Source organism: Budorcas taxicolor, chromosome 16 (assembly GCF_023091745.1).
Source record: "Budorcas taxicolor isolate Tak-1 chromosome 16, Takin1.1, whole genome shotgun sequence".
Classification (NCBI taxonomy): Eukaryota; Metazoa; Chordata; class Mammalia; order Artiodactyla; family Bovidae; genus Budorcas; species Budorcas taxicolor.
Window position 1 is genome coordinate 17,897,533 of NC_068925.1, and position 288,358 is coordinate 18,185,890.

Consider the following 288,358-nt stretch of genomic DNA (forward strand, 5'->3'; position numbering starts at 1 on the left):
AAATTTCTCAAGAGGCAGGTCAGGTGGTCTGGTATTCCCATCTCTTTCAGAATTTTTCACAGTTTATTTTGATCCACACAGTCAAAGGCTTTGGCATAGTCAATAAAGCAGAAATAGATGTTTTTCTGGAACTCTCTTGCTTTTTCCATGATCCAGCGGATGTTGGCAATTTGATCTCTTGTTCCTCTGCCTTTTCTAAAACCAGCTTGAACATCTGGAAGTTCACGGTTCACGTATTGCTGATGTCTGGCTTGGAGAATTTTGAGCATTACTTTACTAGCATGTGAGATGAGTGCAATTGTGCAGTAGTTTGAGCATTCTTTTGCATTGCTTTTCTTTGGGATTGGAATGAAAACTGACCTTTTCCAGTCCTATAGCCACTGCTGAGTTTTCCAAATTTGCTGACATATTGAGTGCAGCACTTTCACAGCCAGCATCATCTTTCAGGATTTGAAGTAGCTCAACTGGAATTCCATCACGTCCTCTAGCTTTTTTCGTAGTGATGCTTTCTAAGGCCCACTTGACTTCACATTCCAAGATATCTGACTCTAGATGAGTGATCACACCATCATGATTATCTGGGTCGTGAAAACATTTAAAAAGAATCTGAAGTGTGAGTACTCAGAGAAAAGGAAGACAGAATGAAGATAGCACTAAATTAATTGAAAAAAAAAACTTTGTTTAATTAAAAAAAATCTTTTGCTCAAACCTTACTCTTTAGTATTGATTCATTAGTATATGTTTATCTATTAACAGTACATCTCAACATGTTATAAATGACTAAGAATTACTTAAACACATTAGGAAGGATAACTCTTCTCTATTTGAAGTTGTATTTGAGGTTGGAAGGAAGGACTGCTTTGCAGAGGTGAAACAAATACTTTTTTAAAAATTACTAAAATAGTTCATAGAAAGTTTGGGAATAGTATAATTCTTTCCAACAGTTGATATGGAAAACATTTAGAGGTTAATATCCCATGTCCCCCTCTTTTCTCTTCGTCCAATGTCTCTGATGTTTGGGGACTCAAAACACCAGCAGGATCAGAGTCAAATATCTGCAAAGAGGGACTGGAATATGAGAATCCTATGTAAGAAGTTAATCATTAGAGTAAACATGTTAACTATAAATTAGAAATTAACCATTAGAGTGGGAAAATTCCTTATTACTCAACTTCCTAATGCTTGGATATCATCACAACTGTGTTTGATTTTGTACTTAATAGAGCATTTGCATTTTCCATTGGTGTGATGAAAGAATGAGCTTGGCTTTTGCTTTGTTTCTGTCAATAGAATCAACCTCTTTTTTATTTTAACATCATGATATTATAAAACTCCACTTAACATCTCTGAATTACCCACAATTAAATAAAACCCTTAATGTTGGACATATTATATTTGTATTAGTGTAGAAAGATATCATGCCAGTATCAGATGTCAATAAATGTATTTTTAATGAATTAATAAATGAACAAATGAATAACATTTCATAATAAGATTTTAAGAGTTATACAGTCCATGGAATTCTCCAGCAGAGAATACTGGAGTGGGTAGCCTTTCCCTTCTCCAGGGGATCTTCCCAATCTAGGGCTTGAACACAGATTTCTTGCATTACAGGCAGATTCTTTACTAGCTGAGCCACAAAGGAAGGCCTAGAATACTGGAGTGGGTAGCCTATCCCTTCTCCAGTGTATCTTCCTAACCCAGGAATTGAACCTGGGTCTCCTGTATTGCAGGTAGATTCTTTACCAACTGAGCTATAAGGGAAGCCCAAGAGTTACTACACAATTTTCTAAATATTATTTCTAATAATACACAAAATGAACCACAAGAAGAAAACAAACCCATAAGATCTACTCCATAAATAACTGGAAAACACAAATATCTAAAAGTAAAACCAAAGTAACTAATAATAATGAGGCAGCAGGCAAAACAAATATTTTGATTGGGGGAACTTTGATTTTCACAAGTTGTTAATAAAACATTAGTTATTTAAATTGTACTAAAATTTGGTCAAAAAGTATCCACAAAGATTATGTGGGAAACAACATCCACACCAGGAAATGAAAACATACTCACAATTTTTAGTGGAAATATTAATATCAGAAAAAGTAGGGACCAGAGCAATCAATTTTGGATCAAGATCTCTTTTGAGAAATAAGAGATGAAAGGATTGATGCAATACAATTAAAGCTGATTGTGCTAAATTATTTCATCTCTAAGTTTGACACAGATTTCCACAAGCAAACTGCCAGAGACAATGGAATTATATTTGTCACTTTATTAGTATACAGTAGAAAATAGGGAATTCACTTAAACTAGATAAAAGTTTATGAGATGATCCTAAGTTTCTTATTTAGCAAAACTGGTGTGGATTTCAGCTTATTAATTGTAAGATTGACAAAACCTTGTAACTGGCATTATGGACAAATGGATAGTTCAGTCGTGTCTACTCTTTGTAATCCCATGGACTGTAGAACGTCAGGCTTCTGTGTCCTTCACCATCTCGCAGAGATTGCTCAAACTGATGTCCACTGAACTCAGGATGCCATCCAGTCATTTCATCCTCAGTCCTCCCCTTCTCCTCCTGCTTTCAATCTTTGCCAGCGTCAGGGTCTTTTCCAGTGAGTTGGCTCTTGGCATCAGGTGGACAAAGTATTGGAGCTTCAGCTTAAGTATGAGTCCTCCGGTCCAAGGGACTCTCAAGAGTCTTCTCCAATGCCACAGCTCAAAAGCATAAATTCTTCAGAGCTTAGCTTTCCTCATTGTCCAATTTTCATATACATATATACATGACTACTGGAAAAACCATAGCTTTGGCTAGATGGACCTTTGAAGGCAAAGTGACACCCCTGCTTTTTAATATGCTGTCTAGAAAAGCTATGACTTTTTTTCCAAAGAGCAAGCATCTTGTAATTTCATGGCTGCAGTCACCATCTGCAGTGATTTGGGAGCCCAAGAAAATAAAGTCTACCACTGTTTCCATTGTTTCCCTTCTATTTGCCATGAAGTGATGGGACTGGATGTCATGATCCTTGTTTTTTGAATGTTGAGTTTTAAGCCAGCATTTTCATTCTTTTCACTCTCCTCTTTCACTTTCATCAAGAAACCCTTTAGTTCTTCTTGGCTTTCTGCCGTAAGGGTGGTGTCATCTGCATAGCTGAGGTTATTAATATTTCTCCCCGCAATCTTGATTCCAGCTTGTGTTTCATCCAGCCCTGCATTTTATATGATATATTCTGCATATTAGTCAAATAAGCAGAGTGACAATATATAGCCTTGACGTACTCCTTTCCCAAGGAGTCTGTTGTTTCATGTCCATTTCTAACTGTTGCTTTTTGACCTGCATACAGATTCCTCAGGAGGCAGGTAAGGGTGGTCTGGTATTCCCATCTCTTTTAGAATTTTCCACAGTTTCTTGTGATCCACACAGTCAACAGCTTTAGCATAGTCAATGAATCAGAAGTAGATGTTTATCTGGAACTCTCTTGCTTTTTCTATGATCCAACAAAAGTTAGCCATTTGATCTCTGGTTCCTCTGCCTTTTCTAAATCCAGCTTGAATATCTGGAAGTTCTCAGTTCACAAAATGTTGAAGCCTGGCTTAGAGAATTTTGAGCATTTCTTTGCTAGCATGTGAAATGAGTACAATTGTTTGGTGCTTTGAACATTCTTTGGCATTGCTCTTCTTTGGGATTGGAATCAAACCGACCTTTTCCAGTCCTTTGTCCACTGCTGAGTTTTCCAAATTTGCTCGCATATTCAGTGCAGCTCTTTCACAGCATCATCTTTTCGGTATTGAAATAGCTCAGCTGAAATTCCATCACCTCCACTAGCTTTGTCCTTAGTGATGCTTCCTAAGGCCCACTGACTTCGCACTCCAGGATGTCTGGCTCTAGGTGAGTGATCACACCATCATCATTATCTGGATCATCAATATTTTTGTTGTATAATTCTTCTTTGTATTCTTGCTGCCTCTTCTAAATATCTTCTGCTATGTTAGATCCATACTGTTTCTGTTCTTTATTGTGTGGGGATAGTATTTCTTTGAATGAAAGACTCCCTTGGCATCTCTATTTTCTTGAAAAGATCTCTAGTCTTTCTCATTCTATTGTTGTCTTTTTCTTCTCTGTTTCTTTATTATTTTCCTCTGTTTCTCTATTTCATGAATCTATCTATATATATATATATACATTTTTATGTTTACACACATTTATACATATGTATATGCCTGACTTTTGTGGAAATAAGAAAGACTTTTTAAAAGACATTTTGATAAACATTTGAGTAGTGTATACCAAACAGATACAAGCTGTTGAAAATATAGGATCCATGCTTATTTCTACTCTCAGTGCATTGAGACAACTCTTTTGTAGTTGTTCAGTACTTTCCATTTTTTGTACCTACTAAAAATTAATCAAACTCTTTAAATTGAGATGAATATCTAAGCACCTTCATACTTGTGTATTTTTCATGACAGGATATAATTAAGCAGTAAAACAGTGTCTCCTCTAGCACCAAGGCTAGTAGGATTTACACTAGAGGTTCTTATCTGTCATAGGATGGTTACTCCAGATCAGTGATTTTTTTCCTTTTTTTTTTTTTTCTCTTACAAATGTTCCTCAATGATACTGTACAGGAGCATCTCACTCACTGCCTCAAAATAACTAAGGAAGGAAACAATTCTATAAAGACTCTGGAAGAAGTCTATAGCTTTTCTTCACTTTAAGTGCAAATCAAGAAGGGTTTGTATGTGTGTGTGATTTTCAAGTCTGTATCTTTTAAAGAGAAGGAAAGGATCTATTTTCTTGCCAATCTTCGGTATAAAATATTTGATAAATCTGTTATCAAAATCTCCAAGGAGCAAACTTTCCAAAGTGTAAAAAATTTAATGCAAATATCTTTTACTGCTTTCCAAATGTTACATACTAAACACGGAAACCAATTCTTCACTGCCCAGGGGTTATTTCTAAATGGAATAATAATAAACCCTTGTGGAACTAACAAAATAATTTCATGTCACTGTTCTTTTAGACATTGCGACTATCTTATTTAAAGAACAGAAATGCTAACAAATTTCCCTGGATTTTTTTACCTTGAAAATTATAAAAATACCATGTGATTTCTGGAAAATTTTAGCATTTTCCTTAGTTTCTGAAATAATATAGTGTTTGTGATAATAATTATTCCTGAACAAGACACAAGATCAAATCTCAAAATAGTTTATATTAATGCAATCTATGTGCTCAATCTTCTACTAGCAATGAAGTCTCTAAGAGCTCAAAAGAAGAGAAAATGCTATGTTATATCATATTGCATACTATTTATTAAGGATAATTAACTATAGTTATGATTTATGTTTAGCTTATCATTTATAAATATATTCATATCTTCTTTTTAATGTAATTACTACATTGTATTATGTTCCTATAATAAGCTGAAAGCTGATAAGCATTCAATCTTGCTGAACTGCCAGATAGTAAAATAATATTTAAACAATAAATATTCTCTCAGAAACATCATTTAATACTAACAACATGAAATGAATATATATTAATTTCCAAGTATTATTTTTTTTAAAACACTGAAGAATTAACACTTTTGACATTTGCTCTCTAAATTTGGCTTTTCTGGTAAAAATGACTCCAATAAAAATATTAATACCATAACAAAGTAATAAGTAAAATAAGACATAGATTGAATAATCAATCAAACAGATTGAATTTTATTTTCACACGAAAATAACCATGCCAGAAAGGTGTCCACAAAATAGGAATTAATAAGCCATTTAAATGGAGTTTTTCTAGAAAGGACTTTTTCAACAAATGTATGTCAATATTCTTAAAATTTCAAGGGGAATTATCATATTCATAGCTTGCATCTGAAATGCTTTATTAAGCCAGTATAGTCAAGCTTCATATCATTCAAAATACTGAAAACAAAGCGTGTCACAGCTAAAACTTTTCCTATGTTGCAGCGGGTCATTGTTTTTTTCAAATAATCCAAATCAAATAATCTTTAATGTGCAGAGTTCTTTTGCCCATTCTTCTCTACGGTAGAAGAGTGATAGTCTAATACAAGACTATCTCTCTTTTTATTTTTTCACATAAAATAACTGTTTCTGAAATTACCAATGCTTTAGTTCAGTTCAGTTCAGTCTCTCAGTAGTGTCTGACTCTTTGAGACCCCATGAATCGCAGCATGCCTGGCCTCCCTGTCTATCATCAACTTCTGGAGTTCACTCAGACTCACGCCTATTGAGTCAGTGATGCCATCCAGCCATCTCACCTCGGTCGTCCCCTTCTCCTCCTGCCCCTAATCCCTCCCAGCAGCAGAGTCTTTTCCAATAAGTCAACTCTTCGCATGAGGTGGCCAAAGTACTGGAGTTTCAGCTTTAGCATCATTCCTTCCAAAGAAATCTCAGGGCTGATCTCCTTCAAAATGGACTGGTTGGATCTCCTTGCAGTCCAAGGGACTCTCAAGAGTCTTCTCCAACACCACAGTTCAAACGCATCAGTTCTTTGGCGCTCTGCCTTCTTCACAGTCCAACTCTCACATCCATACATGACTACTGGAAAAACCATAGCCTTGACTAGACGGACCTTAGTCAGCAAAGTAATGTCTCTGCTTTTTAATATACTATCTACATTGGTCATAACTTTTCTTCCAAGGAGTAAGCGTCTTTTACTTTCATGGCTGCAGTCACCATCTGCAGTGATTTTGGAGCCCAGAAAAATAAAGTCTGACACTGTTTCCACTGTTTCCCCATCTATTTCCCATGAAGTGATGGGACCAGATGCCATGATCTTCGTTTTCTGAATGTTGAGCTTTAGGCCAACTTTTTCACTCTCCTCTTTCACTTTCATCACGAGGCTTTTTAGTTCCTCTTCACTTTCTGCCATAAGGGTGGTGTCATCTGCATATCTGAGGTCCTTGATATTTCTCCTAGCAATCTTGATTCCAGCTTGTGTTTCTTCCAGTCTAGCGTTTCTCATGATGGACTCTGCATAGAAGATAAATAAGCAGGGTGACAATATACAGCCTTGACGTACTCCTTTTCCTATTTGAAACCAGTCTGTTGTTCCATGTCCAGTTCTAACTGTTGCTTCCTGACCTGCATGCAGATTTCTCAAGAGGCAGGTCAGGTGGTTTGGTATTCCCATCTCTTTCAGAATTTTTCACAGTTTATTGTGATTCACACAGTCAAAGGCTTTGGCATAGTCAATAAAGCAGAAATAGATGTTTTTCTGAAACTCTTGCTTTTTTCATGATCCAGCAGATGTTGGCAATTTGATCTCTGGTTCCTCTGCCATAGCAGGCCAAATAAAATGTATCATTAAAATTATTTTTACACTCTCCTTTTACGTTTTAAAAATGACTATTAGAAAATTTTAAATCACATGTTGACTGCATTAAACTGTTAATAAGCAGTGATGCTATAAGCAATTTGCCTGCCTGAAAATAAGTTTTATTCTTAAAAGAGAAAATGTTGCCATTACATTTGCATCAAAATTCCATACTTTCTGCATATTTGTTTGGATGAGAGAATAATCAAAATGTTTTTGTCTTATAAAGAATAAAATGTTCATTTGCATTATTGTTTCTAACTTCTCTAAAGAAAAGCTTGCTTTTTTGACCAATAAGTATAGAAGTGATGGATACTAATCTAGAATTATACAGAGTAAACCATGGTGCAATTAGGTTTATAAAAGTAATATCTGTATAATATTAAGCTTTATTCCTAAAGGAGAATGTTTTGTTCTCATGTTTTTAGCAAAGCAAGTTATCAATCAACAGAATAACTGAAACATTCACTGGCTGAATAAATAGTAATTGCAATGAGACTTGCAGGAAGAATGCTTACACATACCATAAGCCTCTAGCAACCTTTTTTAGATCTCTAAAGGGAAGGCAAAGAACTTATTATAATAAAATCTTGTTAGGAATAAATTATCAATGAAAAAAGCATAATAGAAGCCAAGTGTAAAAAGGAAGGTTGGCAAAGAAAAGTGTCCCATGAAAGCAAGAATACTGAAAACTCAAGGGCACAAGCTCAAATATTTTTACAATTTATTTTTTTTTTTTTGTTTTGCTAGTGATAGAATGGGAAAAATCTATTTTCTATGAAAATGATTTTGACTTACTGTAGGTATTAGTTTCCTATTGCTGCTGTAATAATTAACTTGCCACAAATTTAGTGACTTAAAACTGAATGACAGAACACAAGGTATTGTTAGGGCTTTGCTCCTTCTGAAGGCAGTAAGGGAGAATCTATCTCCCAGTTTTTCTGGATCTTAAAGGCTTTTCCCATTTCTATTACTCTCACGTTCCTGTTGCTCTTCTATAAGAAACTTATGATTACATGGGGCTCATCAGAATAATTCAAAATAATCTCTCTGTCTTTAGGTCATTACTTAATTATATATGCAAAATCGCTTTGCCATGTACATAAACATATTCCCAGGTTTACTGTGCATATCATACTATCTTATCAACAGAATATCATGGAGTATTCTAGCAACTGTAATTATAAATGATATGTCATCACAACACATAAACAGATACAGAACACAGTATCATATAAATTAGTCAATTATGATACCATGTTTTGGTTAATACTCAATTATATTATATACCTAAAAATGCTAAATGTCAAAAAAACTAATTTTAAAAAACATATGACACTAATTTTACTTTTGTTGCTTATGTTTGTGTTGAGATATCAAAAAAAAAAATCACTGTCAAGCCCAATATCATGAAACTTTTCCTCTGTTTTTAATTCTAAGAGATTTGCAATTTCAGGTCTTACACTGAAATATTTAATTCATTTTGAGTGTTGTGTAGGATGTAAACTGGTATTTTAATTCTTTTTCATGTGAATATCCAGTTTTCTCAACATAATTTGTTGAATTCCTGACCAGGGATCAAACTTGGGTCTCCTGCTCTGCAGCCAGATTCTTCACCAACTGAGCCACCACAGAAGCCCAGTTTGTTGACAAGACTATTTTTTCTCCATTATATATACTTTTAGAAAAATAATACATTTTATTTAACCCAATATCTCTAAAATATTACTTGAACATGTAATCAACATAAACATTTATTAGCGAAACTACACTTTTATACTAAATTCAGTGTGCATTTAACCTTATCAGTTCAGTTCAGTTCAGTCGCTCAGTCATGTCCGACTCTTTGCGACCCCATGAATCACAGCATGCCAGGCCTCCCTGTCCATCATCAACTCCTGGAGTTCACTCAGACTCACACCCATTGAGTTAGTGATGCCATCCAGTCACCTCAACCTCTGTTGTCCCCTTCTCTTCCTGCCCCCAATCCCTCCCATCATCAGAGTCTTTTCCAATGAGTCAACTCTTCGCATGAGGTGGCCAAAATACTGGAGTTTCAGCTTTAGCATCATTCCTTCCAAAGAAATCCCAGGGCTGATCTCCTTCAGAATGGACTGGTTGGATCTCCTTGCAGTCCAAGGGACTCTCAAGAGTCTTCTCCAACACCACAGTTCAAAAGCATCAATTCTTCAGCGCTCAGCCTTCTTCACAGTCCAACTCTCACATCCATACATGACTACTGGAAAAACCATAGCCTTGACTAGACGGACCTTAGTCACCAAAGTAATATCTCTGCTTTTAAATATGCTGTCTAGGTGGGTCATAACTTTTCTTCCAAGGAGTAAGCGTCTTTTAATTTCATGGCTGCAGTCACCATCTGCAGTGATTCTGGAGCCCAGAAAAATAAAGTGTGCCTGTTTCCACTGTTTCCCCATGTATTTCCCATGAAGTAATGGGACCGGATGCCATGATCTTCGTTTTCTGAAAGAACATCTCAATTTGGACCAGCATTCATTCTTATCTTTATTTCCCTAAATGCACTGTCTTTTTCTCCTCCATGCTTTTAAATTTCTTCTCTTAATCACTGGCTTTTGAAATAAGTCAGAAAGGGGGGGGGGGGGGAAAGACACTCTATTTTGTATTCTTGACAATCTTGTCTAAGGTCACTTGATCATAGGCATGTGGGTTTACTTTATTTCTTGTCTCTGTATTCTGTTCCACTGATCAAGCAACAAAGACAAATTTTGACAAAAAAGGCTACATCAATTAAAATGATTACACAGCAAAGGAACCAATCAACAGAGTAAAAAGAAATGTACTGAATAAGAAAATAATGTATCTGATGAGGGATTGTTATTCAAAATATGTGGGGTCTCTTTAGTTCAGTTCAGTTCAGTTCAGTCGCTCAGTCGTGTCCGACTCTTTGTGGCCCCATGAATCGCAGCACGCCAGGCCTCCCTGTCCATCACCAACTCCCGGAGTTCACTCAGACTCACGTCCATTGAGTCAGTGATGCCATCCAGCCATCTCATCCTCTGTCATCCCCTTCTTCTCCTGCTCCCAATCCCTCCCAGCAGCAGGGTCTTTTCCAATGAGTCAACTCTTCGCATGAGGTGGCCAAAGTACTGGAGTTTCAGCTTTAGCATCATTCCTTCCAAAGAAATCCCATGTGGTCTCTTAGAACTCCCTAAAAAAAAAAAAAAGAAAAGAAAAGAAAAGAAAACCTCAAATAATCTAATAAAAACTAAACAAAGACTTGAATAGACATTGTTAAAGTTTCTAGAGTTAAGGAATCTCTTGTGTATCTTGTAGCATGGGCCTGTTTGTATTATAATCTGGGTAGATTCTGAACCTTTCTGTTGGTGTGTAGGAGGCCATTCACAATGGGATCACTGCAGCAGCATACATTACTTTATGAAAAATTTGTAAATGAGTAACATATTGCCTATAGCAACCAAAAAAGCCCCCAAAGATGTTGGATTTGTTTTAACATTGCACTTGCTGAAAATGGTAGACAGAGGTGTTAAATGTCAAAGAAATCAGCTCTGATTTGACTATATCATGTCCAGAAATTAATCAAAGTGACAGGGCCTTGTACTAGTTCTGGGCAATGTCTCATCACTCAGTGAGAGTATGTGTGTATGTGAGCATGCTCCTTTGTGAATGGGTGTATATCTAGAATGAGTGTATCAAATTTCTGAGAAGGATGACTTCAAAATATTGTTTTATCTGTATTCTGAGGAAATAATGAATATGGTTAGGCTCTTGACTGTAAAGCATGTGTACAATGGCAGAATTGTTATTTACCCAGATGTGGGTTAAAAAAAAAAAAATAAATATAGTCTCTTAGAAAGTGAAGCAAACAATGTGAATAGAGGCTGTTGAAATAGGCACTGAATAGAACATAGAAGGAAATGCAATAGAAAATTATTTTCTAGTCACTGATTGGATAAAGTCAATAATTTCTATAATACCATGTATGCATGTCTGCTCAGTTGCTCAGTCATGCAAAGAGCAAAAAGTCATGCTCTTTGTGATCCTAGGACTGTAGCCCACCACATTCCTCTGTCCATGGGATTTTCCAGGCAAGAATACTGAAGTGGATTGTCATTTCCACCTCCAGCAGATCTTTCTGACCCAAGGACTGAACCCATATTTTCTGTGTCTCCTGCATTGGCAGGCAGATTCTTTAACACTGAACCACATGGAAAGCCCAATGTTGTGAATAGGACACTCAATAAGGGGTGTAATGGATTAAACTTGCAGCCATCTATTTCTAGGAGCCAGTCATATTTTATCAACGTGGAGCAATGACCAAATTGGGTTGATAAGGGAAAAGAAAGCAGGCACAATGGCCCCCTCCATAAGTATGAGTCTATGATAGAACTTAATTAGTTTAGGCCTTGTTTTATTCTATATTGGATTGTATTGCATATTTTTACTGGGTAAGAGGATGTTTCATGTGATAACATTTTGCTAAGGCAATTCTAAGTGCCCATGTTTGTTGTTGTGGAGGCAATAAGTCGTGTCTGATTCTTTGTGGCCCGATGGACTGTAGCATGCCAGCCACGTCTGTCCTTTACTATCTTCCACAGTATGCTCAAATTCATGTCCATTGAGTTGGTGATGCTATCTAACCATCTCATTCTCAGCCGTCCCCTTCTCCTTTTGCCCTCAATGTGTCCTAGCATCAGGGACTTTTCCAATGAGTCATCTCTTCAAATCAGGTGGCCAAAGTATTGGAGCTTTAGCTTCAGCATCAGTCCTTCCAATAAATAAATATTCAGGACTGATTTCCTTTAGGATTGACTGGTTTGATCTCCCTGCTGTCTGAGGGACCCCCAAGAGTCCTCTCTAGCACCACAATTCAAAAGCATAAATTCTTCAGTGCTGAGCCTTTTTTATAGCCCAAACTCACATCTGTACATGACTACTGGAAAAACAATAGCTTTGACTAGATCGACTTTCGTTGGCAAAGTGATGTCTCTGCTTTTTTTTTAAGAATTATTTTAATCGAAGGCTAATTACTTTACAATATTGTGGTGATTTTTGCCATACATTGACATGAATCAGCCTTGGGTATACATGTGTCCAACCATCCCAAACCCCCTTCCCACCTCCCTCCCCATTCCATCCCTCTGGGCTATCTCAGGGCACCAGCTTAGAGTGCCCTGTTTAATGCATCATACTTGGTTGGTCATTGATTTCACATATGGTAATATACATGTTTCAATGCTATTCTCTCAAATCATCCCACCCTCAGCTTCTCCACAGAGTCCAAAAGTCTGCACTTTATATCTTTGTCTCTTTTGCTGTCTTGCATATAGGGTTGTCGTTATAATTTTTCTAAATTCCATATATATGCATTAACATACTGTATTGTTTTTCTTTCTGACTTGCTTCACTCTGTATAATAGGCTCCAGTTTCATCCACCTCATTAGAATTGATTCAAATGCATTCTTTTCAATAGCTGAGTAATATTCCATTGTGTATATGTACCACAGCTTTCTTATCCATTCGTCTTCAGATGGATATCTAGGTTGCTTCCATGTCTTAGCTACTGTAAAAAGTACTGAAATGAACATTGGGGCACACATGTCTCTTCCAATTCTGGTTCCCTTGGTGTGTATGCTCAATAGTGGGATTGCTGGGTCACATGGCAGTTATATTTCCAGTTTTTTAAGGAATCTCCACATAGTGTCTGTACTAGTTTGCATTCCCACAAACAGTGTAAGAGTGTTCCATTTTCTCCACACCCTCTCCAGCACTTATTTTTTGTAGAATTTTTTGACCGAGTTTTTTAGAGCCATTCTGACCAGTATGAGATGGTACCTCATTGTGGTTTTGATTTGCATTTCTCTGATAATGAGTGATGTTGAGCATCTATTCATGTGTTTGCTAGCCATCTATATGTCTTCTTTGGCAAATATGTGTTTAGTTCTTTGGCCCACTTTTTATTGGGTCATCTATTTTTTCTGATATTGAACTGCATGAGTTACTTGTGTATTTTTGAGATTAATTCTTTGTCAGTTTCTTAGTTTGCTATTATTTTCTCTCATTCTGAAGCATTCAAAAGAATGCATTTAATTCCTTTTCATTTTGCTTATAGTACCCTTCCTTGTGCTAAAGCTTTTTAAATTTACTTAGGCCCTATTTATTTATTTTTGTTTTTATTTCCATTACTCTGGGAGGGTGGGTCATAGAGGATCTTTTGATTTATGTCAGAGAGTGTTCTGCCTATGTTTTCCTCTAGGAGTTTTATAGTTTCTGGTCTTACATTTAGATCTTTAATCCATTTTGAGTTTATTTTTGTGTATAATATTAATGAGTGTTCTAGTTTCATTCCTTTACAGGTGGTTGACCAGTTTTCCCAGCACAATTTATTAAAGAGATTGTCTTTTTCCATTGTATATTTTTGCCTCCTTTGTCAGAGATAAGTTGTCCATAGTTGTGTGGATTCATCTTTAGGTTTTCTATTTTGTTCTATTGATCTATATTTCTGTCTTTCTGTCAATATCATACTGTCTTGATGACTATAGCTTTGTAATATAGTCTGAAGTCAGGCACGTTGCTTCCTCCAGTTCCATTCTTCTTTCTCAAGATTGCTTTTACTATTCAAGGCTTTTTGTATTTCCATACAAGTTGAAAAATTATTTGTTCTAGTTTGAAAAATACCATTGGTAGCTTAATAGGGATTGTATTGAATCTATAGATTGCTTTGGGTGTTACACTCATTTTCACTGTATTGATTCTTCCAGTACATGAACATGGTATATTTCTCCATCTATTTGTGTCATCTTTGATTCCTTTTATTAATGTTTTATAGTTTTCTATATATAGGTCTTTCTTTAGGTATATTTCTTCCTAAGTATTTTATTCTCTTTGTCACAATGGTAAATGGGATTGCTTCCTTAATTTCTCTTTAATCTAATTATCTTTAATTTAATGTTTTCTCATTGTTAGTTTATAGGAGTACAAAGGATTTCTGTGTATTTAGTTTATATCCTAAAAATTTACTGTTCATTAATTAGCTCTAGTAATTCTCTTGTGGTGTCTTTAGGATTTTCTAGGTACAGGATCATGTCATCTGCAAACAGTGAGAGTTTTACTTCTTCTTTTTCCAATCCGGGCTCTTTTTATTTCTTTTTCTTCTTTGACTGCTGTGGCTAAAAATTCCAAAACCATGTTGAATAGTAATGGTGAGAGTGAGCACCCTTGTCTTGTTCTTGACTTTAAGCGAATTGCTTTCATTTCTTTTGCCATTGAGGATAATATTTACTGTAGGTTTATCATATGTGGCTTTTATTATGTTGAAGTATGTTCCTTCTATATCTGCTTTGTGGAGAGTTTTTGTCATGAATGGGTGTTGAATTTTTTCAAAGTCTTTCTCTGCATCTATTGAGATAATCATATGGCTTTAATCTTTCAATTTGTTAATATGGTGTATCACATTGATTGATTTGAGAATACTGAGTAATCCTTGCATTCCCTGGGATGAAGCCCATTTGATCATGATGTATGATCTTTTTAATATGTTGTTGGATTGTGTTTGCTAGAATTTTGTTGAGAATTTTTGCATCTATGTTCATCAATGATATTGGCCTGTAGTTTTCTTTTCTTTTCTTTTTTGCATTTTTGTCTGGTTTTGATATTAGGGTGATGGTGGCCTCATCAAATGAGTTTGGGAGTTTACCTTTCTCTGTGATTTTCTGTAAGCGTTTGAGTAGGATGGGTGTTAGCTCTTCTCTAAATTTTTGGTAGAATTCACCTGTGAAGCCATCGGTCCTGGGCTTTTTTTGTTGGAAGATTTTTTGTTACAGCTTCAATTTCCATTCTTGTGATGGGTCTGTTAAGATTTTCTATTTCTTGCTGTTTTAGTTTTGGAAGGTTATAATTTCTAAGAATCCATCCGTTCTTCCAAGTTGTCCGTTTTATTGGCATGGAGTTTCTGATAGTAGCCTCATGATCCTTTGTATTTCTGTATCATCTGTTGTGATTTCTCCATTTTCATTTCTAAGTTTGTTGATTTTTCTCCCTTTTTTTCCTTGATGAGTCTGGCTAATGATTTGTCTATTTTATTTATTTTCTCAAAGAACCAGCTTTTAGTTTTGTTGATTTTTGCTATAGTCTCCTTTGTTTCTTTTTCATTTATTTCTGCTCTAGTTTTTATGATTTCTTTCCTTCTACTAATTCCAGTGTTCTTCGTTTCTTCTTTTTCTAGTTGCTTCAGGTGTAAAGTTAGGTTATTTGATTTTTTCTCTTGTTTTTTCAAGGTAAGCTTTTACTGCTATGAACCTTCCTTTAAGCACTGCTTTTACTGAATCTCATAGGATTTGGGTTGTTATGTTTTAATTTTCATGTTTTTAATGCATATTTTAATTTCCTTTTGATTTCTTCCATGATCTGTTGGTTATTCAGAATTGTGTTGTTTAGCCTCCATATGTTTGTACTTCTTAGTTGTTTTTTTTTTTTTTCCCTGTAGTTGACATCAAATTTCACTGCATTGTGATCAGAAAAGATGTTTGAAATGATTTCAGTTTTGTTGAATTTATCAGTGGTAGATTTATAGCCTAGGATGTGATCTATCCTGGAGAATGTTCTGTGTGCACTTGAGAAAAAGGTGAAATTCATTGTTTCGGGGTGAAAGGTCCTCAAGATATCAATTAGGTCTAACCGGTCCATTGTATCATTTAAAGCTTGTGTCTCCTTGCTAATTTTCTGTTTGGTTGTCATAGGGGTGAGTGGGGTATTAAAGTCTCCCACTATTGTTGTGTCACTGTTAATTTCCCCTTTCATACTTGTTAGCATTTGCCTTATGTATTGAGGTGCTCCTATGTTAGGTGAATATATATTTATAATTGTTATATCTCCTTCTTGGATTGATCCTTTGATCATTATGTACTATCCTTCTTTGTCTCTTTTCACAGTCTTTATTTCAAAGTCTATTTTATCTGAAATGAGTATTGCTACTCCTGCTTTCTTTTGGTCTCCATTTGCATCAGATATCTTTTTCCAGCCCTTCACTTTCAGTCTGTATGTGTCCCTTGTTTTGAGGTGGGTCTCTTGTAGGCAGCATATATAGGGGTCTTATTGTGTCTGCTTTTTTTATGCACTGTCTAGGTTTGTCATAGCTTTTCTTCCAAGTTGCAAGCGTATTTTAATTTTTCAACCCAACAAAGAGGTCTAGGACAAAACACTTCACCCGGGGTCACCTTAAGACAGGCCTGATCCCACACTGCTCTCTTTAAAAACCAATTTAAAAACTTTCAACAAATGTTGGTTAAGTTTATAGCAGAAGCTCAGTAAGACTCAGTAAGTGCAGCACAGCCCAACACAAAACCACACAAGGCAAGGTACTACATAACTGGTACGTGTCATCTCAATTAACATTCATGATCAGACAACACAGTCAGTTAGCAAGCCCAGAGCAAAACAGACAGATTCTGGTCTAGGTGAAGACCGTTTAACTACTGTGTCCTCTGTGCCAACTGTCTTGTGGTTTCCCCTTGGAAGCAAGATAAACTCCCCACTGAAATAATGGTTTGGATATCAAAACTTATGATCCTGCACTCTCACTAAGGGGACACATGAAAGGTCCTTACATAATGGACAAAATAAAGTGCTCCTACACTGATCACAAAATTAGTTAGCAAAGCTGAGAAGCAAACGAATGAAGGGGTTACTGTGGTTAGGGTTCCTGGAATTTCATGGTTTGAAGTTCCCATCACCACCAAAAGAGAGCTCTCTAGCTTTCTTATTGGCCTTCTCAGATAATAGGATGAAAGCAAAAGGAGGAGAGATGAGGCTGCAAAGATGCCAGCAGTTTAAAATATAAAAAATGAAGTTAAAATTCTAATCATAATTTGCTTCTGGGAATGACAGATTTCTTAGGGTCTATGTTTAAGTTAAAAGGCACAACTTCTGCCATTCAAGGAAAACTGCTAACAATGAGACCAAACTACTACTTAGTTATTAGTTTAGTCTGTGTCTTAAGGATTTCTTGGCAGCCTGGGAAATCTGGCCTGCATCAGGTAATGTGAACTCAAAGCACAAGACATACATTTGTTCTCATCAATAATCAACGGTAAATAAATTAGGAATAAGGGTGGCACTATGCAAATAAGAGCCAAGAAAGAAAAGGAAATAATCTGACTCCTTGGTCTCTGGCTCAGGTGACCAAACTGGCTGCTCCAGAAAGAGAGACTGAGCAGATCACCATTTAACAGCTTACAAAGATGTACAACACCAAAATCCAAACTACCAATCAACTAAAGGAAGTCAACCTTGAATATTCATTAGAAAGACTGATGCTGAAGCTGAAACTCCAGTACCTTGGCCGCCTGATGCAAAGAGCTAACCCACTGGAAAAGACTCTGATGCTGGGAAAGATTGAGGGCAGGAGTTAGAAAGGTCTGACAAAGGATGAGATGGTTGGATGACATCACTGACTCAATGGACATGAGTTTGAGCTAATGCCAGGAGATAGGGAAGGACTGGGAAGCCTGGAGTGCTGCAATCCATAAGGTCTCAAAGAATCAGACATGACTTAGTGAATAAACAACAACAACAATCAACCAACCAACCAAAGACACATACAAATGAAAGAACCATAGATATGTAGCATGACTTGGACCTTGTTTTATGCAAAACATAGACCTGTTTACAAAAAAACAAAAACAAACCCACAAAACATAAAGCTACTCACACACAAAAAAAACAAACAACAACTCTTTTCACTAAAGTTATCACCTCCTACAGTTTTGGATGTAAACTTGTAGTGAACTTCATGTACACCCGTGGTGGATTCATGTCAATGTATGGCAAAACCAATACAGTATTGCAGAGTAAAACAAAGTAAAAATAAAAATTAAAAAAAAAATATATCATAGATTTTACTTTACTAAAATTAAAAGTATAATGCATATGGAGAGAGTCAGGAGTTTCTGCTTTTTATTCTACACAAATGATTTGTTAATAGGTTGTAATACATGGTTTCTATATCAGTACATATAGATATGTCTCACAAATTACCTTTGCAATTACTTTTAATTCCTGTTAAGGCAGACCTTCATTAGTCTTCCTGATTTTTTAATTAAACATTAAATGTGATTCACATTCAGTTGTAATAAGAGATACTTCCTACCACTTTACAAGATGGTATCATCTTGGAAGACTACAATACTGAGTTTGTCAAAAAGTCATTTGCGCTTTTCTATCAGATGTAATGGAAAAACCTGAATGGATTTTTTGGCCAACCCAGTACAACACTACAACCAGGATACTGACAGTGCTTTAAAAATGTAGAGAACACTTCTATCTCCACAAGAATCCCTATGTCCACCTCACTTCCCATCTGCCCCTACTCCTCCCTTAGGCCTTGGAAAACTGTAATCTCCTCTCCATACTATAATTTCATCATTTCGGTAAATGTTATGTATAAATGGAATAATACAGTATTTATTTAGAATTATTTTAATGTAGCATAATTCTATGAAGATGTATTATGAGTTTTTATGTATCAAATTGTTGAAAGTATGTATTTATGTTTGTTTACCCATTCACTTGTTGAAGGACCAGTTTTTTACCCGCTAGTTTGCTGAGGTGATTCCGACATTGGCCATTACAAATAAACATGCTATAAATATTTATGAAACAATTTTGTATGAAATATAAGTTTTTATTTATCTGGGATAAATGCACAATGGCAGATCACATGTTAGTTTTATGTTCAGTTTTAAGAAACTGTCCAATTACTTTCCATGGTGGTTATGCCACTTTACATTCTCATTTATAACGTAAAAATGACCTGATTTTTGCATCCTGATCACATTTTGTATCACTGTTTAAAAAAATTAGCCATTCTGATAAGAGAGGAGTATAGTTATATTTAATTGTGCTTTTAATTTGTATTTATTGAATGGCTAATGTTGAGTATCTTCCATGGGTTTGCCATGTGCACAGAATTGTGACTGTTAATTTTATATATCAACTTTAATAAGCCATGGTACCAAGATATTTGATCAAAGACCAGTCCAGATCACATTAAAGGTACTTTTAGATGAGATTAAAATTTAAATCAAAAGACTTCATAAAGAGCAAATTACCCTTCATAATGTGGATCAACCTCTTCTATTTAGTTGAAGTTCTTTTAAAAAATTAAGCTTTCTTGACAAAGACAGATTCTGTTTCCAGGATGACTCCAGACTTGAACTGCAACATCAACTCTTCCTGCGATAAGTCTCTCAATTTCTCACTCTCTTCACCCCTCCCTCCCTCCCTCTGAAATATACTACTGTAGAAATATGCTACTGTTTCTACTTTTCTGGAGAACACTGAGTAATACAGTTCTCCTCAGTGAAATATCTATTCTGCTTGTTTCCTAATTATTCAACTCTAGAGGTTTCAGTTTTTAATATATCCTATAAACAATTTGCTGTAGAATTGTAGCTTGCAATGTTTTTCCCAGGATGTAACTTGTCTTGTCATCCATTTAACAGAATATTACACTATTTTGTTGATGAAGTCCAATTTCTCAAAGCAACAGTAACAACAAAACCCAAACTCAAAACCTAGAATTCCATATCTAATAAAACCACCCTTCATATATAGACAAAATAAAACCTTCTGTGGATAGATAAAACATGAGAAAGTTTCCAGGCATTAGAACTGAACTGCAAAAAACAGTAAATAGATGTGTGTGTGCTTAGTCTTTCAGTCATGTCTGACTCTTCATGATCTCATGGACTGTAGCCTGCCAGGCTCCTCTGTTCATGGGGCTTCTCCAGGTAGGAACACTGCAGTGGGTTGCCATTCCCTTTTCCACAGGATCTTCCAAAACTGGAGATCAAACTCAAGCCTCCTGCTTTGCAGGTGGATTCTTTACAATCTAAGCCACAGGAAAGACCCTAAAATAAAGGGAAATGACACCAAATAGAATGTTAGGTGTAGGAAGAAATGAAGGGCAAGCAAAACTTTAAAGATCACCCTTCTTGTGTTGTCTTTAATATATGTAGATGTAATATACATGAAAATCATTGCACAAAGGATGAGGACAATTAACTGTATGTATCTGCAGCAAGATTTCTCCATTTTAGGTACTAGATTAAAGGTACTGTGATACATAAAAGACAAGTTTAAAAATTTATTTTTTTATATTAAAGCACTCTTTCTTTAGATTATTATATTCATTTCAGGTATAATATAGTGATTCAATATTTTATAAATTTATTCCATTTAAATTTAGTACAAAATATCAGCTATATTCCAAGAATTACCTCTAAAGAAATCACTAAAAAGTGTATTCAGTTAAGTTCAGTTCAGTCACTGAGTCGTATCCGACACTTTGTGACCCCATGAATCGCAGCACGCCAGGCCTCCCTCTCCATCACCAACTCCTGGAGTTCACTCAGACTCACGTCCATTGAGTCAGTGATGCCATCCAGCCATCTCATCCTCTGTCGGCACCTTCTCCTCCTGCTCCCAATTCCTCCCAGCAGCAGAGTCTTTTCCAATGAGTCAACTCTTCTCATGAGGTGGCCAAAGTACTGGAGTTTCAGCTTTAGCATCATTCCTTCCAAAGAAATCCCAGGACTGATCTCCTTCAGAATGGATTGGCTGGATCTCCTTGCAGTCCAAGGGACTCTCAAGAGTCTTCTCCAACACCACAGTTCAAACGCATCAATTCTTCGGCACTCAGCCTTCTTCACAGTCCAACTCTCACATCCATACATGACTACTGGAAAAACCATAGCCTTGACTAGATGGACCTTTGTTGGCAAAGTAATATCTCTGCTTTTGAATATGCTATCTAGGTTGGTCATAACTTTTCTTCCAAGCAGTAAACATCTTTTAATTTCATGGCTGCAGTCACCATCTGCAGTGATTTTGGAGCCCAAAAAAATAAAGTGTGACACTGTTTCCCCATCTATTTCCCATGAAGTGATGGGACCAGATGCCATGATCTTCGTTTTCTGAAAGTTGAGCTTTAAGCCAACTCTTTCGCTCTCCTCTTTCACTTTCATCAAGAGGCTTTTTAGTTCCTCTTCACTTTCTGCCATAAGGGTGATGTCATCTGCATATCTGAGGTTCTTGATATTTCTGCCGGCAATCTTGATCCCAGCTTGTGTTTCTTCCAGCCCAGAGTTTATCATGATGTACCCTGCATAGAAGTTAAATAAGCAGGGTGACAATATCCAGCCTTGACGTACTCCTTAAGTCAATAGAGTGAATAAACTACAGCAGTTAAAAAAAAAAAAGAAAAAAGTGGATAACTCAAGAAAGAACCCAATAGTAGGACAGAAGGATAAGGAGACAGGATTGGGCAAGCAGGAAATAGTAAAACAGACCTCAACCCAACCATTTATATTAATTTTATTTATAATTAATGATCTAAATATTCCAAGTGGTGGTGTCATCCCATTGTCACCCTGCTTTTAACTTATATGCAGAGCACTTCATGTGAAATGCCTGGCTGGATGAAGCACAAGCTGGAATCAAGATTGCCTGGACAAACATCAACAACCTCAAATATGCAGATGACAACCATCCTTATGACAGAAAGCAAAGAACTAAAGATACTCTTGATGAGAGTGAAAGAGGAGAGTGAAAAATTTGGCTTAAAACTCAATATTCAGAAAACTAAGATCATGGCATCAAGTCCCATCACTTCATGGCAAACAGATGGGGAAACAATCAAAACAGTGACAGACTTTATTATGAGAGGCTCTAAAATCACTGCAGATGGTTCCTGCAGCCATGAAATTGAAGGACACTTGCTCCTTGAAAGAAAAGTTATGACAAATCTAGATAGCATATTAAAAAGCAGAGACATTACTTTGCCGACAAAGGTCTGTCTAATTAAAGTTTTGTTCTTTTCAGTAGTCACGTATGGATGTAAAAGTTGCACTATAAAGAAAGCTGAGTGCCAAAGAATTGATCCCTTTAAACTGTGGTGTTGGAGAAGACTCTTGAGAGTCCCTTGGAATGCAAGGAGATTCAACCTGTCAATCCTAAAGGAAATCAGTTCTGAATATTCATTGGAAGGACTGATGCTGAAGCTGAAACTCCAATACTTTGGCCACCTGATGCAAAGAGTTGACTCACTTGAAAAGACCCAGATGATGGGAAAGATTGAGGGCTGGAGGACAAACGAATGAAAGAAGATGAGATGGTTGTATGGCATCACTGATGCGATGGACATGAGTTTCAGTAGTCTCCAGTATTTGGTGGTGGACAGGGAATACTGGTGTGCTGCTGTCCATAGAGTCACAAAGAGTAGGACATGACTGAGCGACTGAACTGAACTGAGCAACTAAGCACAGAACTCATATCCAATAATTATAGAATATTTATTCTGTACCCATACTTCTCATCAGAATAGACCATATACACCAGTCTCAAATATATAAATACTAGAAAGTATTTTCTCTGAAAATATTAATTTTAAAATAAAAATTGATTATTAAAGGCATTTAGAAATATCCTATATATTTGGACATTTAGAAATCATTTGTAAAATTCATGGATCAAATGGGCTTATCAGGAGGTGCTGGTAATAAGGAACCCACTTGCCAATTCAGGAGAGGTAAGAGATCCAGGTTCAGTCCCCAGGTCGGGAAGATCCCTTGGAGGAGGGCATGGCATGCCACTCCAGTGTTATTGCCTGGAGAATCCCATGGACAGAGGAGCCTGTTGAGCTACAGTCGATTGGGTTGCAAAGAGTCAGACATGAATGAAGCAACTTAGCATGCATGCATGGACCAAAAATGCAATCACAGAGATAATTATAAGATATTTTGAAATTAATTATATTAAAATCTCAACATATCTGCATTTGTGGAACTATAATAGTGATTAGAGAGAAACTTATAGAATAAATGATCACATATAAAAATGTAAAAATAAATAATCTCATAAAAATAAATGGAAGTTGAGTAATTTAAATCTGATGCAATTAGTAAGAAGGAAATAGTAGTCATAAGAGCACAAACAAAAGAAAAAGCACAACAGTAATAGGAGAAACAGCAAAAAATAAATAAAAATAATTCTCGAATAGGCACATTAGCAAGACCAAGTAAGAGAGGAAACAAGTAAGAGTATAAATTACCTACATCAGAAATTAAAGATAGAATATAAATAATGATCTTTGCATAAACAATAAAAGGTAATTAAAGGGTTTCATGCCCAACTCTATGCCAAGAAATGGAACAATCTTGAAAAGCCACAACTTGCCACACTTGTCACAGAATTTCCCTCTGCAAATTAAAGAAGCTCTCAAAGCCCCTATGCTTTCAGAGCTGACTTTGCTCAAATGTGTTTGGAAGAGTTGATAGCAACCCTATATGATATCTAATTTATAAATCAGAGAAGAAGCAAACTTGCTGACTCATTTTGTGAAGGCAGAATAACACTGACATAGAAACATGAATATTACAGCTTGCATTGCATCCCATAAAAGATATGTTCAAGTCCTAACTCTTGGTACCTTTGAAGATGACCTTATTTGAAATCAGGGTGTTTGTGGATGTAAATGCTGCTGCTGCTGCTAAGTCACTTTAGTCATGTCCGACTCTGTGTGATCCCATAGTCGGCAGCCCACTAGGCTCCTCTGTTCCTGGGATTCCCCAGGCAAGAAGACTGGAGTGGGTTGCCATTTCCTTCTCCAATGCATGAAAGTGAAAAGTGAAGGTGAAGACGCTCAGTCATGTCCGACTCTTAGCGACCCCATGGACTGCAGGCCATGAGGCTCCTCCTCCATGGGATTTTCTAGGCAAGAGTACTGGAGTGGGTTGCCATTGCATGTAAATTAATTAGTCTAAACTTATACCAATTAGGGTGGTCCTTAATCCATGGGACTTATCTCTCTATAAGAAGAGAAGACACTGACTCATAAGGAGAGAAGACCACATGACTACGGAGGCAGAGATGGAAGACTAGTGGAGAGTCACAAACACTTGAGTTGGAAATGTCAATTACTTCACTGTGAATATTAAATACCTATGGTGATGAAATGGCAAAGGTAGAGGAGAAGAGGATGGGAATATATGATACAGAATATCAATACTAAATATTCTCTGAAAATGGAGAGGTTCAAAAGATGCAAAGCTTGAGTGTTAGAAATAGATTAGTATAATTAGGGTGACAATAACTAGAATTTACTGAAAAGTTTACATATGCTTAACACTGTATAGGCAAGCAGAAAATCATTAAGACATTCAATGAAACCTCTTTATATTGTACAAAATTAATAAATAATTAGGTAAAGAACTAATAAAACCGAGAAACAGCTTTGAAAGTGAAAGTGAAAGTTGCTCAGTCGTGTCCAGTTCTTTGCAACCCTATGGACTTTACATTTCATGGAATTCTCCAGACCAGAATACTGGAGTGGGTTGCCCTTCTTTCCCTTCTCCAGGGGATCTTCCCAACTCAGGGTCAAACCCAGGTTTCCCACATTGCAGATGGATTATTTACCAGCTGAGCCATCAGGGAAGTCCAAGAATACTGGAGAGGATATCATGTCCCTTCTCCAGCGGATCCTCCTGAGCCAGGAATTGAACAGGGGTCTCCTGCATTGCAGAAGAATTCTCTACCAACTGAGCTATCAAAACATATTTCATTTATGATTTCCCCCTCGCCAAAGGCTTTAGATTGACTTTTAATATTTGAATACACTCAAAAAATCTTCACTTAATGCATTCTTTTTGTCAAATACAGCTTGGGAAATATGGTGGGTCCACGGAACCACCATTAATTGAGGTTTATTTGAGTGCATTCAAATATTAAAAGTCAATCTAAAGCTTTTTTGGAAGAATCATAAATGAAATACATTTTCACATTATTATAAGTTTGTTTAACATTTTTTCCCAGTGTTATCATACACATAAAGCTGTAAACAGTGCAACAGGATAAAAAGTATCCTGTATTTTAGTTTTTATAAATTCTACAGCAAGAGGCAGGAGAGTGGAAGAATGTGTATAGTCGTAGTTACTTATATTTTTGAAGTCTTGTTTCTTCTTGAAAGTGATGCCCAAATATTATAAATTTCTCAAGAGGCCATTTTATAACAAGGAACTCTTGTATTTACCTATAAAAATCCAGTGTCAGATGTGTAATCTATTGTAGTGAAGATCAGAGAGACTAGATGTGCTGTCAGACAATATCTGTGGTGGTGAGGATGAATGGATAAAAGTCTCTTGGAATTTTTTTTTTGTCAGTTATTTCCAAGTTTTTCTTACTTGTATCTGACAGTGTTATAAATCCATTCATCCTGTTAAAGCTTTTGTGGAAAATTACTTGTTAAAACTACCACTCAACTTTGATAAGTAAGAGTACTTTTATTAATAACACTTTATAATAGCCTTTTGTTTCAAAACATGATGCACTTTGTCAATTTTTAAATAGTAATGACTTTGTGGTCTTGGCTTTTTGACTAATTCATCATATTCATTGAATGATTATTACGTTTGGGAGGTATAGAGATGCCCACGATATTCTAAGCAATTGATCAAAACTTCTTTAAAGGGAAATAAAAGACATTATTTTGATGAAATGCAACATTATAAAATATACCCACCTTATGGTGACTGGCCTCTTTCATTTCTTTTTTCTTGTTCACTTCTCTGCTATAAATCTGCAAATAAATGGATAGGAGCAGCTTTTACTCTATATGGTTTTGAATTAGCTACATAATTCTTAAGTAGAAACATTACTTAAAGAACAATTCTTTTCCCTCCCTAAACATACCAAAATTTCGATTATAAGGTATGTGAACTTTTACACTATTTTAAATCTTGTGTGTGTGTGTGTGTGTGTGTGTGTGTGTGTGTTCAGTTGCTCAGTCAAGTCTGACTCTTTTGCAACCCTAAGGACTGTAGCCAGGCAGGCTCCTCTGTCCAGGAGATTTTCCAGGCAAATCCAGAGTTGCCATTTCCTGCTTTAGAAGATCTTCACCACCCAGGGATCAAATCCACATCTGTGTCTCCTGCATTGGCAGATGGATTCTTTAAAACTTCTATTTTATTAACTATACTAATCAAGTATTTTACTGTGTGTGTTAATTGCTTAATGTGTCCAACTCTTTGTGACCCCATGGACTGTAGCCCTCAAGGCTCCTCTGTCCATGAAATTCTCCAGGCAAGAACACTGGAATAGGTTGACATTTCCCACCCCAGGGGATCTTCCGGACCCAAGAATTGAACCCGGATCTCTCACATTGCAGGCAGATTCTTTACCATGTGAGCTACCAGGGAAGCATCAGATGAATATCAAGTACATCTCATGCCTGCTGATAAGCTATGTTGAAAAAGAAGTATGTCTATAACCTTCTCACTGGTAAGCAGAGGCTGTAGGCAACATGAACCAAAGTGAAGTAAAAGCTTAGTAATTCAAGCTGTTCTCTACACTGTAAGCAGGTCTCCAACCAAAGTGGAAAGCTTCTGTATTAGTGACATAATAAAGCTGATAAACAGCTGCCAGATCTCTGAGTAGACCAGAGACCGCAAAGTAATTGCACCTATGGGCAAAGTTTTATTCACAGTCTCATCAGAAATGTTGTAAAAGTCACTCTACCAGTTTCTAGCACATGGATGAATCACATTTAGGACCCAAGAATAAAGGAAGAAAAACATGGCCAGGCTTATGGCCACCACCACTCATCCTCTCCAGAAGGTAAATAGTCACAGGGGTAAATTTGCAATTGCTCTGATTCCAAATCAACAGGAACAAAATTCAACTGACTGGCAAGTTCAATAACCTTCTGTGGAGCTTGAATATTGTTGCTGCATATATAAACATGCCAGATAGCATCCTTAGATCTTAAAGGAAGGGCCCAAGCTGTTGCTCAGTTGCTAAATCATGTCCGACTCTTTACCACCTCATGGATTGCAGCATGCCAGTCTTCCCTGTCTTTCAGTATCTCCTGGAGTTTGCTCAAACTCATGTCCACTGAGTCAGTGATGCTATCCAACTATCTCATCCCCTGTAGCCCCCTTCTCCTCTTGCCCTCAATCTTTCCCCGCATCAGGGTCTTTTCCAATGTGTTGTCTCTTTACATCAGGTGGCTAAATATTGCAGCTTAAGCATCAGTCCTTCCAATGAACATTCAGGGTTTATTTCCTTTAGGATTGACTGGTTTGATTTCCTTGCTGTCCAAGGGAATCTCAAGAGTCTTCTCTAGCACCACAGTTTGAAGCATCAATTCTTTGACACTGAGCCTTCTTTATGGTCCAACTGTCATATCCATACATGACTACTTGAAAAACCACAGCTCTGACTAGATACACATTTTTGTAAATTGATGTCTCTGCTTTTTAATATTCTGTCTAGGTTTGTTATAGCTTTTCTTCCAAGGAGCAAGCATTTTTTAATTTCAGGGCTGCAGACACTCTCCACAGTGATTCTGGAGTCCAAGAAAATAAATTTTGTTACTGTTTCCATTGTTTCCTCTTCTATTTGCCACGAAGTGATAGGACCAGATGCCCAAGCTGAGACAACATTAAATCCTTTCACAATCAAAGAGTCCAGGAATAATGAAGCCAAATATTCCACATTGGATGTTGGGTATTAGTTTATCCTCATGTTATTGCTCATATCAATCAAAATTCACCCATAGCAGATGTCTAGGTCCCACAGTAAGGTGTAATGTTCCTATATATAACAACAACATTCTATTTGATATGATTTGATTTGATTTGATCAACTTCTCTGTGAGTGGTATCTACCATATGAGGATAAAATTCAGCAGAAAATTTAGGATTTCTGCTTCCTATGACTACATCATGATAGTCATATCTAATAAGTCAAATAGTCAGGGACTTAGCTAAATTTCTATTGCCAATGACACCTATAGTGGCCTTCCTTGAATCCTTCTTTTTTTTCTTTTTTGCCATGCCCTGTGGCATGTGGGATCTTAGTTCCTTGAACAGGGATCAAACCGGTGTTTCCTGCATTGGAAGCATAGAGTCTCAACTGGACCACCAGCAAAGTCCCTTCCTTGCATCTTTGATACCATTTTTTCCCCTGAGGCCAAAGAGTTTTTCTAAGGCTCTTGTGGTTTCCCATCAATGTTTCATTCCTTGATACAGACTCTTCCAAGATCACCAGGGATATCTCCAGAATCTGGTTAAAGCAAAGATTCTGTTTGAGTGAGTCTGCAGTGAGGCCGAAGAATCAGCATTTTTAATAAGGTGATGCCAATGCTGCTTGTATGCGGGCTCCTCTTTGAACAGCAAGGCCCTCTATACCCTCTGACTTGCCCTTTTCTATGATGCCCCTTGTCAGTTTCTCCCTTCTCTCTGAGTCACATCAGAAAATTAGATCATGGCATTTCAGAAGCTGTCCATGGCTGATGATCCCCCTCAGAGAATGTGAAAATGTAGAGACAGTAGTTTGGCTCAAGCAGTGTAAGGCAAAGTGTACATTTTCTGTGTAGTGATGAAGTAAAAACAAACTTGACAGCAGATGAAATGAGTATTTTATGGACATGCAATGGAAAAGAGAAATATTTAAGTATTAGTGGTTCAGTCATGTCTGACTCATTGCAACCCCATGGACTGTAGCCTGCTAGGCTCCTCTTACCATGGGATTTCCCAAGGATTCTTAGGCAAGAATACTGGAGTGAGTAGCCATCCCCTTCTACAAGGGATCTTCTCAACCCAGGGACTGAATCCAGGTCTCCTCCATTGCAGGCAGATTCTTTACTGTCTGAGCCCCCAGGGAAGCCCAGAAATGTTTAAGGGAGAGAGATAAAATAAGAGAGAGAAGAAAACAATATTAAAGAAATGGGATGAAGCACAAAGGCAATTTCTGTAGCTGAATATCTTGACAAGCCATTCAAGAAATACCTGGGAAGTCCCATCCCTAGAAATTTTGCTCTGTAATTGTGTTCTCCTCTCTTGCTGCTGTGGTCACCAGCTTTAGAAAACAATCCATTGTGAATATTTTTACATTTCTTTAAGGCCCAGGCTTTCTGACCCAAGAGCACTGGCAAGCTTGATTAAAGGATGATTGTGCAGAGGCTCTATATTGTATATTGTTCCAAACAAACTATGGGGATTAGACTCATCTGACCTGGAGACGCTTGCTCAGATTCTAGGACACTAAAAATCTAGGACCTTCCTAACACTCTCCCCAGAAAACATTTATTTTATTTTGTTTTGCTTTTTTTGCAACTCAAAGTGAAGGACTTTCTTTCAACCAGGGGAGGTTGGGCCCCATAGACTGTCTTCTACAAGTTCTAAATCACACAACATTAAGATTCTTACAGATTTCCCTGGTGGCTCAGTGGTAAAGAATCCATATGCCAATGCAGGAGACATGGGTTTGATCCCTGAGTTGGGAAAATCTTACCTGGCTCAGAACAACTAAGCCAGTGAACCATAACTGGTAAGTCTGTGATTTACAGCCCAGAAGCCGCAACTACTGAGACCACATACCTAGAACCATGCTTCCCAACAAGAGAAGACACTGCAATGAGAAGCCCGTGCACAGCAACTAGAGAGAAGACCCTGCTTGCTGAAAATAGAGAAAAACCCACCCAGCAATGAAGACTCTGCACATTCAAAAATAAATATATAAAAACTTAAGGAAAAAGATTCTTGAGCTGCAGGAACTAGCGAACATTTGGCTGACACTGTACCCCTCCATCGGCATCAGGGCTCCAGGAAATACCACTGCGATTCCCTATGAGAATTAAACTTTTCTAGACCAGGGATTAAATGGTTTCTGTCACCACACACTCATACAATTTCACACAAACAGTTATCAACCACCTGCACAGAGAAGTTCTACCCCGGTTTCTCACTCTGTAGTGCCTGTTTCACTGTTTCCTGGACTCTGACACTCTAGGTCCCATCACCTAGACTTTGCTTCACTCTTCTGACCCAGGTCCACTGTGACCCCCAGCATTAAGTGCCCTGTTCTTCACTATGACCAACACAATCCTGTGGTTATGAATATCAATTCTTTGCAGTCTGCTTCTAAACCCTGATTTTAGTCAAATGTCCAAGACCTGAATGTGTTAGGTACATCTCTGAAAGACATATTCTCTAGTAACTTAGAAGCATTTAATCTCAGAAAATGCAAAATTAGGTGAAATTCATTTTAAGAACTGTTGAAGCTGCTCAGAACATATTTCAAGTATATTTGCTTTCATAAGACTAGTCAAACTCTAAATGGATTATATTTTACTTATTGCAAGTATTTATTCATAGTACAAGAATGACTGTAATGATTTCATTGAAATTATTTTAAGCTTATCTCATCATGCACATAATGTTCTGAAATGTGCATTTATATACTACAGTAATAAAGAACACAATATAATATATACTAATACATATCTCCAAAATCACTGCAGATGTTAATTGCAGCCATGAAATTAAAAGACGCTTACTCCTTGCAAGGAAAATTGTGACCAACCTAGATAACATATTCAAAACACAGACATTACTTTGCCAACAAAGGTCCGTCCAGTCAAGGCTATGGTTTTTCCAGTAGTCATGTATGGATGTGAGAGTTGGACTGTGAAGAAAGCTGAGCACTGAAGAACTGATGCTTTTGAACTGTGGTTTTAGAGAAGACTCTTGAGAGTCCCTTGGACTGCAAGGAGATCCAACCAGTCCATTCTAAAGGAGATCAGTCCTGGGATTTCTTTGGAAGGAATGATGCTAAAGCTGAAACTCCAGTACTTTGGCCACTTCATGCGAGGAGTTGACTCATTGGAAAAGATTCTGATGCTGGGAGGGATTGGGGGCAGGAGGAGAAGGTGACAACAGAGGATGAGATGGCTGGATGGCATCATCGACTTGATGGGCATAAGTTTGGGTAACTTTGGGAGTTGGTGATGGACAGGGAGGCTTGGTGTGCTGCAGTTCATGGGGTCACTAAGAGTCGGACATGACTGAGTGACTAAAATTAATTAAACTGAATACATATCACAGGGAAAGCTATGCCTGTGAATAGGCTGATTATCCTATTCTTGTGACCGAGTTTGACTCCTAAAACACTCTATGATTAGTTATCTATTTCTCATTAAGTGAAAACAGAAGACTAAACTTGGATCTAAAATGGAAAATACAACCCACAGGCTGAAATTTTATTATAACAGATGTAAGATGCCTTAGTTTAAATCAGTAATATGCCAACAAGGGTTTTAGGATAAAACCAGTAATGGAGCATAAACATGAATTGGATACAAAGGTAAAAGTGAAAAGAAGTACACAATTTGTGGAAAAGATAAACCTGAAAATGACTACAATCTTATATGATTTATATTACCATTAAATTTAATGACAAGTGATACTTGCTGTGAAATGGATGAGCTAGAAAATTCGACTTTGCCTGAAATTCACTATGGGCAAAACCTGATAACTCATAATCTTCTCCAGATAAAGTTGTATTTATTCAAGCTGTACCTTTTCTCCGAATTCAAATCCTTTTTGGCTGTACTAAGTGTTCTTATATCTTTTTAGTTTGAATTAAGTCTTTTTAACTTTTCCAAAAATTCTTTTTAAGCATCAGGTATACCAAGGTATAGTAATTTTGTAATATATTTTAGTTAAAAATCTTTTATCTGTGAAAGAGATAAGGGTAATATTAGAGTATTATATATTATGCATGTTCTATCTCCATTATTTAGCACAGTATTAGCGTTTTTCACACTGTTCTCAGAATAATTTCAAATCTTCAGAAACGAGAAATCAATAAAGACTCACCTCAGTTCAGTTCAGTCACTCAGTCGTGTCCGACTCTGCGACCCCATGAATTGCAGCACACCAGGCCTCCCTGTCCATCACCAACTCCCAGAGTTCACTCAAATTCACGTCCATCAAGTCAGTGATGCCATCCAGCCATCTCATCCTCTGTCGTCCCCTTCTCCTGCCCCCAATCCCTCCCAGCATCAGAATTTTTCCAATGAGTCAACTCTTCGCATGAGGTGGCCAAAGTACTGGAGTTTCAGCTTTAGCATCATTCCTTCCAAAGAAATCCCAGAGTTGATCTCCTTCAGAATGGACTGGTTGGATCTCCTTGCAGTCCAAGGGACTCTCAAGAGTCTTCTCCAACACCACAGTTCAAAAGCATAAATTCTTCGGTGCTCAGCTTTCTTCACAATCCAACTCTCATATCCATGCATGACTACTGGAAAAACCATAGCCTTGAGTGGACGGAACTTTGTTGGCAAAGTAATGTCTCTGCTTTTGAATATGTTATCTAGGTTGGTCATAACTTTCCTTGCAAGGAGTAAGCGTCTTTTAATTTCATGGCTGCAATCACCATCTACTCTGATTTTGGAGCCCCCTCAAAATAAAATCTGACACTGTTTCCACTATTTCCCCATCTATTTCCCATGAAGTGATGGGATCAGATGCCACGATCTTAGTTTTCTGAATATTGAGCTTTAAGCCAACTTTTCACTCTCCTCTTTCACTTTCATCAAGAGGCTTTTTAGCTCCTCTTCACTTTCTTCCATAAGGGTGGTGTCATCTGCATATCTGAAGTTATTGATATTCCTCCCAGCAGTCTTGATTCCAGCTTGTGCTTCTGCCAGCCCAGCGTTTCTCATGATGTACTCTGTATAGAAGTTACATAAGCAGGGTGACAATATACAGCCTTGATATACTCCTTTTCCTATTTGGAACCAGTCTGTTATTCCATGTCCAGTTCTAACTGTTGCTTCCTGACCTGCATATAATCTCTTTAAAATTTCTTATAGTTATTGTCACAAGAAATTATATTACTGCAAAATCTACAGTACAGCACTGATCCTTGATTATCTGAATAAAAAGTATATTCAATGTTAAAACTGATAAATGTTTAAAAATACTACAAATGGTTAGAAATGATCTATGACAAAAACTTTATAAAGATTTCCCTTGGGCTTTTCACAGAAAAATTACCAAATTAATACAATGTGATTAGACAAAAGTAGGAAAACCACTTCCTAAGTTAAATAAGTTTATACTATCAAGATCTAAGAAAAATTAGAATAAATTGTTATCTTAAAGGTATTTTTCTTATAACTAAGTCTCTATAATAAAAGATTACAGTTATCACATGAATATTTTTGTTTATTTTTAAGGAATAAATGTAGGCATGCTTTTTTTTCTTTAATATCAAATGTATTTATATCATTTTCTCTTTTTTGTATCTATCTAAATTTATCCTAAATTGCTATGACATTGAGTTACACTTGTTTATTTAAATATTAATATGGTTTTTGTTGTTAATAAATTATTACCATTCTTATAATTCTAATAATCTCATGATCCTGATGTGAAAATATTAAGTCCGTAATAATTTTAACTTAGCCTATGTATTTATTGGTGTTTTACTTTCAAAATGAATCCTTTATTTCTCTTTATCCTATATTTGCATGTAAAATGCTTAAATTATATATCAAACTTTTGTTATTTATACCTGTAAATTTGGAGCATAATGCATGTGGATGAACACATCAGATTAAAGAATGCAGTGCAAATATACTGCTTTGATCAAGTAAGATTATATTATATGTTAATTTCATATTATTACATGTTATTTATGATATATACTTATTGACAGGGCATCAAAAATAAGCTTCAGTATTCTCTAAAAACATACTGGAAGATAATAAAGCATTTTCCATTACATTCCAAATTTATCATACTACAATCTGTTTTAAAAGAGGTCCTGATTAAATGTCTTATGTTAGATTGTTCAATTATTACACCAAAAAATGTAACTCTAGTTTGTCAGGGAGATTCTTACTTTCAAGAGCCAAGCATGTTTATAATTGAATTCTTCTTGATTTTGAAAATAAAATGTCAATGAATACATAGGCTAAGTTAAAGTCATTATTGAATTAATAGTTTTGCATTAGAATCATGAAATTATTAAAATTATAAGAATAACAACATAAAAATAGATTTATATGAATGACAACGTGCGAAGAATGTTCAAACTATGGCACAATTGTACACATTTCACAAGCTAACAAAGCAATGCTCAAATTCTCCAAGCTAGGCTTCAACAGTACATGAACTGAGAACTTCCAGATGTTCAAGCTGGATTTAGAAAAGGCAGAGGAACCAGAGATTAAATTGCCAACATCCATTGGGTCATGAAAACTGAAGAAAATTCCAGAGAAACCTCTACTTCTGCTTCATTGGCTACACTAAAGCTTTTGACTATGTGGATCACAACACACTGTGGAAAATTCTTCAGGAGATGGGAATACCAGACCTGCCTCCAGGAAACCTATATGCAGGTCAAGAAGTAACAATTAGAACTGGACATGGAATAACAGACTGGTGTCAAATTGGGAAATCAGTATGTCAAGGCTGTATATTGTCATCCTGCATATTTAACTTATATTCAGAGCACATCATGTGAAGTGCCAGGCTGGATGAAGCACAAGTTGGAATCAAGATTTCTAGGAGATATATTGATAACCTCAGATATGAAGATGACACCACCCATATGGCAGAAAGTGAAGAGGAACTAAAGACCCTCTTGATGAAAATGAAAGAGGAGAGAGAAAAAGCTGGTTTAAAATGAAACTTTCAAAAAACAAAGATCATGGCATCTGGTCCCATCACTTCATGGCAAATAGATGGGGGAAACAATGGAAACAGTGACAAACTTTATTTTCTTGGGCTCCAAAATCACTGCAGATGGTGAGTGCAGTCATGAAATTAAAAGTAGCTTGCTGGTTGGAAAAAAAAAACCAAAACTATGACAAAACTAGACAGCATATTAAAATGCAGAGACATTTCTTTGCCAAGAAATTTCTACATAATCAGTGCTATAGTTTTTTCAGTAGTCATGTATGGATGTGAGAGTTGGACTATGAAGAAGACTAAGCACCTAAGAACTGATGTTTTTGAACTGTGGTGTTGGATAAGATTCTAGAGAGCCCCTTGGACTGCAAGGGGATCAAATCAGTCAATCCTAAAGATCAGTCCTGGGTGGTCACTGGAAGGACTGACATTGAAGCTGAAGCTCCAATACTTTGGCCACCTGATGTGAAGAGCTGACTCACTGAAAAAGATCCTGATGCTGTGGAAGACTGAAGGCAGGAGGGGAAGAGGACGACAAAGGACGAGATGGTTGGATGGTATCACCAACTCAATGGACATGAATTTGAGCAAGGTCTAGGACTTGGTGTTGGACAGGGAAGCCTGGAGTGCTGCAGTCCATGGAGCTGAAAAGAGCTGGACATGACTGAGTGACTAAACAAAGAATGATAATCAGAATTCACGGGAAAACTAGAAAAAGCTAGGAACAAAACAAAGAACTAGAAAACAAACTATGGAAGAAAAATTTCCCTTCTATACATAGTATAAACAACCCTGAAGGATGGAACTTATCCTCTCTATATTCTAGTTGAATTATAAATAAAATTTGGTATCACAATATTTACAGTAGCTTCAACTGGATTCATTACTTTTTTGTTTACATCACATGAGCATTCTGTGTATGCTCTGTATATATAAAGCTGCATATATTTGTACATATGACAGAACTCAATTTATGTGTTTAGTTCCTCAGCTGTGTTTTTGCATCATAATTACAAATAAGGTTTAATATTTAGCAAATTTGCTTAATAAATGTAAAAACAAAAATTCCCTAAAGCCACACTACTATATAGCAATTAAATTTCTGAATGTTAGCATTTATTTTGAAAATTTCTTTTAAAGGCAGCTTTAACAAATTTAAAATTTACTGAATTATTTGATGCATATGTTCTTCCTTAGTGAAAGCATCATATTAGTAACAGAAATATGTAGAAATTATCAATAATCATTTATGAGACAGAACCATCTTGTCAGTTCATATTAGTTTATATATTGTTGTGTTGGTAATGAGTGTGAAAGTAAGAATTAAATGACTTAATTAAAATAAATTTTGAAATCCTACTTTAATATAAAATCTGCCTGTTTGAACTTAAAAAATGTTTGTTCTATGATAAAGTTTTTCTCATATATGGATACAGCATTGCCATTGTAATTCTGGTCTTGACACTGATCTAAGACTTAGACTGCATTCTCTACTCTTTTCAAACACTCGTCTGGTTTCTGTTTAGTCGTCAATAAAAATCAATGAGGTAACAGAAATCACTTGCTCAGGTCGAAACTTTTTAAGTTTCTACTTGGAAAATCTTTGCACAAATCTTAAAGTACTGTTGGAAGAAATTAATGTTCTCCATGCCAGCTAATTTATGTATAAAGTAACTAGTCTGGGATTTATCCATTATATAATGGTCTATCACTGTATCTCCTGGTCAATATTTCCCAATTTCAGTACACTTGGGTTCCTCATCTTGTCTCCTCCTACCAGCAAGATTTACTCTACAACTCCTTGTTACATTTTCATTCTCATGAAATAGAAGTGAAAGAGTTAGTTTTTCAGTCATGTCCAACTCTTTGTGACCCCATGGGGCTGCCTGTCACTCTCCTCTGTCCATGGAATTCTCCAGGCAAGTATACTGAGTGGGTTACTATTTCCTTTTCCAGGGGATCTTCCTGACTCCAGGGGTCGAACCCAGGTTTTCTGCATTGCAGGTGGGTTTTTTACCATCTGAGCCGCTAGAGAAGCCTTTCATTCTCATACTCTTATCCAATGCCTAATATGCCAATAAGATCATTTTTTAAAAGGGGTAAAAAGCACTTTTATATATTTATATATTAAAAGGGTTCCAAATATAAGATTGCTATGAAATAAGGCATACAATTTGAATCTTCATTTTATTTGTCTACAAGATCGACTTCTATTGATGACTCCTACCTGTCCCTAGTGCTCTCTTCCCTTGGCCAATGGCACAAAATGACTCTGATGCTCGCGCTAACTCAGCGATAGTCTTTACTGGTCCCTGTTCTTCAATCCAAGCCAAGAATTGTTTCTGTTCAGGTTTTTACTCTCTATTTCAAGTCATTATTATGCTATTCTTGAATTACTGCGAATCTTTCAAGACAATTTTCCTTGTCTCTGGCATTTTCCCTCTCTGAAATCATATTCTCTTAGCAACTTTGCTTGTTACTGTGTGTACACCTTAACTTACGACTTATGACACAGTATTGCAATTGTCAATTCAGTTGTCTTGTTTTACATCTAGACAGTAAATTCATTAAAAACAAGATTATCTTCTTCAACACTGTATTACTAGCTCATTGTAAAATGTGTAAAACATATGATAAGCAAAATACAATTTTCAGTAAACAACCCCCTTGATCTGCTATTTAGATTGCCATCTTGTGTTTTTCAGTGTTTATTTATCAGAACACCATAATTATCCAATGGTTCCACTGATTAATCAACCACACACCATTAGCAAAGACGGGCCATGGATTTTTGTACCTATCATCATAATGAACTTGTTCTCACAGAAACTGTTAATGTAATGTTACTATTAACTAACAATTTCTTCTATTATTTATTGTTAATAAGCAGAAAGTAGAATAAATGGACATTCAACAAACGTTGAGGTAGTGCACATATTGTGTTTTATTTCCTTCTAGGCTCCTAGTCACAAAAAGATTGTCATTAATTAACTAATTAATTCAATACATACTTTTGAAATCATGCTATGGGATAAGAATTTCAATGAGTTGAAGCTAGAAAAGTGGGTAAAGTCGTTCCTGAATCCCCATTAAAATTGGATTTCAGTTAGAATATGTGGATATAGGTCAAATAATTTAAAAAAATACATCTTAGAAACAGGAAAGAACAGGATGCTTTGGAGAGCATAAAATAAGACAAACTAGTCTAGAAGGTAAGAGGGAAGTAGAAAATTGTAAAGCTGAGGAGGTCAGTGAACAATGAAGACTATCATTTAAATAAGCAAGATCAGGAGCTTAGAAGCCTGAATGAATAACTGGATAAAATGAAATTACAGACTGATGGGATAAGAGAAAAGCATCGTTGGAGTGGGGAGCACTAAAGCAAAGTCTTTCATTTGGGACAGGTGGTGTTTTGAGATGCTTGTGAAATACCCAAGTGGTTAGTTCTAAGAAATAGTCAATGCTAAGAACGTGAGGCCAAAGAATTAGATGTGGACCTTAGACATGTATGTGTGAGACTGTAGTATGAGAAGATTATAGGCTACACAGGAGTATGTGCCATCATCTATGGCAGGTTTAAAGAGTGAAAAATTTAAGACCTTGGCTGTGGCTCTGACGTTCCCTCAACATTAACCAAAAAGCAAAGAAGCCTGTAAAAGAATCTGACATGAGCCAGAGACAGAAAGTCAAGTGAATAAAATGTCCAAGAACCAAAGAATATATTGAGGAAGAGGTCAACAAGTCTAATACTCTGAGTGTCAAATATGTATGAAATAAAATGTTTCCACTGGATCCACTGGCACACAATTTATGAAACTCTTTTTTTTTTTTAAAGCAAACAAACAAACAAAAAACAGAATGTTAGAAGTTGATTAGAAAGAGTTTAGGGAGAGAGGAAAAAAGTAAATGTAAATATTTTTTGAAGACATAGCTGTAAAAAGAGAATGGGAAAGGATAGAGCCCGTGGGGATGCTGAGGAAAGTACCAATAAAGGGAAACAGGTGGAACAGAATTAGAAAAGAAGATAGCTGAAAATTTAGGTATTTTAAAAGGGACTGGAATGAGGGTTACACTGGCATTAGGAAAAGAGAATATTATTCCACCACAAGCAATAAGAAGTAGGAAAGAATAACTCCAACTACTGTAGGTTTGGATATTTAATGGGAGAAAATTGAAAACAAAAGAAACTTAATATTTTTAGAATTTTCTATGAAAATATGGGAGCTTAAATACTGGCTATGTTTTGGAAGAGAAAGCAGGAGATAATAGATAAGCAAAATGAGAGAAGACTGTCAGAATGTGTGGAGATTATAAGTGTTACCGCAGAGTAAATTTACAGAAGTTGTGAAAATTTCTTAATTAGCACTGTTCAATGATGAAGGTAGTTTTTAGGTGAACTAATAATTGCTATTGTACTGTAAATTCTAAGCTGGTTATTTTCTTTTATACCTCTAAATTCAAAAATGATACTTGTCTTTTCATCATTGCTAATTACTCATGACCTTGAATTTTTAACCTTTTTGTTGAAATCTATTTTACATAGGGTAAATGTGTACATATATTGATTTCCACTGTGATGACTTTCAACATTTTCATCAACTGTGTAAACCATACCACTATCAAAATACAGAAAATTCTTGTTGGCTTAGAAAGGCCCTTCATGGAACTTCTTTTTTCATCTCATCCACATGAGATTTCTACTGTGAGCATTTCAAAACAGATTGGTTTGATGGAGCTCCAATGTTTCATAAAAATGGAATCTTGCATTGTGTACTCATTTGTATTTGCTTCTTCCACTCCTTATAATGATTAAGACATTCATTCACATTGCTTTCATATATCATTAGTTTGTTTTTTTTTTTATTCCTCCATGGTATTACATTGCAGGATGATGCCATAATTTGTTTATCCACTGTTCATTAGTTGACATTAGGATAGTTCCCAATTACTGACTATTACATGCAAATATCCTTGTACCTGCTTTTAGATTTCTGCCTCTATTTTTCTTGTCTAAATAGGAGTGGAATTGCTATGTCATAAAGTTATTATAATTTTAATTAAAGAAGGAGCTGCCAAAGTTACTTTCCAAAGTGACTGTACTATTTTAAGCTCCTTTTAGCAATGTATGGAGAATTTCTGTTGTTCCACATCCTTATCAAAAATATTTGTTGTCACTGTTTATACCATTTTATTGAATTTTTGTCCTTCTTCTATTATTGGTTTATAGGTTATCTGAATAATTCATTTATTTTGGAAAGAAGTTCTTGTATATATAATAGTAGTAGTAGTAATAACTATTATTCTTATACTTTTAAGGATTCCATAACAAAATATCACAGTCTGGGTGGCTTAAACAACAGAAATTTATTTCTCACAATTCTAGAGGTTAGATGTTCAACATCAATGGGTCAACAGGTTTGATTTCTCCTTAGACCATTCCCTTTTCCCTGAAAGACTGCCAGGGTATTACTGTGTTCTCATGTCACCTTTTCTCTGAGTACATATAACCCTGGTCTCTCTCTCTCTTCTTATGAACATACCAGTCATATTGAATTACAGCCCCATGCTTATATCCTTCTTTAACTTGTATTAACTCCTTAAAAGCCCCATCTCTGAATACAGTCATATTGAAGAGCCATATGAATTTTGGCTTCAATATATGAGTTTTGGAAAGACAAATATATATAAACATATAATTATTTTATGTAAGTATAAAATATTTCCCCATCCTGTTCTGCCATCATTTTGTGAAACATATTTTTTGATGGGCAGATTTTAATTTTGAAGGAACCAGCTTGTGCTTTTCTAGAAATGTTACACTTTCTGGGTCCAATTTAAGAAATACTTGCTCATTCAAAATCTGAGAAAATATGTACCTACGTTTTCTTCTAGAAACTTTTTAATACTTGTGTCTATATTTATCTCAATGATTCATCTCAAATTAATTTTTGATGTATGGTGTGAGATAAATGACAAGTTACAACGTTTTAAAGTATTTATAAGTTGTCCCAGCCATTTGTTTCAAAGATTTCCATTTTCCTTGGAACATCTTTGACATGATTTAAGTGTGTGAGGAAAGTATTAGTTGCTCAGCCATGTCCAACTCTTTATGACCCCATGGACTGTAGAGCCCACCAGGTTCCTCTGTTCATGGAATTCTCCAGGCAAGAATACTGGAGTGGGTTGCTATTTCTTCCTTCAGGGCATTTTCCCAACCCAGGGATAGAGCTCTGGTCTCCAAGTGTCTTTGTACCTTTCTATCCTCAGATCCATGCCACACTCTTTTGGTTAATGTGGAAATAGCGTCAGTTCAGTTCAGTCGTTCAGTCGTGTCCCACTCTTTGAGACCCTGTGGACTGCAGCATGCCAGGCCTCCCTGCCCATCACCAACTCCTGGAGCTTACTCAAACTCATGTCCATTGAGTCAGTGATGCCATCCAACCATTTCATCCTCTGTTGTCCCCTCTCTTCCTGCCCTCAATCTTTTCATAACTCTAAGTAAATTAGTATATGTCTTTTTATTGGTTCTTCTTTTTAATGATCACCCTGGCTATCCATTTTTTTTAATGTGAGATATTTTATTGTCAGTTATTTATTTTTAAATAAATTTTAATATAATCTAACACATACCATTTAGAAAACACTGAGGAATCAATGTACAAAAGTTGATGCTATTATATTTGGATAAAGTTGGCAAGTTCTGTTACTTACTTTTAGTCCAAGAAATAGCATCAAGGAAATATATTGAAATAGATGTGTGAAGTTTGGCCCCCTGTTAACCTGAAGTTGTCACTAATTAGAAACAGATGTGAAATTTTATTGGTTCCCCTGGAACCATTTAGACTCCTTACACAAATTCTATCTTTTAATACTTTTTAAGCAGACTATCTCTCCTAGGTCCAAATATTCTGAAATAGTCTGCAGTACTAATCTTGAAAAAAAAAAAAAAATCAATCCTTAAGCCATCAAAACACAGTTTGATAACAGGCACAAATGCTTCAATGGCTCTAAATCTTCACTTCTACCTGTAAATTCAATTTATAGAATGAGGTGAAAAAGTAACTTCAATCAATATATCTTGGTGCAACACACATCAGTATTGGCACCTTTTATAGGCATTCCTAATGGGCAAGATCCAAGCGTAAAAATTTTTCCTTCAACATTTTCAATTACAGATTGTGGAAAATTCTTGCTTTTGCCGAATTCTTGTATCCACTCTTTCATTAGGCTAAATTTCCCAAAGTTAGAGTCTTGCATTGCAGTTACTCTTCAGAAACCACAAAGGGCTTTGAAATCTCAGTCAGTTTAAGTCAGTCTCCTCTTGGGTCTGCACAGTGAAAGGAAGAAATAGATTTAAGGGTCTAGATCTGATAGACAGAGTGCCTGATGAACTATGGAATGAGGTTCATGACATTGTACAGGAGACAGGGATCAAGACCATTCCCATGGAAAAGAAATGCAAAAAAAGCAAAATGGCTGTCTGGGGAGGCCTTACAAATAGCTGTGAAAAGAAGAGAGGTGAAAAGCAAAGGAGAAAAGGAAAGATATAAGCATCTGAATGCAGCATTCCAAAGAATAGCAAGAAGAGATAAGAATGCCTTCTTCAGCGATCAATGCAAAGAAATAGAGGAAAACAACAGAATGGGAAAGACTGGAGAGCTCTTCAAGAAAATTAGAGATACCAAGGGAACATTTCATGCAAAGATGGGTCGATAAAGGACAGAAATGGTTTAGACCTAACAGAAGCAGAAGATATTAAGAAGAGGTGGCAAGAATACACGGAAGAACTGTACAAAAAGATCTTCACGACCCAGATAATCATGATGATGTGATCACTAATCTAGAGCCAGATATCTTGGAATGTGAAGTAAAGTGGGCCTTAGAAAGCATCACTATGAACAAAGCTAGTGGAGGTGATGGAATTCCAGTTGAGCTGTTTCAAATCCTAAAAGATGATGCTGTGAAAGTGCTACACTCAATATGCCAGCACATTTGGAAAACTCAGCAGTGGCCACAGGAATGGAAAAGGTCAGTTTTCATTCCAATTCCAAAGAAAGGCAATGCCAAAGAATGCTCAAACTACCGCACAATTGCCCTCATCTCACATGCTAGTAAAGTAATGCTCAAAATTCTCCAAGCCAGGCTTCAGCAATATGTGAACCGCGAACTCCCTGATGTTCAAGCTGGTTTTAGAAAAGGCAGAGGAACCAGAGATCAAATTGCCAACATCCTCTGGATCATGGAAAAAGCAAGAGTTCCAGAAAAACATCTATTTCTGCTTTATTGACTCTGCCAAAGCCTTTGACTGTGTGGATCACAATAAACTGTGGAAAATTCTGAAAGAGATGGGAATACCAGACCACCTAACCTGCCTCTTGAGAAATCTGTATGCAAGTCAGGAAGCAGCAGTTAGAACTGGACATGGAACGACAGACTGGTTCCAAATAGGAAAAGGAGTACGTCAAGGCTGTATATTGTCACCCTGCTTATTTAACTTCTATGCAGAGTACATCATGAGAAACGCTGGACTGGAAGAAACACAAGCTGGGATCAAGATTGCCGGGAGAAATATCAAGAACCTCAGATATGCAGATGACACCACCCTTATGGCAGAAAGTGAAGAGGAACTAAAAAGTCTCTTGATGAAAGTGAAAGAGGAGGGTGAAAAAGTTGGCTTAAAGCTCAACTTTCAGAAAACGAAGATCATGGCATCTGGTCCCATCACTTCATGGGAAATAGATGGGGAAACAGTAGAAACAGTGTCAGACTTTATTTTTGGGGGCTCCAAAATCACTGCAGATAGTGACTGCAGCCATGAAATTAAAAGACACTCCATGGAAGAAAAGTTATGACCAATCTAGATGGTATATTCAGAAGCAGAGCCATTACTTTGCCGACTAAGGTCCGTCTAGTCAAGGCTATGGTTTTTCCTGTGGTCATGTATGGATGTGGGAGTTGGACTGTGAAGAAAGCTGAGCACTGAAGAATTGATGCGTTTGAACTGTGGTGTTGGAGAAGACTCTTGAGAGTCCTTTGGACTGCAAGGAGATCCAACCAGTCCATTCTGAAGGAGATCAACCCTGGGATTTCTTTGGAAGGAATGATGCTAAAAGAAACTCCAGTATTTTGGCCACCTCATGCGAAGAGCTGACTCATTGGAAAAGACTCTGATGCTGGGAGGGATTGGGGGCAGGAGAAAGGGACGACCGAGGATGAGATGGCTGGATGGCATCACAGACTCGATGGACGTCTGAGTGAACTCTGGGAGATGGTGATGGACAGGGAGGGTTGGCGTGCTGTGATTCATGGGGTCACAAAGAGTCGGACACTACTGAGTGACTGAACTGATTTGAAACAGATAGCATAGGATGCTATAATGCTTGTGTGGTTGCTGCCTTTGTTGTGATCCCTGAGTTGTTAATAGAAAGACCATCACCTCCTGCACAGGCACCACGTAGTCACTTTCTCAGGACAACAGTTGTCACCAAGGACCTGAAACAGAGGGAGGGAGGAGTCCTGCCTCCACCCTGAGTACAATTGCCCAAATAAAAGATATATATTTAAGTGTATTTTGTCAATTTCTGCCAAAAACTGCTAGAATTTGGAGGTAAATATTTCGGAAAGAAAGGACATTTTACCAGGTTGAGGCTTCTTATTTATGAAGATTGATTCATCTTTTCATTTGTCTTTTTTTTTTCCTTTTTTCCCTTTTTTCCCTTTTTTGAGAAGTTTTAAATAAAGAGTTTATACAACTTTTGACCAATTTCAATTTAAACCCAAGTATTCTATTTCCTTATTTTGCTTCAAATTGGAATGCTACTTTATCATTGTTGCAAAACAAAAATTGTAGTTATACAAAAATAAATTAGGTATTATATTGACCTCATATGCAAAAACTTTAATGCAATAATTTGGGTTTTGTAGGTTCTTTTTTAAAATTATAACAGAATTTTCTATTATCCTATCACTGCAAATATAAATACTTTTACTTTCAAGTTCTTATCAAATTATTTATTTTTTCACTATATAAAGTCTCCATTCTGAAGAAGTAGTATCTCATTCTCAGGTTTAAGTTGAAAATACAGAGACCCTGAAAATTAAAAACTGTCTTATATGAGGCTTCTTTCCTTAGTTACTAATTATCTGATTGAGAGATTCACTTCTAATTTTTTATTTTTTATCTTAAATGTGTGCTGAATTCTGTTAAAGACTTTTTATTCAAATATTGATATGTATTATTTTCTTCATTCTGTTAATATAGTGAATTATATTAATTGACTTTTTAATATGAGACAAACATTTTCTTCTTTTGTAAAAATTAATTTATTGAAGCATAGCTCACGTATATAGGTTACCCATTTCACGTGTACAAATCAATGACATTTCAGTAAGTTTATCAAGTTATGCAATAATTACAAAAATTTTAAAACATTTCATCATTTTAATAGGATTCTTCATACATATTTTTTGTTAAACCTCTGCCCATTCTCAGACAATTACTAATCTGCTTCTATAGATATGCATTTCCTTAACATTTCATATAAAAACAATACAATACACAGTCACTTATGTCAGACTATGTTATTTTGAACTGAGCATAATATTTTGAGGTTCAGCCACATCATAGCATGTATCTATAGTAATTCCTTTTTATTGATCTGTACTATTCCATTCTATGGATATACCATATTTTGTCCACCCAGTCACTAGGTGGAAATCATTTACGTGGTTTCCAGTTTTTATTATTAATATGATGAATAATCTTGCAAAAACCATCCACCTGTAAGTTTCTATGTGGAAATATATACAATTTCTCTTGAACAGACAATCACTACTGGGGTTGAATTGCTAGGTCATAAATTAAATATATATATATATATGCTTAACATTTTAAGAAATTTCCAAAATGTTTTCCAAAGTGCATTCTTTTATGTTAACACCAGCAATGCCTGAGCATTCTCCTTTCTTCACATACTCCTCAACAGTTATAGCTGTCTTTTCATTCTCTGTTTATGAACTGCTAGAGAGAATTTGATAACAGTTCATTCAGAATTTGAATTTAATTTCATAAAATATAGTGTAATTTTCTCTTTTCAGTAATATTATTAAGATTTTCACTTCCACGATGTGTTCACTTTGTAAAATTAATACAAAACTGTTCTTTTACCCTCTATTTTCTAAAGATTTTGTGAGAGAAGCATATACTTATTATACTCTGGGAGACAGTTTCCTATAGTGACAGTCTTTTTTTTTTTTCTTTTCTTAGCTATAGAACTATTCAGATTATTCCTGAGGAATATTTGGTCATTTTTCTCTTTAAAGGAATTATTCCTTTTCATTTAAGATGCTCAGTTTATTGTCATGCAACATTTTGTGAAAGTCTCTGATATATATTTTATTATGTGATATGCAGGATATCTTATCTTTGATATCTGATACTGGAAATTTATATTTCCCTACTCTTTTCTTTGAGTAGTCTCTCTGTTGTTGTTCAGTCACTAAGTTGTGTCTATTTGTGACCCCATGAACTTCAGGTGAACTGCAGCACACCAGGCTTCCCTGTCCTTCATATCTCCCTGAGTTTGCTCAAACTCATGTCCATTGAGTCATTCAACCATCTCATTCTCTGTCTCCCGCTTCTCCTCCTGACCTCAATCTTTCCCAACATCAGGGTCTTTCCCAATGAGTCCACTGTTCGCATCATGTGGCCAAAGTATTGGAGCTTCAGTTTCAGTCCTTCCAATGAATAGTCAATCCTTCCAATGAATATTCAGGGTTGATTTCATTTAGGATTGATTGGTTTGATCTTGCGGTCCAAGGGGCTCTCAAGAGTCTTCTTCAGAAAAACAATTCCAAAGCATCAATTCTTCAGCGCTCAGCCTTTAGGGTTTAACTCTCACCTCCATACATGACTCCTGAAAAAAAACACAGCTATGACTATTCAGATCTTTGTTGGCAAAGTGATGTCTGCCACTGTTTCCATTGTTTCCCCATCTATTTGCCATGAAGTGATGGGACTGGATGTCATGATCTTAGTTTATTTGAATGTTGAGTTTTAAGCCAGCTTTTTCACTCTCCTCTTTTACTTCATCATGAAGCTTTTAGTTCCTCTTCGCTTTCTGCCATTAGTTTGAGATCATCTGTGTATCTGAGGTTCTTGATATTTCTTCTGGCAATCTTGATTCCAGCTTGTGCTTCATCCAGCTCCACATTTCATGTGGTGTACTCTGCATATAAGTTAAATAAAAAGGGTGACAATATACAGCCTTGATGTAATCCTTTCCCAATTTGGAACCAGTCATTTGTTCTATGTCCGGTTCTAACTGTTGTTTCTTGACCTACAAACAAGTTTCTCAGGGGGCAGGTTAGGTGGTCTGGTATTCCCATTTCTTGAAGAATTTCCCACAGTTTGTTGAGATTCACATAGTCAAAGGCTTTAGTATAGTCAATGACACAGAAGTAGTTGCATTTTTGGAATTCCCTTGATTTTTTTTATGATCCAGCAGTTTAGCTAGGATTTTATTTTTGCATACTTATTTTCAAATAATAAAATTTGTTTCTTTGATTTTTTTCTGTGGCTCTTCTCTTTTCTACTCATTGGTTTCCTCTTTTATCTTTATTATGTATGATCTTCTAAATAATTTGAGTTTAATTTGGTCTTTGTTTTCTGCCTTAAGGGGAATATAGACAATTTAATAATTTTCTTCATTTTAATATAAGTATTTAGAGTTATAAATTAGCCTCTAACACCCTTTTAACACTATACAACAATTTATGACACTGTTTTTTAGTACCATTTGCTAAAAAGTAATATCTTAATGTATATTTTTATTAACAATGGATATGAGCTGTCTAATTTAAATATATTTGTTTTTCACTATCCCTTTCCAGGGGATCTTCTCCTCCCAGGAATTGAACCAGGGTCTCCTGCATCGCAGGAGGATTCTTTACCAGGTGAGCTACCAGGGAAGCCCCTATTGAAGTAGAATACTGCACAGATATCAATTAAATTTGTTGTTATTGTGATTTTCTAAACAATTGATACCATTCTGTTTACTTTTCAATCAGCTATTGAGAGAAGACTAAAATCTCCATCTGAGATTTTGTTTTTGTCTACATTTACTTTATACATTTTTTTTCCTTCAGCTATTTTTGTTCTGTATTAAATTAATGCATAAATTGGCACTTTCTATAATGTGTTATTAAGTGAATATGTTAACTTTTTTTTTAATTACGTGAAATATAGTAGCTTAAGTAAAGTACACACTGCTAGGCATGTAAAAAAATGCTGAGTAAATATTTTAAAATTATAGTTGCTATGTAGTGTTATATAAGTTATAGGTGAGCAACACAGTGGCTCACGATTTTTAAAGGTTATTCTTTGTTAACAGTCATCATAAAATATTGACCATTCAGCACTATGTACAACATATACTTGCAGCTTATCTCACAGCTAATAGTTTGCATCTCCTATACCCCTTCCTTAAATTCTTTTATTATTTAGAATAATATATATCTCTATTAGCATTTCTTATCTTGTGGTGGTTAATTGCTAAGGTGTGTCCAACTCGTGTGACTATATGGACTATAGCTCGCCAAGCTTCTTTGTCCGGGGAATTTTGCAAGCAAGAACAATGGAGTCGGTTGCCATTTCCTTCTCCAGGCGATCTGATCCTCCCAACCCAGGGATGGAACCGAGGCCTCCTGCATTTCAGGGGGATTCTTTACCTAAGGTTTTCTTCTTGTTTATCTCGCTTTGAGTGTGTTGTTTTGTTGATAAATCAGCTAATATTATTTCAAAACTTTTGAAAAATGTCTGAATTAATTATTCTAATAATCTTTATGTTCCAATTTTTCTCTCTCCTTTTTTTTTTCTTTTAACTCCCCCTGCCGCTTTCCTCTGTGCTTCATCTTAGGCAGCTTCACTTGACCTATCTTCAAATTTTAACTAATCTTATCTTCTGTAGTATTTAATCTGACTTTAAATTCATCTGTTATGCTTTTATATGTGTTTCAGTTCTAGATTTTACATCTGGCTTTTTATACCTTTGGTGGTTGGTGGTTTAGTCACTAAGTTGTGCAGGACTCTTGCCCGCCAGGCTCCTCTGTCCATGGGATTCTCCAAGCAAGAGTACTGGAGTGGGTTGCCATTTCCTTCTCCAGGGGATCTTCCTGACCCAGGAATTGAACCCCAGTCTCCTGCATTGCAGGCAGATTCTTTACCAACTTCCCCATAGCTATATCAGTAGATATATCTTTATCAGTAGAAAATCTTCATTGGTTACCTTATTATGCCTATTATTTACATTAAATCCTTAGACATATTTATATTACAAGCTCCAACATAAAGTTGTTTTGGAGTCTATATTTATTCCTATTTATTTATTTAATTTTACATTTTTCATACATTTTCTTGGTTCTTCACAAATCTAGTAACTGTCTCAATTGTATTCCAGATGTTATGGATGTTACCTTGTAAAGAGTCTGAGTTTTCCATTCTTCTCTTAAAGGTAAATTATAATGAAAATGTAATGCAAATATAAAGAGCTAAGAGAAATAATGCTAACAAATGATCAAAGCAGAGCAAATTAGATTGACTTAAAATATCATACATACGTTTATTACAATGTAGTTATTAGCAATTAAATTATTATGAAATTAAATTAAAAATCAATTTTTTTAAATGTTGGAACTGAAAGAGTAAAGATTTTAACCAACTATCTGAATTACATATACAAGTAGATTATTATGTATATTTCTCATCTTTATAAGTGCTTTGTTTTTCTAACTTGATTTCAAGCTTTTTGAAGACTGTAAATTTGTTTAGCTATTTTATAGAAAAGTATTATGTGAAAGAATGATAAAACCTCCAATTGATAGTATCTTTTATACAGATCTAGTAAAAATAAATTCAGTTTTGAATATTTTAAAGTCTGGATATTTCTACCTAAATTTTCTAGTCATTGTTTAATAGCCAGGAATTGTCCTTATCTTGTTCTATTTAGCATTTCAATTTTGGTTATCTAGCTTTCATTAGTAGAGTTAGCCCTACTTTTATTGCTTTGAAATTTGTTGCTGGAAAAAGTTACATGTGGGTATTGATTTTTCTTCATGCGAGTTCTAATTGCTTATTTCCTGCACCAGTTGATATAATTGTTCATTAATGATTTCTTGTTCCTTCTTTGTATCACTGGTTGGTGATTTGTTTCTCCAATAAATTCAAAATAACATGCCTTAAAGTAAAGACCTGAAAGCAATGCTCAGTTTTACCAACTCTGTATTTTCAAAATCAAGATTTAGACGTAAATAAAGGGGAAGAACTGACAAATTATGACTAACTCTTTACATGAAGTAGAATCTTTTCCTCCACCACCCAAAAAATCCCCTCCTCTCCTTTCTTATGCTTTAGGCCTGACTAACATTACTATGCCTTCCAAAGGTGAGTGCTACTGCACCCATATAGTTCAGTTCAGTTCAGTCGCTCAGTTGTGTCTGACTCTTTGTGACCTCATGAACCCATATAGTAGGGGTATTCTTATGATACATCCTTACTTCTCTTCCTCCATGAGTCAGAAAAATTCTATTATCTGAGTTTACTAGAAACATAAAGAAAGTCTAAATATGTAGAATTACCTTCTGCAATCATTTCAAAGACTAATTTCAAAATTATTATTTCATACAAACAAATAATGATTTGAATTTCAAAGCACAACAGTAAGATAGTAACTCTAGTCATTAAGATGTTCTCTTCCTGGAAGCATCGTCTATTTGATATTTCCAATAGTGAGGGAAAGTCCCAGAACTAAATCACTTAGAATGGATAAAAACAAAAATTTGAGGAAACAATTTCAAAATAATTATGACTACTGTACACAAAGAAACATAAAATCAGATGAATATATCACCATGCAAGTGTACATTTCAATGCGGTTCTTATGTATTCAAAATATTTTCTTTGATAACTATTAAACTGATGGGGCTAGAGTCCGCTGAAGCCCTTTTAAAATTATTTTAGATATTTTTCTTTTGATTATTAAACCTTCAGTTGTGTTTCCTAATGTTGATATATTTTTATCTCATATTTATAAAATAGTCCTAAAATCTACTATGAACACACATCTAAATAATAAAAGTGAACAAAATTGGCCAAAGATAGAAAAAAAACTTTCTGTAAGGTCCTAAAATAATTATTACTAAAATTTTTTTTAATGGTATTCATATATATTTTATACAATGAACATTAATTAAATCACTATTACATTGAATTAAAATATGACATAATATATGATTCCTTTCATAGTACATTCTCAAAGTGACAAAGCTATACTGAAGGAAATTATATCAGTGGTTGCCAGTGGTTATGTTTGGAGAGAAGGTGTGACTGCAAAGGGTCAATACAACAGAGTCTTGTAGTGATGGGAACTGTTCTGTATTCTGATTATGGCGTTAGCTATGCAAATCAATGCATCTGTTAATTTCTATGAATTGTACACTGGAAATTATAACTTTATGATATAGAATAATTGAAATAATCAAATAGTAGTACAGTACAGTATAAGTTCTTGGTTATATTTACTTTTATTTAGGTCACTTATTTTCTTTTTTTTAGGTCACTTATTTTTATATCAATAAGTAGAAGCAAAAATAATCTAAAAATCAGTGAAAAATATGAGATTGACAGAATCATGATATTTGAGGCAAATACTATTGAAAATTTATGAAGTCAAATTGTTACATGCTCAATATTAAAATGCTTGCATGTGTTGTGTGTATGCACAGACATATGCATTGGTGTACAGAGATAATTAAACCTAATCAATCTGTGGCTTTGGCATTTTTCAATTTAAATATAATGAGTGATATAAAGAGCAGTTATAATTATAGCAAATTCTGATTTGCTCAAAAAACTATGTAAGATTTGACTACTGGAATATACTATATGTGTTTTGAGACTGTTTTTATTTCTAGATATTGCAACTATCCCTTTTATACATAACAAATCTTTGACTACACTAGCTTATTTCAAAACCTAGAAAGAACAACTACATCTTATCCATGGCAACAGTAGCTCAGAAATGTACCACTCAACACGTAAACTGCAGATGAGCAACATCAACATCATTAGAGAATCTGCTAAAAATGCAGAATCTCAGGCCTCAGCTCAGACATGTTAAATTAGAATCTATATTTAAACAGATAGCCAGTTTTGTCTACATAATGAAATTACAGAATATGGACGTAGGTTAACTTGCAGTTCTATATATTTGGCAACCAAATAATGAAGTGATTATGGCTCTACCTGCAGAACACATTTGTTTCTCCCCATTTACCATGCCAAAACTTTCTTTGAGAAATTGTCATCCTACACTACTTAAGTTAATTCAATGAAAACTATTTAGTGATATCATTTTCACTTATCATATCTTGAAACATTTCTCTGTCAGGCAGCCAGAGTGATCTTTTCTGAAACCAAAAGGTCATGCTATCCCCTGATTAAATACTTCAGAAATTCCCACATACTTCTGTTCTAGTCATCTGTTTCTGCCTCACAAATCATCTAACAATGTAGTGATGTAAAACAACCATTGCACTATGGTCAGAGATTCTTGGTTTGGAAACTCAAAAAGCATGTAAAATAAATATGCCTATGTATTATAATTTTTTTATGGTATCTAGGCCTCCATTTGGGGTGACTGAAACAGCTACAAGTGGTCCATGTCTTTGGAGTCTAGAACAATTGGCTCTGCAGTATCCAGTTTTGTGGTAGTTACAGCACTCATACGTCTAGTGTCTGAGCGAGGAGAGTGGAAGGACTAAACAGAAAGATGGTGTCAGGGTGTTCAGACTTCTGACACCTAACCAAAAGCTCCAGGAGAAAATGTTCCCCATGCCCAAGGCAGGCACTGCACTAGTCTCATAGAATTACTTCTATGTTGGTAAAAGGAATCTCAAGGCTGGCCAGATTTAACAGGAGTGGCTGTAAATCTTACCTCATCATCAGAGGATTGTCAAAGAATATCAAGTTTTAAAACTATCAAAGTACACCTTCCTGACTAAAATCATTTATGTGTGTGTCTGTTCAGTTGTGTCAGACTCTGCCACTCCATGAAGTACAGGCCCTTAGCCTCCTCTGTCCATGGAAATTTCCAGGCAGGAAATTTCCTGGCAACTGGAGGGGGTTGCCAGTTCCTACTCCAGGGGATCTTTCCAACCCAGGGACTGAACCCGCATCTCTTGCATTAGCAGATGGATTCTTTATCACTGTGCCACTTTGGAACCCCCTAGTCTTCTCAAATGAAAAATGCACTCTCCCTTCTCCAGAGCTTAAATAGTTGTACTTCTTTGTCTAATAATATCAAATGAAGCCAAGGGGAAAAAAAAAAAGGGATTGAAATGTACAATCTTAGTTTCTGCAAGCATGAAGACTTTTTGTAAAATGTGTTTTGTTTTTTTTTTTCAGCCCAAGCTGATAAACTTCTTATAAATATGTTTTGGGTTTCTTATATATTGCTTAGACTCCACTTGACAAAAGTCACTTATACAAACTTTTGGAGGTAGTTCCTTCTCCATTTTGATATCCTTTGAAGCTTCTTTGCAAAACAACCCTTAACGATTTGCAAATGCTCTCTTGTTTAGCAAAGTAGATTTTAACAGCATTACAATAACTTTTGTCTATTTAACTATAGTTTTGAAACATCACCTGAAATCTTTACAAGGTCTTAAAAAGGGCTTTGTTTATTGGACACTCATCTTTATCCTAAGAACACATTTTCTTGTTAATACTCTGGATTTGCCATTCACCCTGTGACCAATAAAATGCTAAGATCTATCAGGAATATTTCTTGAATAAGCTAATATGGAACTTCTTTTGTCATGGGTAAAATTGTCTACACAGGAAACAAAATATGTAAATTTTTGTATGATACAAAAGTTATTTGAATATAACCTAGGCCTGATAGAATATAAGATGCATAAATATACAACACATAATACATGCAGATATAGTATTTAAAACGTAGTTAAATTTTAGGAACTACATGAGGGCTTATATTAACTTGGCAAAAAGAGTCACTACATGTGGAACTTGGAGATAATTGCTGACTGAACGATGTGAAATTACCTGAGGAAAATTTACAATATCAAAACTATGCCAAAAATTCCCTAGTGATTCCTTTTCTTGTTTCAGACACAAACTGGACCTAAGCTTAAAACATTCTGGTTTTTCCATTTCAGTGTTTTTAAGTGAATAACTTTATCGCTCTTGGCTTCTGTTATCGAAGTGAAGTGAAGTGAAGTGAAGTCGCTCAGTGTGTCCGACTCTTTGCAACCCCATGGACTGTAGCCTATCAGGCTCCTCCGTCCATAGGATTTTCCAGGCAAGAGTGCTGGAGTGGATTGCCATTTCCTTCTCCAGGGGATCTTCCTGACCCAGGAATCGAACCCGGGTCTCCTGCATTGCAGGCAGACATTTTACCGTCTGAGCCACCAGGGAAGCGAAAACAATTTCAAACCTCATCCTATTGTTATTGAAAGTTGACTCTGTAATGCTTTTATTTTAAGCTATACTATATTTAAAGTTTTGATACAAAATTTGAAAATTATTTCTCTGCCATATTTTTATGTGATATACTTTTATGTTTATTCCTACTTGATAGATTTATACAAATGGAAAAACAATGGGTGAAAGAACCATAATGAAAAATATTTCAATGGTGATCTTGATCTTAAGATCTGCAACAAATTTACCCTATAAATTTGCATTTAACTTATCTTATTGTCCAAGATTGAGAAATAAATTACTAAGCAAGTAATTCTACTATATTATTTGTATAAAATACTAACACCATTGCTATTCATAATAGTAGAACTTCTTCCTCAGCCTCACCAACTTGTAAACGTTGAAAGATCGCCACTCAGCAAGGTAAGTGTGATATTCACAGTGAATAAGTGTTGACCAATTTGGCATTGGTTTCTTATTTTCACTCTTCAAAATGTCTACATTTGATTTTGTTACTGTTATACTGGAAAGACTAGAGGTGTGTATTTTTAGCAGGCAAATTAGTGATGAATTCAATAAATACTCTAGCCAAAGCACTGGTAGACAGTCTGGGAATGATGCATCATAAGATGTACCGTCTTCCTCTCCTAGATATTGTCGTATCTTCCATTTAGTCCAAATTTACCTTCATTTCTATCAGAATAGGAACTCATGCTTTAATCCTCACCTCTAAGTTGGCTATTGGCTGAGTTCCAATCAGGAAGCTTTCTCCAGTAAAACATATTGATTATAGGATTACAAAGATGAATCAGATTTTACATTCTTTCTTACATATTCTAAAATACTTTTTAAAAATATAATGAACTAAATAGAACACAAAACTTGTTTACCTGGATAAAAATCAAGGAAGTATGAAAAAAAGCATTTCTGTAGACTACCATCCTTCTAAAGCTTTATTTTGTTTAGGCTATGTTTTCTTGTTGAATGTAGATACACTCATATATTTCATTTCATTACTGAAATTATCCTTATTAGGAAAATGCTTAATTATTTAAACTCAGGATGACAAATAATAAAAGAGATGATGATAAAGCTATCAAATGTCTTCACTGAATTTCATACAAGAATTGAACATAAAGATCTCAAGTGCTTTAGTTAGAGACAACTAGTGTTATTACCATGAAGTATTAGCAAAATAATGTCCTTTCCTGAGTTTCAGTCCATGAGTTTTTGAAGGTTTTTCTAAGATAAACTATTTTTTTAACTAAATAAATATGATTAGGTTAACTGAATTTAGTTGTGATTACATAGGTAAGTGAATGCAATGGAGATATAAATGGAGGATGAGCAAAAAGGAAAGAGAGAAATGCCAGTATGATCTGTTCCTCTTTTATAAATAGGCATTTATGGCTCCAAAGGAACAAAGAAAAGGTAATTAACTGTGGGAGCGCTCTGGCATTTGTATTTTCCTGAAAGATATTTCTATATTGAAAACAATTGAAATAATTTAAATATTTTTCAAGTTTTGTTAAAATTAAGAAAGCAATGTTCACAACATTATTTGTTACAATAGAATAATAATTAAAAATTTATGTATCTTCAAACAAATGTAGAAACCATAAAGACTTAGAATTGCTGAGTTTGGGGTATCTCAAGATGCCAAGTAACACAAGTCAGGGTATCATTCAAGAAAAATGGTATTCTGTTTTTGCATATTCCATATGCTTTCCAAAATGTCTAATGCTGTATAAATATAACTAAAAAATATGTTTAATGTTATGGTTTTAAACACATTATTTTATGTAAATATGTAGTATTAAATTATTTATGATTGTAAGAAACGCCAAATGAGCAGACTGAATATTGCAAAACACAATTACTGCAACGACTAAATTTTATAACTGAAATCAACAAAAGAGAATACTGGCAAAAAATGAATTAGCTAAATATACTATATTTGTATAAAGCTGATATAATGAAATGCCAGTTCTCTTAAAGTCTGAGTTTCATTTGGTTTGTGAATATTAACACATTTGTTTAAAGACACTAATTATTTAAATATAACTAGTACAGTTCTTAATTTTGTTATTATTACCCTGTAAACTTACAACTGTGTACTTATAAATTTTCATATTCAAAGAGTACAAATTTAAGAAACTTTAAAATCCACATAAATACATGTGACTTACAAAAGTGGAAAATAAAATTAAACTTAGTTTATGTATAATGGACAGGAAGAAACAGGATGGGGAGGACATGAATAGAAATTAGACTGCTCTGAATGCACCACATTTTGCAGAAATAATTTTATAGCAGGTGAATGCTTTACATAATAATTACTGAATGTCAAAATTTAAGTCATTTGTAAAAATAGAAAGCTAAATGAAAGAAATAATCCCAACATTTTTTAGCTGTTTCTGCTGTCACTCCTTACAATGAGGAATTATATACATTGACTTTAAGTTCAAAAATGTTATAGCATTTTCCTAGTGAGATACTTCTCTAAGGATCAAAAGACCCTGAAAAAAAGTGAAACAATGAAATCTGATTATAAAGTAATTAGTTTTATTATTAATATTTTCTTCTGAAACTATTGATAATACATACATGTATATACCAATAGGATGAAGCAAGTAATTCATTGTGATGATGTTATTAGGAACCAAGATTTTTTACTTTAAGATAAAATAAATGGAAATATAAAATAAATAACAAGTTTTTAAAAAATCCTAAATTCTTACTTGAATTTCAAGTATTATTTAAATTTATATAGTATAGTAATAGACACATATATACTTTCTGATTTTATCCATTAAAATATGTAGAAACAATGATCAATAATTTAGAATGAGCAGCTCATATACTGGGCTCTAAAGATGATTTTCCACTAAGAGCTTTTTTTTTTTTTTTGAATAATTACTAATTTCAGAACTGAAGCAGAAAAAGTACAAAATGATACTGGAATGCATTGTCATATTAAAGTAAAAGGAAGGTATCAAAAACTAATATTATTATGGGAAAAATAAGTAAAGACATGTATAAAAGAATGAAAGGAAACTGTTAGTCATTCAGTTGAGTCTGGTTCTTTGTGACCCCATGGACTGTAGCCCATGGGGTTCCTCTGTTCATGGACTTCTCCAGGCAAGAATACTTATTGGGTAGCCATTCCCTTCTCCAGGTAGTTATCCCGACCCAGGGATTGAACCCAGGTCTCCTGCATTGCAGGCAGATTCTTTACTGTCTGAGTCACCGGCAAGTCACAAGTTAAATAAGGGCTAATATGAGCCAATCTGAAGAAGGTTCTACAGCCATAATTGCATAATTTGAGCACCAATGAACAACATAACTGACATCTATTGAAAAACATCACATATGTTCTTAATGATATAAAAATAAAATTTAAAAATTAAAAAAATACAAATCCTATTGCACTTCATACTACAGAACAAATTGATTCTTTTGAAGACTTTTCAGTAAATTAAAAAATAACTGAATACTTAACATATATTTCATGTGTAAACTGTGCTCTTATAAGATAAACATTTGATGACATGAAATTTCTCATTCTGAAAGTATGCCAACTGAAAAATAAGAAAGAAGTCATGGGGTAAAAAAAAAAAAAAAGGACCATTTGCAACAACAAATGAAATAATGGATCTGGACAATGATCATCACTAACTGCTAACTTCACAAAACTTACTTTCACATAAGCAATAAAACAAAAACAGGAAACATACACAATCACCTAGGAAGTGGTCTTGCTGAAAAACTGAATCAAAATCTGGTCAAATCTCTAATTCTAAACATCTGTTTATGGTAAAACCAAAGGAGAGAAGAGGGTGGTAAATAACAATCTTGAGTATGCAGTAACTAAAGTAAACAATATGAATGAATCTCCTTTGCATTCATTATGTTCAATCATATTCTTTGGACAAAGTCATATAGCCAAAGCACAAAGGCATCACACTATAAACTACAATTGGTTCATTGAAGGACACGCATGTTCTAGGAGTAACAGTTCAGTTCAGTCAATTCAGTCGCTCAGTCGTGTCTGACTCTTTGTGACCCCATGAATCGCAGCACGCCAGGCCTCCCTGTCCATCACAAACTCCCGGAGTTCACTCAAACTCATGTCCATCGAGTTGGTGATGCCATACAGCCATCTCATCCTCTGTCGTCCCCTTCTCCTCCTGCCCCCAATCCCTCCCAGCATCAGAGTCTTTTCCAATGAGTCAACTTTTCACATGAGGTCGCCAAAGTACTGGAGTTTCAGCTTTAGCATCAGTCCTTCAGTTAATTGCAAGTAAATAATATTTTCTACTATCTCCATTTCTGGTCATGCATAGTCTTCAGTGGAACTCATTTAGATTTATTTGGATAAATACCATGTCAAATCTAACATCGGCAAAATATCAAATATCATGGTAGCTACTTATTTAGGAAATGGTATCATCTAAAATGGACTTCCCTGGTAGCTCAGATGGTAAAGCGTTTGTCTACAATGTAGGAGACCTGGGTTCGATCCCGGGGTAGGGAAGATTCCCTGGTGAAGGAAATGACAACCCACCCCAGTACTCTTGCCTAGAAAATCCCATGGATGGAGGAGCCTGGTGCAGGCTACTGTCCATGGGGTTACAATGAGTCAGGCACGACTGAGCGACTTCATTTCTTCTTCATCATCCAAAATATTCCAATGGTTTTCAAAATGTGTGATCATAAAAACCACCTTGTAAGCTGAGATATGATTCTTTGGTGACTGAGAATATTTAAAAAATTAATAATATTATGTGGATAGCATTGAGAATCTTAACATCTTTTGAGAAGAGAAAATGGAGATTTACAAAGGTAATAAATGAGCAAATTTCTCTGAGTTAGGGCTAATTTAAATGTACACATAAAAGAGCATACAAAATTTAACAAAAGTAACAAAAATGGTGGGCCTTTAGCCTGTAGTTTTAAAATGCTTCTCAAGTTGGATTATTATAAGTATTTAGACAATATAAAGTTCTTAAGAAGAATGAAAATCAAAGGAGTTTAGACTTAACTGCAGCACTAAAAGATGGAAGACAATGGAACAATATGTATTATATATCAAAAGGAAAGATCTATGATCCAAGAATCATATATTCAGAGAAAACGGTGTTGAAATGTCAGCACAATATGAAGATATTTTGGAAAACCAAGGCATTTGAAATGACATAATCCAATGTAAATGCTAAAGAAATCACAGTAAATCAATGAACAGCTTCACAGAGCATTATTGTAAGAAACTGGTCTGGATCTAAGTGAGGACATAGATACAAGCAGGAATGGGATTGATTTCTTGAGTTGCAAAGATTCTTTTGTATTTTATGAAATTTTCTGTAGTTCAGTATGGAATAAAAAGCCATGTATATAGGTACAAGAATAAACAGTGTTTGCTTTCACAGGAAATGTCTTAATATTGAAAATTCTACCCCAAATATTTTGAGACACCAGCTAATGTGAAACTTTTGTAGTGTATTAGATGTGTGCTCAAACTAAATTGCTTTCCTACCTTTTTCGTTCGCAAATTACTTTTTTCCTAATGTCTGGAAGGTTTCTTTTCCTTTTTTTTAATGCTAAAGGAGAAAGTTGTTGGAGGCAAGTCCATCTTTTACTGTGTAACATAATTCAAGTAACTGTAACTAGTTCAGAGATTAGTATAATATGCAATTACTTATGGAACAGATCCAAATTGTGTACCTGCTGCTGCTGCTGCTGCTGCTAAGTCGATTCAGTCTTGTCCGACTCTGTGAGACCCTACACAGCAGCCCACTAGCTACAAGAAATTATATGAGAGCACAAAGTACTAACTGGTAAAAGAATGGCTACACACCAAATGAAGAATTGATGCCTTCAAATTGTGGGGCTAGAGAAGACTTGAGAGTCCCCTGGACTGCAAGAAGATCAAACCAGTCAATCCTAAAGAAAATCAACCATGAATATTCATTGGAAGGACTGACTCTGAAGCTGAAGCTCCAATACTTTGGCCACTGGGTGCAAAGACACCAACTCAGTGGAAAAGACCTTGATGCCAGGAAAGCATGCATGCAAAAAGAGAAAGGGACAGCAGAGGATGAGATGGTTAGATGGCATCACCAACTCAATGGACATGAGTTCGAGCAAAGTTCAGGAGAGAGCAAAGGATAGGGAAGCATGGCATGCTGCAATCCGTTGGGTCACAAACAGTCAGACAGGACTTAGCGACAGAACAATAGCAACAAAACAGAATGAAAAGTAAACCACTGGAGCATAAAGTGACTATAACAAACCAAGTCCATGCGTCCAGGGATGGAAAAAATCCAGTTGTCGGAAACCAGCTCCTCAAGTAAGCACTCAAGTAGGTCCAGACTACTGCGGAGTCACAAAGAGGAGGTGAGTACCACCCATTTGGGTTGAGCCTCTGGCAGATCCTCACAAGGAGATGGAGTCACAGACAGATGTGTCTCAGACTGATGGTCCCAGCTCACCCAGATGTATGGTCCCTGGAGCCTCTTACCCCAAGACCAGATGATCAGCTTGGGAGGAGGGGGGGATTTCTAATGTCCTCAAGTTGCAATTTGGGAGGAAAGGTTTTTAGTCATCTCAGTCAGTTTTTCAGGAGACTCTCCCAAAATGTGTGTCTCTTCTTATCACATGCTCAGATCAATCTTGGCTGGGTTACAGCAATAGCTAAAAGTGAAACCTATAAAGCATGGAGTCAGTCTCCAGTCAAGGCTTTATTTAATGTTTGATGGGGCTGACACTTTGCTTCAAAGGGCTTCTTCCTGTTTTATTATGTATGAATTTGTGTTATCTATGAGATTTATTATATATATGTATGTGTGTGTGTGTGTATATATATATATATATATATATATATATATGAAATGCATCAGTATGTGTGTGTGTGTGTGTGTGTGCACAAGGCTATGGTTTTTCCAGTAGTCATGTATGGATGTGAGAGTTGGACTGTGAAGGCTGAGTGTCAAAGATTGACGCTTTTGAACTGTGGTGTTGGAGAAGACTCTTGAGAGTCCCTTGGACTGCAAGGAGATCCAACCAGTCCATTCTGAAGGAGATCAGCCCTGGGATTTCTTTGGAAGGAATGATGCTAAAGCTGAAACTCCAGTACTTTGGCCACCTCATGCGAAGAGTTGACTCATTGGAAAAGACTTTGATGCTGGGAGGGATTGGCGGCAGGAGAAGAAGGGGACGACAGAGGATGAGATGGCTGGATGGCATCACTGACTCGATGAACGCGAGTCTGAGTGAACTCCGGGAGTTGGTGATGGACAGGGAGGCTTGGCGTGCTGCGATTCATGGGGTCGCAAAGAGTCGGACACGACTGAACGACTCAACTGAATTGAACTGAACTGATGAATCATATCAAGAAATACACACTAACAAAAAACAAGTATAGGCTTTTCTGTAATTATGAGTATTTTGTAAAACACAAACACCGATTTTCAGTGACAGTAAAAAGTGACTAAGAATCTGTATGGTATTAGGCAATATTTTATATTTTTTGTTTGTTTTTTATTCAGTTTGGCACATGACAAATACTATCTCTGTTTAATATGAAAGAGAAATAAGAGGCAGTAGGCAAAAAAGATCAATGATCATATCCAAATCCTAAAAGTATTAAATTAGATTAAATCATTAAGATGAAAATATAATTAAAATAGAATTGTCTATGTGTTATATAATGCAGACATACTCGGTGAACTCTCATTGCTCTCTTTGATAACTTTGAGCAGTTTCCCATGAGGAATCATTATCCCACAGTGACAGGTGCAAGAGACCAGTGAGTGTCAGAAAGAGAATTCAAACCAGCAGAAAAGAAACCCTGCAATGTACCACAGATTTAAGAAATATATTTCTTCCTATTGATATATCCAAACTGACTTTCTCAATCAAATCTTTCCATTCTGCCACTCTCATAAGCCCCATTTATAAGATTTACTTACATTTTATGTTTCAAGCTAAGATGACAAAAGTATTTACAGAGTGATTTTTCATAACACTACCACTAGGAAAAGAACATTAGATCTACTCTCAAATGTGTGTACAATTTCATAATGAGATATCTAAAATCTTTAGAAACACACGTCTGCTACTTTCCTAACATGGAAGACATATTTTTCCTAAAGTGTCATATTATAGCTGCCACTATTTTACAATCTAGTTATAGTATGAACATGACTTATGAGACACTAGGGCAAGAGTTCTCAGTAAACTTTTCTGAGTTTCTAATAAGCCCTAGAAGCTATAATTTCAAAATGTTAGAAAATAAAATATTTCTGTTGAAAATGGATAAAAACAATAATTGTTTAGGAGTCTATGAATTATTTATTTGAACTCATTCTCATCATTGATAATTTATTATATTTCATTTATAGGATTCCCTGGTAGCTCAGCTGGTAAAGAATCCACCTGCAATGCAGGAGACCCCGGTTCAATTCCTGGGTCTGGAAGATCTGCTGGAGAAGGGATAGGCTACCCACTCCAGTATTCTTGGGCCTCCCTGGTGGCTCACCTGGTAAAGAATACACCTGCAATGTGGTAAACCTGGGTCAGATCTGAGTTGGGAAGATCCCCTGGAGAAGGGAACAGATACCCACTCCAGTATTTGGCCCTGGAGAATTCCATGGACTGTATAGTCCATGGGGCCACAAAGAGTCAAACAGTCACTCATTCTCATCACTAATAATTTATTATATTTCATTTAAATGCACTTAGTGCATTTAAACTTCCTCCCTGTTTTTTCATGGCTTGATAATGCCTGTTATTTTTAGTGCTGAATAATATGTCATGGTCTGGATGCACCACAGTTTATTTATTCATTCACTTACTGAAGGACTACTTAGTTGTTTGCAAGTTTGGGCTACTAGAAATAAAGTTACTATAAATATCCATGTGCAGGGCTTTCTGTGGAACTAAACTTTTAATTTCTTTGGGTTAGTGCCAAAAAGTGTGGCTGCTGGATCACATGGTAAGAATATGTGTAGATTTGTAATGAACACCAACAATTTTTCTTTATTTCTTTTTCAATGTATTTTTACTACAATTTTGAGGCAATTGTGGTGAGTTGAGTAAAACTGAAGCAACATTTAAATTGTTAATACACCAACAAATGAAGTGTAATGTCAGGGGACTTTGGACAGTCCTGCCTGAGGTGGACTAGGCAATATGTGGCATTTATCATGTGATGATGCTTCCTTTTCTGTGTGTATAAACAGCTTATGAAAGCAATGTGTTTAATAACTGGTCATTACCTAAATGTTTCTTGAAAAGAAAAGCAATTTTTTGGAAAAGCCTTTCTGAAAAATACTTGATTCTGGAAGTTTTGATTTTTTTATGTATTATTTTATAAATTAATATTTAATTAATTTGAGGATGGAAAAGAAAATGGAATCTTCTTCATAAATGTCCAATATTCTCTTAACAAAATCCTTTAATCCATAACAATAGTTTCAATTGAGAATGAGTTGTTTTCCTAAAATGGCCTTTTAAAGAAAGATTGGATTTGCCAAAAAAGCATTTTAGAAATATGTAGATTTAATTTACTTAGTGAATTAGAGTAGGAAGGATTCATGAAACAAAAGGCAAAAATGACATTAAATTATTTTCTCATGAATATTAATATTATGTAGGAAATAGTACCTATTCATCAATGACACATGTCACTAGAGTTAATTTTTAACTCTAGAATACTTTATCTCAAAATTATTGGAAAACTCATCAACGTTTCCTAACAATATTTATATTAGTTTCATTCAGAAATAGAGCAGACATTTCTATAAGCAAATTTTTGATCAGGAAGCTCCTCAGAATTTTAATTTATAACCTTATAAACTCTCAATTTCTTATTTTCTTTAAAAAAAAACAGATATGGTATGATCAGTTTGGTAACAATGAATATGGCTTTGTAGTAATTACTGCTGTAGTTTAATTAACATTATTTTGCAATTACAGAAATCTGTGAAAAACTAGTAACCCTGCTTATCATTAAAAATCATGTTATTAGCAACTTGTATTTTATCTAGATACAGTTGAAACACTGTATACAGAAGTTATTTCCAGTCTATATTAATGATACTTTTTTTAAAGAGAACATGTGGTTCAGATTCCACTTTTTCAGCCAGCACCTTAACTCAAATTGAATTTCCTGTTCTTTTTGCTCCTCAGTTCCTATTTCTAGATCCTCCCTATCCTACAGTAGACGCTTTGCTTTTTTATCACTCGAGATTCCAAAGATATTAGATATACCTCTTAATGGAGTATATCATTGTGGGTCATTTGTTTTATTTTGTTTAGGCTCTCAGGAGAAGCATTTGATCATGGACTATGTCACTGAAACTGACTATGGTTGAAATAGTTTGTGTAAGACAGGCTAAGAATGGAACATATTAACAGGTGAATTTTCTAAAAATTTTTAAAGACATTAGCTGTTAATAAAACAATGTAGAAGGGTTTATTATTTCTATTTCAGGTGGTATTTATGATATACTTTGCAAGCTTGGTGAAAAAAAAATGAGTCTTAATAGAAGGTAAATTGGAAACACAAACTAGTCATGTACTAAAAGACTGTTTTACTTGCTGACTTTCTAGATAAATCGAAGGCCTATGGAAACAAACCACAAGAGCAAGCTGAGTGCAATACAGTACTGTTCCTTTTGTTAAAACAGTAGTCTTGGCTTGTTAATATTGGAAAGAATGGTATCTTGCAAACTGACCAGTCAAGCAATGTAGAAAAATGACTCAATATATTTTAAAAATCTGTGCAGTTTCTCCCCAATTATTTTTTAATGTGCCTTTGGACAGTTCATCAGGAGTGAAAGTTAGCAGACTTTACTTTGTAACCATTACATTTTGCATCCTGTCAAGAGATGAGTAGCCTGGTTCTGAAAAGGAGTAGAGTGAAGAAAAAGGTTTGCCAGGAAGAATTTATGATGACAGGGCATGTATTTTGCTGACAGAAAGCAAATGTGAAAGGTGGTTTGAATCAGAATTAAAATGTCTTCTTAGTGCATATGGGTAACATAAACTACTCTTGGAAACAGAATTTGAATAAAAGGAAAACCATGCTTTACCCATCTCATTATCTAGTGTCTTTACCCTCATAACAATATGATTGTTGACATATAAATTATAACAATATATATTCTCTTACAGACACATATAACTGTAAACTATAGAAAATACAGAAAAGTTTCTAAATAATAACATTTGTATTACATTATTTTTATGAGTGAAAAGTTGGATGAAATCTAAAATTTTGGATTAAAATGAGATAAATATAAAGTAAACAATTGTTACATAGTTATTGCATATGTTTGTAGAAAAGAACCAAAAAAAAAAGTGTCCTCTGAAAATCCTAAGCAGGGAGTGTCATCACCAAAGTCACAACATATGCCATTCCTGATTGCTTCCCGTCACAGGAAAAATAACTGACAACAACTATTCAAGAGCAAGACACAGCTGAGAGAGTCCCGGAAGATAGAGGTGATTGCAGCACCTCCTGGTAGCACAGAGGCAAAGGCAGACTGCATGAAAATGAAAAAGGTAAGAGAAGTAGCTACACATTAATGGCTGTTCCCAGCCCAGCACAGCACCATGCAGAGAGGTGTTCCCTGAGCCTGGGGTTCCTCCAGTGAAAATCAAAACCAAGGAGACAACTAGCACCCTAGCACTGTGTGTGGCTTTATAGGATCCCCTTCTCTGACCTCACATCATGGAGATTTCAGGGAAATCTGCAGGGCTCAAATGCTGGGGACATGAATGTGAGAAAAGGTGGAGGGGATGGACCTCTGCAACCAACATGGGAATCCTGGCTGAGAGAGTTCATATCTGCAGTGGACACAGCAGGATAGGGAAGGGAGGGTGACACAAATCTCAGGGCTCAGTAGTAACCTAGATGGGTGAGACAGGGGGTAATATAGAAGGGAAGGTCAGCAGTGTGGGGGGTGATGTATGTATACATATAGCTGATTCACTGTTACACAGCAGAAACTGAGACAACATTGTAAAGCAATTATACTCCAATTAAGAAAGAAAAAAGAGCAAAAACAAATACTGGCCTGGATGTAGAAAAGCGAACCCTAGTGCACTATGGGTGAGATTGTAAATTAGTATAGCTGCTGTGGAAAATATTATGGAATATACTCAAAAAATATAAGATAGAACAACCACATGAGCCCACAATTTCACTTCTTATCTTGTATGTACCTAAAGAAAAGGAAAACACCAACTTGAAAAAATATCTGTGTCCCCATGTTCACAGCATTATTTATAACAGCCAAAACATGGAAACATCCTAAGAGTCCACTATTAGTTGAAAGAAAAACAAAAATATTGTGGTATATATGTCTATTATCTGCCTCAAAAAATGAGGAAAGCCAACCATTTGAGACAAACATAGATGAAACTTGAAGGCATTACACTAACAGAAATAAGTCATAGAAAGGCAAATACTGTATGATCACATTCTTATGAGGAATCTAAAGCAAAAATAAAAACAAAAAACCAAAAAGCATAGAAAAAGAGGTCAGATTTGTGGTTCTCAAAGGCAGAGGGAAGAGGGAGGGTGAATTGAGGAAAGGTGGTCCAAAATAAATACAAACTTCTAGTTATAAGATAAATAAATATTAGGGAGTAATGTACACCATCATAATGATAACTAACACTGCTGTGTGATACACAGGAAAGTGGCTAAGAGAGTACATCCTATCAGTTCTCATCACAAGGAGAATTATTTTCTTTTTTTCTTTATTTTGTTCTTATTGTATCTATATGAAAAGATGGCTATTAGTTAAAACTATTGTGGTAATCATTTCATAATATTTGCAGATCAAACCATCATACGGTATGCCTTGCATTTATACAATGTTGCATATCAATTATTTCTCAATGAACCTGGAAAAAAGCATAATTAAAATAAATTTATTTTAAGAATTAATTCTTTATGGAATAAAAGATAGAGATGTGTGTGGAGAGAGACAAAAAGAGAGAAATTAGAAAATCAGTGAAAATAAGGTATCAATGTTTCAATGAAAATATGCTCCCACCTTTGAGAAGAAGGTGGCCCATTTAACTTTAGCCATTTTCTTTTCTTTTACTCAAAGAATAGCCATTTCCCCGAGAGAGTATTTGAATGTTTCAGCTGATTCATGAAACCAGAGACAGTCTGAGGGGAAGAGATCAGGCTGTCATTTTGATGGACAATTCCATCAAGACTGTAAACAAGTAGCTTTTGCACTATCTTGGTTTGTTTCCAAGGCAAACCATCCAACATCACAGTAATCCAAGTCTATGTCTCAATGACTAAGCCAAAGAAGCTGAAGTCTAATAGTTCTATGATGACTTTCTAGAACTAAAACCAAAAGGAGATGTTCTTTTCATCATAGGGGACTGGAATGCAAAAGTAAGAAGTCAAGAGATACTTGGAGTAAAAGGCAAGTTTGGATGGGGAGTACAAAGTGAAGCAGGTGTACAAAGTAAAGCAGGTGTACAAAGTGACTTTTGTCAAGATAACACACTGTCATAGAAAACACCGTTTTCTAACAACACAAGACACGACTCTAAACATGGATGCTGCCATATGGTCAATATTGAAATCAGATTGATTATATATTCTTTGCAAGTGAAGATGGAGAATTTCAATAGAGTCAGCAAAAACAAGACCTGAAGCTTACTGTGGCTCAGCTCATGCGATCCTTACTGCAAAATTCAGACTTAAATTGAAGAAAGTAAGGAAAACCACTTGGCCACTTAGGTATGACCTAAATCAAATCCCTTATGATGGCTCAGATGGTAAAGAATCTGCCTGCAATGTAGGAGACCCAGGTTCAAATCTTTGGTGAGGAAGATACCCTGGAGAAAGGAATGGCAACCAACTCTAGTATTTTTGCTGGGAGAATCCCATGGACAGAGAGCCTGGAAGGCTATTGTCCATGGGGTCACAATGAATCAGACATGACTGAGTGACCACACTACTACTACTATGATTATAGAGTGGAAGTGACAAATAGATTCAAATGATTAGATCTGATAAATAGAGAGCCCGAAGAACTATGGATGGAGGTTTGCAACATTGTACAGGAGACAGTGATCAAAACCATCCCAAAGAAACAGAAATTCAAGAAGGCAAAATGGTTGTCTGAGGAGGCCTTGCAAACTGCTAAGAAAAGAAGTGAAAGGAAAAAGAGAAAGGGAAAGATATACCCAACTGAATGTGAGTTCCAAAGAATATTGAGGAGAGACAAGAAACAAGTGAACAATGCAAATAAATACAGGGAAACAATAGAATGGGAAAGACTAGAGATCGCTTTAAGAAAATTAAAGATACCAAGGGAACATTTCATGCAAAGATGGATACAATTAAGGACAGAAACAGCAAGGACCTAATATAAGCAGAAGAGATTAAGAAGAGATAGCAAGAATACACAGAAGAGCTGTACAAAAAATTTCTTATGACCTGGATAACCACAATGGTGTGATAATTGTGATCACCTAGAACCAGACATCCTGGAGTGTGAAGTCAAGTTGGCCTTAAGAAGCATTACTGTGAAAAAAAAAAAAAAAAACAAAACTAAAAGGTGATTGAATTCCAGCTGAAGTATTTCCAATCCTAGAAGATAATGCTATTAAAGTCTTCCACTCAATATGTGAGCAAATTTGGAAAACTCAGAAATGGCCACGGGATTGTAAAAGGTCAGTTTCCATTACAATCCCAAAGAAGGGCAATGCCAAAGAATGTTCCAACTACCATACAACTGCTTCCATTTCACATGCTATCAAAGTAATGCTCAAAATCCTTCAAGCTAGGCTTCAACAGTATGTGAAGCAAGAAATTCCAGATATTCAAACTGGATTTGAAGAGGCAGAGGAACCAAAACTTAAATCGCCAACATATGTTGGATCAAAGAAAAAGCAAGAGAATTCCATAAAAACAACTACTTCTACTTTATTGACTATGCTAATGCCTTTTACTGTGTGGATCACAAAAAGCAAACAAATAAACAACAACAACAAAACAACAAAAGAAAACAGTTGATTTAAGAGATGGGAGTACCAGACCACTTTACCTGCCTCCTGAGAAACCTGTATGCAGTCCGAGAAGCAACATTTAGAACTGAACATGGAACAATGAACAGGCTCAAAATTGGGAAAGGAGTGCATCAAGATTATATATTGGCACCCTGTAATAACTTACATGAATAGTTTCAGATCCATGATCTCAGAAGATGATTTAGCTTAGGGACAAGGATCAGGCTTAATCACTCAAGAGCTTTTGTGTAGCAGAGTTTTCAGTTCAGTTCAGTCACTCAGTTGCATCCGACTTTTTGTGACCCCATGGACTGCAGCATGCCAGGCTGGCCTGTCCATCACCAACTCCCAGAGTTTACTCAAACTCATGTCCATTGGGTCAGTGATGCCATCCAACCATCTCATTCTTGGTCGTCCCCTTCTCCTCCCACCTTCAATCTTTCCTGGCATCTGGGTCTTTATGAGTCAGTTCTTCATATCAGGTGGCCAAAGTACTGGAGTTTCAGCTTCAGCTTCAGTCCTTCCAATGATTATTCAGGACTGATTTCCTTTAGGACTGACTTGTTGGATCTCCGTGCAGTCCAAGGGACTCTCAAGAGTCCTCTTCAACACCACAGTGCAAAAGCACCAATTCTTTAGCACTCAGCGTTCTTTATAGTCCAACTCGCACATCCATACGTGACTACTGGAAAAACCATAGCCTTGACTAGACACACCTTTGTCAGCCAAGTAATGTCTCTGCTTTTTAATATTCTGTCTAGTTTGGTCATAACTTTTCTTCTAAGGAGTAGGAGTATTTTAATTTCATGGCTGCAGTCACCATCTGCAGTGATTCTAGAACCCAATAAAATAGTATGTCACTGTTTCCATTGTTTCTCCATCTATTTGCCATGAAGTGATGGGACCAGATGCCATGATCTTAGTTTTTTGAATGTTACATTTAAGACAACTTTCTCACTTTCCTCTTTCACTTTCATCAAGAGGCTCTTTAGTTCTTCGCTTTCTGCCATAAGTTTGGTATCATCTGCATATTGGAGGTTGATTGATATTGAAATTGATATTTCTCCGGGGAATCCTGATTCCAGCTTGTGCTTCATCCAGCTTGGCATTTTGCATGATGTACTCTGCATATAATTTAAATAAGCAGGGTGAAAATATACAGCCTTGATGTACTCTTTTTCCTATTTGGAACCAGTCTGTTGTTCCATGTCTAGTTCTAACTGTTGCTTCTTGGCCTGCATACCGATTTCTCAAGAGGCAAGTCGGGTGGTCTGGTATTTCCATCTATTTCAGAATTTTCCAGTTTGTGGTGATCCACACAGTCAAAGGCTTTGACATAGTCAAGAAAGCAGAAATAGATGTTTTTCTGGAACTCTCCTGCTTTTTTGATAATCCAATGGATGGTGGCAATTTGAACTCTGGTTCTTCTGCCTTTTCTAAAACCACAGTCACAGAAAACTAACCAATCTGATCACAAGGACGACAGCCTTGTCTAACTCAGTGAAACAATGAGCCATGCTGAGTAGGGCCACCCAAGACAGATGTGTCATGGTGGAGATTTCTGACAATATGTGGTGGACTGGAGAGGGAATGGCAAACCACTTCAGTATCCTTTTCTTGAGAACTCCATGAACAGTATGAAAAGGCAAAAAGATAGAACACTGAAAGATGAACTCCACAGGTTGGTAGGTGCCCAATATGCTATTAGAGATCAGTGGAGAAATAACCCCGGAAAGAATGAAGAGACGGAGCCACAGTAAAAACAACACCCATCAGGTCCATTGTGGATCTGACTGGTGAAAGAAGCAAAGTCTGATGCTGTAAAGAGCAACATTGCATGGGAACCTGGCATGTTAGGTCCATGAATCTAGGCAAATTGGTAGCAGTCAAACAGGTGGTGGCAAGAGTTAACGTCAAAATTTTAGGAATCAATGAACTAAAATGTACTGGAATGGGTGAATTTAACTCAGATGACCATTATATCTACTACTGTGGGCAAGAATCCCTTAGAGGAAATGGAGTAGCCATCATAATCAACAGAAGAGTCTGAAATGCAGTACTTGGATGCAATCTCAAAAATGATAGAATGATCTTTGTTTGTTTCCAAGGCAAACCATTCAACATCACATTTATCCAAGTCTATGTCCCAACCAGTAATGCTAAGGAAGCTAAAGTTGAATGGTTCTATAAAGACCTACAAGACCTTCTAGAACTGACACCCCAAAACTATGTCCTTTTCATTATAGGGGCTGGAATGCAAAAGTGGAGTTTTATTAAAGTATAAAAAGGTATAGAGAAAGCTTCTGACATAGACATCAGAAGTGGGATGGAGAGTGCCCCTCTTGCTAGTGTTAGCAAGGCAGTTATATACTTTTTAAATTAGTTATTACAATAAATCAAAAGAATGTCTCATTTATGAAAATTTTACCAGACTCACTTCCACAATTTACATTTTAGAAAAACAGGATTAGAACTTAACAATAGAAAGATCCTACCAGACCCACTCCCATATTATAGATTCTAAAATATCAGGATTAGTCAGAAGGTTTCAGGAAGGAGAAACTGCCTTCAAACAGATTACACTGTTGTTATATAACCCCTAGTACAGAGTTTAGACTGAGTTGTTTATTGTGTAATCATCAGTTCAAGGCTTAAAGAAAAACAAACAAACAAACATTTTATGTAACTAAGACTAAGGAATGTAGAAAAAAAAGAAAGTTTGTCCTTTCCTCCTCCTTGAGAATTCCAGACCCTTATCTCCTACTCAAAACCCCAGACCCCTTTCTCCTCCTCGGGTTCCCCAGACTTATCAACCTGCCTGAGAACTGACTTTCTCACCTGCTTATTTAAGTTACAGGCAGAATACATCATTCAAAATGTTAGGCTGGATGAAGCACAAGCTGGAATCAAGATTGTTGGGAGAAATATCAATAACCTCAGATATGCAGATGACAACATACTAAGAGCAGAAAGTGAAACCTCTTAATGAAGGTGAAAGAGAAGAGCATAAACGCTTGCTTAACGCTCAACATTAAAAAAACTAAGATCATGGCATCTGGTCCCATCACTTCTTGGCAAATGGATGGGAAAAAAATGGAAACAGGGGCAGGTTTTATTTTCTTGGGCCCCAAAATTACTGCAGATGGTTACTGCAGCCATGAAATTGAAAGATGCTTGCTCTCTGGAAGAAAAGATAACAAACCTAGACAGTGTATTAAAAAGCTGAGATGTCACTTTGCTAACAAAGATCCATATAGTCAAAGCAATGGTGTTACCAATAGTCATGTACAGATGTGAGAGTTAAATCATAAAGAAGGCTGAGCACTGAAAAATTGATGCTTTTGAACTGTGGTGGTAGAGAAGACTCTTGAGAGTCCCTTGGAGAGCAAGGAGATCAAACCGGTCAGTCCTAAATGAAATCAATCCTGAATATTCACTGGAAGGACTGATACTGAAGCTGAAGCTCCAATACTGTGACCACCTGATATGAAGTGGTGATTCACTGGAAAAGACCCTCAAGGTTGTAAAGATTGAAGGCAGCAGGAGAAAGGGGCAACAAAGGATGAGATGGTTGGATGGCATTATAAACTTGATGGATATGAGTTTGAGCAAACTCCAGGTGACAGTGAAGGACAAGGAAGCCTGATGAGCTGCAGTCCATGGGGTCACAAACAGTGGGCTCCATGGGGTCTAAATTACTTATTGAGTGTACAACAACAACAACTTTAGGGGTACTCCTAAAAAAAAGAATTAGAAAAGATATCTGGGTAGGCAGAAATAAGAATATAATACACATATTAAAATATAAAGAATATAGTAATAAATTATAGGACTTTCCTGGTGGCTCAGACAATAAAGCATCTGCCTACAATGCAGGACACCTGGGTTCAATCCTTGGGTTGGGAAGATCTCCTGGAGAAGGAAATGGCAACCCACTCCAGTATTCTTGCCTGGAAAATCCCATGGACGGAGGAGCCTGGTAGGCTGCAGTCCATAGGGTAAGTCCCCTACATATGTACCTTCAAGTTGGGAACGTTCAAAGATGCAAACATACTCTTTTATACTAGCTGTTGTACTCTACTACTGTGCTTTTCAAGGTACTGTACTGCAATACTTAAAATGTTTTATTTATTTTTTTTTATGTATTATTTGTGTGAAAAGTGTTATAAATCTACTACAGTACTACATAGCTAAATGCAACTGCATTAGATGGATACCTAGGCTAACTTTATTGAACTTAAAAAATTACATTTATGAATCAGCTCTTGGAATGAAACTCATTTGTATGCAGGGGACTTACTGAAGTAATTTAGTATCGTGGTATGCACATTCTGATGCTGGGAGGGATTGGGGGCAGGAGGAGAAGGGGACAACAGAGGATGAAATGGCTGGATGGCATCATCAACTTGATGGACATGAGTTTGAGTGAACTCTGGGAATTGGTGATGGACAGGGAGGCCTGGCGTGCTGTAATTCATGGGGTCGCAAAGAGTCGGACATGACTGAGCGACTGAACTGAACTGAACTGATGTGCAATGAGCTAAAGCTACAAGTTGATAAAACTAAGATTTTACTGGAGTTACACAGACTTCCACATAGAATAATAAATTGTTTTCTAAGAGTTTAAATATCAGATGGTACAGTATCATTTTTCACAATTTAGTGAAATCTCTCATAACTAGGAAAGTTCAAACAGGTGGGTGACAATAGAACTATTTATAATAGCTAATACTTTAAAAATTCTAAATATATACTAAAGGGTAAGAAAGGGAAGTTACTGAGTCGTGTCCGACTCTTTGTGATCGCAGGGACTGTAGCCCACCACCAGGCTCCTCCGTCCATGGCATTTTCCAGGCAAGAGTAGCGGAGTGGATTGCCATTTCCTTCTCCAGGGGAGGTTCCTGACCCAGGGATCGAACCTGGGTCTCCTGCATTGCAGGCAGATGCTTTACCATCTGAGTCACCAGGGAAAATATATACTAAGCATAACACAAATCTTTTTATATGCATTTTCGCATGTAGTCTCCACAAAAATCCTATGAAACAGGGTTATTTCTGTGCCCATTTTCAAACGATGATCTTAAATTCAAAGCAGTTAATTTTCTTTTGATTACTCAGCTAGAAAGTAATGAGATTCACTTGAATCCTGATCAGTCTGAATTAAATGACTTGAGTTAACTCCTATTTTGAAAGAATGAGTAAAGAAAGTCTTTTCTTCAAGATCTTTCCACAAAATTCAACATAAAAATGCAGTTCTCTGATACTCAATCCAGAGATGCAGTTTCACAATTTCACTAATAATGTCATTATTACTATCGTGGTAATAAGCTACAATGACCTCCAGTGTTCCTTAAAAGAAAAATTCATGTATTTAAAAACATACAAATATAGCTTCTAAAGGTAAATATTCTCCTTAGCTTCAATTAAAAATATTAATAGTAGATAAAAAGAGGATCATGGTCAGGCAACTTGATATTTTTATGACACTGAGTCAGTAATCTGAAGAACTAGAACACAGTCACAGAACATGAACTCCTGTAGCCAAGATCATGAACTTATTAAACCTTATTTGAACTTTACTTAGAGAACTAAACATGCTTAAAATAGAAGACAAATTGGATTCAAACTAATGTTTTATTTTAAAAATTAATACTAATGTTTTTCTTCTACGGCAAGTAGCAAATCATTTTTCTAGTTCCCTATGGTGTCATATACTCTATGACACCTTGTGAAATTGTTAAGGTTTTAAGAAAAAAGCTTTCTTATACATATACCATTGATAAAGAAACTGAAATAGATCACGTGTCAATGAAAGAGATCATTGTCCATGCTACATTGCAGGGATTTGAAACTATACAAACACAGGTTGTGCCCTGACAGTAACTCTTATAAATGTGGGGAAATTAATCTGACTTTCTCGCTGTGTGTCCTCATCTCTAATACTGAAATGAACATCTCAATATGTTAGTGAAAACCGAAAGGTATAACAATTATGAAAGTGAAAGTTGCTCAGTCGTGTCCAGCTCTTTGCAACCCCATTGACTATAGTCCTCCAGGCTCCTCTGTCCATGGAATTCTCCAGGCAAGAATACTGGAGTGGGTTGCCATTTCCTTATAAAGCATAGTAAACAGCACATAAAGATATCTTATATCATTAGTCAATATTGTTATCGTTATAATTATTATCATAAAAACAAAGTAGATTAAAATTGTTAGAATAAATTCTGGGTTTCTCTCTCACAATTTGCCATATCAGATATTTTACAAAATGTGAGGCCTACCTGTTTGTCTTAAGGAAGTTGTATTCTCTTATATTTTTTATAATTTATCATTTAGTTGATTTACTATTATAGTATAGTTATATACATTAATCTGTGATGATCTCAAATACTAAAGTTACTTTTATTCTTCTTAATGAATCAATTTTATTTTTAAATAATGTTGAAAAACAAACAAATTAGGGATTTAAAAGTTTGAGGGCTTTCCTTAGGTTCTTGTGTATCATAGATAAAAGTGAAACTGAAGTCGCTCAGTCGTGTCTGACTCTTTGGGAAACTGTGGACTATAGCCCACCATGCTCCTCTGTCCATGGGATTTTCCAGGCAAGAGTACTGGAGTGGGTTGCCATTTCCTCCTCCAGAGGATCTTCCTGAGCCAGGGATCGAATCCATGTCTCCTGCATTGTAAGCAAGACGCTTTACCGTCTGAGCCACCAGGGAAGTCCTTATCATAGATAAGGACAACTTTAAAGGCAACTTTAAAAAACTTTATGTTTTATATATCATATGTATACACATATATGGTGCTATACCAGGTTTGGACTATGTATTTAAATTCTCAAAGCCTTAGAAAATACTTTTCAAAATTTGTCAAATATTTTAAGAACTTAAAAAAATTATATATATATATCAAATTTAAAACTTACTCATATTTAATGTAAAAGTACATACCTGATTATAAAAAAACTCAAAGATTTTCAAGAGTATCTGTACATTAAATATGTTAATACATCATAAAAATATTTCAACTAAGGATTAAGACTTGCTAGATGCAAAGAACACTGGATAATTACTTCTCAAATTCTAAATAAAATAAATTTGCAAGAGATAAGCATATAAGAAAGAATTTGTTCAATTACTGAATTCACTTTAGAAAACTGACGACAGATTTTTTTTTTCAGTATATTCTCTGGCTTTTGAAGAAAAATCAAATGTCATGGCATCATATTTGTACTGATTGTATTTGTAACGAGTTATCTGTGTGAAACATACATCCTGTGGCAGATCATCACAAGACGGAAACTGCTGACTTCACCATTAAAGAGAAGAAAGTTATTTTCCAAAGTTCTTGTTGCTTTGACAGCAAAGCCCAATTCATGACACGTGGGCAGTTGCATGGGACTCCACTGTCAGAAAGGCCCCATGCTTGGTTTAAAGCTTTGTTGTCACTGTCTTGAGATTATAATTTTTTAATTTAAATTTATTTTTAATTGGAGAGTGATTGCTTTACACTATTGTGTTGATTTCTGCCATATATCAACATGAGTCAGCCACAAATATACATAAGTTCCCTCCTCTGGAGCTTCCTTCCCAGCCTACGCTCATGCCACCCCTCTAGGCTGTCACAGAGCACCTAATCTGAACTCCTTGTGTCTGGCTATATAAGTTTACACATGGTAATGTATATGTTTCAGTGCTACATTTTGAATTGAAAATATAATATTTGAACAAGTGTCCTCACAATTTATATTGCTGGTCCTGATTGATAGTATTGGATGTGCTATATGTAGATGTAGTTTAAAATTCGAATGACATGTATCATTTCAATTTTGAAATGCAGAAAAAGCAGAAAAAATCAATTTTAAAGCAGCAAATTATTAAATATGTTCTTTGGAGAACAGCCATTGGTAAAATTATATATTCATATACTTTAATCTGAACACTGCTCCAAACCATATGATTATAAAAATTTATAGAAGAGATTTTTATAGTATTCTAACATCAAAATATGTATCTGATTTGTGCTTGCTTAGAAGGAAAAGCATAACTGCTTTAGTGGCCTAAGGGAACACATGTGTTGTAGGAAAAATTAGCTATTGATATTTAAGACTAAGAAATAATTATTTATGATGCTAAATCGATCCTCATGAGAAGCAGAATATGTAAATACATTTTTTCTTCATTTAAAAAATAGGTTTTATTGTTTATACATGCTTTGGAAAGAGTGATATTGATGATTATTTTAGAGCTAAAATTACATAGGCATAGAAGTCATAAGATATTGGAGGGCATGTAAAAAGGGAAAAGTATTCAAGCAAGCAAATTGATAAATCTACATGTGCATGTTTCTAAAATATAGTAATTGCTTTAAAGATTTATCATTTACTCATGTATATGAACATTACAAGTTTTCTGTCATAGTCACAAGCTGTCATTTCCACTTTGGTCAATCTCTATATTCTATTTTCAGAAGGACTTAAATCTTTTGAAAATAGTATTCAGGCAAATGGGCTTCTTACTTGTTTTTGCCTTCTCTGAAAACAGCTGTCTTAATACACTTCATCAGATGCAATTCAGCCAATGTGGGTACCTTCATAAATATAACTAGAATGGTTCTTAAACTGCCGATGTTGCCATGATGAACTGTCTATTGATAAACAGTGAAACCATGTTACAGCATAAGAACTAAATACATTTTACCATGCTGCTGCTGCTGCTAGGTCGCTTCAGTCGTGTCCGACTCTGTGTGATACCATAGACGGCAGTCCACCAAGCTCCCCCGTCCCTGGGATTCTCCAGGCAAGAACACTGGAGTGGGTTGCCATTTCCTTCTCCAATGCATGAAAGTGAAAAGCGAAAGTGAAGTCGCTTAGTCATGTCCGATTCTCATTGACTCCATGGACTGCAGCCTACCAGGCCCCTCTGTCCATGTGATTTTCCAGGCAAGAGTACGGAGTGGGTTGTCAGTGCCTTCTCCTCATTTTACCAAGAAGGTCTCTTAAACATGCATATCCTGATAATAAATGTATTTTAAATATTTACTGTATGCCAGATAAATATTTGACTGCTTTACATAAGCTATCTCATTTAATCATTTATATGTGCAGTACAATCTCAGGAGAAAATAGTGATGCTCCACTTCTGTAGCCAATTTTCAATATTTGATCTGAAAGGACTTAGAAAATTTAGCCAAAATATTTAAAAAATATATAATAAACTTTTTCCCCTTTGGTTTCAATTCTATATACTTGAATATTTCTCATTACATCACACATATGACCTCTGTCCCAGAATCACTGGTTTTGTATGACCATGTGTTGTATCAAATGGCTTAGATATATTATCTTGCAATAATATTGTGAGTTAGACACTCATCAGAATTTTATGTGTAAGAAAATCAAGTCTCTACAAAGCATGCAGTGGAGCTGGGCTTTAGATGTGAGTTCTGTCTGACTCAATGACCTTTGTCTTATACCTGCTATACAGGCCTGCTACACATGCACCGTTACATATGCTAATGGATCTACTGAAATTTTTAAGTAATTAGCTCAAAATAGAGAATTTGATGGCCTTTTCAAGTATTGAGAATTAAGGTTAAAGTATCACAACATAATGGCATAAAAGCTACTGTTACTTACATGTGTGAGAGAGAATAACAAATATGTTACATTAATTAGTCAAATTACTCGATTACTCAGTAATATGTTAAGATTACTGAATTCTTTACAAGGCATCCATCATGGTCACTATCACTGGTGGTTTACTTTTAAAAGATATGCAGTCCAGGTGTTTCAGAAACACCAAATACTATTTTATTCTGGTCAGCTGTACAGAGTTGGCTGCGAATCTTGGTGGTATCCTAATATCCTCGGACCTAGGTGTGAGCAAAAGCCTGTAACATATCTTCTCATTTGGATCATATTCTGGCCTTCACTTGGTTCTTCTATGTCAAAGACACCACTGAAGTGGGCTATGCCTACAGACTCAGCTTATCTAATTTGACATATAAGACAAAAAGAAGCAAAAGTATTGTTACATTGTCATCTGGTTATTGCTTTTTTTCTTTTATTAATATGATGCCTCACTCTCATTAATGGCACCATTTTTCCTTTACTTACATTATGTTTTGCCCTTAGTGAGGCAGAAGAGTTTTAAGGTTTTCAAAGAGGCCAAAGTTTGGGCACATGCTTCCTCCCCTCAAATAGAGTGCAAAGAGGAAGCACACACACACACACACACACACACACACACACACACAGAGTTTTCTCCAGGAAAATGCAGACCTGTCTTCATTTGGAAGAAAATTATATTTGCAGGGCATTTTTAAATTTCAAGATATGGAAAACTATGACTCTTGTTTCTAACTTAGATTGACTAGTATGAGATTAATTATGAGAATATGTTTTTCAAATGCTCTCATAAGCATACTTATCCTGATAATAAATGTATTTTACAAATTTACTATTTTACTATTCTTAACATTAAGAATAATACTTATTGATTCAATATAATGTGTATATACACACTTAGTCACTCAGTTATATCCAACTCTTTGCAACCCTATAAACTGTAGCCTGCCAGGTTCCTTTGTTCATGGGATTCTCCAGGCAAGAACGCTGGAGTAGGCTGCCATTTCCTCCTCTAGGAGATCTTTCCAACCTAGGGATCAAACCTGGGTTTTCTGCATTGCAGGTAGATTCTTTTCTGTCTGAGCCACCCAGTATAATATGTATATGTGCACATATAAATATACATACACACTGAAAAAAGTCTGGCTAGAAAATAAATTTAAGACTATGTAAATTGTATCCCTGTATTTTTAAATATATATATATATATATGTATTAATATTTACTTCAAAGTACTCATTTTTAATATCATATTCTGTGGTCTTTATGGTGAAATATTAACCACTACTGGAGTTCATATTTTTCTTTGATAATGCTACCTTTTCTCTAAACCCACTGAAACATCACATTTATTTATAAGGCTGATATTGAGTCATAAACCTAAAAGTAAATAGTATACTCTTCTTTTTAGAACAGGATGTAAACTATGTTTACTTGTGTGGAAAAGACAGGCAGAGCTTGTATTATTACTTTCTATTACTATGCTTTCCATGGTACTTTAGACCTTGGTGGAGTGGGAATTAGGTTCTGGGGCCAGAAAATAAGATCCAAGGTGGGGTCAGAGTGCACTGAGAAGAATGTGAATGAAATATTGCTTTCTCTTCAGAATGATCTGGAGAAAATGAAATGGTACCAGAACCACTAAAATGTATCTAGGACAAATATGGGCACCTGCCTCAAAGATGAAATGCATGACCTTCTTGAGTTTGCATCTAGACCCATAGTATACATTATTCATTAAGTATACATATTGTAAGTATAATTTGTACTGGGAAGTTTAATGGTGGGCTTCCCAATTATAAAAACATATATACTGCTATGTGAAGTTAATGAATCAAAATTTATTTTAATTAAGTTTGCTTAAAATCTTTAAAGTCACCCTGTATATTTTATGTATATATTTTTAAAGAGAAGCTATTCTTTTGGTTATATAAATACATATTTTAATAGAAATTGAATGGGTATAGATTTCCATGGAATTTATTCTTCCAAAAGCAGACCAGAAACAAGAAAAAGTGATTTTATTTAAAAACATGTTTCAATGAAATGAAAAATGGAACTAGAAACTGTTATGCTACCACAACTGTAACAGAAGGGTGAATAATTTCCTGTGCATTATTCAGCCTTGGTTCCACAGGGCACAGGAGTCATCAACTCAAAACAGGAAATAACAGAAGACTGCAAAAAGGGCTGAAGAATGTAAAAAGTCAGATAGGCAGAGAGAATTTAATTATCCAAATTAGAACTTAACCAGACCACCATGGCAAGGCTCTGCAGGTTGGGGAAAGTATTGCTACAGGAAGAGTTCCTGTGATGTTATCAAGAAATCCTTCAAACATTGTTCATTTCATAAAACCTGGTTAGGACTAAAACCCGCCAACAGAAATGAAGCATTATGCCAGCCTTACGAGGTTCTTCTTCATTAAAATAGCCCTTGAATCCTGAACATCATTTTTTTCATGAATTCTTTTGACAAAATATGATTCAGAAATTGCATAAATATATATCCTTAATAAATATGGAGACATTGTTTTGATGGCATGTTTGTATACTTAATATATTTCATTCTTTAATAATATGCACATTTTGTTTATTCCTTTATATAGACAAGGAAAGGAAAAACTACAATGCCCTCCCTGCCATGCAGTCTTCATGGTAATAATCCTCTAATATCATGCTATATTAGTGTTAGGATGAAGCAAAAATATACTGTTCAGTTTTTGCACCCATAGCATTAAGTATATAAAATTATGCCACTTTCAGTATGAACTCATTGAATGCAAATCAATGTTGCTGCTAGGAAAAATTTAATAAAGAGAATAGCAATGTATGCCTGGATCATAGAAATTATAAGATGAATAAAGTTAGACCTGAAAGTTAAGTAAGTCTACAGAAGAATGGGCATTGAAACAGTAACACATTTTTTTTTCACCTGTCCAAGAATTTAAGTAGTGAATGAAAATTTCAAGGTGAAATTTTACTGCACATTCCCTATGTTTCCCTTCATATATTCTGCATATGAATAACAATATATATAGGAACAAATAGACACACAGGCTCACATATACACACATAGTTCACCCACATATTATATATTATAGGCTGAAACTCACCCCATTGTAAAGGATAATACAGTTTATAATTTCCAGAGAAGAAAAGAAGACTAATTGAGTTTTTTGCCTGGATATTTGACTGAGGTCTGTATTCTAAAAGGTGACTTGATCATCATCCACTTAGTTGCTACAACCATTCCATCATCACTTCACTTTTCAGCACACACACACAATGTACATGTACTGTACATACATAAATCCACTTTACAATAGTTATGTTATATTTGACCTGCCACATATGATTTAATATCCCATTATTCTGAAGTTTATAGGACAAATTACTGTTCATGAAAACAGTCAGTATTACACACTCAGACACTATAAAACAAGTGAGAATGAAAACAAATTATATTCCCATAATCAGCTCAAGGCAGTAGCACTGGCTATGCACTAAAACAAAATGTCATTTCTGAAAATTTTAGAGATTTCAGGTAAATGCATGGGGACACCTGGTTTAGAAGTGCAATATGTCAAGCTTACATGACAACATGTTCTTTGGTGGAATCTAAATTAAGAACTCTAGTAGACTCATCATAAGTAACTTGGTAATGTGCTACTACTCTCTGTGCATGAATATAACATTTAAGGAATCTTTTGCTAACTTAATTATTAGATCGCTAGCATTTGAATGGAAGCTGATAACAGCTGACAATGCTACTAAAGATGTGGTTCAACCAGAGGGCCAAATTGGCTTAGTAATATTTTGTCCTCTCTTCCTGCTCACCTCACTTCCACGAGTGCTGCAGATCTTGGTTCACTTGTCCTATGTGGGAATTTGTGCCAGGAGAGAGAAACATCTCTTCAGGATAATTATTTCACCTTTGAACAAGTCAAAGAGAGAACAAACATAATGGCTCAAGTTTTCACTTTTGACCACTATCTCCAAGCATGAGACCATAGGAATAACTGATATTGAAATTAATTCCATTCTGTTCAATAAACTGGAAGCCTCTAGGTTCCACGTGACTATTTTGAAGCAGTGCAAGATGAAGAGATAGGAATGTATTGATCATTTGCCACCCAGCATGTGTTTATCAACTGCTAATATATTAGGTCTACCTAGTTGAGTCATATCCACTCCTCTTTTTTTGTAGAAGATGAAAACAAAAGATGGAACCAGAGATTTGTCTTTAGTCAAGATTCCTTCATATCACAAAGGAAAAGTAGGGAAAACATTATTTCTTATATTCTCCTTTGTTTTCTTCTCTGTTGCCATGAGAACTATTAAGCCAAATTGTCATCAGGATTGTAGCTACTGCTGTCTAAATTCTTAAATCCACACACTTAAAACCATTCACTTCTTTACCTATTTTCTGTTAACACTGGTTAGCAGAATATTATTTGACACCAAAAGGCTTTAGCAAGGATCCAATAGGTATAATAGTAAAGATAATTTCAAAGGTACACAATGCCCAAGGCTGAAATTGTGCCCATTTTTGTCTTCAAAATTATCACCAGTGATGCTTTTCACTATAGCTTATGTTTCTCAGTTAAATTAGATGACAATATTAAGATATTCCATTGACGTAAGAGAAACAACTTAGATGTTCTGTGAAATACTACATTAACACTTCACATCCGAGGTAAATTTGGAAGAGTACATTATAAAGAAGAAGGTATACATCTGAAAATGTAGAGAAAATAAGTAAAACAGATGCTTAAACATCTAGGTGTTTATTTTGGCCTGGGCTGTGCTGTGCTTAATTTCTCAGTCGTGTCCAACTCTTTGCAACCCAATAGACTTCAGCCTGCCAGGCTCCTCGTTCATGGGGATTCTCCAGGCAAGAATACCACGCCCTCCTCCAGGGGATCTTCCCAACCGAGGTTTCCTACACTGCAGGTGGATTCTTTACCAGCTGAGCCACTAGGGAAGCCCCAGAATACTGGAGTGGGTAGCCTATCCCTTCTCCAGGGGATCTTTCAGACCCAGGAATAAAACTGGGGTCTCCTGCATTACAGGCGGATTCTGTACCAGTTGAGCTGGTGGAATAAAGAAGCCCTTATTTTGTCTTAACAGGCCAATAAAGTGTGGCTAAGTGAGTTCAGATAGGACTATCAAACAGAATATCACCTTCTGATTTGAAAATCAGAAATTTACCAGATATTTTTTCAGGTCATTAAACAAGAGGAAGAGAGCTTGACTTATTCAACTTATAACACCATACTGAAAGGTTTAACTTTCTCCAGCAGATCACATTAGTGTGCTCATAGCTTAGACCAGGAAACCTCAAGATTCTAATAGTATGCCTGGTGTCTTAATATATCTATCTAGAACTATCACTCTTGATGTTTACACCAGCTCAGTATTTACCTCTTGTTCACAGCTTCCTAGGTGGCGCTAGTGGCAAAGAACCTGCCTGCAGGAGACATAAGCGATGTGGATTTGACCCTGGAGGAAGTCATGGAAACCCACTCCATTATTCTTGCCTGAAGAATCCCATGGACAGAGGAGCCTGGCAGGCTACAGTCCCTAGGGTCGAAAAGAGTGAGATACAACTGAAATGACTTAGTGAACACACACATGCACACCCTTGTTCACAGCAGTTACTAAGGCTAGTTTGAGAATGATTAGCTGAGAGGAAAAATATTATATAATCCAAACAAAGTTTTGGTTTTCCATAATGAAGGAAAACCTTTTGATCTCCATTCAATTAAAACAGTTTTTTTAAAATTAAAGCATAATTGATTTACAGTATTGTATGTTCATCGAGTGTACAATATAATGATTTGGTATATTTATCCATTATCCTCCATAAATAATTTTAAAATAATTATAAAATATGTACTATAGTCCCTATATAATACATCCTTGAATCCTATTTGTTTTATATATAGTAGCCTGTATCTCTGGAGAAGGCAATGGCAACCCACTCCAGTACTCTTGCCTGGAAAATCCCATGGAAAGAGGAGCCTGGTAGGCTGCAGTCTATGGGGTCGGTAGGAGTCAGACATGACTGCACGACTTCACTTTCACTTTTCACTTTCATGCATTGGAGGAGGAAATGGCAACCGACTCCAGCGTTCTTGCCTGGAGAATCCCAGGGACAAGGGAGCCTGGTGGGCTGCCGTCTATGGGGTCGCATTAGTCGGACACGACTGAAGCGACTTAGCAGCAGCAGCAGCAGCAGCAGCTTGCATCTCTTAATCCCATACCCCTATCTTGCCCCTCTCCTCACTAAAATGTCCTCTGTATCTGTGAGCCTGTTTTTGTTTTGTTATATACATTTGTTTGTTTTTCAGAATCCTCAAATAGGTGATGCCATACGTGTTTGTCTTTCTCTGCCTTATTTCACTAAGCATAGTAGCTCACAACTGGCCTGAAGCAGATGCCTTGCAAGGTATCAGCAATGTAGATATGAAGGGTGGGTAGTGTGGAAAACTGTAAGCTCCTCATTACTGAAGTTACACCATAAAAAAGTTCTGATTATCTTTGTTTCCTTGTTTGTCTTAATGTAAATTAAACTTTAAAGATTTTCTCTGTGAGAGAGTTAATCCAACATGAGCTACTCCATTATGGAAACAATGCAGAATTGGAAATAACCTAAACAGCATATTAAAAAGCAGAGACACTACTTACCCATTAAAGGTCCGTTTGGTCAAAGCTATGGTTTTTCCAGTAGTATGTAGTATGTATGGATGTTGGACTACATGTAGTTATGTATGGATGTTTTTCCAGTAGTCAAGTATGGAGAGTTGGACTACAAAGAAAGCTGAGCACTGAAGAATTGATGCTTTTCAAATGTGGTATTGGAGAAGACTCTTGAGAGTCCCTTGGACTGCAAGGAGATCCAATCTGTCAATCCTAAAGGAAATCAGTCCTGAATATTCACTGGAAAGACTCATGCTGAAGCGGAAACTCCAATACTTTGGCCAGCTGATGTGAAGATTTGACTCATTGGAAAAGATCCTGATGCTGGGAAAGATTGAAGGCAGGAGGAGAAGGGGACAACAGAGGATGAGATGGTTGGATGGCATCACCGAAGCAATGGATATGAGTTTGAGTAATTATTGCTCCGGGAGCTGGTGATGGACAGGGAAGCCTGGCATGCTGCAGTCCATGGGGTCACAAAGAGTCAGACACCACTGAGTGACTGAACTGAACTGAGTACAATCTCACTTGAAATTCTTTAAGTAAAACTGACTATCTTTTCATGTATTTATGTAGTCCTTACAATTACTTTTTTTTCCAACTGTATGTTCATATCTATTGACTATTTTCTGCTTGGTTGTTTATTTTTTCTTTATTGACTTTCTGAAACTTTATGTTTTGAGAAATCAAGGCTTTTTTTCTGAAGCATGAACTACAATTTTTTGTTTGTTTTAGGTCATTTTTTCATTTACCATTTTGTCGTTAGATGCACTTTTTTTTTCCTCTGTCTGATATCCCTGTGCAAAAATGTTGGAAGTGCTTTTTTTCTGTGCTGAACCTATGTTTTTTCCTCTTCAGGTCTCCTGGATTTTGACTGATAGTTAGAAATGTCTTTCCCAATTCAAGTTAAAAATAGAAAACTTCATTCTTTATTATAAGTTTTTATGTTTATTTTTGTTCTGTTTTGATCTACTGAATTTTTTTTTGATTATGATAAGAGGTATGGATCTAAATAATTTTATTTAATGTCCATCCTGTAATCCCAAAACCATGTTTAAATACTAACATTTCAACTGGTTTGCATTCATGCATTTTGCTACAGTAAATTTTCTAATTATTTGGGCTTGATTGGAGAATTTTTCATTCTATTCCTTAAAAAAAAAATCTATACCTGTGGCAAAAGAACTTTTAATAATTAAAGCTTATTTACTTATCTTTAAAACTCTTAGAGTGCTAGCCCCAATTATTTCACTTACCTTATATACTTATTTTGTATATTTTTATGACTTGTAATTTTTTTTAATTTTTGAAATAGTTGATTTACAATATTATATTAGCTTCTGGTATATAGCAAAGTGATTTTATATATATATATATGTATATATATATATATATATACACACACACACACACAATGTATATTATATCAATTATACATATAGTATATATATTATATATACTACTTTTTCATATTTTTCATATTCTTTTCCATTATGGTTTATTATAGGGTACTGAGGGCTTCCCTTGTAGCTCAGTTGGTAAAGAATTTGCCTGCAGTGCAGGAGACCCGGGTTCAGTCCCTGGGTTGGGAAGATCCCCTGGAGAAGGAAATGGCAACCCACCCCAGTATGCTTGCCTGGAAAATCTCATGAACAGAGGAACCTGGTGGATTGGAGTCTATGGGGTCGCAAAGAGTTGGGCACGACTGAGCAACTAACACACACATAACGTATTGAATATAGTTCTTTGTGTTACAGAAGGTTCTACAACAAGTAGTATCTTGTTATGACTACTTTAATTTTTTAATATCTAGATTCTAGTGTCTATTAGTCTTGTTGAAAAGAAAATGAAAAATCAGTATAACCCTAGCACAATTAGGATTTTATTATTTGTATACATAGTAGACTTGGACAATATTGGGCTTCCCTCCATAAATACTGGTATATTTTTGCATTAGTTATTTAATTTTTGGAGATCTTTAAAAAATGTTATGGAAAAAATCTACAATCATTTATAGTTCCTGAATCAGAAATTGTATTTCAGAAAATTTCACTGATTGTGATATCTCATAGATGTAAAATTTTGTAGGCACATAACAGAATTTAAGTTTTATTAACTGATACATGTAATTTTTAATATAAATGAGGGAGTAGATATTCACCTGCTTTTTCAATTATTTCTAGGTGCCCGCACAACATTTACTGAATATTTATTAACCTCTTCCATATTCTTTCATAATACAAACTTTCTTCCAATATTGAGCTCTCTCTGATAATGCTTTCAAGTTACATTTTTCTTCCTTTCCTTCCTCCCTTCCACCATCCTTTCTTTTCTTCTTCACTCACTCACTCTCTTTTTCTTTCACCATAAACTTTCAAACAGAACTTTGCACTCTCTCCCTGCTTCTCCATGTCATTCTCACTTTTCTACCCACTTAATAAAGCTCTATATCATTTCCCACATCTCACACTCTATCATTGGAAGCTATCAAGAAATACTCTTAAGTGAAACATAATTCAGTTAAAATAATGGCTTCTCATCATTGTATCATGCTTTACTTTGTGAAATATCTGTACCTTCACTACCCTCAATTTTGATGTGAACCTAAAATAGCTCTAAAAATTTCTGTTTTAAAAGACGTACACACATATTGAGGATAATACAAAGTCAATATACAAAATCTATCATGTTTCTGCATACAAGTAATGAACAATTAGACATTTTTAGAAAGTGGTACCATTTATAATATAGCCAAATAAATGAAATGCCTAGAATGTAATAGTTACTGATAAAATAATCAAATGTTATGGTTTTTCCAGGAGTCACTTATGTATGTGAAAGTTGGTCTATAAAGAAAGCTGAGTGCCAAAGAACTGATGCTTTTGAACTATGGTGTTGGAGAACACTCTTGAGAGTCACTTGGACTGCAAGGAGATCCTAAAGGAAATTAGTCTTGAATATTCATTGGAAGACCTGATACTGAAGCTGAAGCTCCAATACTTTGGTCACATGATGTGAAGAACTGACTCATTGGAAAAAAGACCCTGATGCTGGTAAAGATTGTAGGCAAGAGAAGAAGATGACAGAGGATGAGATGGTTGGATGGCATCACTGACTCAATGGAAATGAGTTTGAACAAGCTCTGAGAGTTGGTGATGGACAGGGAGGCCTGGCGTGCTGTCATCCATGAGGTTACAAAGAGTCGAATACGACTGAGTGATTGAACTGAACTGAAGTCATAATGGTATGAGACAGATATTTCATAATTAAAGAATAAAATAATAAATATAGACAGTTAAACTTACTACAGTGAACATTGTGCTATTGCATTGATATTGGGTATAATGATACATTTATGCTTATAGGTGCATTTGTGAGTTGTGTGTGTGTATACATATATCTATATAGACATAAAACATATAAATCTACATAGATAAGTCCCTAACCTCTGTGCACAAGATGACTGATCCAACTAATCGGTGAGTTAGATGGAAGAGGTGTGGAGTTGAGAATAAGCTACATACAAGCAGATTGATAAAATAAGTTCAGTTCAGTTTGGTTCAGTCTCTCAGTCGTGTCCAACTCTTTGCGACCCGATGAATTGCAGCACTCCCGGTCTCCCTGCCCATCACCAACTCCCAGAGTTCACTCACTCACATCCATCAAGTCGGTGATGCCATCCAGCCATCTCATCGTCTATCGTCCCCTTCACGTCCTGCCCCCAATCTCCCCCAGCATCAGAGTCTTTTCCAATGAGTCAACTCTTTGCATGAAGTGGCCAAAGTACAGGAGTTTCAGCTTCAGCATAATTCCTTCCAAAGAACACCCAGGACTGATCTTTAGAATGGATTGATTGGATCTCCTTGCAGTCCAAGGGACTCTCAACAGTTTTCTCCAACACAGCACTCAGCTTTCTTCACAGTACAACTCTCACATCCATACAGGACTACTGGAAAAACCATAGCTTCGATTAGATGGACATTTGTTGGCAAAGTAATGTCTCTGCCTCTGAATATGCCATCTAGGTTGGTCATATCATTCTTTCCAAGGAGTTAATTTCATGGCTGAAGTCACCATCTGCAGTGATTTTGGAGCCCCCCAAAAATATAGTCTGACACTTTCCCCATCTATTTCCCATGAAGTGATGGGACCAGATGCTATGATCTTCGTTTTCTGAATGTTGAGCTTTAAGCCAACTTTTTCACTCTCCTCTTTCACTTTCGTCAAGAGGCTTTTTAGTTCCACTTCAATTTCTGACATAAGAGTGGTGTCATCTGCATATCTGAGGTTATTGATATTTCTCCCAGCAATCTTGATTCCAGCTTGTGCTTCTTCCAGCCCAGCATTTCTCATGATGTACTCTGAATATAATTTAAATAGGCAGGGAGACAATATACAGCCTTGACGTACTCCTTTTCCTATTTGGAGCCAGTCTGTTGTTCCATGTCCAGCTCTAACTGTTGCTTCATGATCTTCATATAGGTTTCTCAAGAGGCAAGTCAGGTGTCCTGGTATTTCCATCTCTTTCAGAATTTTCCACAGTTTATTGTGATCCACACAGTCAAAGGCTTTGGCATAGTCAATAAAGCAGAAATAGATGTTTTTCTGGAACCCTCTTCCTTTTTCGATGATCCAGGGGGTGTTGGCAGTTGATTCTCTGGTTCCCCTGCCTTTTCTAAAACCAGCTTGAATATCTGGAATTTCACAGCTCACCTATTGCTTAAGCCTGGCTTGGAGAATTTTGAACATTACTTTACTAGCATGTGAGATGAGTGCAATTGTGTGGTATTCTGCGTATTCTTTGGCATTGCCTTCTCTTTGGGATTGGAATGAAAACTGACCTCATATTCCAGGAAGTTTGGCTCTAGGAGAGTGATCATACCATTGTGATCATCTTGGTCATGAAGATCTTTTTTGTACAGTTCTTCTGTGTATTCTTGCCACCTCTTCTTAATATCTTCTGCTTCTGTTAGGTCCAGACCATTTCTGTCCTTTATCGAGCTTATCTTTGCATAAAATGTTCCTTTGGTATCTCTAATTTTCTTGAAGAGATCTCTATTCTTTCCATTCTGTTGTTTTCCTCTATTTCTTTGCATTGATTGCTGAGGAAGGCTTCTTATCTCTCCTTGCTATTCTTTGGAAATCTGCATTCAAATGCTTATATCTTTCCTTTTCTCCTTTGCTTTTTGCTTCTCTTCTTTTCACAGCTATTTGTAAGGCCTCCCCAGACAGCCATTTTGCTTTTTTGCATTTCTTTTCCATGGGAATGGTCTTGATCCTTGTCTCCTGTACAATGTCATGAACCTCCATCCATAGTTCATCAACATCCTATCTTTCAGATCTAGTCACTTAAATCTATTTCCCACTTCCACTGTATAATCATAAAGGATTTGATTTAGGTCATACCTGAATGTTATAGTGGTTTTCATTACTTTCTTCAATTTAAGTCTGGATTTGGCAGTAAGGAGTTCATGATCTCAGCCTCAGTCAGATCCTGGTCTTATTTTTGCTGACCGTATAGAGCTTCTCCATCTTTGACTGCAAACAATATAATCAATCTGATTTTGGTGTTGACCATCTGGTGATGTCCATGTGTAGAGTCTTCTCTTGTGTTGTTGGAAGACAGTGTTTGCTACAACAAGTGTGTTCTCTTGGAAAATCTCTATTAGTCTTTGCCCTGCTTCATTCTGTATTCCAAGGCCAAATTTGCCTGTTACTCCAGGTGTTTCTTGACTTCCTACTTTTGCTTTGCAGTCCCCTATAATGAAAAGGACATCTTTTTTGGGTGTTAGTTCTAAAAGGTCTTGTAGGTCTTCATAGAAACGTTCAACTTCAGCTTCTTCAGCATTACTGGTTGGGGCATAGTCTTGGATTACCGTGATATTGAATGGTTTTCCTTGGAAATGAACAGAGATCATTCTGTCATTTTTGAGATTGCAACCAAGTACTGCATTTCAGATTCTTTTGTTGACCATGATGGTTAATCCATTCCTTCTAAGGGATTCCTGCCCAACTAGTAGATATAATAGTCATCTGAGTTAAATTCACCCATTTCAGTCCATTTTAGTTCACTGATTCCTAGAAAGTCAATGTTCACTCTTGCCACCTCCTGTTTGACCACTTGATTCATGGACCTAACATTCCAGATTCCTATTCAATATTGCTCTTTACAGCATCAGACCTTGCTTCTATCACCAGTAACATCCACAACCGGTTATTGTTTTTGCTTTGGCTCCATCTTTTAATTCTTTCTAGAGTTATTTATCCACTGATCTCCAGTAGCATATTGGGCACCAATCGAATTGGGGACTTCCTCTTTCAGTATCTCATCATACTGTTCATGGGGTTCTCAAGGCAAGAATACTGAAGTGGTTTGCTGTTCTCTTCTCCAGTGGACCACATTCTGTCAGACCTCTCCACCATGACCCGCCCTTCTTGGGTGGCCCCACACGTCATGGCTTAGTTTCATTGAGTTAGACACAGCTGTGGTCCATGTGATTAGATTGACTAGTTTTCTGTGATCATGGTTTCAGTGTGTCTGCCCTCTGATGCCCTCTTGCAACACCTACCGTCTTACTTGAGTTTCTCCTACCTTAGACGTGGGGTATCTCTTCACGGCTGCTCCAGCAAAGCGCAGCTGCTGCTCCTTATCTTGGATGAGGGGTATCTCCTCACCGCTGCCCCTCCTGACCTTGAACCTGGAGTAGTTTCTCTCGGCACTCCTGCACCAGGGCAGCCACCGCTCCTTGGATATGTGTTTATGGGCTTGCCAGGAGGCACCAGTGGTAAAAAAATCCACCTGCCAAAACAGGAGATGCAAGAGACATGGTTTCAATCCCTGGGTCAGGAAGATGCCCTGGAAAAGGAAATGGCAACCTACTCCAATACTCTTGCCTGGGAAATCCCATGGACACAGAAGACTGGCAGACTACATTCCATGGGGCCATAAAGAGTAGAACATGATTAAGCTACTGAACATGCAATGGAATCTAAGCTTAGAAAAAAGATTTTGTGTTTCTGGCTTTAATCTGTTCTCTCAGCAGTTTTGTGAGAAATCTGCAATACCAGTGTTTGACTTTACCATCTTCCTGCCACACAGATGTGATGTTGCCAAGCCTCTGTACTTGGAATGGGTCAGATCCAAGGATGCATTATTTGGCCTAAAGGCTGTTATTTCCTCTGTGCAAATAAATGCTGCCAATGTAAACGTTCACATTTAATAACTACTTTTTCTTTTAATTCTAAGTTCTAATGCATAGTTTTATTTGACTGCTCACCACTTTTCTGCCACTGATTATATAATTGATATGGAGACTAAGGACTCTTATATCTGAAAAATTTGCTCCTACACCAAAGACTGGTCCAGTGATGGAGGCTTTGTGCTTTGCTGACAAAGCAACAATTTCTTTGCTTTCATTGCTTCATTTTTCTTATTATTGTAGTCCTGTGTTTGTCTCCCTATGAGATCATCATGTTGATATCTTTTGTCAAACTGCTTCAACATTCCTTGACAGAGGCAACCTACAGAAAATATATTACCAATTCTAATAAGAAAATGTGGGGGGATGAAATGTCAACTCTAGGAGTTTACCTGTTGAAGGAAGATGACTACAAAACTGTGCTTGCCCTATTTAAGTCACTGTATTTTCACCAGCTGCAAAGGAACATTACAAATATATGTAAAAGTACTCTGTGAAATTCAAAACTTTAATATTATTTAGAACATTAAGTCATCCTAATTTATAAATATATGCTCTAGTTAATTCATTATAGCATGCTCTGCTAAATATTAGAAGCAGTTCTTCTTAGGTATTCAAAGGTTTATGGGTCAGTCAGGCTTTTAATATGTAAAGTATTTATTGTGTGAAGGTAAGATATTCTGTGAATGATAATACCTCTCATTTCAAGTTAGAGAAAGATTCATTATCTTTCTGATCTCCTTACTCAGTATTCTTGGGGAAAATGCATGGACAGCTAATGAGCTGAGTTAATTTTTCCCTGAATGCAAATTTAGGTGTTTTATAAGTACTCTCCAGTTCAAATAGTTCTTTAAAAGGCAGAGCTATCAAACCATTATCATATTGTATACAAAGAATAAATATTAGAGAATGTAAATGTCCTATACCCTGCATGGTGTAGACACAGTCCTTTAAACTCTCTGGACTTTATTTCCTCATCCGTCTTCTTTAGAGGTAAGCTATCAGATTCACAGGACATTTTAAAATGTGAAATAGTTGTGTTACGACAAGTCCAAATTATTATATAAACATGTAATAAAGTATAAAATAAAGAAAATATGTTGGAGAGGTTCAAGTAGCCATCTTGAAGCATAAAATGAAGCACATGTTAAAGATGGCAGAGAAGGGACTTCCCTGGTGGTCCACTGGTTAAGAAGCTACACTTCCATTGCAGGGGACCTGGGTTTGATCCCTTGTCAGAGAACTAAGATCCCACATGCCTGCACAGTGTAGTCAAACATAAATAAATAAAATGAAGAAACAGCATCATATTAGTATGTTTATTTTTTAAAAAAGAAAGAATGTAGAGAAGCAGCAGAAATAATTCTATTCCCTGATGATGGAAAACTGTCAGACCTAGCTTGGTTTGCCTGTGCAGACATTTTTAAAACAGAAAGAAAAGTTTCTTATCGTTAAGTCAGGCTCCCCAGGTGGTACTAGTGGTAAAGAACCCACCTACCAATGCAGGAGACATTAGAGATGTGGATTCGATCCCTGGGTCAAGAAGATCCCCTGGAGGGCAACCCACTTCAGTTTTCTTGTCTGGAGAATCCCAGGGACAGAGGAGCCTGGCAGGCTACAGTCTACAGAGTCTCAAAGAGTTGGACATGACTCAAGTGACTTAGCATGCATACATGCATGCACTGTTAAGTCTTTGTCATTAGGTGGACCAAGCATATGAACAACTGTTTTATGAATGACTGACTATAATGAAATTTGCAAAAGTTGTTAACCAGGCTTTAATATAGACCCAATTATGTATACATGTGCCTAAAGAAGATGCCCTGAAAAAATATGCAATATTCATCAAATTATTTGGGATCCTTATCCTATAACTAGGACTAGGAGATCTTCATGCATTATATATTATACTCTTATTTTGTGCCAGAGGTTATGACAAAGGCTTAGAGGAACTAAATTGCCACTAGGAAAAATCTATTAAAACTGTAATTGACTCTTTATTCATTTGTTCAATTAAAAATACTTATTAAGTGTTCATGCTGAGTTCTATTCAAGTGGGTATGGATGTATAGGTAAAGAAGACAAATTCTGTATCCTCATGACGTTTAAACGCTATTAGGAAAAAAGAGTGACATACAGGCAGACATATGATGATTTTAGATTATCAACCTAAATATGTAATGTGACTGAGACTGCTGTAGGAATGTACTTTAGAACAAGCTGTTAGGAAAGAGTTTTCTGTGATGATGACAGCTCACCTAGGAACTTAATGAGGAGGGATGTTTCAGATGAAAATTGGTGGGGCCAGAGATAGAGCTTTTTGGGTAAGAGAAAGAGCATGGAAACAGCATGTTCAAAGTTTGATATCAGAAAGTAATCCAATTACAGATAACCCAGAAGAGTAAACACAGATTGAATTAGCTGTATACCCAAAGAGAAAATGGAAAAATTTCTTTTTTTAACTAAAAAAGTATTTCTATACCAAAGCTGACAGTTAAAATAAGACAAACAAACAAACAAAAAACGTTGTATCACCAGTATTTTCAAACAACTGCAGAAACAAACAAACCGGTCTAAAATTCACTGTTAATTTTGGTTACTGGTGAAACTGAGGAAGTAAAACCCTCCTGTTCATAAGAAGTTCATTGTGAAATGCCTTATGTATACAATAGAATTTAGAATTTAAACAACTACATCCTCCTTGTGAAAACATATTGTTAATCTGTTATTCTAGGCACTTACTTTAAGTATCAAGTGTAGTATCATATATAAAAGTAATAATTTTGGAAGAGCAAACAACAAAAAGAGCCAAAACATGGATACATAAAATAATACCACCTTTCTGCTCATTATTTTTGGAAATAATATATATAAAAGGCATCTTTAATAGTCCTAGAGCCATTAAAAAATTGAATTCAAGTTAAAAAGCTCCCCCCAAAATATATCCCCAGACACATGACTTTACATGAGCATTCTGATAAATATTTAAGAAAGTTTAACATCGGTTTTACAAAACTCTCCCAGAAATAAAAGAGAAATAAACAGCACCTAATTCATTTTCTAGGAGAAGGCTCTAGCAACCCACTCCAGTACTCTTGCCTGGAAAATTCCATGGATGGAGGAGCCTGGTAGGCTGCAGTCCATGGGGTCACGAAGAGTTGGACACGACTGAGCAACTTCACTTTGACTTTTCACTTTCATGCTTTGAAGGAAATGGCAACCGACTCCAGTGTTCTTGCCTGGAGAATCCAGGGACAGGAGCCTGGTGGGCTGCTGTCTATGGGGTCCCACAGAGTCGGACACGACTGATGTGACTTAGCAGTAATTCATTTTCTGAGACCTTGTATTACACTGATAAAAAAAACAAAACAGAAAAAGCTGAAATAAAAAGAAAAGATACATAAAAAGGAAACTACACTGATATCTCTCATATGAAATTTTGCAAAATCTTCAATGTAGTATTAACAAATTGAATATAACACTGTATAAAAAAGAACTGCATATATGGACTTTATTTGAAGGATGCAACATGGGTTAAATAGTAGCAAATCAATTAATATAATCTGTTATATTAAACACCTAAGGAAGAAAAGTTACATAATTATATCAATCAAGCATTGACGCATACCTCTATCTACTGCCAAGAATAGTAATGGCTGTCTACTGAAACTTTACATCATTTAAATTATCATGTCTTGAAAATTAAGTTATGTGTGATACCCTTCGAAAGGTACATAAAATGTTGTGGAGCACTAATTTTGATATAAATTGTTTTTACTGTTTATCATTAACAGGCATTCACTCTTTATGACCAAATATAACTTTATGACCCAAAAATATTTCTAACTTACAAAAAAATGTAAAGGCATTAAATTAATATTTACAACATAATTTATCATAACAGATTATTTTGCATGCAGAAATTGAATCATTGCTCACAATACATATGTAGGATGGGTGATAGCATTTTACTTCTGAGTTAATTATTATTACCCTACATATTCTCTTACAATTCTATATTTTCAGTACTTATAAGTTTGAACTATGGGAAACTATGATATGCTTTTATTTTTTCTTGTTAAAAATTATTTTATCATTAGCTTAAGAAAAAGTAATGCATTATTTTATATCTATCTATCTATCTATATACATATGTATATATCATATTATTCCTAGATGGCAAAAATAATATCTGAATAAAATTTTTTATTTTCTAATTACAACTGAAATTGTAAATGCTTCTTTATAAATTATGATAGTCAAAGAATGTTTTTAGAGATAATATTAATCATCATAGTATCTGGCACATTAATGTCAGCTAAACATTAAATGATCAAAGGGACTTCTGTTTTCAGTTCTAATATATTAAAAATCTTGGTTGTAACCATTCCCATTCTATAAGAAAATCATGAAAAAGCTGAAAATCAATGACTTAGTTGGATCCTTCAAAGAGTGGAGCTTGTATGGCAAACAGTCACCCCCAAATCTTGAAAGACAGGTGAATTCAGAGACTCACAGGCTAAATGTATGCGTATATATGTATATAACACGTATTTTAGTAAACATTCATTGATATACTCATTTGCAATCACTTCTTAGTATTCATCCAAATAAATTCCTTTATAGATACACATCTGTTTTGATAGTTGTGATCTTTTATTTTACTGCAATAAAATCATTGAACATATACTGCTGCTGCTGCTGCTAAGTCGCTTCAGTCGTGTCCAACTCTGTGCGACCCCATAGATGGCAGTCCACCAGGCTCCCCTGTCCCTGGGATTAAACATGTTTGTACAGATTCATAAAAATGCATTTGCTTTGCCAAAATGCGTGTGTATTTTAAAAACTATATAGAACTGGAAGTTTAATACTGCAGATTGTGTGTAAACATTTATCTTTCTTCTCTATGAAGACAGAATTATTAGCAAGGCAATAAAAGAAGTAAAAATCTTACAACAACAAAGAGAAAACAAGGGGATTAGCAGTCCATGAATTTTAAAGTTAGAAGGAAAACAGGCAATTATTCAGAAAATTTATCTACAAACAAAAGTAGGGAGCAACCATGCAAAATCAATGAATATTGAAAAGCATATCCAATCCAGAAATACAATGAACAAAATGCCTCAGGATGGCAGCTGTTCTATAGGTTTAGCAACATATCAGAGTGGTTTGAGGGGGAAAACAAAGGAAACCAGACCCAGATGGAATAGGTTAGAGAGAAAAAGGAGGACTCATTAAAAGGCATAACACAGTGGAAATTCTGAGATGATTTAGGTATACGATGAAGGTAAAAATAAAAAGGTTTTGAAAACCGGACTATTTTCAAACTTGATACAAAAAAGAGGAGATGAGAATGGAAATTAATTATGGTTCACATCATAATAATTGATGCCTATAATATTTGGATGGAGAAGGCAATGGCACCCCACTCCAGTATTCTTGCCTGGAAAATCCCATGGATGGAGAAGCCTGGTAGACTGCAGTCCATGGGGTCACTAAGTGTCAGACATGACTGAGCAACTTCACTTTCACTTTTCACTTTCATGCATTGGAGGAGGAAATGGCAACCCACTCCATTGTTTTGCTTTGAGAATCCCAGGGATGGGGGAGCCTGGTGGGCTCCCGTCTATGGGGTTGCACAGAGTCGGACACGACTGAAGCGACTTAGCAGCATAATATTTGGAATAAAAAGCTAACCATTCAAAACATGTAAAAATAATTATAAACCATGACAAAGCAGAATTTATCCAGGCAATCAAGGCTGGTTAAACATTCAAAAATCAATTAATATAATCCATCACATAAACAGACATCATCATATCAATAGATGGAGAAAAAATATTTGACAAATATCAACATTCATTCATGATTTAAAAGTGTCAGTATACCAAGAACAGAGAGAAACCTTCCCAATAGTATAAAGATTATCTACAAAAAATTTATCCAACATCACACTCAACAGTTAAAAAACTCCAATCTCCTCTATAAGATCAGGTACAAGGCAAAGATGTCCCCCTTTCATCACTCCTTTTCAACATCCTACTGCAAGTAATTGTCACGCAGTAAGTCAATAAAAGGAAATAATAGGCATACCGATTGGGGTGGAGGCCAGAAAATGGTTTTTGTTTACAAATGACATGATCATTCATGTAGAAAATCCCAAAGAATGGACAAAAACCTCTGGAATTAACAATTATCAGAAGATTGTGAGATTAAAGTCAACTGCTTTTCCCTATAGCAACAATGAACAAGTGAAATTAAAAATATAGTATTATTTTCAATAATACTCCAAAAAGTGAAAACTGATGTATAAATCTAATAAGGTATGAACAAGATCTATACGAGGAAAACTATAAAACTCTGAAAAATAAAATCAAAGAATTAGCTAAATGGAAAGAATTCCATGTTCATAGCAGAAAGAATCGAAATTGTCAAGATGTCAGTTCTTTCCAACCTGATCTATGCAGTCAATGCCACCCCCAGCGAAATTCTAGGAAGTTATCTTGTAGATATCAAGAAACTGATTCTAAAGTTTATACAAGAAAGCAAATGAAAAGTGTAAGTGTTAGTTGCTCTTTCGTGTCCAACTCTCGGCAACACCATTGACTGTAGATTTCCAGGCTCTTCTGTTCATGGAATTCTCCAGGCAAAAATACTGGAGTGAGTGGCCATGCCCTCCTCCAGGGGATCTTCCTGACCCAGGGATTGAACCTGCATCCCCCATGTCTCCTGCATTGGCAGGTGTATTCTTTACCACTGAGCCACTTGGGAGACCCGAAATAAAATATGGTACTCTTTAAATTACTGTTTCACATCATGTGATTTAGTAAGACTGTTGGTTAACTTTGTAAGGCATTCCAAAAAAGCCTTAGAAGTGACATCATTCACCATTTTGGTAAGGACTTCATTGCTTTTTAAAAGTAAAATCTTTTAAACAACTTAAGCGGTAGCACAGCAATAACAAAATTTTTGGTAATCTGCTTTAATAAAGTGACTGAAAATAAGACCCAGAAGTAGTTATCAAGCCAAGGAGATCATGAAAGTAACTATCAAACTTTGAAATTTATAATTAAAGTCTTTTAAAAAAATATATTTGCCACCTCTTTTTTTGTCTTCTACTGGCATTACACATGGCCATGCTCAAAAACATTTACTGGATTATTAAAAAAAAATACAAGATTAAATAAAAGGAATTCATAGATAAATCAACTAAATTGAAACTTACATAATACTACGAACACATACTCCTTTACTGATGTTCTGATATTTTAAGATGTTTTAATAAAAGTGCCATTTCATTTAGCTTGAGAACTGAAATGAGTTTTAATTATGAAAAATTTTCATCTTTTCTTTCCTCACCTCTGTATTTCTTTCTTTTTTCTATTCTTATTTATTGTGCCGAAAGATGTATTCAAGGCTAATGTTATTTTCTGGAGTTTATTATATCCATTTCTGACAGAGAGGAAATGGGAGGAAAAAAAAAAAAAACAAACAAACACTTCAGGCGGAAAAAGCAAGAGTGTACCATAGAAGGAGAGGTCATTAAAAAAAAAAAAAAAAAAGACTGAGTATGCTGAAATAAAACTAAGAATGCTGTATAATTTTCCTTAGAGTTGACTCTGTGTACGAACTGTCTACTTGAAAATGCTTGCCATATCACTTCATTCTGGGCTTCTGAGAAAAGGTTTTGTAGAGTTGTAAGATAATCTGATGATACTATCAAATACACTGTTTAGATTAGAATTCTAACTCAGTAGATTTACCAACAATTACGTATGCTTGGTCATAGAGATTCAGAACGGCTAATGAAAGTTTCCTGTAAACCTAATTGGAAGCACTGCAAGCAAAATTAACACTGATTTTTAGAGTTCATTAGTTTTCTATTAAATTCTACAATATTTCTAAGCTCTTCAAAATGGAATATATGGCAATGGCATTGAAATGATTATGCAGACTATAGAAAAAGAAGAATCTCTGATTATTTTTATTATTCTATTAGAAGGAATAGAAACATAGCTATTAAATAGCAGTTATATAAATGTTTTATTTCAAGTGTTAAAATTCAGTGTTCCATACAGATTCCACCAAGAGACATAAATGTAAAAATACATCATTACTGACTGATTCTACAAATCAATATAAGTAATGTTTCCATACAATAATCAATATATTGGCTTCTATGGATATACATATAAACTTGCTTAGAGGGTTATAAAATACAATAGGCATTTGCATTTCTATGTAGCTTTCTGCAAATGTACACTAAGGAGTATTTTTGGTAGTCTAACATCAGGGTTTCCCAGGTGGCTCTGTAGTAAAGAATCTGTCTGCCAATGCAGGAGACAGGGGTTCGATTTCTGGGTTGGGGAGATCCCCTACAGAAGGAAATGGCAACCCACTCCAGTATTCTTGCCTGGAAAATTGCATGAACAGAAAAGCCTGAAGGGTTACAGTCCATGGGGTCACAAAGGGTCAGACACACAGTCAACAACAGCAACAAAGCTTAACATAGTTCAGTTCAGTTCAGTTAAGTCGCTCAGTCATGTCCGACTCTTTGCGACTCCATGAATCGCAGCACACCAGGCCTCCCTGTCCATCATCAACTCCTGGAGTTTACCCAAACTCATGTCCATCGAGTTGGTGATTTCATCTAGCCATCTCATCCTCTGTCGTCCCCTTCTCCTCCTGCCCCCAATCCCTCCCAGCATCAGGGTCTTTTCCAATGAGTATTTAACAATATTTTAGAATATTTGTTTTCTTTCAGATATTTCAAATTATTTCAGTTTTACAGTGGGTTTGAATTAAGTCACATACAAATCAAAGATGATAAACAGAGATGGTCTGTACAATGAAGGAAGACTGTGCCCTTCTCTTTTTTCATAGTAATATGAACTTAACTGAAGGTCATAGTGCTGGATTTAAGTATATTGCTGTGTGTTTGCTGTGCAGAGAAAATGTACAGCTCTATATGTTCTGATGGCTTATCATTGTACTGTTGTTTTGGATAGGCTTATACATCTTATTGTAAGTCCCAAACCTAGAATATACACAAGAAAATCTCCTACAGTGTGATTTCAATATTTGCAGTGTCAAATAATCTTGCTTCCTAATACTTGTGCCACTATCTATATAGATTTTTTGCACTGTAAAAATGTTAGCAATTGATGAATGCAGCCTGTAAGGAAAAATAAAGAACAGTTAATTGGTTCTTTGTTATTCTAATGTGCTATGAAACTAAAATTTTTAAAAAAGAAACTCAGAGTAGTGCAATAGATTTCATTCACTTTTGTTTACGAAATTCAATAATAAAGCCCCTCCTCCCAAAGTAGGAAACATCATTTGTTAGTCTTCTTTTCAAAATATAGCTTTCCATTTTAAAACTATTTCCAAATTTTCCTCATAAATATACATGAATCTCTGAAAATCATATTGAAAACAGAACATGTTTTTACAGTTCAAAAGTACTTTAGAAGACACATGAAATATAAAACATAACTAGTATATTTTTTCTAAAAGACATGTTTTTATTTGAATAAGTGCAAAATTTAAAAATATAATTTAAGGATGAGCCAAGTTGAAATTCAAGGACTGCATTTACTGTCCCACTTGAAGCAACTGACATGTTGTAAGGAATATATGAAAGAACAGTTAGCTTTGAACCTCAAGGAGCACAGGTCAGAGATCCCTCAGTGAAAGGCCTTTATGAAGTGAACCCTTAATTGTCACAGTTTTACTCACTTGGGTTCCCAGGCTGTCACAAGGAAGGAAACCCAGATGGAGCCCTGGGATCTTTCTGAGTTAAGAAGATAGAGCTAGGCATTCAAGAAAGCCAAGGAAGCCGGACTTCTCAAGTGAGCTGGAGAGGAGAGAGCCAGAGAGAAAGAGCGGGTGCTTTGCCCTGTAGGTCTGTGGGTTAGTAGGGAATTATCCGAAGCCAGGGAAAGTTCCACACAAAAGAGGCACACTTAGAGAAAGAAGCTGATCATGGTCCCATGACACAGAGTAGAAAACCTCACGATTTACCAGATATCTAGTAGAGTAAGCATAAGGTTATTAGCTCAGAAGTATGGTCAAGTTGGCACTGAACTAAAGGCTGCTACAGTGCCACAGACAGAGCTTAAAGTAAGTCTTAAAAGGGTCAGTCTGTTTCAGATTAGCTTAACTGCAACACAAAAAAGCTTAAGAACATTCAGAGGGTTGGAAAAACACCCAGCACTAAACAAGGTAAATTTCACAAGCTCTGGCACCTAATAAGATTAGCAGACATTGAAAGAAGCAGGGGAACAATGAAGAAGAAATCAGTAAATTGAAACACATCTAAAAAGGAAAAAAAAAAAAGTTGGTAGACAGGAACATAAACATAGTTGTAAGTCTGTATTCCACATATTCAGGAAGATAGAGGAGAGATTAAACCCAAGAAGTAGAGAGACTGAAAATACAATAAAGATTCAAATCACATTTCAAGAGGTGAAAACTATAATGTCTGAAATGAAAATTCACTGAATACAATTAAGGTAGATTAGCTATTTTAGAGAATATAAATAGCAAGTTTGAATATGTATTAATAAAAACTATTCATTTATAAAAATTTTAAATAAAAATTTGGCAGCATATCAGAAGGAACAATGAGTTAAGTTGGTAAACTCTCAAAGGTCAAAAGTGGAATAACTGGATAAAAAAAAAAAAGAAGTTGATTATAACTCAAAGAACAAAATATATGGGTCTGCACTGATATAAATAAATAACTGAATAAATGAAAGAGGAGAAAGGATAATTTTACCCTGAGAATTGTTCCAGTTTACCTTGAATAAACATAGATTGGATGAGGAAAACAGAAAGTCACAATTAGAACATCACAGTGATAATCTTTGCAGGCAAGACTTAATAGTAGATACTAAAATCAGCAGGCAAAAGTTAGAAGGAAATAGAATATTTGCAAAATTTTAAGTATACCTCCATGATATATATTAAATACAAAAAGAAAACAGTAAATCTGCAGAAGAAAAAACCAACAGATGCTTTCTAAACAAATGATCTATTTATTTTAATATATCCAGTAAATGTCATATTTCTATGAAACACCACTTGAAATCACACACTGAGAAGAGCACTCTACTTTATGGGGCTCTTGTCCAAAATATATAGTTCCCACCTAATCATGAGAAAATACCAGACAAACCTGAACTGAGGGATATGCTACAAAATTATGGATGGATACTCTTTAAAATGTCAAAGCAAAGAGAGACCAGGAAAGACTGTCAGAAATTGGAAAAGACCAGGAGACAAAAAAATATATATGAAATGTGGGAAGATGAATTGGATCCTAAAGTAGTGAAATGACACTGAATGAAAGACTAGACATTAATGGAAAATTATAAGACAAAAGTTATTATAGAAAAAAAATTTTAATGAAGACAAAATAAAGACTTTTACAGACAGATGAAAGTTGAAAAAGTTATTATCAGTAGAACTTTATTGCAAGAAATCTAGAAATTATTTGAAGAAGAGGAATGATGATACCAAATATAAATTAGATCTAATCAAACAGCACCATAAATTAAATGTACAAATAAGTATACAATATTGCTCTAATTTTTAAATTTTTCATTAACATATGTATGTGTATAGACTAATTCAGTATGCTTTGTGGACTACTATAATGCATGAAGAGTAAAATGAATAAGAGTAACACCTAAACCCTAAGAGAAGGGAAATTAATGGACACTATTTCAGGTTCCTAGAGAACAGCATGGCAACCACTCCAGTATTCTTGCCTGGAGAATTCCATGGACAGAGGAACCTGGTAGGCTACAGTCCATGGGGTCACAGAGTTGGATACGACTGAATGACTAAACAACAGCAGCATGTGTGTAAAATGGTGCAATACATTAATAATAAATTGCATACTCTGACATGCAAAGTGATATGAAAGCCCAAACAGAGGGCAACATCTGATGAAGTAGTAAATGTTGAGCCCTGCCCCAAGGCCACAGGTGCGGGGCCTTGGACCAAGGCCATAGAAGCAGAGCCCAGAACCAAGGTAACCTCTGAAGCTGACTGAGCCCCTTGGTAACCTTGCCAAAAGCCCCTTAGTCATCGTGAACAAGTTTCCTGACTCCCAGTTAGGCAAAGATACCCACTCCGGTAAGCACCTAATAGCGCCCCAATCAATCACCTAATGCCAACTTCCCAACAGAAATTTTCTTTGTTTCTTGAGGCTATCAAAATTGTCTATAGACTCACAAAAACTGAAGTCTTTCCCTAGTCTGTGAGGAGGTTGGTCCACAGAGCTCATAGTGCCCACTTTATCTCTGTTCTTTTTCCTTAATAAACTCACTCCCTTTTGAAATGCTCTATGTCTGGATATTCTTTTCCAACCTGAGCTCAGACTGCCTCAAGAGTAAGAATACTAAATGAAATCATAAAAATACTCAATTCCAGAGAAGGCAGGAGAAGAAGAAAAGAGAAACACAATAAAGACTCCCAACGTGGATTGATGAAACAGCAATATAAAATGGACATTTTGCACAAAATAAAACAATAAAATGAACATAAATTGTAACCAAGTTAAATATAAACACACGTTAAGTAGATTAAAGGAAAACTTGTGGATAAATATATATCAAGCTAATGTTAATAAAAAATATGTTGTAGTTGCTATATTAATAAAAGACAAAGTAGATTATCAGAAAAAAGAATGTCACAGGGATAACGAAGTTCGTTTTATAGTAATAAGCTTCAGTTCACAGCTACATAACAATCCTATACATGCATACACCTGGTAATGTTTTCACAGGTGTGTGTGTGTGTATATATATATATTTAGATTTATCAATTTTTATATTTTAAATATGTGAAATACATTATATCCTTATTATGCTCTAATAAAGTAAGAAGAAATCTTTAAAAAAACAAAGAGTGAAAAAAACAAAACAAAACAAAAAATACAGGAAAATATGAGTGGTCTTAAAGATGTTAAAATAATGTGTATCATTTTGTAAATTAGAATATCACTAATTAGACAAATGAAAATTATCACAATATAGTAACTTTTTAATACTTTAATTGTATAAAGTTCCATTTGTTAGCCATAATAAAATAAAAATAGCACTAAAAATAAGAGTTATGGTACTGAAGAACTGTGAGAGTCAAGGAACATTTTAATATATTCACAGTTTTTTATTACCACCTTTATAAAACTTTTGTAATTAATTTAATCTTCTGGAAATAATATTATGAAGTTTCTAAACCTGAGCTTACACTAGGCTGTTTAAAGATGTCACTGTTAGATGTCTGATATTTAGGAAAGAGTCAGAGGTATTTGAACAACAGTCAAATGCACATCTGATTTAATAAAATAGTTTAACAAGACACATTTTTTTTCCAGAGTTGCAGGAAGAATAATGAAATGAGAGCCAGTTCAGTCTGTTAATCAGCTTTGCTGAGCGCCAAAGAAATGATGCTTTTGAACTGTGGTGTTGGAGAAGACTCTTGAGAGTCCCTTGGACTGCAAGGAGATCCAACCAGTCCATTCTGAAGGAGATCAACCCTGGGATTTCTTTGGAAGGAATGATGCTAAAGCTGAAACTCCAGTACTTTGGCCACCTCATGAGAAGAGTTGACTCATTGGAAAAGACTCTGCTGCTGGGAGGGATTGGGGACAGGAGGAGAAGGGGACGACCAAGGATGAGATGGCTAGATGGCATCACGGACTCGATGGACATGAGTTTGAGTGAACTCCGGGAGCTAGTGATGGACAGGGAGGCCTTGCGTGCTGCGATTCATGGGGTCACAAAGAGTCGGACACGACTGAGCGACTGAACTGAACTGAACTGAATGTAAGATTAAATGGTAGAAACAAACAATATATAATAAAAAGCAAAGTGGCATTTTTTCAAAATAATATAAAATTTAAGTGGTGAAATTAAAATGTAGTCTCAATTTTCTGGTTATAAAATTATGATAAATTATTTTTAATTTTGTCATAGATTACTATTTCTTATTGCTGGGTAATACACCACTGAGTCAGACTACTGGCAAGGGTATCAAAAATCTACAACTATGTAGTAGGACTAATTAGAGTGGGTAAACTGATGTACTTCCAATAGTCACATATGGGGATTAATTTAAATAATAAGACCAAATCAGTAATTTATGACTACTTATAATTATTTATAACTAGTAAACTATGACTAGTTCACATATGTCCTGAAGAGTCTACAATAAGGATATTTCAGAAGTATGATTTATTACCTTATTATAAGGAGATAGGTAAAATGCTCAGGATTTCCATACAGAAAATTAAATTCAAGGTTGAAATCTATGTCCCCATATGTATTTGTTTACTAGAAAGGAAAGCAACAAATATAAGTTTAACTTATACTACACTTAATGGCTCCCCCAGGGTTAGAATGCTTATGCAATAATATCCTGCCTTTGCCAAGAGACTCTTTTCTTTCCTCATGTGTGTCATATAAAATGGACTTCTTAACACATGTAATCCTTCTTAATGTGCTTAGTTAAAAAAAAAAAAGAAAAGAAAACACCTTGGGGAATATGGGTAAGACTATAAGAAACACTTTTTCTCTAATCAAGAAAATAATGCTTAAGAAGTTACAAATGTCACAAAATCGAGCAAGAAATAAATTTGTAGCATACTAGATTAGTGAAATTTTCAATCATTATTTTTCAAATAATTTTGGAGTATTTTATTTGCCTTATTATTGGTTTTAATTTTTTAATAAAATTAATTAAAATGGTTATTGTGAAGTTACTCTAGGTGCTAGGACACATGTGAATCTTTCTTTAGTAAATTTTAAATGTACACAACATTTACAGGTAGATTTAAAAGAATATCAAGAAAATGGAAAGGCAAGCAACATATTGAGAGAAGATGTTTGGAAATACATATTTGACAAGCGTTCATACATAAAAAAGCATCTTCAACTCTATAAGAAAAAGACAAGTCAATGAAAAAATGAGCAAAAGACGTGAATAGCCACTAAACAAAAGAAGATAGTCTACTGGGCATAAACCTAGGGAAAGTGTTCAATGTCATCAGTTACCCAGAACACACAAAATGAAGCAATAATGGAGTTACTGTAAGCACCCACCAGAATATGGGGAGAAAACAGCTGGACAATACTAAATATTAGTAATGATGGAACAACTGGATCATTCAAACATTTCTGGTGAGAAATTAAATTGGTACAACCCCTGTTGGGAAACTTTTGGCAACATTTATTAAACCTCTTCATACTTGCTGTGTGTGCTGTGATGCAGCAATCTCCCTCCTTGGAGAGGCCCTTAGAGCCACACATATATCCCTGTACCAAAAAGCATACACAAGTATGGTCATACATACACAAGTAGCATGGCAATGCTGCTCTCGAGAGTTATACATGAGAGCAGCTCAAATGCCAGCAACTATTAAATGGGATGACTTCATCAGAAGATAGTCAAACAATGAAATTCAATATAGCAAAGGAAAATCATACACATGTGATATAAGTAGCAACATGAATGAATCTCACAAACATGATGCTAGATGCAAGGAAGAAGATGCTGAAAACCACATGCTGTCTATAATATTTAGATAAAAGGAATAATCTCCATCACAGTGATAATTGAAACTATGGTGGTTCCCACAGGTGGTAATTATAAGGGAATATGAAGGGGACTTGCAAAACATTGTTAATTTTTTTTTACTGATATGTGTCATGCTTAAGTTTACAAAAATTGATTGATATATCTATTTACATATCTCCCTTTGCTAAGTCCCCATTTAAATATACTGCATATTTTTCTGTTAAATGTCATTTTCTTACAGATTTGAAGAAGCATATTACAAATGCTATGCATAAGTATTTCATCAAACATATTAAGCACATGAAAACATTTATGAGCAAAAGATAATATATATAAAATCAGTTCAGTTCAGTCACTCAGTTGTGTCTGACATTTTGTGACCCCATGGACTGCAGGCACCCAACACCAACTCCTGAAGCCTACTCAAACTCATATCCATCGAGTCAGTGATACCATCCAATCATCTCATCTTCTGTCGTCCCCTTCTCCCACCTTCAATCTTTCCCAGCATCAGGGTCTTTGCCAGTAAGGCAGTTCTTCACATCAGGTGGCCAAAGTATTGGAGCTTCAGCTTTAGCATCAATCCTTTCAATGAATATTCAGGACTGATTTCCTTCAAGATGGACTGGTTGGATGTTCTTGCAGTCCAAGGGACTCTCAAGAGTCTTCTCCAACACCACAGTTCAAAGAATCAATTCTTTGGTGCTCAGCTTTCTTTGTAGTTCAACTCTCACATCCATACATGACTACTGGAAAAACCATAGCCTTGACTAGATGGACATTTGTTGGTAATGTCTCTGCTTTTTAATATGCAGTCAAAGTTGGTCATTGCTTTTCTTCTGAGGAGCAAGCACCTTCTGATTTTATGGCTGTAGTCACCATCTGCAGTGATTTTGGAGCCCCTCAAAATAAAGTCTCTTACTGTTTCCACTGTTTCCCCATCTATTTGCCATGAAGTGATGCGACCAGATGCCATGATCTCAGCTTTCCAAATGTTGAGTTTTAGGCCAACTTTTTCACTCTCCTCTTTCAGTTTCATCAAGAGGCTCCATAGTTCTTCATTTCTGCCATAAGGATTGTGTCGTCTGCATATCTGAGGTTATTAATATTTCTCCCGGGAATCTTGATTCCAGCTTCTGCTTCATCCAGCATGGCATTTTGCATGATGTACTCTGCATAGAAGTTAAATAAGCAGGGAACAGTATACAGCCTTGATGTACTCCTTTCCCAATTTGGAACCAGTCTGTTGTTCCCCGTCCAGTTCTAACTGTGGCTTCCTGACCTGCATACAGATTTCTCAGGAGACAGGTAAGATGGTTTGGTATTCCCTTCTCTCGAATGCTCCACACTTTGTTCTGATCCACACAGTCAAAGGCTTTTGCATAGTCAATAAAGCAGAAGTAGATGTTTTTCTGGAACACTTGCTTTTTCTGTGATCCAATGGATGTTGGCAGTTTGATCTCTGGCCCTCTGCCTTTTCTAAATCCAGCTTGAGCATCTGGAAGTTGACAGTTCATGAACTGTTGAAGCCTGGTTTGCAGGATTTTGAGCATTACTTTGCCAACGTGTGAGATGAGTGCAATTGTGCAGTATTTTGAACATTCTTTGCCATTGCCTTTCTTTGGGATTGGGATGAAAACTGACCTTTTCCATTCCTGTGGCCACTGCTGAGTTTTCCAAATTTGCTGGCATATTGAGTGCAGCACTTTAACAGCATCATTTTCTGGATTTCAAATAGTTCAACTGGAATACCATCAGCTCCACTAGCTTTGTTTGTAGTGATGCTTCCTAAGGCCCACTTGACTTTGCATTACAGGATGTCTGGCTCTAGGCGAGTGATCAGACCATCCTGGTTATCTAGGTCATGAAGATCTTTTTTGTCTAATCCTTCTGTGTATTCTTGCTACCTCTTCTTAATATTTTCTGCTTCTGTTAGGTCCATGCCATTTCTGTCCTTTATTGTGCCCATCTTTGCATGAAATGTTCCCTTGGTATCTCTAACTTCCTTGAAGCAATCTCTAGTCTTTCCCATTCTATTGTTTTCCTCTATTTCTTTGCATTGATCACTGAGGAAGTCTTTCTTATTTTGCCTTGCTTTTCTTTGGAACTCTGCATTCAAATGGGTATGTCTTTCCTTTTCTCCTTTGCCTTTCACTTTTCTTCTTTCTCAACTTTTTCAAGGCCTCCTCAGACAATCATTTTGCTTTTTTGCATTTCTTTTTCTTGGGAATGGTCTTGATTACTTCCTCCTGTACAATGTTATGAACCTCTGTCCATAGTTCTTTAGGCCCTCTATCAGATCTAATCCTTTGAATCTATTTGTCACTTCCACTGTACAATCATAAGGGATTTGATTTAGGTCATACCTGAATGGTCTCATGGCTTTCCCTACTTTCTTCAATTTAAGTCTGAATTTGGCAATAAGGTGTTCAGTATCTGAGCCACATTAAGCCCCCAGCCTTGTTTTGGCTGAATGTATAGAGCTTCTCCATCTCTGACTGCAAAGAATATAACCAATCTGATTTCAGTATTGACCATCTGGTGATGTCCATGTGTAGAGTCTTTTGTATTGTTGGAAGAGGTTGTTTGCTATGACCAATGCATTCTCTTCACCAAACTCTGTTAGCCTTTGCCCTGCTTCATTCTGTACTCCAAGGCCAAAGTTGCCTGTTATTCCAGGTCTCTTTTAACTTCCTTCTTTTGCATTCCAGTCTGCTATAATGAAAAGGATATCTTGTTTTTTGTTTTGTTTGTTTTTTTTTTGTGTGTGTGTGTTAGTTCTAGGAGGTCTTGTAGATCTTCACAGAACCATTCAGCTTCAGCTTCTTCAGCATTACTGGTTGGGACATAGACTTGGGTTACTATGATATTGAATGGTTTGCCTTGGAAACGAACAGAGATCATTCTGTCATTTTTGAGATTGCACCCTACCACTGCATTTCCTACTCTGTTGTTGACTATGAGGGCTACTCCATTTCTTCTAAGGGATTCTGGCCCACAGGAGTTGATATGATGGTCATCTGAGGCTTTCTTCAATGAACAATGCAAAGAAACAGGAAAACAACAGAAGAGGAAAGACTAGAGACCACCTCAAGAAAACTGGAAATATCAAAGGAACATTTCATCTGAAGATGGATAAAATAAAGGACAGAAATGGTAAAGATTTAATAGAGGCAAAAGAGATCAAGAAGAGATGGCAAAAATACACAGAAGTACTGTACAAAAAAATATCTTAAAGACCGGGGTAATCACGATGGTGTGGTCACTCATCAAGAGCCAGATATTCTGGATGGTGAAGTCAAGTGGACCTTAGGAAGGATTGCTATCAATAAAGCTAGTGGAGGTGATTGAATTCCAGCAGACCTATTTAAAATCCTAAGAAATGATGTTTTTAAAGTGCTGTATGCAATATGCCAGCAAATTTGGAAAACCCAGCAGTGGACAAAGGACTGAAAAAGTTCAATCTTCATCCCAGTTCTCAAGAACTGCAGTACTAAGCAATGTTCAAAATACAAAACAGTTGCTGCTGTGAGTCACGTGTTACGGATCTGTGACCTCTGGAGGAGAGGATTTTGATCCAAGGTCAGAGATGAGGCTTGACTACTTGGAGCTTTTTGTGTAGCAAATCTTTATTAAAGTATAACATAGGTAGGGAAAGCTTCTGACATAGACATCAGAAGGGGACAGAAAGAGGGCCCCCTTGTTAGTTTTTAGCAAGGTATTTTTTGTCTGTTAGAAAGCTATTAATCATATAAGAAAAACGCCTCAAGGCTGAGGGAGTTTCACCAGGCCCCTCTCCCACAATATGCATTTTTGAGATAGAATGGCACAAAGTGTATCATCCTCTGGCCATAAAACAATTGACAGGAATACTGGTTTGTTGATCCTTTATCAGTCCAAGGTTTGAGAAAAGAAAAAAGTTAGTCTTAGGTGGAATCATTTTGAAGAAAGGCAAATCCCAAAGCAAATACATAACTTCATTAAAATAACTTAAGAAAAACATTTTCATAAGAAAAATGCATTGGTCAGCTGAAGGCAGAACCAGGTGTACTCAACACATAATTAAAAGAGGCCTCTTTTAATTTTGTGTAGAGTAGGAAAAAAGAAAGAAACAAACAAAAAACAACATCTGCTACTTGCAGTTTATTTCCTCCTGCCACCTGGCTACCTCTGACCTTCCTACGTGTTACCCTCTCATTATCAGACAATTGCCCTCATCTCCCACACTGGTAAGGTTATGCTCAAAATCCTTCAAGCTAGGTTTCAACAGTACATGAACTGAGAACTTCCAGATGTTCAAGCTGGGTATAGAAAAGGCAGAGGAAGCAGATCAAATTGCCAACATTTGCTGGATCATAGAGAAAGCAAGGGAATTTCAAAAAGCATCTATCTCTGTATCATTGACTACACTAAAGCCTTGACTATGTGAAAAGTGTGAAAGTCACTCAGTTGTGTCTGACACTTTGAGACCCCATGGACTATACAGTCCATGGTGTTCTCCAGGCCAGAATACTGGAGTGGGTAGCCTTTCCCTTCTCCAGGGGATCTTCCTAACCCAGGGATCAAACCCAGATCTCTCACATTGCAGGCGAATTCTTTACCAGCTGAGCCACAAGGGAAGCCCAAGAATACTGGAGTGGGTAGCCTATCCCTTCTCCAGCAGATCTATCCAACCCAGGAATCAAACGTGGGTTCTCCTGCATTGTTGACAGATTTTTTACCAACTGAGCTATCAGGGAAGCCTAGGGATTATAACATATGTGAAAACCTCTTAGAGTGATGACAATACTAGACCATCTTAACTGTCTCCTGAGAAACCTGTATGAAGGTCAAGGAGAAACAGTTAAAACACTACATGGAACAACACACTGGTTCAAAATTGAGAAAGGAGTATAACAAGTCAGTTTATTGTCACCCTGTTTATTTAACTTTCACGCAGAGCACATCATGCGAAATGCCAGGATGGATGAGTTACAAATTGAAATCAAGATTTCTGGGAAAAATATCAACAACCTCACATATGCAGATTAAACCTCATTAATGGCAGAAAATGAAGTGGAATTAAAGAGCCTCTTGATGAGGGTGAAAGAGGAGAGTGAAAAGTTAGCTTAAAATTCAATATTAAAAACACTGAACACTGACATTTTGCATCAATGTTTTAGGAATCAGTGAACTAAAATGGAGAGGAATGGGTGAATTTAATTCACGTGACCATGGTATCTATGACTGTGGGCAAGAATCCTTTAGAAGAAAGGGAGTAGCCCTCATAGTCAACAAAAGAGTCCGAAATGCAGTACTTGGGGTACAAGCACAAAAATGACAGAATGATCTCCGTTCGTTTCCAAGGCAAGCCATTCAATATTATAGTCATCCAAGTCTATGTCCCAACCACTAATACTGAAGAAGCTGAAGTTGAATGGTTCTATGAAGACCTACAAGATCTTCTGGAAATAAAAAAAAGAAAAGAAAAGAAAATGTCCTTTTCATCACAGGGAACTGGAATACAAAAGTAGGAAGTCAAGAGATTTCTGGAATAACAGGCAAATTTGGCCTTCAGGTACAAAACAAAGCAGGACAGAGCTAGCAGAGATTTGCAAAAAGAACGCATTGATTATAGCAAATACTTTCTTCCAACAACACTAGAGATGACTTTACACGTGGATATCACTAGATGGTCAATACCAAAATCAGATGGATTATATTCTTTGCAGCCAAAGACGGAGAGGCTTTACACGGTCAGCAAAAACAAGACCGGGAGCTGACTGTGGCTCAGATGATGAACACACTATTGCCAAATTCAGACTTAAACTGAAGAACGGAGGGAAAACCATCAGGCCATTCATGTATGACCTAAATGAAATCCCTTATGATTATACAGTAGAAGTGACAAATAGATTCAAGGGATCAGATCTGATAGAGTGACTGAAGAACTATGGACAGAGGTTTGTAGATAAGAAAGAAGAGATAAGAAAGCCTTCCTCAGAGATTAGTGAAAAGAAATAGAGGAAAACAACAGAATGGGAAAGACTAGAGATCTCTTCAAGAAAATTAGAGATACTAAGGGAACATTTCATGCAAAGATGAGCTCAATAAAGGACAGAAATGGTCTGGACCTAACAGAAGCAGAAGATATTAAGAAGAGGTAGCAAGAATACACAGAGGAACTATACAAAAAAAAAACATCTTCACGACCGAGATAATCACGATTGTATGATCACTCACCCAGAGCCAAACATCCTGGAATGTGAAGTCAAATGGGCCTTAGAAAGCATCACTATGAACAAAGCTAGTGGAGGTGATGGAATTCCAGTTGAGCTGTTTCAAATCCTGAAAGATGATGCTGTGAAAGTGCTGCACTCAATATGCCAGCACATTTGGAAAACTCAGCAGTGGCCACAGGAATGGAAAAGGTCAGTTTTCATTCCAATCCCAAAGAAAGGCAATGCCAAAGAATGCTCAAACTACCGCACAATTGCACTCATCTCACATGCTAGTAAAGTAATGCTCAAAATCCTCCAAGCCAGGTTAAAGCAATACATGAACCGTGAACTTCCAGATGTTCAAGCTGGTTTTAGAAAAGGCAGAGGAATCAGAGATCAAATTGCCAACATCCGCTGGATCATCGAAAAAGCAAGAGAGTTCCAGAAAAACATCCATTTCTGCTTTATTGACTATGTCAAAGCCTTTGACTGTGTGGATCAGAATAAACTGTGGAAAATTCTGAAAGAGATGGGAATACCAGACCACCTGACCTGTCTCTTGAGAAACCTGTATGCAGGTCAGGAAGCAACACTTAAAACTGAACATGGAACAACAAACAGACTGGCTCCAAATAGGAAAAGGAGTATGTCAAGGCTGTATATTGTCTTCCTGCTTATTTAACTTATATGCAGAGTACATGATGAAAAATGCAAGGCTGGAAGAAACACAAGGTGGAATCAAGATTGCCGGGAGAAATATCAATAACTCCAGATATGCAGATGACACCACCCTTATAGCAGAAAGTGAAGAGGAACTAAGAAGCCTCTTGACAAAAGTGAAAGAGGAGAGTGAAAAAGTTGGCTTCAAGCTCAACATTCAGAAAACGAAGATCATGGCATCTAGTTCCATCACTTCATAACAAATAGATGGGGAAAGAGTGTTAGACTTTATCTTTTGGGGCTCCAAAATCACTGCAGATGGTGACTGCAGCCATGAAATTAAAAGACGCTTACTCCTTGGAAGAAAAGTTATGACCAACCTAGATAGCATATTCAAAAGCAGAGACATTACTTTGCCAACAAAGGTCCGTCTAGTCAAGGCTATGGTTTTTCCAGTGGTCATGTATGGATGTGAGAGTTGGACTGTGAAGAAAGCTGAGCACCGAAGAACTGATGCTTTTGAACTGTGGTGTTGGAGAAGACTCTTGAGAGTCCCTTGGATGGCATGGAGATCCAACCAGTCCATTCTAAAGGAGATCAGTCCTGGGTGTTCTTTGGAAGGAATGATGCTAAAGCTGAAACTCCAGTACTTTGACGACCTCATGTGAAGAGTTGACTCATTGGAAAAGACTCTGATGCTGGGAGGGATTGGGGGCAGGAGGAGAAGGGGATGATGGAGGGTGAGATGGCTGGATGGCACCACCAACTCGATGTACATAAGTTTGAGTGAACTCCGGGAGTTGGTGATGGAAAGGGAGGCCTGGTGTGCTGCGATTCTTGGGGTCTCAAAGAGTTGGATATGACTGATCAACTGAATTGAACAGGAGGCAGTGACCAAAACCATCCCCAAGAAAAAGAAATGAAAAAAAGCAAAATGGTTTTCTGAAGAGTCCTTACAAATACCTGAGAAGAGAAATGAAAAGCAATGGAAAGATGGGAAGATATACCCATCTGAATGAAGAGTTCCAGAAAATAGCAAGGAGAGATAGGAAAACCTTCTTAAGTGAACAATGCAAAGAAATAGAGGAAAACAATAGAATGGGAAGGACTAGAGATCTCTTCAAGAAAATTAGATACCAAGGGAACCATGCAAAGATGGGTACAATAAAGGACAAAAATTGTATGGAGTTTACAGAAGCAGAAGCTATTAGGAAGCAGTAGCAAGAATTCACAGAAGAACAATTTTAAAAGGTCTTAATGACCCAGATAACCAAAACAGAGGATGAGATGGTTGGATGGCATCACTGACTCAATGGACATGAGTTTGAGTAAGCTCTGGGACATGGTAAAGGACAGGGAAGCCTGGGGTGCTGCAGTCCATTGGGTTTCAAGAATCAGACATGACTGAATGACTGAACAATAACAACAAAAATATATATGTAAAATATATTAAAATAATGAATATTTTTCTCAATTTGTTGCTTAGTTTTCCATGTCCTTAATACAGCTTTTAAATCTGGAACTCAGAATTTTTGTATGCATTTTCATAAAAAACAAACAAACAAACAAAAAAACCTTAGAGATACTTTGGGGCTTCCTTGATGGTGCTAGTGGTAAAGAATTCATCTGCCAATTCAGGAGATGAAAGACACGTGAGTTTGATCCCTGGGTTGGGAAGCCAACATCCGTTGGATCATTGAAAAAGCAAAAGAATTCTACAAAAACATCCACTTCTGCTTTATTGACTATGCAAAAGCCTTTGACTGTGTGGATCACAACAAACTGCTGAATATTCTCCAAGAGATGAGAATATCAGACCACCTTACCTGCCTCCTGAGAAATCTGTATGCAGGTCAAGAAGCAGCAGTTAGAACTGGACATGGAACAACAGACTGGTTCCAAATTGGCAAAGGAGAACGTCAAGGATGTATATTGTCACCCTGCTTATTTAACGTCTATGCAGAGTACATCATGCGAAATTCCCTGTTGGATGAAGTACAAGCTGGTATCAAGACTGCCAGGAGACGTATAAATAAAATCAGATATGCAGATGACACCACCCTTATGAAAGTGAAGAGGAAAAAAGAGCCTCTTGATAAAAGGGAAAGAGGAAGACTGATAAAGCTGGCTTGAAACTCAACATTCAAAAAACTAAGATCATGACATCCAGTCCCATCACTTCATGGCAAATAGATGGGGAAATAAGGGAAACAATGAAAGACTTTATTTTTTTGGGCTCCAAAATCACTACAGATGGTGACTGAAGCCATGAAATTAAAAGACATTTGCTCCTTAGAAGAAAAGCTATGACCAACCTAGACAGCATATTAAAAAGCAAAGACAGAGGGTGGTCCTAAGATGGCAGAGGAATAGGACGGGGAGGCCACTTTCTCCCTCACAAATTCATCAAAAGAACATTTCAATGGTAAGTAAACTTCACAAAACAACTTCTGAATGCTGGCAGAGAGCAGAGGACATCAGGCACCCAGAAAAGCAGATCATTGTCTTCAAAAACAGGTAGAAAAAAATATAAAAGATGGAAAAAAAGAGACAAAGGAGGTAGGGAGGGAGCACTATCCTAGGAAGGGAGTCTTAAAAAGAGAGAAGTTTCCAAACATCAGGAAGCACTCTTGCTGCTGAGTCTGTGGCGAGCCTTGGAAGCACAGAGGGCAACATAACAGGGAGGAAAAATAAATAATTAAAAGCAACAGGTTACGATCCCCCAGCGGAGAAGCAGCACAGAACCTGCATCCACCACTAGCAAGCGGGGGCTGGGCAGGGAGGCGCAGGCTGCAGTGCTTTTTAAGAATCGAGCCTGAATGCCCCGAGTGTAACCATATTAAACTAACTTGGACTAGCAAACCAGACAGTGGGATAGCTACCACACAAAAAGCTCTAACATAAGACACCACCAGGACCGCTCACAGAACAAAGGACGGAACAGAATTAGCCCACTGCAGACCATCCCCCTCCGGTGACAGGCAACCAGAGCCGGAAGGGCCGGAAGGGGGCAATTGCAGCCTCAGAGAAACATTAACTTCCAAACTGTAAGCAAGCTTCCTTGCTAACTAAAACTTCTTGGGGTTCTGGACAGTCAGCATCTGCCTAAGAAGGGGCGCCAGTTGTACACACAGAAAACTGAGCAGCAGGGTCGGGAAAGGCAATAAGTCACAGCGACTGTGCTCGCCAAACACCCGAGCTGCTCAGACCTGGGAAGGGCACAAAATGCAGGCCCAAACGAGTCTGCACCTCTGAGGACTACCTGAGTGCCTGAGCCTGAGTGGCTTAGACCGGGGAGGTGCATGCAGCCCAGGGCCAGCCTCAGAGGGTTCCCGGCAGAGCAACCTAGAGCCTGAGGGGTGTTCACTGTGAGTGGGGGCAGGCCCAGCATGGCTGAGACACCGCGAGCACATGCCAGTGTTATTTGTTTGCAGCATCCCTCCCTCCTCACAGTGTGACTGAACAAGAGAGCCTAAAAAAAAAAATGTCCACCACCGTCCCCCTTATGTCAGGGCAGAAAACAGACACTGAAGAGACCAGCAAACAGAAGAAGCTAAAACAAAGGGAACCCCCTTGGAAGTATAGATCTTAAGAAATATAAGCCAGACCAAGGAACTATCCGAAAATGAACTGACCCCACACTGCCCACAACACCACCGGAGAGAAAGTCCCAGATATACCTTTACTATTTTTACGATCATTGTTTATTTCTTTGTTTTTTCTTCTTTTCTTTTTCTTCTTGTTTTTTTTTAACACTTTTAAATTTTTAAGTTCTTAAAGCAAACACCATATATATATTTTTTGTGGTTGTTGTTTTTTTTTTTTTTTTTAATAATTTTTGTGACTTTTTTTTTCTTTCTTCTTCTTTTTTTTAATATTGTATTTTTGAAAATCCAACCTCTACTCTAGATTTTTAATCTTTGTTTTTTGGTATTTGTTATTATTATTTTTTTACCTTTAAAAACCCAATCTTCAGAACCCATTTTTGCTTGAGAGTGAGATTACTGGCTTTACCACTCTCTCCTCTTTTGGACTCTCCTTTTTCTCCACGACATTTCCTCTGTCTCCTCCCTCCCCCTTCTCTTCTCTACCCAACTCTGTGAATCTCTGTGTGTTCCAGATGGTGGAGAACACTTAGGGAACTGTTTACTGGCTGGATCTGTCTCTCTCCTTTTCATTTCCATCTTTTACCCTCCTGGCCACCTCTGTCTCCTTCCTCCCTCTCCTATTCTCTGTATAACTCCGTGAACATCTCTGAGTGGTCCAGACAGTGGAGTGTACATAAGGAAGTGATTACTGGCTAGCTTGCTCTCTCCTCTTCCGATCCCACCTCATCTCATTCCAGTCACCTCTAACTACCCCCTCCCTCTTCTCTTCTCCATGTAACTCAGTGAAACTCTCTGGGTATCCCTCAATGTGGAGAAACTTTTCATCTCTAAACTAGATGTTTTATCATCAGTGCTGTATAGATGGAGAAGTCTTGAGGCTACTGTAAAAATAAAACTGAAAACCAGAAGCAGGAGGCTTAAGTCCAAATCCTGAGAACATCAGAGAACTCCTGACTCCAGGGAACATTTATCAATAGGAGCTCATCAAACACCTCCATACCTACACTGAAACCAAGCACCACCCAAGGACCAACAAGTTCCAGAGCAAGACATACCATGCAAATTCTCCAGCAACACAGGAACACACCCCTGAGCTTCAATATACAGGCAGCTCAAGTTACTCCAAAACCACTGACATCTCATAACTCATTACGGGACACTTCATTGCACTCCAGAGAGAAGAAATCCAGCTCCAGTCACCAGAACTCCTACACAAGCTTCCCTAACCAAGAAACCTTGACAAGCCACTGATACAACCCCATCTACAGTGAGGAAACTCCATAATAAAGAGAACTCCACAAACTGCCAGAATACAGAAAATAATATAAATGCAGTAATATAACCAAGATGAAGAGACAGAGGAATACCCAGCAGGTAAAGGAACAGGATAAATGCGCACCAAACCAAACAAAAGAGGAAGAGATAGGGAATCTACCTGAGAAAGAATTCTGAATAATGATAGTGAAAATGATCCAAAATCTTGAAATATAAATGGAATCACAGATAAATAGTCTGGAGACAAGGATTGAGAAGATGCAAGAAAGGTTTAACAAGGAACTAGAAGAAATAAAAAAGTCAATATGCAATGAATAATGCAATAAATGAGATCAGAAACACTCTGGAGGCAACAAATGGTAGAATAATGGAGGCAGAAGATAGGATTAGTGAAATAGAAGACAGAATGGTAGAAATAAATGAATCAGAGAGGAAAAAAGAAAAACGAATTAAAAGAAATGAAGACAATCTCAGAGACCTCCAGGACAATATGAAACGCTCCAACATTTGAATTATAGGAGTCCCAGAAGAGGACAAAAAGAAAGCCCATGAGAAAATACTTGAGGAGATAATAGTGAAAATTTCCCTAAAATGGGGAAGGAAATAATCATCCAAGTCCAAGAAACCCAGAGAGTTCCAAACAGGATAAACTCAAGGCAAAACACCCCAAGACACATATTAATCACATTAACAAAGATTGAACATAAAGAACAAATGTTAAAAGCAGCAAGGGAAAAACAACAAATAACACACAAGGGGATTCCCATAAGGATGACTGCAGATCTTTCAATAGAAACTCTTCAGGCCAGGGGGGAATGACAAGAGATTCTTAAAGTGATGAAAGAAAGTAACCTACAGCCCAGATTACTGTACCCAGCAAGGATCTCATTCAGATATGAAGGAGAAATTAAAAGCTTTACAGACAAGCAAAAGCTGACAGAATTCAGTACCACCAAACCAGCTCTCTAACAATTGCTAAAGGATATTTGCTAGATAGGAAACACAAAAAGGGTGTATAAACCTGAACCCAAAACAATAAAGTAAATGGCAACGGGATCATACTTATCAATAATTACCTTAAACGTAAATGGGTTGAATGCCTTAACCAAAAGACAAAGACTGGCTGAATTGATACAAAAACAAGATCCCAATATATGTTGTCTACAAGAGACCAACCTCAAAACAAGGGACACATACAGACTGAAACTGAAGGGCTTGAAAAAGATATTACATGCAAATAGAGACCAAAAGAAAGCAGAAGTAGCTATACTCATATCAGATAAAATAGACTTTAAAACAAAGGCTGTGAAAAGAGACAAAGAAGACCACTACATAATGATCAAAGGATCAATCCAAGAAGAAGATAAAAAAATTATAAATATATATGCACCCAACATAGGAGCACTGCAATATGTAACACAAATGCTAACAAGTATGAAAGGAGAAATTAACAATAACACAATAATAGCGGGAGACTTTAATACCCCACTCACACCTATGGATAGATCAACTAAACAGAAAATTAACAAAGAAACACAAACTTTAAATTATACAATAGAACAGTTGGACCTAATTGATATGTATAGGACATTTCACCCTAAAATAATTAATTTCACCTTTTTCTCAAGTGCTCACAGAACCTTCTCCAGGATAGATCACATCCTGGGCCATAAATCTAGCCCTGATAAATTCAAAAAAATTGAAATCATTCCAAGCATCTTTTCTGACCAAAATGCAATAAGATTAGATCTCAATTACAGGAGAAAAACTATTAAAAATTCCAACATATGGAGGCTGAACAACATGCTTCTGAATAACCAACAAATCACAGAAGAAATTAAAAAAAAAAAAAAGAAATCAAAATATGCATAGAAACAAATGAAAATGAAAACATAACAACCCAAAACCTGAGGGACACTATAAAAGCAGTGCTAAGGGGAAAGTTCATAGCAATACAGGCATTCCTCAAGAAACAAGAAAAAAGTCAAATTAATAACCTAAATATACACCTAAAGCAACTAGAAAAGGAAGAAATGGAGAGACCCAGGGTTAGTAGAAGAAAAGAAATTTTTAAAAATAGGGCACAAAGAAATGCAAAAGAAACAAAAGGGACCATAGCAAAAATCAACAAAGTCAAAAGCTGGTTCTTTGAAAGGATAAATAAAATTGACAAACCATTAGCCAGACTCATCAAGAAACAAAGGGAGAAAAATCAAATCAATAAAATTAGAAATGAAAATGGAGAGATCACAACAGACAACACAGAAATACAAAGGATCATAAGAGACTACTACCAGCAATTATATGCCAATAAAATGGACACCATGGAAGAAATGGACAAATTCTTAGAAAAGTACAACTTTCCAAAACTGAATCAGGAAGAAATAGAAAATCTTAACAGACCAGTCACAAGCATGGAAATTGAAACTGCAATCAGAAATCTTCCAGCAAACAAAAGCCCAGGGCCAGATGGCTTCACAGCTGAATTCTACCAAAATTTTAGAGAAGAGCTAAAATTTTCTGCTTCCAGAAAATTGCAGAGGAAGGTAAACTTTCAAACTCATTCTATGAGGCCACCATCACCCTAATACCAAAACCTGACAAAGATGCCACAAGAAAAGAAAACTACAGTCCAATATCACTGATGAACATAGATGAAAAAATCCTTAACAAAATTCTAGCAATCAGAATCCAACAACACATTAAAAAGATCATACACCATGACCAAGTGGGCTTTATCCCAGGGATGCAAGGATTCTTCAATATCCACAAATCAATCAATGTAATTTACCAATTAAGAAATTGAAAAATGAAAGCCACATGATTATCTCAATAGATGCAGAGAAAGCCTTTGACAAAATTCAACATCCATTTATGATAAAAACTCTCCAGAAAGCAGGAATAGAAGGAACATACCTCAACATAATAAAAGCTATATATGACAAACCCAAAGCAAACGTTACCCTTAATGGTGAAAAATTGAAAGCATTTCCCCTAAAGTCAGGAACAAGAAAAGGGTGCCCACTTTCACTGCTACTATTCAACATAGTTCTGGAAGTTTTGGCCACAGCAATCAGAGCAGAAAAAGAAATAAAAGGAATCCAAATTGGAAAAGAAGAAGTAAAACTCTCACTGTTTGCAGATGGCATGATCCTCTATATAGAAAACCCTAAAGACTCCACCAGAAAATTATTAGAGCTAATCAATTAATATAGTAAAGTTGTAGGATATAAAATCAACACACAGAAATCCCTTGCATTCCTATACACTAATAATGAGAAAGTAGAAAAAGAAATTAAGGAAACAATTCTATTCACCATTGCAACGAAAAGAATAAAATACTTGGGAATATATCTACCTAAAGAAACTAAAGACTATATATAGAAAACTATAAAACACTGATGAAAGAAATCAAGGAGGACACTAATAGATGGAGAAATACACCATGTTCATGGATCAGAAGAATCAATATAGTGAAAATGAGTATACTACCCAAAGCAATCTACAGATTCAATGTAATCCCTATCAAGCTACCAGCGGTATTTTTCACAGAGCTAGAACAAATAATTTCACAATTTGGATGAAAATACAAAATATCCTCAAATAGCCAAAGCAATCTTGAGAAAGAAGAATGGAACTGGAGGAATCAACTTGCCTGACTTCAGGCTCTACTACAAAGCCACAGTCATCAAGACAGTATGGTACTGGCACAAAGACAGAAATATAGATCAATGGAACAAAATAGAAAGCCCAGAGATAAATCCACACAGCTATGGACACTTTATCTTTGACAAAGGAGACAAGAATATACAATGGAGTAAAGACAATCTCTTTAACAAGTGGTGCTGGGAAAACTGGTCAACCACTTGTAAAAGAATGAAACTAGAATACTTTCTAACACCATTCACAAAAATAAACTCAAAATGGATTAAAGATCTAAATGTAAGACCAGAAACTATAAAACTCCCAGAGGAGAACATAGGAAAAACACTCTCCGACATACATCACAGCTTGATCCTCTATGATCCGCTTCCCAGAATACTAGAAATAAAAGCAAAAATATATAAATGGAATCTAATTAAAATTAAAAGCTTCTGCACAACAAAGGAAACTATAAGCAAGGTGAAAAGACAGCCTTCTGAATGGGAGAAAATAATAGCAATGAAGCAACTGACAAACAACTAATCTCAAAAATATACAAGCAACTTATGCAGCTCAAGTCCAGAAAAATAAATGACCCAATCAAAAAATGGGCCAAAGAACTAAATAGACATTTCTCCAAAGAAGACATACGGATGGCTAACAAACACATGAAAAGATGCTCAACATCACTCATTATCAGAGAAATGCAAATCAAGGCCACAATGAGGTACCGTTTCACACCAGTCAGAATGGCTGCGATCCAAAAGTCTACAAGCAATAAATGCTGGAGAAGGTGTGGAGAAAAGGGAACCCTCTTACATGGTTGATGGGAATGCAAACTAGTACAGCCACTATGGAGAACTGCCAGGGTCCAGCCCCGGTGGATCCAGGGTAATTCAAAGGGGAGACAGAATTGGCATCCTAGGAAAAAGCTATTTAATTAGAAGTATAAAGAGAGATTCAAAAGGAATAGTGTAGTAGGAAAATTAGTGGAGAAAAAGCGGCTGAATAATTTGGTTTATGTGGGATACCAATAAAGCTTCGAGAAAAAAAGCTTGTACCACCTACGTAGGCCACAGGCATCTTTCCATTCTCCCGAAGGAGAGGAGGCACTGAGGCCTCCCCGGTCCGATCTTAGAAGCCCAGGCAAAATTAGCAGGCTTGGTGAGTACCCACGCTCCAGATGGGAATTCAGCCAGAAGGGGAAAGAAAGAACGACACGGGGGAATCAGTCTTTCCAGAAACTCATCCGATTTCTTTATTTTCAGGTTTGCTTGTATGCTTTTTGTTATACATAGGGATGAATACAGAGCCACGTGGGGTCAGCAGACCTGACCCTTATCAAAATCAGGTGCTTCATATAAAATTATACAAAGGTCTTAGCGGTTTTACATCATCTTCTAGCCATGAGGCCTGCTGACATTTTATGGCCCTTTCTGATAACGGGCAGCCAACCAGAAAACTTATATTTTCCAGGGGTGATTTTTTCTTAAACTAGGTGCCACCCTCCAAATAAAGTTGCATTCCTATAGGGTGAGGGTATAGTGGGTTACAATCAAGAAAGGAATTTACTTAACCTAAGGTTTAACACGATTAATCTTAAAGGTTAATACTTATTTCTCCTATATGCTAGTTATATTCATTATAAGGGCAGAGAATATGGAGATCTAGCAGCAAATATTGGCTCAACAAATGTAAAACCCTTCACCAATATAATTTCTAATCAATCCACTACACTATACTAATAATTTTATAACTTCTCAAAAGAGTCTGTATTTAGAAAGTTTTAAAGCATCTCATGCTTCTCACGGTTGGGAGGCTGTAAACAATCACATATGGCCGGACGAACCTGCTCAGGCAGGCTAGAGAACCTTCAGAGGAGTTTGTAAGTTGAAACATGCTTGTCATGCCCAGGAATTTTTATTAATTGGAGCTGCAAGTTAACTCCTTCTCTGAGAGAGGTGGTGGGGGGGGGGGGGAGGGGTCAGCCCCCTGTAAAGTCAGGGGTATAGGTGAGAGTATAAAACAGTAAAGTAGGCACTCTGGTTTTGGGGGTAGATGCTCGGGAGCAGGGGGTTTCCTGAGGCTCGATCCCGGCTTTGTGTATGCCGAAGCCTCCTTCCTCATGACCTTTGCCATGGGCGGAGTTCCTCACGCTGGCTCCCAGCAGAGAACAGTGTGGAGATTCCTTAAAAAACTGCAAATAGAACTGCCTTATGACCCAGCAGTTCCACTGCTGGGCATACACACTGAGGAAACCAGAACTGAAAGAGACACGTGTACCTCAATGTTCATCGCAGCACTGTTTATAATAGCCAGGACATGGAAGCAACCTAGATGTCCATCAGCAGACGAATGGATAAGAAAGCTGTGGTACATATACACAATGGAGTATTACTCAGCCATCAAAAAGAATACATTTGAATCAGTTCTAATGAGGTGGATGAAACTGGAGCCTATTATACAGAGTGAAATAAGCCAGAAAGAAAAATACCAATACAGTAGACTAACGCATATATATGGAATTTCGGAAGATGGTAATGATAACCCTGTATGCGAGACAGCAAAAGAGACACAGATGCAAAAACAGACTTTTGGACTCTGTGGGAGAGGGAGAGGGTGGGATGATTTGGGAGAATGGCATTGAAACATGTATACTATCATGTAAGAAACGAATCGCTAGTCTAGGTTCGATACAGGATACAGGATGCTTGGGGCTGGTGCACTGGGATGATCCAGAGAGATGATATGGGGAGGATGGTGGGAGGGGGGTTCAGAGTTGGGAACTCATGTACACCTGTGGTGGATTATGTCAATGTATGGCAAAAGCAATACAGTATTGCAAAATTAAAAAAAAGAAAAAAAAGAAAACAAGAAAAACCAAAGACATTACTTTGCCGACAAATGTCCTTCTACTCAAAGCTATGGTTATTCTAGTAGTCATGTATGGATGTGAGATTTGGACTATAAAGAAAGCTGAACACCGAAGAATTGATGCTTTTGAATGATGATGTTGGAAAAGACTTGAGAGTCCCTTAGACTGCAAGGAGATCCAATCAATCCATCCTAAAGGAAATCAATCCTGAATATTCATTGGAAGGACTGATGCTGAAGCCAAAACTACAATACTTTGGCCACCTGATGGGAAGAACTGACTCACTGGAACAGACCCTGAGGCTGGGAAAGATTGAAGTCAAGGGGAGAAGGGGATGACAGAGGATGAGATGGTTGGATGGCATCACCGACTCAGTGGACATGAGTTTGAGTAAGCTCTGGGAGTTGGTGATGGATAGGGAAACCTGGTGTGCTGCAGTCCATGGGGTCACAAAGAGTCAGACATGACTGAGTGACTGAACTGAACTGAACTGATCATTTAATTTTCTTTTAAGAATCTACACTAAACTAAAATATATAAATACATGTTGAAAATTACATAATTTTGCATCAGTTAGTTAGTGTTAGTCACTCAGTCATGCCCAGCTCTTTAGGACTCTATGGTCCGTAGCCTGCCAGGCTTCTCTGTCCATGGAACTCTCCTTCAGCCAGTATCAAATTCACATCATATAAGAATTGCCTAGCGGAGGAGAAGGTGAGATGTATGGAAAGAATAACATGGAAACTTATATTACCATAAGTAAAATAGATAGACAACAAGAATTTGCTGTAAGGCTCAGGGAACTCACAGAGGGGCACTGTATCAACCTACACAAGTGGGATGGGGAGAGAAATGGGAGGGAGTTTCAAAAGGGAGGGGATATATATATATCATGTTGAGGCTGATTCATGTTTTTGACAGAAAACAGCAAAATTCTGTAAAGCAATTATTATTCAATAAAAATATATTAATAAAAAAATACCTTCTTCATACTTATTCAAACCATGATAATGAGGGTGTTTCCACTAACTGCTGCTCAAATTGTATGCATGAGATCAATGTATTGAACAAAAATGAGTCAATGGGTAAGAGATCAATTTTTTATGGTAATAGTTATTATATGCTATAAGAGGAGTTGAATTTTCATTGATTAACATATTGACATTAAATCCAAACTTCAAACAATTATCTAACTATAATTCTCAAAAATATCATTTCAGCAATGCAAATACCATTTAATTTTAGAAATTTTGAGAAAATTTGTGCTAGTCATTAATGATCATATCTGTACAACACATAAAACAATGTTTTAGATTATAATACTCAATATACTAAATGTCAGTTGTTATCAAATGGAATCAACAATGTTTTTGGATAATTTCAAATGATATAAATGTGCTTTGTTAGTACAGATTATTTGCTAATTCTTATATTTGAATATATATACTACATGCAAACAGAAAATTTCCTTCTTTAGGAGGAAATTATATAAAGAGATACATATATATATGTGTATACATATATCCAGAGAAGGCAATGGCACCCCACTCCAGTACTTTTGCCTGGAAAATCCCATGGACAGAGGAGCCTGGTAGGCTGCAGTCCATGGGGTCGCTAAGAGTTGGACACGACTGAGCGACTTCACTTTCACTTTTCACTTTCATGCATTGGAGAAGGAACTGGCAACCCACTCCAGTGTTCTTGCCTGGAGAATCCCAGGGATGGGGAAGTCTGGTGGGCTGCAGTCTATGGGGTCACACAGAGTCGGACATGACTGAAGTGACTTAGCAGCAGCAGCATATATATATATATATATATATATATATATATATATATATATACACACAAATACCCTTATAGCTATAAACACATATATTGTTTTCCTCTAAACTAGCCCACTAAAATACCTAAATCAGGGTCATTGAGTTATATTATATACAATATTATGTACAGTTGAGGTATCAGGTACAGTAAACATTACCACTTTTAATGTAAGAATTTTCAGTTTTGAACAAAATCTATTCTGTAGTACCACCACAATCATAATATTGAACATTTCATGAAATCCACAAATTTAATTAGTGACTCAATCATATTCCCATAAAAGAGAGATATAATGGCAAACGTTGACTCAGGAAGTTAGATAAAAATACACTGAGTAAAATCATACAGAGAGAATCATGCACACCTGGTTCCCTTTTGGTTTTACTGAGGTCAGTATGCATACACAAAAAAAGTTACCCATAAAGTATAAATTCTAGGATGTCAGACAACACACAGTCATATACACACTACTATAAAAATAAAAAGAAGTTCTATCATCTCCCCCAAATCATTGATTTCCCTTTATAGTCAAGACATTTGGCCAGCCCAGCCCTCACAATAGATTTGTGTTTATAAGTACCTTTGTCAAAAGGTCATATGACTCAAACCAGACATATTTTTCCATGTTGTTTCATATATCAGCAGTTAAGTTTATTTTTATTAATGAATAATATTCCATTGTATAATGTATAATGCCACATATCCATCATTATATTATTATACATTCTCCCTAGCAATAAATAATGTCAATGTTATGACTTTTGGCTATTTAAATGTATGTGTAGAGGTATTGTTTTAATTTGCATTTCCATGTTGATATATGATAGAGACCATCTTTTCAAATAATATCTGCCATCTGTATATCTTTTTTAGTGAGTTTTCTGTTAAGGATTTTGACCTGTTTTTTTAATCAGGTTGTTTTTATAGATGGGTCAGTATTTCTTTGTGTATTTTTCATAACAGTCCTTTATAAAATATGCTTTTTGCAAATAATTTGTCCTAAGCTGTGGCTTTTCATTCTCTTGATACTGACTTAGAGCAGAGGTTTTTAATTTTAATGAAATTCAGCTTATCAATTCTTTCTTTCATGGATTGGTGCCTTTGGTGTTATAACTAGAAAGTCATTAACAAACTCAAGGTTATCCAGATTGTATATGCTATCTTCAAGGAGTTGTACAGTTTGTATTTTATATTTATATCTTTATGAAATTCTCTACTTTTGTTCATAAGTCTAATATAGCAAATATTAATATTCTCCTCCAGGCTTATTCTTTATTTTTTGCATAGTTTACCTTTTTCAATTGATTACATTCAGATAAACCCATATTTAATACATTTCTATTTCAGATTTTTTCCAATAGCTGTGTTCCTCTTTTTCATCTACTCTGATAATTTCTGCTTTTTATTGGAGTTTAAGGTCATTGACAGTTAATGTAATTATTGTATAACTCTAGTTAAGTCTAAAATGTTAGTTTATTTTTTTTGTCTACAGTTTTTTTCTCCTTTGTTCTACTCTCACTGCCTTTTTTTAAAGAATATATACACACACACACAAACATACACACAAATGTGTGGAAATTTACATAGGAATTCATCTTAACCTTTTAATACTGTTCATGGGGTTTTTAGGGATACTGTGCATCAACAGATGGTCAATACCAAAGTCAGATTGATTATATTCTTTGCAGTAAAAGATGGAGAAGCTCTATACAGTCAGCAAAAACAAGACCTGGAGCTGACTGTGGCTCATATAATGAACTCCTTATTGTGAAATTCAGACTTAAATTGAAGAAAATAGGGAAAATCATTAGACCATTCAGGTATGGCCTAAATCAAATCTCTTATGATTATACAGTGGAAGTGACAAATAGAATCAAAGGATAAGTTATGGTAGAGTGCCTGAAGAGCTATAGATGGAGGTTTGTGACATTGTATAGGAGGCAGTGATCAAGACCATTCCCAAGGGAAAAAATACAAAAAAGGAAAAAATGGTTGTCTGAAGAGGCCTTAAAAAGAGCTGAGAAAAGAACAGAAGCTAAAGGCAAAGGAGAAAAAGAAAGTGAAAGTGAAAAGTGAAAGTAAAAAGTGAAAGCGAAGTCACTGGGTCATGTCTGACTCTTTGTGACCCTGTGGACTGTAGCCTATCAGTTTCCTCCATCCATGGGATTTTCCAGGCAAGAGTACTGGAGTGGGTTGCCATTTCCTTCTCCAGGGAATCTTCCTGACTCAGGAATCGATCCTGGGTCTCATACCCATTTGAATGAAGAGTTCCAAAGAATAGCAAGGAGAGATAAGAAAGCCTTCCTCAGCAATAAATGCAAAGAAATAGAGAAAAACAATAGACTGGGAAAGACTAGATATCTCTTCAAGAAAATTAGAGATACCAAGGGAAAGTTTCATGCAAAGATGGGCACAATAAAGGACAGAAATGGTATGGACCTAACAGAAGCAGAAGACATTAAGAGGAGGTGGCAAGGATATAGAGAACTATACAAAAAAAGATCTTCATGATCCAGATAACCACGATGGTGTGATCACTCACCTAGAGCCAGACATCCTGGAATGAGAAGTAGAGTGGGCCTTAGGAAGCATCACTACAAACAAAGCTAGTGGAGGTGATGAAATTTCAGTTGAGCTATTTCAAATCCTGAAAGATGATGCTGTGAAAGTGCTATACTCAAAATGTCAGCAAATTTGGAAAACTCATCAGTGGCCACAGGACTGGAAAAGGTCAGTTTTCATTCCAGGCTCAAAGAAGGGCAATGGCAAAGAATGTTCAAACTAATGAGCAATTGAACTCATCTCACACTCTAGCAAAATAATGCTCAAAATCCTCCAGCCAGGCTTCAACAGTACATGAACCATGAACTTCCAGATGTTCAAGTGGGATTTAGACAAGGTAGAGGAACCAGAGATCCAATTGCCAACATCCACTGGATCATCAAAAAAGCAAGAGTTCCAGAAAAGTATCTAATTCTGCTTTATTGATTACGCCAAAGTCTTTGACTGTGTAGATAGCAACAAACTGTGGAACATTTTTCAAGTGATTGAAGTACCAGACCATCTTACCTGTTTCCTGAGAAATCTGTATGCAGGTCAAGAAGCAACAGTTAGAACTGGACATGGAACAACAGACTGGTTCCAAATCAGGAAAGGACTACATAAAGGCTGTATATTGTCACGCTGCGTATTTAACTTCTATGCAGGGTGCATCATGTGAAATGCCAGGCTGGATGAAACACAAGCTGAAATTAAGATTGCCGGGAGACATATCAATAACCTCAGATATGCAGATGACATCATCCTTATGGCAGAAAGTGAAGAGGAACTATAGAAACTCTTGATGAAGTTGAAAGAGAAGAGTGAAAAAGGTGGCTTGAAACTAAACATTCAAAAAACCAAGGTCATGGCATCTGGTTCCATCACTTCATGGCAAATAGATGGGGAAAAAATGGAAACAGTGAGAGACTTTATTTTCTTGGGCTCCAAAATGGTGGTGACTGGAGCCATGAAATTAAAAGAGGCTTGCTTTTGGAAGAAAATCTATGACCAACCTAGACAGATATTAAAAAGTATAGAGACACTACTTTACCGACAAAGGTCCTTATACTCAAAGCTATGATTTTTCCAGTAGTCATGTATGGACGTGAGATTTGGACTACAAATAGCTGACTGCCAAAGAACTGATGCTTTTGAACTATGGTATTGAAAATTATTGAGAGTTCCTTGGACTGCAAGAAAATAAAACCAGTTAATCCTAAAGCAAATCCATCCTGAGTATTCATTGGAAGGACTGATGCTGAAGCTGAAACTCCAATATTTTGGACACCTGATGCAAAGAGCTGACTCATTGGAGAAGACCCTGGTGCTGGGAAAGATTGAATGTGAAAAGAAAAGGCGATGACACAGGATAAGACCATTGGGTGGAATCATCGACTCAATGGACATGAGTTTGAGTAAGCTCCCCGAGTTGGTGATGGACAGGGAATCCTGGCGAACTGCAGTCTTTGGGGCTGCAGAGTCAGACACAACTGAGTGACTGAACTGAACTCATCTCAGTTTAATGGTCTTTTATATTTTTTAATTTATTTTATGTATTACATGCAAAATCCTTTATTTCACTTTGGGTAAGTAAAATGCAATAAAATGTAAGAGCTTTGTAACTGTATAATTTTATTAAACTTCTCCCCTTCCCTTTCACTAGTTGCCATATGTATTATATCCACATATGTTATAAACCCCACAGTATGTATATTAAGAAAATGAAATGAATTATAGTTTTATACCTAATAACATATTTATCATATATCTGTTCTTCATTATTAAAGCTTTGAGTTTCCATTTACAATCAATCAGTTACATCCTGAAACCTTCTAAAATAGTTCTGAGAAATTTACTAGGTTATTATTTATAGATCTCATGGCTTGATAATGACTACAGTTTTATCTAACTGCTCAGTCACAGATTTCTGAATTCCAACCTGTTCTTCATTTATACATAGTTTCTCATAGATCTGAATCAGCTGAGTTAATATTTGTTAAAAATAGTGTTTAAATCTATTAAAGTCCAATGCATGTGAGAAGTAGACAGACATAAAATTACATGTGCATATCCAAGTATTGATTTTTAAGGTATTCTGGTAAATATTTTTATCTAAAACATAGGTTAACTAATTTTTCAGAAGTTACTTTTCCCCAATAACAGTTATAAGATATCACAACACCTATTATTTACTCCTTTCTTCATGATTTCTATATCATTTAGCTCACATGAACTGGCAGGAAAAGTTGATGACTTCTTTTCTGTCCCTTCCACTCTTTTTTCCCTAATCTTGGCTTCTGCTTATGACATTACACTTCAAATCAATTTGAGTAGAAGGAGTGCTAAAGCTAAAAGCCAGAGATAAGATGTGTCTTATTTAACATTTCAAACCCAATACACTACATTCCTGTATCTGAGAAAAATTTTAAAAAAAACCAAAAACTTCAACTCAAGAAGGATAATGAAAAGACCACTCAAACTAATCACATAAAAAGCCATCTTACAAATATATTAAAGCTAAACCAACCTCAAAGTTAGAGAAATGCAATTCAAAGACTAAAATAGCATATAACTGGATCTGCCTTAGATAAAACAAATTTATTAGTACATTAAAACTATATTATCAAAAGGCACAGTTATTTAATTTTGTGTACCTTTAAAATTCCTGAATATTAATCAATTTCATGGTTTCAAAATGGCCTAATATTAGAAGTAATATGAGTGTGTCTTTGATTTTTTTTTTTAATTTTAAAATCTTTAATTCTTACATGCATTCCCAGTTTGGTAAGATGAATTCTGTGAGTCCCAGGGTTGAGTTACTAACTTAATATTTAAAATATTATGCTTGACTAAACAGATTTAACATATAACACACCAAAAGAAAGAGAATTATTCATGACAAATCTGTATGTAAATATAGATTTTCTTTCCTCTAAGCAGGAATGAAAACTTGCTGCTACTGTAATAAATAAGTGAAATTCATTTCTTTGATAACCCAGGAGAGGAAAAAAGAACTGTAAACAATGTCTGTGATACTAAATTCAAACTCCTTCAAAAAGATCCTAAATCACACTCAATGTTGTCATCTTTAATCTTGTATAATATTCAGAAACTAAAACAATCCATATATATATATATATATATATATATACATATATATATACACTTCATTTTTATTGCGTTGTCAAATTGTTTTTAATGCAGAAGGACAATTTTTTAAAATATTCTTTTATATTCATGTTGGAAACTTTAATTTATCACTGTGTAAGCCATATTTCCTTGATTCTGGGAAAGATTGAAGGCAGGAGGAAAAGGGGGTGACAGAGTATGAGATGGTTGGATGGCATCACTGACTTGATAGACATGAGTTTGAGCAAGCTCCGGGACTTGGTGATGGATAGGCAAGCCTGGTGTGCTGCAGTCCATGGGGTTGCATAGAGTCAGACATGACGGAGCAACTGAACTGACTGACTGAAGTTTTACTTCAAAGTGAAAATTTACCTACTTCTTCAGCAGCCCCTGTTTCAAGCCTCTGTTGCATTTTTTTTTTTTCTCATTTCCAAACATCCTGGAGTATGAAAGTCAAGTAGAGGTTAGAAAGTATTACTATGAACAAAGCTACTGGAGATGATGGAATTTCAGCTGAGCTACTTCAAATAATAAAAGACGATGCTGTTAAAGGGCTGCACTAATATGCTAGCAAATTTGGAAAACTCAGCAGTGGCCACAGGACAGGAAAAAGTCAGATTTCACTCCAATTCCAAAGAATGGCAATGCCAAAGAACACTTTATGGTACAATTGAGCTCATTTCATATGCTAGCAAGGTAATGATCAAAATCCTTCAAGGCAGGCTTGAACAGTATATGAACCAAGAACTTCCAGATGTACAAGCTGGATTTAGAAAAGGCAGAGGAGCCAGAGATCAAATTGCCAACATCCATTGGATCATAGAAAAATTAAAGGAATTAAAACCAAAACAAACAAACTGTGGAAAATTCTTAGACATGGGAATACCAGAGCTTCTTACCTGTATCATGAGAAACCTGGTCAAGAAGCAACAGTTAGAACTGGATATGGAACAACAGACTGATTCAAATTGGAAAAGGAGTCCGTCAAGGCTGTATATTTTCACCTGGCTTATTTAACTTATATGCATAGTATATCATGCAAAATGCTAGGCTGGATGAATCACAAGCTGGAATCAAGACTGCTAGGAGAAATATAAACAACTCAGATATGCAGATGCTATCACACTAATGGCAGAAAGTGAAGAGGAACTAAAGAGCCTTGATTAAAATGAAAGAAGACAGTGAAAATGCTGGCTCAAAACTCAATATTCAAAAACTAACATCATGGCATCTGGTTCAATCATTTCATGACAAATAGATGGGGAAAACATGGAAACAGTGACATATTTTATTTTCTTGGGCTCCAAAATCACTGTGGACAGTGACTGCAGTAATGAAATTAAAAGACACTTGTTTCTTGGAAGAAAAGGTATGACAAACCTAGGCAGTGTATTAAAAAGCAGAGACATCACTTTGCTGAAAAATGTCTGTATAGTAAAAGCTATGGTTTTTCCAGTAGTTATGTGCAGATGTGAGAGCTGGACCATAAAGAAGGCTGAATGCCAAAGAATTGATACTTTCCAATGGTGGTGCTGGAGAAGATTCTTCAGAATCCTTTGGACTACAAGGGAATCAAACCAGTCAATCTGAAAAGAAATCAACCCTGAAGATTCACTGGAAGGACTGTTGCTGTTGCTCAAGCTCCAAAACTTTGGCCACCTGATGTGAACAGTCGACTCACTGGAAAAGACCCTGATGCTGGGAAAGACTGAAGGCAGGACAAGAAGGGGAACAACAAAGGATGAGATGGTTGGATGGCATCACTGACTCAATGGACATGACTTTGAGCAAACTCCACGAGACAGTGAAGAACAGGGAATCCTGGTGTGCTGCTGTTCATGGGCTTGCAGAGTCAGACATGACTTAACGACTGAATAACAAAAACAAAATAACCTAGTATATGATTATTTCCTCCTTTATCTCAGAAAAACTTAGATTTCATTAGCATAGGAAGTTTATCTATCTTCTGTTAGCTTTCGTATTCCCCAACATTGGTACAGAATAGATAATTAATGTCAAGTTATTCCGTATTTCACCATTTCTACACCAGTTCTAGACTAAACTCTACCTTTCTCTCCTGAACTGTGGGGGTAGCCTCTCATGTGAGATTTCTATAGCCAAACTTACCTGCTTTGTATCAGGTTCAAGAACCTACCTTTCATATAACAATCTTTATCCCTCTTGAATGATTTTAAAAACTAAACAACTATATACTTTTCATGCACTTTGTGGTAAGTCACTTCAGTTCATGCACTATAGCAGCTTAAATAACTCAGTTTCCATCACTTTTAGCTTAAAGTCTCTCCATTATTTCCCAGTGCTCTTTAACACACATTTTGAGAGTCCTTAATATATTTTGCAAGGTCCTGCTTCTGCTGCTGCTGCTGTCACTTCAGTCGTGTCCGACTCTGTGTGACCCCATAGATGGCAGCCCACCAGGCTCCCCCGTCCCTGGGATTCTCCAGGAAAGAACACTGGAGTGGGTTGCCATTTTCTTCTTTAATGCATGAAAGTGAAAAGTGAAAGTAAAGTCGCTCAGTCATGTCTGACTCTTCGCAACCCCATGGACTGTAGCCCACCAGGCTCCTCCGTCCATGGGATTTCCCAGGCAAGAGTACTGGAGTGTGGTGCCATTGTCTTCTCCATTGCAAGGTCCTACAGTATTTGAATTCTTACTTTTCTCATTCCTCTTCCATCCTCCTCTGGGTTCCAGCTCTGTATCAGTGTCTTTTCCTTCTTACTTCAACTTCTTTGAATTCCCTTTGTATTCCTATTCTCTCTAAATGCTTTCTCTATTTAACTCTTTAGCAACCTTCAGTTGTCTGCTTAAATGTCATTTTCTAGACAAAGGTTATTCTAACCTTTTTCTGCCATATACATATATAAATCTTTTTCTGCCATATACACTCTGGTCTGCTTGTATTGATATTATGTATGAAAGGAACAGGGTGAACAATCCTGACATCTCTGTGCTTTCTGCTACGCTACCAAATTGTTTTTCAGGGGAAGATTCAAAGTTTGCTTGAAATGGATTTTTCCTAGTGAATATAGTTTTACTTTTAGAAAAATAAAAATTTTAAAGAGGTATTTCAGTTAGTTGAAAAAGAGGCAATGTAAAATCTTCTGAGAGTGGAATACTAATAATTTTGTTACTTGATAGAGACAGAAGTCATTGGAATAAGAGTTATTACTATCAGAGTATGGGAGCAATTTTCCTGGAGTACAGAAAGTAATGGGTAGAGGAAGCATCTTTAAGAAGGTGGCACTTTCTTTTCTTTGCTTTTTTGTTGCTTAGTGTTAGAAAATTAGAGAAGTTAGGAATAGGAAGGGCTTTGCTAGGTTGAAAGACAAAAATTAAGACACAGAAGAATGCATGAAAAATGGGGACTTTAGGGGGCTTTGAGGAAATCCCTGACTTGATTCAATTTACTTTTTAAAGTTTAGATAGACAGTTGAACAAGTGGTAAGGGCTCCTACTGTGATTTATTAGACAACAACGAAAAACATTTTATAGTCCTGGTCAATGTACTGACAGGGTGACAGTGGTCTTCCAACATCTGTCCACTAATACCAAGGAATTGAAAGAAGACTACAGGAAAAAAGTGGGTAAATCTGAAACTTCAGTAACTCAATAACTAGATGGACTGCTTAGACCAGGACTGTGACAGTAAGAATGGAACATAATGCAAAAACTATAAATCAATTTGAAATAAAATTTATACTATTTAGATGTGAAAGACATAAATGTGATGAAGCCAATAACTGCTGCATTTTTACATAAGGATCCAGAATAATAGCTAAAAGAGATAAAGGAGTATATGATCATAATTATAGTAACAATTTTCCAGAATGCCAGTTAAATTAAACTGTGATAAGAGTGAGAATCATCTTTTTTGGTATTTGATAGAATGTTTTACTAAAAAAAAAAATACAAGATGGTTCCAGAAATAAAATTTAGCTTTAAAACTTTGCTACTTCACTGTCTCTATGAACTTGAATAAACCACATAATTCCTCAAAACTTCAACCTAACATAATAGCTTCTATAATATTATTTTCATTACCTGTCTTATTTTTCTTCTATTATGCAGAACAAATAATTTAGAATCTTAAGAAATCCATTTTAAATTTCTTCATGTTCAGTTTTAAGTTGCTCTTATTAAGTTTGCTATGACTTGATACTCCTTTAAAAAAATCTAGCTTGAAATACAGTAAAGTACACAGAGAGGATAAAACTATCATTTATTTATGATCTCCCTCCAAAGTTATAAAGAACTGATTAATGTTTAAGGGGCTGGAAAAGTAGAATTAACAAAAGAACTCTTATTTGTAAAGGAATCAGACATTTTGGGTTGTCAATGCCCATCTCCTGCATAGGAAATCCATCAACTCTAAAATATACTTGGCTGAAATAACCTAAAAGTTGTAAGCTGTATTTGTTAAACAGCTTAAAATGTCATTTGTTGAAATAATTTGAATCCTTGTAGCTGGTAATAAAGCTAGAAAATGAAAGGGTAGCCACTGTAGGATGAAATGCAAAGAATGCTGAAAAGATTGTACCTTTCACTGCTGTGTCTCCTCCTAATGTCCTTGTTGAATGTAAAAAAAATAATTTAACATAACATTGGGTTTTATGGTATTATAAAAATTATACGAGAGGCTTGTTCCAGTTTTATAAAAATTAGCTCACGTTGTACATTTCTACAAGGGGCACTGATTATGCACACCTGAGACTCCAGAAGACAAAATGTGGGTCCCTTCAGCCTGCTTGCTGCTTCCAGCATTTGAATCTGGCTGAGTTTCTAATTAGAAACATAAATAAAACATGAAGCATAAATAAGGAGTGTTAATGAAAACTACAGACTGGGACTAATCTAAAGACTATTTTCAGGAAGAGTGACATTTCTCTTATTTAGGTATATTGTAATACAGGTAAAAATCCTGGAATATATTGTATTTCATATTGTAGTCTCTGTAAAACTATTATTTTGAAAATGAACAGAGGCAAGAAATAATAATAATAATTTAGTTGCTCAGTCGGGTCTGACTCTCTGCGACCCTGTGAACTGTTAGCAAACCTGGGTCTTCTGCATTGCAGGCAGATGCTTTAGTTTGAGCCACCAGATAAGCCCGAGGTGAAGAAAAATGAGCTGTAAATGCTTAGATATCTATCTAGGAGTTAAACCATGTACTGTGAGATATAATGTCACATAATTTTAACTAGTCACCTATGAATCATGAGGTCTTTTTTATGCATACAATTATGCATACAAAACTGGACTGAAATTGAGGATTTAAAAGCATGAAAAGTAGATAGTATTTAGAGTATGTGATTTTGAGCAACAAAGACAAGACCAACAGTGCTTTTTATAAGTTCAGAAATCTGAAAGTTAATGGGTAAACTATATTTTGGAAATCAGATATATATAATCTGAGATATAACCCTAGCAAACTCAAAGCTATCTAGTTTCTCATAAAAATACCTCTATTTCAGCATAGAGCTCTTTGTTGTTGTTGTTGTTATTGTTGTTTTTTGGTAAATATATATAACAACAATTTAAATTTGATTTAATCTTCAGACTTTTGAAAAACTGAATATCACTTTCATTCTGGAATATGTGTCAAATAATATATTTGTATAAACCAAGTTATTTTAAAATACATAACAATAATTACTCAGTGCAAGGTATTTCCATCAATATAAGGGAGGTATGTGTGTGTGTGTGTGTGTGTGTGTGTGTGTGTATCAGTTCAGTTCAGTTCAGTTGTTCAGTCGTGTCCAACTCTTTGCTATAACTCAATCATATTCCTAAGTATTCAAGACTAACTTATATATTGTCTTTCTAGTCATAACAATTTAAGAAATTTAAAATTACCTGTTTTATTTAACATTATGTCAATGTAGCATGGTTCTTTTTCAAGATTTATCTGTAATGCTTTTCTGACTTTATTCCTAAATTAATCAAATCATGCAGGATTTCAGTCATTTGATCCTTTTTGGAGCATTTTCACTTCTAAATTCTGTAACAAAGGTACTCAGTTTTAGCACATTTTCAGCAAGAGAATCAATATCTCTTTTTTCATAATAAGTGACAGTAAGTCATAAGAATAATAATCAGAATAAGTGATTATAGTTAACAGTGAATATTCAAATACAAGCACACTTGTCACCAATATTTCTCAAGAGAAGTTCTGATATACAAAAACATAGTGAGGTGTAAAACTACCCTGAAAAATAATGGCAGCTATTTCTCTTTATAGTTTTACTTTTGCCACCACAAGGCAATTATGTAGACATAATTTACATTTTTTTGGCTTCCTATCTTTGAAAACATGCAAAATTTATAAATTTCAATATATTTATATTATTTTTAAATTCACAAAGATTGTATAGTGTTTGCCATTAAGTGATTAAATGTCACATAATTCCAGTTTGCATAAAATGTAACTCATTTTACATAGATTTCATACCACTGGTGTTAAAGCCTTCAGAAGTCATTCAGTAAGGAATCATATTGAGTACATAAGAGGGAAGAACTTTATTTTAAAACAAGTATAATTGCTTCACAATGTTGTGTTAGTTTCTGCTGTTTAGCAAAGTGAATCGCCATTCATATACATTATTCCCCTCTTTATTGGATTTTCTTCCCATTTAGGTCACCACAGAGTGCTGAGTAGACTTCCCTGTGCTATAACATTGGTTCTCATTCAGTTCAGTTCAGTTCAGTTCAGTTCAGTCGCTCAGTCGTGTACGACTCTTTTTGAACACATGAATCGCAGCACGCCAGGCCTCCCTGTCCATCACCAACTCCTGGAGTTCACTCAGACTCACGTTCATTGAGTCAGTGATGCCATCCAGGCATCTCATCCTCTGTCGTCCCCTTCTCCTCCTGCCCCCAATCCCGCCCAGCATCAGAGTTTTTCCATTGAGTCAACTCTTCGTATGAGGTGCCCAAAGTACTGGAGCTTCAGCTTCAGCATCATTCCCTCCAAAGAAATCCCAGGGCTGATCTACTTCAGAATGGACTGGTTAGATCTCCTTGCAGTCCAAGGGACTCTCAAGAGTCTTCTCCAACACCACAGTTCAAAAACATCAATTCTTCAGCACTCAGCTTTCTTCACAGTCCAACTCTCACATTCATACATGACCACTGGAAAAAACATAGCCTTGACTAGACAGACCTTTGTTGGCAAAGTAATGTCTCTGCTTTTCAATATGCTATCCTGGTTGGTCATAACTTTTCTTCCAAGGAGTAAGCTGTTCTCATTAGTTATCTATTTTACACGTCGGTTCCATTCAGTTGATCAGTCGTGTTTGACTCTTTCTACTCCATGAATTGCAGCACGCCAGACATCCCTGTCCTTCACCAAGTCCCGGAGTTCAATCAGACTCACGTCCATTGAGTCAGTAATGACATCCAGCCATCTCATCCTCTGTTGTCGCCTTCTCCTCCTGCCACCAATCCCTCCCAGCTTCAGAGTCTTTTCCAGTGAGTCAACTCTTCGCATGAGGAGGCCGAAGTATTGGAGTTTCAGCTTCAGCATCAGTCCTTCCAAAGAACACCCAGGACTGATCTCCTTTAGAATGGACTGGTTGGATCTCTTTGCAGTCCAAGGGACTCTCAAGAGTCTTCTTGAAAATCACAGTTCAAAACCATCAATTCTTTGGTGCTCAGCTTTCTTCACAGTCCAACTTTCACATCCATACGTGACCACTGGAAAAACCATAGCCTTGACTAGACGGACCTTTGTTGGCAAAGTAATGTCTCTGCTTTTGAACATGCTGTCTAGATTGGTCATAATTTTCCTTCAAAGGAGTAAGCATCTTTTAATTTGATGGCTGCAATCACAATCTGCAGTGATTTTGGAGCCCCAAAAAATAAAGCCTGTTTGAAAGACACTGTTTCCACTGTTTCTCCATCCATTTGCCATGAAGTGATGGAACCGGATGCCATGATCTCAGTTTTCTGAATGTTGAGCTTTAAGCCAAGTTTTCACTCTCCTCTTTCACTTTCATCAAGAGGCTATTTAGTTCCTCTTCACTTTCTGCCATAAGGGTGGTGTCATCTGCATATCTGAGGTTATTGATATTTCTCCTGGCAATCTTGATTCAAGCTTGTGCTTCCTCCAGCCCAGTGTTTCTCACAATGTACTCTACATATAAGTTAAATAAGCAGGGTGACAATATACAACCTTGATATACTTCTTTTTCTATTTAGAACCAGTCTGTTGTTTCATATCCAGTTCTAACTGTTGTTTCCTGATCTGTTTATAGGTTTCTCAAGAGGCAGGTCAGGTGGTCTGGTATTCCCATCTCTTTCAGATTTTCCACAGTTGATTGTAGTCCACACAGTTAAAGGCTTTGGTATAGTCAATAAAGCAGAAATAGATGTTTTTCTGGAACTCTCTTGCTTTTTCAATGATCCAGCATATGTTAGCAATTTGATCTCTGGTTCCTCTGCCTTTTCTAAAACCAGCTTGAACATCTGGAAGTTCATGGTTCACGTACTGCTGAAGCCTGGCTTGGAGAATTTTGAGCATTACTTTACTAGCATGTGAGATGAGTGCACTTGTGCGGTAGTTTGAGCATTCTTTGGCATTGCATTTCTTTGGGATTGGAATGAAAACGGACCTTTTCCAGTCTTGTGGCCACTGCTGAGTTTTCCACATTTGCTGGCAAATTGAGTGCAGCACTTTCACAGCATCATCTTTCAGGATTTGAAATAGCTCAACTGGAATTCCATCACCTCCACTAGCTTTGTTCGTAGTGACGCTTTCTAAGGCCCACTTGACTTCATATTCCAGAATGTCTGGCTCTAGGTGTGTGGTCACACCATCGTGATTATCTGGGTCATGCAGATCTTTTTTGTACAGTTCTTCTGTGTATTCTTGCCACCTTTTCTTAATATCTTCTGCTTCTGTTAGGTCCATACCATTTCTGTCCTATATCGAGCCCATCTTTGCATGAAATGTTCCCTTAGTATCTTTAATTTTCTTGAAGAGATCTCTAGTCTTTCCCATTCTGCTGTTTTACTCCATTTCTTTGCTTTGATTGCTGAGGTAGGTTTTCTTATCTCTCCTTGCTATTCTTTGGAACTCTGCATTCACATGCTTATATCTTTCTTTTTCTCCTTTGCTTTTTGCTTCTCTTCTTTGCACAGCTATTTTTAAGTCCTCCCTAGATAGCCATTTTGCTTTCTTGCATTTCTTTTCCATGGGGATGATCTTGATCCCTGTCTTCTGTACAATGTCATGAACCTCTGTCCATAGTTCATCATGAACTCTATCTATCAGATCTAGTACCTTAAATCTATTTCTCACTTCCACTGTATAATCATAAAGGATTTGATTTAGGTCATACCTGAATGGTTTTCCCTATTTTCTTCAATTTAAGTCTGAATTTGGCAATAAGGAGTTCATGACCTGAGCCACAGACAGCTCCCAGTCTTGTTTTTGCTGACTATACAGAGTTTCTCCATCTTTAGCTGAAAAGAATATAATCAATCTGGTTTCGGCATTGACCATCTGGTTATGTCCATGGGTAGAGTCTTCTCTTGTGTTGTTGGAAGAGGGTGTTTGATATGACCAGTGCGTTTTCTTGGCAAAGCTCTATTAGCCTTTGCCCTGCTTCATTCCGTATTCCATGGCCAAATTTGCTGTTACTCCAGGTGTTTCTTGACTTCCTACTTTTGCATCCCAGTCCCCTATAATGAAAAGGACATCTTTTTTGGGTGTTAGTTCTAAAAGGTCTTGTAGGTCTTCATAGAACCGTTCAACTTCAGCTTCTTCAGTTTTACTAGTTGGGGCACAGACTGGATTACTGTGATATTGAATGGTTTGCCTTGGAAATGCACAGAGATCACTCTGTTGTTTTTGAGATTGTATCCAAGTACTGCATATCAGACTCTAGTTGACCATGATGGCTACTCCATTTCTTCTAGGGGATTCCCGCCCACTGTAGTAAGTTTAATGGTCATCTGTGGTAAATTCACCCATTCCAGTCCATTTTATACATAGTAGTATATATATGCCAATCCCAATCTCCCAATTCACCCCACACCCCTTCTCTACCTTGGAATCCATACGTTTGTGCTCTAGATTTGTCTCTCTGCTTTGCAAAATAAGGTCATCTATACCATTTTTCTAGATGGGCAATATACAGTATTTTTTTTTACACTAAAAGGGAAGAACTTTAAAAATACAGCTTTACTGCAAAATATTTTAACTAAAGAATGTAAACCGAAATAAAAGGAGCCCCAAACACTAACTTCTGATCCATAGCTAACTCCCTTAGCTAACACAACCCTTTAAAAAAAAGGTTTTCTATAAATCAGTACTAAGATAAAGACAAGGAATAGAAAAAACAACGCACATGGGAAAGATGCAAAGGTTACAGTAGTTGCAAAGTTCTCATAGCTTTTATCCCTAGACTATAATTTCTAATTTTCTTCTAGGTCTGAGTTGGGAAATCTTATGATCCTTCTACTTTGTGCATTTATTGCTCACAGCAAGGCTTACCAAAACTTTCCCCTCTAATTCCTTTACTTTTGACAGAAATCTTCCTCTTTGGTGGCATTTCATTCTATCACATAGACCTAAAAATACAATCTTCTCAAAGCTGTGCTTTTTTTGGAAGTGAATAATTTACTAAGAATTGGAGCCTCATAACTGCCATCCATTTCTTCATTCCAATTCTTCCAGACTATAACCATAGGCCCATTATAGATGTGCACAGTCTGGAAAAGTGTCCTGGCTGGGTTCCTTGAACATCTCACTTGATGGGGACCATACCTAACTGTAGCATCCTTTCATCCTCACTATGTACCTGAGATGGCAATATGCTCAAGTGACAACTTCTGGAGCTGTCTGATAAGTCTCTGAACCAGAAATCGCAGTTATTAGGAAGGTGGTTGTTTCCAAAGTGTAATTCAAAATGCAGCGTTTAGTTAAACAGTTTTTTGTAAATCCTTACTCAGATGAAGGAAAAAAAAAAAAGCCAAAGATAGAGGCTTCATAGGATTTTCCAGTGGCTACTTCAAAGTAAGTCTGAAATTTTGGTCTTGGATAAAGGCTGTAAGAACTTTGCAAATTATTGCAACCATTGAGTATAACAGTTAGAGCATTAGAGTTTGTAACTCTTTCCCCCCAAACCCATTAAGAAATGTTGGAAATGTTAAAGCTTTTCTGAGAAGAATAAATCCTTCAAGAAGCTGATAATTGGAATATGTATATAAATGGATACAGATAAATTAGTTGCTTATTTGAAAGACTCAAGTCAGTTGAGGGATAAAAAGCTGAACTTCTTTATTATTGAGTATTTATAGTTTTGAAAATAATGTGTGAAATGCACAAAAGTTAATAAATTGATAAATTGGACATGACTCTGGTTCATAGGTGGAACAGAGAGTAGGGAACATTTTCAAATTTACCCTTTTATTCTATTAAAAATTCAGTCCTAAATACGTACATCAGTTCAGCTCTGCTCAGTTTAGTCGCTCAGTTGTGTTAGACTCTTTTTGACCCCATGAATCACAGCATGCCAGGCCTCCCTGTCCATTACTAACTCCCGGAGTTCACCCAAACTCATGTCCATCGAGTTGGTGATGCCATCCAGCCATCTCATCCTCTGTCATCCCCTTCTCCTCCCGCCCCCAATTCCTCCCAGCATCAGGGTCTTTTCCATTGATTGAGTCAACTTTTCGCAAGAGGTGGCCAAAGTACTGGAGTTTCAGCTTTAGCATCATTCCTTCCAAAGAAATCCTAGGGCTGATCTCCTTCAGAATGGACTGGTTAGATCTCCTTGCAGTCCAAGGGACTCTCAAGAGTCTTCTCCAATACCACAGATCAAAAGCATCAATTCTTCGGTGCTCAGCCTTCTTCACAGTCCAACTCTCACATCCATACATGACCACTGGAAAAACCATAGCCTTGACTAGACGGACCTTAGTCGGCAAAGCAATGTCTCTGTTTTTAAATATTCTATCTATGTACATACATATATAAGCTTATATATATATATATATAAAATACCTGCCTTTTAAGTCATGTGTTTTGAGAGAATAGAAAGTTGTTTCAAGTATAAATTGGTATAAAATATAAGCCTGTATCTGCCAGATACACAATAATCAATTATACTTCCAATACTTTAAGTATACTTGCTGGATTATCACAGACTATCTGACCACCAAGTGCCATCCTGCTTCTCCTTCCCTGAAGAAACCTGTAATTCTGCAGTAGGTGTGTACCCTTCATGTCCAGCTTTCTACACTGCCATAATCTACATGTGCTTTCATAAACAGTGTGTATTATCACTGTGAAAATTTCAAATCTTTGCTCCAACTTTTCTTTCACTGACATTTTCTCTAGTTTTACTGACAGTTCTAATGTTCTTTTCTGTGATTAGCTGTTCATATCCTCTGCCCACTTTGTACTCTTTTTTAACTTACAGTTCTGAAGGAAGTCCTAATACATTCTGGAAAACTGTTAAATGTTTGCTAAATGCTCTAAGAAAAATCCTGTCCCAGTCTAGAGCTTCCCTTTTTATTTCTGTTTACTAGCCCTTTGCCCTAAAAGAGCTACAAGTCAAATTTATGGATATTTTTCTTGTTTGTGTTTTGATGTTTTTCTTATCTTCCTTAATCTCATTATCATACTAGTATTATCCAAAATTTTCAAAAATATTTTAAAGCTTTGCTTCCCACAGAAAGATATCTAGTCTATTTAGCTTTCCTTTTTCTTATTATATAGCATACGTGTACATTTGCTTAGCCATGTCCAACTCTTGGCAACTCTTTGGACTACAGCCTGCCAGGCTCCTCTGTCCATGGCATTTTTCAGGCAAGAATACTGGAGTAGGTTTCCATTTCCTCCTCCAGGGGATCTTCTGCCCCAGGGATCAAACCTGCATTTCTTGTGTCTCCTGCATTTCCAGGCAAATTCTTTGCCTGCTGAGCCACTGGGGAAGCCCCCTAATACATAGCATAAGTAATGATCTATTTGCCTTTGCCACCTGAGGAATCATTTGAACATTGTTTTATGAGAGTCTATGCTTTATGCACTGATAGGCAATGTCTTGTCAGTCATTTACCTGTTTCCCATACCTCTTGGTTGTATGTGCCCGTAGACATGATGACTTAATAGCTAGCAGGAAAACTACCCCTTCTTATGTTAAATAAATTCACCACTTCATTACTCTCTATATTTATATATTAATATTATTTTAATTCTATGAAATATTATTAGGGCTTGGTTTTAAAGTGCACTGAATTTTAGATATCAGGACTACAAATTATGCATTTTTATGATTCTGAGTCTTCAAAATCTAACATATTATTTATTGCCATCAATTTATTGTTTTTATGTCTTCAAAAAGTTCTCTAAATTATTCCAGTGAGCATCCAAATATTTTGCTAGTCATAGATTTTTTTTACATAAATATGTTACTTTATATCACTTTTTATTACTGACTACTGCAGCACTGTATAAGTAAATGACCATAGAGTACCTTTATTTTGATCATGGCAGCATTTCTATAAGATCTTTCATCAGTTTATAAGGTTTATATAAGCTTTTCTGGCCATGCTTTTTAAAATGTCAATTTTTAAAAGTTTTCTCTCCATTACATTTCCTAGTTCACTCCTTTACATTCTTTTTTCACCACAGCATGAAACATGATATAAAAACTGCTAAGTTTTGCATATTTTAATGCAAAAATAACAGTCTCCATGAGAGAAGTGCATTTTGTCTATTTTATTATTATACCAAGTCTTAGAATAGCCCACAAATGGAGCTCAAAAAATATTTGTTAAAGGATGAATAACTGAGTGAATTGAATTAATAACTGAAAACTACTGAATCTAGATATTTTCAGAATAAATGTGAATGAGGATTTTGATTTGTTCCTTGCATAATTCTACTGGAGATTGAAAACACCTATATTTATGAAACAACATGATTTAATAGCTTAAAAGAAACAGATTTTCTAATACTCATATCGCAAAATGTGAAAATGGTATAATTTCTGTCATCTTTTGTCAAGTTATTTTACTGACTATATACTACTATAAAAATAATTTAACTCTCCAAAATATGTAAAGCAGGGTTCTAGGAAATACTAGAAAATTTTAGGAGAAGCAGTAATTTTTGATTAAAGATTGTAAACTCAGCGTAAAACTTGAAGAACGATGGAGAAATTCTCCAGTACAAAAAGTGGATCTGTTGTTAACACTTTCTTCTGCCTTATTTGTCAGATGCTGAAAGTTTGGACATGTAAATTAGGACATTAAGTAGGATTCTTTAGCCTAATTAAGTCTCATCTACCTTAAGGTCTAGAACTAGAATTATTAGTAAAGTAATTAAACAAATGCAAACTAAATAGTCACTCACATTTTAAAGTATTGCTAATTAAACTAATGTGATATAGTCATTCACACTTTACAGTTTCATATCTTAACATTAAAAGGAGTGGCTCTGTTTTTAATGTAAGTTGCAGAAATTCCTGAATCCAGAAAGAACACGTCTAGCTCTATTTGTACTGTACCGGTTTTTCACAAAATATCTTCAGAAAGTATTTGACGTCTTCCTAAAATTATGCAACTCTAACAATGTTGATGACTTGCATATCTTCAATTTATTGATATAAACTAACAGTTTCCAGAGAGGACTTCTAGATTTTTTAGGACATCTCCCTCACTCCTCCCTTCACTCCCCTCCCCCACCAACATACTACAGTTGTAGAATAAATCTTGGAGAATAATTACTTGGCAACATCACAATCTTTAAGTGCCCAATTCTCTGTAACACCAGTAGAATTCACTGTGAAAATGTCATTAATATTATGTGGAATCACCGAGTTACAGCTGACCCTTGAATAAAAAGCAAGTTTGAACTGTCCACTCATACACAGATATTTTTCAACAGTAAATCCTACAATCGGTGGTTGGATGTGGCGGGTAACCACAAATCACATGCTGATTAACCCTTCAAGTGTCAACTGTAATTCTTTACTTCTTTCTTTTGTCATCACAAGCTTGTATTGTTCACTCACTGTGCCAGGCTATATAAAAGGAAATGAGCAGAGAGAAATATCTTTCTTCAAGGAATTAAGTGAATGGTACTGAAGAAATGGTTAGTAAGGAAGTGTAAAAAAAAGGTTTGATAAGTGCTAAGACATGAGTATGGTAGGAAGTAAAAAAAAAAAAAACAACAGGACTCAAGTCTAACGTAGAGAAAAGAAAAACACATAGATGTAATGATTGACGTAAATCTGCTTTCATTCTTTTTTTTTCCTAGTTGTTTCTTATTTTTAATTTTTATTTATTATTATTATTATTATTATTTTTAACTTTACAATATTTTATTGGTTTTGCTGCACATCAACAGGAATCCACCACGGGTGTACACGTGTTCCCAACCCCGAATCCCCCTCCCACCTCCTCCCTCACACCATCCCTCCAGGTCATCCCAGTGCACCAGCCCCAAGCATCTTGCACCCTGCATCGAACCTAGACTAGGGATTCATTTCTTATACGATATTATACATGTTTCAATGCCATTCTCCCAAATCATTCCACCCTCCCCCTCTCCCACAGAGTCCAAAAGAGTGTTCAATACATTTGTGTCTCTTTTGCTGTCTTGCATACAAGGTTATCGTTACTATCTTTCTAAATTCCATGTATATGCATTAGTATACTATATTGGTGTTTTTCTTTCTGGCTTACTTCACTCTGTATAATCGGTTCCAGTTTCATCCACCCCATTAGAACTGATTCAAATGTATTCTTTTTAATGGCTGAGTAATACTCCATTGTGCATATGTACCACAGCTTTCTTATCCATTCATCTGCTGATGGACATCTAGGTTGCTTCCATGTCCTGGCTATTATAAACAGTGATGCAATGAACATTCTTAATAGAAATCTAAATTTCAGAAAATCATTTCAAACAAAAGAAAACTGAGAAAAAGTAAAATATGAAGGTGTGAAACACCTTAGTCTGCTCATGAAAATGCAAGTAGTTCAATATTCTGGATGATACGTTTACTAGTTTTCTAAGGCTTCTGTGACAAATCAACACAAATGTAGTGACTTAAAGCAGATTCCTAATCTTACACTTCTGTCGGTGAGAAATCCAACATGTGTTTCAATGAACTAAAATTAAGGTGTCTGCAGGGCTATATCCCTTTGTTAAAGGCTCTCCAGCAAAATCCACTTCTTTGCCTTTCCAGTTTCCAAACCTCCCTTATGTCTCGTGGCTCTCAGCCAACAATGCCAAGTATCTCTAACTATTCAACTGTAGGTAACTTTCCTCTTCTTCTGACTTTCTCTTCCAAGTCTAAAGACCTATGTGATTACACTGGGCCCACAGGATAATCCCGTACAATTTCCCTATGTCATACTCATATCTCCAAACCACATTGCCAAAGTCCCTTCTACCATCTTAAGTAATGCATTCAGATTTCAAGAATTAAGACATGGATATTCCAGGAGGGACATTATCCTGCCACCAGAGTATGTTACAAAGGTTATGAGGGGAACCACAGGGAGAGCTGAAACTGGTAACTAGAATCTGACCAGGTAATGCAGCCATTAGAAACCATCCTACAGATTTAAATGTACTAATACTATGTCAGTAGGAATCCACTGACACGATTACTTAGTACTGAAAAAGTTTAATCTGGGAGTTACATGGTAGAGAAATGAGAGAACAAGAGTAGAGAAGGAAGGCAACAACAAAATGGATTTAGACAAACCAGTTCAGAAATGTAAATACTTCAATTTAAGCAGGAGTGGGGACTTTCCTGGTAGTCCAGTGGTGAAGACTGAGAACTTCCAATGAAGGGGGTGCAGGGCAGGTTCAATCCTTGGTTGGATAACTAAGACTGGACATGCTGCTCAGCCAAAAAACAAACAAACAAACAAAAAATAAACAAAAATAAACTGCATTTAAAAAGAAAGAAAGAAAAGCAGGAGCAATGGATGGCAGAGGAGAGAAGGTAATGGATTCAATAAATATTCAGTTCAGTTCAGTTCAGTCACTCAGTCTTGTCCGAACTCTTTGCAACCCATGAATCACAGCACGACAGGCCTCCCTGTCCATCACTAATTCCCAGAGTTCACTCAAACTCATGTCCATTGAGCGGTAATGCCATCCAGCAATCTCATCCTCTGTTGTCCCCTTCTCCTCCTGCCCCCAATCCCTCCCAGCATCAGAGTCTTTTCCAAAGAGTCAACTCTTTGCATGAGGTCGCCAAACTACTGGAGTTTCAGCTTTAACATCATTCCTTCCAAAGAAATCCCAGGACTGATCTCCTTCAGAATGGACTGGTTAGATCTCCTTGCAGTCCAAGGGACTTTCAAGAGTCTTCTCCAACACCACAGTGCAAAAGCATCAATTCTTTGGTGCTTAGCTTTCTTCACAGTCCAACTCTCACATCCATACATGACCACTGGAAAAACCATAGCCTTGACTAGACGGACCTTTGTCGGCAAAGTAATATCTCCATTTTTTAATATGCTATCTAGGTTGGTCAAAACTTTTCTGCCAAGGAGTAAGTGTCTTTTAATTTCATAGCTGCAATCACCATCTGCAGTGATTTTGGAGCCCCAAAAAATAAAGCCTGACATTGTTTCCACTGTTTCTCCATCTATTTGCCATGAAGTGATGGGACCAGATGCCATGATCTTCATTTTTTGAATGTTGAGCTTTAAGCCAACTTTTTCACTCTCCTCTTTCAATTTCATCAAGAGGCTTTTTAGTTCCTCTTCACTTTCTGCCATAAGGATGGTGTCATCTGCATATCTGAGGTTCTTGATATTTCTCCCAGCCATCTTGATTCCAGCTAGTGCTTCTTCCAGCCCAGCGTTTCTCACGATGTACTCTGCATATAAGTTACATAAGCAGGGTGACAGTATACAGCCTTGACATACTCCTTTTCCTATTTGGAACCAGTCTGTTGTTCCATGTCGAGTTTAATAAATGTGTTTGCATGGGTGCAGGTTGGCTGAGAGGAGCTAATCCATGTTCAAGGTCAGGAGGGGTGGCAGTGAGGAGATACCCCTGGTCCAAGTAAGGAGCAGCAGCAGCTGTGCTTTGCTGGAGCAGCTGTGAAGATACCCCACGTCGAAGGTAAGAGAAACCCAAGTAAGACGGTAGGTGTTGTGAGAGGGCATCTGAAGGCAGACACACTGAAACCATAATCACAGAAAACTAGCCAATCTGATCACACAGACCACAGCCTTGTCTAACTCAATGAAAGTAAGCCATGCTGTGCGGGGCCACCCAAGATGGATGGGTCATGGTTTAGAGGTCTGATAGAATGTGGTTCACTAGAGAAGGGAATGGCAAGCCACTTCAGTATTCTTGCCTTGAGAACCCCATGAACAGTATGAAAAGGCAAAATGGTAGGATGCTGAAAGAGGAACTCCCCAGTTCAGTATCCAATTCAATAAATATCAATAAATATTAGGAACATAAAATTGACAATGCTTGGTCTCTGGTTAGAAATGTTCAATGGTAAAATTATGAGCTGATAATGTGTATAAGAGGGCTTTCCTGGTGTTTCAGTTGATAAAGAATTTGCCTAAAATTCAGGAGACCCAGATTTGATTCCTAGGTCGAGAAGATCCCTTGGAGGAGGAAATGGCTACCTACTCCAATATTCTTGGCTGGGAAATCCCATAGACAGGGGAGCCTGGGGGGCTATAGTCTATGGAGTTGCAAAGAGTCAGATACCATTTAGCAACTAAATCACCAATGTGTGTAAGAAACTTGGTTTGGAGGATCATCATCATCATCTGTGCATGCTCAGTCATGTCTGGCTCTTTGCAACCCCATGGACTGTAATAGCCCAAAAGGAGTTTTCCAGGCAAAAATACAGAAGTGAGTTGCCATATCCTTCTCTTTAGGGGACCTTCCCTAACGAGGGGTCAAACCCACCTGGTTTCTTGCATTGCCAGGCAGATGCTTTACTGTCTGAGCCACAAGGAAAGCCCTGGTGGTTACCAATGATAAATCCAGATTAAGGTCAGGTGATAAGGATCAGAATATTTCCATAGGTGAATATCCATGTTTTGAAATTTGATCCATGAACAACGAGGCCTTAGAAACTAAATTGGAGCTAAGAATTCAAATGTGCAAGATAGTACATTCACCCAGATAGGATCACTGAAGGCGGTAGGTGGTCATGAATAAGAAAAGAGCGAGCACCAAGAGAAAGGTTAGCTGAATAGGCAAAGGGAATGCACATATTGAGTAAAAATATAAAAGATGGACCTAGAGATTCATTTACTCTTTGTATAAGAAATTCAGCAGCCTGAGGTACCCTGACCTAACTCAACATTGTTTCTCACTAGTATGTGAATATTTAAAAAATTCTATGCCATGTGATAGAATATATTATGATTAAAACTCTCTGCTACCTGTTAATGTCACACTTCATAACATCATTCCCTTGTGGACATCAGAGACAAATGTCCTGGAGCTCTGATTCCAAATATAGAATTAACTAGCTCTGTAGTCCTTGAGAAAAATCACTTAATCTTTCTAAGCCTCTGTTATTCTTCTCTAACCAGGGATAATAATCTCTGCGGTAAAGGATTATTACACAGATTAAAGACTATGTACATAAAGAGCACTTGGCATGCTGCCTGATCCATAGCAGGTAGCCAGTGATTAAATGCTGCTTTATTGTGTCCCTTGGTGTGAGTTTCCATCATTTCATCAATGAGTGGCATATCCAAACTGATAGATTAATGCTCTGGAGTGTATAATTTCTGTTTTCCTTGTCTAGAGAAAAACTGATCTCCAGTGTCTGCCCTGATTTGAAGCTGGTCATATCAGGAACATTCATTTGAGATGTAATGATACATCTCAAATGAAAAGACTTCCATGAATATTGATTTGCACAACTGAATTGGGAGTCTTAAAAATGACCATCCTGTGCAAAACAATCACTGATAATTTTAAATTCCAACATTTGTGGTCAAAGGCAGGTCTGGAAGGTAAGCAGCATGGCTTTTGTTCAGACATTGAATATTTTTTGTAAAGATGAAATTTTAATGCAATGGCAATCCACTCTAGTATTCTTGCCTGGAAAATCCCATGGATGGAGGAGCCCGGTAGGGTACAGTCCATGTGGTTGCAAAGAGTCAAACACGATTGAGTGACTTCACTTCACTTCAGTGGTATACAAGTAACCTTGCATGTTTATTAAATTTCTCACTGTTAGATAAATGAAGGCAGTAAAAGATGTTAGAACATCACAACAAGAGTTCACCTAAGAGACCACCACTAACCTTAAAGGTAGAAGACCAATCAAAAGCTTTTAAGATAGAATTATAGGGAACATAATTGTTAATATCAAATGGTCAGCGTCCTACTGTATAGTGCAGGGAACTCAGTTCAGGGCTCTGTGATGACAGAGATGGATGGGATTTGGGGAGGTGGCTAGGAGGGAAGTCCAAGAAGAAGGGGTTATATGTATCCATATGACTGACTCACTTCATTGTGCAGCAGAAACTAACATAACATTGTAAAGCAATTATACACTAATAAACAAAAAATAGTTTTAAAATTAAAAAATAGCTTACACCAAAGTGGTTGTCACCTTTGAATATCAGTTTAGTAAAGTGATTAGGAATTATCTAAGAAGCCCATCAAACTTGATTTTGAATGTCAAATACGTTATTTATAAGGCATATTATATACAAATCTCCAAGTTTCATTTTCCTTATTGGTTAAATAATATTTAGCTCCAGTAAAACATATCACTAGACCAGCCCATACAGAAGATACTCCATAAGGATTCCCTTTTTAAATAAAATCTTAATGGTATTTCTTTCCTGGAGCAAACATACATTCGTTTATGAACTGCTTATCAGGAATTCTGTCTAAAAATGAACTTGGAGGCCTGGAGGACTTAATGAGAAAATGAAAGTATTTCTGATACCAGTGCCATTTGTTGTTGTTCAGTTGCTCAGTCACGTCTAACTCTTTGTGATCCCATGGACTGCAGTACGCCAGGCTTTGCTGTCATTCACCATCTCCCAGAACTTGCTCAAACTCATGTCCACTGAGTCAATGAGGCCATCCAACCATCTCGTCTTTGTTGTCTCCTTCTCCTCCTGCCTTCAATCTTTTCCCAACATCAGGGTCTTTTCTAATGAGTCAGTTCTTTGCATCAAGTGGTCAAAGTATTGGAGCTTCAGCTTCAGCATCAGTCCTTCCAATGAATATCCAGGACTGATTTCCTTTAGGATTGCCTGGATTGATCTCTTTGCTGTCCAACGAACTCTCAAGAGTCTTCTCCAACACCACAATTCAAAAGCATCAATTCTTCAGCTCTCAGCCTCCTTTACAGTCCAACTCTCACATCCATATACGACTACTGGAAAAATCATAGCTTTGAATAGAGGGACCTTCGTTGGCACAGTAATGTCTCTGCTCCTTAATATGCTGTCTAGGTTAGTCATAGCTTTTTTTCCAAGGAGCAAGCGTTTTTTAATTTCAAGACTGCAGTCATCATCTGAGCCTAAGAAAATAAAGTCTCTCACTGTTTCCATTGTTTCCCCATCTGTTTGCCATTAAGTGATGGGACCAGATGCCATGATCTTAGTTTTTTGAATGTTGAGTCTCAAGCCAGCTTTTTCACTCTTCCTCATTCACTTTCATCAAGAGGCTCTTTAGTTCTTCTTTGCTTCTGCCATAAGGGTAGTGTCATCTGCATATTTGAGGTTATTGATGTTTCTCCTGGAAATCCTGATTTTGGTCTTCATCCAGCCCAGCATGTCACATGATGTACTCTGCATGTAAGTTAAATAAGCATGGTGAAAATATACAAACTTGTCATACTCCTTTCCTAATTTTGAACCAGTCAATTGTTCCATGTCCAGTACTAATTTTTCCTTCTTGACCTGCATACAGGTTTCATAGGAGACAGGAAAGGTGGTCTGGTATTCCCATCTCTTAAAGAATTTTCCACAGTTTGTTGTGATCCACACAGTTAAAGGCTTTAGTGTAGTCAATGAAGCAGATTTTTTTTTGAATTCTCTTGCTTTTTCTATGCCATAAGTAATAAACCATAAGGAAGAGTTAATGTGTGCTAAAAACAACAGTATTTTTCTACTAATTAAGGGAAAAAAATGCTAGGTCTACTCTTAGCAGTAATTTGTTTTCTCAAAAAAGACAGCTCATTTAAACACACTGCACATGGTCATTTAAAGATATCACTATTAGAATGTCTTAAGTGTTCCAATTGGCAAGTTGTTTTAGGATTCAGTTCAGTTCAGTCGCTCTGTCGTGTCCGACTCTTTGCGACCCCATGAATCGCAGCACGCAAGGCCTCCGTGTTCATCACCAACTCCCGGAGTTCACTCAGACTCACGTCCATCGAGTCCGTCATGCCATCCAGCCATCTCATCCTCGGTCGTCCCCTTCTCCTCCTGCCCCCAACCCCTCCCAGCATCAGAGTCTTTTCCAATGAGTCAACTCTTCGCATGAGGTAGCCGAAGTACTGGAGCTTCAGCTTTAGCATCATTCCTTCCGAAGAACACCCAGGACTGATCTCCTTTAGGATGGACTGGTTGGATCTCCTTGCAGTCCAAGGGACTCTCAGGAGTCTTCTCCAGCATCACAGTTCAAAAGCATCAATTCTTCAGTGCTCAGCCTTCTTCACAGTCCAACTCTCACATCATACATGACCACAGGAAAAACAAAAAAAAATGTATATATATAGTATCAGCCTCTCATACTATCTGAAATAGAATTTTTTATTTATGTTTAAGTTAAAATGAAAAACAGAGTATTTTTCATTTCTAACACAAATGTTGATTTCATAACTTTAATATTCAGCAGTTTCTCATGTGGTGAAACTTTATTTTTAAAATTATATTTGTTTTCCAATGACAATGAGAAGTACTGTCAAACTGAATACTCATTTGTAAAAGAAGAAAAGGAAAATTTTAATCTACTTTAATTATACCTTTGAAAAGATAATCATATGACTTAGTTATCCCATATTCTTTACAAGGTTTAGCCTTAACACCATAGTGAAATACATAATTATTTTTATGATGAAATTTATAGTAATAATGAGAAGTTCTCAATAGAGAGAATGTATAAGAATTATAGTTCTATTTTTGAATCTTCCTCTGGGTATTTTTCAGAGCTTTTATTAAAATGGCACTTCTCAAGGTAGTTTAATAGTCACATTCAAACACCTAAATTAATCTCCATACACAATTAAAAGGAAGACTATGCACTGGGCATAGCTACTTATATGCTGCAGCTCAGGTCTAAATCTGTTCAACACAGAAGTGAAACATTGGAGGATGGAAAAGGAAGATTTTGCATCAGATAGAAAATATACCTAAGGAATATACATTATTCCTAGCATATATTTATGTAAGCAAAAATTTTACTTAGTTTCACATAAGTAAAACATTACTAAACAATTATAATAAATATTTAATTATTATTGGGCTCATTATGGTATTTCTGCCACCACTACTACATAGGGCATCTATTGTGCTGCTAACAGTGTTTTTCCACTATTTAACAAAAACATTGCTGTCTCCAGTTCAGTCAATTAATACACTTGAAGAGCTGCCACATTAGAATATATAGCATGCAGTAGTTTAAAATGTAACACTTTTGGAATAATGTTCTTTACTACATGGAAAACATATTCAAAACCTCATTTAAGAAAAAAATGACCATGTAAAGAAAATAAATCCCAACAGGGCAAACTATATTTTTTTAGAAACATAATTTTAAAAATATTTATGTAAAGTAGGTAGCCACCAGGAGATTTCTAATCATTAAGTGTTCATACTACTGGATAGCAGTGGAATTGTATTAAATTTCTTTAGTGGTTTTTTAGTGGTTCTGCTGTTTTAAGATAGACCTTGCTATTTACTGCACAATAAATATTTATTAAAGTACAATTAATATATATTTTCTTTTATTACTACAAGATCTCATCATTATTAGTTTTTGCAAATCTGGGAAGGAACTTTTTAAAAAATTTATTTTTAACTGAAGGATAATTGCTTTACAATATTGTTTTCATTTCTGCCATACATCAGCGTGAATTAGGCATAGGCATACGCATGTCCCTTCCTTTTTGAACTTTCCTCCCACCTTCCACCCTCTCCCACTCCTAGTATCAATATACTTTTGTAAGTTGAAAATAAAATGTTTGCTGATAAACTTAAATGATTGTTGTTGCTGTTTAGTCACTAAGTCATTTAGTTGCTAACTTTCTTTGCAACTCTATGGACTGTAGTGCACCAGGATCCTCTCTCCATGGGATTTCCCATTCAAGTATACTGGAGTAGGTTGCCATTTCTTTCTCCAGGATATCTCCCCAACCCTGGGACAGAGATCTAACTTGCATCTCTTGCATTGGCAGGTGGATTCTCCACCACTGAGTAAATCCCCTAAAACAAGTGAAATGACGTCAACAAGTAACTGTGGAGACTGTCAGTGGATGTGATGCCATCCCAGCCCCAGAACTCCATGGGATGCGCTCAAGACTTGTTGACTGCATCACAATTCGATTTGTCCTTCCACACAAAATTTCTCCTTAAGTTTCCCATAAGTTTTAATTGTGAAAACCCTTCTAATTAATTTCTTGAGGGAAAATTTTTATTTCAGTCTGTTTCTTGGGGAACACAATCTGAAGAAGACACAGTTCTTTTCAGAAATACCTTATTTTTAGGTGTCATTTAAAATAACCCGAATAAGGCATCAGGAAATAACCTTATTTTGAATTATAATTTTAAATTATAATTGCTAGCTTTTACTTTCTGACGTGGGTTATTTGCCAGACATAAAGCAAATACAAAAACAAATATAGCCACAAAGATTGTACATGACCTCTATGCTGAAAGCAATTATTTTTTAAGAAAGTATTAGTTGTTTGGTATCAAAAAGTATTTTTTTTTTTTTTTTTTTTTACTTTTTAACAGTATAGTTTTTTTTTTTTTTCCTTGCAAGTGTTTTACTGTATTTTAGTAATATTTTTTGAAAGTTGCTGGGGAATTTAGTTAGATGTGCTGTGTTTTCTATGTTTTCCCTCTTGTAAAGAGAAGAATTTTTGCCATTTTATAAAAACACTGCTACTTTTAAGAACAGATTATTGGTGTTGATCTACAGATGGCTTTAGATGCATAAGAATTATTTTAATTAAATGTTTTGATTTTTCTATAACAATATATTTATATCCATTAGATCTGACTTCAGCTGAGAAAAATGGCTTAAAAAGTTGTATTGGTGGGTTTTTATACAGTCTATTTCACTTTGTATCTCTAAGGTTTTTGCATTGTGTGATTATTTCACTTTATTTCTCCTCTATTCCGAGTAAGCATGTGGTTGCATTCATTATTCTTTGGAGATTTGTGCTAATTTGTCTGCATTGGTAAGGTGATATTTTATTTTCCTTCGAAGTGTTTCTTGAGTCTGAGTCTGTTTTACACATTCCCTTTGTTGGTATTGTTTTTTTATTGGGTTTTTCAACACCTTATTTGTAGTTTTTGCATTCCTGAAATACATTAAAAGAATAATTAATGCCAGAGAGTTGTGTTGCCAGTTTTCTCTGGTTTGGGCTTCATTTGGGGGGATGGTTAATTTACTGAAATTTTTATATTTATATTTGGTATTGAATTTATTATATTGTATTTATATTACTTTTTACATTTTTTCACTTCATGAATACTTTCTATTGGACTTTTCCTAAAAGCAATAGCAGATGATCACATAATGTTAACAGTGAGAGAGTTTATATACTTTAATATGTTTTTTCATTGAAAAAAGCACTTTTTCATTCCTCATTCTAGTGCAGTTTCTGCACCAGTTTCAATTTTTTTTTTTTTTCTCCCACAGTGGTTGTTACCCAAAAGTGGAAAAAAAAAAAAAAAAAAAAGTTGTGAAACCAATACAGTATTATAAAGTAAAATAAAGTAAAACTAAAAACTAAAAAAAAAAAAAAAAGAAAGAAAGAAGCAAATCGCCAGTCTAGGTTCGATGCAGGGTGCAGGATGCTTGGGGCTGGTGCACTGCGATGACTCGGAGGGATGGTGTGGGGCGGGAAGGTGGGAGGGGGGTTCGGGATTGGGAACACGTGTACACCCGTGGCAGATTTATGTTGATGTGTGGCAAAACCAATACAATATTGTAAAGTAAAATAATAATAATAATAAATAAATAAAAATAAAAAAAGAAATAGATACTGAAAAACAAGTGAAACGATAAATGAAATTAAGCTAAAAAAAAAAAAAGTTGTGGAGAAAAATTAGAAACCAGTTCATTTTTATTTGAGCAAAACTACTAACCAAGCCATTTTCAGTTTAACCATTCATGGCATAATGCTTTAGTATAAGAAATAATTTTCTAGCATCTTAAAAAGCATGTTGTGCATTATATAGAAAGAACTATATCCCATCACTATGTGGGATTTATCAAGTATGCAAGCCTAGGTTAACATTCAAAAGTCAGTTAACGTAGCACTTTCTTGGTGGCCTACTGATGGGAATCCATCTGCCAATGCAAGGGGCACTGGTTCAATCCCTAGTCTGGGAGGATGTTGCATGCCGCAAAGCAACTAAGCTCGTGCACCACAACTACTGAGCCCACTCTAGAGACCATGAGACACAATTACCAGGCCCAAGTGCTGCAATTACTGAAAGCCACACACCTAGTACCCATGGTCCACAGCAAGAGAAGCTACCACAATGAGAAGCCCATGCTGCACAACAAACAGTAGCCCCTGCTCGCTGCAACAAGAGATGGCCCATGTTCTGCAACAAAGACCCAGCACAGCCAAACATAAGTAAATATATAAAATTAACTTTAAAATGTCATTTAATGCAATGTATCACATTAACAGGCTAAAATAGAAAAAAAATCCACATGAATATTTCAATAAACTCAGAAAAAATATGATAAAATTCAACACTTTATTAACGATAGTTCAGTTCAGTTGCTCAGTCGTGTCTGACTCTTTGCGACCCCATGAATCACAGAAAACCAGGCCTCCCTGTCCATCACCAACTCCTAGAGTTCACTCAGACTCATTCCCTTTGGTGCTCAGCCTTCTTCACAGTCCAACTCTCACATCCATACATGACTGCTGGAAAAACCATAGCCTTGACTACATGGACCTTTGTTGGCAAAGTAATGCCTCTGCTCTTCAGTGCTACCTAGGTTGGTCATAATTTCCTTCCAAGGAGTAAGTGTCTTTTAATTTCATGGCTGCAGTCACCATCTGCAGTGATTTTGGAGCCCAAAAAGATGAAGTCTGCCACTGTTTCCCCATCTGTTTCCCATGAATTGATGGGACCAGATGCCATGATCTTCGTTTTCTGAATGTTGAGCTTTAAGCCAATGTTTTCACTTGCTTCTTTCACTTTCATCAAGAGACTTTCTAGTTCCTCTTCACTTTCTGCCATAAGGGTGCTGTCATCTGCATATCTGAGGTTATTGATATTTCTCCCGGCAATCGTAATTCCAGCTTGTGCTTCTTCCAGCACAGCGTTTCCCATGATGTACTCTGCATCTAAGTTAAATAAGCAGAGTGACAATATACAGCCTTGACGTGCTCCTTTTCCTATTTGGAACCAGTCTGTTGCTCCATGTCCAGTTCTAACTGTTGCTTCCTGACCTGCATATAGGTTTCTCAAGAGGCAGGTCAGGTGGTCTGGTATTCCCATCTCTTTCAGAATTTTCCACAGTTTATTCTGATCCACACAGTCAAAGGCTTTGGCTTAGTCAATAAAGCAGAAAGTTTTCTGGAACTCTCTTGCTTTTTCCATGATCCAGTGGATGTTGGCAATTTGATCTCTGGATCCTCTGCCTTTTCTAAAACCAGCTTGAACATCTGGAAGTTCATGGTTCATGTATTGCTGAAGCCTGGCTTGGAGAATTTTGAGCATTACTTTACTAGCATGTGAGATGAGTGCAATTGTGCGGTAGTTTGAGCATTCTTTGGCATTGTCTTTCTTTGGGATTGGAATGAAAACTGACCTTTTCCAGTCCTATGGCCACTGCTGAGTTTTCCACATTTGCTGGCATATTGAGTGCAGCACTTTCACAGCATCATCTTTCAGGATTTGAAGTAGCTCAACTGGAATTCCATCACCTCCACTAGCTTTGTTCGTAGTGATGCTTTCTGAGGCCCACTTGACTTCACATTCCAGGATGTTTGGCTCTAAGTGAGTCATCACACCATCGTGATTATCCGGGTTGTGAAGATCTTTTTTTGTACAGTTCTTCTGTGTATTCTTGCCACTTCTTCTTAATATCTTCTGCTTCTGTTAGGTCCAGACCATTTCTGTCCTTTATTGAGCTCATCTTTGCATGAAATGTTCCCTTGGTATCTCTAATTTTCTTGACGAGATCTCTAGTCTTTCCCATTCTGTTGTTTTCCTCTACTTCTTTGCATTGATCATTGAAGAAGGCTTTCTTATTTCTTCTTGCTATTCTTTGGAACTCTGCATTCAGATGTTTATATCTTTCCTTTTCTCCTTTGCTTTTCACCTCTCTTCCTTTCACAACTATTTGTAAGGACTTCTCAGACAGCCATTTTGCTTTTTTGCATTTCTTTTCCATGGGGATGGTCTTGATCCCTGTCTCCTGTACAATGTCACAAACCTCCATCCATAGTTCATCAGGTACTCTATCTATCAGATCTAGGCCCTTAAATCTATTTCTCACTTCCACTGTATAATCATAAGGGATTTGATTTAGGTCATACCTGAATGGTTTAGTGGTTTTCCCTACTTTCTTCAATTTATGTCTGAATTTGGTAATAAGGAGTTCATGATCTGAGCCACAGTCAGCTCCTGGTCTTGTTTTTGTTGACTGTATAGAGCTTCTCCATCTTTGGTGTAAGGAATATAATTAATCTCATTTCAGTGTTGACCATCTGGTAATGTTCATGTGTAGTGTCTTCTCTTGTGTTTTTGGAAGAGGGTGTTTGCTATGACCAGTGCATTTTCTTGACAAAACTCTATTAGTCTTTGCCCTGCTTCATTCCATATTCCAAGGCCAAATTGCCTGTTACTCCAAGTGTTCTTGACTTCCTACTCTTGCATTCCAGTCCCCTATAATGAAAAGGATATCTTTTTTGGATGTTAATTCTAAAAGCTCTTGTAGGTCTTCATAGAACCATTGAACTTGAGCTTCTTCAGCATTACTGCTTGGGGGATAGACTTGGATTACTGTGATATTGAATGGCTTGCCTTGGAAATGAATAGAGATCATTCAGTCATTTTTGAGACTGCATCCAAGTACTGCATTTCGGACTCTTGTTGACCATGATGGCTACTCCATTTCTTCTAAGGGATTCCTGCCTGCAGTAGTAGAGATAATGGTCGTCTGAGTTAAATTCACCCATTCCAGTCTATTTTAGTTCGCTGATTCCTAGTATATTGACGTTCACTCTTGCCATCTCCTGTTTGACTACTTCCAATTTGCCTTGATTCATGGACCTAACGTTCCGGGTTCCTATGCAATATTGCTGTTTACAGCATCAGACCTTGCTTTTATCACCAGTCACATCCACAGCTGGGTATTGTTTTTGCTTTGGCTCCATCCCTTCATTCTTTCTGGAGTTATTTTTCCACTGATCTCCAGTAGCATATGGGTACCTACTGACCTGGGGAGTTCCTCTTTCAGTATCCTATCATTTTGCCTTTTCCTACTGTTCATGGTGTTCTCAAGGCAAGAATACTGAAGTGGTTTGCCATTCCCTTCTCCAGTGGACCACATTCTGTCAGACCTCTCCACCATGACCCACCCATTCTGGGTGGCCCCACAGGCATGACTTAGTTTCATTGAGTTAGACAAGGCCATGGTCCTAGTGTGACCAGATTGACTAGTTTTCTGTGAGTATGGTTTCAGTGTGTCTCTGATGCCCTCTTACAGCACCTACCATCTTACTTGGGTTTCTCTTACCTTGGACGTGGGGTATCTCTTTACGGCTGCTCCAGCAAAGCACAGATGCTGCTCCTTACCTCGGATGAGGGTTATCTCCTCACTGCCACCCCTCCTGACCTCAAACGTGGAATAGCTCCTCTATGCCCTGCTGTGCCCACGCAGCCACTGCTCCTTGGTAGTGGGGTTGCTCCTCCCGGCCACCGCCCTTGACCTCACATGTGGGGTAGCTCCTCTTGGCTGCTCCTGCGTTGTGGCAGCCTGGTATTCTCGGCTGCCGCCCCTGACCTTGGACGTGGGTAACTCCTCTTGACCGCAGCCCCTTGGGCATAGGGTCATCCCGACTTCTGCCCCTGACCTCAGACGTAGGGTAGCTCCTCTTGGCCACGCTCTGTGCACCCTTGCAGCCGCCCATGATCTGTGCACCGTCAGTTATAAAGCTACCATAATCAGAACAGTGTAGTACTGGTAAAATGAGTAGACAAACAGATGAACCGAACAGAGAGCCCAGATATGGACCCACATTAAATATAATTCAGTGATTTTTGACAAATGAGAAAAGGCAATACAATGGAGTAAAAGTAGACTTTTCCACAAATGGTCATGGAACAGCTGGACATCTACAACAACAGCAACAAAAGAATCTAGATACATATCATATACCATTAACAAAAGCCAACTCAAAATGGATTATAGAGCTAAATGCAAAGTGCAAAACATAGACTAAATGAAATGTAAAGTGCAAAAATAAATCTTGGTGATATCTTAGAAAACAATCTAGGTTAACCTGGCCATTGTTTAGGCAGTAGCTTTTTAGGTACAACACTTAAGGCATAAACCATGAAAGAAAGAACTGAAAAGATAAACTTCATTAAAATTAACTATTTTTGTTCCACAAAAAATATGCTGTCAAAGGAATAAAAATACAAGCCACAGAAAGGGAGAAAATATTTGCAAAAGACATATCTGAAAAAAGATTCATAGCAGCTTTATTTATAATTGTCAAAATATAAAAGCAGCCAAGATTTCCTCAAGAAGTACTATGAAAAAAAAATGGAGGGAACTGAAATTTATATTCCTAACTAAAAAAGTCTGTTTAAACAAGGTACTTACTGTATGATTCCAACTATGTGACATTATATTAACAGAAAAGGGACAACTATGATACAGTAAAAAGATCAGGCTACCAGAGATTGGGAGGGAAAGGACAGAAATAAATAAATAGGCAGAATACAGGATTTCTAGGGCAGAGAAACTACTGTGTTTGATATTATTTTAATGGATATATGTCTATAAATTAGTCCAAATTCACAGAAAGTACAACACCAAGAGTGATCTCTAAAGTAAACTATGACCTCTGGGTGACAACAATGTGACAGTGAAGGTTTATAAATAGGGACAAATGTACCACTCTGGTAATGACTGCTGATAATGAAGGAGTCTATGCATGTGTGGTGGCAGGGGATAAATGGAAGATCTCTGTATCAAACTTCCTCTTAATTCTGCTGAATTTACCCTGCTCTGCAGTAGGAATAAAGGGGAGGGAGAGGAAGAAAGACATAAAGAGAGACAGACAGACATCAGGAGGAAAAAAAGGGTGAAATATGTTGTATCAAAATTTGTAAGAAAAAGTTCACCTCAAAAATATCAACTTTAGTTTACATCCTGCTTTTCAAAACAGTAGATGGATTGTCTTTAATTTGTTTAATCTTTCACTGAATAAAAACAGTGAAGGAAAAAACAGCAACAATAGCAGCATAATAGAAACAATTAGTAACAATCAGTGAAAACTTTTTTGTATAAAGGGCCATCTCTTAAGCACTATATACATTATTTTAAGAAAATTAAAATCTGCCTCCCCAAATTCCCCAGGCTTATTACATGACCATCTTCAGCTATAGATGAGAAAACAGAAACTACAGATTTTACTCTCACCAAGTTGTGACAGCTAACATATGGTGAAGGTTGATCTTGACCAGGTATTCCAGCCTCAGCACTCATGTCTTTAATCACTCTACTAAAACGTTTCCAATTCCTCTTACACAAAATGGAGGTATTACATAAAAGGATGATTGTGAGGATTGTCTAAGGTGATATACACAAAAACATTTATCAAATATATTGCATTTTAAAATTCGTTTCTATTATTTCACCTATTTCCTTTAATATCAAATATTCAGAAACATCATCATAAACTTGGGTTACTGAACTTTGTTGTAGTTTAATCATCAGATCCTAGTGACCTGCATGTGTGTATGGTTTCCCTTGGAGTAGATGTTTCGAGGTGAGAGTTTAGCTAAATAGGGTAAATAGCTAAACTATTTACCAGAGCATTGTTTGCTTATTAAAAATTGTTTTAGGGGTATTAGTTCATGATGTTTCCAGTTTCATGTATATTATCCAATACAATGCATACAAAGTTCTTTTTTATGATGCACCAAGCTGCTGAATTGAACTTTCTTTGTGTAGTTAATACGTTTATTTCACAAAATCTCTACTGGCTACTCAAATATAAATTAATCGTGATTTTGCTAGAAAAGGCTCTAACCTAATAGAGTATGTCCTATAAGTCAACTAGAGGAATTTCAGAATGAAAATTTTAATAAGTCTACTTTGACTACAGAGTTGTTTTTTCTTGTATTCCTGGATCTTAAAATTTTGTACTTGTAAACATGTTTAATTAAATGGAATTAGAAAGGAGTAAAATCAAGTTAAATGTGCAGTTAGACAATGACGGATGGTAACTAAAATAGCTCTTGAATATGAATTTCCTCTTGTTACTCAGTTGAATTAATCCCAAAATCTTACCCTGTGGAGATGGGTTTACATATACTAACAGAAAAGAGAACATTATAGTAGCATCTGAGCGCTCCAAAATTCTAATTTCAAGCATTTAAACACATTACATGGACATTTAAAATTTCCATGTGATGCAGCAGTTGCTGCTGTACTTTCTCACAATATTTTATTCATTACCAAAACCAGATTCTTTATGTATAGCAATAAGCAAGTCCAAATTGCAAAACAAAATATCTTAACAGAATTTTTTCCTCAATCTTATTTTTTCACTGTTATGATTTTTTTCCTCCCTAAAATGTTTCTTTTCTAATAAAATCCTATGAAAGTTTTCAAAAAGGCAATAAAGATATTATCCTGTCAAGAGAAGATTTGGATGCAATCCAAATCATTATATTTATAATTTAAAAGATGAACTAATTCAGAGTAGTACATTAAACTCTTTAAAGCAATGCAAATTAAAAAAAAAAAATACGGCAATAAAGATTATAAACCAGGATTCAATTTTAAGGTGTAACATGAAGAAATGATCGATTTTAGTTATTTTGGAAGAACATTATCAGTTGTAGAAATGTGCTGCTACAAATGTATTAAGTAAAGGAGAAATACATTTGTTTAAAGATGCAAAAAATTTATAAGGGTCAGTCAAAACACTTGTCATCAACAAAGCTTGCCACAGTTTTTCTGCACTCATTAAAAACTAGTTTTATGAACCTGTTCTGTGCTATGATGCCTTTGGGCTTACAGAGGATAAACATAGAAAATATCCATATGTGTTTCATTTTATTAATATAAATTAAATATTTCATTAAATCCTTTGCTTAAGTTTCCAACATAATGCTCTTCATAATACAGTACTTTTATAGCTTAAGATCAGGAAAAAAAATTTCTTCTTACAAACAGCTGGGCTTCTTGTCATTTGGTGTATACAGAGCTAGAAAATTTGATTTATAAATATGGGGAATTCAGAGGAAAGTTCCATTCTCTCCTATTTCGATCTTGTCAGGGGACAATTCTTCATGTCATGGTGTCACTATGTGTGTGTGACAGCTTCCCCCCCACCTGCCCTTGCACTAGTTTTTTAAAAATGTGTGTAGAGCACAAAAGAGATAGTATATCTTCCTCTTGAGCAAAGGGGAGATTTTTTTTTTATTTTTGATCAGGATAATAAAAATAACATCTTTCTCCAGTAAAGGCTGCGCACGTTTTCCAGTGGCCTCTGTGTAAGATCAGTTCAGTTCAGTTCAGTCGCTCAGTCGTGTCTGACTCTTTGCAACCCCATGAATCGCAGCACACCAGGCCTCCCTGTACATCACCAGCTCCTGGAGTTCACTCAAATTCACATCCATCAAGTCAGTGATGCCATCCAGCCGTCTCATCCTCTGTCGTCCCCTTCTCCTCCTGTCCCCAATCCCTCCCAGCATCAGAGTCTTTTCCAATGAGTCAACTCTTCTCATGAGGTGGCCAAAGTACTGGAGTTTCAGCTTTAGCATCATTCCCTCCAAAGAAATCCCAGGGCTGATCTCCTCCAGAATGGACTAGTTGGATCTCCTTGCAGTCCAAGGGACTCTGAAGAGTCTTCTCCAACACCACAGTTCAAAAGCATCAATTCTTTGGCACTCAGCTTTCTTCACAGTCCAACTCTCACATCCATACATGACTAGTGGAAAAACCACAGCCTTGACTAGACGGACCTTTGTTGACAAAGTAATGCCTCTGCTTTTCAGTATGCTATCTAGGTTGGTGTTGGGTTTCCCAATTTCAGAATTCCTGTCCTAAGACCAAGAGTCACTCTTGGGAAAGCATTCTCTCCCCTGCTACTAGTCATGCCCCTGGGTCCTGGGGACAAAGGGAACTGGTATAAACATGTAGTTCAATTTCTCTGGAGCAATAACATCCTCTCTCTCACACTGAAGAGTCTCTTGTATTCTACTAGCATTTATGAAACCATAGCAAGAGAAGGAATCTCAGTACTCCATTTTTGACAAACTTCTCTCTTCAAACCTCTTCTTGGTCTTGAAAATACTATTTAAAAAAATTTTTTTTTACATCCTCCAAAGTCTCTTTTGGAAATAAGTCACTTATAAATAAATGTAATTTCAGTGCCAACTCTGGTATCATATCCAAAAAGCCTTCTCAGAGTTTATCTGAATCCCATAGCTTATTATCTTATGGACTTTAAATTCCTGTACCTTAGAGGGGAATTTAAAAAAAAATCACATGAAGTTTTGTTCTCTCTCAACTCAGCAAATATAGTTTGATATTTTAAACTAAAGAGGCAGTGTAACAATCATCAAATTGAAAAACTTAGAAGCAAAAAATCTGAGTTCAAATTTCAAGTTTGTAACTTGTTTTATTTTGGGAAATTAACTCAATTTCACTGAACATTAATCTTTTAACAGTAATTAAGTGAGGATAAGTTTGTTCATCTCCTGTGTATCAATTATTCATTTCATTGTGTTACTAGGATTTTATAAACTGACACATAAAACTTTCTTGTAGTGTCTTTGACATGGTAAGTATTTAAAATTTTAATTATTAATAATGTAATAATTGGTCATTATCACAATATTTTGGTAGAATAAAAATAATATATGAATGCTAATTTGCTTGTTATGTCCAACTCTTTGCAACCTATGGACTCTAGCCCAGGACAACTGATAATGTGACAATTACAATTATCAAAAAAATATCTATCAGAAAACACTGATTTAAAGCATAAATGACAATTTGAAGTTTAGATTATTATTTTTTTTAGTCTTCTCAGGTGGTGCTCGTAGTAAAGAACCCGCCTGCCAATGCAGGAAACAGAAGAGATGTAGGTTCAATTCCTGGGTTGGGAAGATCCCCTTAGGAGGGCATGACAGCTCATTTCATTATTCCTACCTGGAAAATCCCACCCCATGTTTTCTTTGCTCTTTCTTACTCCTATTTATAAAATACCCTACAATGTGGTACTATTCTGGGTTTTTAAGGGACATACTGTTGTAATGAATGCTATGAAATGAAAGCAGTAATCAAAACAGAAAGAGAAAACTTTTGGCTGAGTGATTCAGGAAAGACTACTTGTACGTGGTAGCTTTTGAACTGGAAGACAGAGCTCAAGTGGTGCTCTGGCACATGAAATTCACAGAGACTATCTGAGACTATAGAGCAAAAAAAAAAAAAAAAAAGTGAGAACAAAGATTCTCAAATCTAGATTATTATATTAACAAACGTATCCACATACAGGTAGAACTAGTTTATTTTCCTCCTTTATTGAAACGATCTGAGTTAATAAGCAGGGACACAATACAATTTTTTTTAAAGACCACTTCAGTCAAGAATGGATGTTGTTTTTGTGCAGGCACCGATTTTGTATTTGAGTAAAAATACCTTGTATGAGAAGTTATGTGTGAATGGGCAACAACACAAAGGGCTTTATAGTTGCAATTTTCCTATAAAATGTGCAATGTGGAAATAAGCCATATCCACAAATCTCACTGAATTATGTTAAGTAAGCTTTAATTAGTAATATTTTGGGGCGATGTTTATGAACACTTTAAGATTCAATGGTATAGTTACATATGCTGTACTGTGATTGTTTAGGAAACAAATGATACAGTGACAAAACAATTTTTGTGATAAATGCTTCTCAAATGGCCAGGCTGTTTGAAAATCTCACACATATTTTCCTTTAAGAATATAATAAAAATTAGCAGAAATATAGAAAATTCTACAGTACTGATACATGGTAAGTTCAATAAAAATACTAAAATCTTATGCATGTAATTTAGGAATAGTATTCAAAAGACTTATTTTAAGCTAGAAAAAACAGTGTAAAACTTTCATATATTAAAAATAATACATGTAGGTCATACAAATATGTTAAATTTTACTGCAAAAATATATGAAAAAGGAATAAGAGGTAAATAAGAAAAAAATGTCCCAAAGAAGAAATAATAAATATGTAAGAAAGGTTGTTTCTATCATGTTAATCCACATGCATTTTTTTTAAAAACAATAACAACAAAACTTTTCCTTAACATTTAAGACTGAGTAATCTGCCTGTTCTTTCCTCAAACACTGGTAAATAAACATAAATAGACTTCTTTTTTAGTTGAAATCTTGCAGGGTCCAAGAAAAAGGAAGAAAATATGACAGAAATACAATTTTCAAAGTTGAAAGGCAGAATGCATGCTAACTGCAATTAGCAAACTAAAAATATAGAAAGCAAAACTATTTTTGGAAGAACTGGAAATATACAAGGCTGAAGAATGGACAATATCAGACATTTTAAAAAGTTATGTCAATGTGATGCTAAAACACTAAGAATGTGGTCTTATGAAATAATATTTAGATTCCAAGGCTTCATAGTCCCTCCTTCACCATGACAGAAACTTGGTGTACTGTCTTAAAAAAAAAAAAAAAGAAATAAAAGCAACTATAAGTCTCTCTATATAAGACTGGGGTGCATGGCCCTTTCCCTCACAGGATGCCAAGACAGTGAGAGCCAGTGTTGTTCTAGACACAGGAAAAGGAAGTGCATTTTTCTGGTCAATCTGAGCAGTCTGAGCACAAAGACAAAAACATTTAACCTTTTAGAGTCAACTAAAGAAATCTATTCAGTTGTACTGTGGTAAAGAGGTAAAGCCCATTAGCCACCAAGACAAATTAACAGATACAAAGAAATCCTGAATCATTTTGTAGTTAGCATCATCAGTGGACCCCCAAGCATTTGAGGAACACACAACAGGAAAGACTGAACCAAGTTAACAGAATCTGTTGGAAACTTAGGCAATATCCTTAAGAGAGGAAGGGCAATTATTCTTAGAAAATCTGTTACATCCATGAAAGAAGAAATGAATGACATATAAAATGAAACAAATTCAAAATATGAAGATTAGAAAGTAAAACACACATACACACGAAATAGGATAAATAAGTTTTAATCAGTTTCATGAAGTACATCATAAACCGCAGTTTCAGAAAGGAAGAACAGCAAAAAAAGAAGATAAGTTTATGATAAATATTTATTAGAAATAAGGGATAAGTGTTTCCAGATGAAAAAGACTACTATTTAAAATATTTCATTAAAAAATATGTACATCGAGTTACACCATTGTGAAACTGAAGAGCACAAGAGCAAAGAATAGATACTAAGAGCTTTCAAAAGGGAGGGGAAAAGTTCACATAAAGCATATATAGGTTAAGATACACATATATATGGAATCTAGAAGGATAGTACTGATGAATCTGTAGCAGAGCAGCAATAGAGATGCAGACATAGAGAAGAGACTTATGGACAAGGGTAGGGAAAAAGAAGGAGACGGTGAGATAAATGGAGAGGGTAGCAGGGATGCATATACACTAACATATGTAAATAGACAGCCAATGGGAATTTTCTCAATGACTCAGAGGACTCAAACTGGGCTCTGTAATACATGGAGGGGTGGAAATGGTGGGAGGGATATTTAAGAGGGAGGGGGCCTATGTACACCTATGGTTAATTCACATTGATGTATGACAGAAATCAAATCAATATTGTAAATCAATCATCAGTCAATTAAAAATGAGTGAGTGAGTGAAGTCGCTCAGTCACGTCTGACTCTTTGCGACCCCATGGACTGTAGCCTATCAGGCTCCTCTGTCCATGGGATTTTCCAGGCAAGAGTGCTGGAGTGGATTGCCATTTCCTTCTCCAGGGGATCTTCCCGACCCAGGAATTGAACCCAGGTCTCCCACATTGTAGGCAGACGCTTTACTGTCTGAGCCACCAGGGAAGCCCAAAATAAGTAAATATTTTAAAAAGATCAGGAATTAGAACAACACCCAATTTCTTGTCAACATCACTAGAATCCAGTAATGAGTACAAATCTTTTCAAAATTCTGAGCAGGAAATAGTTTTCTTCTTAAATTTGACGTGCAAAATTATCACCTACAAACTATATGTCTGTGTGCATGCCCAGTTGCTCAACTGTGTCCAACTCTTTGAGCCCCCATGCACAGCAGCCCACCAGCCTCCTCTGTCCATGGGATTTTCCAAGCAAGAATACTGGAGCGGGTTGCCAGGGGATCTTCCTGACAGGGATCGGACCTGTGTCTCTTGCGTCTCCTGCATTGGCAGGCAAATTCTTTACCTCTGTGCCACCTGGGAAGCCTCCCTATGAACTATAAATTCAGACAAGTAACACAGCCAAAACCAATGTGGAGGAATTCAGTAAAGAAAAAGCGTTTCACTAAAATGAGGGACCAAAAAAAAAGAAAATGTAGATTTTCTATAATGGAAATCACTACAGAGGAAGAAATCCCAGGGAAATGATGAGACGTTCCAAATGAGAGGTGTGTGATAGGCCAAGAACATGTCCTGTCCAGCTGCCCAGCAATGTGCAGGGATCTAGGACATTCATATTTTCACCAATTGGGAACATGCATCCTATAGATGGCAATTTAGGATTCAATTCACATGATACATCAGTTTAGTTCAGCTGCTCAGTCGTGTCCGAATTTTTGCGACCACATGTCTATATTGAATCCTACTGAACTCATGGAACATACAACTCCCTTTTCACAAAGATATCCCAATGTGTTATCCATTTAGTTCAGGGTTTTACAACCTTGGCAATACTAACACTTTGGACCAGATAATTCTTTATTGGGGGAAGTGTGATAATCTTGTGCAATGCATGGTGTTTAGCAGTACTCCTCACTTATAAACATTAGATGCCATAGCACAACTTTCCCAGGTATGACAACCTAAATATCTCTAGATGTTGCTAAATGTCCTGAGGCTGGGGGGAGGGGGTGATCATTCTTGGCTTGTAATTATGGATTTAGCACATGCAGGATGAAATAACATGCCTTACTAGACGTCAAAGATTATAAGTTAAATAATGCTATGTAGTTCACAGAACAACGAATGATATCTAAATAATAGAAACAGAACTGAAAAAGGATGGAACATCAGCAGATGAATGGATAAGAAAGCTGTGGTACATATACACAATGGAGTATTACTCAGCCATTAAAAAGAATACATTTGAATCAGTTCTAATGAAGTGGATGAAACTGGAGCTGATTATACAGAGTGAAGTAAGCCAGAAAGAAAAACACCAATACAGCATACTAACACATTTATATGGAATTTAGAAAGATGGTAATGATAACCCTGTATGCGAGATAGCAAAAGAGACACAGATGTATAGAACAGTCTTTTGGACTCTGTGGGAGAAGGAGAGGGTGGGATGATTTGGGAGAATGGCACTGAAACATATATAATATCATATAAGAAATGAATCGCCAGTCTAGGTTTGATGCAGGGTACAGGATGCTTGGGGCTGGTGCACTGGGATTACCCAGAGGGATGGTATGGGGAGGGAAGAGGGAGGGGGGGTTCAGGATTAGGAACACGTGTACACTCGTGGCAGATTCATGTTGATGTATAACAAAACCAATACAATATTGTAAAGTAAATAATAATAATAATAAAGTTTTTTAAAAAAGGATGGAACATTATTTTTTGGCAAATTGGCATTGCAGAATGGAGGAAATGTTTCTTAACAAAGGGTTTGATATCAACTGCTTAAACCTATTTGAAAAAACAGAGACTTGTAACCTATCTTTTCCCTATGCATACAATTTTATTTCAAATAAATCATTAACGTGACAAAATAAAATCACAATAAAACTGCAAAACAGAAAACAGAATAAAACCATTGTGAATCAAAAATAGGAAAATATTTCTTACAAAAGATATAAAAATGTCTACTATAAATGATAAGACTGACAAATATGATCATAGCTAAATAATTAACCCCCGTTCATATATGTTCATATAAATATACAATAATAGAAATTAAGGATCAGATCACTAAAACGTGAGATATGCAGATAATATCACTCTAATGGCAGAAAGTGAAAATTAAATAGAGCCTCTTGATGAGAGTGGAAGAGGAGAATGAAAAAGCTGACTTGAAACTCAGCATTCAAAAAACAACGCTCATGGCATCCAGTCACATCACTTCATGGCAAGTGGAAGTAGTGACAGATTTTATTTTTCTGGGCTCCAAAATCCCTGTTGATGGTGATTACAGCCATGAAATTAAAAGACCCTTGCTCCTTGAAACAAAATCTATGATAAACCTAGACAGTGTAATAAAAAGCAGAGACATCACTTTGCCAACAAAGGTCTGTATAGTCAAAGCTATGGGTTTTCCAGTAGCCACATTCAGATGTGAGAGCTGGACCATAAAGCAAGCGAAGCACCAAAGAATTGATGTTTTTGAACTCTTGTATTGCAAAAGAGTCTTGAGAGTCCTTTGGACTGCAAGGAGATCAAACCAGTCAATCTTAAAGGAAATCAACCTTGAATATTTATTGGAAGCATTGATGCTAAAGCTGAATTGAAGCTCCAATACCTTGGGCACATGATACAAAGAACTGACTCAATGGAAAAGACCCTGATGCTGGGAAACACTGAAGGTAAAAAGAGAAGCGGGAGGCAAAGGATGAGCTTGTTATATATATCACTGACTCAATGGATGTGAATTTGAGCTAACTCTGGGAGATACTGAGGACAGAGGAGCCTGGTATCCTGCAGTCCAAGGGGTCTCAAAGAGCAAGACACTACTTAGCTACTTAACAACCTCAATAAAATGTAAGATAACATTATATAAATATATATATAGACAGATTAAACAGATGATTGATTGGTAGGCAATAGATATAAATAAAGATATAGATATCTTGATAGATGATAAGCAGAACAAATCGGAATACAGAAAGTCCTTCTTTGGAGCAATAAAAAAAAAATACTGATTATACAAAAGCAAAATTTAAAAACATCACTAAAATAGCAAAAAAAAGAAGAAGAAAATGACCTATAAATATTTGAGGAGATGAACAACCTTATCATCAGCCAGGGAAATGCAAAGGAAACTAGAAAATATCAAATATTGGTAGGGTGCAGAACATATATTTTTTATTGGACTTTAATTGGAATAATCACTTCTGGAAATAAATTTGAAATTTTACAGAAACACTGAGGTAAAGATACTCAAGGAATACTGAAGGACTTTTTTTTTTTTTTTCTTTATCAATCTCACTTAAACATTGGTTCACAGTACTGTTCCTAACCTCTCTTGCTAATCCTAGAAACTGCTGCTGCTACTGCTGCTAAGTCGCTTCAGTCGTGTCCGACTCTGTGCAACCCCACAGACGGCAGCCCACCAGGCTCCGTCATCCCTGAGATTCTCCAGGCAAGAACACTGGAGTGGGTTGCCATTTCCTTCTCCAATGCATGAAAGTGAAAGTGAAGTCGCTCAGTCGTGTCTGACTCTTAGCGACCCCATGGACTGCAGCCTACCTAATACCTGGTAAAACCTTAATTCCTGTCTTGAAGTCTATCATGTTATCACATGACAAATGCAACCTAAATTACCCATAATTCCTGAGATTTTGAAAAGTAAGCAAGCCATAGAATCAATCTGATTTTGACTTTATTTTGTCCAACCTATAAATTCTTCAGGATACTCAGTGTGTGATACAACAGCATTCTAAAGTTGCTTTTACCTTGCAGTGGTGGTGGAGGTGGCTCAATCATATGTGACTCTTTTTGACCCCATGTACGTAACCTGCCAGGTTCCTCAGTCCATGGAATTTTCCAGGCAAGAATACTGGAGCACTGTTCTCCTCCAGGGGATCTTCTTGACTAGGGATTGAACCAGTGTCTCTTGTGTTTCCTACATCGGCAGGTAGATTCTTTACCACCATGCCACCTGGGAAGTCACACATTGCAGTATTCTTAAGAAAGGGGTAAGCTAACCACTTTTGCTTGGATGTTCTTCTGTAATATTAAAGATCCTGAAATATTACTATTTTATGGACTCAAAAAACCCTTTGATTGTTAAAGAAAAAAATCATTGTAAAATAATATTTATTGTGATTTTGTTTCTTGCAACCCCAACTGATGGAATATAATTGTTATTCAAGAGTAAAATAGATAAATTGTGTTATGTTTATAAAATGGAATACTATCCAGAAGTAAAAAAAAAAAAGATAGCAAGCATGAATAGTACTATTTAGCTATGTTAAATCTGGAATGAAAAAACACTGAGTGAAAAACTCATCACAGAAAAATATTTATGCTACAAATAGGTTGAAAAATATCAAGCTAAGCTATATGTTGGAGAGGGAAATGGCAACCCACTCCAGTGTTCTTGCCTGGAGAATCCCATGGACAGAGGAGCTTGGCAGGCTAGAGTCCACAGGGTCACAAGAGTCAGACACGACTTAGTGACTAAACCACCACCAAGCTATATGTGTCAATGGAAACCAACATACATGGGGGAAAATAAAGAAAGGTACTGTGATTATAAATACAAAATCTGAATAATATTTTCCCCTGTGGGGCTGGGAAAGGAAAGCAGTCAGGAAGGAAGACATAGGTAAGATTTCAAATTAACAATTACATTCTATTTCTTAGGTTGGGGCCTTTGCATTTTTGTTCTCTACATCCTATTATTACTCATATATACTGGTAAATCTACTCTGTATTTAATAAGTATCTGCAATCAAACTAACAAATTTCCAAAAAAATTTTAGGTAGCGAGAGTTTTTAAAGGAGGTGAAACAGAGAGAAAGAGTACAGATTACTTCAAATAGTTTTGTGGATTAAAAGTGACAAACTCTGGGAAAACCTTTTAAAGCACAGTCATCACTCGATGTCTTCTTCCAGCATTAGCAATTGCTTCTTAAGCTTCATCTTATTCTTCAAAGAACAATTCATGACCAAGACCTATTAAAACATGGTCCATGGAACTCTATGTCATGGAACGCCTGAGTAAATGTATTCTTATAAGGCCATAACCACTACTATTTATGCTGCATTTTGCCATTGCCAGAATGGATTAGAAGCATAAAATCTCTCTTTTTTACAAGCAATAAAAGCAATTTGCCTAAACCTATTATAATATGTCTATTAACCATACCTTCAAGTATAATATGCTTAATAATTTATATTTTGAGCTAATTCTATGTGTCTTTAACTTTTTAAAGAGAAACTTAACTGATGGCATATGGAAAAGTAATTATTCTAATTAGAAAAATACTGAAGGCTTAGAGTTCGTTCAACAAATCAATATTTAATTAGCCATGTGCCAAACTGCAGATACCAGTTACTATGGTATATGTTACTAAGATGAGATGTTCGTTTATCATTGATGTAGCTGTGAAGACTAGGTCACAGAGATCCAAATAAAAATGGAATTAAGTACCCACATGGCACTGGCAGACAGCCAAAACACCTCTTCTGTATGACCCCAATAATGGAAACATGTCATCAGATTTCTAAACAAAGCATTTGCATTTCGTCTTTTGTCATTTTTATATCTGGCTTGTGTATGTGACTGCAAGGAGCTTAACAGTGATAAAATCACAGAGCCGAGTTTCCCTGACTCGGGAATTAATTCAGGCATTTACTTTTTAATAGCCTAAACTTTTAATAAAAATAGACATTCATAAGAAAGTTTGTGTTCTTTATGTGCTTTAATGCATCTGTATGATTACTAGAGATAATGAAAACTATTACTTCACTTACCCTTGTAAAATGAATCAACACTAATGTCAAGTGAATTTCCCAGCATGGTGCAAGGTAGTTGTAAAAAGTAAAGAATAAAAAGAAAAGAAAAATAAAGAAATATTCCTAATTTGTTAACTGCACAGAAGGAATATTGACTAATCAATATTCTGAGAGTCTCACATATTGAACACACTTCATTAGAAATATTGTAAGGTAATATGTGCATCCAAAAAAATATATATATTTATTATAGTTACATATTATAAAAATCAATGAAAATATTTATTAGTACATGCTGATTTACACAAGATACTTAATTTCTTATGAAATATTCTCTAACTTCTGATGCAAATATGACAGAATGCTATACAGTAGTTCATTTTTAAAATAGTAAATATTCACTAAATAGAAACAAAATGAGATGCAATTGAGATACAGAAATTTGAGCCAAGTATTTTTCATTTGAAATATAAAAGTATCAAAGTAACAGATAATACACATATTAATCTAAATGAGGTGACTTAAAGTGCTTAATATTTGAGAACCTAGATTCAAATAAGAGGAACACATTCATAATATTTCGTAAATGAGATCTTATGCAACCTAGCAGTAAACAAAATTCAGATTTAGATATGCCAAGGGCATTCTGTGATATGGGAGGATACAAATTATGATACTTAGTGTGAGATGTGATTATGAGTTTGGGGAATGTTAACTGTAGGATGTGCCAAAACTGAAACACAGAAAACAATAAAATAATGAAATAGAAAATCTGGTTTTATAGAAAGAGAAAACCTGATGTTGCTAGAAGAGAAAGAAATATTTTTATCAGAAAAGCTCAAACCAGTATGGTCTCCACAGGTGTTGTTAAAATTAAAAATAAGTCTCATACTAGCTATGGTAAGACTATGTTTATTTATCTCACTTCAAAATTAATGCTCAACACACTTAAAACTGCTTTAGATTAATACTTGCATAAAGATTGCTTAGTTTAAGGAAAGAGCATCAAAGTCCACAGAGTCAAGAAAAAAGACAGAAGAGCCAAAAGATTAGAAAAACAGATTTGTATAGGAGTTAAGAGTGTGATCTCTGGGGCCAGATTTGAATCTCTGTCATCACCTCCTGGTTGTGTGAGCTTGATTAACTTAGCCATTCTCATATGTTCCCAAATTTATCAAATGCATCGGATAACTGCATTTATTTCAAAATATTTTTGTAAGCATATTTCGCATTCATTAATATACTTGTGTATCTATAACAATACCTATTAGAGAGTAGTGCTGGGCTTCCCTACTGGCTCAGATGGTAAAGAATATTCTTGCAATGCAAGGAGACCTGGGTTTGATCCTTGGGTCAAGAAGATCCCCTGGAGAAAGGAATGGCTACCCACTCCAATATTACAATATCCATTAAAGAATAAATTATCAGTAAATACTGACATACTGCTTCATGTTCTTCATTTTCACAAGGTTTGGCTAATCAAAGCAACAAAGCTTGACATATTCAACATTATAATTCTATACAGTTGGTTAACAGAAGGCTTTATCATAAATTAGCTGCCATTATCTTTTGCAATTACTAAGGGCTTTCAAGCAATAGGTTTTTAAAATTTTAAATGGAAAATTAAGATGCCTATCTATATCAATATCTGTATCTAACCCTCTTGCCTCCATTCATATTTTTATTTATTAATCTACTAATTGAAAGCAATGGCTATTTGGTGCACGTTATGTAGTTTTACTCTTCTATCCTTGATAGCAAAAGACAGAGGAAATGGTATAACCAGAGAGAGTAAATTCATTAGACTGATAACCTGAGAAACAAAAAGAATAGCTTGCTTTAACTAAAATCACCGGATGATGTTACAATGTTAATTTTTATGACAGGTGAAAACAAAACTTGGAATTTCAGGGGAGAAAGTTTATGTGGATATACCTTTTCATATTCATTTTCTTAAAGTCAGAGTGTATCTCTAATAGTTAGAGCCAGAGTGAGTGTTAAAGGCCACTGGTTTTGTTGTTATTTCTTTTTTTTTCATTTACAGTAAAATTTAAGGATGTTTATGTACAGATAGTAGAGATTGATAAAGGAGAGAGAAAATTATTTGGTATCAATCAAATGAGGTATCTGAAAAGAAAGGGGAGAATAGGATCCAGACTACCATTTTACAGAAAATAGAAACACCCTTTTCACTGAGACCAGCAATAGGAAAAAAAAAAAAGGATCATTTTTAAAATATTTTTTATAAGTGAGATTTAAGATGCATCTATGTCAAGAGATTTAATTTTTTTTTAAAATTCAATGTCAGTTTTCAAACTGAGGGAGTGGGTAAGCAGATTGAAAATTTGAGGGGATTGAGGAATTTGAAATAGCTATTGTGGAGAATATTGTCAAGGCATAATTAGGGAACAACATAAATGTCAGAAAGCATTAAGGGCCCCATTGGTGTTGTACTAGGAATGTATAATGCCTATCCAACATGAGCTGGTGCATTACTGCATTATTCAGCATTCACTAGCGTGTGTGTGTGTGTGCACATGTGTGTGTGTGTGTTTAAGGGAAGAAAACTGCACTGATTCAGAGGTTTGAGATATTACCGATGTTGGGCTAGAAGAAAATGTGTAAGTGTACATTGAAAGTGAATTGAGATGGTGAAAATCTTGTAAAAGGAGTCAGCAGAGAGCCACAGAATTTCTTATAGGTTAAAAAAAAAAAGAAGGAATAAATGAGTACATTAGTAATAGAAACAATACTGGTACAACTATCACTTGTTACTGTTACTAGATATTGAGATTTCAGTTGAATTTGAACTGACTTGTATGTTTATTATATCAGAAATCTATACTTCCTCCACATCAGTGGTAAAACCTAGAGACTCAGATCTCCATCCATCTGAAGAAAAGTTATGACCAACCTAGACAGCATATTAAAAGGCAGAGACATTACTTTGCCAACAAAGGTCTGTCTAGTCAGAGCTTTGATTTTTCCAGTAGTCATGTATGAATGTGAGTGTTGAACTATAAAGAAAGCTGAGTGCTGAAGAATTGATGCTTTTGAACTGTGGTGTTGGAGAAGACTCTTCATAGTCCCTTGGACAGCAAGTAGGTCCAACCAGTCCATCCTAAAGGAAATCAACCCAGAATATTCATTGAAAGGACTGATGCTGAAGCTGAATCTCCAATACTTTGACCACTTGAGGCAAAGAACTGACTCATTGGAAAAGACCCTGATGCTGGAAAAGATTGAAGGCAGGAGGAGAAGGGGACAACAGAGGAAGAGATGGTTGGATGGCATCACCAACTCAATGAACATGAGTTTGAGCAAGCTCCGGGAGTTGGTGATGGATAGGAAAGCCTGGCGTGCTGCAGTCCATGGGGTCACAAAGAGTCAGACACACCTGAGTGACTGAACTGAAAAGGGAACTCAAACAGGCGCTCTGTTAACAATCTAGAGGGGTAGGAAGGAGTGGGAGATGGAAGGGAAGTTCAAGATGGAGGGGATATATGTGTACCTATGGCTGATTCATGTTGATGTATGGCAGAAACCAATTCAATATTGTAAAACAATTATCCTTCAATTAAAAATAAATCATAAAAGAAAGCTATAATAGTCCTTATTTGAATAAAATTATATATATAGTTGTTAAACTATAAAACCTTGATCAGGATCTAGAACAAAAAATAAATTAAGCATATTATTTTAAGTAAAATTCTCTTTAAAAAACCTGTATCACTATACTGTAGACCACATAACAAGAAATTGCATTGAATTATAACTGCATTTAAAAGTATCTACTTTTGATAGTTTGATTAGGAGTCAGAATTCCAAATGTCCCCTGCTAGACTGTAAATCCTAATGATATGATAACTAATTTTTAGATATAAAATTATATATTTATCTATCACTGGAGTTGACCCATGTAATTAACCCAAATTAGAAATTATTATTTATATAGACTAATGCCATAATTTCAAGTGATTCCAGAAATTTTCCAAAATTTTATTTATTCTAGAAAACAAATGATCAAATTCCATCTACAAGCATTTTTAATACGTACAAAGGAAAGGGAACTTGGAAAATCTGGGTAACACTGAAGAGCGAAACTACAAAATTTTCTGTGAGAAATGTTTGATATATGGAAAATCACTGTAAACTAGACTTTTATTTTTAATAGTAGTCCATATGTTTCATAGTGCTTCTATTATTTTTTAAGGCAGTAAACTGTAGGGATTCAAACAGTCAATGTCTTTTGAGAACTAAGCTTATGGAATATAATCCATTTATTCTGTGGTCCTGGCACGTCACGAAACAGTTACTTGACACAAAGCTACCACATTAAAAAAAAAAAAAAAAAAAGGTGTATAAATCTTTTTCTCTGCAGAATGTTTGAGAAAAATATGAGACAATTTATTAAGATTTCCTCTTACAGTTTCTGGCAAAGACCACATGATAAAAAATTTGAGAGTTATTATTATTTTCTACCATATTATATACTATCAGGGCTTTTTTTAAACATATAATTGAGGATGAATTATACACATATCATATTTTAAGTACAAAAATATGGAAGAACAGTTTGACTATAACAGGTGGCAGTTTCCTTGTCATTTGCCATTGTCACTGCAGTGAAAAACAGAATGAATATTTTCTATTAGGAAACAGTATACATATTTTTTACTGTTGCAACATCTAGATATTTTGCACAACAGAGAAAGACTGATACTATTTTTAAAAAGGGAAAACTCTTAATACTTCATAAACCATGTCCTGAAGCAGAAAGCAATGTTGTTTTTCTCCTGAAAACAATGCATTTTGCTTACTGTTAAAATCATTTTTGAAAAGTAGATGTGCATAGCACATCTGGGAATTTTTAAAACATATTCTACACGGCAATAAAATACATGACTTCAATGTATCCCTGATTTCCTTCAACACAGACATATCATTGGCAAGCAGAGAACTGGAATGTGAAACTGAGCCATCAACTGATAAACAATTTTGATACCATTAAACAGTATCAGTGGATAGTAACATGAGGCATTCTATTTAAAATATCTATTTAAACAGATATAAGGAGTATCAAGGGTTTCTGAGGCGGCGCAATGGTAAAGAAGCCACCTGCCGATGCAGGAGCTGCAGGAGACCCTGGTTCGATCCCTGGGTTGGGAAGGTCCCTGGAGGAGTAAGTGGCAAAGCACTCCAGTATTCTTGCTAGGATAATCCTGTGGACAGAGAAACCTGGCAGGGTACAGTCCACAGGGTCCCAAAGAGTCAGACACAACGTAAGCAACTGAGCATGAACTCAAGCAGTATGTACAGAATATATGTATGTCCCACTACATTCACTTATTTTTTTAAAAGAGATGTGCTTAGAAACTTGCTTTTTTCACTAAGGAATTCTCTCATATGGCTTTTAAAAAATAATAATAATAACAGGGGTCCTTGAAATTAACATACTTCAATCCCTTGACTTATGGAATTGAAGGGGAATTTTGACATATCAAATTCAATTTAAAATGAATCTCTGCCTCACAGAACAGCTTCAGTGCTTTATCAGTATTTACTGCCAGCTAGAGAAAAAGATACTATTTTTGAAATTTCATGATCAGAGATTTCTGGTTCAAAATGACAGCTGGTTTGCAGGCCCCAAGGGAGCCTTCCACAACTATTCAATAAGTACTGATGGAGATACAGTGATACGTTTTTAAAACCCTCAGCAGCCTCCTATAGTAATTCTGACAGATAACCTAATATTGGAATCTTCTATGAATTGACACTAATATGAGATATTTAAGAGTTAGATAGAGGAAAAGTGGAAAGATATAGAGGCAGGTTTCAGCTCTTAGACTGAGTCCCTAATCTTTTAAAAACTTATTTTGGAAGTGAGAAGATGTTTCATATTCTACTGCCACTGATCAACTAACTGAGCCACAGACTCTGTGACAAGCAGAGACCCTCTCTAAAATGCTGGTTTGGAGCTATTCCCTGAGTCGGAGATTTCAAATCACTGATATTGACATGAAGAATATAAGAAAAAACAGGTGACGGTGGAGTGCATTAGGGAGAGAGTGGTACCCCCCATGGGTAAACTGCTGTAAGGACAGAGAAAACAGAACCTGGCCACAGTGCTGGCTGATGAGTGCACTCCTCAGTGTACAACACTGGCTCTGTTGTTCGGTGTGACACCAGAAAACCTGGAAACAATGCTTCGAGAAACACTTAATCAGAGTAGAGCAGGGCCAGAAGATGAAGAACTGCCAGAAATGAGGAACTGGACTGGGAACTGTGCACATCAACCTTCCCTTCTTTTACAGATTTGAAAACAGAATCTTGAAACGGTGCCAGTTAGCAGGAAGTGGAATTCAAGGTCAATTCCCTCACCTTACCTACTAAGACAAGAGTTACACAGACCTTCCCCAAATAGGGGAATAATGTGAAGAAAAGCAAAAACATGGGTACCACAAAGGAAAAAAAAAAAAAAAAAACAAACACAAAGCCAGAGAAACTGAGGGATAGCATAACAAATTTAATGCTGGTTCTAGACAAAAATACTGAAACATGTACATAGATATGATTAGAATTAAGAAGGTCAATGCAAGCCTGATAATCTCTGTGTATAAAAAGATAGTCCATAGAATACTTAGTATAAACAGAAAACAATTTAAAGAATCAGAAATGCAAATTTTAACAAATATGAGCCATGAACTCACTGATAATTACATGAATAAAAACTACAGTAACAATAAACTACTTTTCCTATTTTAAGAAAAAATCTATTTTTAAAAGGTAACGTGCACTGGGATGACCCAGAGGGATGGTATGGGGAGGGAAGTGAGAGGAGGGTTCAGGATGGGGAACACATGTACACCCGAGGCGGATTCATGTTGACATATGGCAAAGCCAAAACAATATTGTAAAGTAAAATAATAATAACAAAATAAATTTTAAAAAATTACGGAAAATGAGATACTTTCATGCATTTTTAGTGTGACTGCCAAATTCTACAATCATTTTTATTTGGCTGCATGCAAATTTAAAATGTATAAACACTTAAAAATGAAACTTTAGTTCTCAAAACCTTTCCAATAATGATACCTGCTAGAATGTACTATAAGAACTGACCAAAAGAACTTTCAGCTGGTGGAAATGCTCTATGTCTTTCTTGTCCAATATCAAGGCCTCAAGCAAGACCTTCTTACTGAGCTCTTGAAACTTAGCTACTGTGCTGACCATCTGGACTCTTAGTTTTTAAAAGAAACATATTTAAATTTAAAAGGCTACATGCGCCAGTTGCTACCATACTTGACAAGAAAGTTATAATAAGTTTGAGAATATTTACTGAAACATTTTTGCAATGACAAAGAAACTGAAACAACCTAAACATACACAGTATGACACAAGTTAGTATGTATACAAGCAAATTAATGAGACTGATCTTTATAGATCCACATTAAATAGGAGTCCCAAATATAACAAAATTTTAAAAAACTAACAAAAATACAGTAAGTATTACAAAATATCAACTATTATTATATCAGAAACTGTACAAATTTAGGCATGTAATTTATTTATACAAATATATATATGCATGCAAAATAAGTACCAAATAGACTCGTAACTTCTGGATATGTAATTTAAGCAAAAAAAATATGATATTCACCTCTATTTACTTAATTATGTCTCAATTAATTTTTTACTTTAAATTTTATGTCGTTTCTAACAGTAAGTTTATAGATAAACTCCTGGACTTATGAATAAAGCCTAAAATTAAATAATCTGAATATTTAATTTTATTTAACAAGAGAGAAAATGATGAATACACCAAGATGAAAGAAAGTATATGAAACTGATAGAGATGAAAGTGGGCATTAATGGCAAAAAAATGAAGCTATCCAGAAATGAAAAACAATGGGTGGTTCTTTTAAATCAATTACAAATAGATAAACAACAAGGAAAATAGAGAAATGAAAAGTATACAATAAAATATGAATAAATTAGAGAAAAATTACATTTCTAGAGAAATCTGAATGAAACTGAGTGCAGAAAATATGAGTGAAATGATTACAACACTAATTGAACACTCAAAGTCAACAGGCAGTATACAAAGGAGTAAATATATGCTAAGCAAAGGAAATGGAATTATGATACAAAAATTAAAAAAAAAATTGAGGTTTCTGCTTACTCTTTTGAAATAGGACCAGAGTAGTCACAAACATCTTTCCTAGAAAAAAGGAGGAAAAAATATCAAACTAGATGCCTTTATACCTGGGCTAGAGAATTTTTTTATAATTTATCTAGTTTGATTAGATAAAATTTTGTTCTCAAAAATAAAAATATCTTTGGCTGCCTTTATAGGTACAGAAGCATAGAGAGGTATAGTAGTATATCAGAACCTGAGAAGTATCTATAAAAATCTAGGACAACCAAGTTTTTGAAAAACCAATTATGTCGGTAGTTAATGAACCAATCACTCAGACAAATTTTCCCACTTTTATTTAATCAGGGAAAACAAAGTGGTCTATATTGCAAGAATTGTTATAACATTCTAATTTAAATGATAGTGCTATTAATTTTAAATAATAATTGTTTTATTTTCTTAATTAGTTTTTATTGTAGTATAATGTGCAGACAGAATAAAAAGCAGATTGTAGGATGTCTCCCTTGTGGTATTCCAGAGCAACAGATCTTTGCTTAGGACAAGTTTCCAGAATGGAGAATTGCTTACAATTCTTTACAAGTACTCCTACTTTATGGAATCCATGGAGTTCAAGAGGGATTTCATTCTTATTTGTGACTCAAGTCTTTGTTATGTACTTGGGCCACAAATAAGAGCACATACTAAGTATGTGCTTAGTTGCTCAGTCATGTCCAACTCTTTGCGACCCCATGGACTGTAGCCCACCAGGCTCCTCTGTCCATGGTGTTTCTCCAAGCAAGAATACTGGAGTGGGTTGCTATGTCTCCCACCAGGGCATACTAAGTATAGACAACCCTACAAACATTTCCATTTAGGAGTCCAGCTGGTCCCCTCTGAAAGATGGCTCAGTTCAGTTCAGTTCAGTCGCTCAGTCGTGTCCGACTCTTTGCGACCCTATGAATCGCAGCACGCCAGGCCTCCCTGTCCATATACTCTTATTCTGAGTCACAGTCTGGAACATTCTGGATTTCTTTGTTCTTGCTGAGGTCAGAGAGCTCAGAAACCTGCAGTCAGAAGAAGTCTTTATCTACAGTTTAGCAACAAAGGCAACTGACAAGTAATAATACATTGAGATTATTCTCACCATATTATTAGGTGTCATTTCCTCACTTGGTAAACTCAGGAAGGAACTTAACTGTCAACAGTGACAGCAGGAAAAGGCAAAATCTGATTGCCAGGCCACTGGATATGGCATTAGTCAAGTCCCAGAGGGTGTCAGCTGGTTTAGCAGCCAGACGCTGCCAGGTAACATAGTGATCAACTCTTCATGAGTGCCAAAAGATGAAGTCTCAGGTCACAAGGAAAGAATTCTGTCATTTCCAGTGAAGACTAGAAAGGGATCCTAAACTGAAAAATATATACATTTTAAGAAGTCTAATTCTCACTTGAAAAATGTCTGTTTTCTTGCATACCAGTTCCAGAAAGAGAAATTTATATTATCTAAATTTCTCTAAGAAAAGAAAAATATGTTATAAATAAAATATATAAATTCTAACCAAAAGACAGATGACTCCCTATGATTTTCTAGAAAACCAAGGGATGAAAAATTAAATATATCAAACTTGATTAAAAGCATGCAAAAATCCAAGGAGACCACTCTAGCAGAGAGACAGAAAAAAATTATCCTTTAGAGTATTTCAGGAACAGTTTCAGGCAATTTATTCCAAGATTTCTAGGAGCAGATAATATGCACATCCTTCAAACTGACACTCGAAACAACCGAAATGTAAAACAATTGAAAATGCAAAAGAAAAAAATCCCATTCACAATAGGAAGGTACTTTATCAAATGCATAGCAATAAAATTAATAACAAATGGCAGAAATTATAAAACTTAGCTGAACAACATAAATAAAACTTGGCAAAACAGAAATCTACATCTACATTGGTATTGGATACACCCATTTGTTTCCAAAATTAATCTAAAATTCATTGAAATACTCAAAAATTCCAGACTTTTCATATAATTTAATACGATATTTGCAATTTTCTAGAAGTGAAAGGCAGTAAAATATCTACGTTAAAAATCTTAGAAAAACATTAGAAAAATGAAGTAGACCTTGTCTCATAAGGTATTCAAATATTTACACTGATTTAGGAAAAATCAAACAATTTAGTTGTATTTAAAAGAAATGTTTTTTTTTTTTTTTTTTTTTTTTAAATGGCAATCCACTCATGTATTCTTTCCTGGAGAATCTCATGGACAGAGGAGCCTGGCAGGTCTTAGTCCATGGGGTTGCAGACAGTAGGATACAACTGAAGCAACTAAGCATGCATGCATGCAAAATAAATGTTTACTTTTGTGAATTTTTTGTAAACATAATATTTCTAGAAAACTTTTATAAGAAATATTTTGCTGTATCTGATTTAATTTAAACATCCTTTAAATCAAGAATATAAATTATACTTATATTCTGTAAGTTGATTCTCAGAGTTTAGAAAAAAACAGCTGCTGCTGCTGCTAAGTCGCTTCAGTTATGCCTGACTCTGTGAGATCCCATAGACAGCAGCCCACCAGGCTCCTCTGTCCTTGGGATTCTCCAGGCAAGATTACTGGAATGGGTTGCCATTCCTGCTCCAATGCATGAAAGTGAAAAGTGAAAGTGAAGTCGCTCAGTCCTGTCCAACTCTTCGACCCCATGGACTGTAGCCTACCAGGCCCCTCCATCCATGGGATTTTCCAGGTAAGGGTACTGGAGTGGGTTGCCATTTGCTTTTTCAAGAAAGAGACAGAGTTAGTGTAATAAAGTAATTTTTAAATGTCAAAGCTCCTGTCAAACATAAGAGAGAATAAAACTGACTGGAAAATAAACAATAGAAAAGTGACTCATAAAACATATCAAAGGATTTCTAACCTTCAGCTAACAAATCTAAATTGTTTAAATTCAGTTACCTATACAAACCTTTCCCCAGGGCATGGAAACCCAGTCCAGTATTCTTGCCTGGAGAATACCACAGACGGAGGAACCTGGTGGGCTATAGTCTATGGGGTCACAAATAGTTGGAGATGACTGAGGGACTAATACTTTCACTTTCATACAAACCTTTAAGAACAACTAAAAGAGTTGAATTTCCTTTATTCATGTTGAAACTCATGGCAAACAATAGGAAGAAAAATACTGTTATAAAAACATATAAAAATATACACAATGTACTTTGGGTGAGGGGTCTTCCCAGGTGGCTTAGTAGTAAAGAATCTGCCTCCCAATGAAGGAGACCTGGGTTTCATCACTGGGTTGGAAAGATCCCCTGGAGAAGGATATGGCAACCGGCTCCAGCATTATCGCTTCAGAAATCCCATGGACAGAGGAACATGGTGGGCTACAGTCCATGGGGTCACAAGAGTCAGTACTTAGTGGAGACATGGCTTAGTGACTAAATCAACCAATATACTTCACTTTGCAAATTAGGAAAATATTCTGGTATGATATACTGTATGTGTTTTTCTGGTTCTTAAGATTTCTTCAACTACCTTTAATATAAGAACAATTCTCTTTTCAGATGGCAGTTATGGAAAATGGTCAGATTAAAAAGAAGGATCATTTCAGTTCAGTTCAGTCACTCAGTCCTGTCTGACTCTTTGCAACCCCATGGACTGCAGCACTCCAGGCTTCCCTGTCCATCACCAACTCCTGGAGCTTGCTCAAACTCATGTCCATTGAGTTGGTGATGCCATCCAACCATCTCATCCTCTGTTGTCCCCTTCTCCTCCTGCCTTCAATCTTTTCCAGCATCAGGGTCTTTTCCAATGAGTCAGTTCTTTGCCTCAAGTGGTCAAAGTATTGGAGATTCAGCTTCAGCATCAGTCCTTTCAATGAATATTCTGGGTTGATTTCCTTTAGGATGGACTGGTTGGACCTACTTGCTGTCCAAGGGACTATGAAGAGTCTTCTCCAACACCACAGTTCAAAAGCATCAATTCTTCAGCACTCAGCTTTCTTTATAGTTCAACACTCACATTCATACATGACTACTGGAAAAATCAAAGCTCTGACTAGACAGACCTTTGTTGGCAAAGTAATGTCTCTGCCTTTTAATATGCTGTCTAGGTTGGTCATAACTTTTCTTCAGATGGATGGAGATCTGAGTCTCTAGGTTTTACCACTGATGTGGAGGAAGTATAGATTTCTGATATAATAAACATACAAGTCAGTTCAAATTCAACTGAAATCTCAATATCTAGTAACAGTAACAAGTGATAGTTGTACCAGTATTGTTTCTATTACTAATGTACTCATTTTATTCATTTGCTTATGAATGCATGCATTTTAGCATTATATTCTCTATTTTCTTTTGTTAGTTAAATTCCTAAGGGCATAACTGGTTTCATTAAGATGTTTAGAGAGATTATTGATATTTTTCCCAGCAGTCTTAACTCCAGCTTGTGATTCATCCAGCCCAGTATTTTGAATGATGTACTATGCACAGAAGTTAAATAATCAGGGTAACAATATAAAGCCTTGTCATACTCCTTTCCTAATTTTGACCCACTTGTTCCATGTCCAGTTCTAATTGTTGCTTATTGACCTGCATAAGGGCTTCCCTGGTGGCTCAGAGGTTAAAGTGTCTGACTCCAATGCGGGAGATCTGGGTTCAATCCCTGGGTTCAGTAGATCCCCTGGAGGAAGAAATGGCAATCCACTCCAGTATTCTTGCCTGGAGAATCCCATGGACGGAGAAGTCTAGTAGGTTACAGTCCATGGGGTTACAAAGAGTCGGACACGACTGAGCGACTTCACCTTCACCTTCAGGTTTCTCAGGAGACAGGTATTTAGTCTGCTATTCCCATTTCTTCTAAGAATTTTTCAGATGATACCCACTCTAATGGCAGAAAGTGAAGAGGAAGTAAAGAGCCTCTTGATGAGTGTGAAAGAGAAGAATGAAAAGGCTGGTTTAAAACTCAACATTCACAAAACTAAGATCAAAGCATATGGTCCCCTCACTTTACAGCTAATAGAAGGGGAAAAAGTGGAAGCCGTGACCAATTTTATTTGCTTGGGCTCTAAACATCACTGAGGACGGTTACTGAAGCCATGAACTTAAGAGGCAATTATTCTTTGGAAGGAAAGTTATGACAAACGTAGACAGTGATATCACTTTGCCAACAAAAAAGCAGAGATAATCACTTTTCCAACAAGCATCCATATAGTCAAAGCTATGGTTTTTCCAGTAGTCATGCATGGGTGTGAGAGTTGGAACTATAAAGAAGGCTGAGCACCAAAGAATTGATGTGCTCAAAATGTGGTGCTGGAGAAGACTGATGAGAGTCCCTTGGACTGCAAGGAGAGCAAACCAGTCAATCCTAAGGGAAATCTACCCTGAATATCCATTGGAAGGACTGATGCTGAAGCTGAAGCTCCTACACTTTGGCCACCTGATGTGACGAGCCGACTCACTGAAAAAGACCCTGATGCTGGTAATTGAAGGTAAAAGGGAAAAGGGACAGCAGAGGATGAGATGGTTAGATAGTATCACCAACTCAATGGACATGAATTTGAGAAAACTTCAAGAGTTAATGACGGACAAGGGATCCAAGTGTGCTGCAGTCCATGGGGCTGCAAAGAATTGAACACGACTTAGCAACTGAAGAATAAGAGAGATTGCATTCAAAATCATAATGCAACTAATTTAATACAATGTAAATTAGTTGAGATTATAAATGATGAGGTACAAAATTCTACATAGTTATTTTTGAAATTTTGATAGTGAATCATCCAACTTTGTTATTATTTTTTAAGTTGTTTAGGTTATCCTGGGTCCTGTGCATTTTCATATGACTTTTAGGGGGCATTATTCAACTACTACAGTCTGTACTGCTATCTTCAAAAATTCACATTCAACCCACACAGAAAATATGATTCCTCCATCACAGAGTCAACAAAAATATCATCATATTCCACTATCAACACAAATGGAAAATACATCTAAGTTTCACTAGATCAGAAATTTCTAATCTTTCCATCTAAATCATCTAACTATCAACAGGTGAGGATCCAGTGTAATCCATTCAAAAGTAGAAGTCCTCTCTATCCATCTACTTATAAAACTAGAAAATAAGTTATTTATTCTCAAAGTACTATGGTGGGACAGGCATAGTATAACAGCTATAAACATTTGTACTCAAAAAAAGAGACAATGACAGAAAACATTCAGTCACCAGTCACAATTTTCCAACCAAATTCCATAATTTCTTAGAAATAACAGAATAACCTGCTGTGGTTTGTATCTCAGCCCTTTAGACTTGTGGCCCCACTCTCTAAGCCACCATTTATGTTTCTTGACAGACAGCATATATTTACATATCTCCAGAAGCCAAGTAGATTTTTATCAAGTTGTTTTTTTACCTGTAGTACAACTGTCCTCTTTCATTTCATAATTTGTACCTTAGACCTTGCTTTTCACGCTGGCAGCTTTCCTGCTGGTATAAAATTTTCAAGATCCTTGTCTGTCTTTTGTGTATAAAATGTGGTTTCACCTCTTAGAAAATGGTCTCCTTCAGAGATATTTCTTGGATAATCACATTTCTGTTACCCCCTTCATCTGTAATGGCTGAGGAGCTGAGGAGATCCATGAACCATTGGTATAGCCTTTTCAAAGGGCCCTTGGTGTGATGAAATGCTCTGGCCTATTGATTTAAGTTGTTATCCAGTGTCATTTCATTTCAACATAAAGGACTCCTTTTATTTCTAGTTCATCATGTCTGCTAGTGACACATCCTCTCAATTTTTGATAATCTGAGAAAGTCTTAAGCTTTCCTTTATTTTTGGAAGAATGTTTTGTTGGATGCAGAACTCTTGACTGACATTATTCAAGGACTTCAAATATGTCAACCCAGTTCTTTCTGGCTCCCCTGGTTTCTTAAAATAGCTGTCAATCTTACTGAAAATCTCTTACATGTGATATCACTTCTCTCTTGCTCTTTGTATGGTCCTGAAATTTTTATATTATTTTTTATTGCAGTATAATTGCTTTACAGAATTTTGCTGTTTTCTGTCAAACCTCAACATCAATCAGCCATAGGTATGCATATATCCCCTCCCTTTTGAAGCTCCCTCCCATCTTCCTCCCTATCCCATCCCTCTAGGTTGATACAGAGCCCCTGTTTGAGTTTCCTGAGCCATAAAGCAAATTCCCATTGGCTATCTATTTTTTATCCTGCAAATTTTGCCTTTGATAATCTTATTAAGAGGTTTCTAGATGTGAATTTCTTTGAATCTATTTTATTTGGAGTTTATTGAGGTTTTTGGATATACAGATTAGTTTTTCATCAAATTTGGGATGGCTTTGGCTACAATTTATTTTTCCAATATGTTTTCTACATCTTTTTTTTAATCTCCTCTCTTTCTGGGACTCTTATTTTACCTATGTGGACATGCTTGATGGTGTCCTGGTATCTCGTAGGTTGTGTTCATCTTCATTCTTTTTTTTTGCTGTTTCTTAGCCTGGATAATTTTAACTGATATATCTTAAATTTTGCTGATTTTGCTAAACATCTTTAATGAATTATTTTAATTTCTTAAAACTATAGTTTCTACATCTCAGATAAAATTCTGTATTTGGTGATAAACTGTTCTTATATGTTTCTTTAGTTTTCAGATATTTTTTTCCTACGAACATAACTTAAAATAACCACTTTAAAATCTTTGTCTCATTAAGCCCAGATCTGGGCTTCTTAAGATGATTCCTATGGACTGTTTTATTTTTTTGGACTGTTTATATTTTTCTTTCTGTCTTGAGATCATCATTTCTTATCTTTGCAAGTCTCGCAAATTTTGGTTAAAAACTAGATGTTTTAAAGGTCACAATATGGCGTTTCTCCCACGTCTCCAGGATTTGTTTTGGTTTCTGTTTGTTGTTGTTTGTTTATTCAGTAATTTTTCTGAAGTAAACACATCAAGTCTGTATTCTACGCTTATGTGGCCAAGGTGTGTTCAATTAGCTTAATGGTCTGTCAGAGACTGAACAAAGATTTTGTAAGATGCCTGAAATCTGCAAGTCTCCTGTTTATTACCAAGGGTCTCTGTCTCTGTATTAAAATTCACCTTCAGCGACCACCCAAAACAGTTTACTACTCCAACTTAGCCTTCACTTCCTGCCGGCGTGGAGCCTCAGGTTAGCCAAGGTGAGAGCTCAGTGTTTCTTCAAGTGTTTTATGAGTATATCCAGTTTGGGCATGTACACAGCCTAGCCCATACTTTTGGCCAAATCTCCAGAATATGCTGTAGCTTATCAAAGTCCTCTTTGGATGTCTCACTCTGCAAATTTTTCCTTTTAAGCTTTTTAGTTAGCCTATAGTTTGCCTCAACTGTTATCTACCACTTAAAGCAGCAGTTCAACATTTCTGTTTGTTTTGATGAACGATTCCTCAAAAAGGAGCACGTGGTGAGCTCCATCTGTCAAGTAAAAGGAAGCTTTGCAAGCAGTCTTTCAGGGAACAGGGTCCTGAAGAAACTCTATTCCTACTTTGCTCCCCTACACCCCACCCTAGGGGCTGCCAGGCTGCTGGTTTTCATCCTGCTTTCAGGTTTCTGGTTTTCAAGAATACTACCGAATTGAGGAGGGAGAATTGGAAATGGGGCAAATTTAAATGCCATAAAGCTCACTGTTCTCATTGAGAGTCCACAATTTTTGTTTTTAATAAATACTCTTCAGGGCTGCTGCCCATGGTGGTTAGTATTCAGAATTTTGGAAAAGTTGGCTCTCTCTCTCTCTTTTTTTTTTTCTTTCTTTTTTTGGTGGAGAAAAGAATTTCTGAAACTTCTTATTCCACCACTTTTGCTGAGGTCACACTTTTGCATCACTTGAAAAACTTGGGCAAAGTACTTTATTGCACTCCTGTTAACTTCTTTTGTATGTAGTTAATTGAAAAAGCAAGAGAGTTCCAGAAAAACATCTATTTCTGCTTTATTGACTATGCCAAAGCCTTTGACATAATGTGGATCACAATAAACTGTGGAAAATTCTGAAAGAGATGGGAATACCAGACCACCTGACCTTCCTCTTGTGAAACCTGTATGCAGGTCAGGAAGCAACAATTAGAACTGGACATGGAAAAACAGACTGGTTCCAAATAGGAAAAGGAGTACATCAAGGATGTATATTGTCACCCTGCTTATTTAACTTATATGCATAGTACATCATGAGAAACGCTGGGCTGGAAGAAGCACAAGCTGGAATTAAGATTGCCAGGAGAAACATCAAGAACCTCAGATATGCAGATGACAGCACCCTTATAGCAGAAAGTGAAGAGGAACTAAAAATCCTCTTGATGAAAGTGAAAGAAGAGAGTGAAAAAGTTGGATTCAAGCTCAACATTCAGAAAACGAAGATCATGGCATCTGGTCCCATCACTTCATGGTAAATAGATAGGGAAACAGTAGAAACAGTGTCAGACTTTATTTTGGGGGGCTCCAAAATCACTGCAGATGGTGACGCAGCCATGAAATTAAAAGACGCTTATTCCTTGGAAGAAAAGTTATGACCAACCTAGATAGCATATTCAAAAGCAGAGACATTACTTTGCCAACAAAGGTCCGTCTAGTCAAGGCTATGGTTTTTCCAGTGGTCATGTATGGCTGTGAGAGTTGGACTGTGAAGAAAGCTGAGCACCGGAGAATTGATGCTTTTGAACTGTGATGTTGGAGAAGACTCTTGAGAGTACCTTGGACTGCAAGGAGATCCAACCAGTCCATTCTAAAGGAGATCAGTCCTGGGTGTTCTTTGGAAGGAATGATGCTAAAGCTGAAGCTCCAGTACTTTGGCCACCTCATGCGAAGAGTTGACTCATTGGAAAAGACTTTGATGCTGGGAGGGATTGGGGGACAGGAGGAGAAGGGGACGACAGAGGATGAGATGGCTGGATGGCATCACCAACTCGATGGACGTGAGTTTGAATGAACTCCAGTAGTTGGTGATGGACAGGGAGGCCTGGCGTGCTGCAATTCATGGGGTAACAAAGAGTCGAACATGACTGAACCACTGAACTGAACTGAACTGAATCATAGTATTACCACTTATTATTATTGGGCTGTATTGGGCTATCTAAATTTTCCCAAACTATCTCTTTTATTACTTTGTTTTTCTTTACTAATGAATTCTGTTCCATATACCAGTTATATTTTCTTCTCAAAAAATATTTCTTGTGTTTTTGTTATTCCTAAGCACAATTTAACTCACAACCCACCAACAAATAAACAGATTATCTTTTTCTTTGGAATTGTTTACGATGAATAATATAATGCCAGGTACAGTAGTATTTTTCTCTCTTATAAAGAATTGCATTTTTTTTTTTTTTGAGGTGGGGGATTGGTTTCTACTTTGGTCAAAATTGCTTTAAGATATCTTGGATTACTTTAGCAAGGAAAGAAACTTACTGCAAACATTCTGAAGTTCACAAATTCACCTGAAAATTTAAAGGCCAAAGCTCAGAAAAGGAGTAGGAACTTAGAGAAAAGCCTCACTTATAGAAAAGTCTGTGGGGGCAAGGTCACAAACCCTGCTGCCACTCAACATCCTCTCTTAGTTATTATTTATCAGACTGTTTTACTTATGTACGTTTTTATAATACCATTTGATATTTGCAAAGTTACTATTTATTTATTTATTATAAAGTACTTTCACTGTGTGGATCACAATAAACTGGAAAATTCTGAAAGAAATGGGAATACCATCCCACCTGACCTGCCTCTTGTGAAACCTATATGCAGGTCAGGAAGCAATAGTTAGAACAGGACATGGAAAAACAGACTGGTTCCAAATAGGAAAAGGCATACGTCAAGGTTGTATATTGTCACCCTACTTATATAACTTATATGCACAGTACATCATGAGAAACTCTGGGCTGGAAGAAGCGCAAGCTGGAATCAAGATTGCCGGGAGAAACATCAAGAACCTCAGATATGCAGATGGCACCACCCTTATGGCAGAAAGTGAAGAGGAATGAAAAAACCTCTTGATAAAAGTGAAAGAGGAGAGTGAAAAAGTTGGCTTAAGGTTCAACATTCAGAAAACGAAGATCATGGCATCTGGTCCCATCACTTCATGGCAAATAGATGGGGAAACAGTAGAAACAGTGTCAGACTTTATTTTTGGGGGCTCCAAAATCACTGCAGATGGTGACTGCAGCCATGAAACTAAAAGATGCTTGCTCCTTGGAAGGAAAGTTATGACCGACCTAGATAGCATATTAAAAGGCAGAGATATCACTTTGCCAACAAAGGTCCGTCTAGTCAAGGCTGTGGTTTTTCCAGTGGTCATGTATGGATGTGAGAGTTGGACTGTGAAGAAAGCTGAGCACCGGAGAATTGATGCTTTTGAACTGTGATGTTGGAGAAGACTCTTGAGAGTCCCTTGGACTGCAAGGAGATCCAACCAGTCCATTCTAAAGGAGATCAGTCCTGGGTGTTCTTTGGAAGGAATGATGCTAAAGCTGAAGCTCCAGTACTTTGGCCACCTCATGCGAAGAGTTGACTCACTGGAAAAGACTCTGATGCTGGGAGGGATTGGGAGGCAGGAGGAGAAGGGGACGACAGAGGATGAGATGGCTGGATGGCATCACCAACTCGATGGACGTGAGTTTGAGTGAACTCCGGTAGTTGGTGATGGACAGGGAGGCCTGGTGTGCTGCGATTCATGGTGTCAAAAGGAGTCGGACATGACTGAGTGACTGAACTGAACTGAACTGAACTGAAGTTGTCTTATAATGTTATGACCCACCTATGCACAAAACTACTTTCTGCCATTAAAGATATCAACATATTTGTTTTTGGTTAGTTGATTCTGTGTACTGATCTATATTTTGTATATAACTGATTGATAATATCTCATTATCTAAGGAATATATATAAATTACTCAATGTCTCAAGAACTATAGGCATAAAGTATATGGAAAGAAAATAAAGAGGAACTCTATCTAAAATTCCTGCCCATGATTTATCAAACTGTAAGCATTCCCTTTAACTGCCAATTACCCTCCCCTCTCAACCCTTCCTCTCATCTGGTCAAATGTTTCATTCAGACTAACTGGGGACTGCTTCTTTCTGTTTGGATGATCTGTATGATTTAATCATTTTCTGTTCCTCAAGATGATATCGATTTTTAGCAAACATTGTTGGTATTTCTGTTAATTGCCTTTGGATCTCTTACACTATGTTGATGTTCTGCTCCTTGCTTTGGTGGGCTTTGTTTTCTATTACCTGCACCCAGAACTTGCAGCAAAGCACAGCTCCCAGGTATTTAGAGCAGCACTTCTCTATGTACACCTATAGTAAGATCCCTCATCTACCACTGCTTGCCCAGACAGCTCTTGGTTCATGAATAACTGCTGTATAAATATGAAAGCCTATTTCCCTGAGCTCTCTTTGGCTCAGGTTGGACTTTACTGTAACTATACACTTAGTTCCTCCTTCTTCCCAGACTTCCTTCCTTCACTCAAGTTATGTTTTCTGACCTGTCACAGGTATCTAAATCCTTCCTCAGCTGTTTAAAGTTTTCTACTGCCAAATTCATAACTTAGTGCTTAAGCTGAGCTGTACTTTAAGACATATTTCTTTTTGAACTGTTCAGTGTTAATCTTTCACTTTATTATATATAGTAATATTAGCTGTTAGCCCTGTTCATCCTGATTCTTTCATCTCAAATTATTGTTTACAAGCTTCAGGCTGAGTTCTAGTTATAACATCTGATTTCATTCACATATTTTAAAATATTCATCTGTGTCTGTTTTCTTGTTTATCTGGATCTTATGCAGTTGCATTTTATTGTTATTTTTAATAACAGCTTCTGCTTTCCACTGTATTCCTAACTATTGAGTGCCACATTTTATATATGAAAATGAGTAGAAATAACTTGAAATTCAAATAATGTTATTTTACCTCAGAGATCCTTTACTTTTCTTCTGTTGCCTATTTAGCACTCTGATGTCTTTAAGAACAACTTTAATATTTTTTCAGCTTTTCTAGTTGTTCTCAGTGGGATAATGAGTACAATTACACAATCTACAATTAATATAATTTATCAGTCACATAATATTTATGTACCTGTTTACTTTCTTGTGTTTCACAACAAATTGTGTCTTTCCTAAGGGCAGTAGCCTTATCTTATCCATCTTAGATACCCAGGATCCTGCATGTTGTAACTGTTCTCCATACACACATATTAAACTGTCAATGAAAAACCAGTGGACTAAGATAGTTGCGAATAAATAACAGGAAATCCAGGAACTGTGATAAGCACTCTAGGCAAATAGCAGCCTCCAGTAATTATAAGAGAGAGCATACTTATTGCAGCCTGAAAGATCTGATATGAAATTCTGCTGCTATCAATTCAATAGCTTTCAGAATTTTGTACAAGTATTAAAAACTCATTAATTTCATTTTTTTATGTAAGATGAACTAAAGTTGTTCCAATGAGAAAATGTAATTGACATAAAGTTTCTAGCAAAATGAATAAATAACACATGAGTGCTCAAATACTGAACATTTATTATTGCAATTATTATTACCTGATATGTGTACTATGTTAGAACCCAGCATGGAGGTATCAAGTAGCATGTGAGCAGGAATTTGAGATGGAAGAATAGGATAAACAAGGCTAGTTGAGCTAATGCTTCCAACACTTAAAATGACTAAATTGGCTGTATCTCTTATAGAGATTAAATTTCTTCTAATTCTTTCTCACAAGTCTTATTCTCTAAGGAGTGAGTACTTTTATGCTGCTGCTTTCTGGGAACTTCTCAAGAATTCCTATCTCTCTTTTACTATATTCTAGACGGGAAAAAGAAATCCAGTAAAATTAAGAATGCTTCAGAATTCCTTAGTGAACTTTTCTCTTCTATCCCCTCAAAACTATTAGTGGCTACACTTTTACTTTAAGATTCACAATGAGTAAGGACATATAAGCCAAAGTACCCCAAAGAGACTAAACCTGTGTAGCTGACACATGATTTTGCTGCCCAACATTCGTTCCAAATCTGCCAGTCGAACAGTAACTTGGGGATATCTCTTGGGGAATCTCTCCTCTCTTGTTGAAACAAAGCTATTTCAGTGACATTCATTCCAATCTCAGATTCAATGCCAAGGTTTCAATTAAACACGTGGCCTCAGGGACTGCGATACAACCCAATTCAGCCATGGCTAATTTTGAAAATGTTTAGTGGGAATCTGGGAGGTCAAGTTCTTCACTCTCCTCTCTGTGGTTTTAGAATTGAAATATTCTCTCCCCACTGGACTTGAGGAAGAAAGTTTTAGGCCACAGGAGCCTATAGCAGCCAACTGCTGAAGAAAACATTTTGAAAGGCATAGGGGAAAACTGAAAATAAATTATTACTTTTCTAAAATCTTCAGCCAGGTAATTTCTCATCTGATTTAACTTTCGGTTTTCTGTTTGTGTAAGCCAATCAATTACCACTATACTTTAAGCTGGTTAAATTGAGTTTTTGTAAATTTATCTGCAAACTCTTAGTTAACTTGCACAGAAAATAATTCTGAATAGCACATTTTGTGTTTCTTTGATTTATAAATATATTCTTTCCTTTAAATAGCACATAGAAACGTTTGAATAGTAACCAAAGTGTAAACCCATTTACAATGGTTTTCAATTGTTGAAGATCATTTAAAGTCTTTTATCATTAGTTTTTCTCACTTTTGTAACTTCAACTTAATTTTTTAATGATGTGTTAACAGTAGTTATGCAACAATTTTTTAAAATATTTGAAATGGTACATTTTATGTTATACTTCTCACAATTTAAAAAAAAAAAAAAAATCAAGACAAAAAGTTTCCTAATGAGTGGAGAAAGTGGAGAAGGATGAGCACTGAAGGAAAGTTACATGGCTCAAAATAGCCTGGAGTTAAAACTCCCCTCAGGGTCCTCCCCACCATTCTATACAAACAAAGAACTCTCTCAGGGAAGAAAAACTGGACATTAAGGTAGTTTATGCCCAGCTCCCAGCCCGTCCCAGCCTCAGGCTGATCTCCTGAACTCCTTGCCCCAGCGTTTAAAAGATAACTAATCCGAACAACCTTGGAGAAGAACAGGCCCCCTTAAGACAGATTTCCACATATATGCCTATATATCTTTTCTTAGGGTTAGTGCAGCAGCTCATTATTCTGACTGCTGCCCCTTCTCGCCTTATTAAAGATGATCTGTTCTTGTATAGCGCCAGACTCCTTCTTTCTCCGAACCTCGCTTTCTCTAATTCCCTTACCCTACAAGCATAGGCCTTGGGGACTTCAGGGTGGAAAAGAAATCTGCAAGTGTCATTTTAGTGAAATCTAAATATTGAAAGGACACTGGGGGCTGTGACCCTGGTGGGTTTTCTTCGTCCTCCCCTCCACTCTGAGCCCAGGCGTCCACAGTGTCCCACCACCCTCACTGTTCTGGATCACCGACCTTAGATGGACGAGAAGATGAAACCCCTGATGGCCTGGAGCCAGCAAGTTATGGGGGCCAGGGTGCTCAACTCCTCGAAGAAGGGCAGCCTCCAACCCCCCAAGGAGTTGGTGGCTCTTTCACAAGCAGCTCGCCAGGCCCGCAGGGACTTCCCAGAAGCTTCATCTTCATAGGGGTGGGAACACGCGAGGCTGAGATCATGTGCGTCCTCAGACGACCCAAGGCGCAGCTTGCCGGCGCGTCACGTCCTTATGCACCCATGTGGATAGGCAGCTCTCGGTTTCCACACAGTGTGGTGCTCAGTTTGGTGGAGTGTGGTGTTTCCCCGAGGAAGTTGGTCATGATGCCGGCTAGTTCCTGGCGCGGGTGCCTGGTGGAGGCTGAGGGGACCTTTTCCGCCATCCTGTGTTCTCCTCGGGGCCACAGCATTCCGGATGGAGATGTCCACGGGTGAGCCCTGTGACCCCTGCAAAGTAGATTGTTCTTGAAAGTGGATTCCGATCCCAACTCAGATCGCAGTCTCTGCTGAACCAACCTCTGATTCTATTTGCATGGGATCTGGTGGTCTGGACGACGTTCCCTGGCCTTGAGTCTCTGGGATGCCCACCCTGGACCACACTTAGTCCTGCCCTTGTTCTGCGCAGATGGCTGCCATGGAGGATGATTGGACAGGGCAAGCTCGGCTGGGGAAACGCTAGTCAGACAACCAGAGTGACCGTGATTCTCTTTTTTCCCTGCTCACCTAGGGAAGGTGTGTTTCCTGGAACCCGAACGCAGGCAGGTGAGTTTCCTGTGCCCTTCTGTGCTCATGGCCAGGTTAGAAGAATTGCATTTCTCTTTGGGATCCAAACTGGGTCTGTTTCAAATGGGAGCCTCAGAAAAACACAAAAAGCACATCGCAACTGGTAGATGCATTTCACATTTCAGCAAATATCTTTGAGTGCTGTTTGTGTCAGCCCTTGTTCTTAGCCCCAGGCATGCAGTAATGCACGAGGATGAAACCTGGCATTTATTAAGATGAGTGTGAAAAGGAGGGGAGACAGACAAAAATACATAAACCAAAAATGCTGTGTCAGGTGGTGATGCTTGCTGTTAAAAACAATGCAGTGAAGGCAGAAGGGAGAACTGACAGTAAAGAGTATTCATCTTAATTAGTGTGATGCGAAAGACTGCATTAGTTGATGCTGCCTGCGTGCTCAGTATGGCAGATAAATAAGTTGTTATTGTTTGGTTGCTAAGTCGTGTTTGACTCTTTTGTGACCCCATGGACTGTAGCTGGCTACATTCCTCTGTCAATGGAATTTTTCAGATAAGAATACTGGAGTGGATTGCCATTTTCCTCCTCCAGGGGATCTTCCCAACACAGGGATGGAATCCCCGTCTCCTGCGGTTTCTGCTTTGGCAAGTGAATTGGTACCACCTGGGAAGCCAATAGGGTTCTAGTAAAACATGGTATGTAATGTACCGGCCATATCCCTAAATTCACAGATTTTTTTTTTTTTCTGAATTAATGCCCTTTATCTTGCTAAGAAGGATATTATATGCAACACTATTAGTTGTTTTCTTTATTTAGATGTTACAAAATGTGCTGGGTATTGACAAAAAAATAAATTATGTATGTATTTCTCCAAAGAACACTGATAATTTATGAATTTCTATTAATGCCATTTTACTCTATTTTATTGAACTTGAGAGCTGTGACCTATCTAGAGATTTCAGTTAAATTGAGCTAATTAAAGCTTGGAAATAGCAAGGGTGAAAATGGCATACATGTAAATTACTTAATGCAAATTTAAATTAATGAGTAAAGCAAATTTAGAAGTGCCCTGTTTTTATACAGTTAATACACCGTTGTCTCTTTGCCAGTACAGTAAAGTTACAATATAATATCTATTAAAAAGTGATTTTTTTGAAGTTTGACTTTTATACATTTTAATATTTAGAGATTCAGGATAATTTTAATAGAAATACTTTTGAATTTTTCTGAAGCACTGTAGTTTATCTTAGGGTTATATGCTGTAAAATTTACTTTGTTTTGTATTTGTGTTTTATGTTTAGTGAAACCACTTTGTAGTTGTTTTATTTGTAGCCCAACAACATACATGCATGCTTAAAATAATAATTTGATTACATAAACAGGGTTAGTAAAATGGGGACATGCAGAAAGAAAGGGATGGAATAAAATAAAGTTGATTGAAAAGGATATGGAAGAAAATGAGAACAATGGTAAGCTAAGAATTAAAGATATATTTATATGTTTCTTGAATATTTATATGGTTTGTACATGCACAGACACATACATATATGCATGTGTGTGTGTATGTGTGTGTGTGTGTGTGTGTGTGTGTGTGTGCGCACACGCGCTAAGTCGCTTCAATCCTAACTCTTTGCAACTCTATGGATTGTGGCCCATCAGACTCCACTGTCCATGGGATTCTCCAGGCAAGAATACTGGAGTTGGTTGTCATTTTCTTCTCCAGGGATTTTCCCAACTCAGGCATAGAACCTGTGTCTCTTACATCTTCAGCACTGGCAGGCCAATTCTTTACCACTAGTGCCACCTGAGAAGCCAAAAGAGAAAAAAAAGGCTACTAACAAAAATCTAAACTGTGGAAAATTCTGAAAGTAATGGGAATACCAGACCACCTGACCTGCCTCTTGAGAAACCTATATGCAGGTCAGGAAGCAATAGTTAGAACTAGACATGGAACAGACTGGTTAGACTGGTTCCAAATTAGAAAAGGTGTACGTCAAGGCTGTATATTGTCACCCTGCTTATTTAACTTATATACAGACTACATCATGAGAAACACTGGCCGGGAAGAAGCACAAGCTGGATTCAAGATTGCCGGGAGAAATATCAAGAACCTCAGATATGCAGATGGCACCACCCTTATGGCAGAAAGTGAAGAGGAACTGAAAAGCCTCTTGATGAAAGTGAAAGAGGAGAGTGAAAAAGTTGGCTTAAAGCTCAACATTCAGAAAACGAAGATCATGGCATCTGGTCCCATCACTTCATGGCAAATAGATGGGGGAAACAGTGGAAACAGTGTCACACTTTATATTTTTGGGCTCCAAAATCACTGCAGATGGTGACTGCAGCCATGAAATTAAAAGATGCTTACTCCTTGGAAGAAAAGTTATGAGCAACCTACATAGCATATTAAAAGGCAGAGACATTACTTTGCCAACAATGGTCTGTCTAGTCAAGGCTATAGTTTTTCCAGTAGTCATGGATGAATATGAGAGTTGGACTGTGAAGAAAGCTGAGTGCCACAGAATTGATGCATTTAAACTGTGGTGTTGGAGAAGACTCTTGAGAGTCCCTTGGACTGCAAGGAGATCCAACCAGTCCATTCTAAAGGAGATCAGCCTTTGGATTTCTTCTGAAAGAATGATGCTAAAGCTGAAATTCAAATATTTTGGCCACCTCATGCAAAGAGTTGACTCATTGGAAAAGACTCTGATGCTGGGAGGGATTGGGGGCAGGAGGAGAAGGGGATGACAGAGGATGAGATGGCTGGATGGCACCACCAACTTGATGGACGTGAGTCTGAGTGAACTCTGGGAGTTGGTGATGGACAGGGAGGCCTGGCGTGCTGTGATTCATGGGGTCGCAAAGAGTCGGACACGACTGAGTGACTGAACTGAACTGAACAAAAATCTAGGTTATGATATCTGTAAATAATGTATATGTATGTGTATATGTATACATATGTACACATGTATATATACATATATGCATATGCACATACATGTAAATAGATGCATGTGTATATATATGTACATGTATGCACATGTGCATATATACACCCACAAATAAATGCATTATTTAAATATATTATAATATCCTAGATTTCTGTTAGTAGAATTTCTTTCTTCTGGCTTTATTGAAGTAAAATTGACAAAATTTTATTTCCTTAAGGTGAATAACATTATTTAATGTGTATACATTGTAGAATAGTTCCCACAATCAACCTAATTAATGCATATTTCACTTCCTATGGTTATTATCCTTTGTGTATGTATATCTGTGTGGGGTGTATGTGTGTAGTGAGGATACACAGGATCTACTGTCAGTAGATATCAAGTATACAATACAGTAACATGAATTATAGTTACCGTGCTGTACATTAACCCCCCTGAACTTACTCATCTCATAACTGAGAGTTTGTACCCTTTGACCAGCATTCTCATGTTTCCTCCATCCACCAGTCCCTGGCACCACCATTGTATGAGTCTGGCTTTTTTGCATTCCACACCTAAGTGAGATCATACAGTATTTGTCTTTCTTTGTTTTCCTTATTTCACTTAGCATAGTGTTCTCCAGATTCATCCACATTGTTTTAAATGAAATAGTGTATTTTCTTTTTATGGCTGAATAATATTCCATTGTATATATGTATGCCACAATTTTTTTTATCCCTTTGTTGTTGGACACTTAAGTTGTATCTATATCTTGACTATTGTGATTCATACAGCAGTGAATATGGGACTATAGATATATGTTAGAGATCCACATTTCACTTCTTTAGGATATATATAACTAGATATAGGAATGCTGTATCATGTGGTAGTTTTACTTTTAAAGAAATTTCCATTCTGTTTTCTTTAGTGGCTGTAACAGTTTACATTCACATGAACCCTTGTCTCCATATCCTCAGCTGTACTTGGTATCTCTTGTCTTCTTGATAATAGCTATCATAATGGGTATGAGGTAATTTGATTGTGTTATGACTTGCATTTTCCTGATGATTAGTGATGCTGAGCACCTTACGATGTACCTATTGTCCATGTTTATCTCTTTGGAAAAATGTCTATTTGAGTCCTTTGTCCTTTTATAAATTGGATTATTTGTGTTTTTGCTTTTGTTATCAAGTTGCATGATTTCCTCATATATTTTAACTCTTAACTCTTTATCAGATATGTGGTTTGCAAATATTTTCTCCCAATATGTAAGTCACTTTTTCATTTTTGTTGATTATTTCCTTTGCTGTACAGAAGCATATTAGTTTGATGTAGTTTCACTTGTTTATTTTTACTTTCTTTTTTTTGGTCTCTATTTATTTATTTATTTTTACTTTACAATACTGTATTGGTTTTGCCATACATTTACATGAATCCACCACAGGTATACATGAGTTCCCAATCCTGAACCCCCCTCCCTCCTCCCTCCCCATACCATCACTCTGGGTCGTCTCAGTGCACCAGCCCCAAGCATCCTGTATCATGCACTGAACCTGGACTGGCAACTCATGTCATATATGATATTATACATGTTTCAATGCCATTCTCCCAAATCATCCCACCCTCTCCCTCTCCCAGAGTCCAAAGACTGTTCTATACATCTGTGTCTCTTTTGCTGTCTCGCATACAGCGTTATCATTACCATCTTTCTAAATTCCATATATATGTGTTAGTATACTGTATTGGTGTTTTTCTTTCTGGCTTACTTCACTCTGTATAATTGGCTCCAGTTTCATCCACCTCATTAGAACTGATGCAAATATATTCTTTTTAATGGCTGAGTAATACTCCATTGTGTATACATACCACAGCTTTCTTATCCATTCGTCTGCTGATGGATATCTAGGTTGCTTCCATGTCCTGGCTATTATAAACAGTGCTGCGATGAACATTGGGGTACACATGTCTCTTTCAATTCTGATTTCCTCAGTATGTATGCCCAGCAGTGGGATTGCTGGGTCATAAGGTAGTTATATTTTCAGTTTTTTAAGGAATCTCCACACTGTTCTCCATAGTGGCTGCACTAGTTTGCATTCCCACCAACAGTGTAAGAGGGTCCCCTTTTCTCCACACTTTCTCTGCCTATATTTTTAATGTCTTATCCAAAAAGCATTCAGGTCAGTTCAGTCCAGTCACTCAGTCATGTCTGACTCTTTGCAACCCCGTGGATTGCAGCACGCCAGGCTTCCCTGTCCATCACCAGCTCTTGGATATTGCTTGAACTCATGTCCATTGAGTCAGTGATGCCATCCAACCATCTCCTCCTTCATCCCTTTCTCTTCCTGCCTTCAATAGTTCCCAGGGTCTTTTCCAATGAGTCAGTTTTTGGGATCAGGTGGCCAAACTATTGGAGTTTCAGCTTCAACATCAGTCCTTCCAATGAATATTCAGGACTGATTTCCTTTAGGATGGACTGGTTGGATCTCCTTGAAGTCCAAGGAACTCTCAAGAGTCTTCTCCCACACCACAGTTCCAAAGCATCAGTTTTTCCAGGTTCAGCTTTATTTATAGTCCAACTCTTACATCCATACATGACTGCTGGAAAATCCATAGCTTTGACTAGATGGACCTTTGTTAGCAAAGTAATGTTTCTGCTTTTAATATGCCATCTAGGTTGGCCATAGCTTTTCTTCCAAGGAGCAAACCTCTTTTAATTTCATGCTTGAAATCATCATCTGCAGTGATTTTCTCCATGTTTTCTTCTTAGCATTTTATGATTTTAGACTTTGTATTTAAGTCTTCAATCCATTTAGAGTTTAATTTTGTTTAATCTAATGTAACATAAGGGTCCAATTTCATTATATCTATGTGTGTGAATATTCAGTTTTCCTAACACTGTTTATTAAAGAGAGCCTCTTTTTCTCTTTGTTTATTCCAAATCAGAAAGGATGACATTATTAAGGAATATTCCTTGTTTGTGGATTATGTATCTAGAGTACACTAAGAGTACTTAAAGAGTACACAAACACACAAACTGTGGGAACTAAAAAAATGAATTTTATCAGGATACAAAACTAACATACAAAAGCATCAGCTGCGTTTCTATACACCAGCAGCAAGTTACCAAAAAGAAATTAAGAAAACAATGGTCATTTGTAATAGCAGCAAATAGAATAAAATACTTAGAAATAAATTTAACCAAGGAGGTAAAAAATGTATTCATGTAAAGCTATTATGACTTTGATGAGATAAATTGAAGACACAAGAAAATGGAAAGATATCCCCTGTTCATGGATCAGGAGAATTGTTAAAATGTCCACACTACCCAAGGTAATGTACAGATTCAGTGTAATCCTTATCAAAATTCCAATGTCATTTTTCACAGAAATAGAAAAACAATCCCAGTGATTCTATATAATCACAAAATGAAGCAATCTTGAGATAGAAGAACAAAGCTGGACACACCACACCTCCTGATTTCAAACTACATGTCCAGGCTTCAGCTAAGCTATGACATAGTAGCTTCCTTGGCATCCATTTTGTTTGACCAAGCAGCCCTCAGTAACCTCGAACTGGCACTAGCTCCCTCTGCAAGCATATTACCTAGGTAACAGCTTCCAGAGTCACAAGCAAATATAAGCTCCGGATACAACATAAACAAGAGTCCTTCGATCAACAATATCTCCCCACTTCTTAGAGCCTTCCCTTTATGTGTTCCTTAGGTAAGACCTCCATTGGGATTACCCAAACCCTGCTATTTAGTTTGAATTGACCAATCTGGCCTTAGTAGAGGAACCCCAAGCACCCCACCCATAGACACTGATCAAGTCATGTACCCCAGGTATGCACTCTGCCTTGACCTCCCAGTGCAGCCCCTGGAGGTAAGTGAGATAGTTTTCTATTATAGTTCCTCCTGTGGTCTGTTGTTAAACCATGACGCACCTTCTCTGGATCCCTGTATTCCAGTTCAGTTCAGTCGCTCAGTCATGTCTGACTCTTTGGGACCCCCATGAATTTGGCAGCATGCCAGGTCTCCCTGTCCATCACTGACTCCCAGATTTCACCCAAAGTCTTGTCCATCGAATTGGTGATGTCATCCAGCCATCTCATCCTCTGTCGTCCCCTTCTCCTCCTGCCCCCAATCCCTCCCAGCATCAGAATCTTTTCGACTGAGTCAACTCTTCACATGAGGTGGCCAAAGTATTGGAGGTTCAGCTTTAGCATCAGTCCTTCCAAAGAACACCCAGGACTGATCTCCTTTAGAATGGACTGGTTGGATCTCCTTGCAGCCCAAAGGACTTTCAAGAGTCTTCTCCAACACCACAGTTCAAATGCATCAATTCTTCGGGGCTCAGCTTTCTTCACAGTCCAACTCTCACATCCATACATGAGTACTGGAAAAACCATAGCCTTGACTAGACAGACTTTTGTTGGCAAAGTAACGTCTCAGCTTTTGAATATGCTGTCTAGGTTGGTCATAACTTTCCTTCCAAGGAGTAAGCGTCTTTTAATTTCATGGCTGCAATCATCATCTGCAGTGATTTTGGAGAAGAGCAACCCCACGTCCAAGGAGCGGTGGCTGCGTGGGTGCAGGAGGGCTGATAAGAGCTACTCCATGTTCAAGGTCAGGAGGGGCGGCTGTGAGGAGATACCCCTTGTCCAAGGTAAGGAGCAGTGGCTATGTTTCGCTGGAGCAGCCATGAAGAGATACCCCACGTCCAAGGTAAGAGAAACCCAAGTAAGATGGTAGGTGTTGCAAGAGACATCAGAGGGCAGACACACAAACCATAATAAGAGAAAAGTAGTCAATGTAATCACACAGACCACAGCCTTGTCTACTTAATGAAACTAAGCCATGCCATGTGGGGCCACCCAAGACAGATGGGTCATGGTGGAGAAGTCTGACAGAATTTGGTCCACTGGAGAAGGGAACGGTGAACCACTTCAGTATTCTTGACTCCCCAGGTCGGTAGGTGCCCAATATGCTACTGGAGATCAGTGGAGAAATAACTCCAGAAAGAATGAAGGGATGGAGCCAAAGCGAAAACAATACCCAGATGTGGATGTGACTGGTGATAGAAGCAAGGTCCAATGCTATAAAGAGGAATATTGCATAGAAACCTGGAATGTCAGGTCCATGAATCAAGGCAATTTGGAAGTGGTCAAACAGGAGATGGCAAGAGTAAACGTTGACATTCTAGGAATCAGTGAACTAAAATGGACTGAAATGGGTGAATTTAACTCAGACAACCTTTATATCTACTACTGCGGGCAAGAATCCCTTAGAAGAAATGGAGTAGCCATCAGTCATCAAAAGAGTCCGAAATGTAGTACTTGGATGCAATCTCAAAAACAACAGAATGATCTCTGTTCGTTTCCAAGGCAAACCATTCAATATCACAGTAATCCAAGTCTATGCCCCAACCAGTAACGCTGAAGAAGCTAAAGTTGAACAGTTCTATGAAGGCCTACAAGACCTTTTAGAACTAACACCCAAAAAAGTTGTCCTTTTCGTTATAGGGGACTGGAATGCAAAAGTAGGAAATCAGGAAACACCTGGAGTAACAGGCAATTTTGGCCTTGGAATACAGAATGAAGCAAGGCAAAAGCTAATAGAATTTTGCCAAGAGAATACACTTGTCATAGCAAACACCCTCTTCCAACACACAAGAGAAGACTCTACACATGGACATCACCAGATGGTCAACACTGAAATCAGATTGATTATATCTTTGCAGCCAAAGATGGAGAATCTCTATATGGTCAGCAAAAACAAGACCGGGATCTGACTGTGGCTCACATCATGCACTCCTTATTGCCAAATTCAGACTTAAATTGAAGAAAATAGGGAAAACCACTAGACCATTCAGGTATGACCTAAATCAAATCCCTTATGATTTTACAGTGGAAGTGAGAAATAGATTTAAGGGACTAGATCTGATAGATAGAGTACCTGATGAACTATGGACGGAGTTTCGTGACATTGTACAGGAGACAGGGATCAAGACCATCTCCATGGAAAAATGCAAGAAAGCAAAATGGCTGTCTGGGGAGGCCTTACAAATAGCTGTGCAAAGAAGAGAGGTGAAAAGCAAAGGAGAAGAGGAAAGATATAAGCATCTGAATGCAGAGTTCCAAAGAATAGCAAGGAGAGATAAGAAAGCCTTCCTCAGTGATCAGTGCAAAGAAATAGAGGAAAACAACAGAGTGGGATTGACTAGGGATCTCTTCAAGAAAATTAGAGATACCAAGGGAACATTTCATGCAAAGATGGGCTTGATAAAGGGCAGAAATGGTATGGGCCTCCCAGAAGCAGAAAATATTAAGATGAGGTGGCAAGAATACACAGAAGAACTGTACAAAAAGACCCTCACCACCAAGATAACCATGATGGTATGATCACTCATCTAGAGCCAGATATCCTGGAATGTGAAGTCAACTGGGCCTTAGAAAGCATCACTACAAGCAAAGCTAGTGGAGGTGATGGAATTCCAGTTGAGCTACTTCAAATCCTGAAAGATGATGCTGTGAAAGTGCTGCACAGCAAATGTGGTAAACTCAGCATGGCCACAGGACTGGAAAAGGTCAGTTTTCATTCCAATCCCAAAGAAAGGCAATGCAAAAGAATGCTCAAACTACCACATGATTGCACTCATCTCACATGGTACTAAAGTAATGCTCAAAATTCTCCAAGCCAGGCTTCAGTAATACGTGAACCGTGAACTACCAGATGTTCAAGCCGGTTTTAGAAAAGGAAGAGGAACCAGTGATCAAATTGCCAGCATCCACTGGATCATCGAAAAAGCAAGGAAATTCCAGAAAAACATCTATGTCTGCTTTATTGACCATGCCAAAGCCTTTGACTGTATGGATCCCAATAAATTGTGGAGAATTCTGAAAGATATGGGTTAATGTTATAAGTTTATAACACTGTCTTACAAAGCTGCAGTAAGCAAAACACTGTGGTACTGTTGTAAGAACAGAGAACAGATCCCTAGGCCACGGCACAGAATTGAAATCCCAGAAAAAACTCATGAACATATAGTCAACTACTCTTTAATAAGGTCACCATCTATATTAGTATTAGTAGAGTTTTGAATTAAAGAAAGTAACTTAGGTAAACAATATTAGATCAAGAGTTACTGAAAACTGACAATATGTTTCCATTAGTTTTTAATCTATAATCTCATATTTCTGTGAGTTTTCATTATAAACAAGAAAATTTATCACAATCTCCACTTGTAAATTCAAAATTCTTCAAAATTTCTTCCAAATTCATCAAGCAAATTCTACTTCTAAAATTGTACCTATAGTTGCCAATCACTTCTTAACTAATCATGTAATTGGTTATCAGATTACTATATTCTATATTTCACCCTTTATTTTAAAGAAAATTATAATAGTAGTTTTAAATGCCAAGAATTCTCTGTGGTTTGGATTGCTTTAACTCATAGTTACCCATCAGTTAATTGTGATTGTCACATCATCATTTTAAAGTTTATAGTGATTTCTAATTAAAAATAGTTTTAATGTTTTTCTCTGTTCCTTAAGTTGTCTATTTACTCCAGAATCGCCTTTGTGTACTTTATTCTCTTTATTCTTGTTTATTTAATGTGTATTTTATCTGCATGACTGTTTTAGCCCAGACTTGGGGTATTTTTAATATTTCCAATTTTACAAATTAAGAATCAGATTGATTATTACAGATATCTGTGGTAGACCTTGTTTGAAGGTAGGGAGGTCTTTCCTAGTTAGTGTAGAAGACCAACTATATTTATTTAATTATTTTTATATATATAATGAAGTATGTTTTCTTTCCTATGAACAAGAGCTAATATGAACTTAAAAATTATTTTTCTTCTGCTTCATTGACAACACTAAAGGTTTGACTGTGTGGATCACAACAAACTGTGGAAAATTAGTGAAGAGATGGGAATACCAGACACCTTATCTGCCTCCTGGGAAAACTTTATGTGGCTCAAGAAGCAAGTTAGAACTGGACATGAAACAATGGACTGGTTCCAAATTGGGAAAGGAGTATGTCAAGGCTGTATATTGTCACCCTGCTTATTTAACTTCTATGCAGAATACATCATGTGAAATGCCAGACTGGATGAAGAAAGCAAAGAAGAAATAAAGAGCCTCTTGGTGAAAGTGAAAGAGGAGAATGAAAAAGCTGGCTTAAAACTCAACATGCAAAACACAGAGATCATGGTATCCAGTCCCATCATTTCATGGCAAATAGATGGGAAACAATGGATACAGTGCCTGACTTTATTTTCTTGGGCTTCAAAATCACTGCAGATGGTGACTACAGCAATGAAATTAAAAGATGCTTGCTTATTGGAAGAAAAGTTATGACAAACCTAGATGGCATTTTAAAAAGCAGAGACTTTACTGGCAAAGGTCTATCTAGTCTAAGCTATGGTTTTTCCAGTAGTCATGTATGGGTTTCAAAGTTGGACCATAAAGAAAGCTGAACCCCGAAGAATTGATGCTTTTGAACTATGGTGTTGGAGAAAACTCTTCAGAGTCCCTTGGACTGCAAGGAGATCCAACCAGTCAATCCTAAAGGAAATCAGTTCTGAATATTCATTGGAAGGACTGATGCTGAAGCTCCAATACTTTGGTCACCTGATGTGAAGAGCTGACTCAGAAAAGACCCTGACGCTGGGAAAGATTGAAGGCAGAAGGAGAAGGGAACAACAGAGATGAGATAGTTGAATAGCATCACTAAATCAACAGACATGAGTTTGAGCAAGTCCAGATGGTGAAGGACTAGCAAACCTGGCGTGCTGCAATCTGTTAAGTTTCAAAGAGTCAGACATACACTGAGTGACTGAACAGCAAAAACTACAAATTTTATTTTTGCTATATAATTGCTTATATTATCCTAAATTTGATAATCACGAAGGTGTGATCACTCACACTCACCTAGAGCCAGACATCCTAGAATGTGAAGTCAGGTGGGCTTTAGTAAGCATCACTATAAACAAAGTTAGTGGAGGTGATGGAATTCCAGTTGAGCTATTTCAAATCCTAAAGATGATGCTGTGAAAGTGCTGCACTCAATATGTCAGCAAATTTGGAAAACTCAGCAATGGCCACAGAACTGGAAAAGGTCAGTTTTCATTCCAATCCCAAAGACAGGCAATGCCAAAGAACATTTAAACTACCACACAATTGCACTGATCTCACACGCTAGTAAAGTAATGCTCAAAATTCTCCAAGACAGGCTTCAGCAATATGTGAACAGTGAACTTCCAGATGTTCAAGCCGGTTTTAGAAAAGGCAGAGGAACCAGAGATCAAATTGCCAACATCCGCTAGATCATCAAAAAAGCAAGAGAGTTCCAGAAAAAAAACTATTTCTGCTTTATTGACTATGCCAAAGCCTTTGACTGTGTGGATCACAATAAATTGTGGAAAATTCTGAAAGAGATGGGAATACCAGACGACCTGACCTGCCTCTTGAGAAACCTATATGCAGGTCAGGAAGCAATAGTTAGAAGTGGACATGGAACAACAGACTGGTTCCAAATAGGAAAAGGAGTATGTCAAGACTGTATATTGTCACCCTGCTTATTTAACTTATATACAGAGTACATCATGAGAAGCGCTGGGCTGGAGGAAGCACAAGCTGGAATCAAGATTGTTGGGAGAAATATCAATAACTTGAGGTATGCAGATGACACCACCTATATAGCAGAAAGTGAAGAAGAAATGAAGAGCCTCTTGATGAAAGTGAAATAGGAGAGTGAAATAGTTGGCTTAAAGCTCAACATTCAGAAAACGAAGATCATGGCATCTGGTCCCATCAGTTCAGTTCAGTCGCTCAGTTGTGTCTGACTTTGTGACCCCATGAATCGCAGCACACCAGGCCTCCCTGTCCATCACCAACTCCCAGAGTTCACTCAAACTCACATCCATTGAGTCAGTGATGCCATCCAGCCATCTCATCCTCTGCTCTCTGTTGTCCCCTTCTCCTTCTGCCCCCAATTCCTCCCAGCATCAGAGTCTTTTCCAATGACTCAACTCTTCACATGAGGTGGCCAAAGTACTGGAGTTTCAGCTTTAGCATCATTCCTTCCAAAGAACACCCAGGACCAATCTCCTTTAGAATGGACTGGTTGGATCTCTTTGCAGTCCAAGGGACTCTGAAGAGTCTTCTCCAACACCACAGTTCAAAAGCATCAATTCTTCGGCACTCAGCTTTCTTCACAATCCAACTCTCACATCCATACATGACTACTGGAAAAACCATAGCCTTGACTAGATGGATATTTGGTGGCAAAGTAATGTCTTTGCTTTTGAATATACTATCTAGGTTGGTCATAACTTTCCTTCCAAGGAGTAAGAGTCTTTTAATTTCCTGGCTGCAGTCACCATCTTCAGTGATTTTGGAGCCCCCCATGAAGTAATTCCCATGAAGTGATGGGACCAGAAGCCATGATCTTAGTTTTGGCAAATAGATGGGGAAACAGTAGCTGACTTTATTTTTCTGGACTCCAAAATCACTGCAGATGGTGATTGCAGCCATGGAATTAAAAGGCACTTACTCCTTGGAAGGAAAGTGTGAGCAACCTAGATAGCATATTAAAAAGCAGAAACATTTCTTGGCCAACAAAAATCCGTCTAGTCCAGGCTATGGTTTTTCCAGTGGTCATATATAGATGTGATAGTTGGACTATCAGGAAAGCTGAGCATTGAAGAATTGATGCTTTTGAACTGTGATGCTGGAGAAGACTCTTGAGAGTCCCTTGGACTGCAAGGAGATCCAATCAGTCCATCTTAAAGGAAATCAGTCCTGAATATTCATTGGAAGGACTGATGTTGAAGCTGAAACTCCAATACTGTGGCCACTTGGTGCAAAGAGCTGACTCATTTGAAAAGACCCTCATGCTGGGAACGATTGAGGGCAGAAGAATAAGTGGACAACAGAGGATGAGATGGTTGGATGGCATCACTGCCACAATGGACATGGGTGTGGGTGGACTCCAGGAGTTGGCGATGGACAGGGAGGCCTGGCGTGCTGTGGTTCATGGGGTTGCAAAGAGTCAGACACGACTAAGCGACTGAACTGAACTGAACTTTGTGTTATCGTTATTTTTCATTTCTAGGAATGAAATATAATTTAATAACAAATGTGATACACTATTGTCTGAATTATTTTTCCCATCATGACTAAAATACTCAATTATATAAAAATGCTCTAGGGTCAAAATCCTAATAAAAGTGAAATATTTTAGGTTTTTATCTATATAATCCCAGTGAACCTTAATCACATACATAATATTTAGATAATTCAAATAATTTCCAAGTGGCTACTCTTTTGTGAAGCTCCTCATATTTGCCTTTCTGAAAATAAAACACATTAAATCACATATTTCTGCTTTGAAATACTGTAATATCATTGCTCATCTGTAAAATAGTTATGATAATTTTATTTGTATTACCATGATATTTCCTTTATTTAATTAAAATATTGTACCTAAATTATTTTTTTTTCTTCTTAAGGTCCTATGTTTCAAGCATTTTGGTTTTAAGTTACATTGTTGTACCTTTACAGGCTGTTGGCAGCATGGTAAGTTGCTTTTAGAAGGCTAAAGATATTTTTATTTTTCAGTATTTAAATACTGAAAAAATATATATTGTTTGGTAAATTAAGTGGAATTGCTTACTTTTAAAATTTACATTTCATTTTTTCACACATTAAGGGTAATCACACTTGTACTTAATATAATTACCTATTTATTATAAACTTAGGTTGAGCCCTGAGATTCAAATATATTGAAACACACATTACCTTGAGGCATATTCATTTTTCTGAATATAGAGACATCAGTTATTCCATGAATAATGTTTGATGTATATTTCAGTGATAGCCATACTTATTCTATCTGCTTACTGCCTATAAGTTCTGATTCCTCATTGACAGTCATTCATTTAATTATTTATATTCCATTAAATATTTTGAATATGTTGAATGACTTACAGTTCTACAGACAATTGAATTAAGGTAAAGAACAACTAAATTCAGGGTTCTACTTACTTATGCTAAAAGACTATACTTAAAAACACATTTTGCTTTTTATCACTCTCAACATATTGAAGAAGACTTTACAAAATGGCTTTTGTACATTTTGAAGTTGAATAGTACAGTCAAGGAGAGAACCTTTTAATTTTGTTGGCAGACATGACACTTGAATTCAAATGAAGAGCAAGAGCTTCTTTACCTACCTATTAGAGAAAAAGAAAAAGTCTCAGTAACAGAAATAGTATGTATACTCTGGAAAGTGGGGTAAATAAGAAACAAAACCAGACAGTCAATCACTATTTTAAATATCCAGTCTAGGGGATAATGAGACTCACAAAGCATAACTTTTAGGTTAAGTGAATTTTTTCAGTTGACACTTATCATGCACTGCATTAATATGAATCCTGTTTTGATACAGCAAGAAAACCTCAAAGAACTATAGAACATTCATGCTTAGTTACCTGAGACTACATTATATACAGCACATACTTAGAACAGTACCCTGAAGACATTGTATTTTAACTAAATGGCGTGGGAATAAAAATAGTCACAAATCTACTGTATACAGCGGTCATTTCATAGTACACTAAGGTAGTTTTTGACATAATTCTAATACCTTTTTTATTGTGAGACTATGTTATGAAATTTATATATCACTTGATTTTCCAATACTTTTAAAAGTATATTTTATATTAAAATCTTAAAACCTGTACATACTTATGACAGCAATATTGATAATTACATATGGAATTAAAGGGTTTTTTTAATTCTTCAAATCACAACAACCTGAAATATATGTATAATATCAATAATTTATATTATATTGATATGTTAATCATTATATATTAATATTTATCCTTATCTCATGTTTGTTTATTCACTGTCTAGTTAAATATACTTGTTGGTGGAATATTTAGAGCTTTTTTATCTAATATTGCAACTATAAGTTCTAGGCTTAACAATAAACTTGTATATAAATGATTTTTTTAAACCTCAGAATATATAAATACAATCTCAATTGTTATTACTGATCCCAGACTTATTACAGCCAAAAATTTTATCAAAAATTTGAAAATATGTTTAAAAATAAAGGGTATGCATGTAAGAGAGATGATCAATATGTATAAATCTTAACTGTCAGGTGAGTGTGGCATTTCAAATGCTTTGCCAGGTGATTAAAATTTCACTTGGCAAGTTTCAAAAGCACCTGGTAAAGGATGCTAAAAATGGAAACCAGACATACTTCACACTTTCTATCTCAATTTAGTAAAGTACATTTGAGTGAAATGTAGAAATGAAGTAGAAATCTCCTAGCTCCTTGCTATGCTGTGGATAAGTAAAAATATAAAGGGCAGAACCTCAGGAGATGCAATGCATTTCAAATTAAATGCAGGGTCTTCATGTGTGGAAAATGGACAGGTATGACCCAGTATTTTTTAAACCTTACCTTATCTTATAAAAACTCAGAAATTTTATCATAGGGAAAAGGAGTTACCTTTTCTGTCACATTTCCTTTGGAAACACTTCATCTCAGTTCCTCACTAAGAACATTTGCATAACATGTCTACTAGACCAGTAATATCTACTATATTTCTAACTAAATATTTCATTTATGAAAAAAAAAACTTTATTCTTAAGATGATACAGAATTGTTCTTACTTGTGTTCAACAGCTCCATTTCACAGTTGATTGTCCAAATGTATTATGTGATTTTATTCTATTTTTACATGATATGAATCATTGATGTCTAAAAGAAAATATATTTGATTTAATTTGTTTATAAATTTTAGTATTGGGACTTTGCATTTTAGTCATTATATTGTATGATTTTCAGGAAAGGAATTATGTTTTATCTCACATTATATTCACACAGCCCCCTGAAGTAATCAGTTATTATTATTCCCTTTGAACAGTTAAAATAGTTATAACCAACAAAATTTTTGTGTTACTGAATCAAAGTTAAACCACTTGTAAGCCATGGATGAGAGACATAAAAGTGGTTTTCTGGCTGCTACTCTTATGCCGTTCCTTGCAAATACTTGAGCCAAGAAAAAACTTAGCTCTGTAAAGAAAAAAGAAAGATAATGGAATATTACCAGGGAAGAATGATTTTTTTAAAAAAGACTATCATTTTATATTCTTATCACATTTTATAAAAGTTTTGCCTTATAAGGCAAAATATCCAGAGGGTAGAGCTTCAGTTAAATAATTTTGAAGTATGTTTGTATATTTAAAAAGCTGAACATTAGAGAAATTAGGTAAGATAATTACTTTATAATCAAGTACCTATATCTGTGACATATTGATTTGTGGCAATAAACTACATGTCAGAATTAATTTGCACATTTAATTTAAATGTTCTGGATATAGCACAGGACTCTTAAGAGCTTTCATGGAATTTTAAAACTGTACAACTTGGAAACAGAATGGCATACTTGATATTTGTAAACCAATATAAAAATTAATAAAGTCAGAAAATGGTGAATGATTGACACATTCATCATACAAGAGTTCTTTATAAATGAGACAATGTAAAATTCTTGAGAGTAGCGGAAAAAAAAATGCTTGTGCATCAGCAAGCAAATCAGCTTGCACAGGGATTGCTGTAAAAGGATTGATGTCTCAGCATTTCTCCTCTCAGTGGAAAGAGACCTATTCTCAAATTAAGCCTGGCTAAACAGATAAAGGTTGAACTTTTCAACTACAAAGTAGGTATAGGAATTGCTCCTTTTTTTTTTTTTACCCTGAGACAAGCAGTAAAATTTTACTACACACATCGTCAATTGGGTTTTTCAGGACTAAATACCAGAGAGTCTATTGTGTGGTTGTCTGCAATATAAATGAGGGCTGCAGAGGAGAGAGGTAAACAGGCATCTCAAATGGTTCAGAGGAAGATGGAGAATCAAAAGTAGTAAAGCACCTGCTTTTCTTTGATGAGATTTCTGACTTCTTGATATTTCAACTTTCATGTGACAGAAACACTATGTGAAAGGAATAGAAAGAAAGGGTTGAATGAAACTTTAAAAAGTAAAAATGAAAGTTTGTATGGCTGGGCCAGATGTATAAAATCATTAGTTTTATCCCAGTGACAGAATTTTATGGAAAACGATAAAAGCTGTGTAAAAGAATGCTGATAGCATCACTTTACTCTCTATTAGCATTAGTTTAGATGTGTATGAGAGTGAATATGCACCAGGGAGAAGAAAGGATGGAGACATTTTTTTTTTTTTGACCATTAAGTTAATGGAGCTGATAAATGGAATTGTAACATTGACACTAAGTGACAGTCTTGTTCCTTTAAAATCTGCTGTTTCATTCTAGTTACTTCAACCTTGAATTTCTAATGTGTTCAGCTATTACATTTAATAGTTGTGTTTGGTGATTTTATGAGATTCCGAAGAATAATAAAAGAAATGCCACTTCTGCCTGAGTAAACTAAGTTAAAACACATTAGTGAAATTTCCAATCTATATCTACCTATAATTGTTGCAATTTCTTTAAAATAAAATCCTTTTGATTTTTCAGACTGAAGACAAGAAAGAACAGTGCCATGTAGCCAGTGAAGGAGACTTATTTCTTCCTGTTTAAAGAAACAAGGTAGAGGATGAAATCTTTTTGTTTTCATTTAATTGTTCTTTTCCTGGAACAGCAAAACATATCTGTGTGTATACCTTCCTGGAGAGAAAAATGCGGTCCCATTCTATATCTTTTCAAATACTTAAACATAGCATCTGTTAAAAAATAGTAACTAATGCTTATGGCCTATATATATTTAAATGAGAAAATTTAGCCACGTAATTTGGAAAGACTAAAATTTTTTCTGTCAATATTTTTGAAAAATGTGTTGTTTGACATGAAGGATAAGGACTGGATTTCTCTTTGTTAGACCTACTTGAATTCCATTCAAATTATTAATTAGGCATATAAGTTTTTAAGACATTTTAATTCTTTATCATACTTTTATATTGCCACAGACTTTTTGAAAATAAAATTGTAACTTTTAATACATCAATAAAAATTTGTTGCCAGATTTTTTTACAGTAAAAATAAATCCAGGGGGGAAAGTTTATAGATTTTTATATTAGTAAAAGAAAAACTCTGGCTTAAAAAAATGGTACCTGTTCAAAAAGAAAAAAAAAAAAAGAAGGAAAAAAAAGAGAGGAAAGGAAAGAAGGAGCTGATAGAGCAAAACTAATCCTTGAAGTTGTGCAATAGAAAGTGTAGGTTATTCTTTTTTTAATTATAAAATTTTAGAAGATTCAAGTTCTTAAAAATATAAAGCCAACTATAAAAGTAAGTAAACAATCTCAGGGAACAGCTGTTTCCAAAAATTGCTTCTTTCATACCAAAAAATAAATAGACCGAAGGATTACTTTGGTAAAATTGACATCTTTGTAAATGCTTGATGGGAGTCAGGGGCAAGAGAAGAATTAATTCCAATTGATATCCATATCTAGATGGTAATATTGCGACTCCATCCAACTGTTGTGACTGAAAGTAAATAGGATACATTAAAGCATTTTAGAGAGTGCAATATGAAACACAAGCTACTACTGACACAGTTGATTTATAAGTAAAAGTTCAAGTTGATTTATACTTTGTCTTTTTATCAAAGGACATGTTCAGTTAATTATAGTCCTTGATTGTAAAACTAGCTAGCATCAATGGATGATTTTATCACTTGGATATGTTTATTGATGAATAAATGACTCTGGGTGTATAGCTCTCTATTTTGAAGAGTGCTTCTCTGGAGTGCTTTTGTTTAGAATTTCTCAACTGGACAGCCAGTGTATGAAAAATAGATTCCAAGATATTTTCCAATCTTACTTTCACTTACTCATTGATTTATGTATATATTTATATATGTATACACTTTCAGAATGCATCCATAAGGGCTTTAGGAAAAGAATTTTAACCCGTCTTTTTATTACATATCATTATATAACAACTCTGAAACATAGATGTATACTACAAAAATTATTTTAATTTTCTTACATGCTTCCTTGCCATGGGCTGAGGTCAGCTGAGTTGCTGTCATGCTGTGGTTGGGTTGGACTGGAGGGTAGTGACTAGAATAAGCTGGCTTGCTGAGATGACTAGCACACTCCTTTCAATAGTGCCCCCTCCCAAATTCACATCCGCCCACAATGTCAGAATGTGACCTATTTGGAAATAGGGTCACTACAGATCAGGGGGGTCCCTGAATCCCAAAACTGGTGTCTTAATAAGAAAAAGGAGAGAGGTTCACACACAGAGACACAGAGGAGGCACTCAGCAAAGAGCCACCATGTGAAGATGGAGACAGAAATTGAAATGATCTGAGTAATGGCCAAGGAAACCAAGGACAGCTGGTCACCACCCTAAACTAGGAGAGGGGCCTGAATAGATTCCCCCTCCCAGACTCAGGAAGTAAGCAGCCCCGCTGGCACTGGGTTTCACATGTCCAGCCACCAGATCTATGACAGAGTAGGTTTCAGTTGTTTTAAGCCATACAGTTTATGGTACCCTGTTGCTGCAGCTCTGGGAAACGAACACAACTAGCTGTCTTTTTCTCTCTCCATGTAGCTCAGCATCCTTCCCTTTCATGTGGCTTCACCACCTGTCTCTCTATGTGGTCTCTCCACCTGGACAACTGAACTTCTTCCATGCATGTTCAGGGTGCGCATGAGCCCAAACTACTCTAAATAAAAGCCATCAGATTAATGAAAGCTGAGAAGTAGAAGGGGCATTGTGTTACTTCTGCTAAATCTGGTTCAGTTCAGTTCAGTAACTCAGTCATGTCCAACTCTTTGCAACCCCATGAACCGCAACCAGGCCTCCCTGTCCAACACCAACTCCCAGAGCTTACCCAAACTCACGTCCATTGAGTCGGTGATGCCATCCAACCATCTCATCCTCTATCGTCCCCTTCTCCTCCTGCCCCCAATCCCTCCCAGCATCAGGATCTTTTCAAATGAGTCAGCTCTTTTCAAGCAAATCTCAGGTCATACCCAGGTTAGTAGGAGACTGTAGCAGTGATGAATACCAGTAGTTATATATTTTATCAGTGGCCTCTAGTGTCAGTAGTATAATAGTCTTCTTCACAATTAAAGATAACAAATGTCAAACAGGCAATATGGATTAAAATATGTTATAGAACATTAAGGTTCTGTTTCAGAACAACTAAGAAACAGTCACGCTCTGAGACAGAAAGAAATCACAATTTAACAGTTTTGCCTTCTTATTATTTTCTTATGTTACTAATATCTATTAAAATGAAAACTGTTTATTTGTTACATCCATATGGAATCTTCAAAATTTTGACTTGTAACTACAAAGGACAAATCAAGTTGTATTGCATCCAGTGGATGTTGACAATTTGATCTCTGGTTCTTCTGCCTTTTCTAAAATCAGCTTGAACATCTGGAAGTTCACAGTTCACATATTGCTGAAGCCTGGTTTGGAGAATTTGAGCATTACTCTACTAGTGTGTGAGATGATTGCAGTTGTGTGGTAGTTTAAGCATTCTTTGGCATTGCCTTTATGGATAGTCTAATGCATACAAGGTCGCTGTTGCTGAAAAAAGTCACTGAAAGGGAGTTACTGAAAGGAATCCAAGCAGATACCCTTTCCCATGATCTCAGGCCTGAGAACTGCATGCCGTTTCACTTGTTCCCATTGCCAGGAGCTGATAAGAAACAGAGAATTTATGAGAAATAAAAAACTGTATTCAGGAATCCTGTTAAATGTTCCCTGACACCATCTAACCATCTCATCCTCTGTAATCCCCTTCTCCAACTATCTTCACTTTTTCCCAGCATCAGGATCTTTTCCAGTGAATCAGATCTTCACATCAGGTGGCCAAAGTATTGGAGTTTCAGCTTCAGCATCAGTTCTTCCAATAAGTATTTAGGACTGATTTCCTTTAGGATGGATTGGTTTGATCTCTTGCAGTCCAAGAGACTCTCAAGGGTCTTCTCCAACACCACAGTTCAAAAGCATCAATTGTTCATTGTTCAGCTTTCTTTATAGTCCAACTCTCACATCCATACATGATTACTGGAAAAACTATAACATTGGCTAGATGGACCTTTGTCACCAAAGTAATGCTTCTGCTTTTTAATATGCTATCTAGGTTGGTCATAACTTTTCTTCCAAGGAGCAAGTGTCTTTTAATTTCAAGGCTGCAGTCATCATCTATAAAGATTTTGGAGCACAAGAAAATGAAGTCCGTTACTGTTTCCAATATTTTCCCATCTATTTGCCATGACATAATGGGACTGGATGCCATAATCTTTGATTTTTGAATGTTGAGTTTTAAGCCTGCTTTTTCATTCTCTTCTTTCACTTTCAGCAAGAGGCTGTTTAGTTCCTCTTTGCTTTCTGCCATAAGGGTGGTATCATCTGCATATCTGAGGTTATTGATATTTCTCTTGGAAATCTTGATCCCAGCTTTTGACTCATCCTGGCTGGCATTTTGCATAATGTCCTCTGCATATAAGTAAAATAAGTAGGGTGACAATATACAGCCTTGGTATACTCCTTTTCTAATTTTAAACCAGTCCATTGTTCCATGTCCAGTTTAGACTGTTGCTTCCTGACCTCCATGAAAATTTCTCAGGAAGAAGGTAAGGTGGTCTGGTATTCCCATCTCTTGAAGAATGTTCCACAGTTTATTGTAATCCACACAGACTTTGTCATAGTCAGTAAAGCAGAAGTATATATTTTTCTGGAACTCTAGTGCTTTTTCAGTGATCCAGCAGATGTTGCAATTGATCTCTGGTTCATCTGCCTTTTGTAAATCCACTGGACATTTGGAAGTTCTTGGTTCATGTACTTTTGAACCCTGTCTTGGAGAATTCGGAACATTCTTTTCCTAGCATCCGAGTTGAGTACAATTGTGCAGTAGTTTTAACATTCTTTGGCACTGCCTTTCTTTGGGACCTTTTCCTGTTCTGTGGCCACTGCTGAGGTTTCCAAATTTCCTGGTATATTGAGTGTAGCACTTTAACAGCATCATCTTTTAAGATTTGAAACAGCTCAACTGAATTCCATCACCTCCACTAGCTTTGTTCATACTGATGTTTCCTAAGGCCCATTTGACTTCGCATTCCAGGATGTCTGGCTCTAGGTAAGTGATCCCACCATCGTGGATATCTAGGTTATTAAGAATTTCTTGTGTAAATTTTCTGTGTATTTTTGCCACCTCTTCTTAATATCTTCTGCTTCCATTAGGTCCATACTTTTTCTTTCCTTTATCAAGCCCATTTTCACATGAAATATTCTCTTGGTATCTCTGTGTAGAAGTTGCAGGAACATGGGCCCCACTGAAGGCAGACAGCATTTTCTTTCCTCCTGCTCAGCTGTTTTGACCTTGGATAAGTCATTTTGTGATATCCTTTTGCCTCTTGTATTTGCAGTCACCTTACCCCTAACATGAATATTAGGAAAACTGGGGTAATATGGGAGGGCCGGGAGCTGGGGCAGTCTGTGAAAAAATGTGGTCCACTGGAGAAAGGAATGGCAAGCCCCTTCAGTATTCTTGCCTTGAGACTCCCATGGACAGTATAAACAGTATGAAATCGTATTCTTAGAAACTAAAAAAAAGGTAAAAGTGTTAGTTGCTCAGTCCTATCTGACTCTTTGCAATTTCATGGACTTTAGCCCACTAGGCTCCTCAGTCCATGAAATTATCCTGACAAGAATACTTGAGTGGGTAGCCATTCACTTCTCCAGGGGATCTTCCCAACCCAGAGAAGGAACTCAGGTCTCCTGCATTGCAGGAGGATTCATTAGCACTGAGCCATCAGGGAAGCCCATTTTTAGAGATTATTAGATTCTAATTAATAACAAATCATTTGACTGCTGACCAACTTGAGTTAGGGTTAAATTTGAGAACCCCATGAAGAATATGAAAAGGCAAAAAGGTATGACACTGAAAGATGAACTCCCCAGGTCAGTAGGTGCCCAATATGCTACTGGAGATCAGTGGAGAAACAACTCCAGAAAGAATGAAGAGATGGAGCCAAAGTGAAAACAACACCCAGTTGTGGATGTGACTGGTGATGGAAGTAAAGTCTGGTGCTGTAAAAAGCAATATTGCATAGGAACCTGGAATGTTAGGTCCATGAATCAAGGCACATTGAAAGTGGTCAAACAGGAGATGGCAAGAGTGAACATTCACATTTTAGGAATCAGTGAATTGAAAGGGACTGGAATGGGTGAATTTAACTCAGATGACCATTATATCTACTACTGTGTTCAAGAATCCCTTAGAAGTAATAGAGTAGCCATCATAGTCAACAAAAGAGTCCAAAATGCAGCACTTGGATGCAGTCTCAAAAACAACAGAATGATATCTGTTCATTTCTAAGAAAAACCATTCAGTACCACAGTAATCCAAGTCTATGCCCCAACCAATAATGCTGAAGAAGCTGAAGTTGAATGGTTCTATGAATACCTACAAGACCTTCTAGAACTAACACCAAAAAAATATGTCCTTTTCATTATAGGGGACTGGAATGCAAAAGTAGGAAGTCAAGAGAGATACCTGGAGTAACAGGCAAATTTGGCCTTGGATTACAAAATGAACAATTCAAAGGCAAAGAGAGTTTTGCCAAGAGAACACGCTGGCCATAGCAAACTCCTTCTTCCAAGAACACAAGAGAAGACTCTACACATGCACATCACCAGATGGTCAACACCAAAATCGGATTGATTATATTCTTTGTACCCAAAGATGGAGAAGCTCTATACAGTCAGCAAAAACAAGACCAGGAGCCGACATCATGAACTCCTTATTGCCAAATTCAGACTTAAATTGAGGAAAGCAGGGAAATCACTCCACCATTTAGGTATGACCTAAATCAAATCCATTATGATTATACAGTGGAAGTGAGAAGTATATTCAAGGGATAAGATCTGATAGACAGAGTGCCTGAAGAACTATGGAGAGAGGTTCATGACATTGTACAGGAGGTAGGGATCAAATCAGCTCCAATAAAAAGAAATGCAAAAAGGCAAAATGGCTTTCTCAGGAAGCATTAAAATAGCTGAGAAAAGAAGAGAAGTGAAAAGCAAAGGGGAAAAGGAAAGATATAAGCATCTTAATTCAGAGTTCCAAAGAATAGCAAGGAGAGATAAGAAAGCCTTCCTCAGCCATCTGTGCAGAGAAATACAGGACAATAGAATGGGAAGGACTAAACATTCTTCAAGAAAATTAGAGATACCAAGGGAACATTTCATGCAAAGATGGGCTTGATAAAGGACAGAAATGGTATGGACCTAACAGAAGCAGACGATATAAAGAAAAGGTGAAGAATACACAGAATTATACAAAGAAGATCTTTATAACCCAGATAATCCCAATGGTGTGATCACTCACCTAGAGCCAGATCCTGGAATGTGAAGTCAAGTGGGCCTTAGGAAGCATAACTACAAACAAAGCTATTTCAGGTGATGGAATTCCAGTTGAGCTATTTCAGATCCTAAAAGATGATACTGTGAAAGTGCTGCACTAATATGCCATCAAATCTGGAAAACTCAGCAGTGGCCACAGGATTGGAAAAGATCAGTTTTCATTCCAATCCCGAAGAAAAGCAATGCCAAAGAATGTTCAAACTACTGAACAGTAGCACTCATGTCACACACTAGCAAACTAATGTTCAAAATTCTTGAAGCCAGGCTTCAATAGTACGTGAATCATGAACTTTCAGATGTTCAAGCTGGATTTAGAAAATGCAGAAGAACCAGAGATCAAATTGCCAGATCCGCTGGATCATAGAAAAGCAAAAGAGTTCCAGAAAAACATCTACTTTTGCTTTATTGACTATGCAAAATCCTTCAACTGTTTGGATAACAACAAACTGTGGAATATTCTTCAAGAGATGGGAATACTGGACAACCTTACCTGCCTCCTGAGAAATCTGTATGCAAGTCAAAAAGCATGGAACAACAGACTGGTTACAAATCAGGAAAAGAGTACCTCAAGTCTGTACATTTTCACCCTGCTTATTTAACTTATATGCGGAGTACATCATCCAAAATACTGGCTGGGTGAAGCACAAACTGGAAACAAGATTGCCGGGAGAAATATCAATAACTTCAGATATGCAGATGACACCACCATTATGGCAGAAAGCAAAGAAGAGCTAAAGAGGCTCTTTTGAAAGTGAAAGAGGGGAGTGAAAAAGCTGGCTTAAAACTCAACATTCAGAAAACTAAGATCATGATATCTGGTCCCATCACTTCATGGCAAATGGATGGGGAAACCATGGAAACAGTGACAGAGTTTATTTGTGTGTGTGTGCTCCAAAATCACTGCAGATGGTGACTGCAGCCTTGAAATTAAAAGACACTTGCTCCTTGAAAGAAAATCTATGACAAATATAAACAGCATATTAAAAAAGCAGAGACATTACTTTGCTAACAAAGTCTGTCTAGTCAAGGCTATGTTTTTTTCAGTAGTCATGTATGATGTGAGAGTTGAACTATAAAGAAATTTGAACATCTAAAAATTGATGCTTTTGAAGTGTGGTGTTGAAGAAGACTCTTGAGAGTCCCTTGGACTGCAAGGAGATCGAACCAGTCCATCCTAAAGGAAATCAATCCTGAATATTCATTGGAAGGACTGCTGCTGAAACTGAAACTCCAATACTTTGGCCACCTGATGTGAAGATCTGACTCATTTGAAAAACCCTGTTGCTGGGAAGGATTGAAGGCAGGAGGAGAAGGAGACGACAGAGGATGAGATGGTTGGTTGACATCACCAACATGATGTACATGTGTTTGAGTATGCTCCAGGAGTTGGTGATGGTCAGGGAAACCTGGTGTGCTACAGTCCATGGGGTTGCAAAGAGTCCAACACAACTGAGTGACTGAACTTAACTGAACTAATTAGTAACATTTTTTCCCTTTTAATTTAAGTAGATTTTCTTAACAGTCTATATAAGTCAGTCAGTAGTACTGCCTTAAATCCAACTTCAATAAAATTCATTGAGAATGGAAAGGATTGTATCATCAACGTTCACTTTCTAAGTAGAGGGTTCACATTTGCGATAAAATGAAAATGCATCTGGAATTAGAATAAGTATGTAAATCTCCTATCAAAAAAAAAAGATCAACTGAAAAATATTATTAAAGAATCTTTTATTTGGGGGATCATTGAAATTTCAAGCTTGAAAGGGTTTTTTGCTTTCATATTATATTAGCCCATTTTGAACATTTACCTATGGTAATAAATTATATCTTTAGTCTTACCATATGAGGAACTTTCTTTGATTTGAAGAGGCTTTGACTGTGTGGATCACAATAAACTGTGGAAAATTCTGAAAGAGTTGGGAATACCAGACCACCTGACCTGCCTCTTGAGAAACCTATATGCAGGTCAGGAAGCAACAGTTAGAACTGGACATGGAACAACAGACTGGTTCCAAATAGGAAAAGGAATATGTCAAGGCTGTATACTGTCACCCTGCTTATTTAATTTATATGCAGAGTAGATCATGAGAAACACTGGGCTGGAAGAAGCACAAGCTGGAATCAAGATTGCTGGGAGAAATATCAGTAACTTGAGATATGCAGATGACACCACCCTTATGGCAGAAAGTGAAGAGTAACTAAAAAGCCTCTTGATGAAAGTGAAAGTGGAGAGTGAAAAGGTTGGCTTAAAACTCAACATTCAGAAAACGAAGATCATGGCATCTGGTCCCATCACTTCACGGGAAATAGATAGGGAAACAGAGGAAACAGTGTCAGACTTTATTTTGGGGGGCTCCAAAATAACTGCAGATGGTGACTGCAGCCATGAAATTAAAAGATGCTTACTCCTTGGAAGGAAAGTTATGACCAACCTAGACAGCATATTCAAAGGCAGAGACATTACTTTGCCAACAAAGGTCTGTCTAGTCAAGGCTGTGGTTTTTCCAATGGTCATGTATGGATGTGAAAGTTGGACTGTGAAGAAAGCTGAGCCCTGAAGAATTGATGCTTTTGAACTGTGGTGTTGAAGAAGACTCTTAGGAGTCCCTTGGACTGCAAGGAGATCCAACCAGTCCATTCTAAAGGAGATCAGTCCTGGGTGTTCTTTGGAAGGACTGATGCTAAAGCTGAAACTTCAATCCTTTTGGCCACCTCAAGTGAAGAATTGACTCATTGGAAAAGACCCTGATGCTGGGAGGGATTGGGGGGCAGGAGGAGAAGGGGACGACAGAGGACGAGATGGCTGGATGGCATCATCGACTCGATGGACATGAGTTTGGATGAACTCCGAGAATTGATGGACAGGGAGGCCTGGCATGCTGCAATTCATGGGGTCGCAAAGAGTCGGACACGACTGAGCGACTGAACTGAATGAACTGAACTGATGAGACAACTTCATGTATCATGGGGGAAAAATAAATTCTACAAATTATGGAACCTACGTTTTGATTCTTGTAACTTTTTCTTTCGTGTAGCATACACTTAGATAGTCTGTATGTATTCACTTGAATGTAAGCTCAAAGAAATTGTAACACCTTGAGATGAAAAATTTTGGGATGTCCTCAGCATTGTAGAATAGATGTAGAAAACACACACATAAAATGTTAGAACTTATTATTCTTTTATAAAATGAATATAATGTTGCTTTGGGACACAAATGTAGTAAATTATGCTTATATTTTAAATCTTTTAGCAATACTCATGGAATACTTGATTTTGAAACCTGTATCTTTGGGAGCAAGAATATCATCTGTCAGATGCTTCTATTGCTCTAAAACTCAGTTTTAAGGATTAAATTAATATTGAATGAAATGCCCTACTTTATTTAGGCAAATACATTTATTTAATTGAAATGAAAGAATGATATGTTCTGACCTTTATTTTCTACTTTTCCAAGATGAGAAAAGGCATAACAGTATTATGAAGGAAAATATGTTCCTGCTCTGAGGTTTGTTATGCAAACAGACCTCTTACTGTTGGTGCATATTATTTTAAATATATATTATTGTTTATCAACCAAAATGTGAATGAAAATATAAATAAAAGTTATGTATCAATCCCTCAAGTATATGAAATCATATCAATTACTTCAGATCTTGTTTGGTTAGAAACAAGCTTTACGGAAAATTGAAACCCCAATGTCAACGTATTTCCTAAATTTTTCTCTTAGAGGAAAACATTCTCCTCTATCTGATGTTTACGGGCACCATTTGTTAAATCCTTTCCCTACATTTATATATTCTCTTAGGCCATATTTAATATTACTTTACCCACTTTGGAAATATATATCATTTTAAAAAGTTTGCCTGAGTGAAGTATAGGATGTTCCAGAGGTTACTGTATATGTTAATTGAAGAAAAAAGTATTTTTCCTCCAATATCATGTATATAGGTTCATATTTTTTTAATTTGCATGCACCTTTACTAAAATGTTTTCTGTTTTGTACAATGTAGTGTATAATTTATTGAATCCTATTTTTTTCAACTTAATATATTTGTATTATCCTCCTATGTTCAGTATAATAATGACAGGGTTGTCCAGAAATGGCAGAGATAAAATGTTTTGCCCTTTCTATACGGTTGCTAGAATTTTTATAGTGTGTACAAAGAAATGTATACAAACTTTCTTTGTTGACATCATTAACACACCCATGTTAAAAAATTAAAATGAAATCCCAAACCCCATACAATCAAATACTATAAAATGCATAATGTCACTGACATTTTTTTAAGTCTTTAAATTAATTTTTTTTAGATTCTTATCTAATTAGTAGCCAAGAACAATGAAAGAAATAATGCATATCAGTAAGAATCTTTTATATTTTTCCTAAGATCACCTAATTTTTTTTTAATCATAGTGTTTGTTAGTGTTGAATGCTATTTATTTTAAAATTTTCAAGTCAATATGTATAATTATATCAGTAAATGCAAGTTAACATTAAACTCACCTATTGAGAAAAAGCATTTCAATTCCAATCATTTTTTTCTATGAGCATTGTTCACCCGATTATGAAAGAAAAACATACTTTGTAATTGGATTGCATTAACTTGGGACAGTTGTAGTTAACTAGTCTTGACCATTAGATCAATATGAAAATAATACAATTCATCTTGTTTAGATTTCTCTAATATATTAAGTATCCACACACAAATGCTGCTGCTGCTAAGTCACTTCAGTCGTGTCTGACTCTGTGTGACTCCATAACTGGCAGCCCACCAGGCTCCCCCGTCCCTGGGATTCTCCAGGCAAGAACACTGGAGTGGGTTGCCATTTCCTTCTCCAATGCATGATAGTAAAAAATGAAAGTGAAGTCGCTCGGTCGTGTCCGACTCTGAGCGACCCCATGGACTGCAGCCTACCAGGCTCTTCCGTCCATGGGATTTTCCAGTACTCTTGCCTGGAAACATGTATCAGATAACATAATTGAAAATACAAACATTCCTACCATTTGAAGAGGTTTCAAACAAAAATTGTTTTACATACAGAAAGTTTTTAAAAATATTTCCCCGTAACTTTTTTTCATCTAGCCAACATTTATTCACCCTTTAATCTTCACTATAATGCTTTAATAATAGCAGAAATTTAATGGTCAGTTTCTCAGTGCCAGACATCTAGTCAGCATCCATAATAATAGTTGTTTGGAATAGTGCCAGTTTGTAATGGCGTTAATAATGTAAGACGATAAAGTAGGCTTTTCACAAAGGTTAATGGCTTCAGTTAGGTACTGGAACTTTATTTTTTAATATACTGAACATATGACCTTTGCATTATTATTATTGTTTCTTTAAGTTGTAGTAAATATTAATTATAGTAGATATTAATGATGTATATCTATTTTTTATTTCAGAAATTTAGAAGACAACTTATTGCATTTTTACTATGAAGTGTTTTGTTTAAGAAAATCATGAACTGCAATTGCAACAAAAGAGTAGCAGAAAAATAATCTTATTTTAACTGGTATTAACAGCCTGTATCACTGAATTATCAAATGGAGAATGACTCACAGTATCTTTGTGTCTTACAGGGAGTATTAAATAAATGTTTATGTTTTTACTGTTGTGTGATCTAACCTATGTTTCTTCTATTTCTTCTATTGAGATATAATTGACATCTAGCTTCATATTAGTTTTAGGTATACAATATAATATTTGCACATATTGCAAAATGATTACCACAATCAATAAGTCTAGTCAACATCCATCACCATATATAGTTACAGATTTTTTCCTGTGATAACTTTTAAGATATATTCTCCTAATTATATATTTTTAAATTTTATATTTTTAGCACTTTCTGGGCAACATATTTAAGAACGTAAAAGATATTAAAAGATAACTTAGAGAAAGCTTTGTTTCCATGTTAGAGGGAAAATTGATTTTTGTGAAAAGTGTTTTGGAATATATTCAAAATTTGCTATCAACTTATTTAGGTTTCTCTTTCAACATTGTTTTTCAACATATAGCTAGTGGGCCTACTTATATAAAAAGTGATCAAAGGAATTAACTAAGAGTTTATCAATAGATGTTACCGAAGTATAGGTAGAAAAGCAAAAAACATATGTAAGATAAGCCACATAGAAATAACTAATCCAAGGATAAACATAGAATTTCAGATGTAATTCTAAGACCTGAAAGCAATTAGCCTCTGGTCTTAAAATATATGTGTGCTAAGTTGCTATGATTGTGTCTGACTCTTTGTGACCCCCATGGAGTGTAGCCAGGCAGGCTCCTCTGTCCATGGGGATTCTCCAGGCAAGAATACTGGAGTGGCTTGCCATGCCTTCCTCCAGGGGATCTTCCCTGACCCAGGTGACTCCTGCATTGACAGATGAGCCCTTCACTACAACGCCATCTGAGAAGTATGATTAAATAGGTGGTAAATTAACAGAGAAATAATGTAGAAGTTATGTAAATTGAAATATAGACACCTAAATACCACATGGAAACTAATAGATACAAGTATCAATAGAAAGAAGCTGGTGAAATGGATAAAGAACAAATAGAATGCAGTATGCATATATGTACAGAAGAAACAGAACAAGTGAAAATTTTCCAAAGAAATGTCATTAATATATAAAAAGAAAAACTGAATATACATATTGAACAGTAACTTGATGTTCTATAGAAAAATAATGTAGTTAACAAACTAAAAGGCCACCAGGGAAGCCTTAACAAACAAAAAGATATCCTGTTAAAAACACTAAACTTGAAGAGATAATGGGTAAGAATCACATAATATCCTAAAAAACCCAATAACTTTATATTAGTTATATAAGTCCAAAAGTTTGAACTTATTTTTTCTTAAGAATATAAACATAGTAGAATAAATTAGTAAACACAGTATAAAGATACTCTATGTATTATTTCTTGGTGGTAGGATCCTATGTAAAATGATAAAAAGTAATTAAAAATGAAAAATATATGATTTGAAATGATTGGGATTACCAAATTAAACACATTTTAATGAACTGTACCTAAATGATTAAGATATTGCTTACTATATAAAATGTAAGTACACTAATTATTAAAAATTAAATTATTTAAAATAAGCAACATTCTATTTGATAACATGGACTTGGAAATCTACTTAATAATACCCTCATCTTTTGCAGTAGTCCATTAAGATGTTTAAAAATTGTAAATCAGAGGGTGTTACAAATTGGTAAAGCTGGAGATAGACTTTATAAGAGAGTCTGAGAGTCTGTTTTGAGTGCTAAAAGAAACATGTTAAAAGTATGTACTCAGTTGCTCAGTCATGTCCAACTCTTTGAAACCCCATGGGCTACAGCATGCCAGGCTCTGCTGTCCATGGAATTTTTCAGGCAAGAATTCTGGAGTGAGTTGTCATTTCCTCCTCAGGTGGATCTTCCTGACCCAGGTATGGAACCCACATGTCCTGCATCTCCTTCATTGGCAGGCAGATTCTTTACCACTGAGCCACATGGAAAGCCCAGTAAAAGTATATTATATGTTAAAAAGTACAGAAAGTCCAGAAAAATGAGGAGTTCTATAGGAGTATAATCCAAAATGGAGAGTTTGTTTTAAATAAGGGGCTATTAAAAAGAGGACATTTGAACAAAATCATGAAGGTGATGGTCAAGCCATCAGTGCTTCTATCTAACAATGCTTCTAGAGGAAGAACACTCCAGAGACAGAGACAGCTGTTGGTACAAAGTGTACTCATTGTAAGCATGATAGATTTTAATTTAAAAGAAATGGGAGAACCATTTGAATTTTGTTATGTTATAAATGATCTTATCTAGTTTGAACTTTAACAGATTGTTCTGGCTGTTTTGAAAATGTTTGCAAATAAGCAAAAGGGAAAGCTTAGAGACAAGTTTGAGATCCTTGCAGTAATTCAGAAGAGAAAAAATGGTGAAACAGAACATAATAAAACAATGGATGTGCTGAGAAGTGGTTAGTTTATACATATATTTGAATGTAAAGCAGGTAAGATTTTCTGATGGACTGAAACCAAGGTGAAAGGAAAAGGTGTCAAGGATAATTTGAAGGCATATGGCTTGAGCAAATGGAAGGATAGACCTACCAATGGGTGAGGTTGTGAAAATCATCTTTTGAGCAGTTTTTGTATAAGAATTCAGGAGTTAAATTTAGGACATATAAAAATTTTAGATGTTTGTTACAAATGTTTTATAGTGATGACAATTAGTTTGAAAATGCAAAATTGAAATTCAAGGGACATGCCCAGAGTGGAGATGTACATTTGGAAGGATTAAAGGTATATATTTTAAAGTTATAGCAATGCATATTTCTGTAAGGGAGTCAGTAAAAATAAATAACAGTAGAGAAAATAATGTTTAAAAGAAGAGTTGAGAAACTTTTCAAGGAGTATGTCCTGGTGTGTCAGAAGTAGAGAATGGGAAGAATAATTGTCAGAATGAGAAAAAATGCTACAAGTTGGGTAGAAGAAAAATCAGATGATTATGATGGCCTGAAGGCCAAATAAAGAAAGCATTTTAGGGAAAGTTTATCATAGTCTCCTGATTAACCAAGTAAAAGGAGTATGTTATGAGGTTGAATACCATAGAGGTTATTTGCAACTTAAAATATGTTTTTGCTAAAGTAATGAAGTTAAAGTCTTGATCGGTATAAGGTGAAAAGAAAATTGGGTCTGAAGAATTCAACATAGTGAATATAGATAATCTTTAATGCAATCTGATATAAAGGGAAATTGAGAAATAAGAGAAATAGACCCAAATAAAATCGACTGATCTTTGACCAAGCTTCAAAGGAAATAAAAATGGACTAAAGAAAGCCTTTTCAACAAATGGTGATGGAAAAATTGGACATCCAAATGCAGAAAAAAAAAAATTAAATCAGCATATAGACTATACTTTTTACAAAAACTAACGCAAAAATGACTTCCAGACCTAAAATACAAAGCACGAAACTATAAAAATCCTAGACGATAATGTAGGAGGAAACCTAGATGACCTTGGTTGTGACTTATGACTTTCAAGATCCAATACCAGAAACGCAATCTGTGAAAAACGTATTTGATAAGCTGGACTTAATTAAAAATTTTATAAAAGATAGTTTCAAGAGTGTGAGAAAGCAAGCCATAGACAGAGAAGAATATATGACATATATGATAAAGGACTGTTATCAAAAATATATGAAGAACTCTTAAAACTAAATAATAAGAAAATAATCAATCTGATTAAAAAATCTGCCAAAGATACTAACATACATCTCACCAAAAGATATACAGATGATAAATAAACATATGAAAAAATGTTTTATATCATATGTCATTGGGGAAATGCAACTTTAACAAGAAAAAGCTACTATTTAGTGAGCTCCTCTTGTGCCACTAGTGGTAAAGAACCCATCTGCCAATGCAGGAGACATAAGAGACCCAGGTTTGATCCCTAGGTCAGGTAGATCCCCAGGAGGAGGACATGGCAACCCATTCCATCATTCTTGCCTGGAGAATCCCATGGGAAAACTGTTTATTAGAGTGTCCTAAATCTGGAACATTGACAACACCAAATACTGGCAAACATGTAGAGCAACAGGAATGCACATTCATCACTGGTGAAATACTAGAGCCAGTTTTGAAGACACTTTGGTAGTTTTTTTACAAAACTTAACTTACCCTTACCCTATGATCCAGCCATCACACTCTCTAGAATTTTACCTAAAGAAGCTCAAAACATGTGCACACAAAAACCTGCATATTGATCATAATGGCAGATTTGTTCATAATTGCCAAAAATTGTAAGCAACTGTGATGCCCATCAGTGGGTGAATGGGTTAACAAATTGTAGCATTGTTCAGTCACTCAGCCATGTCTGACTCATTGGCAACCCCATGAACTGTAGCACACCAGGCTTCCCTGTCCTTCACCATCTCCCTGAGCTTGCTCAAACTCATGTCCATTGAGTCAGTGATGCCATCCAGCCATCTTCTCCTCTGTCATTCCCTTCTCCTCCTGCCTTCAATCTTTCCCAGCATCAGGGTCTTTTCTAATGAGTTGGCTCTTTGCATCAGGTGACCAACGTATTGGAGTTTCAGCACCAGTCCTTCCAATGGATATTCAGGTTGATTTCCTTTAGGATTAACTGGTTTGATCTCCTTGCAGTTTAAAGGACTACCATATAGATGCAATGAAAACGTCATGGAGGAAACTTCAGTGACTATTAGTAAATGAAAGAAACCAATCTGAAAAGCCTCTGTACTGTATGATTCCAACTATATATGTGATATTCTGGAGAAGGCAAAATTCTGGAGACAGTGAAAAGACCAGTGATTCCTAGGGGTGGTGATAGGAGAAATCATGACTAGGCAGACCACAGAAGACTTTTGTGGCTGTAAAAATACTCCATGTGATATCACAATGATGCATTCACTGCACTATACATTTGTCTAAATTCAGAGAATGTAGCATTCCCAAAAAGTAAATAGTATTATAAACTGACACTTTTCGATATTTTGATGTGTCAATGTAGGTTCATTAATTATAACACATGTACACTCTAGTAGGGGGTGTTTTCAACAAAGGGTGCTGTGCATATGTGAGCGGCAAGGATATGTGGGAAATCTCTGTCCTTTCAATTATTGTGAACTTGAAATTACAGGGAAATCTGGCATGCTGCAGTCCAAGGAATCGCAGAGTCTGACACAACTGAACAACGAAAACCACATGGAAAGGTAATCTTAAAGATTATATATATATATATATATATATATATATATATATATATATATATATATATATTTTAATGCTGACCAACATTGACCAACATAGCTTTACTATTTCTCTAAGCTTGGCAAAACTTCAGACAGACTTCTTCCTGCCTCTTGGCCCATGACCTCACTCCTACTCTGGCCCTTGTGAAATCCATGTAGCCTAACCACAGAGGTTCCTCAGCTCTCTTATCCTGGAACATCTACCTTAGAAAACTTGTGAACTTGAACACTTCTTTGCCTCTTTGAGATACAAATCTTTTTAAAAAGTGTCTTACCAGTTTTTCAACCGATGACTGTCTCCGGGACTTGGTGTGTCATCGTCAAGGATGCTACCATCCCTGCCTGCATCCTAGTCTCTGTGGGAAAGATGGGAGCCTAACCTCACACTGCATACTGCTCAGAGTTATAGAACTACCCTATACCTCCCATCATGAAACAGACCAATAAGCAAACACAAATGGCCTAAGATTCCTTGAACTCCACTCTTAAAAATTCTCCTTTTTTTTTTTTTTTGAGAAGTTGTGTTCAGACAGTGTTACGTTCTCTCTAGTCTGTTCCAAGAGCCTCCAAAACAATCTTCCTTTACTTGTTTAACTGCAATTTTTGCTTTAACTATACTTAGTGTCATTTTTGTTTTATGAAATGAGAGTTTCAAGAAAGAACTGTAAGATGAAAAATACAGATGAATAATACTGATTAGAAATAAACTGTATTAGAATAGCCATCCTTTTTGTTTTCTTGAAAATATCCTTCAAAAGCACAGATGTATACAAGTTTGAATTCTAAAACTAGATATAATCGCTTAAAAAGGTTGGACTAGCAGAGCTTTTTTTTTTTTTAGCACATTGTGATTGTAGTATGGTAATTGTGTTCGTTTTAATACTTCTGATTCAATGCGTAGCCATTGGCATTTGCCCTGAATATAAAGGAAATATCTTGGACTAAAAATCAATAATAGCAGTTTTGAAAATCATTTTCTATTGATGAGATTCTGCTTCCAGAATAAGACTTAGCCCACAATTTGAAACTTTATAGTAACATGAAAACAGTTCACAATTACTGTAATTTAAAATTTAACTCACATTCAAATTGAAATGGGAGGAAAAATAAATCCCTGTATGAAGCTGTTCTCACTGTATGTGTTTTGAAGCTTATTCTAAATGTAAAATCAACATTGCTATTCCAGTCACAGCAATGCACTTCCCAAATGTCGTATTAAACTCATTACTGGGAGAATGACAAGGCTTGCTAATGTGATTGTTCTTTCCTCATAATAAAGGCAAAAATTACCAGTGCTTCTGAACTTAAAATAAGATGTGATTGGAGTTAGATGAATTAGTTCTGATGAATATGTATTTCAAATGGTTATGTTTAAAAATATGTATCCATGAGTATGCTTTATGTCAATTTTTAAACTGTATTTAGCAGACTAAATTTTTACTTTGAATATTCTCATAATAACTTTCTTGATATCAAAGTTGCTGCAGAGTTGCATATTAAAGAAAAGGTTGACACAATATTTGGTGTAAATTGAAAGGTTTTGACTTTCTTTTTTCTAGTCTTTGTTATTTACTTGCATCATGCTCATATAGTCTTTGTCACTCTAGTTCCCATTTCCTTGACTTCCTTTTAGAACACTATAATGTGTTTTTCTCTTTGTGTTTGGTGAAATGGTTGGTAGAAAACAAAATTGATGGATGTTTCATGAAACATTTTAGCTACATAAAACAGACGCCAGTTTTTTTGAAGTAAATTATAATAGACTACAATAAACATTTGCTATCATCTTTCAGCTACATTTGCAACTATTATGCTTAGGACATAGTAACAATTTTCTGATTGTAACAAATTATGTTATTGATATGTATGAGAACTTTTAGACAAATGATGGAAGACATTTTGAAATTAGAGGAACATTTGAAAAAAATAGATGCATTTTAGTATACAGGTTTAGGTTTTCAAAGAAATATTTTTACATACGACTTTAACTTCTCTTCAATAAATACTGCGTGAATAACTAATATTTTCTCTCTATTGCCCCCTACTGCTTTTTAAAATTATTTCTTTTTGTTTTGTTTTGTTTTTCTCTGCCACTTTACCAAAATGACCTTGCTCAGGTCATTAAATCAAATTGGCATTTTTCAATTTACCCTTTATTGGTTTCTTTATCAACATTCCAAATATTTGACCAACCTCTGGTTTTTGAGATCCTCTTTGCATTCCTTTCCTCAGGGTTATTTTTCACATTTTACCAGTTTATCCTAGATTGTATCCTTTGCTGAGCTAATATCTTCTCTTAAAGAATGTTAAAGGTCCTTAGGTGTGACCTTAGGGTGTTTTCAACTCCTATCCTCCTTTTTTGCTCTAGTTCATTTGCGATCAAGTACAATTAACATTAGAATCACCCAGGGACAACTGAAAGCCTGCACATTTTGAGACATCTGCACACAGATTTACTAGTAATGATAAAACAATGCGACAATGCGGGCCGTCTCCATAGCTCTTGGAGTGGATATCAGAGACAGTCCTGCCAGAGTACTAGAAGACCTGAGCTCTAGCCTTTGACCTGCAGAAAAGGCTGGAGATGGAATCGGTGCCCAGAACTTCACCTGACCTGTGATAAAGACAAATTTGAACTTCAAACTACTACTGAGTATAATAAATGTGACTATTAAGAATTTCCAGTTTTCTTCCCAGAAAAAGATATTTTGTTGGCACTGACTCTTTGTATACACACACAAGCTTTTATTATATTAGAGAATCATAATAATAGCATTATTCTGAGCTGCATCTATTCTGAGTAGAAGGTTCAGGTTTTTATATGTTTCATTTAGAAAAATACATCTTCCTTAATGAGGATTATTCATATATTTTTCTGAGATTTGCACTATTTATCTTTGTAAATATTTCTCTCTCTGTTTGAGTATATTGGGATAACCCTCTTATCCTTGTGATTAAGTGATAAAGTGGTAATCTTTATCCTACCCTGGACCAGGAGCTGGAATGTAATGAACAAGCAACAAATAGATATTTGAAAAGTCACACTGAGCTGTCTTGTTTATTGCGGAAAACAGTACCAGAAAAGAAATCTACTTTGGTTTTAGAGACTACAAACTCAGTTCACACATGTAAAAATATCCCTGTGGTCAGAACTTTCTCTTTATCATATCACCTAGCTGCCTGGTTTGAAGTCTTTATTGACTTGATCTGTGCCAGCTGTATATCACTTCTTGGTCTCAGTTACCTCAATGTCTTAACAGTCAGGGAGCAAACTTTATCTTCATTATCTTTTTCCAGCATAATATTTTTAAAAAACAATGATACCTGAAAACATTGCTACATCTTTGAATTTCTCAAGAATTTGATGAAAGCAACAATGGAAACTCTGCTGATGATATGATTATGTAGTGGGTAGGCAGCCTGTTGATAATGAATTTACTCCAGCATTACCATTTCCTGCATATTATTAAAAGGAATCTCTAGTTACCTTTCAAAATAATGTCCATCATTGGGTCCCAGAGGCCAAAGGTAACTAAAAATTGTTGGCATATGCATTCACATCAATAAATTTAGTCTGATAGAAAATTATCTTGCTTCTTCTTTTCTTGACAATCATACAAATATGTTTATGCATACACTGAGGTTAGTCCTGTAATACCAGAGATATTTATCATTTAGAAACCCAAGCTTCAGGGTCAAAGGGAATGTAAAAGCATAGGTGTTGCAGAAGTATCACATGGTTGGAGAGATAAGATTGGCAGTGAAGTTCTACCAATAGGGCAAAGATAGGAGTGATCAAATTCGAAGAGAAAAGAGACCTATGGAGGAATGAGCCCCACATTCTATGATACTTTTCCCTCAATACACCTAATAATCCCTAAGCTTGGCAACTGAGAGACTTTGATTCCAAGTAGAATGTGGCAGTTATGCTAGTCACACAGAAGTTTTGGCAGTCTCATTAATTGAGAACACAGACTTTATTTTATTTTTTTTTTACTTTTTTATTATTGGAGTATAATTGCTTTACAATGCTGTGTTAGTTTCTGTTGTATAGTGAAGTGAATCAGCTATACATATACCTCTAGCCTACCTCCCTTCATTCTTTTTTTTTTTAATATACTTTAAATTTTTATTTTTACTTTATTTTACTTTACAATACTGTATTGGTTTTGCCATACATTGACATGAATCCACCACGGGTGTACATGCGTTCCCAAACATGAATCCCCCTCCCACCTCCCTCCCCACAACATCCCTCTGGGTCATCCCTGTGCACCAGCCCCAAGCATGCTGTATCCTGCATCGGACATAGACTGGTGTTTCAATTCTTACATGATAGTATATATGTTTCAATGCCATTCTCCCAAATCATCCCACCCTCTCCCTCTCCCTCTGAGTCCAAAAGTCCGCTATACACATCTGTGTCTTTTTTGCTGTCTTGCATACAGGGTCATCATTACCATCTTTCTAAATTCCATATATATGGAGAACACAGACTTTAAAAATGTCCAAGGAGGAGTGCCCCCAGCAAATTTCTTTGACTTTAACTAAAACCCCAGAAAGGCTGTACATTAGAATTAAAGTCAAATAATCCAGCTCTCTTCAAAACTAAAGTTTCACATGAATCAATTCAATCACTTTTTAAGGAAAAGAAATCTTAAACTACTATAGTTACCTGTGGAAAAGTGTTCATTCCTCTCTGTAGGAATATGCACTCATTAAGACCTTCACATTTTTAAAATATGCTAGTCATTCAGTAAAAAATGCACAAGCCAGCTAATAAACAGGGCCAAATGACAAAAGAAGAGCTCTTAAAAGATGCTTTTAAATAACTAAATCAGGTAAACCCAGGAACTCATTTCTTAACCTTTATAGAGTACACCAGACCTTATTCTATTCAAAATACTTTCATTCAGTTATCTGATTTCATCTACACAGTAGTCTTTGAGCCTAGTGAAGCAGACAGCAGAAATAGACACAGGAGTTTCCAGTATATTGTAGTTATTAGACAGGTCTTTAAAACAATCTTGATTAATTTATTCTCAGAGTAAGTGATGAAGAGAAAAATCACACAGAATACTGTCATCTACTTTATTCAATAGAAGTTTTAAAAAGGCAAAGGAAGTCATAAAATTTAAGAAATAAATATTAATGTGATAGTATTAAAGACAGCTGCAGATAATAATAGTGTTGTTGAAGAGTTTGTATTCAAGCCATGATCATTAACCTGTATTTTATATAATTCTATTCATTTATATATCTAAAAAGTTATAGTTAATTGGCTTCCCTAGTGGCTCAGAGGGTAAAAAACCTGCCTGCAATACAGAAGACCTGAGTTCTATCCCTAGGTCAGGAAGTTCCCCTGGAGAAGGGAACAGCTACCCACTCCAATATTCTTGCTGGAGAATTACATGGACAGAGGAGCTATATCAAAAATACTTATTTTAATAAAGTCAATGAAAACTCATGTTAAGAAATTATTTCTTCCTAATGATAAAAGGATTGGTGGGCCACAGAGTCTTTTCTTGACTCTGAAAAATGTACAGATATGTTAGCTTTTTTTTTCTTTTTTTTTGGTAAGAGAGTTTTGGAAAATAAACTTTCTTTATAAATTTTGAGGCACATTGAAATATGCCAAAGAATAGATGTCAAAAAAGCACAAAACTAAAGTCCCTTAGACTGCAAGGAGATCCAATCAGTCCATCCTAAAGTAGTTCAGTCCTGGGTGTTCATTGGAAGGACTGATGTTGAAGCTGAAACTCCAATATTTTGGCTACCTGATGCGAAGACCTGACTCATTTGAAAAGACCCAGATGCTGAGAAAGATTGAGAGCAGAAGGAGAAGGGGACAATAGAGGATGAGATGGTTGGATGGCATCACTGACTCAATGGACATGGGTTTGGGTAGACTCCGACAGTTGGTGATGGACAGGGAAGCCTGGCGTGCTGCAGTTCACAGGATCACAAAGAGTCAGACACGACTAAGCGACTGAACTGAACTGAATGATGTAAGAATTCAGAGAATCATTTGTTAGGTGAATACAGCTAAGTACACCTGTGTTGTAGCCTGTCATTGATTTCAGGCTTTTCATTTGTTGATTGAAAATACATTGTAATGAACATTACTTTTAGCCCTATAAAAAATTTAACATTTTTCTAAAAGTGAAAAGAAGTATCCAGTTCACTTCACTTGTATATGAGTCTTCATTTCCCTCTCCTCTCAGTTCAGTTCAGTTCAGTTCAATCACTCAGTCGTGTCCGAATCTTTGCGACCCCATGAACTGCAGCACACCAGGCCTCCCTGTCTATCACCAACTCCCAGAATTCACTTAGACTCAAGTCCATCGAGTCAGTGATGCCATCCAGGTATCTCATCCTCTGTCTTCCCTTTCTCCTCCTGCCCCCAATCCCTCCCAGCATCGAAGTCTTCTCCAATGAGTCAACACTTCGCATGAGGTGGCCAAAGTACTGGAGTTTCAGCTTTAGCATCATTCCTTCCAAAGAAATCCCAGGGCTGATCTCCTTTAGAATGGATTGGTTGAATCTCCTTGCAGTCCAAGGGACTCTCAAGAGTCTTATCCAACACCACAGTTCAAAAGCATCAATTCTTTGGCACTCAGCCTTCTTCACAGTCCAACTCTCACATCCATACATGACCACAGGAAAAACCATAGCCTTGACTAGACGAACCTTAGTCGATAAAGTAATGTCTCTGCTTTTGAATATGCTATCTAGGTTGATCATAAATTTTCTTCCAAGGAGTGAGTAGCAGTCATGTTTTTCTTTATCATCATAGTATTATGAAAATATTTCTTTTTATTTCCAGGTTTCAGCAAGTCATTATCTCAAGATATCCTTATAGTTTTTAAACATTCAAATCAATTACAAAGCTATTTTCTTCCTTACCTTTTATAATTTTCTAAATGTATTTGATGTCATTATAGTTGAGAAGTACTTTCATGTCAGTCTGTTTATATATCATTGTCTTCACCTTTTGACATAGCTATGAAATGTCATTTAAAAATGAGTGTCATGTGTTATTTATAATAACACTGTACATACTTCAGATTTTACTTAAGTGTTAAATGTTCAATGAGTAGATAAAGAAGCAGGCTGAAACTGGAAGGACAATTTTTCTTTGAAAGTTTTGAGAACAGTTTAAAGCTTTTATGTTCAAAATAGTAATATTTGTATTTCACAAGCATGGAATTGAAACTGCAATCAAAAATCTTCCAGCAAATAAAAGCCCAGGTCCAGATGGCTTCACAGCTGAATTCTACCAAAATTTTAGAGAAGAGCTACCACCTATCCTACTCAAAGTCTTCCAGAAAATTGCAGAGGAAGGTAAACTTCCAAACTCATTCTATGAGGCCACCATCACCCTAATACCAAAACCTGACAAAGATGCCACACACAAAAAAGAAAACTACAGGCCAATATCACTGATGAACATAGGTGCAAAAATCCTTAAAAAATCTTAGCAATCAGAATCCAACAACACATTAAAAAGATCATACACCATGGCCAAGTGGGCTTTATCCCAGGGATGCACGGATTCTTCAATATCCGCAAGTCAATCAATGTAAGTCACCACATTAACAAATTGAAAAATAAAAGCCATATGATTATCTCAATAGATGCAGAGAAGGCCTTTGACAAAATTCAACATCCATCTATGATGAAACTCTCCAGAAAGCAGGAATAGAAGGAACATACCTCAACATAATAAAAGCTATATATGACAACCCCACAGCAAACATTATCCTCAATGGTGAAAAATTGAAAGCATTTCACCTAAAGTCAGAGACAAGACAAGGGTGCTCACTTTCACTGCTACTATTCAACATAGTTCTGGAAGTTTTGGCCACAGCAATCAGAGAAGAAAAAGAAATAAAAGGAATCCAATTTGGAAAACAAGAAGTAAAACTCTCACTGTTTGCAGATGACATGATCCTTTACGTAAAATACCCTAAAGACTCCACCAGAAAATTACTAGAGCTAATCAATGAGTATAGTAAAGTTGCAGAATATAAAATAAACACACAGAAATCCCTTGCATTCCTATACACTAATAATGAGAAAGTAGAAAAAGAAATTAAGGAAACAATTCCATTCACCATTGCAATGAAAAGAATGAAATACTTAGGAATATATCTACCTAAAGAAACTAAAGACTATATATAGAAAATTATAAAACACTGATGAAAGAAATCAAAGAGGACACTAATAGATGGAGAAATATACCATGTTCATGATTCAGAAGAGTCAATATAGTGAAAATGAGTATACTACCCAAAGCAATCTACAGATTCAATGCAATTCCTATCAAGCTACCAGTGGTATTTTTCACAGAGCTAGAACAAATAATTTCACAATTTGTATGGAAATATAAAAAACCTCAAATAGCCAAAGCAATCGAGAAAGAAAAGTGGAACTGGAGGAATCAACCTGCCTGACTTCAGGCTCTACTACAAAGCCACAGTCATCAAGACAGTATGGTACTGGCACAAAGACAGAAATATAGACCAATGGAATAAAATAGAAAGCCCAGAGATAAATCCACACACCTAGGGACACCTTATCTTTGACAAAGGAGGCAAGAATATACAATGGAGTAAAGACAATCTCTTTAACAAGTGGTGCTGGGAAAACTGGTCAACCACTTGTATAAGAATGAAACTAGATCACTTTCTAACACCATAAACAAAAATAAACTCAAAATGGATTAAAGATCTAAACATAAGACCAGAAACTATAAAACTCCTAGAGGAGAACATAGGCAAAACACTCTCTGACATAAATCACAGCAGGATCCTCTATGATCCACCTCCCAGAATACTGGAAGTAAAAGCAAAAATAAACAAATGGGATCTAATTAAAATTAAAAGCTTCTGCACAACAAAGGAAAATATAAGCAAGGTGAAAAGACAGCCTTCTGAATGGGAGAAAATAATAGCTAATGAAGCAACTGACAAACAACTAATCTCAAAAATATACAAGCAACTTATGCAGCTCAATTCCATAAAAATAAATGACCCATTCAAAAAATGGGCGAAAGAACTAAATAGACATTTCTCCAAAGAAGACATACGGATGGCTAACAAACACATGAAAAGATGCTCAACATCACTCATTATTAGAGAAATACAAATCAAAACCACAATGAGGTACCACTTCACACCAGTCAGAATGTCTGCGATCCAAAAATCTGCAAGCAATAAATGCTGGAGAGGGTGTGGAGAAAAGGGAACCCTCCTACACTGTTGGTGGGAATGCAAACTAGTACAGCCACTATGGAGAACAGTGTGGAGATTCCTTAAAAAATTGCAAATAGAACTCCCTTATGACCCAGCAATCCCACTGCTGGTCATACACACCGAGGAAACCAGAATTGAAAGAGACACGTGTACCCCAATGTTCATTGCAGCACTGTTTATAATAGCCAGGACATGGAAACAACCTAGATGTCCATCCGCAGATGAATGGATAAGAAAGCTGTGGTACGTATACACAATGGAGTATTACTCAGCCATTAAAAAGAATACATTTGAATCAGTTCTGATGAGATGGATGAAACTGGAGCCTATTATACAGAGTGAAGTAAGCCAGAAAGAAAAACACCAATACAGTATACTAACACATATATATGGAATTTAGAAAGATGGCAATGACGACCTTGTATGCAAGACAGCAAAAAAGACACAGATGTGTATAACGGACTTTTCGACTCTGAGGGAGAGAGAGAGGGTGGGATGATTTGGGAGAATGGCATTGTAACATGTATACTATCATGTAAGAATTGAATCGCCAGTCTATGTCCGATGCAGGATACAGCATGCTTGGGGCTGGTACATGGTGATGACCCAGAGAGATGTTATGGGGAGGGAGGTGGGAGGGTGGTTCATGTTTGGGAACGCATATACACCCGTGCTGGATTCATGTAAATGTATGGCAAAACCTATACAGTATTTTAAAGTAAAATAAAGTGAAAAAATAAAAAATAAAAGCTTCTGCACAACAAAGGAGACTATAAGCAAGGTGAAAAGACAGCCTTCTGAATGGGAGAAAATAATAGCAAATGAAGCAACTGACAAACAACTAATCTCAAAAATATACAAGCAACTTATGCAGCTCAAGTCCAGAAAAATAAATGACCCAATCAAAAAATTGGCCAAAGAACTAAATAGACATTTCTCCAAAGAAGACATACGGATGGCTAACAAACACATGAAAAGATGCTCAACATCACTCATTATTAGAGAAATGCAAATCAAAACCACAATGAGGTACCATTTTACAGCAGTCAGATGGCAGCGATCCAAAGGTCTACAAGCAATAAATGCTGGAGAGGGTGTGAAGAAAAGGTAACCCTCTTACATTGTTGGTGGGAATGCAAACTAGTACAGCCACTATGGAGAAAAGTGTGGAGATTCCTTAAAAAAATTACAAATAGAACTGCCTTATGACCCAGCAATTCCACTGCTGGGCATACACACCGAGGAAACCAGAATTGAAAGAGACCCGTGTACCCCAATGTTCATTGCAGCACTGTTTATAATAGCCAGGACATGGAAACAACCTAGATGTCCATCAGCAGATGAACGGATAAGAAAGCTGTGGTATATATACACAATGGAGTATTACTCAGCCATTCAAAAGAATACATTTGAATCAGTTCTAATGTGGTGGATGAAACTGGAGCCTATTATACAGAATGAAGTAAGCCAGAAAGAAAAACACCAATACAGTATACTAACACATATATATGGAATTTAGAAAGATGGTAATGATAATCCTGTATGCGAGACAGCAAAAGAGACACAGATGTGTAAAGCAGTCTTTTGGACTCTGTGGGAGAGGGAGAGGGTGGGATGATTTGGGAGAATGGCATTGAAACATGTATACTATCATGTAAGAAACGAATCACCAGTCTAGGTTCAATACAGGATACAGGATGCTTGGGGCTGGTCCACGGGGATGATCCAGAGAGATGATATGGGGTGGGAGGTGGGAGGGGGTTTCAGTATTGGGAGCTCATGTACACCCGTGGCTGATTCATGTCAATGTATGGCAATGCCAGTACAGTATTGTAAAGCAAAAGTAGAAATAAAAATTTAAAAAAAAAATGATCATGTATACTTGCATACTGTATACTTTGTATACTTTGCTCCCCAAATAGAATATACATATACAAGTGATGATTTGAGCTTTTCATGACATTTAATGTTATCTTCCAGAAATTAAAACTACCTTTGATTCAAACTTTTGTGAGATAATTCATGATAAGTTATGAAAGAAACATTGAGAATGATAATGGATATAATATTAAGATGATGGCACAAGCATTGGGTAGAGATTTTAAAATTTTTCTCTGCATAATCCATAACTAAATCAATTTATTTACTGCAGTGACTTCAAATGGACTCAGTTTGAGCAAACTCTGGGAAATAGTGAAGGACAGCAAAGCCTGGCGTGCTAGAGTTCATGGGGTCGCAAAGAGTCCGATAAAAATTTGCAACAGAGAAACAACAACAACTCAAATGTTAACATATTTTAGGACTTTTTTGTGCCAGATAAAAATGCTAAGCACTTGACATGGAATATCCCAACTGATCCTCACTACTGAGAACCCTATGCTGAGGAAATTTTAGAATATATTACTGTTTTACAGTTGAGGAACTGAGAGTTTGAAACTGTGATGTAGATATTGTCACACAGCTATTATTGATAAAATTCAGAACTGAAAATAAGGTTGTCTAAACACTGCAGACTTCAACCTTTCCCATTGGCTAACTTGGGTAGCAAAGAATTTGTAAAATTTTGATAAATATGAAATAGACAAACCATCAATACAGAGAGAGGAAGGGAATATATGCTTCAATCGGTATATATGATATGTGGTTTTGGAAAAAAAATTTTGTGATTTGCACTTTGTGTGTGTGCTAAGTGACTTCAGTCATTTCTGACTTTCTGTGACCCTATGGACTGTAGCCTGTCAGGCTTCTCTGTCCATGGCAAGAATTCTCCAGGCAAGAATACTGGAGTGGATTACCATCCCCTTCCAGGGGATCTTCTTGACCCAGGGATCAAAACTGTGTCTCTTATGTCTCTCTCATTAGCAGATGGGTTCTTTACCTCTAGTGCCACCTGGGAAGCCTGAAAAATCATATTAACAGAAGAAAATAAGGATTGTTATCATTATCTTGAGTTATTTAAGTATACCTTATTATAAGATAATGTAAGCCTTTTTGCTTGAAGGCAAGAAGCCTTCAAGCCTTCTGAAGACATAAGCCTTCAAGACTTATGGTGGAAGAAGACAGGAAAAAATAAAAGTTCTGGAAGTCTTAGCTACAGCAATTAGGGAATAAAAATAAATAAATCCAGATCAGAAAATAAGAAGTAAAGCTCTCACTGTTTGCAGATGACATGATACCGCACATAGAATCCCTAAAGATAGCATCAGAAAATTACTTAAGCTAATCAGTGAATTTAATAAAGTTTCAGGATCCAAAATCAATACACAGAAATCATGTGCATTTCTATATACTAACAATGAAAAATCAGAAATAGAAATTAAGGAATCAATCCCATTCACCATTGCAATTTTAAAAATTAAATATCTAGGAATAAACTCACCTGAGGAGACAGAAGAACTGTACACAGAAAATTATAAGACACTAATGAAAGAAATAAAAAATGACATAAACAGATGAGAGATATTCCATGTTCCTGGGTAGGAAGAATCAATATTGTGAAAATGATTATACTGCCAAATGCAATCTACAGATTCAATGCAATCCCTATCAAATTACCAATGGCATTTTTCACAAAACTACAACAAAAAATTTCACAATTCATATGGAAACACAAAAGACCCAAAATAGCCAAACCAGTCTTGAGAAAGAAGAATGGAGGTGGAAGAATCAATCTTTCTGATTTCAGATCATACTACAAAGCTACAGTCATTAAGATAGTATGATACTGGAACAAAAATAGAAATATAGACCAATGGAACAAGATAGAAAGCCCAGAAATAAACCCATGCACCTATAAATACCTTATTTTTGACAAAGGAGGCAAGAATATACAATAGGGCAAAGACAGCCTCTTTAGTTAATGGTGCTGGGAAAACTGGACAGCTACATGTAAAAGGATGAAATTAGAACACTTCCTAACACTGTACACAAAGATAAACTCAAAATTTACATTTTTGAGTTACATTATATTACATTTACTCAAAAATGTAAATTTTTATAGTTTCTGGTCTTACATTTAGCATCTAAATATAAGACCAGAAACTATAAAACTCTTAGAGGAAAACATAGGCAGAACACTTGATGACATAAATCAAAGCAAGATCCTCTATGACCCCCTCTTAGAGTAATGGCAATAAAAACAATAGTAAACAAGTGGGACCTGATTAAACTTAAAATCTTTTGCAAAGCAAAGGAAACTATAAGTGAGGTGAAAAGACAACCCTCAGAATTAGAGAAAGTAATAGCAAATGAAACAACTGGCAAAGGATTAATTTCCAAAATATACAAGCAGCTCATAGAACTCAATACCTGAAATACAAACAGCCCAACCAAAAAGTGGAAAAAAGACCTAAACAGACATTTCTCCAAAGACATACAGACGGCTAATAAACACATGAAAAGAGGCTCAACATTGCTCATTATTAGAGAAATGAAATCAAAACTACAATGAAATATCACCTCACACTGGCCAGAATGGCATCATCAAAAAGTCTACAAACAATAAATCCTGGAAAGGATGTGGAGAAAAGGGAACACTCTTGCATTGTCGGTGGGAATGTAAATTGATACAGTCACTATGGAAGATGTTATGGAGATCCCTTAAAAATCTAGGAATAAAACCACCAAGTGACCCATCAATCCCAACCCTAGGAATAGCCTGAGAAAACCAAAATTGAAAAAGCCACATGTATCCCATTGTTCATTGCAGCACTATTTACAATAGCTAGAACATGGAAGCAACCTAGATGTCCATTGACCGATGAATGGATGAAGAAGTTTAAAAGGAATGCATTTGAGTCAGTTCTAACGAGGTGGATGAACCTAGAACTTATTATAGAGTGAAGTGAGTCAGAAAGAAAAAGATAAATATCATATTCTAATGCATATATATGGAATCTATAAAAATGATACTGAGGAATTTATGTGTGGGGCTACGATGGAGAGACAGACATAGAGAATAGACTTACAGACATGGGGAGAGAGGAGGAGAGGGTGAGATGTATGGAAAGGGTAACATGGAAACTTACATAACCTTATGTAAAATAGATAGCCAACAGGAATTTGCTATATGGCTCAGGAAACTCAAACACGAATTCTGTGTAAACCTAGAGTGGTGGGATGGAGAAGAAGATGGGATAGAGGTTCAAAAGGGAGGGGATATATGTGTACTTATGGCTGATTCATGTTGAGGTTTGACAGAAAACAACAAAATTCTGTAAAGGACTTATCCTTCCATAAAAAATTAAATAAAAACCTTTGAATGCAGGTAGTTGTATGTAGGATAAAATAAAAAGCAAATGGAGAGTAGGAGGTGCCCTTTTATAAAGGATCCTCTTTTGATATTTGAGAGCTTGAGCTGAGGCCCAAATAAAAAGAGAAGACAAGGCTTGTAGGTACTACTTATGATCAGTCCGGACATAGAGACCAGCACTCAAAGGCTTGGAGAGGTATCTGTAGTGGGATTGAGGACTTACAAGGGAGAGGTACAGCTGGAGTCAAGCAAAGAGAACAGGGTGAGTAGAAGATGGTATCAGAGAGGTAACTGGAAAGCATATGTAGGATGGGGAAATCTTTTGATGAGGAGAGTAGTTTTTTTTTTCTTTCTTTCTTTTTTTTTTTCCTTCTTTTTAGTGAAATAGGAAACCTCTGGATGGATTTGTGACTGGAGTGACAGAATCTGTCATTTCTCAATAAGAACATTTGGGGAATTACCAATTTGCGGCAAACATAAAATCAGGGGAACTATTTTCATTTAGGCTACATAGGAATAGTCCAAGAGAGAGATGAGACTGGGTTGGGATAGATAGTGTGTGATACATATTCACATTCTGTATATATATATATATACACACACATGCACACACACACACACACACCAGAGATGGAGACAGTTTTAACTGCAGATGCACTGGATGAGATATACAAGGAGATGGGTAAAGAATGATTCCAAGATTTAAGGTTGAGCAAATGGAAGAATTGAATTTAGAGCCAAGTTCTAAAACCTAAGTTAAAAAAAAAAAAAAAGAAAAAAGAAAAACCTTTAAACCTTTGGCTTTCCTAGAAGAGTTATCTTTGATTGTTACTTTCATTCCAACTGCCAACTTTCCCAGAAGTAAAACTGTATGAATAAGCAAACTTAGAGCCGTATGACTTCTGTTTAGCTATAAAATGTATGATATTTTTTACTCCACCTTTATTAACAGATAAGCAGTTATGTAAAGTCCTTTATATCTTGTCAAATTTTCTTTTGGGTGAAATACTTAAATCCTTAGGAGTTTTTAGAAATTCAGTTAATTATACAAATAAGCAAAGTACATTTTCAGGTTGAGCATAAAAGTAAAAGAGATAACCTGAAAAAGTCTTAAACAAGCTAAAATCCTGTGTTTGTGCTAAGTTTGAAATATAAACCTACTTTTCCCCTCTGATGAGAATTATAAAGTTTTACATTTGGGTAAGCTTCCTATTACCTTTGCAGTTTTAAATTTTCCACTTATGATGTAATTAAACACCTTTATTTGCAAGTGCATGTATGAGTACTATAGATTGCTAGGCATTTCTGACCTGAAAGATCAAGGGTTTGGTCCATTTTTTTCATGGGCTTATCCAAAGCTGAAATCCTAGCAATGACAACACCATAGCAATACCATGGATGTTTTAAAACTATTGTTAACAGCTATTTTGTTTTAATTTAGTATAAAGAAAGCAAACATCATATTGTAGTATATTTGCTATTATTGAGAGAGTAAGTATTGAAATTATTGTACACTTTGAAAAGGTACACTCCAAATTTTTAAGATACTTGGCCCCAAACATGAAATGCAACCACAAATTGCAGCCCAAGGAAGGCAATATGGAGGAATTTGATCTGTTGGTCCTGAATCAGTGATAGATTCACATGCTCATTTCGTGTACATCTCAGCTGAATTTATGTTTTACATTTAACCCCTTTAACTTTTTAGTATACTTTATAATTTCTTCCTTTAACTTAGTGTTTAGTCTACTGTTTGTATCATCTTTATATATAGAGAAAAAATATATACATAATCATGTAATTATATATATATATATATATATAGAGAGAGAGAGAGGCCTCTACAAATGGATATTTTCTCCTATTTTCAAGTTACTGTTTGCTTTTACTACACATCATGTTCATCATTTTATCCTAATTATAAAACATATAAAGAATTATAACATACTGTGTTTTCTTTCCAGTGTGAGTCAACCTCTCAATATTTCAATACCAACCCAACAACATTTTCTCCTGGCTCTCCTAGGCTTAAATCAGTCTTGCCTCTCTCCATGGCAGTTTGTTAGCTCATTACCCAGGAGTAGGCCTCTTTGTTGCAGTTGAGCACAGTCAACTTCTGTTAGGTTAACACTGCTAGGTTAATTCCCCTGAGACTAAGTACTTTCTTATGTATCTTATATATTAAATTACAGACCTATGATAAACCATTAATGAACTGGCACTTATGCATGGAAACTACTTGTCCAGGGACTTCACTCTAGTGAAAATTGAACTGAGAACCATGTTTTCAACCAGAAGAAAATACCATTTAAAGAATGTGGCTTGACGGTTTGCCACATTTATAGTGTCACAGATATCACATCCTTTGAGATAATTTATTGGAGACAGCTGGTGTGGTCTCATGATAAGTACTTCAGTACTGTTTGTTCTGAATGATCAATGTGGCTAACATGATCTGGAATTGGCAGTGAGGAGTGAGGAATGTTGCTCTCTCATCACAAACCCAATTTAAGACTAGTGTAGAAAAACAAAACGCAACCCCTGGAGAGACTTTCAGCCAAAGCTGTGCTCTCAAGGGAAACACGTATATGAATCAGACATAGAAACTGAAAGAAGTAGAGGAGGCTCAAGACAGAACATTCTTTAGTCACATTGACATTCAGTGTTTAGAGTTGGGAAAGGGTACATGTGGAATGAGATTAGGGAATGTACAGAATTATGTAGGGATGGAAGATATGGGTAATGAGTGACATCCTGGGACTCTGGGATTTCGTGTGGTCACTGATAAAAGAAAGATGGAAGTGGTGAGGGGTTGTGTCCTGATTGTTTCTTAGCCAGATCTCTGGAGTGTTTCTGGCTGTTTTTCACTAGAGCCATGTGTTAGCATTCTGTTGTCCCTACTTCATTCTTGTTTCAGGAGGGACAGTGTAGCAAGGAACACATAAAGTTCAAGAGTCTGGTTCTCATTCCTGCTCATGGTGTTTTAGAGACAGAAGAATGTTTCTGGGATCATAGTGAGCTCTGCATATCCTTCACTCCTGTCTATTCCTTCAGGCCCCAAAAGTGTATTTACCGCATGGAATTTCAGAATGATAATGCAGCATTATTTATTGGTGATAGCATAGTAATTTCATATTTTTAAAGTTTAATATTATAAAAGTTTTATTTATTTAAGAATGCTTATGCTCATTAGCAGAGAATTAGTGCCTCGCCTAACAGAGAAGTCCAATAATTAATATTTAAGTAGTTGTTTGCAGATTTACAGCAAAATGGTACAAGGAATCATTATTTACTCAGGATATTTTTTCTTGCTTCTTAATCTTGTACAATAAAAAGATACCTAAGAAAATTATATGGATTAGGACCTGATTCAAATAATGGAAATATAAATGTTTTGAAGGAAAGAAGTGTGTAGAGAATACAGAAGACAGTGAACTTCTTTGTGCAGTGTAAATAGCAATCAAGACTGAGTTTTGAGTATAGCCCCTGAATACTACCACTCAACCCTCTTCCTTTCCAGATATTGGAGAGTATTTCTTCAGGAAAACTGAAATCACAAGACTCATTTTTAAACACAGGCAAGTCTAAGAGTTCAAGATGATTCCACATTACCAGGTAATACTTAAATTCTTTTTTTTTTAAAGGTTAGATTTAATGGATGTTTAATAAAATTAGACTTTCTTCTTATTCTAAACATGAAAACAAATAAAATGGTAGAAAGAGAAATTATATATATATATATATATATATATATATATATATATATATATGTATATGTATATTCACAATAGTTAATCTCCTTTCTTTTGTGAAAAGTAATTCATGACTCCTGATCTGTAAATATGAATGGTGACTATAAGTAGGGAGATATATGAAAGAGAAAATTTCAGTTTAGCCTAAATGGCAACAGGTTATACTTCTAACAATTTACATAAACAGTCCAGAAAGCTTCCTTTGCTTTCTCAAAGGATGTCTGAAAAAGTTAATGTTAAAGGCAGAGTTGGACTTATGGTATATGGCATTTCAGTTTCAATCCAGTTGTCTTCCCCTTATACACTGTTCTGTAGTTGATAGGATGTTACAATTAATATAACTAATAAACTTTAAGTGTTTGTTATGTATAGGCACTTTACATGGATAATCTAATTTAATTTAATCACTACTTCAACCCAATTTGATTAGGATTACATAGCCAGTGAGCTGAAGAGCTCTTATACCATCCTATGGACTCATTACACGAACTGTTTTGCACTGATATCTCCCATTTTTAGATCATCAGGTTCAGAATGAGGACAGTGAGTGTGGCAGGCCAGACAGTGTCTATCTTGACTCAAACAGTGTCTACTTCTCATTTTATAATGTTTCTCTACCTTATAAACATAGTATGTTTCCAAGTAGGTTGAGTTACCTAACCATAGCATTCTGTGGAATATTTCAGCCATATAAACATGGTATAATACATAAAATGAAAGCAATTCAAAGTGAGTTTGTCCAGGATTTGTCCTTGAAAGCATGCTGAGTGGGTTTGAGAGCTGAAAAAATAATTGAACTTATTTGATAATGGTTGAACTACACATTTGAAATTCTCTATAATCCTAGGGTCAAGCATAATGTTCATAATTATATAAAATACCTTTAATAATATAAAAATCATTGAAGGCCCTATGTACTGTGGCAGCCTCAATCAAAGTAAGTTCACTGGTGATATGCTTTTAACAGAACATTCAGCAGACCCTGGAGACACCAAATACATCAATCTGAGGGACTCCTAGAACAGGTAAACTGGCATTAGGTTTGGAGGACAGGTCAGCATAGCAGTCATTTTCAAAGCACAGTCAAGTAGAAGTGAATTGAATATAATCCTTGGGCTGTATATATTCCAGATCAGCTGCTCCTAATTTAATAGCCTTTTGGATAAAGGAATTTTTAACAGTTACTCCCTCTGGTCAGCCCATTAAAACAGTATCTTGCACATTAACTTTATGAGGGGCAAGAAATCAGAATACACATAAAATGTGAAGGGAGAGAAATTAATCTATGTCATCTATTAAACAACTACCTGAAATCAAGTTTTAAGTATATTGTGTACTTTAATCTGAATAGAAATACAGTTGTTGTTTTGTTTTGTTTTTTAAGAAAAGAGATTGCACGAACATGAGTAAGAAAAATTTCAAGAAAATCTTGTTTCCATATCATACATATCCTTACTCGAAAGCTTCTCTAGTTTATTTTTTCCAACCTTTCCTTATTCTCACATCTTCTTTGTCTAGTAGGAAGAGTTATCTATTCAGTGATTATATCCCTATTATTGTTTCTTTTGCTTAGACATCAATAATGTGTTGTATAACCAAATCAGTCTATAGCCCTATGGTCTGTAAGCCATTTGCTTAATATTATCATTTCTCAATAATAAGAAAGACCATCTATATCATTGCATTTCATTTTCTTCAGTGGCACACGAAATTTAGAAAAATAAATTGTTCTTACTCTCAAACAACTTCAATCAAGTAGGGGAAATAAAGCATGAACATACATACTTATGGAATGTTATTGTTGATCTCTGTTATTTTTAAAGCCTAATATTATTTTAAAATCTTTTTTAAAAAGTTTTTCTCTACATGAGACTTAAAGGGAAAAATGATATTAGAAGTCAGAGAAAAATAAGCTGCTTTGAAATAAAATAGGAGGTCAATAACAGATGCCAGGAGAGTATATCCCTCCATTCTTTCATTTAACAAACATCTAATAAGCATATCACACTGTACTCAAAGTTCCAGGGAAAAGCTTAATGGTTAACAGGATGACTCAGTCTCTGTCCTCATGATACTTAAAAGTTGCTGAGATTGAGAGATGTGGAAAACTTGCATGTAAATTAGAGGAGAGAGAACCAGGACAAATACAGAAAGTAAAAGGCAAATACACTCCTTGGGAAAATAATAATAATAAATCTACTTACTGCCTTAGACAAATATGATTAATCTGAAATAAGATTGGAGACAGCCAATTAGGAAAGACTCTGAAGAAAATTAAGAACAAGCTTAAATCATACATTTTTTTCCCATAGGCGATGAGGAGGTGTTGAAAGTTTTTCAACAGAGCATTGGCATAAAAAAGAAGTTTCGAGGAAAATGAGTAGCCTATAAGGTGAACACAGGAAAGAGAAGTTGGGAGTGGCAGTTAGGACAGTCTGGGGTACTTGTGATTTATCCCTCTAGAAGGTGTTACCTCTGAACACAGAAAGGAAAAGATGAAAACTTGAGTAAGAGGAAGGAAAATGATATTTATTGTTTGTGTTGGATATGTGTATTTAATGTGTGAACCTACTTAATTCTCATAAAAACATTTTATTTCATTTGATGTGAATAAATAAACTGGGCAAGTTAACTTTTTTCTTAAAGAGGCAGGTGTATGCAAATAAAACATTTATTAGTAGGAATGGCAAATAAGCATATGAAAAGATGTTTTATTAGGGAAATAAAGATTATATTCACTGTGAGGTACCAGAACATACTCAGGAAAATGGCAGAAAAGAAAGAAAGGAAGGAAGGAAAGAGAGAGAGAGGAAGAAAGGCAAAGGAAAAAAGAAAGGAAAAGAAAGGGAAACAAACTGTAAATGCTAATTACTAGGGACATTTTGAAGCATTTGGCATCAGTGCAAAAAGAAGATCCTCTTTGGAAAATGGTTTGACACTTTCTTAAAATGTTAAGCATAGTTTTATCATGTGGTTCAGCAACCCAATACTCCTAAGTTTGCCCTAGAGAGAGAGAGAGAAAAAAAAAATGTATGCTTACATGAAAGCCTGCATACTAATTATTCATAATTGTCAAAATCTAAAAACAAAATATATATTAACTTCTGAATCAACAAAATGTGATGTATTTACTTAATAGAATACAATTCAGCAGTGTAAAGGAATGAAATACTCATGCATTAAAAAATGTAAAAAGTGTATATGGGGGACATCTTAAAAGCATCATGCAAAGATTAGGAAACCAATCATACAAGACATTTAATTATTTACATGACCTTCTGCAAAAGGCAAAAATCTAAGGACTGAAAACAGATCATTGTTTGCCAAAGGATGTGGGTGGGAAAGGAGTTTATTTATAAACTTGTGAAATTATTTGGGGAGATGATAAGAATATTCTCTCTCTTGGTTCTGGAAGGAGTTTATATGACTTTGTATAGTTGTGAAAGTTCTTAGGATTATACACATAAGGAAAAAAAGGTACTTTATTGTACCTAAATTATTGCTCCATAGAAAACAGCAAATAGTCCATGAGTGCCTAGCAGAGTGGTGGGTTATAAGCTTTAGGGAATGGCCTCCAGCTATTAATATCTACAGGTCTTTGGGAATGAAGTAGTTTAGGTGTTCCTCTTGACAATTTTTTATAATTTAGAATAATTACTTAGCTCCTATGAAACTTAATCTCTTCATCTTTGAAGTAAGAATTCAAGCATTCCGTTGTTCATCCAATGTTTACTGAGCTTCTGCTATTATGAGATACTTATTTTCCTATTAGAAACAAATCAGTGAGGAAGTAACTCAGTGTCCAATTGCTGAACCCCTTGGAACCTTCGTTATACTGAGTTCAAATAGAAAATAAAATAACAGTAAGAATGCCTAATCCATAAGATTGTTATTGAGGTTCATAATTACTATATATTTAAGATAGATATATATGCATACTATATATTTAGTATTATTATTTAGTATCATTATTTTGTAAGTGGCTTTATTTTTTGCTCAATAACAGATGTTCTGTCATGGCAAAGTGGAATGCCTGGCTGTCATCATTCAGTCAGACTGTTGGGAGTGGACACAGTCTCACTTAAAAAGTGAGTGTCCTTTTTTTCCTGTGTCAGCTTTCTTAATGCCTTTGTTCTGAGTAGAAACTCTGCCTTAGTGCCTCTAAGCCTTCCTAGAATGTGAAATGAGATAGTCCTCTGGAAGTGGAGGTGAGGATAGAATATCTAGGGGTGCTACAATGCTGCAGCTGACACAGGGTTTTTTTTTTTTAATCTGCCTTCCTGTTTTCAGCCACACTCACCTTCCCACTTTCATACCAGGCCTCAAAACCTTTCCAAGTTCCATGATGAGAACTGGTGTTTTCCGGAATCACCCTCTGCCAGCTTAGATTGACCTGCTACATTCATAATCATTTGCTGCTTTAGTCTTCTTTTTCTTGTTGTGGGTTGTGTGCTCTTTCCTCCCTTTGCTGTCACTGAAGTGAGCACTGAGGAGGTGTATTAGTTTGTTGGGGCTGAAGTAACACAGTGCTGCAGATAGGTTACTTAAGCCATCAATTCCCAACCTTCTTGGAACCAAGGGCTGGTTTTGTGGAAGACAGTTTTTCCACCTGGCTTAAACAACAGAAATATATTTTCTCACAATACTGGAGGCTGTGAGTCTGAGATGAAGGTGTAAGCAGCTGCTTTCTTCCAGATCCTCCTCTTGGCTTGTGGTTGGCCATCTTCTCCCTATGTCTTCACATGGTCTTCTCTCTGTTTCTGTGTCTCTTTAAATCATCTCTTATAAAGACACAGGTCTTGTTGGATAAGGGTCCAGCAATATGACATCATTTTAACTTAATTACCTCTTTCTGAAGCAAAGGGAGTTAGGACTTCAGCATACCAATTTTGAAGGGAAAGAATTCAATCTCCAACAAACTATTCAAAATCAATTATTTCTACTAGGAAAATTCTGTGAGCCATTTTACATAGTAACTGTATGTAAATAAGGAAATAAACACCCCATGTCATACTTTTTAGAGAAATTTAAAGATTTTTTTTAATTAAATATAATTTCTCATATAACCTAAAATAGCTTTCTTACAACTAAGAGCTATTTGTGGGAACTTTTCATCCTAGATTCTAAACCAGAGTGATCTGTATTTGACATCAATGTCATTACTTCTCTGAAATCTTAAATATAATACTAAATTATGTAAACTATAAACTTTTAAATAAATATTTAGTGAATAAATGAATAATTTAATATTAATGAATTAATTAATAACTCATAAAATAAGTGAACCTAGAATATTGGCCATTTTGGGCTACAAATCCTACCTGTGAATTAATTCACAAATAACTACACATGTACCTCCTTTTGGGTCAGAACTTCTTTCAAATAACGGAAAAGTAATTTTTGAAGAGATAAAGATTATAGAATAACACATATCAGTAGAAGATATCAGTTCACTCACTCAGTCGTGTCCGACTCTTTGCGACCCCATGGACTGCAGCATGCCAGGCCTCCTTGTCCGTCACCAAGTCCCGAAGTTTACTCAAACTCATGTCCATTGAGTCAGTGATGCCATCTAACCTTCAATCCTCTGTCATAGCCTTCTCCTCCTGCCTTAGGTCTTTCCCAGCATCAGGATCTTTTCTAATGAATCAGTTCTTTGCATCAGGTGGCCAAAGTATTGGAGTTTCAGCTTCAGCATCAGTCAGTCCTTCCAATGAATATTCAGGACTGATATGCTTTAGGATGGACAGGCTGGATCCCCTTACTGTTCAAGGGATTCTCAAAAGTCTTCTCCAACCCCACTGTTCAGAAGCATCAAATTCTCAGCCAAATATTCGGAAGTCAGAAGAAAAAAAGATGGAGGATTTTCTACCTGACATCAAGACTTTCTATGAAGCTAGAATAAATAAATATTTGAATGAAAAATCCTACTGGTAATTAATGACTGTGGATCTTATATTGAACTATGGAATCTGTAAACCTTAATTAAATGTAAATTGGTACAGCCACTATTGAAAATGGTATGGAAACAGTCCTCAAATATTTAAAAATAGAATGACCATATGAACTAGAAATTCCACTATTTGCTAATTTTCTGTTTGTTTGATTTATCCATAGGGGTGAGTGGGGTATTAAAGTTTCTCACTATTATTGTGTTACCATTAATTTCCCCTTTCATACTTGTTAGCCCTTGCATTACGTATTGAGGTGCTCATGTGTTGGGTGCATATATATTTATAAATGTTATATCTTTTTCTTGGATTGATCCTTTGATCATTATGTAGTGTCCTTCTTTGTCTCTTTTCCCAACATTTATTTCAAAGTCTATTTTATCTGATACAAGTATTGCTACTTCTGCTTTTTTTTGGTCTCCATCTGCAAGAAATAAATTTTCCCAGCTCTTCACTTTCAGCCTGTATGTGTCCCTTGGTTTGAAGTGGGTCTCTTGTAGACAGCATGTATAGGAATCTTATTTTTGTATCCATTCAGCTAGTCTTTGTCTTTTGGTTGGGACATTCAATCCATTTACATTTAAAGTAATTGTTGATAAGGCTGGAAGTTCATGGTTCCTCTTTATTGTGGAGCCTGCTCCCTGTGAGTGGGGTTGGACTAGTGGCTTGTCAGGGTTTCCTGGTTAGGGGAGCTTGAGTCTGTGTTCTGGTGGACAGAATGGATCTCTTCTCTCTGAAGTGCAACATTTAATTTGTTGTTTTGGGTTCAAGTTTATAAACCTTTGCTGTGTTTCTTGTCTAAAGAAGATCCTTTAACATTTGCTGAAGAGCTGGTTTGATGGTGCTGAATTCTCTCAACTTTTGCTTGTCTGTAAAGCTCTTGATTTCCGCTTCATATCTGAATGAGATCTTTGCTGGGTATAGTAATCTGGGTTGTAGGCTTTTCTCTTTCATCACTTTAAGTATGTCCTGTCATCCCCTTCTGGAATGAATCATTTCCATTGAAAGATCAGCTGTTATCCTGATGGAGATCCCCTTGTGTGTTATTTGTTGTTTTTTCCCTTGCTGCTTTTAATATTTGTTCTTTGTATTTGATCTTCTTTAGTTTGAGTAATATGTGTCTTGAGGTGTTTCACCTTGGGTTTATTCTGTTTGGGATTCTCTAGTTTCTTGGACTTGGGTGGTCCTTTCTTTCCCCATTTTAGGGAAGTTTTCAACTATTATCTCCTCAAGTATTTTCTCATGTCCTTTCTTTTTGTCTTCTTCTTCTGGGACTCCTATGATGTGAATGTTGGGGCATTTGACGTTGTCCCAGAGGTCTCTGAGATTGTCCTCTTTTCTTTTAATTCTTTTTTCCTCTCTGCTTCATTTATTTCCACCATCCTATCTTCCACCTCACTTATTCTATCTTCTGCCTCATTTATTCTACTGTTGTTTCCCTCCAGAGTGCTTTTGATCTCAGTTATTGATTTATTCATTATTGATTGATTCTTCTTTATTTCTTCTAGGTCCTTGTTAAACATTTCTTGCCTCTTCTCAATCCTTGTCTATAGTCTCTTTATCTGTAACTCCATCTTGTTTTCAAGATTTTGAATCATTTTTATTATCATTATTCTGAATTCTTTTTCAGGTAGACTCCTTGTCTCCTCCTCTTCTGTTTGGTTTGTTGGGCATTTATCATGTTCCTTCACCTGTTGAATATTTCTCTACCTTTTCATTTTTTTCAGATTGCTGTGTTTGGGGTGGCCTTTCTCTAGGCTGGAAGTTCATGGTTCTTCTTTGTTGTGGAGCCTGCTCCCTGTGGGTGGGGTTGGACTAGTGGCTTGTCAGTGTTTCCTGGTTAGGGGAAGCTTAAGTCTGTGTTCTGGTGGACAGAATGGATCTCTTCTCTCTGAAGTGCAATGAAGTGTCCAGTAGTGAGTTTTGGGGTGTTTATGGGTTTCGCATGGTTTTGGGCAGTCTGTCTTTTAATGCTCATGGTTGTGTTCCTGCTTTTTTTGAGCATTAGTGTGGTATGTCTTGCTCTGGAACCTGTTGGGTCTAGGATGGAGCTTGGTTTCAGTGTACATATGGAGGCTTTTGAGTGAGCTCTTATCTATTGTGTTGTATGTATAGACCTAATATAACATTGTGAGTCATTATACTTCAATTAAAAAATCTATATACAGACTTTAAACAACATAGCAATTAATTCAAGATGGATCATAGATCTAAATGTAAAACATGAAATTATTATAATTTAAAAAGATAACACAAGAGTGTTGCAGTCCTTTAATGGACCAGAACCTGGTGGTCTGGAGTCAACGATAAGAAAGTGAAAGAGAGAATGAAGCTAATACTCTCTCATTCATGCAGAGAATCAATAAAACCCTAGAACAGGGTTTTACGAAGGCACAGGGTGCCCTCTTGAAGGGGTCTTGTAAGCCCAGGCAGGAGAATGAGCTCGGTGGGTTTCTACGTTCCAGAGAATTAGCCAGAGGTAGAGAGAGAGAAGGAGAGAGGGGCAGAGATAGAGAGAGAGAGAGAAAGACACGGGGACCCAAGATCTGATAGAGCAAAGGTGCTTTAATGATCTTTCTGTGAGTATATATAGGCTGTTGTACAAGGAATTTCTTTCAACGATGATAAAGATCAGAAAACCAAACATACAGCAACTGTTACCAAGGGAACAAGGGATTAACAATGGTCACAAGGTCAGGAGACAATCCACATCTCAAGAAAGAGGATTGAAACTAAGCAGTTTTGTTGTAAGGAGAATGGTTTGCTGAAGGAGATTCAAGCATGTCTCATCCTATGACCTCAGTCCTGGGAGCAGCGTGCCGTTCCACTCGTTTCTGTTGCCATAAACTGATAACAACAGAGGGTTTATGAGAAACAGCATGTAGGAATCCTCCTGTTAAACATTCCCTGATAATTCCCCCTTATTTATTTATTGTATTTGTAAAAACATCCTTACCATTTGAGTTTGTTTAGTTTTAACAATTTTTGCATAAAGGCAATGGTAGACAACAAATATAATTGTCAAGACAATCATCAAAGTTAGTTCCAGACCTGATGCTGTGAGTAATGTTTGAAATCATTTGTGTGGATCTAGCCCAGATAATTGATCAGCTAATTGTTCAGTTAAAGTTTTTGAATTAGTGAAAGAGGCCAGATTTTTGGAAAAGGTTTTAAAGATTTCTTTTTGTAATAATTGTACATTCAGAGAGGCATTATCATGTATGTCTTGTAAATGAAATTTGATTTGTTCCCAGTTGTAGTCACTATGATTGAATTGAACAGGAGTAACTCAAAATTGAGTAGAATTACAATCACATTTTACCATCACCTGTTTTTGTACATCTATTAATTGGTCTCTAACCCATTTGATGGCTGTTTTTAGTTCCTGTATTTCATCTTGAATATCCTCATCTATCTGAGCCTGAGTGGCCCACATAGTATGAGCATATTTAGTCCAATTTTGGATAAAATAATGTGTTTGAATTGAGGTTTGTAAAGCAATGCCAGTGATGGCAGCAGTGGTGCAAATAGCCATTAATCCCAAAATGCCAAGAATCAGCCAACCAATGAATCATTTAGATCACTGGAGCAGTTTATTAAGTAAACTGGGAAGCAAGTTCAGCCATGGGACCTTCTTCCCACTGCCGCTGGACATTTATTGATAACCACAGACTGCATCAAGATTGAAGAATCAAAAGGGATTCATTTCTTAAGGAAACAGAAGGGTTAAGACAAGTATATAATTTGCAATTTATATAAGTTACAGTGCATAAAGTCTTATTGAATTGTAAACTTCCTACAGCTACACCAAAGGGAAGGAGAGGACAAGCGTGTATGAAATATGATTGATTAAAATGAAAGAAATTGTTTCTATGACTATGATTGGTCCCTGAGAAATGTCCAGTCCAAGTCCCAAGTTCTTCGGTGCTCTCAGCAAGTTTCCAGATGTCCCATTGTTCAGGCCCAATCTATTTATCGAGGACAATTCGAGGACGGAGGGCGGGGGGAGACATTTCACCATCAAGCAACCCAAGAAGTCCTTTGTCATGGTAATGCTCCATTGTAGTGTCAGTAACCTTCCATGTTACTTGAGTAGCATAGTTACACATAGTGTTGTTAACATCATCTGAGCAGTTAGATAACCACATACCATGGGGTCCCCAATCAACAATGGTGTAATTGGCCATAAACATTGATTTCCCTGATTTAACTTGACATTTATCTCAATAAACAAGAGTATATTTAAAGTCTTTATAAATAAACCCCTTACATTCTAACTTTTGTCCTTTTCCTAGAGTTTTGGTAGTATTGACATGGTTTTCATAAAAGGACAGGGCAGTAACTAGTCCAAGAAATGTGTGGAAGTTCCTTTTTGGAGGCATGACGAAAGCCCATGTTTGTTGACTAACATTAATACATAATTTTGTTGGGCCCATGCATAAAGGAAGGATTTCATAGCCTAGAGAAATGTTAATTAGTCTTCCTTCTTCCTCAAGATGAGAGGGCCCCTCCAAGCTCCAAAGAGGGGGCACATGTGTTGAGTCATTAGTGGATATGATTGGTCCTATATCTATCCATTCTACAAGCTACAATAAAGGTGGGGGGCGGGGGGGGGGGGGTTAGGTACATAAGCCCAATAAGTGTGATCAATCAAGTCAGCCTGAGCAGGGGAAGCAAAAGCAAGCAAAGAAAGCATAGCAACAAAAATATTGTCAGGATTCTGAGGCATTCCCTGTTGAGAAATCAGATTTTCACCTTAATTAGTAAGGGTTTATATCTGTCTCCCAAGTAGGGAGATCATAAGGTCGATAACATTGAGTGTGGCATTTTTTTGGAAATTTTTAAAGCCGTTATGGCTTGTATTGGAATTTCTTCCTCTTGGGGTCTTTGTTGTTTCATCTCTAGTTTGAACGCTGGTCAAGTCTTTGACCTCTTTAGGTCAAATCTTCCGAAGAGGAAGCCATGTGAGTTCATTGGATCCATCTGGAGAAATACAAGCATACCCCTTTCCCTGTAAGATTAGTTTCCTAGATTTCCATTGATTAGTTAACCCATCTTGATACCAAATGGGCAAAGGAAAGGAGGTGTCCTTCAATGTCTTGAAATGTTTTTCTACTTTTGTCAAAATATCTCCTTGCAGTAAGTTTAAAAAATTTAAAACAAATAAAGCTATATTAACAATAGTTATAGACTTAAAGAATATATTGCATGGGAATCTAGTAAAGTCTGCTCTGGATAATGAAGATAAAAGTGTTCATGTGTATTTTCCCTTATTTAATTTTTTTATTTGTAGTTTCAGTATGTGATATGTTTGTTTAATTGTGTCTTGTGTTTGTGGATTATAAGGAATGTCTGCAATATGTTTAATAGAGCTATTAATTATCTCTATTATAGAGAGATATTAACAGAGAATATTTAGGTGACCTTGAGTTTGGTGGCAACTTTTTAGATACCATGTCAAAAACACAATCTGTAGAAGAAATAATTAAATCAGGTTTCATTAAAATTAATTCTTCTGCTCTGTGTAAAATATTCTTCAGAGAAAGAAAAAAACAGACAAGGACAATATGTAAGGGACTTGTATATAAAATATACAAAGAACTCTTAAAAATTCAACAATAATAATAATTTTTGAAAGTTCTTAGTAAATGAGCAAAATGTCCAAAAAGACCCTTCAACCTAGAAGACATACAGAAAAAAGATAAAAATATGAAAATATGTTCAATATCATATGTCATCAAGGAAATGCAAATTAAAACACCAATGAGAAATCACTATACACTGAATAGAAAGTTTAAAATCTAAAATACTAACAACATCATATACTGGAGAGACTTATGGAACAACAGGAACTCTCATTCATTGCTGGTGGGAATGAAAAATCATACAGCCACTTTGGAAAATATTAATAGTTTGGCAGTTTCTTAACCTAAAAGTAGTCTTAACATAAAAAAGCAAAAATCATGCTACTAGATAATTTTCCCAAATGGTTTAATAACTTAAGTGCACTCAAAAACCTGCAACTACTGTTTCAGGTCTATTCATAATAACCAAGACATGGAGGCAACCAAGATGTTCTTCAATAGGTAAATTGATAAACTGTGGTACATTTATACCATTCAATATGATTTTTTTAAATTTATTTTTAAAATTTATTTATTTTAATTGGAGGCTAATTACTTTACAATATTTTAGTGGTTTTTGCCATACATTGACATGAATCAGCCATGAGTGTAAATGTTTCAACATCCTGAACCCCCCTCCCCACCCCACCCCCTGGGTCATCCCAGTGCACCAGCCTTGAGCACCCTGTCTCATGCATTGAACCTGGACTGGTGATCTGCTTCACATATGATATTATATACGTTTGAGTGTTATTCTCTCAAATTATCCCACCCTCGCCTTCTCCCACAGAGTCCAAAAGACTGCTATACATCTGTGTCTCTTTTGCTATTTCTCATATAGTGTTATCATTACCATCTTTCTAAATTTCATATATATGCTTTAGTATACTGTATTGGTATCTTTCTTTCTGACTTACTTCACTCTGTATAATAGGCTCCAGTTTCATCCACCTCATTAGAACTGATTCAAATGTATTCTTTTTAATGGCTGAGTAATATTCCATTGTGTATATATACCACAGCTTTCTTATCCATTTGTCTGCTGATGGACATCTAGGTTGTTTCAATGTCCTGGCTATTATACACAGTGCTGAGATGAACACTGGGGTACACATGTCTCTTTCAATTCTGGGTTCCTCAGTGTATATGCCCAGCAGTCGGATTGCTGGGTCATATGACAGTTCTACTTCCAATAGTTTAAGAAAACTACACATTATTCTCCATAGTGGCTGTACTAGTTTGCATTCCCACCAACAATGTAAGAGGGTTCCTTTTTCTCCACACCCTCTCCAGCATTTATTGCTTGTAGACTTTTGGATAGCATCCATTCTGACCGGCGTGATTTTGATTTGCATTTCTCTGATAATGAGCCATGCTGAGCGTCTTTTCATGTGTTTGTTAGCCATCTGTATGTCTTCTTTAGATAAATGTCTATTTAGTTCTTTGGCCCATTTTATTGGGTCATTTATTTTTCTGGAATTGAGCTGCAGGAGTTGCTTGTGTATTTTTTAGATTAATTCTTTGTTAGTTGCTTCATTTGCTTTTATTTTCTCCCATTCAGAAGGCTGTCTTTTCACCTTGCTTATACTTTCCTTCATTGTGCAAAAGCTTTTAATTTTAATTAGATCCCATTTGTTTATTTTTGCTTTTATTTCCATTCCTCTGGGAAGTGGGTCATAGAGGATCCTGCTCTGATTTATGTCAGCGAGTGTTCTGCCTATGTTCTCCTCTCGGAGTTTTATAGTTTCTGGTCTTACATTTAGATCTTTAATCCATTTTGAGTTTATTTTTTTGTATGGTGTTAGAAAGTGTTCTAGTTTCATTCTTTTACAGGTGGTTGACCAGATTTCCCATCACCACTTGTTAAAGAGATTGTCTTTTCTCCATTGTATATTCTTGCCTCCTTTGTCAAAGATAAGGTGTCCATATGTACGTGGATTTATCTCTGGGCTTTCTATTTTGTTCCATTGATCTATATTTCTGTCTTTGTGCCAGTACCATACTGTCTTGATGACTGTAGCTTTGTAGTATAACCTGAAGTCAGGCAGGTTGATTCCTCCAGTTCCATTCTTCTTTCTCAAGATTACTTTGGCTATTCGAGGTTTTTGTATTTCCATACAAATTGTGAAATTATTTGTTCTAGCTCTGTGAAAAATACCACTGGTAGCTTGATAAGGATTGCATTGAATCTATAGATTGTTTGGGGTAGTATACTCATTTTCACTATATTGATTCTTCCGATCCATGAATATGGTATATTTCTCCATCTATTCGGGTCCTCTTTGATTTTTTTCATCAGTGTTTTATAGTTTTCTATATATAGTTCTTTTGTTTCTTTAAGTAGATTTATTCCTAAGTATTTTATTATTTTGGTTGCAAAATGAATGGGATTGTTTCCTTAATTTATTTTTCTGTTTTCTCATTGTAATGGTATATGAATGCAAGGGATTTCTGTGTGTTAATTTTATATCCTGCAACTTTACTATATTCGTTGATTAGCTCTAGTAATTTTCCGGGGGACTCTTTAGGGTTTTCTATGTAGACGATCATGTCATCTGCAAACAGTGAGAGTTTTACCTCTTCTTTTCCAATCTGGATTCCTTTTATTTCTTTTTCTGTTCTGATTGCTGTGGCCAAAACTTCCAAAACTATGTTGAATAGTAGTGGTGAGAGTTGGCACCCTTGTCTTGACCCTAATGTTAGGGGAAATGATTTCAATTTTTCACCATTGAGGATAATGTTTTCTGTGGGTTTGTCATATATGGCTTTTATTATGTTGAAGTATGTTCCTTCTATTCCTACTTTCTGGAGGATTTTTACCATAAATGACTGCTGAATTTTGTCAAAGGTTTTCTCTGCATCTATTGAGATAATCATATGGCTTTTATTTTTCTATTTGTTAATGTGGTGTATTACATTGATTGATTTGTGGAAATTGAAGAATCCTTGCATCCCTGGGATAAAACCCACTTGGTTATGGTGTATGATCTTTTTAATGTGTTGCTGGATTCTGATTGCTAGAATTTTGTTAAGGATTTTTGCATCTATGTTCATCAGTGATATTGGCCTGTAGTTTTCTTTTTTGTGTGGCATCTTTGTTAGGTTTTGGTATTAGGGTGATGGTGCCTCATAGAATGAGTTTGGAAGTTTTCCTTCCTCTGAAAATTTCTGGAAGAGTTTGAGTAGGATAGGTGTTAGCTTTTCTCTAAATGTTTGGTAGAATTCAGATGTGAAGCCATCTGGCCCTGGGCTTTTTTTTTTTTTTTTTTTTTTTTTGCTGGAAAATTTCTGATTACAGTTTCAATTTTCATACCTGTGATGGGTCTTTTAAGATTTTCTATTTCTTTCTGGTTCAGTTTGGAAAGTTGTACTTTTCTAAGAATTTGTCCATTTCTTCCTCGTTATCCATTTTATTGGCATATAGTTGGTGATAGTAGTCTCTTATGATCCTTTGTATTTCTGTGTTGTCTGTTGTGATTTCTCCATTTTCATTTCTAATTTTGTTGATTTGATTCTTCTCCCTTTATTCCTTGATGATTCTGGCTAACGGTTTGGTATTTTATTTATTTTCTCAAAGGACCAGCTTTTATCTTTGTTGATTTTTGCTATGGTTTCTTTTGTTTCTTTTGAATTTATTTCTGCCCTAATTTTTAAGATTTCTTTCCTTATACTAACTATGAGGCTCTTCATTTTTCCTTTTCTAGTTCCTTTAGGTGTAGAGTTAGGATATTTGACTTTTCTCTTGTTTCTTGAGGTAAGCTTGTATTGCTATGAACCTTCCCCTTAGCACTGCTTTTACGGAGTCCCATACGTTTTGGGTTGTTTTGTTTTAATATTCATTCATTTCTAGGCATATTTTGATTTCTTTTTTGATTTCTTCTCTGATTTGTTTGTTATTCAGAAGCATGTTGTTTAGCCTCCATATGTTGGTATTTTTAATAGTTTTTTTTTTTTTTTTCCTCCTTTAGTTGACATCTAATCTTGCTCAATTGTGATCAGAGAAGATGCTTGGAATGATTTCAGTTTTTTTGAACTTACCAAGGCTAGATTTATGGCCCAGGATGTGATCTATCCTGGAGAAGTATCCCTGTGCACTTGAGAAAAAGGTGAAATTCATTGTTTTGGAGTGAAATGTCCTATAGATATCAATTAGGTCTAACTAGTCCATTTTATTGTTTAAAATTTGTGTTTCCTTGCTAATTTTCTGTCTAGTTGATCTATCCATAGTTGTGAGTGGGGTATTAAAGTCTCCCACTATTATTGTGTTACTGTTAATTTCCACTTTCATACTTGTTAGCATTTGCCTTACATATTGAAGTGCTCCTATACTGGGTGCATATATATTTATAATCGTTATATCTTCTTCTTGGATTGATCCTTTATGATCATTATGTAGTGTCCTTCTTTGTCTCTTTTCCTGACATTTATTTCAAAGTCTGTTTTATCTGATATGAGTATTGCGACTCCTGCTTTCTTTTGGTCTCCATTTGGGTGAAATATCTTTTTCCAGGTGTTCATTCTTAATCTGTATGTGTCCTTTGTTTTGAGGTAGGTCTCTTGTAGGCAGCATATACGGGGGTCTTATTTTTTATCCATTCAGCCAGTCTTTGTCTTTAGATTGGGGTATTCAACTCATTTACATTTAAGGTAAGTATTGATAAGTGTGATCCTGTTGCCATATACATTGTTGTTTTCAGTTCATGCTTATACACATTTTCTGTGTTTCCTGTCTAGAGAAGATCCTTTAGCATTTGTTGAAGATCTGGTTTGGTTGTGCTGAATTCTCTCAGTTTTTGCTTGTCTTTAATATCCTTCATATTTGAATGAGATCCTTGCTGTGTACAGCAATCTGGGTTGTAAGTTTTACTCTTTCATCACTTTAAGTATGTCCTGCCATTCCCTTCAGGCGTGAAGAGTTTTTATTGAAATTAGCTGTTATCCTGATGGGGATTCCCTTATGTGTTATTTGTTGCTTTTGACCTTGCTGCTTTTAATATTTGCTCTTTGTGTTTGATTTTCATTAGTTTGATGAATATGTGTCTTGGGGTGTTTCACCTTGGGTTTATCCTGTTTGGGCCTCTCTGGGTTTCTTAGACTTGGGTGGCTATTTTCTTCCCCATTTTAGGGAAGTTTTCAACTATTATCTCCTCAAGTGTATTCTTATGTCCTTTCTTTTTTTCCTCTTCTTCTGGGACTTCTATGATTCGAATGTTGGGGCATTTGACATTGTCCCTGAGGTCTCTGAGATTGTCCTCATTTCTTTTAATTTTTTTTTTTAATTTTTTCCTCTCTGCTTCATTTATTTCCACCATCCTATCCTCCACCTCACTTATCCTATCTTCTGCCACAGTTATTCTACTGTTGTTTCCCTCCAGAGTGTTTTTGATCTCAGTTATTACATTATTTATTATTGATTTAATTTTTTATTTCTTCTAGGTCCTTGTTAAACATTTCTTACATCTTCTCAATCCTTGTCTATAGTCTCTTTATGTGTAACACCATTTTTTTTTTTCAAGATTTTGGATCATCTTTACTATCATTATTTGAATTATTTTCAGGTAGACTCCCTGTCTCCTCCTCTTTTGTTTGGTTTGGTGAGCATTTATCATGTTCCTTTACCTGCTGAGTATTTCTCTCCCTTTTCATCTTGTTTAGATTTCTGTGTTTGTGGTGGCCTTTCTGTATTCTGGAATTCTTTGGTTCCTATTTATTGTGGAGGTTCCTCCCTGTGGGTGGGGTTGGACAAGTGGCTTGTCAAGGTTTCCGAGTGAGGTAAGCTTGCGTCAGTGTTCTGTTGGGTGGAGCTGGATTTCTTCTCTCTGGAGTGCAATAAAATGTCCATTAATGAATTTTGAGGTGTCTCTGGGTTTGGTGTGACTTTGGGCAGCCTGTTTATTAAAGCTCAGGGCTATGTTCCTGCATTGCTGGAGAATTCCTATGGTATGTCTTGCTCTGGAACTTGTTGGCTCTTGGATGGAGCTTGGTTTCAGTATAGGTATGGAGGTTTTTGGATGAGCTCTTATCAATTAATGTTCCTTGTAGTCAGGAGTTTTCTGGTGTTCTCAGGTTTTGGATTTAAGCCTCCTGCCTCATGTTCTCAGTCTTATTCTTACAGTTGCCTCAAGACTTCTCCATCCATACAACACCGATGATAAAACATCTAGGTTAATGGAGAAATTATTCTACACAGTGAGGGACACCCAGAAAGGTTCGCAGAGTTACATGGAGGAGAGAAGAGGGAGGAGGGAAATAGAGGTGACCAGGAGGACAAGAGGGGGAGTCACAAGGAGACAGACAGATCTAGCCAGTAATCAGTTCCCTAAGTGTTTCCACAGCCTGGAATACCCAAAGAGATTCACAGAGTTGGGTAGAGAAGGGAGAGGGAGGAGATAGAGGTGACCTAGGGGAAAAAAAGGAGAGTCAAAAGGCAGAGAGGGCAATCAAGCCAGTAATCACACTCCTAAGTAAAAATGAGTACTGAAGACTGGGTTCTTAAAGGTACAAAATTAATAACAAATACCAAAAAGCAAAGATTAAAAATCTAGAGTAGAGGTTGCTGCTGCTGCTAAGTAACTTCAGTCGTGTCTGACTCTGTGTGACCCCATAGACGGCAGCCCACCAGGCTCCGCAGTCCCTGTGATTCTCCAGGCAAGAACACTGGAATGGGTTGCCATTTCCTTCTTCAATGCGTGAAAGTGAAAAGTGAAAGTGAAGTTGCTCAGTTGTGTCAGACTCTCAAAAATACAATATTGAAAAAACAAAACATAACCATAACAATTATAAAAAATATATATGAAATTTGCTTTAAAAATAGGGTCTTTTTTTCCCCCCAGGTAATAGTAGGTTATAAAAATGAAAATTAAAGGAATAATAAAGGACTTAAAAATAAAAAATAGAATTTAATGATAATAGTAGAAATATATCTAGGAATTTCTCTGGAGCTGTTGTGGGCAGTGTGGGTCAGTTCAGTTCCAGATAGTTCCTTGTTCCAACTTATACTTCTCAAGGTCTACAGGCCCCTTCCAATGTAGTTGGTGCTAACTACAGGGTTTTAATCTGTTGCACCTGTCACTTCCAAAGCAGGTCCCTCTGTTTATTTTGGCTTCTTTTTGCAAGTATCTTCAGTGTCCAATTTATGCCCTGACACAAGGGGACAAGGTGGTCACTTATTTAGGCTCATTTGTTCAGTTGTGCTGTGGGGAGGGAGGGACACTGCAAACAGATATCACTGGTGTGTGTGGGAATGATTGCAATTGCTGGGTCACACTGGTTTTGCCCCTGCTCACGGTGTGTGTGCTTTCCTGGTGTACATTGCTCAGGGTCCAGGTTACTCTGCAGGGGAACTGTCTAAAGCAGGCCCTGGGTTGCATGCACTTCCCAGGTCTAAGCTGCTCAGGTTCAGGTTCTTGGGTATTTCACAAAGGCACAGACTCAGTCAGACCTTCATTTTGTCCCCTCCCCAGGTCCGAGCAGCTCCGGGAACCCAGTGCTTGGCGAGCACAATCTGCCCAGGTGGGGTGGTGTGTCTTATCACCTTGCCGGTCCCAGCCACTCAGTTTCCTGGGTGCTCAGTGGAGGCGTCATCTCAAGTAGGCCATGTGTCTCTTCTGGGGAACTAATCTCTGATTGCAACCCTCCCAGCAGATGTCAGCCATCCAGGATCCCAGGAAGACTTGGTTAACAACTGGGAGCCTGCTAACAGTTTGGTAGGGGATGCCATCTCTGGGGCCAATATTGCCCCTTTCCTGCTCTGGCTGTTGCCTGCCTGACTCTCTGCCTCTGGCAGGGGATGGACCAATCCACAGCTGGCTAGCTCTCCTCTGGTATTTGCTCAGTCCTTTGCTCTGTGAGTGGGCCCAGCAGTGCCTTAGGTTAGAGCTTTTCACAGGAAAGTTCTCTCTCTCTTTTTCTCTCTCTCTGTCTATCCCACAGTTTGGGTTGCTATCTCACCTTAGCTCCCTCAGATTGTCCTCAGGGCATTCAGGCCCAGTCCTTACCCTAAGCAATGCAGCCCAAGCCTCCCTGTTCAGCCCCTGCTTGCTGCTGGAAGAAGCAAGCATCTGGGCTACTTCTCCACTGGGATTTGCAGTTAGGCATGCAATCTGTAGGTTTTGTTTATTTATTTATTTTTCCTCCTGGTTATGTTGCCCTCTGAGATCCCAAAACTCCCCACAGACCCACCAGTGATAGGATTTCATGGTGTTAAAGTGCTGCACTCAATATGCCAACAAATTTGAAAAACTCAGCAGTGGCCACAGGACTGGAAAAGGTCAATTTTCATTTCAATTCCAAAGAAAGAAAATGCAAAAGAATGCTCAAACTACCGCACAGTTGCACTCATCTCACATGCTAGTAAAGTAATGCTCAAAATTCTCCAAACCAGGCTTCAGCAATACGTGAACCGTGAAGTCCCTGATGTTCAAGCTGGTTTTAGAAAAGGCAGAGGAACCAGAGATCAAATTGCCAACGTCCACTGGATCATGGAAAAAGCAAGAGAGTTCCAGAAAAACATCTATTTCTGCTTTATTGACTATGCCAAAGTCTTTGACTGTGTGGATCACAATAGATTGTGGAAATTTCTGAAAGACATGGGAATACCAGACCACCTAACCTGCCTCTTGAGAAATCTGTATGCAGGTCAGGAAGCAACAGTTAGAACTGGACATGGAAAAACTGACTGGTTCCAAATAGGAAAAGGAGTACATCAAGGCTGTATATTGTCACCCTGCTTATTTAACTTCTATGCAGAGTACATGATGAGAAACGCTGGACTGGAAGAAACACAAGCTGGAATCGATTGCCAGGAGAAATATCAAGAACCTCAGATATGCAGATGACACCACCCTTATGGCAGAAAGTGAAGAGGAACTAAAAAGCCTCTTGATGAAAGTGAAAGAGGAGAGCAAAAAAGTTGGCTTAAAGCTCAACATTCAGATAACGAAGATCATGGCATCTGGTCCCATTACTTCATGGGAAATAGATGGGGAAACAGTGGAAACAGTGTCGGAGTTTATTTTTTGGGGCTCCAAAACCACTGCAGATGGTGATTGCGGCCATGAAATTAAAAGACGCTTACTCCTTGGAAGAAAAGTTATGACCAACCTAGATATTATATTCAAAAGCAGAGACATTACTTTGCCAACTGAGGTCGGTCTAGTCAAGGCTATGGTTTTTCCTGTGGTCATGTATGGATGTGAGAGTTGGACTGTGAAGAAGGCTGAGCACCAAAGAATTGATGCTTTTGAAATGTGATGTTGGAGAAGACTCTTGAGAGTCCCTTGGACTGCAAGGAGATCCAACCAGTCCATTCTGAAGGAGATCAACCTCGGGATTTCTTTGGAAGGACTGATGCTAAAGCTGCAACTCCAGTACTTTGGCCACCTCAATGGAAGTGTTGACTCATTGGAAAGGACTCTGATGCTGGGAGAGATTGAGGGGCAGGAGGAGAAGGGGACGACGAGATGAGATAAGATGGCTGGATGGCATCACAGACTCGATGGACGTGAGTCTGAGTGAACTCCGGGAGATGGTGATGAACAGGGAGCCCTTGCGTGCTGCAATTCATGAGGTCTCAAAGAGTCGGACACGACTGAGCGACTGAACTGAACTGGAAACTTCTCTTCTTTCAGAACTCCCTCCCTGGGATGGGTCTACATCTTTATCTCTTTTGTTTCTCTTTGTATCTTTTATATTTTGTCCTACCTTCTTTCAAAGACAATGGGCTCCCTTTCTGGATGCCTGGTGTCCTCTGCCAGCATTCAGAAGTTGTTTTGTGGAATTTGCTCAGCATTCAAATGATATTTCAGTGAATTTGTGGGGGAGAAAGTGGTCTCCCTGTCCTATTCCTCTGCCATCTTAGGACCACCCCCTTCACAATTCAATATGATTGAATTGTGTACTATCAAACCATGAAAATACATGAAGGAATCTTAAATGCATAGAAATGCTAAGAAAAAGGAGCCAGTGTGAAAGACCTACATGTTGTATGATTCCACTTTATGCCATTCTTTACAGGGAAAAGCCATAGCAATGTAGAAGATCAGGATCTTCCAGGAGTTCAAGAGGAGTTAGGTAGGGAAGAGTACATGGGGCACAGGGAGTTTTAGGGCACTGAATCTCTTCTGTGTAACACTGTGATGGTGGATACATGGCACAGTGTGTCTGTCACAACCATAGAATGTATAACACAAAGAGCGAACACTTACATAAATAACAGATTTTAACTAAAAATGATGGATGAGTATTGGTACATCACTTGTACTAAATTCCTAACAATTATATAATATTTGAATAATAGAAGCAACTGTGTGTGAGTAAAGTGGATATATATGGGAACATTCTGTGCAGCTTTTCTGTAAACCTCATGTCAGTCTTTCAGTCGTGTCAGACTCTTTGAGACCCCATGGACTACAGCATGCCAGGCCTCCCTGTTCATCGCCGAATCCTGAAGCTTACTCAAACTCATGTCCATTGAGTTGGTGATGCCAATCAACCATCGCATCCTCTGTCATCCCCTTCTCCTCCTGCCTTCAATCTTTCCCAGCATCTTTCCCAGGGTCTTTTCTAATGAGTCAGTTCTTTGCATCAGGTGGCCAAAATATTGGAGTTTCAGCTTCCGCATCAGTCCTTCCAATGAATATTCAGGACCGATCTCCTTTAGGATGGACTGGTTGGATCTCCTTGCAGCCCAAGGGGCTCTAAAGAGGCTTCTCTGACACCACAGTTCAAAAGCATCAGTTATTTGGTGCACAGCTTTCTTTATGGTCCAACTCTTACATTCATACATGACTACTGGAACCATAGCTTTGACTAGACGGACCTTTGCTGGCAAAGTAATGTCTCTGCTTTTTAATATGCTGTCTAGATTGGTTGTAACTTTTCTTCCAAGGAGCAAGTGTCTTTTAATTTCATGGGTGCAGTCACTATCTGCAGTGATTTTTGGAGCCCCCTAAAATAAAGTTTGTCACGATTTCCACTGTTTCTCCATCTACTTGCCATGAATCCTAAGCTTCTCTAAAGCTAAACTCTATTAAAATGTATTTTTTAATCTTTACTTCTGTGGGTCCTTTCCTGTTATAAAGTGTTGTATCTACATGAAAATATATAGTAAATTGCTTTCTGAAAATAAGTTATTTTTTAAATAACTTTAAAATTTTATTTAAATAAATAAAATAAATAAGTTAATTTACAAGATTGGGAAATCATTACCTTGAAACTGTTTTGTTTTTGAATGTTCTTATAAATATTTTAAAATATTTTTCTTCCTGTATTTCTGCCATTCAGGCTCTACCAACAGTAAGAAATATGTTGTAAAACCTTGGAACTTTCTTCATTTGTGCATTTGTTTGTGTGCCTTTGTAGTGTGCAAGTACTCTTCTCATAAACCTGACACCTATTAAACAGTGCTTATTTCAAGCAGAACTTAATGCTTTATTTCCAAAGTATTTGAATTAATCTTTCGTTTAACAAAAGTTGGAATAAAATACTATAGACTAATATTAATTATGGCAATCACTCACAAACATTTTGGTTTTAAATATATGTCATGTTAATTCTTTAAGAGAAACCATAGTTAATCAAAGGAAGTTCACATCTAAAAATAAAATATGGTGTTACCAGCATTAACCAAACCAGAATTTGACTTGTGGACTCTATCTGTATCTAGATGAAACTCTTCTAGCATAGAAATAACAAGTATTCACTAATCTTCAAGTAAGCTTTGCTATAGAACAACTGTGGTGGTAAATACCTATTATCACCCAAAATTATAACCCATTCAAAGAGCAGTCCATCATTGTTTCTTTAATGTGAATTTAATGATGTTAAAAGCAAATAAAATTTTATCTACATTCTTCCTTCTGGTTTACAATATTATTGTACATGATATCATATTTCTTAGATTTTCTCTTTTCTTAAAGTCATGGAGAAAGTTAGGAAAAATAAAAAGTTCCCCAACAGTAGGTATAAATACTGAGTACTATGCCAAGCCTCCATTTAACTCATATTTAAGTTGTATCCTTGGAAACAACAAGGGATTGTAATCCATCTGCATTTTAATTTCATTTTTAAGGCAGCTTTCTTTGGGATAACTAAACTCCAGAGAGAACTTTGTATTAATTCCTTCAGTGGCTCTGAACTGCACCATATCCTCTTTATGATCCTTTAGGTATGCTCAAGAAACTGAGTACACAGAAAAGAGACAATTTTACAAATTATTCATAAAAACGCTGTTTGCTTTGTCTTATTCTGGTTGGAGAATTGTGACACAAACCAAATAGAGTATCTGCATTGATTTCTGAAATATGTGATCTTGGGCAAGGTTTAACTCAATTTCAGTGCTCTTTCCTTATCTCAAGTATACCTTAAATCAGGTATTGGCATCACTGACAGAAGTAATGATATTTTCCTGCTAAATTCAGTGTCTGGAAGGGCTCAGATTCTTTGGAGCAAAACTAAGCTCAATGGCCATGTTCTTGATAATATTTTATAACTTTTGTTTTGTGATTCATTAATTAAACTTTTGAAAACAGATGTTTAGAAAAAAAAACTTTTCATCAAAGATTGCAGGGCTCACTTTTTTTTTTTTTTTTTGGCTGTTGTTGAATAAGTTGACACTTTGAGACTGCTTATGAGATGAGTCAGCAAATGAGGGAATTAGGCATCTGGAGCCAATGAGTAGAAGTTCTTCCCTGATATCTCTTAAAATAGTCATTTTAAAGCTGAATTTGAAAAAACAGTGTATCCTTGACAAAATTCAAGATGAGAGGATATGTTACAATGCATTTAAATTATAACCAATGGTTGTTAAACAGTGTGCTCTTCAAATTTTATAGACTGTCTCCTGAATGTTTTGACAATATAAGTCCTTAACGTGTGAGGTTATGGTACATATGAAATGGAATGTATCTTTTCCTCCCTTTCACTTCTAGCATAACTGTGGTGAAGTTAATATTTATTATTAGATATGAACACGTTGTTGCACCTGTAGGGTTGTCACTAATACTTCTCATAAATAAACTTTGAACTCTCAGAAATGAAGAAGTACATTCTAAAGAGACCAGTTCTTCTTGTATAGAAAACATATTGAAAAACATAATTAAGGAGACTGACAGGTAAAACAGCAACTAGCCAGTAATATAACATCTACCATAATCAATACTCTTCTAGATGGAACTATGTCTTTTGATGTTAATTCCAATTAAGATTTTAGGATAAATTTCTCTATTGTTTAATCAAGAGGAAAAAATGAATTAAGCAGCTCTGTTACTCATTTGGACAGGTCATAAGTTTAGCCTACTGTATTTAAAAAAATAAACCTATTTTCTCTTGACTCATACTATCATTGGATTACAGCAATGTTGAAAATATATTTTTTCTCATAAAAGCATAAATACAGATATAGGAAATAAAAGTATTTTATTAAATTATCTTAAACTGTCATTCCATTCTTTTCTTTTTTCCCCAATAACAGCTGTAGTTATTGTTAATATATTAATCATGGATAGTTCATGAGAATTTGTCACAGAATTTCATGGGACTATAACTCTCAATATTTACATAAAATTTTTATATCCAGGAAAATGGACCTTATGTTAAAAATAAAAGCAGAAAGATTAATGCAATTTTACTGAAAACTAACTTGCACTGAATACATTATATATACATATTATTTATTTTTTAAAACTCTGTGAGATATTTCCCTCATGTTACAGATAAGAAAGCTATTTAAATAGTTTAGGTAATTAGTTTACAAATTTGCAAAACCAAGATTCATGTCTGCTCTGCCTCACCCAAGGGTGTGCTTGTAACTATTTTGTGACACTGCCTTCCAGAAAGTCCATTTACACAAAAATAATAAAATCGAAGTATTTAGTGATATCATTACAAAGTGTTCTCAATGACTGTTAGATATTTGCAACTTGAGTTTTTTGTTATTATTAAAACAACCTTCATTTACAAGGAAGTAAGTCCCTCTTATTTAGTAATTCAATACCTGTAATAACAAGTTTCAGATACTATTTAAAGAAAATGAAAATGTCCCCCTGACATTTCAGTATCAGTGGTGCTCCAGCTGTTCAGTGTTCTCTTCTCTGCCCCATGAGTGTGCCCAGCTTTTGCAGCTGTGGAGCTGAAATATGAGTTGGCATCTAACCATGCCCAATACAGAATGCTGCATTAATAGGAACTACATTGCATTCAGAACCTTCTGTATTGGTAATTTAGGAGAGTTGCTTTTACACAAGACATATGGTTAGCTTATAATTTTTCCTATTGTGCATAAGATCAAGTAAGTTACTTCTCTTAACTGTTGTAACAGTACAGCTATTAGGCACACTCGACCTGCAGAAAAAGTCTAAAAAGACTTTCAACCCATTCCTTCCCCCATGGCTTAAGAAAATCTGCTTTTCTTTTCTTGGGATTCAGTCAGAGTAGATCAGAGAGGCTGTGTATAAAGAAAATAAATCTTGGTTCCCTTAGAGAAATATCACTATATGGGATGAGATTGCCTGAATTAGTACTCCAGGCTCAAGGCAAGAGCCTAGGCATTCATTATGTTGCCTGTTACCAGCGCAGAGTTCAAAGTCTTTCTGCTGAATCCAGCAGGCTCTATTCTCTTAAGAAGTATAGAGCATGTTCTTGTGAAGTAATGAGTATAAACATGCAGGCCTTGGTTGGACATAATCAGAGTGTTGCTACATCTGTGCCTAAGTATTCATTGTTGTATGTAGTTTTGTCATTAATACAAATGTGTTGTGGCAGCAACACATGTAAAACTGTCCAGGTTTCTGAATTTGGAACAATATGATTTAAAAATGAAGTAAGGTCCAGATAATTTCAAGAAAAAAAAAAATTAGATTGCCTATACTTGAGGCAGTTGGAAACCTGGAAATTAGAGAGATTTGTATTGATTTATATTTTTCAATTAAATAAATAAAGATGTCAAGCATTGTTTAAAAGCTGAAACCAGTATCTAATTTCCTATTGTTAAACTAGCCAAGTTTACTATATTTCAGGTAGACTCAATGGGATTTTATGTTAATATTTCATATCACTAAAAATAAGAATTATCCACCTTACATATATCTTTTGTTAATTCTGAATAAAGCTATAAGGTAATCACAGAACTCACCATTTCTATCATAGTAAAACAAGGTAAAGGAATGCTAATTAGAATAATGTCCTTTTATGACCAAACATTATATGACTAAATGCCCTTTAATTCGCTTTAACATTTTTTTGCAGTAAAATTTCCATATTAAGGAATTCTAATAGTACTTCTTTCCAAAATGCCATATTTACAGAGATAAAAGTTCTGCTTCCCACTATTTATAATTTAATCAAGGAAGCAAGTGGTCAATAGAAGCATTGCTAAAATTTAAGCCATTAATAATACTGGTATTTCACAAATACCAGGAATTTATGCTACACCCTAATAGCGTGCATATGAGTTTAATAGAACTCTTTGGTGAGTCTTCCAGTCTCTGGAGGATATAGATAGATAATATTTTGTGCTAAGTTCTGAGCTCTGCACTTACAAGATATTTTCTACATCTTCCTCACACTTTGTATTGAGTCCATTGTCAAAAGAAATCTGTCCTTAGAGTAATTGAAAACTGCTCCATATTGTCATTGGAAGATATACAGCAATACACTTTGATTACAGTAACAGACATTTTAATCTTTTATCATCATATTGAACTGTCAGACATTTTTCTCTTTTACCATCACATTGAACTGTGAATATAAATGATTTGTCAACTGTTGACAAGCAGTTAATTGGTGTAGTTTGTTCAACTGAAATTACGTCTATTTTTTAGATCTTCTGCATGGTTAAAGATACTAATACCATAAGTCACATTTCAATGGAAATTTGATAGCCTTACAAAGTCCTCTAAATTCTAATCAGAATTTGTTTTCCTTCATTGCTATATATTGTTTACTAAAAGCAAAAATCACACATCTTAGCAGTATTGCCAAGATAACAATTTATTCGATCAATGGTTTAGGAATCATTTGATAGGTACACTGTGCATTTAATTATTTTGACTTCACTTAGATAATAGCCTTAAAGAATAATTTAAATACAACAGACTGCATTCCGTAAATTTGCATGTGTTGGAAAGCTTTGAGTGTTTCAAGTGAACACGTTTGGGTTGTTCATGACATCAGTACAAAGGATCCTAGTGAAACCAGGCTCCAAAGCTACTATAAAGTTGCTAATATAATGCTATAAAATACAAATGTAGTAATAATAAACTCATTTTTAAATCCTACAAATTATTGTGAATTTATACATTTCTACAGGTTAGTCCAAAAGAATGACAATCTTAGTTCTCAGAATAAATATGAACACCAGACAGTTCTAGTTGCAAATTCTTACACTGAATCACAAATCAGATTTCAAAAAATGTGGTTTTATTCCTTGTATTATATATGATACATACATATACATATGTATATATTATACATATGTCTATATATATATATATATATATATATATATATATATATATAAGGGCTTCCCTGATGGCTCAGATGGTAAAGAATCTGCCTGAAATTCAGGAGACCAGGGCTCCATCCCTGGGTTGGGAAGATCTCCTGGAGAAGGTAACGGCAACCCACTCCAGTATTCTTGCCTGGAGAATCCCATGGACAGAGGCGCCTGGCAGGCTACAGTCCATGGGGTCACAAACATACACACAATGTGTGTACAGATGTATGTTAAATATCTATAATGAATACGTAAACATATGTGTATACTAATTTTATATTGGACCAGAATGCATGAAATAATGTTAATGTTTTGTTTGGTATGTTTATGCAATTTTGAATCAAAGCATAATCTTTCAAAATAATATAAATTAGAAAATAGCAGCTTGAATACAGCAAGGGTTTATAGAAAATATATTTTATACAAACCCTTTTCTCCAGCCACAAGGATCACAAGAGGCCTATTTTGAAAAGCTTCCCAAAGCTGAGATAGAGAATGACAGAAAAAGAATAATGAAAGGTATTGGCAGTTATTATTGAAGAGCTATTTTATTTTAATTGAGTAAATTTGTTGTATCAAAATCAGACACACACATTGGAGACTGTGCATTCTGTTCCAGGCCACCCCAATGAAATGAGTTTCATGATAAAGCAAATCATATAATTTTTTTGTTTCCCAGTTCATATAAGTTATGTTTACAGTATGATATTAAGTGTGAAATAGCATTAAGCCAAAAAAAGAACATACCCTAATTTTTTAAAAAGTGAAGTTGGGAAAATGGCACCAATAGCTTTGTTCCATGCAAGGTTGCCACAAAACTTCAGCTTATTTTTTTAAAAAGAGCAATATATGAAAGTGCAATAAATCAAAGTTCAATAAAATAAACTATGTCTGTATTGGAAATATATATTCAGATTGTCAGTTTGCATTTATTTTCAGAGTGGGCATATGAAACATCAGTAGACAGCACTGAGCTCATATAGACTTACTGCTGCTGTTGCTGCTGCTAAGTTGCTTCAGTCGTGTCCAACTCTATGTGACCCCACAGACGGCAGCGCACCAGGCTCTCCCATCCCTGGGATTCTCCAGGAAAGAACACTGGAGTGGGTTGCCATTTCCTTCTCCAATGTAAACTTACACGTAGTCATAATTATAAGTTGTTCTTATTGTTCAGTCTCTAAGTCATGTCTGACTCTTTGGGACCCCATGGACTAATGCACGCCTGGCTCCTCTATTTCCCACTATCTCCCAGAGTTTGCTCAAATTCATGTACATTGAGTTAGTGATGCTATCTAACCATCTTATCCTCTGATGCCCATTCTTCTTTTCCTTTAGTCTTTCCCTGCATCAGGGTCTTTTCCAGCGAGTCGGGCTTTTCACATCAGGTGGCCAAAGTCTTTTTATATACATTTACATGCTTTCATAATTATAAGTAGTTACATATAAATATGTATATATAAGGGGATTGCCTGGTGGCTCAGATGGTAAAGAATCTGCCTGCAATACTGGGGACCTAGGTTCAGTCCCTGGATTGAGAAGATCCCCTGGAGAAGGAAATACCGACTCCAGTATTCTAGCCTGGTTAATTCCATAGAGAGAGGAGTCTGGCGGGCTACAGTAGTCCATGGGGTCATAAGAGTCAGACACAACTTAGCAATTAATAATTTGAATGCATTTAGGAATTCCTATTTGATTAAGTTGGTGAAAATCAGCATAGAGGAATTTAAGTGGTTTGTTAAAAATAAGATTCTTATTTTAATAGATTATATAACAAACTATTGAAACAAATAACTTGATTAAAAAGTTTAGTTAAATTATCCTTTAATTGGTTGTAAAATTTTATTAAACCCAAGCTATTATTGTTGTTTGCAAGCAGTGCCCAAAATCTGTGTTGGCTGCTGTATATCCTGTGTTTTTTTAAAAAAGTTATTTCTATTCTTTCTATTCTACTTATATAAAGAAAAATTTTATTTAGAGTTTCCTTTTGTCTAATTACAGATTTTTGAGGCATATTGCATAAAATATTGTTGTTAGGGCCAAGAAAGTCTTAGTTTTTTTACAGGCATTTTATTTTCAAAATTCCAAGTTTTCATAAGAAAATTACCAGCATATTGAAAAAGCATTAATTAAACTATCAGGATTTATCTGACTGCGATTTTTAAAGATGTTGTGGTGTTGGTGTGGACTCATTGTATATAAGCTGTTATTATTTTATAAAATATAATATTCCCTTATTCAAAATTATAGACTTTTTCATGTCTCTGTAATCTGCTTTTATTTTTTTCTCTTTAAATTACAGTATCTAAAACTATGTTGAGACTGTTAATCATATGCCGGGGGGGGGGGGGGAAACCTTAACATTAAACAAAAACTGAACTTATATATGAATATGTATGAATAGAATGGCAATATGTATGTAGACTCTAAAAATCTCAGTGCAAGTAATCTTAAAAATCAATGGGATAATGATAATTGCTCTGTGACCCTTTTGTTTGTTATAGTTGTTAAAACACTAAAAACTCTCTAACAGATGGGGAAAAGCTCTCTAACTGCTGGTCAAATACACTGAATTATTTAAAAAGCCCAGTACAGCTAATAGGTATTTAGAATACTCTAATACTAAACATTAGAAATGTTGAGTATTAGAGTATTACTTTTCTGTTGTTTTTAATCTTATCAAGTTTGAAAAATACTCTCCTTTTCTCAACATAAGATTTATGAAACATAGTATCTTTCTATGCTTTGATGAATTATGACTCCTTCCTAAGTTTGGATAAGCTTTCAACAATTTAACCTTTGCAGTTTTAAATGTCATGAAATATATCTCAGTTCCTTTAATGAGAAGTTTTTGCCCGTGTCACTTCCTCTGGAACATTTTCATCTTTTTGTCACAATCATTTTTCTCATTTATTTTGATAATGTTGCCTAGACTGTTTCTCTGTTTGCATATCTAGTCTCTGTAGAATGACAACT

At 36.3% G+C, this 288,358-nt stretch overlaps 2 pseudogenes; both read right to left on the reverse strand.

Annotated features, from left to right (window-relative positions):
- Positions 1-26,616: 26,616 nt before the first annotated feature.
- On the reverse strand, positions 26,617-37,330 carry LOC128061760 (metalloreductase STEAP2-like; annotated as a pseudogene).
- Positions 37,331-37,786: 456 nt separating this feature from the next.
- Positions 37,787-202,366, reverse strand: LOC128061761 (poly(A) polymerase type 3-like; annotated as a pseudogene).
- Positions 202,367-288,358: the final 85,992 nt, after the last annotated feature.